This window comes from Paroedura picta, chromosome 6 (assembly GCF_049243985.1).
Source record: "Paroedura picta isolate Pp20150507F chromosome 6, Ppicta_v3.0, whole genome shotgun sequence".
NCBI classification, from domain to species: domain Eukaryota; kingdom Metazoa; phylum Chordata; class Lepidosauria; order Squamata; family Gekkonidae; genus Paroedura; species Paroedura picta.
The window spans coordinates 65,863,719-66,111,702 of record NC_135374.1 but is presented as its reverse complement, the minus strand read 5'-3'; the positions used below and the strand labels follow the sequence as shown (position 1 = coordinate 66,111,702).

Below are 247,984 nucleotides of genomic sequence, written 5' to 3'. Positions count from 1 at the left end.
CTGTCTCACCCAGTCGCCAATATAGACAAGTGGGATGGTTTGTAGTGAATACAAAGAGAGAAAGAAAAAATATATCCTAAGGCTACTATAAATGTTACTAAAATTATTACAAAATAAATAAAGGGTTATATAAGAGCCAAAGCCTATATTATTCAAAGGAGGTTGAATTTCACAATTTGGATATTCATATTTACATTCAAAGGACAACCATTGAGGAAAATTTCCATTTGAAAACAGGACATATCTAGAAACTGTTCTGGTTGGATCCTATATGACAGTGGTCCCTAACCACTGGCCAGCGGCCCGTCACCGGGCCACAGCTCTCTCTCCCCGCCCTCCTGCAGCGAGAAACTCGCCAGGCTGCGAGCAAATCGGCCGCCAAAGCAGCTAATTAGCTTGCGGCCTGGCAAGCTTCCTTCTGTGGGAGGGGGGGAGAGGGAAGCGTGGCTGGAGGCACGTTGGTGGCGCAAACGTGCATGCGCAGACCTGCCACACATGCACGTTTGCGCCCAGTAGGCATGCAAACACGCATGCGTGATGGGCCTGCACATGCGCAAAACTGCAGCATGTGTGCATTTGCGGCCCTATAAAGTGTAGGTTAGTAGTTTTGAAGTTAAATCTTGTGGGAAGGAATTATTTGAATTAAAAGAATGACTGAATTTAGCAGTAAGAAATATTCAGGAGTCTGCCATTTAGTCTGAAACAACGCTGAGTAATGGAGTTGGCAGGTCTTAGCTGTTTACAGATTTTTGTGATCAAATTTTAATTTATATTCCCATTTCCAGAAGCCATTTTGGGCACAATAAAATGATTAATCTGAGGCAGGTGGGTAAGAAAACTGATGGTACAACTATTGCAACAATCTGGCCCTTTCCAGAAAGGTGCTAAGACAACCTCCCCTCCAATAAACAACTCATCTACGGTATCTCCCTTTTATGTCCTGTTGTAGCTACTAAGAAGGGGGTTTAACACTTCTCAGTGCTAGGATTAATTTGACTGTGTACAGACAAACATATGACTTCAGGTCCACTTTTGCTCCTCCCTATCTGGATTTCCATAGTCACTTCCTGCTCACCTCTCCCACATCCTTTAACCTAACTATTCTTAAAAAAAAAAAGATTTCTGAAGTACCGGTATGTTTACCAGATCCAGTTTATTTGAATCCTACCTAGCACAAGTGGAGATGAAGTTTGCTGCCTTCTGTGGCAGCTTATGTCTCCCCTGAAAACATGCCTTGAGTATTTGGCAGTCCCCCAGAAACTGTATGGGGAAGAAATAAAGGGCCAGTGGGAGGGAAAAATGGTTATCTCTAAAGGTTTTTTTTTAACAAGTCAGAGGAATGGGTGCAGCTTAGTAATGGATATAGTTACGCACACCTCTGTTATAATTGGATGAGTGAGCTACAAATCTTTGAGACTTGGCCACTGAAATCCAGTTTCGACATAAACCCAATAAACACCTTCTTCCTTAACTATTCCTAGGTGAAGATTGAACACATAAAATAAACATTATAGGAGTACTTCCGTGGAACACTTTCTACTGAAAGGTATATTCCAGCGACTAGGTATTTGATTCTTAGCTAAAGATCTAGAGGAAAGGGTATTTAATAGAAGACATATATAACTTATCTATACTAATTGTATGGGCCTCCCCCTACAATGTCCATGATTTAAGCCTGTGTCTCTGGAGGAAGGGGATTTTAGCACCTCAAGTTTCTACAATCATGCTCTGTGGAAGTGCAAAGCCAATAAGCATGATGTACAGAGATCATGAAGAAGTAACTAACTCTACACTAACAGTATGGCTGTTAAGCGTTCAGATTTTAAATGTACTTAATGTAGTCCTGTCACTGTAGCCTACATTTATAAACTACTAGCTGCAAAGACCATTCATAAGAACAGGCTTTGAAAGGGGCCCCAGGGGCGGGCGCACTTGGTGGGCTGTGGGGAAGGGAACTCCCCTGGCTCCTCCCCTGGATGCACTGCGTCCCTGCAGTCCGCCAAGCGAGGCCACCGGCTTTGCAAGGCTGCGGGGGTGCTTTGTGGGCCGTAGGGAAGGGATCTCTCTCTCCCCCAATCGCTGCCGTGGCCGCCGCTTACTTGGAGTCTAGGAAATGCGCAGTTAAAGGGGAAGAGACTTGCAGACGTGCTGGCTCCAGCAGCCAGGCGCATTGGTGAGGCAGGGATGAGTGCTCAGTGAGGGAGGGCGGGAGCGGCAGGGGCAGGACCAATCAGCCTTATTCTAACTTGGACACCCAGACTCATTCTTCCCAGAGGCCGGTTTCACAAATAATAAAGAGGCACCATGGATAAGGATAGGGAACTCTGCATCTGCAGGGTGCTAAGCCTAGCTAACTTTTAAAATGTAGCTTCTTAAATGTGTAGTGTTTGATTTAAACACTGAATATAAGATGATTTTAAAAGGCTTGATAAGCAGCACTTAGCTTCTCTCCAAGCGGTCAATGAAATTTCATCAACGTTTTCTTTGTGATATCCGTGTTTTCAGTACTCTGCTAAAATTTTCACGTTAGTGAAACTGACTTTTGCTGTTTGCATTGGCAAAGTTCAAATGGCTGCAATTAGGAATCTTTTCATGGTTGCTTATACCTACTTGATGCACACCACAGGGTTGCATTTTCAAGCAGCTACCATGCTGCTAAATGTGCATGCAGACTGTACTGTACCTAGTTTACTGATTTCGATGAAAGCTATTTCCAAATGACTCATTTTAGTGCACATACCAGGCACTACTTCACTTACACCCCACCTTTCTCTCCATTTTATCCTAAAAACAACCCTGTGAGTTAGGTTAGGCTAACAGAGCGACTGGCACAAAGTCACCAAGTGAGCTTCCATGGCAGAGCAGCGATTCCAAACAGGGTCTTCTGAGATCCTAGTCCTGCACTATACTCGCACTGGAATAACTTCCATTGTAATAATGCTTTGATATGTAAAGTGTTCAACAACTAGAACTTTCCCAGGTGATTTTGATTTGGCAGTCCTATTACTGCATTTTAGAAATTAAGAAAACAGAAGACTTCCTACTGTTGCCTCTCAAGCTCCAAAAATAAAGAGCATCACTATAGACAGTGTTCTATACCTTGTGGCTAATAGCCACAGGTGGACCACTGCTCCGTATGTTTATCCAGTCCCCTCTTGAACCTATCTATGCTTAGAGCTGTCATCACCATTTCTTGCAGCAGTCAATTCATAGAATCATAGAATCATAGTTGGAAGGGGCCATACAGGCCATCTAGTCCAACCGCCTGCTCAACGCAGGATCAGCCCTAAGCATCCAAGAAAAGTGTGCATCCAACCTTTGCTTGAAGACTGCCAGTGAGGGAGAGCTCACCACCTCCTTAGGCAGCTTATTCCACTGCTGAACTACTCTGTGAAATTCTTTTTCCTGATATCTAGCCTATATCGTTGTACTTGTAGTTTAATCCCATTACTGCGTGTCCTTTCTTCTGCAGCCAATGGGAACAGCATCCTGCTCTCCTCCAAATGACAACCTTTCAAATACATAAAGAGGGCTCTCAACCTCCTTTTCTCCAGGCCTAACATTCCCAAGTCCCTCGACCTATCTTCATAGGGCTTGGTCCCTTGGCCCCAGATCATCTCGTCGCTCTTCTCTGTACCCTTTCAATTTTATCTACGTCCTTCTTGAAGTGAGGCCTCCAGAACTGCACACAGTACTCCAGGTGTGGTCTGACCAGTGCTGCAAACAATGGGACTATGACATCTTGTGATTTTGATGTGATGCCCTTGTTGATACAACTGAAAATGGCATTTGCCTTTTTTACCGCTGCATCACACTGCCTGGTCATGTTTAGTTTACAATCCACAAGTACCCCAAGGTCTCGTTCGCACACAGTGTTACCTAGAAGCGTATCCCCCATCCAGTAGGCATGCTTTTAATTTTTCTGACCCAGATGCAGAACTTTACACTTATCTTTATTAAATTGCATCTTGTTCTCATTTACCCATTTTTCCATTGTGTTCAGATCTTGCTGAACTCTGTCTCTATCTTCTGGAGTATTTGCCAGTCCTCCCAATTTGGTGTCATCTGCAAACTTGATGAGTAGTCCCTCCACCCCCTCATCTAGATCATTAATAAATATGTTAAAAAGTATAGGATCGAGCCCTGAGGTACCCCGCTACTCACCTCCCTCCAGTCTGATGAAACACCACTGACAACAACTCTTTGAGTGCGGTTCTCTAACCAATTCCCTATCCACCTAACTATCTGAAAATCCAGATTGCAGTCCTTCAATTTATCCATCAGAACATCATGGGGAACCTTATCAAAAGCTTTGCTAAAATCCAAGTAAACGACATCAACCGAATTTCCACAATCCAGCAAACCTGTCACTTGATCAAAAAAGGAAATCAGGTTGGTCTGACAGGACCTGTTGGAGACAAATCCATGCTGACTTCCTTGGATCACCAAATTGTCCTCCAGATGTTTGCAGATCGCTCCCTTTAATATCTGCTCCATTATCTTCCCCACAACAGAGGTCAGACTCACTGGTCTGTAGTTTCCCGCGTCATCCTTCCTCCCTTTTTTGAAGATCAGGATAACATTTGCTCTCTTCCAGTTCTCCGGGACATCTCCAGTCCTTAAAGAGGTCCCGAAGATGATGGACAAGGGTTGTGCAAGTTCTCCAGAAAGTTCTTTGAGCACTCTCGGGTGCATTTTATCCGGCCCAGGGGATTTGAACTCATCCAGTGCAGCTAAATGCCTCTCGACAACCTCTCTGTCCATGTCAACCTGCCACCCAGTCACTATCTCTTGGCTACTGCCATCTCTAGATGTGCCTAAACCCTTTGACCTGTGGGAAAAACAGATGCAAAATAGGCGCTAAGCCTTTCTGCTTTCTCTGCATCTTCCGTTAGAGTTTGTCCATCCGCACCCAACAGTGGGCCTATTGCCTCCTTTACTTTTACTTTCCATCTGTTAACTACTTCCTTTTTCTGCACCTTTTCCACTGTTATACATATTTATCTTTTCCAAAATAAACCAATCAAAAGTTCAGTATGCTGTAAGAACCAGGGGGGGGGGAGGGGTAGAGATAATGTTGAACTGCAAAAGGAGACTGCAACCAGTGCACTGATTCTACACTCACAAAACTCAATTAGAAAAGCCAGTATGGTGTAGTGGTTGAGAGTGTTAGACTAGTATCTGGGATACCCAGGCTTGAATTCCCCTTGTGTCATAGAAACTCACTGGGTGACCTTGGACCAGTCATGCTCTCTCAGCCTAAGTTACCTCACAGAACTGTTGTGAGAACGAAGTGGAGGAGAGGAGAATGATATAAGCTGCTCTGGGTTCCCTCTGGGGAGAAAAGGAGAGTATAAACAAAGTAAATAAAATAAATAAGAATATCGTGCTTAAAAACATTTAGGAAGTAAAGAAACATTTGGAGTTTGCTCTAGCAGTACGACCAGCACAATGTTTCAAAGTATGACATCATGGTCATTACAATCCCATGTACTTTTGTGACACACACCAATAAAATAATCAAGGTTAAAGAAAGGATCTCTGATACATGTTCATAAAATATTTTGAGCTAGCAAAAAGTGTATAATGTACACATCAGTTTAAAAGCTGCTTGGAAGTGGTATGGAGTATTCACTGAGATAAAGGCAAGTGATCTTTCAATAGTTCAGGGCCTTGTAAAGTTAAAATTACCTATATTGATGCTTGGATAAAGGGATGGGTGGGTTCATGAGCCAACAGTAGGCATGAATTTGGCCCAGTTTTTATTTCCTGAACCCGTGCTCTGGGATGGCATCTCACTAGAACACTGCTGTAGAGGCCATTTAAACCTAGCAGTTGAGCAGGGTGAGTCCATCCCTCCTCTACCATTCCACTGAGCAAAGTCTGAAACCTTCTGTACAAGGAAGGCTCCATGGAGGATAACTGAATCCATCCCATTATTAACACCTTCTGATGAACTGGTGCTTCATGACTCTTGCACTGGAATTACACCGCAATAAACTCAGGGAACTATTAGCAACCAGCTGCAGTTTTATAAGTTCCAAAGGAAAATGAGGAGAATCAGAGCAGGTGACCAATACTAATTGCTCTTTTCGGTTTCTTAGACTCTCTTAAAATAGTAACCTTAAGTTCTGAAGGAACTGAAATTATCTACATGTAAATCATGATTTTGCATTTTAACGTTGAGGATAACGTTTTTCAAAAACATACTGGCATTTAATAAAAGCAAAGAATCCATATTAAATAATAAAAATGTAAAACAATCAGTCCACGGTACAACAATACTGGTGATAAAAAGTGGTCAGGTTCACAAAGACATCACAAAGTGGGATGGATAATGTTCAATTTCTCTCTATCCTTGTATAGGACTGGTTAGAAAAATGAAAAAGTATTAATAGCCCTGAGATGAATACATGGTTAAATTTGCTTCGTAAGGCTTGGTACAGGAAAGTAGGGTAACTTTGCACATTAGGTTAAGAACACATTTTCCCACCAGAATATTTAATACAGGGAGGCACCGGCCAATCAGGACTTCCCTGTGACTTGTACCTGTACTACACATTTATTACATGTGTTCTGGGGCAAAATATTGTCTTTTAACATGTACAACATGGGTACATGCTAAATATGTTAATGTATGAAGCAGCCCTTATTTGCTATGTGAGCCACAATTCTTGAAGACTTGCATTCAAAGCAAAAACTCCAATGACCACAAATCTGAGAACTTTTCTAAACATTTACAAAGGATATGACTGACTTCTGAAGAACCTGAAGACTCCTGTGATGAAATGAATGACCCAAGGCATTTAATTGTTGAACACATAAAAGGAAGTATATTTAAAATAAAAAATTGGTCAGACTGTAGAGTCATTTACCATTTAAAGAAATTTACAGGGCTGCTGCAGATGAGTCTCTTGGAATTGTTAGTTTATCGCAGTGTCTAAACTGGTTTCTTCATAGCACAGTATTTTTTCTTAAAATGTGTGCATTTTCAAAACAATTACATACATATTAAAAATCAGCATTTCTTTGCTTAAACGTAATTAAAACGTTAATACTCTCAGACAACACAGATCTGAAATGGTGAAACCAGTAATTTTTCCCCCGCCCACCTTTACAACAAATTAAGTTGAGACAAAATTACAAACACGTTTCACTACATGATTATTAATAAAAATTAGGATTTTTGTTTATAAAGTTGCCCAAAATGCAAGGGATGTGCATAGGTTTTACAACTTAGTCATAGTATTGAATTTTATTCCCTTGGGTACTTTCCCCCATGAACGGAATGTACTTTGCTGTAGATTACAGTTTTTTTCAACACAGATACACCAACAGCATGAACGCTTGCGACTGTCCACATGCATTAAGAGTCAAGACCCAACTTCAAATCTCTATAAGTTTTACAGAATTCTTCAAAGAGACAGTATCACATTATCTGGATATTACATGAAAGTACTTCAAATACTATTCTAAAAAAAAAAAACCAAAAATGCAAAGAAAGGCCATTGGAATTTAAGAATTTTTCTCATCCATGACTGGGCTAAAATTTCAAATAAATAAAGGAAAGCAAGATATTCCAATTCACAAAATCAGACTCTAAAAAGAATGTAGTGTTCCACCCCCAAATAACAGATCATATTATTATTAAAATAGATTATAGAAAGCAGCATCTATTTTGTGCAGTTTTAGGGGACTTTGAAATTAAAAGCTATGATTTTCAAAAATATAACATTCCAAAGGACTGAATAATACATATATTTAAAGATACATTTTAATAAAGTTTAGGAGAACTGATTAAAAAAGATACTGTCTCTTTAAATTAGCGTTTTCTCCTCCTATCTATAAGGACATGACGATAATTATAAATTTAGGTCACACTACATCTAGGTAGTCTCTAGGGGCCAAGACCTGCTGACACAAGGTCAATAACAAAGAGGTTGTTTCATGTATGAGGCGGTTCTCAGTCATGATAAAATTCTTCTGGTGATAAGACTAGTACACCCAGGAGACAGGAACCCACTGTGATGCTGTACAAACAAGCTCAATGGCTTCCTCCAGATGCCTGATTGTTTCATCAATTTCATTGTTGATAATTGTAAGATCAAAGTAATGTGCATATGTTCTCTGTAAGATTTCAGATTCCTTTTGCAAGCGCTGAAGAGATTCATCCTGCAAAGGGAGGGAAAACAATTGCATCATTTTGTCATCACAGTATGTTAAATTTTTAACTTACAAGGAAGGAAACAGCAACACTAAATACTTTCATAAGAACTAATTAATAACTTATTTATCTTAGAAATGTAGTACAAAATAACAAATTATAATGAATGTATTATACTGCTTGCTTCAACTACAAAGTGTAAATACAACTATCTATTATTATGTTTTTCACATCACAACTGAACACAAATCTACTTTCAGGAGGCTTAAATTGATAAAGGATGCTATGAGAAAAAAGGCCAAACATAAACAAGGAACAAGGGAGGACTGCTACTTCATTAATGAAAACACGCCACATACACAAATACAATCTCCCTTATGCAAAAATAGAATCCCGCTGGGTCAGATCCAATGATCTATCAGTGGAAGGTACTGGTGGATACAGATCCTTGCTGCATTCCTCTCCCTGGAACGTTGATTTCTGGTGCCATGGGACCTGAGTGATTTGAGGAAGGGGACAAAATTGCCTTCCTCTTCTGTCAGTGGAGCTTTGCATGTGGAGGAATAAGGCAAGAATTGGCTGGATCCAAGACAGTTCAGCATGTGAGCTGTATCATTCACTTAAGTGGAGCAAGAACAAAGATATGTGTGCCTGCTCTCTCTTTCTAAATGAGTAAGATAACCTTTCTGGAGAAGAAAGTTTCATATGCTCACAGAGAATTCCTTTTGTCATTAGACTGGGCTGACTGAACGAAAGCTATTTATTTATTACTGTTTTTCTACCCTTCCCTTCCCCAAAGGCTCATGGTGGATAACAACATATAAAAATACACAGTTTAAAAATTTGACAATTAAAATGTAAGTATATACTTTTAAGCCAATGAGCGGACTGCCACAGCATATTACAGTCTTAAATTGAGGGGGAAAGTTATATGGCCATAAATGAAGAGTATGTTCTACAATGCCATTTTACCTTTTCATTGCTTTGCCTAGTGAAACTAGTGAAGCGGTTTCTATTTACATATCCACACAAAAGAAACACTGATACAACTGTATTAGGCTTCATCCTGACCATGCCTCACTCCAGCCTTTGTCAACTTTTTTACCATGGAGAAACCCCTGAAACACACTTCAGGCTTCTAGAAACCCTAGAAGTGGCATAATCATACTAAATATGCCCACCTGGGGCCCCTCCCCTTCTCACCTCCCTACAGGCCCATAATTGGTAATTTTTGGAGGGTGGGTAGGCTGACATGACCATATATAGTCATGTCACCTGATAAAGAGCCAGTTTGGTGTAATGGTTAGGAGTGCGGACTTCTAATCTGGCAAGCCGGGTTCGATTCTGTGCTCCCCCACATGCAGCCAGATGGGTGGCCTTGGGCTCACCACGGCATTGACAAAACTGTTCTGACCGAGCAGTGATATCAGCCTCACCCACCTCACAGGGTGTCTGTTGTGGGTAGAGAAATGGGAAGGCGAGTGTAAGCCGCTTTGAGCCTCCTTCGGGTAGGGAAAAGCGGCATATAAGAACCAACTCTTCTTCTTCTTCTAAATGTTTAATAAATTTTAAAAATATATTAAAACTAGCTTCAAAGCCCATTCCTAAGAACGGGCCTTGAAAGGGCCCCCTCCCCTGGCCCCCAGTCAGGCAGCTGAAGGTGGCTTTGGGCCACAGCTCGCAGCTGCATCAAGTGGGGCGGGTGGGGGCTGGCCAGCTCGTTAGCAGACCTGGGACAGAGCTCCTTAGCAGGCAGTTAGCAGGCCCAGCTTAGCAGGCCGGGAGGCCCTCGCTAGCAGGCCCTCCACCATCACCCTTTGCCCAGGGCCCTATCCCCATACCTGCTTCTGGCTCTAGGCACTGAAGCGTGTCTGAGAGCAAAGAGGCTAGAGTCCAGGGAGGGAGGGAGCTGCAGGGGCAGGGCCAATCAGGGTGCAGCCAACTTTGCTGGCTTCACCCTGATTGGCCCTATTCCAACTTGGACAGCCAGACATGTTCTACCCCCCTCCCCCAGGCTGTTTCACAAATAGATAGGGGAACCATGGATAAGGATTAATTAACTGCCCACCCATTCAGGAAACCCTTCCAAAGTCATCAAGAAATCCCAGGGTTTCCCAAAACCCTGGTTGAGATAGCCTGCCTCACTCCCTCAAGTACCACACCCCTCACATACATGTATGTACTTCATGAACAAAAACGAACAGCAAAGTGCTTTGTCTGATTCAAATGCTCAGCATTCAGTAGCCAGGAGACATTTCTGAATATTGTTTTAGCACAGTAAGTGCTTTGTTGTCACACTCAATCTACTAATCTTCTCTTGAGGTTACATTTCTGTTTCAGGGAAATCACGTTTTACAGCAATAAATATATCAAAATCTGGACTTATAAAAATGAAATACTCTCCCCATCCATGGCTGTTGTGTGAAATGTATCTATGTAAGGAGTGCATGTGTGGACAAGTCTGTGAACAACTCCCCTCTGCACCCATGCTTATGATATCCCTTTATGGCTGCACGGCACTACAGCAATGTGAAAAAGAATGATTTCTTTTAGAGCAGTTAGACAATAACAAAAAACTAGCATCTTAAACCCTTCTGCAAGGTACAAGAAACCCTGGCTGAAATAGCAGAACGAGTCAGTTACTGAAGTGGCAGCAGATATTGAAAGAAGTTCATAGAAAGAACATAACTGAGTGTACCAAAGAATTATTATTCACTCTACAGTTCCAGGCTCTTGGTGCTGCTTTACGCAAAATGAGTGAAAAAGAAACAGTGGTGACTTCCAGCACAAACCCTAAAATAATAGTACCAAGTTAGAATGATGTTCTTGGTTTTACCATCCTGGTTTACCATAGTTTCAGGTGAATCTTACGAGTGTTGACCTGATGTGGTGATATCACTTCAGGTTTGTGCCAATTTCATTGGTTCTGCCACTACCGCCGTGGCTCCCACCAGTTGCAAGCAGTTGGCTGGCAACACTAACTTTGACCAAAAGCTTGGGGTTGGCCAAAATAGAGCTGAAATCACTGAATCTTCACCAGAGAATTCCACTATGAAGTGGAAGAAGATAAGGAAACTGCTGAGCAGGGAATGGCCAAGGAAAGAACTTGGCCCATTTCAAAGTTTCATTCCGACTGGATATGTCCACACTAAAACTTGTGGCAAATTGACTGGGGATACAGCCACATACAGCAAATAGTGTCTCAGGTATTCTTTGCTGCTCTCCACACCAATCTATTAAATAAATTAACACTGATACAAAGTCAGTGATTATAGAGGTATTGTGTAAAAAGGTAAAGGTATCCCCTGTGCAAGCACCCTTGGGGTAACGCCCTCTAGCGTTTTCATGGCAGACGGGGTGGTTTGCCAGTGCCTTCCCCAGTCATTACCGTTTACCTCCCAGCAAGCTGGGTACTCATTTTACCGACCTCGGAAGGATGGAAGGCTGAGTCAACCTTGAGCCGGCTGCTGGGATTGAATTCCCAGCCTCATGGGCAGAGCTTTCAGACTGCATGTCTGCTGCCTTACCACTCTGCGCCACAAGAAGCTCTTGAGGTATTGTGTAAAATGCAACAAATAATTAAAGAACATTTGCTGTAAATCATACAGAAAGTACAAGTATCTATTCTAAGTTTCTTTTCTAAACTATTTCATTTCATTTCCAGCATAGATCTGGTTAAAAAGAACTCCATATTTCATTTTACAAGAGGTATAATCTGAATAATTTTGACTAGCTTTTTAAAAAAAAGTATACTGGAATTATTTTTAAATGAGATGCCTTTTTCAAATGTAATGCTTTTAAAATCTTTAATACATTGTGCTTACACATGGTGATGATAAACCTCAGATTTATATATTTGTTAAAATAGGATTGGAGTTAGTCTTTCCTTTCTCATGTAACTGGTACAACTGTCCCTGATTTCCTCTGAAATGAGACAGAATCCTCTGAATGGCAATGAATTGAGGTATCTATGCAGACAGAAATATTTTCTATGCCTGGTACAAACTTATAACATGCAATTCCCTTCCTGATAGCATTTTGTATATACAACCTCATACATCATTAAAGGAAAGCAAATTATTTGTTTCTGAAATGGCATCTGACAGTAATTGGCTTGCAGCCCAGACTGACTTCTTTAGTATTCTGTACTTGAAACATGTACACACTGTGAGCACTTCCATGATCAGGAAAGGGTTACTATCTATAGGATGTAGGGAGGAGAGGCTGATTAGTTTCTTCAGCTTGACTCCATAGAGGAATTTCTGTAGTTCACTAACTTCCTCATTTATACTCTCCCAAACAGTTATCTCAGACTGGCAAGACAGAATTTGCTTTGAATCAGCTGTATTCATAAAGGTAGCTCTAAATCTAGTTTATACATTTGCAGTACAACATCTGATTGTTTTGACATGCAACCTATACTTTGGTCAAGAGACTACTGTTGGGACAAAATATGGGGAAATAGAATGGTTTCCAGTTGGCAGAGGTATCAGACAGATGTGTTTTATCTCCCTACAATCTATATGCAGATCATACCATAAGGAAAGCTGGATTAGATTTAAATGAAAGTGGAGTGAAAATTGAAGGAAGGAATATTAACAGTTTGAGATTCACAGACAATACCACATTACTGACAGAAAATAGTGAAGACTTGTTAAACCACTATTGCTGAAGGTTAAAGTAGAAAATGCCAAAGCAGAATTACAGTCAAACATCACAAAGACAAAGGGAATTGCACAACTTTAAGGTTGATGGTGAGGAAATTGAAATTTCTATTCACTGATGCCTATCATCAACCCAAAGGGAGCCTGAAACCAAGAAATCAGGAGGAGACTGAGACTAAGAAGGACAGCCATTGAAGGATTTAGAAAAGATTCTCAGGTGTAAAGATGTGTTGCTAGGGACCAAGATTAAGATAAGGCATAATGTAGTATTTCCCATCACTATGTATGGGAGTGAAAGTTAGCAAAGAAAGCTGACAGGACTGTAAGCTGATGAAATATGGTGTTAGTGGAGAGTTTTAAGGACCATGGAAAGACAAATGTAGCTCAAATCATGCCTGAACTCTCCCTAGAAGCTAAAATAACAAAACTGAGACTATCATCCTTTGGTCATATCATGGGAAAAACATGAGCCAGAGAAAAAGACAATAAAGCTACGAAAAGTCGAAGGCCACAGGAAAACAGGAAGACCGAACATGAGATGGACTGACTCACTAAAGGAAGCCACAGCACTCAGTTTGCAAGACCTGAGCAAGGCTGAAAATATTAGGATATACTGGAGGTCATTAATTCATGAGACCACCAAGTCAGAAGTGATTTCAAGGCACTTAACACACAATCACTCATGCATGCAAGTGCATACATGCACATGAGCATACACACAAGGCAAAACTAGTCTACATGCAGGACTGGACATTGTCATATCCATATCCTGAACAAGACAAGCGTTTTAAGATTATGCTTTCAGTGAGGGAGCTGATTCAGTGAGGCAGCTGATTCCACTGTCAAACTACTTTGTGACATCCCCCCCCCCCCGGTATCTAGCTGGTACTGTCCTATATGTAGTTTAAACCCATTACAAAGGGTCCTATCCTCTGCGGCCAACAGGAACCTTTCCTTGCCCTTCTTTGGAAACTTCAATTGGTACAGAATGCTGCAGCTGGGATGTTGACTGGAGTGGCTCATAGGGACTATATCATTTCAGTCCTGGCCCATATACAATTTGTTTCCAGGATCAATTCAGGAGCTATGGCTGGTGCTTGAGACCAATATACCTAACGAACTGGCTACTAGCTTGACCACTACACTCATCTTCAGAGGCTCTACTTTGGGTGTCCTGCTTTCTCAAATGAGGCGGCTGAAAACCCAAGAGAGGGCCTTTTTTGTCATGGCATGAAAGCTCTGGAACTCTCTTCCTAGGGAGATCCATATGTCCTGCTCTATTGCCATCTTCTACCAGCAGGTGAAGACTTTTTAGCTTCATTTGGATTTCCTTCCTAACCATTTTTTAAGAGTATTTTGTATGTTTTAATTGTTTTAAAATTCTTTTACAAGTTTGGAAGGGGGTTTGATTTTAATAGTTTTTAAATGTACATTTATCATGTATGTTTTAAATTGTTAACCTTTGGTGGCCCTTGTAAAATTGGAAAGATAGAACACAAGTGTTGTTAATAAATAAAATAAATAGCAAATATCTGCTTGGTATTATTTACCTCAAAAAGCCTCAGAGCACTTTCATTTGTTTTTTTTAATGTATTTACTTAAATAAATAGTGAAAGTAATGTCAAATTGGAAATGAGTTATCTACATTAAAACAATATTAAAATACTTAATGGTTACATCTTATACATTCCTAGCTGGTACTTACAGGCAGCTTTCTGCACCATTTTGGCAGCTAGATAAAATTAGCACAAGTTCAAAAAAATGAGAATAAAAGCAAAGATGATAATTCAAGAAAAAATAAACAAGGGTAATCATGTAGGATATGTCTGCAACAACACCTTTTATTAAACTTCATTTTGGTTTGAGCCTCATGGTTCTGTGTTAATTTCCATGCATTGTCTACAAGTAGATGTTTCCTTTTGCTTGGGAATATCTCAGGCTTTTGCTTTAAAATACTGAAACAGACACAATTACATCTGTGTACATGGTCACAGTATTAACTCTGATGCAAAAGTCTATAGAATTTTGAAACAGGTCTCTACTTCTGCCCTTGTCAAAACATGTCTAGTAAATGGGTGAATAAGCTCAAAATATGCTTTAAATAGATTCTGATAATGAAGGATGGCTGGGATGAGGATCACCCCCAATGTCACCACCCAGACTTATCATGGGAAGATTACTGAGGTGCTACTCATGAAGAAAGCAGGAAGTAGTATTAGAATTAAGGAAAGTTAGTGACCGGAAATGTTATGAGGTGTATTGTTCACCATGCTATTTCCAGTGACTGACTATAAAAAAAAGACTGGTACAGACATACCATTCAAAATTTACTCTTTAAAGGTAGGGTTTAAAGTAATGCATGACAAGGCTAAAGGGATATTTTATATTAAACGGTTTTGTTTTAAAAAGACCTGTATTCGAAAACTTGATTGGAATACAGAGAAACAATTCTGATTGTTCATAATCAAATAATCAAATTTCTCCATTACTTCTGATTACCCTTATCACATTAGTTTATGTTCTGGTATTTATTAAACATTCTGCAAATGAGATTTCTTCATAATAAGTCTTACCTCATGAATGCCTGGGGTAATGGTGGGTGCAGCGATAAAAACAACAAAAGGAGCAAACTCTGCAGTCCTCAGAACCTTCAGTGCCTAAGCAAAGATCATTTTAGAAAAGGAAATACAGCATAAACTTTAATACATATAAAATGAATGTATATGATTCTGGATACATTTGAAAATGATGTTATAAATGAACAGGAATCCCAACCTTGCAATGACCTAAAACAGTCTGTATGCAACATTTCAGTTACTCCTTTCTTTCAACAGGACTAAATCATAACAAACTAACTAAGCCCACAGATTTCTGTAACCAGTAATTAAGTGTAGTTGCTACTGCTCCCATTGCTTTTCCAAATCTTATGGCCCTTACAGAAGACTTTGGAGAGGACATTCAGGATATCTTTTAAAGCCAGAGGTTGGAGGCAATTGGAAGCAGTAAAGTGGTACTCAGAGAAGCCTCTCTGCAGCCTGGAGGGGTGGCATGGGGGCCAAGGAACCAGCAAGTGCCTTTCCTGATGGGGAGAGAAACTTGCCGGGTCTTTAACTCCACCCCTCCCACAGGGTACAGATAGCTGGCAAGCACCCTGCCCCTACATGGTGCAGGAAGATGCCTCTCAGCAACCTGGAGGGGTGCCAAGGAGTCTGAAACACTCACCAGCTCTTTGATTTTAACCCTCCCCACCCGGGCAGGATTCCGAAAAGGTTTTCTACACCCTGGAGGGGCAGCTGGCGGGGGCTAAGGAGCCAGCGAGTGCTTCTTCTGATGATCGGAGATGCTTGCCAGCTCTGTAACTCCACTACCCTCCAAGGTAGGGTGCAGAGAGAAGTCTCTTTGCATCCTGGAGGGGTGGCTAAGTGAGACGACTAGAACAAGTGTGAAGGAAAACTCATGATAAAGTGGCAAGAACATCTTATCACACGCTTATGAGAACATATGAGATGGCAGTGAAAGTGGCAGAACGTGAATTTTTTACCACCCTGGAGGAGGGGCACCAAAATATTGGATCTTAGCTGTGAGGCATTAGAGTGCAGATAAAGTCTTGTTGCTCCACAGTGACCTTCCAGCTACAATTGATACAGTAAATGAACTGGAGGCCTGTTGGTCACCTTTGAAGGTGACGTTTGATGGCTTCAGACAGCTCTCTTCACCTGAAGTGGACAAGCTGCTGGGGTTGGTTAGGGCTACCACTTGCCCGTTAGACCCCTGCCCATCATGGCTGCTCGAAGGAGCTGGCCCACAGATTGGGGGTTAGCTCAGGGACATTATCAATCTCTCCCTGTCTACTGGAGATTTCCATGAGCTGTTAAAGGAGGCAGTGGTATATCCTCTCCTTAAGAAACCATTGCTGGACCTGCAGGACCTGTCCAGTTACCACCCGGTTTCACATTTGGCATTTCTGGACAAGGTAGTTGAAAAGGCTTTGGCAGACCAGCTCCTGACATTCTTGGAGGAAACTTAAGCCCTCGACCAGTCTGGTTTCCATTAGCGCCAGCTGGACAGAGATGGGTTGGCCTTGCTGGTTCTATTAGATCTGTCGGCCGCATTTAATGGCTAGAGCAGAGTCGCCTGAAACTCAACCCCTCCAAGACAGAGGTCTTGTGGGTGGGACGTAGGGGGGCAGAGCAGGAAGCACGTTTGCCCTGCTTGGCAGGAACGCAACTTACCATCATGTCCCAGGCCAGGAATTTGGGAGTGACCATTGATGCCTCCCTAACTATGAAGGCACAGGTCAAGAGTATTGCACCCCAATAAACCTCCCCCAAGCACATGCACAGAGAGCAAGCAATCTTTTCGTGCTGATTGGTCTCTACTTTCTTGTTCCCCCAATCTCGGAGCAATCCTTGAACAGAAGTGGCATAATTACATCAAGTAATTATGAGCCAAATTTACACTCTAAATATGCAGATTAAGGTAATTTATTGAAATGAAAATTCATCACTTGCCAACAGGAGAATTCCTGCCCAAGCCCATGGGCTACTGCCAGATTGAGATGAATGGCTGTATGCTTATGAATACCACTAAAACGTAAAGGTCAGGAACATTTTAATTCTAAAAATAAAATAAAATAGTATCTAAATTATTCAAAACTAGGGGAAAAGCTTGTTTTAAAAACAGACTGAAGAAAGGAACAGAGGCCAGCTAGCAAGACTAGCCGGTCAGGGTGGTTTGGCATTGGGCACCCAGACAGCCTCCCTTGCCTTCACAGCAGTCAGGAAGTGGAGCACAGTGTAGCAGGGCACAACAGAGCATGCCCAGGTGGCTTCTTTTGCCATCCCACAGTGTGTGCCTGGCCAGCTTCCCTTGTCTTCCCAGCAGCCAGGAACAGCGTGTGCTTCCTGCTAGCCAGTAGAGAGGCAGTGGGCTCATAGATGGCTGATCAGTGCCCTGCAGCTTGCCTCCTGCTGGCTCTTCACCCTCCCGGGAAGTGCCAGGAAGAGGAGGATGGGGGCAAAAAGAGGCTGCTATTGGTCCTTCTAATGGTTGGCCTCTCACTCTATTGGGGGAATACTTCCTGGTGAGAGTCAATCAGAGGTTCATGTGGTTGGAAGGACCATGCACTTTTTAGGTATATAGAAGATGGAATACATATTAGTACTGATTACTAAGGTCTACCAGTCTCTTTCAAGTCAAGTAGAAAATTTCATGTTCAAACATCCTTTAAAGGAACAATGCTTATCCTTTAATCCTTTTATCAATATTGTTAAAAATGAGTATGGATGGGCATGAACCTAAAAATTCTGGTTTGGGTGAGACTGCCCTGCTGTTAGAATGCAATGGTTGTGATTACAGACTAACAGTGAGGCAAGTCTACCTGAACGCTCTTAGGCTGAAATAGCTGTGAACCATTTCAGCAGTCCCTTTCACTTCCCCCCTACTTGGAAGCAGGGGGGAATGAGATGGAGAGGTTAAATGTCTCATATCCATAGAAATATAACAGATAATGGTTGGATCTGCCCTGCTCAGTTGTCTGGTTTAAACAGCCTGAACAACTGAAATGAAGCAGGCAAAAATCTGGGATATGTTTGGAGAAGGTGCTTTCCATGAGCATTAGCTTGAGGGTTACGAACTGTACCAAATTTGTGACTTTATTTCAACGTTTACCTGTGGTTCTACATCAAGTATTGCAATTAATCCCTGTTCATGGATCTTCCGTATCGTTTCCAGTTTTGTCCCATACATTGCATCCTCATGGCTACCATATTCCAAATATTCATTGTTGGAAATGTCCTGCATCATTTGGTCATGTGATACAAAGTAATAATTCTTTCCATTCTCTTCATCTTTCTTTGGTGGTCTGGTTGTATCTGTAATTCCAGGAGTAAATAACAAAAGTTTAATGTAATTAAATTTGGTTTCTCATTTCAACTAATTCATGAATATACTTTTACAGTTTTTAAAATGCTGTACACTGATCAAAATGTCATCCAGGAGTAAGCACTGTAGGCCAGTGGTTCTCAACCTTCCTAATGCCGCGACCCTTTAATACAGTTCCTCATGTTGTAGTGACCCCCAACCATAAAATTATGCAAGTGTTCTTTCATGGAAATTAAACCAAAACGTGAAGATCCAGTGTTCACGATTGTATATAAATTGTCCCCCCCCCCCCGGGACTTCTCAGTTCAGTTCTGCCTCTTGTCCTGCCATGCCATTCTCGCTCTTTTTCGTTGCTCCAGACAGACAAACGCTATATCTTGATCTACCCAGCAAGGCTGTTGTGTGGATGCCCCCCCCCGGCCAAGCCGCTTACCCTGCTGTGACCCCTGTGAAAGGTTTATTCGATTCCCAAAGGGGTTCTGACCCCCAGGCTGAGAGCCACTGTTGTAGACCATGCGGTAATAAATTAGGTACCTCACAAAATTAATGTTCTACTTCCTACCAAACTAAGCATATTACTTACGTGGAATAGGATATGCAAATCTGTCTGGATGTTTCGTGATCAGTGTATTTTTTATATGTCTTCTCCCAACACCATGAGCTCCTATAGGAAACAGGAATTTAAAATGATCACAGAAGTTCAATAATATGTTGTTATAATTATAGAACAAAAGTCATATTCAAAAAATTACCTAGTAAGACTAGTGTTTTCCTTTTGAATGCTGGCAATTTTACTACTTCTTCATATGTGACAAGATCTAATTGATCAAACACTGCAACACAAAATAAAAGCCAGAAATAAGAGAAAAAAAACTACTGAATAATGCTTATTTTCCTCTAAGGCACATTTAATTTTATGATCATTATATTTGCATCAAATGCTATAACTAAACTGAAATTATAACAAAACATTTTCTTCTTAGATGTTTTCTAACACAAGATACTTCACAAGAACAGTTAGATCAAGAAAACTTTAAACTACATGCTTAAAATATTGTGGTTGGAACCATGCAGTATACAGATTATAAATATTACAGCTTCTGAAAGTACTGGGATCCCTGAAAGTGAGCAATAAAGTTTATAGACAGTCACAGATGGATACAAATATGAGAACGTCTACTTACAAAAACAGTAAACAATTTAGATATTTTTAAAAAATGAATAGAAAATTAATTAAACACTTGATTTTATTATTTCATTATTTAAGCTACATTCAAATACTCTTCTACATCAATCTGATTAATTGTAAGTAGAATTCTCTTTACATAGAAGTGCTGATTTTATATTAACATGCTCTTTAAAATTTTGACAGCGAATGAAGATTTATAACAAAGAGTATGGGCTTCACTGGAAACTATAAAGCCTTCAGTGTAATAGAAGTATTTGATAAAATATGACCCCAGCAATGATTTTTCACCTGTCCTTATGTTTACTACTGTATAATCCAGTGTCAATTGTCATGATACATCAAATAATTTCAAACTGCTCTATTCTTTCTTGTTTCCAACAACAAATTTTTGTTGATAAAAAAATTCTACAGAAAAATTGCCTTCTAACCGACAAAAGGACATTTTTCAATATATAATTGTAATGGTTTCAAAAATGGTACAAAGTTCTTTCAAGCATTACCCATATAACTTTGCATGTTTTCAAAAAAGAGAGAAGATTCTTCAGCAATCATGGCTAGGGGTGTGCATTCAGATCTACCTGATTCAGAAATATACCCAAAATGAATTGGGATTTTTTTTTGAGCTCCTGGATCTATTTGGGAATTACTGGCATACCCTGAAAACCAGCTGAGTGGCTGCCCGTAAGGGGAAGGTCTCCCTGGGGGCTCAGCTTCGTCTCAGGCTCTCTTGGGCTGCCTGAGTTTACAAAAGAACCCCGGCTGAGCTCGTAGAAAGGTTCTCCTTGGTTGGTCAGCTGCTTTGTGGACTCTCTTGGGACAATCCAGTTTAAACCAAACTGCTCAAAAAAGCCCAAGCTGAACCAGCAGGGAGGGTCTCCTCAAGGGCTCAGCTGCTTTGTGCGCTCTTTTGGGAAGTCTGGTTTAAACTCAGACAGCCCAAGAGAGCCTGAGAAGAAGCTGGGCCCCCAAGGGGATCCTTTTTGCTTCTACTCCCCCCCCCCCCCGATTCCTTTTGTCTCCTTCTCAGGTCTAAAGGTAAAGGTATCCCCTGTGCAAGCACCGGGTCATGTCTGACCCTTTGGGTGACGCCCTCCAGTGTTTTCATGGCAGACTCAATATGGGGTGGTTTGCCAGTGCCTTCCCCAGTCATTACCGTTTACCCCCCAGCAAGCTGGGTACTCATTTTACCGTCCTCGGAAGGATGGAAGGCTGAGTCAACCTTGAGCCGGCTGCTGGGATCTCAGGTCTACTGGATCCCAAAAAATCCAGGAATTCAAAAAAAATCCCAGATCTCAATACATTACTGGTATTAGGATCTGGGTTTTTCAGGGAATACCAATTTTTTTCTGGCTCCAATGTATTCAAACCAAAAAAATATTTAGAAAAAAATTGCACACCCCTAATCATGGCTTTATTTTAATAAAATCATTGCTATACAGTTTTTGCTCTAGGTTCAGAACACTGAAATCTAAACTGGGATTTTATTTTCTAAGAGTGGAATATTTTGAATTGACGTTTTAATATTATGTTTTTAATTATAAGCTCCCTTGGGCAGGACTCTGAGCAGGCAGTATAGAACTATCCTAAATACTGTTCTTAATCAAGGGTGCCCCTTGGTGCCTTTAGGTGCCATGGTGCACACTGACACCTTTCCTGGTGCTCTAGAAGTGCTTTTAAAAGTGGATGAGGCCTGGTGTGGCTTTTGATTGGCCACTGGAGATTTTATTGGCTGTGCATATTTTTTTTTAATGTTGCTTTGGCAACAACTGCCACCACAATATAAGAATTTCTCTGTGTGATGGAAGATAAGCTGCAGCAGTCATGTAATGTCTGGTTTCACCTCCTGAGGCAGTCATTTTGTGTCAGCCATTTTGTTGCATTGGCTGCCAAATGCTGCCCGGATCCAGTTCAAGGTTTTGGTTTTAACCTTCAAGGCCGTATGCGGGTTGGGACCCACATACCTGAGGGACCGCCTACTGCTCTATGCCCCCCGCAGGGCCTTACGCTCTGCGGGTGAGAACCTGTTGGTCGTCCCCGGCCCGAAGGAAGCGCGCCTAGCCTCGACCAGGGCCAGGGCTTTTTCAGTCCTGGCCCCTACCTGGTGGAATGAGCTCCCGGGTGATCTGCGGGCCCTGCAGGATTTGTCAGCTTTCCACAGGGCCTGTAAAATGGAGCTCTTCCACCAGGTCTATGGTTGAGGCTGGGGTCAGCAAATCAGGGACATCGCTCCCCCCCTAGGAGTTGGAGTGTACGCTACTCCCCTATCCTTTCCTCTTCACCTCTTAATAATTGGGGGAGGGATGGGATTTTTAGCCGCCATGTTAGTAGATTGATATTTTAATGGGAATTTTAATGGGATTAGTTGTTGTGACCCGCCTCGAGCCTATCGGGAGAGGCGGGAAATAAATATAATAATAATAATAATAATAATATGCCCATCATATTGTAACAGAATACTAAAGGTGCCCACAGGCTCAAAACATCTGGAGATCACCCCTCTCTGAAATACTGCCATATTTTTGATGTAATGCAGATAGTATAGAAAATCTTGCAAGATGGTACATGATGTTACAAAATACCAAGTAAAACCATACATCAGGGTTCTCCAACATGGTGCCAATGGGTGTCATGGTGCTCTTAAGTACTTTTTGCTTTTCAGAAAGTGGGCAGAGCCTTTGTGAGTCAGGGGTTGTTACTGGTTGCCCTCATTTACATGGAAAAGTTTTTTGTGGATTCAACATTAGTAGTAGTCACTGAAGGCACAGGAGGACTAGTAAGCATCCAGGCTTGTGCCTCCTGCAAGCTTCCTTTCTTTGTATTTCTCCTTCTCTTTCTCTATTTTTCCCCCTAGGCTTATCCCCTTTTGTTTTCATTACCCTTCTGCAATTATTCTGTGAAATGAGGAAGGTCATATTGCCTTTGGCTTTACCGACTGTGGCAGACATTTTTGGGTTGTGGTCTCCATGCCTTCTCTAAATTTTGAAATTGCTCACAGACACAAAAGGTTGGGGACCATTGAATTACTTCAGTTTGTTGATAACATAAATGGAACATCCTGGTTTAAAAATAAAGCTAGATAAATTCAGGATATTTTCACATGGGTTATTAATTTATGCATCCCAATATGCCCCTAAATGTTATTTAAAATAGTGCCTCAGCAGTGGGCTGCAGCTCCCTCTCCCCGCCCCTCCCTCTCCCCCCCGCAGCAAGAAGCTCGCCAGGCCACAAGCAAATCTGCCGCAAAAGCGACCAATTAGCTTGCGGCCTGGCAAGCTTCTTGCTGCGGGGAGGGGGGGGGGAGGGAAGCATGGCCGCTGGCACGCCGGCGGTGCAAACGCGCACATGTGGAAGGCCCGCGCATGCGCAAAACTGCCACACATGCGCGTTTGTGGCCCCGCCGGGCGCAAACGCACGGCAGGTCCGCACGTGCGTGTTTGCACTGGCCCCGGGGCGGCCTTTCCCCCCACCCCTTGGAAGCGGTCCGCAACATGAAAAAGGTTGCGGACAGCTGATTTAAAATATATACAGTACTGTCTATCTATGTTGCAGTTTACTAAACACAGACTTGGTTATATTTGCATGCTATTAAGACTGAGGAACATGTTGGACATTAAACATCACTGTATATTCTACCCAGATGAAAAATTTGTAAAACTTCATATATATTCTTCTGGGTGAAAACAGCATGAACATTTAAACTGTATAGCAATTTCCAGCCTAACCCCAAAAACACCATCATTGGAGGAAACCTAATGCAAATAAGCCCTTGTAAAATTACTGGAATCAAGCAGAGACCACTAGTGATTTCAGAGTTTCCAAACAGAAATGAAAAAACAAATTGTACACAAGATTAGAGGAGTACATGGACACATTTAGAGACTGAACTTTCAAACACTTCTATACTTCTAGCCAACAAAGAAAAGGAGTTATCAAACAGAAACAGTAAGAAGCAAATAAAGAGGCAGTGTCACTTGACAGGTTACTTACATGCACAGAGGCCATTGGGATTAAGACAGCATGAAAAATGTACAGGGGTCATTGAAATATGGCTTGTAATATATTAGTAAAATAAAAAGTATATGCACAAAATAAACTTTCACCATGCAGTATTCTAAACACAAGGCAAATAAATCACATTAAATGATAAGCATGTTTTAGAAAAGATTGATCTGGTCTATGTTGCAATCGCTAGCATTAAAGCGAGCATAATTTAATATTAAAGGCAGAATATTTGAAGAACTTACAATAATGGTAGAAGGTTAATACACATATATCTTTAAATAGATTGCAATATGCCGTTATGATTTATTTCATAATTTAAAACATAAGGAAAAGAAATATCTGTAACACAGGATTGTAGGAGACTTGGATCTGAAACAGACTTTTGGAAAATGGAGCCTTAAGGCAAGGCTGTTCTAAAATAATTAGAGCAAATAAATAAATAAAGTAGCAGTAATATTTGGTAGAAACCAAGAAATACTGGCAATATATGTACTGTAAACAGAGACAGGACAAACATAGTTGAACTTAAGTACAGCTTTAGTCCATTTTAGAAATGCTTTCATTTGCTATTTTTGCTTATTTTGTTATAACATTTATGTTCTGCCTTTCCCAAAGTATTGTTAAAATTGTTGTTAGGTGCAAAGTCATGTCCGATCCATCGCGACCCCATGGACAATGATCCTCCAGGCTTTCCTGTCCTCTACCATTCCCCGGAGTCCATTTAAGTTTGCTAAAATAGGGGTATGCAATTTCTTCACTGTTTTTCCCCAGTTCAAGTATATATTAAGGAAATCCTTTTTCCCATGTCCAAAGAAGAAAAATAAAACAGGAAAATAATTACACACTAGAAGCATACTGCTCCCTGTGAGCATGGCTGATCCTGGCTGACCAGGCTGCACGAGAAGCCAGTAGCAAACTGGAAGAGAACTCTCAGCTCCCACAGCCTCAGTTAATTCTCCCAGGATTTCTCTTGCAGCTCAGTTGTCAGATCTTTATTATTGTCATAGACCAGCATAAAGCAGCTCAGTTTAAAATGAGTTGCAAAAGGAGACAGGTCTCACCTGAGGTTGATCCTAGGCTTAAACCAGGTTGCAGGAAAAGCCAACTAACCCCAAGCCAAGGTGGTTGGGCTTATCTTCTGCAGGCTCCTTAAAGTTTAAAGGAACTGCAGAAACCTGGCAAACAGCACTTGCTGTTTTCAGATCTACTCTTAATTCCCAAATATACCTGGGATTTTCTTGAGACCCTGCCCCCCCCGCCCAAAAAGTTTTTCCTGAGAAAAACAAAAAAACATTTGGAATGCTGAAATGTATCTGAAAAATATTGACAAGTTATTTTTCAGGTGTATTTTCAACTCAGATAAATCCAAATGCAAACCCATATATTTTAAAACTATAAAAAACATTCTTAATACTCTATATAAAACCCTATTCCTGCAGATACTGTACTGCTGAATGCCCTTACAGAAAGCACAGACTCACAGTACTTTGTACAACTGTCAAAAATGATCCCCCCTACACCAGTGGTCTCCAATCTTTTTATCACTGGGGACCGGTCAACACTTGACAATTTTACTGAGGCCTGGGGGGGGGGGAGTCTTGCTGAGGGACGTCGCTGCCGCCTGAGCCCCTGCTCTGCTTGCTTTCCTGTTGGCGCCCCTGACTTCCTGCTGCCCACTGGGGGGCACTGCCAGCAGCAGCAGCTGCGCAGTACCACGCCTAGACAGAGCCCCAGCCATGGCGGCTGCCGGAGAGCACCAAAGGAGAGCCGGCGGCAGAGTGGCAGGGCAGCCCCCAAGGCAGCAGTTGGGGAGGAGGATGAGGAGGAGCCGTGGCCCGGTACCGACTGATCCACGGACCGGTCCCGGTCCCGAGACCGGGGGTTGGGGACAGCTGCCCTACACCACCTCAGAGAACCTATCCCATGAATTGGTGCTACTTTCAAAAAGGAACAAGCTTACATAGCCAAACAACCCTCTGTGAAGTGGTGTCTGAAACATGACAATCATTAAATATTGTGGGTACACAAGGACACATGGAGAGTAATGACCTCCATTTATAATAAGGTTTTGATAATCTCTATACATAAAGACTACTTCCAATGACGTGCTGAACATTTGAAAGGCTCCAGAGTAAGTCCTGCCTGCCAGCAGCCTTCTGAATGTTTGGCATGTGCCAGAAAAAGTCCCTCTCCGCTGCAGAGTACAGAGATAAAACTCTCTGCACCCCGTGGTAGCACCGCTGGGGCCAGGGAGCTAGGCAGTGCCTCTCCCACTGAGCAGAGACGCTACCCGGCTCCCAGAGTCCCCCACCATTGCAGAGCTCAGGGAGAACTCTCTGTGTTGGCAGCTCTGGGGCTAGGGAGCTGTGCAGCACCTCTCCTGCTGGGGAGGGATGCTGCCCAGCTCCCAGAATTCCCCTCCACCACCCTGTGGTGGTGGTGTCCAGGTCTGAGAGCCGGGCAGTGCCTCTCTACACTGGCTCCCTTTAAATTCTTCCCCCCAAGCCCCTACCTAGTGCCTGGTGCATTCCTGGCTGCACCAGGCTTCACTTCTAGTTTGAGAATTAAGAAGGTAATAGCATGCATCCTCTTTCCCTCAATATAGATTAAGCCATTTGACTGTGCAAGGCCTCGCTATTGAAAAGAAGAGGTGGAACAGCAGGGTATGAAGAAAGGAGTAGCTGGGGGACTAATTTTAGTGGCTATTTTGTGGCCCAGTTGTTTTGACTGCTAAAACGTCACTTAATTATCCCTACCCTATCCTTCAAGTGCCCTCAGAGGATGGCTGCAGCACTGTGGAAAGACTACTATCTTCACTTTTTTTTGGGGGGGGGGGTTAGCTGCCTCCATTTGTCTTTAGGAAGGCTCCTTTATCAAATAGGCTGTTCCCAAACCTCTTTTGGCACACGGTTACTGTAGGAATGGAACCATTCTCTATGCTTAAATACAATGAATCATCCCAGTCAGCTGACAGGTTGTCTTTGCTTCTACAGCACAAGACTAAGGCAAGGCAATGACACAGGATTAGGAATCCAAGCTGTAACATCCAAAAGTAAAAGTAGTATGATACCTTTTATTAGGATCAATTAAAAGGTCACAATACCTAGTGTACCATCAAAAATTAATCACTAGCTTGGTTAATGTTAGGGCTACTACAGTTTTCTTTACTTTTGCTCCTATCTTACAAAGGAGCCATGCATTCTGGTTAGTGCTAGAAATCCAAGTTGCAAGTTTTAATATTTTCAAGGAGCATTACCACAGTTACTTCTATAGGTTATGATGATCACTTTCTTTTGGTCTAGCATGGCCTAGTCTTCCCCCTTCCCAAATTGTTACAAACTACAGATTAAATAAAACAAGGGTACAGTAACACATTAAAGCTTAGCAATATTTTTCCAAGTATTAAGGTGCTATTGGTCGACTTTTTATTTTGCTGCTTCAGACTAACATGGCTACTCATATGGAATCAAGTTACAGACTGCAGAGCTTTTTCATCATGCCTTGATCTGAGAAACTTGAAATCTTACTCACTACTTGGTGATATTTTAATTGTTCTAATAAAGAAGTAATGTATTATTACTTTTTGGGATTTTTTCCTAACTGATCAGCACAGGTTACTTATATTTTTGTAAGTCATAAAATGATATAATTTCCCCCCTTTAATTTAGTTACTAGGAAGTATCTGATTCCCATTTTGCCATGTATGATCATATGGACATTTTAATGGAATGAAAATCTTAAATTCATAAATATCCTTCATATAAGGCCAGATATTATGATGGAAACACCCCCCCCCAATAAATATGAAAACAAAGTAACTTAGGACACAATTCAGTACAGGTTAGGCCTATCCCAGTTTCACTAGGAAAATTGCACTTAAATCTTTCCAGGTAAAATTACTGGGATTTAAAGTGCATGTTTGAATAATCTGAAATTTAAAATTTACTCTTTGTTTTTTTTAAACAAAGATAATGGATTCTGTCAGTATCTGTTAAAAAGGTCTTTTAAAGTAAAAATGTTTTTCAAGGCAAGGAAATGTGCTTCATTAGAGGATACTGCTTGAAAATTGTCTAATTAGATAATGCAACTAACATTTTAGTCTCCTTTGGAAAAAATGCAGTATTATGCATTACAAGGTCCATTCCTCAAATTAATACGCACATGAATTATACTGGGAAAAACAGAGGGGGAAAACTGTATCCCTTTTGCCACACCCTCAAAGAAATTTGCATCATAGAATGTTTTAAACAATATAAGTAACAACATTCTAGCACTACCATAACTTTTTCTTTATATTTCCACTGTCCTGATGGTAGTTCTTAGTCTGAGGAAGAGTGTTTGCACTCAAAAGCTCATGCCTTGAATAAATCTATGTTGGTCTTAAAGGTGCTACTGGACTCTGATTTTGTTGTGCTACTACAGACCAACACAGCCACCCACTTGAATTTATTGGCAACAGTTCACTTTGTGGCTAATTATTCTGCTTTATACTGAGAGCTAACGCAGTGTATAATGGCAAGGATATGCAAGGCAACTTAGGAGGCATAGGGGCGAATTACATGTAATTTGCAAGCAAATGCAACAGTGTGGTTACAAGGATCAGACATCAGAGGAATTACATATACTGTTATATTACAAAGTAATGTAACGCCCTCTTCTGAAAAAAACAAACAAAAAACTACCACCTAGTTTTGCATCTTGTGTTCCTGGGAAAGGTAGGTTGAGCAGGCTGCGGCTTCTAGCATATTTGGAGGAAACTTTGGCCCTAGATCCATATCAATCTGGTTTCCGTCCTAGCCACTGGGTGGAGACTGTGCCGGTTGCTCTGATGGATGATATCTGGTGACAGCTGGATCGGGGCAGTTCGGCCATCCTCGTACTTTTAGATCTGTCAGACACTTCTGATGTGGTCAACAATGAGCTGTTGGCCCACTGCCTTGATGGGACTGGAATTAGGGGGACTGCACTGAAATGGCTGGTCTCCTTTTTCCAGAATGGGACCCAGAGGGTAGCAGTGGAGGAGGAGTTATCTGACCTCTTTGTGTTCTTTTGTGGAGTACCTCAGGGGGTAATACTCTCCCCTACACTCTTTAACATCTATATGCACCCTGCGGCCCAGGTGTTTCAAGGTTTTGGGCTGGGTTGTCGCCAATATGCGGATGACACCAAGCTCTATCTCCTGATGGATGGCCAGCTGGACTTCCCCCAGGATACATTTGCCAGTTGTTTGGCAGCAGTGGGGCAGAGCCGTCTGAAACTCAACTCCTCCAAGAAGGGGGTACCATGGCTGGGTAGAAGGGGTTGGGACCAGGAAGCGCATCTCCCATGCCTGGATGGGGTGTAATTGAATTTGGGAGTGATATTTGATGCCTCCCTTTCTATGGAGGCTCAGATTATGAAAGCCCAAATTGCATTTTCCATTTTCGCCAAGCACGACTACTTGTGCCCTACCTGCCTCCAGAAGAGTTGGCCACTATGATCCATGCAATGGTCACTTCCAGATTAGACTTCTGTAACTCACTCTACGCGGGCCTACCCTTGTCTTTGACCCGGAAATTGCAGCTGGTGCAAAGTGCAGCTGCGAGGGTCCTCACCAAAATACCTTGGAGCAGCGGTCCGCTGCGGCGTAGTGGGGGAGAGGGCGGCCCGGGGGCCCGCGCATACGCGGACTGCCGCACACGTGTGTTTGCGCCCGGCAGTCTGCGCACACCCGTTTGTGACGCCGCCATGCCGGCAGCCGCAGCTCTCCCTCCTGGCCCCTCCGGGCCACGAGCAAATCGGCCGCTAAAGCGGCCTATTAGCTTGCGGCTCGGCAAGCTTCTCTTCCCTCCCCTCCCGAAGCGAGAAGCGGCCGATTTGTTGTTACTGTTCCCCTATGTTTCATGTAAACCACCCTGAACCTCAAGGTACATTAATGTTAAATAAATAAATAAATAAATAAACATTAGCATATAAATAGGGGGATTAGCGTTTTTCAGTGCTGTAAATCAGTGGTCCCCAACTCCTGGTCCGTGGACTGGTCCCGGTCCGTGGATCAGTCAGTACCAGGCCGCGGCTCCTCCTCGTTGTCCTCCCTGGCTGCTGCCTCGGGGGCTGCCCTGCCACTCTGCTGCCGGCTCACCTTTGGTGTTCTCCAGTGGCCGCCATGACTGGGACTCCACCTGGGTGTGGCACTGCGAAGCTACTGCTGGCAGAACCTCACTGTAGGCGGCAGGAAGTCAGGGGCGCCAGCAGGAAAGCAAGCAGAGCAGGGGCTTATGCGGTGACGTCCCTCAGCAAAAGACTACCCCCTCCCGGGCCTGAGTAAAATTGCCAAACGTTGACCGGTCACCAGTGATAAAAAGGTTGGGGACCACAGCTGTAAATCATACCATGATTTGCAGAATATACTATCTAATGCAGCCCCTCCAAATTCCCACAACTTTTGTATAATGAACAAAAAAATAAAGTTTTGTAGATCTTGTGAATATAAAAATTCTCAAAATATATCCATTAGACATAGTTTTGAGAGAGTTTATTTAATTAAATGGGTGGAATGACTGATGCCAACACTACAGAATTCTTTAAACTTTCCATTGTTCTACCTTATCCCCAGCAAGTTCTTCTCACAAGTTCTATCCTAAACCTTAAGAGACAAATTATCATAAAGTCATTCCCATCTTCCCCTTCCACAAATAACTTTCTGAGATCTGAACAAAGTTGATGCACAGATTCCCAGATCCAAAATTCCATAGGACATGGAGGGCTGCTGTGAAGGGGACCCGGGCATCATTATTCCCACTTCCCTTCTGCAAAAATGGACCTCTTTGTTCAACAGGCAGTAGAGAGAATGGTTGCCTGATAGCTCTTCTTTACAGTAGCAGCCCCTTTTTGTCCAGGAGCTTGTGTGATTTTAAACATCACCTTTTTGGAATCTCAGGGAGATGGGAAATGCTCAAGTTAACCATCAGGTTTGCAGTTTATAGGATCTCACAATCTATATAAATCCTCAGATTCTGTACATAAATCTCATTCTGAAGTAATAGACAAGGAAGATAAATATATATAAAGTGTATACTTTGCTTCAGCTCCAGAATTTGAAACAGTGACAATAAAGTTCTGGACTAGAAACACATACGTCAAATCATCACGTTAGATTATTTTGTTCCCTATTATGGATTTACATCAATAACCTGCAGTAGATGCAGCAAGTGAAACTAGGCTGTACCTTTATTTTCTGAAAGTTCAGCTGTATCATATTTATAGAAATACTTATAGAACTGCCAAAATATTACTATAAAAAGGATCACACTATTCTTCTCCCTGAAAATTTTGTGCCAGACACAATAGAATCTTTCCCACATTCAACTCAAAATGCAGTTTCCTTCTGCAATTTGTTTTGAACATAACACATTTTTTATTTAAATGCTTACACTGAGTACTACTGATTAAACAGAAAGTTTATTGCTAGATAACAAACAAGGCAGCAATCTTAAATAAGCTTACAAGTGCATTATATTGTTCTCACCGGCATTGTGCTTTGCTAAGTATTTATCTTTGTATTGCTTCTTTTTCTTTCCAAACCAAGTACAGCTTGCCTGTTGCTCCTGTTTAGTCTTCTCCATAGCAATACAAGCTACCCGCCTTGAAAATGAAGGGAAACAATGGTCAGATTGTTATTGTGGACATATTTGAATCCTCTTGAATCAATGTTTGCAATTACAAATACCAATTAGTCTTTTTAAAATAACAAAATGTGGTAGACTCACTTAATTTTCCTCTCTAGGGTTAAAATTAACCCCCAAGATTCGAATAAGATTGACAGTCTGTATTTTAAAGTACTCAGTATACTCCAGTAGCCATCACCATAAATAGGAAACAGCCACTTTAAAAAGATTATTGCAGCTTTTTGAAGCAGATTAAGGTTGCAGTGTGTGACAATAACATTCCCCTCTCAGAGAATGTGACAGGTGGAAGGTTCTACTCATTGTTGAAAAGATCTTCAATGTTCTAGCTAGAAGTGAATCCCCATTCTCAGAATTCCAAACAGGATGTTTTGCAGTTCAGTTCGTGGCTGAACCACAAATCTATACAAACTGGGATGTTGGTTTATGAGGCTCAGCTGTTTGGTTTAATGGCTCAGAACCTTTATACAACTGTTTACTGCTCCCTGCAGACAGCCAAGGTAACCAGAAAATAGTGGTTTAAATGGTTTAGAGCTAAGCCTAAGAAAGATTGGCAAGGAAGACCTGGGCCCTCCCTACATGAGTGCCAGTAGCGATATACATCAGCGCCTTCGGTTCAGCCTCTCCCTGCTAGTGTGTGTTTTAGGGTGGTGCTCCCCAACCACGGGGACGCGGCCAGGTACCGGGCTGGGGAGGCCTTGGTACCGGGCCGCAGCGGGGGGGGGGGAGGGAGGTGTGGACACTGGTGTGCCAACAGGTTTGCCTCCCATCTCCCCCGTGGTGCACACCTACTGCACCAGGAGCGATCAGCCACAGTGAGCACCGCACTGCCGGCGCCCGCAAATGCACAGGTGTGGACCTGCCACACCTACTCGTTGCGCAGTGAGCGCTGCGCCGCAAGGGGGGAGGGAGGCGCGCCTGCTGCTTTGCAGGCGCTGGCGCCTTCCTCCCCCCCGGTTCCCAGCCTGAAAAAGGTTGGGGACTGCTGTTTTAGGGGATTGTGAGGTAGGGTATGTATTTTCTGCCGCAGCATCTTTTCTGGTTTTTCTTTTTTCAGGCTTTTGTACTGTATTTAAGGGATTTTTATGCCTATTTTAAGGGGTTTTACGAGGGTTTTAGTGAAACATTGTAACTTGCCTTGAGCCCTCAGGGAGAGACGGGCAATAAATTTAAGTATAATAATAATATTATAATAAAGCCTCTTTAAACAGTAGAGCCGTGCACAGCAAACTGCTCTGTGTGGATCAGCTGTTTAAAGAGGCTTTCTTAGGCAGCCAGTCACACGGGGAGCAAAAAGAAGTGGTTTAGATGGCTTCCAGAAATTTAAACAAAACGACTATTTTTTTTTGTGAAGAGCAGAGTATAAAAATACATAAGGCTACAACCAGAGAACCTGACATGGGAAGGGGACTTTATTTTACCTCCTTTACTATTTCCTCTGCCCCTTACCTGAAAGCACCTACAGCCTCCCCTTTTTCCTGTTTCCTCCTCTCTTTCTCACCCAATTAGCCAACCTAATCTGTGCCATCGTCTCCAGCTTCACATCATTTCCTCAGAAAAACTGCTGTATGGTGCTGGCTACTGGGCTGTGCTGTCTGCTGGTCTGAGCTGTGCCCAGTTGGGAACTCAGAATCTTGTGAGAGATACCTCACTTTCCCCTGTACTCCCCTCCTCACACTATTTTCCCTTTCTTACAGCCTGGCATTGACCTTATCTTCACATTTCCTCACTTCCTTTTCTCCTTCTCATCCACAAAATATATAAACAAATTTGACCTCCATCTTCAACTATATATACTTATTTATTTACTTCATTTATACTCCATCTTTCTCCAAAAGGCTGAGAATTTGTAATTGGCTCATAGTCAGTCAGTGAGCTGTCTATTGCAGACAGAGGATTCAAATTTGGATCTTGTTCCCCACCATCAACAGTTTGGTTTAAATGGCTGGAAGCAGAAAGTAAGGGTTTAAACGACTGCAAGCCTGTTGCTGGCTGCCCATGAAAGCTCTTTAAACAGCTGGACCATGTGAAGCAAACTGCTCTGCCTGGATCAAGGGGCTTTCTTAGGCAGCCAGCCCCAGTTTGCTCCATGCAGCTCAGCTGTTTAAAAGGGCTGCCAGTACTGCCCAAGAAAGCCCATCAAGTCAGCTGAGCCAGGTGGAGCAAATTGCTCTCATGGCTCAGCTGTTAACGGTCTTTCTTGGGCAGCCTGCCCCAGGTCCGGAGCCATTTCAACCCCTGCTTTCTATTCTTCATGAAATGCAACAAACTGTTCTTCAGTTTGCAAACATTTGTTCATGAATCACAAATCGCCCCAAGGTTGTAATGAGGTTTGTGCCCATCCCTATTCCTCAACACTAAAAGTCACTCTATGAGGAAATCAAAAATTGATTAGAAATGTCAATACTGTACCAGCTAAACATTTTCATGTTGGTAAAGTCCTAGACCTTGGCATACCAAGTAGCTGATATTCTTTAAGTGGTGCAAAATGCAAACAGAGTGCAATAAATCAAGTCTCAAGTTCAATCCAACTGAAGGTCTGTGTCAGTGATGGCCAGAAAAATCTTTCATAATTTTTCGATGTAATACTATCTGGTGGAGCTCTTTGGTGTGGTTTTCCCCAGGTGAACTAGCTACTATGGATTGCTTTGAAGGCATTTTATGTTTTATGGTTTGAAATCACGGTGTTCAGGAAAATAATGCAGTTTACTACATTCCTGTTTACTATATGTGTTTAGGTAAGAATTGCACCCTTCCCCATGACTACTAAGAAGAGATTTTTAAAACCTTTTTACACATCGAGAAACCCCTGAAACATTCTTCAAGCTTCAAAAAACCCAAGAAGTGGCGCAATTGTGCAGAATATGGTTGAGAAGCATAGGGGTATACCTGGATCCCCTTCCCCTTTCGCCCCCCTTGGCCAGTTTGGGAGGGGCAGGTGGGTTGACATAACTATATATGGCCGTATCACCCATTAAATATTTAACATATTTGAAATATATATTAAAAATTAATGTCCATCCATTCAGGAAAACGTTTCAGGGCCATCAAGAACCCCCAGGGTTTCCCAAAACCCTGGTTGAGAAAGCCTGAGTTAGAAGACTGGGTGGGCTGTTGGAGACCATTATTTATGCATTTTGGAACATAGGGATGATACTTCTGTAGGAGTAATGGTTTTCCAAGTTACCAGCAGATTAGTTTATAGTTTAGTCTGCACCATTCAGTGCTTGCTTCCCCTATTTGGAAGGTCATGGGAAAGACTCTCAAATTCCCTCCCATTATTATAACTTCCAGCATGTATTTGGGATGGCTTTAATACTTCTGATAGTCAGTCTGTCCAAAGGGGACCAATGGAGACACCAATGGAGACAGCCACTGGATTTTTCAGTGGCTTTTAATATTTGTTGTTATGTGCGAAGTCGTGTCCGACCCATCGCGACCCCATGGACAATGATCCTCCAGGCCTTCCTGTCCTCTACCATTCCCCGGAGGCTTTTAATATGAACACCCTGTAATAAAAAGTAGTGGTTGATACTGTAATACTTCTAGTAGTGGTTAATTTCTTTCTTTCTTCAGGAAGAATGCTGACAGTGGGGGAAAATGGGGGAATATTTCTCTACCATATAGAAGTTGCCAATCTGTTTTTTTTTTCAGAAACCCTATCACAGCACTGCCTGACTCTTGTTCCATCAACAGTCTTGAAGGATGTGTGCATATATTTCTTACAACAGATGGTAACCCCATCACCATAGGATTCAATGACAGACTGGCCCAACAGCGAATCCAGTTGTTGACAAGGGGTCTAATTCAACACTGGTGTTGCAAAATGTTTAAAATAACAAGTAGGTTTTGACACATACATTGTATATTGTTATTAAAGTTATTTTAATAGAACAAACAACTTACCATTCCTGAAGCTCAGGAGAAGGAATTAAGCCAGCAGTTCCATTTTTTGAATTCTCTAATTTACCCTGCCACCAATTATGATCATCTTTGCTAATAATCTGGATAATATCGCCAACTCTAAATCTGATTCCAGCTTCTTTGCAGGGAATAAGATCATCCTTTGCTGGGTCATATTCAAATTGTGCTCTTACATATATCTATAAAACAGGAGTTTGACATACTGCAATGTTAATATAATTAGAAATTGCAGATTAAAACTTAATTTGCTGTCTAGTTGCAATATAGTAATTATGTCCAAGTTTAGGTTTTTGAAACAAAAAATGATGGCTGAAAACAAAACAAAACATAAAAGCTAGAAAGAATCATTCTTACTGTGATTATGATAACTTTCAATATCTAATATTAATGTGCCACCTGAAATGCTATTTCAGTTTTTTGGGTACTAGTTCTTTGTTCATGCAAAAATGATTCCTAGTAACTAAAAATATGGAATAGGAGTCTGCTTATTATTCTAATATGCTTGACTTTTACGTTTATCTTTATTAACAAAAATACAGAACAAATTTGACAAAATAGTGATATCTTATGATAAATGAACGTTCATTATCAGGATCACTCCATATCTTTAAATATTTGTGGATTATAAATGTGCCATTATACAAAATGTTATGATTGGCATACATCGTGCTATAATTAAACTAACTCCTCTTTATTCTGAACTGATGATGCAGGTAACTTTGCTTTAAGGAAAGCTAAAACTGCTATTTCAAAGCCATTTTTACAGTTTCATCTATCTATCATATATCTAGGCTAGAAACTCTAATCCTCTCCTCAAAGTCTCTATACATCCACAAAACTGTACCCCCACTGATGAATGGATGCCCAGGAACATCATGGATTCTAAGTAGGGAGCTGCATTGAGAGGGAGAAATGCATGAAAATTACCCTTCTCTCTGAGTGATACAGCCTACATGAAAAATGAGATAGGATCTGTACATTTATCTGTTATCTGTACATTTTCATTATAATTTACTCTAAGGAATGCATAAGGCAGTAATATATACATTCCTTTCTTTGTTTAAAATCAAGTGGAATATCCATTGTTTTTTGTCTGAAATGACTACTTTTATGATCTGTTCCTCCATGGAGAGAGAAGTGTCAGATCACACCCAAGTTTTTGGCTGCATGTGTCACTGACAGTTACATCCCATCCAGGCAGGGCAATCCCATCCAGGCAGGGCAATCATGCTCACTCACTGGGGCCTTTCCTACTGAACCACAGGAATTCCGTTTTTGAAGGATTGAGTTTCAGACAGTTCTGCTTCAGCTATCCCATCACAGCTTCCAGACACCTGGCTAACAAGTCTGGGGGTGAATGAGGGCAGCCATTGATCAGAAGGAAGAGCTGGGTGTCATTGGCATATTAATGGCATCCCAGTCCAAACCTCTGTAGCAGCTGGGCAAGAAGGTGCATAACCTCCTGGGTTATTCTGTCAGCGGAATAAGATCAGCAACTCCTCTGTCCAACCTGGAGGTGATAGTGGGTGGGATCTTTTAGTTGATTTTTCGCTGCTGCACATCTGGGTCTCTGTGTTGGTTTATGGTGCATTTATAGTCTTTTAGGGGTAATTTTATTGGGCATTTTATGCATATTGTAATCTGCCACAAACCTTTGCGGGAGTGGCAAGTTAGAAATTTAATAAATAAATAAAGACACTGAATAAAATTGGGGAGAGAACTGCTTCTTGTGTCACTCCACATGGGAGTTGACAGTGATATGATTAGTTCCCTCCAATTGCTACCCTCTGTCCATGACCCTGGAGAAAAGAGATTGCTTTAGGATGCTTTGGGCTGATCCTGCATTGAGCAGGGGGTTGGACTAGATGGCCTGTATGACCCCTTCCAACTCTATGATTCTATGAACCCCTGAAGGGTTGTCTCTCGTATCCCAGTGTCAGCGGGACGGTGGGCTAGTAGCTTGTAGCTGACTGTGTCAAACACTGCTGTGAGATCAAGCAATACGAGCAGCGCTGACCCACCTCGGTCCAGCTGGTGATCACTAGCCCCAGGTTTAGCCTCAACCAGAGCTAGGGTTTTCTCTGTCCTGGCTCCAATTTGGTGGAATTAGTTCCCAAAAGACATCAGGAGCCCTTCCCAGAGCTAAAAGAATTTCACAGGGCCTGAAAAATAGAGCTCTTTCACCAAGCTTAATTTCCACCAAACAAACTAAGCTTTCGGTCGAGGTCAATGAAACAGTACACCTACAGCCCTCAAAAGCACCCCCCCCCAATTGCACCCAACATATACAACAATAGGCGACTCCTGATCTGACTATTCAAAGCAAAAGTTGCACTACAGCTATACAGTTAACGGTTGAATGTTATACAGTTACAGGTTATAATGTTGTAATATTGAAAGGTTATGAGTTCATAGTTTATATTTGCCAATGTAATCTCATACTGTACTGTGCCCATCAGCGATTTCTGAGCTTTGAATCTCCACAGTAAACCACCCTGAGTCGCAAGGGAGGGCAGTAGAAATGTAATGATAATAATAATAATAATAATAATAATAATAATAATAATAATAATAATAATAATAATATAGAACTAGATGATGAGCAAATGAGATTAAATATTTTATTGAAAGTTAATTGTACCAACTGAAAAGCTTACAAGCTTATATTCTTGACTGAAGATCTAGTTTGAAAGCACTGAAGTATGCTGTTTGAAATTTCCCTAAAGAGAATTCAGGCCCCAAAGGAGATGGTGCATTAAAAAAAGAATGATCTGCAAGAATCAGGGCACACACATGGTTGTATCCCATTTTCCTTAAGAGCAAGACATTCCATTAGAGCATGGTGCATCCCATCAATATTTCGATGGAACATGTCACCCTTAGCTGAGAGGCAGGATGCAATCAACCACATGTAAAGCGTAGCTGGCTGGTCAGACACAGGCCCCAATTATTGCTTAAAAACCTACTACTGCTGAAGGTGACAAAAACAATATCAAGTATATCTGTATTTGATAATCATTGCACAGATGCTTAGATCACAATCTGTACAGCAATTAGTTCCAAAAATGGGGATTTACATTTTCTTCATTTTATGCTGAATATATGTAATTGTCGCCTTGCCTATTTAACTTCTATGCATAGCACATCATGAGAAAGGTGGGGTTACATGAGTCACAAATTGGGATTAAGACTACAGGGAGAAATATCAACAACCTCAGATATGCAGATGATACCACTTTAATGGCAGAAAGAAAAGAGGAACTAAAGAGCCTCTTGATGCGAGTGAAGGAGGAGAGTGCAAAAGTTGGCTTGAAACTCAACATCAAGAAAACAAAGATCATGGCATCCGACCCTCTCAATTCCTGGCAAATAGATGGGAAAGAAATGGAGGTAGTGACAGATTTTATTTTCCTGGGCTCCAAGATCACTAGAGATGGGGACTGCAGCAAAGAAATTAAAAGATGCTTGCTCCTGGGGAGGAAAGCTATGGCAAATCTAGACAGCATCCTAAAAAGCAGAGACATCACCCTACCAACAAAAGTGTGTCTAGTCAAGTCTATGGTCTTCTCAGTTGCAATGTATGGCTGTGAAAGTTGGACCATAAGGAAGGCCGAGCATTAAAGAATTGAGGATTTTGAACTCTGGTGCTAGAGAAGACTCTTGCGTGTCCCTTGGACTGAAAGGCGAACAAACCAGTCAGTCCTAGAGGAGATCAGCCCAGACTGCTCTTTAGAAGGCCAGATCCTGAAGAAGAAACTCAAATACTTTGTCTACCTCATTAAAAGGAAGGACTCCCTAGAGAAGAGCCTAATGCTGGGAGCGATTGAGGGCAAAAGAAGGACAACAGAGAATAAGGTGGCTGGATGGAGTCACTGAAGCAGTCGGTGCGAGCTTAAATGGTAGAGGACAGGAAGGCCTGGAGGCTCATTGTCCATGGGGTCACGATGGGTTGGACACGACTTCGCAACTAACAACAACATATGTAAATGAAGAATTACAGGTACTATATATATATTAAAATGCGAGTCAAGTTCCACCCTCCACGTATACCATTAAAAGAGAGGATCTTATTAAATTCACATTAAAGAAACAGTGATGCCCAATAATTGATATATTTTGGAATATAACATTGTGAGAGTGGAGCAAAAAATGTGGTGGAGTCTCATCCTTTGTGGGGGGGGGGGGACAGATCTTCTCTCCGCACTGGCCTCAGCCATAAACCTGGTGGAAGAATGCTGTCTTGCAGGCCCTGAGGAATGTTAAAAGCCTGTAGCTCCTCTGAGAGCTCATTCCACCAGATAGGGGCCAGGACTAAAAAAGGCCCTGGCCCTAGTTGAGGCCAGGTGAGCGTCTCTGGGGTAAGGGATGACCAACAAGTTTGTATTTGCAGAGCGCAAAGCCCTGTGGGAGGCATGGGCCACAGGTGGTCTTGCAGATATGTGGGTCCCAGGCCACATAAGGCCTTAAAGCAGTGGTCCCCAACATTTTTGGGGCTGGGGACCGGGGAGGGTGGAGAGGGAGGCCTGGGGACCGGGGAGGGAGAGGGAGGCGCCGGCGTGGGCACCCTGGCACCTGCAAACCAGCAGGCGCGCCTCCCTCCCAACCCCACCCCATGGCGCAATGCTCGGATTATTTGGTCTTCCTTTGAAATCCAAGTCATCACCTTCCCAAGGGAGGGGGGGGGAAGGGAAGGGAATGTATGTTTTATATATGCAAACCCTTGTGTGTGACTTCAGTTCTGCCTATGGTTTTGTCGGATATCTACACATCTGAAGTCTCTTTATTTGTCTGAAGTTGGGCACTCTGACAGTTAGACAGTCTCAACATGAAGCCAGAAGCAGCCACAGAAACTACTGACTCTACAGCATTGACCTCTGACAGGTGCTTCTGTAGAATGCAAAAGGAGAGATGCTCCCAAGATGTGGCCAAGGTGTGGCAGATCCAGCCCATGAGCTCAACCTCATGGATGTTGGGTACGGCAAAAGCATTCATAGAATCATAGAATCATAGAGTTGGAAGGGGCCATACAGGCCATCTAGTCCAACCCCCTGCTCAATGCAGGATTAGCCCTAAGCTCAGTACCCCCTCTTGGAGTGAGAGCATGGTCTCGAGGCATGACACTGAATGGATAGGAAAATGTGCCTTGAACTGGTACGATGAGGAACCAAAAGGCTGGGTGTACCGAGGGGCCCATGGTCAACTGGATGTGGAGACTGGGGCTGCTAGAGAAGTGTTGGAGCTACGCGGCCAGCTGGAAAGGGTAACTGACCTACTAGTGACTATCCTGATGGAGAAAGGTGACAAGGCCTGGAAAGCTGGCCACTGAATCCTTGCCGAGTCGGGGAAGCTGCGACGGGAGGGGACACTCCTTGCCAGGAGCAGCAAGAAGGGGCCGTGCCCCTCTCTCCAGCCTGGGGCCCAGAACCACAGAGAAAGATGCGCAAATACCAAGTGAAGTTTGAAGGCTCTCCAGGCAAATTGACACATTTTTTGATACAATTGAGTGGATTTATGATTGACTACAAAAGTTCAGAGACAGGGCCGAGCGGGTCCGTTTCATTGGGGATTTTCTCAAAGCTGTAACAGCAGAATGGCTTATTCAATTTTGAAGCACCCAAAAAGCTGCACTATTAGTTGTTCATGCATGCATTTCGCAGCTGTTTTGAAGACCCATTGGCTGGGGACGTGGCCAGAGAGGAACTCCGCAGTTTGCACCAGGGTGACAAAATGGTCTCCCAGTATGCAGGAGAATTCAGGTGCCTTGCAGCCCAAGTCACCAAGTTGACTGAGACTAATTGGGTCAATGTGTTCCATGATGGGCTCCTGAGAGATATGCTGCAGCAGTGCCTCGGGCAAGCATACCCAGCTAACTTGATGGGCTGGATCAGAGAAATTGAAAGGCTGATGCAGATCCTAGAGTTGGTGGACACCCGAGATGCAGGGGAGAAGGCGGCCAAATGGGCTAGCACTCCCTGTTGAACTGGCACCCAGAACTCCTCATCCTACGATGCTGCAGAGCGGGTACACAGCTGCAAAAAGCATTTGTGCTTGGGCTGTGGTGGCCAGGGGCACTTTCTGGCAGAGTGCCCATCTAAGAAGGTAAAGAAACCTGTTCCATTGGGATTAGTGTCCCCAAAAGCCCTACCGAAGGCCGCTGCCTCAGGACCAGCGGTACAGTCAGCTAAGAAGACTGTTTGGGCACTCCTTACCCCACTCGTGAAACCGGTGAAAGGTTCATCTTCAGAGGACTCTGCGGAGGAGACCATTCCCTGCAAGCCGGTGGGAAATGGGGCAGACCTGTCATGAGGCAGCCCCACTGGCAGGTCCATGGTAGGAGCAATAGTTTGGTAAGTCTCATTCCCCTTCTGCTGGTTCCAGTTACTCTATCCGCACAGACTGGTGTAGGGGTCTGAGTGCAAGGGGTTCTGGACTGTGGGTGCACTAGAACTTTGATAAATCCCACTGTGGTACAGACCCTGGGAGTGGGATTAGAGCCATTAAGGTAACCCATTCGGTTTGCCCAAATGGATGGGGAATTTTCAAAGGATGGGGCAGCAGTCAATCACACAGCCCCACTATATCTGGACAAAGAGGAGCATTGGGAGCCAATTCAACCCACTGTGGCTCCCCAAGCCACTTTCCCATTCATGCTTGGCCTGGACTGATTGAGAAAGCACGACCTTAGTTGGATGGCCAGAGTCCTCATGTTTAGTGATCCAGGGTGCAGGGCCCACTGTAGCGGAGCAGCACCTTACCCTGCACAGGGAGAAAAGCAGAAGCATGCTGGGGTGGGAAAGGAAGTGGATGTGGGGCTCCCCGAGGAATATTGGGACTTGAGATCTGCCTCTGAGGAGTGTGAATATGGCAAGCTGCCCCCGTATCAAAAAATGGACTGTGCCATTGAACTGAAACTGAGGGAGCCGCTGCTCAAAGCAAAGAACGATTCCATGAGCCCCCACGAGATGACTGAGTTGAGAGTGTTCCTAGATGAGAATTTGGCAAGGGGTTTAATATGCCCTGTGACCTCCCACATGGCTCCTCCAGTGTTTTGTAAAGAAGAAAGTTGGTTCTCTAAGACTGTGTATGGATTACAGAGGTTTGAACGCAGTCTCTACCTCTAATGCGTATCATCTCCCACTTATAAAGGATTTATTGGGGCAGTTGGGTACAGGGAAGGTGTTCATGAAATAGGATTTAAGAGAGGCGTACTACTGGGCGGGCATCAAAATGGGACATGAACGTTTGATTGCTTTTAACACACTGTTGGGACAGTTTGAGTACCTAGTGATGCTGTTTGGATTGTCTGGCGTGTCCGACAACCTCAGCCATAGACCTGGAGGAAGAGTTCCGTCTTGCAGGCCCTGTGGAATGTTGCCAGATCCCGCAGGGCCCGCAGCTCACCTGGGAGCTCATTCCACCAGGTAGGGGCCAGGACAGGAAAAGCCCTGGCCCTGGTTGAGGCTAGGTGCACTTTCCTAGGGCCGGGAACGACTAATAGATTTTCCCCCGCAGAGCGTAAGGCCCTACGGGGAGCCATAGGTCGATAGGCGGTCCCTCAGGTATGTGGGTCCCAACCTGCGTAAGGCCTTAAAGTTTAAAACCAAAACTTTGAACTGGATCCGGGCAGCAAATACAAGACTGCCAGATTGAGAAAGCAGAAGAAATAATGGAAAGTTTAAAAACCCAATGTAAACCTAATAACCAGCATTTTAGAGGCATAACTGAAGACCTTGGGAGGTCAAATTTAGGAGAGAGATTTCATAAACTGCTTCAAGCCTATTTGAAGATACAAGAAAAATTTTCCTGATATTGATCAGATCTTTAGAGTAAATGAAAGATTTGCATTTAAGAATAAGCTGCTCCAAGATATACTAGTTTGCTTCACTCATAAGAAAACTCAAGATGCAATATTAAAGAAGTAAAGAGTCCACTTAAAGTAGCAGAAAAAGAAGTGCAGATCTTTCAGAATCTACTAACAAATGTATTAAGGAAAAGAAAAGATTTTGATTTTCTGAGACAGATTTTACAAGATAAATAAATAAAATACCACTGGAAATTGCTATTCACAAGAGGTATACCACCAAAAGGAAGGAAAGTAATGGAAAGTAATGGAAAGCTATTGGTGAAAAATTGCAAGCGAAGGATCTAAGAGGAACTGAAGGAAAACCTTCAAGCAACCCATAGAAAAATTCTGAAGAAGAAACAACCATAGGGACATTGGGACAAAATGGATAAATTAAAAATAGTATCATTAAATATTAATGGACTAAAATCTCCCACAAAATGTACTAAAACTTTCCACCAGTTTAGAAAACAAAATATATTTTATGTCTACAAGAAACTCACATAAAGAAGAAACATGAATATATTGTAAATAATAAAAATTAGATAATTTGGGATTTTGCTGCCACTTAAAACAAAAAGTCTGGAGTAGCCATTTATATAAATAACCAACTTTTAAAGGTATTAGAGGAATTAAGAGATGCAAAAGGAAGATATTTAATCTGAAAAACAAGACACTCAGAAGGCAAGATGTATACACTAGCAACAACTGATGAGCCAAACCATGCTAAGTTTTTTGAGAATTTTTTTCCAAATGATGCTAGAATTTCGTGATGAAGACATAATGGTGTTTGGAAACATGAATGGGGCACTAGATCTAAAGAAGAAAAGATCTAGGAATTCTAAATGTGGTTAAATACTGAAAAGTATTTGATAGATATCAAATGTACTCAAGAATAGATATATGCTGGATATCAAAAAAGTTTTGCAATAATTCTAAACAAAGCAGAAATTCAGCCATATATATGCAGCAGATATTATAAAGGGTATAGAATATATAGTATCCCACAATCCCATGAAATATCTGGGAATAAATGTTACAGGGCTAAATGCTAATCTTTCTTTCAAAAAACCAATTATCAGAAGATATGGAAATTGATACAAGCAGATTTATCCAGAATGGTTAAAATTAAAAATCTTGTGACTGACAATTTCTGCAATCAAAATGAATGTACTGCCAAAACTAATTAAAAAAAAAATTCCAAATGCTACCTATACATATTGAAGAAAGAATATTGATATAGTGGCAAAGACAGAGAAATAAATTTATTTGGAATGGCAAGAAACCAATAATAAGCTTTAAAATATTACAAGAGAAGAAAAAGAGAGGAGAATAAGCAATTCCAAATATAAAATTATATTACCAAGCAGCAGGCCTGGTTTGGATTGTGGATTAGATTTCAAACTCAAGGCAAATACAGATGTACTTTTGAGAATATGGCCAGAATTTATTGAACCTTCAAAATTCTCTGCTCATGTCCCCAACAGAAGCTTATCATGATGAGAACATGAGAAATAAAAGTGTTTTGAAAAACATTCAGTGATATGGTAAATACTCAAGGGAAAATCAAGCAAGATATTATAGATGAAGGACTTGTAAAAAAGTAACAAGGTATTGAAAGGAAAAACATGGAAAAATGCAATGCATATTAAAATTTAAGTTCCCTGTGGAAGCTAAGAATATACTAATAGACATGCTGCCTAGTAAATTATAAAATAATTTGGAGAGATATTCAAATATATGGCTAAAATTTTCTATGCAGCAAAATAGAAATTAGATGTTTGTCCAAGCTTAGATGAATGGGAAAATAAACTTGCCAACTATGCAGTAATGGTGAAATCAACAACCTATTTGAGAAATAGATCATCTGAAGAAAGATGTAGTGTGTATTATGCAAGCAGGAGGCAAATTTAGAATGAGAAACAGTATTGATGAAATTAATAATGTAGTTGCAAAATAGATAAAAATATTGCATATAAAAGTGCCTCAACAGAAGAGCTATTGTATTTTATAGATAATGTCTTAAAAATTATAATGAAGGGCATGTTGGGGAGAAATATTTTATTTTATACAAACTGCAATATATAATTATGTTATATAAACCCTCTTCTCCTTTTAGTATTGCCTTTATTGTCAGGATCTGCTAGTAGTATAGTTTTGGAGGGAAGAGGATACATTCTTTTGCTCCTCTATGTTATTTCAATGTGTGCTGTGCCTTTAATCTGTTGTACAGACTAATTACTGAAGTTATGTTTACAGGATGGAAGTGGGAGAGGAAAGCTCTGGTGCTGAAAGTGGCCCATGGGTGTTACTGGGCCATTTGTTTTCTTTGGAAAGTTGGGAGTATTTTTGCATGTCATGGGGGCAGGATAATTGAGAAATATATTGATCTTCATGTGCCTAACAAAATAACAAGTATCATGAGCTCTATTTGCTTTATCAATAAACTGCTTTTGTTAACATGCCAAGCTTTTTTAATTGAGGAGTTGGTCGGGGGAGGGGACACAGTTTATTGAAACTATATCTTCTCTTTATTAACAGAAACCAATGTCTGGATGCTGGTAATAGTTGTGATAGATTCAAACGAGTAGCCATGTTGGTCTGAAGTAGCACAATAAAATCAGAGTCCAGTAGCACCTTTAAGACCAAGAAAGATTTATTCAAGGCGTGAGCTTTCGAGTGCAAGCACTCTTCGTCAGACTGATGAAGAGTGCTTGCATTCAAAAACTCACGCCTTAAATAAATCTTTCTTGGTCTTAAAGGTGCTACTGGACTCTGATTTTATAGTAATAGTTGTGGTTATCTAGCAATAGTCAATGAGGACATTCATTTATTAAAGATACAAGTTCTGGTTGTATTATTTTGTGGGGCTCCTTCCCAGCATTTCTTTTGTTTTTTAGATTTCAGCTTATTTTCCTGAAAACCTGGGGCATTTTTTCAGGCTTGTAGAAAGTTGTCTTTTCTGTTCATAGCTCCAATCTCTAGATTTAAGTATCTACAGATGTGGCCATGCTAAGCATTAGATACATTGACAACGGGAGGACCCACAAGGACTTACAGTAGGTATGTCATTTTCTATTTCCTCTTTCTCTTCCCCATATCATCATGTCCTTCTTCTTCCATTCTCTCCCACCTGCCAGCTTTCAAGTTTTGCCTCACCTTGGAAACTTCTACTTGGGAAAACTACAGTGAAATAGCACAGTGTCGACTGCAGGGATTGCTATAGTTGTATAGTGTTGTCTACTGGGTGGGGGCATAACATGTCATAGAATCATAAAGTTGGAAGGGGCCATACAGGTTATTGAGTCCTGCTCAATGCAGGAATGTTGTGGGAGGCACCTTATATTTCCTGTATTCCCTTCCCCCACATAATTTCCTTTTTTCCTCATCCAGGCAGCTCCCATTTTCTCATCTTTATCTACTTCCTTGTTGACTTATCTGCCCTGGGAATAGCAGGGAATAGCAAACCACTTGTCTTGAAAAATCTATTGGGTCACCCTAAATTGACTGTGAATTGATGGCACTTTCCACTATCACTATGCCAATAGCAGAGCCTCTGACAACAGTAAAAGATGGATGAGATAAAAGCTCACTTGATCCCCCTCCTCACCATAACATCTTATGTGACATAGATATCTGTCCAGAGAGGTGCCCTAAACCTGGTAATTTCTTTTTGCAAGTTACTGAGGGTTGACAATAGCAAGGTGAAGCCAGGGAGGTCCACTTTCATTATTCATGGATTCAAAGCTTTGTATAAAAGGGACAACAACTGATATTTTCCCAGTAATACCCCACATGCAATGCTACTCCAGCAATATTTGATGGTGGTGATGGTCCAAGAAGTGCTGGGGACCTATCACAAGGAGTTTGTATAAAATATAAGCAGAATCAGAGAGGTGTGTAAGCAGAATTACACAAACCATTTGGACTCCAGCCCTCATTTTTAAATAGTTAATTTGTACTAAAACACCAGCTAAAAGTATACACAAAATTCTGGAAATTTTTCTTCCCTGATGTATTTTTCTTAAAACAAAACAGAAAAACAAAAGCAGCCTAGGGAGGCTGCAATTTTAAACACAGGGCCAATGGAAGTGGGAGAGGATGTTTAATCATCTCAAATCAACTGACTATGTGCTTTTTCACAGTAAGGAAAACAATATCAGCCTGTAATTTTTCTGCATTTGCTGCAGTGGAAAATGCAAATTTGTTCACAATTCTGAATGGAAATGGCAAAAGAGTAGCTAAGTAAAAAAAAAAAAATTGGAGAGAAGATGCCATAATCTGTGATTCATGTATTTTGACCCTGACTAAACTTATTTTACTGTGCTGCTTTAAGAAACAGATTAATTAAGTAAATCATTAGGGAGTGTATGAAATGTCAAATCTGCATCCATTAAAGAAACCCCCCTCCCATTGTCTATGAATTCTGGATAAGAAGCTTATTTGGATAGCAAAATAAATTAAAATTTGTTCCAGGACAACAAAAGAGTACTACTAAATGAAATGAAATATGCCATAGAATGCTGATTTGGACACAACATACAATTCTGAATATAGACATTGTTAGTAACTCTCTCTCTCTCTCTCTCTCTCTCTGGCACAAGAAAAATAGTAATACTGTGAATCAGTCATGTGAGCAAAACATAAAATGGAAGAGTTTTGTAGAATTAAGGACAGCACACAATGAAGTATCAATTTTGAGATGATAAGGTGGGTTTGCTATTAAGTAGCTAAGTTAACAAAGCTTCCATGGGGAACAGTATTCACCTGTCGTCCTTTTGGTTGTGTTGTCGATGGCAAGTCCTGCAGAATAAGTCAATCCAGGAAAAGAAATTTCACTTTACTTTAAATATACATTACAAAAGTTGTACTGTTACCACAAAAAGTTGATTTGCAAGTATTAACAACTTAAAACGTTTTAAAAATGATAATTTCATAGAAAATATGTTAAACCCAGGCTATTTAGCAGCAAGCTGAAGAAAGCAAGTAAAGTTTAAGCAGACAGAAAATGTGCTTTTAATAGAGAATTCATCATCTTCAACACAAAAGCACCTGTAAGTGAATGAAGCTCTCGGATGGGATAGTTATAGCAATACATTTTGTCAGTACAATTTGAAATATACTGTGTCTAGCCACTGTTTAAACATTTTACAAGTTTATTTAACTAATATGGTTTTAAAGATATTTTTAATCCATGTACATTTCAGATTACCCATAAACCAACTTATCCTTTTACTAATCACAACTGCAATACTTTAAACAGCACATAGATACGCTGGTATTTAAATTAATGAAAAGTTCACAGAAAATACAATTTCTTAACAAAATATTTAGACTGACAGTACAAGAGACATTGCAATAAAATATAGTCTCTACAGGTGCTTTCTAACGTTTTACCATATATATTCAGACAAAGTCAAATGATAAATATTAGTCACATCAACTATTATATTTAATAGTACCTTTTCGCCTGAATATATGGCTAAAAAGGAAGTACTTTGTGTTAAAGATGTGATGTTAATAGCTTGGCTTATAAATGCAGTTTAAAGCCAATTCATTTTTGCTTTTCATATCCAGGCAAGGCTCATATTTCACAAAATATGTGCACATACCACAACAGCAGAGGACACACCAATTCCTTAACTCAGATAGCGGAAACCAATACGGCAATCTAGAAAGTATTTTACAAAACAAAAATGTCCAGGTCTGGAAAAAGCCCAAACACCTGCTAATACTAGTATTTTGCTTGAAAATGCTATTTCAAAAACTTCAGAATGGGAATTAGTCCTTTTTTTGCTTAGTTTTGAAAAAGTCAGGATGAGGAAAATGATAAGCATATTTCAGGGATGAGTGAATTTTTACATTACAACTGAATGTAACTCATTAAACCGATTTTAATGAGAATATTAGGCTGCTGAATAAACCCCTGAATGAGAAAAAATGGGGAATTACACATCTAAGAATTAAATTTTACTTTATCAGAAGAATACAGTTTTCCACTGAGCATGTCATCATAATAGGAATGGTAGATGAGCACCAACAAGATTTGAATACTCTCTGTCTAGAACTGGAGGTCTTACCGAAACAGAATTGTTAATGCTGCTATGACCATTAGCTGGGGACTGTCTGGATGTAGAGGGGGAATCTCTCTGAAATAAGACACAAGGTTCATTATCACACAACACTACTATAGAAAAACAGATATATTTAAATCAACAGTTAAACTCACAGGTTTGGAATAATTTTATTTAGCCTTTTCATCTCTGGAAGATTTTATATTTTAAAAAGTACGAGTTTACTAAAATATAAGCCTTGATCAGAACTCACATTTTCTTAGTATCTGGAAAAATTTTATTTTGCTGAAGAAGAGTACCAAAATGATGAAACTGATTAACTTAACTGCTCAGAGCCATAAAGAATGGGCGGTATAAAAATCCAAATAAATAAATAAATTTTCTTCATCTCTTGAATTTTTGCCCTGAATAGCCATAACTGATCTTGAAAAAATTATACAATTATTCTTCTTGGTTTGTGTATCATGGCAATGTTTTTTAGCCATGGTAATATCATGGCCTTTTCAGAGTCTGAAGTTGATTCAAGAGTCGACATTAAGGTAGGAATATGGCTTTCAAAAATGTCTATGGGATGTAGGACTTTGAGAAATATTAAGATAACATTTATTTTCTGTTGGGGTAAGACATGAAAGCCTCAGCTATGTGGATAATTCTGCAGGAAATACATGACAGAAAAATATGAAGACAAAGATACAAGGTTTGGATATTTCATTATGGGAATACTCAAAATCAGATTAGTACATTATTTATTAAAAAGTTTTTAAATCCATATTAAACAGTTGTGACTATATGCATTTGTGATAAAGGCCAATAGCCCCTTATCTTACGAAAGCACAGAGTGGAATAAATTTTTCAGATATAATTAGGAATGTAAATAATTATGATTATATTTTCACTTACCAATGCATACATAAGTACAAAATAGGACAGCTGAATCTTTTTGTGAGCAGTCCCCTAATGCGATCAGAAGGAGTGGCCCTACTGAGACTACCCTTCTCTTAAACAGAGGACCAAGGAGAAGATATTGCAGAGCCTTTGTATTGTGGCCAAATGTTATGGTATCCTTTGCCTAAGGAAAAGTTAGAATTGAATCTAATAAGGCCTTAAAGATCAACAAGATTTCTAGGGTACTGACAAAGGGAGCCTTGCTTCTTTAAAGCTTATACTCTGGAAATCGTGATATTTTTAAAGGTGCAACTGGACTTGAATCTAGCTCTTCTACTGTAGACCAGCATACAGGAATTTTTTAAAAAGGAAAACCTATAACTTGAATGGCCTTTTATCGTTGACTATTATATGATTTCTCCCCCAGATTTGGCAACTCGCCACCCTATCTAGAGCTATCCTAGAGCTAGAGCTATCGGTACACACAGTACCGAATAATAATAAGATAAAATATAAAATATTAGGACAAAGAATTGTCTGGAAAACTTGTAAAATCTCCAAAGTTAACTTCACACGGCATGCAAATTCATGTAGCAAAACTCTTATTGTTGATGTTTTTAAAAAGAAAAAGTGCTTTATTGGGAAGGTAAATATGGAATAAAAGGAGTGGGGGAAGGGGAACATAAGGTTTTCCCCATTGTTGATCTGCTTGAAATCACTGGTTCACACAGATTTCCTCTTACAGAGATCCTTATATATGTTTACTGAAATTCTGAAGTCTTGGGGGTTATGCAGCACAGAAGTGGTAGGCAGGGATACAATTAACATCCCTCTGCTACCACCTCTTTTTTTATACTGGTGATCTGCTACACATGTACGCATCTGAATGTGTATTTAGTTCTTTTACATAATGAATTTCAGAAATAAAGATAAACATTCAGAACATCCTGTTCAGAATTAAAATGTGATGATCCTGGAAGATCACTGCTTCACTTTTCATTTTTTTTGTTTCATTAATACAGTTCACAGTTATTTGACTTGATCTGAATTTGCTGTTGGTTCCTTATGTAAAATATTGAGGAAACAATATGCATATATACACTGTTTTGACAATATACAGATTTCTCAACATACTTCAAAGGGTTTGTTTGCTTCTAATTTGAGGCTATTCTGTGATCAGTAATCTCAATGAAATATACCACCAAATGAAGAGGATATTTAAGGTTTAATTTATTTGCCCTTGTTTAGTTACTTGATATACTGATAATTCTATGGACTGTCATGCTACTCTTTGAACAGACAGTTAGTGCGAAAAATCATAATATGTATTTAAACCATTATATACTGCCTTTCTCTCCAATTTTCCTGTCCTCCATTTTATCATCATAACAACCCTGAGAAGTATGTTAGGCTGAAAGGGTGTGACTGGCTCAAGGTCACCTGGTGAGTAATATGAAGCAAAATCTGTGAAAGGGTGGCTAGAGTAATTATAATGCATTTGCACTTCAAAGTGTTCTCACTATTACTGTGGTACAGAATTAATAGTGTTGAATTCTGATAAAAATGATGAATTAAATACACACTGTAATGCAAGAAGTTTTGTTAGTTTTCATGCTTTCAATCTTTACAACACCAGAAGTGTGCTGCAGAAAAAAAATAAGCATGGTAGACAGTATGTCTACATTAGGTTAGAACAGGAAGTTTTGTTTATTATGTGATGATCAAGTAAAAAAAAACAACAACCCACCATTCCATACCCTAAAAAGAAATAGAGATAACTAAATAGAGATCAATAATATTCTTCCAGCAGAGTGAGATAAATAGCCTTGATCTCCAAAAGAGTGAAAATTAATTCCTAACACCTGCATAAAGTTGATAGACTACACAAAAATGTGAGATTAAGTCAAGCCTAAATTGGCTGCTATTGGTTTTCCAGGCTGTGGTCTGGTAATTTTAGTCCCTGATGTTTTGCCAGTAACTGTGGCTGACATCTTTGAAGGTTGGACACAGTAAGACGGGAATGTCAGTCAGTTGCTGGTAAAATGTCAGGGACTGAAATTACCAGGCAACAGCCACATAGCTCAGAAAACCCACAATAGCCAGTTGACTCTGACTGTGAAATCCTTTGACAAGCCTAAATTGTTCCAACTGTTGAAGAACCCTTTTGCCACTGTGAATGCCAGTGCAGGGATGCTCTGGAAGTCCATCTTGGATGCTCTGGAAGCTTCTGATTGGAGAATGATTTCCCTCAATTTTGGTCCTAGTTTAGGAGAAGTTATAATCTTACATATCTCCCAGCACTTTTCTCCCTGGCTTCCTTCATAGCCTCCTTTTATATAATTTCTTCCTAATCCCTTCTTGCCCTTCCCTCTCTCTAGTTCATAAAGCTCCCCTGAACTTCCCTTCCTCTTTTCCCAGGTGCAGCTGAGGATTCCCCCGTGGAGGCTGGGCTATGCTCTGCTGATGTGAAAAGTAAATGCCTGTTCCTGCCTGGGCTGTGTTTGCCTCAGCAGCTTCAGGGTTGACAAGTTCTGTGCTGTGGTGGGGGAAAAGTTGACTGTGCAACAGCTATGGCCAGCTGCCACTGCAGCTTGGGATAGACCTGAAGGTGGACATGACTGCCTCTCCTAACTCCTTGCTGCTGGGCTGCAGTGGTGGCAGCAACGCTGGTGGCGATGTTTTGGGGCCTCATCTGGCCTCCATTATTTCCTATGGTGAGAATTTATGAACAGACCAGAGATTAGTTCGGGGTACCCACTTTAGGGGCCCCTAGAATTGGACTCGCTGGTCCAATCTTTCTGCAACTGAGGAGGGCATATTCTTTTGAGGAGAAGCTCCTATAATCACACTATACGGTTGGTGCCTCTACCTCAAACCCCCACCAACTGAGCCCAGAAAAGAGAAAAAGGGAAAAATTCCTATAGGTCTAAATAGCACTATTGGTTTCTGTGGGACCAAACTGATTTAGATTCAGTCTAATCAGTTCAACTAAACAAACAAACAACAATAACAAAAAACACTCTATGTGTAATTCAGATAAATAAGATGCAGTCCGAATTGGTCCAAATTCCCACCCCCCCTTGCATATCCCTACTTAACAGCTATATTTGTAATCTACACTGAGACTTCTAAACCTTTGTGTCGGTTTGATTCCCCCAAACACCTTTTCCTAGAGGGAAATAACCAGCCCATATGAATAAATGTATTATATCTACTACTACTGGATTTCCAAGTCTGGCATGCCAGCCTATTTCCTGTATATTATTGCACGCTACTGTATACATAATTTTAGTAGTGATTTTATTTGCAAAGAAATCATATTGGAAACACATATATACTTTACTCCTACACATATACTTCAATCAATGGTATCAGTTGTTGAGGCAGTTATTAATATTATATTTATTTATAGACTGCTCTCTCTGGTCAGGATCAGGGTGGTGTACAACAATTATAGTACAAATTTCTGATTTAAAAAGTATAAACTTAATAAAAATATAAAACAGATAAAACAATCGCCTACAGCTTCATTTGTTTTCCATTTGATGACCTTGATCTATATTTTGTCTCTCCAGCCATTGGTTGTGGTAAGAAACTGGGTGGTGTGTGTGTGGGATGCTTGATGTTATTTACTTACTGTTGGCCTCAACCATATGCCTGGTGGAATAATGCTGTTTTGTAGGCCTTATATAACTTAGTTAGCTCTGCCAGGGCCTGAGTGCCTGTCAGCATATTCCACCAGGCTGGGACCAGAGCTGAAAAGGCCCTGACCCTGGTCAAGGCCAGACACACTTCTTTAGGGCCAAGGATCAGCAACATATTAGTGTTCACTGATGTTCTTCTAGGGGTATAAGGGGATAGGTGGTCCCTTAGATAAGCAGGGCCCAGACTGCTAAAGATTAATACCAGAATCTTGAACTTGATCTGGAATTAAACTGGTAGCCAATACAGCTGTTTGTGTACAGGTCCAATATGGCTCCTCCATTGTGTCCTGGTAAGGACTTATGCAGCTGCATTTTGCACCAGTTGTCGTTTCCAGGTCAAGGCTAGGGGTAGATCCATGTATAGCGAGTTACAGTAATCCAGCCTAGAGCATCACTGTGGCTAGGTTCTCTGGGATCAGATAGGGCACTAGTGGTTTAGCGGTGGAATAATGCCTGCTGAGCTACTGTTGTGATCTAAGCCTCCATTGAAAGAGAGGCATCAAAGATCACCCCCAAATTCCTGATGAAGGGTGAATTGCACCCAGTCCAGGTAGGGGAGATACGCTTCCTCTTCTGGCCCTTTCCCCCACAGCTCCAGATCTTCCTTTCTTTGGGAGGTTTAGCTTTAGGCATCTCTGCTGGAGCCATTCCTCTATTGCCTTCAAACACCTAGCCAAGGTATCTGGGGGAGCATTCAATCAGTTTCCCATCAGCAGACAGAGCAGGTGTCATTCACATATTGGTGAAGAAGAAGAAGAGTTGGTTCTTATATGCCCCTTTTCTCTACCCGAAGGAGGCTCAAAACGGCCTTCCCTTTCCTCTCCCCAAAACAGACACCCTGTGAGGTGGATGAGGCTGAGAGAGCCCGGATATCACTGCTCGGTCAGAACAGTTTTATCAGTGCCGTGGCAAGCCTAAGGTCACCCAGCTGGTTGCATGTGGGGGAGCGCAGAATTGAACCTGGCATGCCAGATTAGAAGTCCATACTCCTAACCACTACACCAAATTGGCTCTCACTACTGACATCCCAATCCAAACCCCCAACAGCTAAAAAGCTGAAATGTATTCACAAAGAGAACAAGCCTTATTAGAGAATACAGAGAATACTGTATTACATATAACAAAATGTAAAGTATCCTTTATAAGAGTAGTCCAGAATTCATCAAGCAAGTAACTGAACCATTTTCATAATTGGGGTAGAGGGGATTTGGACTTGCAGATAGGAATAAATTTATGCTTGCAGAATGGAACCTACATTTACTAGCATGCTATATAATGAATAGTGGTAATGAGCTCCCTTTCTTTTTTCCATATTTTTGATTAAAACAAAAGCCAGGCATTGCTACTGTTGATTTTTGAAAATTTTAAGTGTTCTCTATAAAACAGAGTCTTAATGATTTCCCATTAAAGATACTACTACATTGTCTTCTAGCCCGTTGTATTTTTTTGTTTTCTCTAAACTTTATGCTTTTGTATCTGTATATTCTAAGATGTCTAATCAAAATCAGGTCTTGAATGCTATAATTTAAAAGGCAAGATTAACATGCATTCCCTTGAGATCTTGAATGTATAAAACTTAAAATCTGCAGAAACCAATGGAAGATGAAAGCATCTGGCCTGTATTAAACTCTTATTAGGGATGGGCACAAACCAGCTCATGAACCAAAATTTGTCCTGAACTTGGACTAGTTTGGCTTTCAAACTAATGTTTGAGGAAAGTGGCATCTATAAACATTTAATGAACTTGTGACTTGTTTGGCTGTTTGGGGCCAGACATATAACCCTTCGGTTTCACTTCTCCCCCCTCGGTTTCACTTCTCCCCCCTCGGGGTGAGCCATTAAACCCTTCGGTTTTTTTCCCTCCAAAGTGGGGAGAAGTGAAACTGATGGCTTAAATGGCTGACAGCCAATTAACCCTTTATGGATTGGAAGAAAGGTAGAAAGGAAGTCCCTACCAAGGTGGTCCCCGCCCCCTTTCTCCCAGCCATGGCTTGCCACAGCCAGGAGAAGGGGGAACCAAATTTGCTGGACCAGTTTGGGTTAGGCTCTTTTGGGTCAATATGGGGAATGTCTTGAACTGCTTTTTGGGGTTCATGCCCATCCCTACTCTAAATACACTGACTCACAAATTATATATATTTATATCAATTATCAATGGCATTTCCATTATGTTAAAAGTTTTCATGTGAAAGAGAGTCATTATGGTAGCTTGCTTAATATTTTGTTCTTCTAAATGTTATTTCATTCAGAGAATCACTGCTACTACTTCACTTTCCAAAAATGGAATCTCCTGATCTCAGAAGAGCCATCTCAAGAAACTGTATTGCAAATACAAAATGTGACAGGTTTGTCCTACTTTTTGGTGCTGACAGAATTCCAAGTGTCAACTACACTGGTCAATATGATGCAATATACTGATTTATCAGGCAGCATCTGCATGTTGTATACATTAAGTTTACAGATGGGGAAATAAAGGAAATTCTAACCTATCTCAAAGATGACATGTAAATCCACATGAAAATGAAGACCAAGTATTAAGATATAGAAAAAAGATGACATACTCAAAATCAATTCATTTTTTTAACTTTAACAATTAGAGGCATTAACAAACAAAAAGGACATAATGCTAATAGAAAACAAAATTCTGAGGGAGCACACTTTGCTTTATATGCCTGAAATCTCTTGGTACCAATATAATGATGAAGAAGAAGAGTTGGTTCTTATATGCTGCTTTTCTCTACCCGAAGGAGGCTCAAAGCGGCTTACAGCCGCCTTCCCATTCCTCTCCCCAAAACAGACACCCTGTGAGGTGGGTGAGGCTGAGAGAGCCCGGATATCACTGCTCGGTCAGAACAGTTTTATCAGTGCTGTGGCAAGCCCAAGGTCACCCAGCTGGCTGCATGTGGGGGAGTGCAAGATCGAACCCGACATGCCAGATTAGAAGTCCACACTCCTAACCACTACACCAAACTGGCTCTCTTATATTTTGCATATAAGCCTGGATATTTATTAATTACTCACATCATTCTTTACATGTATCATAGTTCTACATGGTGCTGGGGTAGTTTAATTGGAGAAATATTTTAAACAAAGATATAACTATTTGGGTTGGGCTGGCATGTGGAACAAATTGTTCCATGCATCAAAGTGTGTTGTGTTAGTGCTACATGAACAACAACTTTCCATATAGCAAATTGCTAAACCAAAGGAGATACAGAACTGTGACTGAATATCTCTAGGAATTTTGGGGGGTTTGGGGCTGCATCATGTTTGGTTTGGGGCTGCAGTGTTGGAGGAGGTTAAGTTTCACCTTTTTTTAACTTTGCTGTTTTCCTGACAAGATCAACACCCTACTTTGACCTATAAGAATATATATATATAGATACCTCTATGGCAGTGGTCCCTAACCCCTGGTCCGGGGACCGGGACCGGTCCGTAGATCAGTTGTTACCGGTCCGCAACTCCTCCTCATCCTCCTCCCCGGCTGCTGCCTCGGGGGCTGCCCTGTCACTCTGCCACCAACTCACCTTTGGTGCTCTCCGGTGGCTGCCATGGCTGGGGCTCCCCCTCGGTGTGGCACTGCACAGATGCTGCTGGCAGCACCCCCCAGCAGGTGGCGGGAAGTCAGGGGCATCAGCGGGAAAACAAGTGGAGCAGGGGCTCAGGTGTTGGTGACATCCCTCGGCAAAAGACTACCCCCCCCCAACCCAGGGCCTCAGTAAAATTGCCAAACGTTGACCGGTCCCCGGTGATAAAAAGGTTGGGGACCACTGCTCTATGGCACCTGGCTAACCCCCCTCCCCCAAGCTAGTATCAACATTAGGGAAGGAGCCCAATTTTCACTGCAAAATAGCAGAGAAGGCTGGTTTGTTTTGTAGAAGAAGAAAAGGCTTCAGTTCCACAATACAGCAGCCCTATTCTGAATTTTGTCTTTCCCCTCTGCCTTGGCTGCTTTTGGTTATTTAAAAGACAATGAGAGTACAAAAAGTCGATCTCATGTTGTTTGACCCTCAGGGACTTTTAAATGCCATTTCTAATATGGCATGGGAACCCGATACTCCCAAGCAATCCACTTCCCTTGGGCATGTCCAAGCTCTTCATACTGATAGTAGAAAAAAATACATGTAGTTGGGGATTCTAAAACTTAGCCTTTCTCAACTGTTTTACTCTTTAGAAACTCCTAGAACATTCTTCAGGCTTTGAGAAACCCCAGAAGTGGCACAATTGTGCAGAATACGGTTGGGAAACATAGCTGAGTAGATGTTCACCCAGGGCTCCTCCCCTTCCTAACCTCCTACAGGTCCATCACTGGCCATTTTGGGAGGGGGGGAAATGGGTTGACACGACCATATATGGCCATATCTTTAAACCGCCCGTGGCGCCACGGGCGCCACGGACTATATAATTCGGTAAGGGGTCTGGAGGTGGGATTAGTCAGTGATGAGGAAGGGTTCGGATTGGACCTTTCCTCATGACAGACAATCGGAGGGACCAATCGGCAGGTGCGAAGCGCCTGCCGATTGGTCCCTCCGATTCCCAGCTCCAGCAAGTGCGAGCCGCGCACAGCGCGGCTCGCAGTTCCTCCTGACCTGACGCGGCGAGAGGCGCAAAGCACCTCTCGCCGCATCAGGCCGCCGACCCAGGGAGCCCCTGGCAGTCGCGCGAAGCGCGGCTGCCGGGGGTTCCCTGCCTGGCGGGCTGATGCGGCGAGAGGCGCAAAGCGCCTCTCGCCGCGTCAGGCCGCCGCCCGGGGGAGCCCCCGGCAGTCGCGCGAAGCGCAGCTGCCGGGGGTTCCCTGCCTGGCGGGCTGACGCGGCGAGAGGCGCAAAGCGCCTCTCGCCGCGTCAGCCCGCCCACGCCGAAAGAAGCTCGCCGACGACGACGAGGGACCCTCGGACCAGCCTGCAAGAAGCCCGGACCTCCGCCGCTGCCGCTGCCTGCCGCCGCCGCCTTCCGTTCCCCTGCCACCGCCGCCCGGCTCTCCCCGCCCCGCCGCCGCCGCCAAGGGGCCGGGCCCGCTGGCCAGCAGGGGCAGGAGCGGCGGCGTCGGCGGACAAGCGGCGGCCGAAGGGGACGAGCAGGCGGCCGGCAGGAGCAGCAGGAGGCGGCGGCGCCGGAGGAGGAGCGAAGCCCCGGCCGCTGCCATGCCTGGCCGCGAGAGCGCCGAGAAGTGGACCCTCGGTCCAGCCTGCAAGAAGCTCGCCGGCGCCGCTGAAGGAGCCGCAGACCAGCACGCCGAAGACCACTGTAAGGTCCTTGCGCCCGCTGCATTCCCCTGCAGCGGGCTTGATTACTAGTCACTTAATAAATGTTTAACAAATTAAAAATAATATATTAAAAGTTAATTAACTCCCACCCATTTGGGAAAACTTTCCAGGGTGAAAAAGAAACCCTGGTTGAGACACTTCATCCCCCCCCCCCCCCGTTTAAAATGTGCAGTGATTGGTAGACATAGGGAAAAGTTTAAACTTTCCTAACAATGGCAATCCCATAGTACTTAGCTTTTTGTTATACTGAAATTAATAACAATTGATTTTCCCCTAAAGTAAAGAATATGAGGCGAAAATGAAATTAGGACTCAATTAGATAAAATATTGATGCCGAATAACAACTTTCAATATTAAAATGGTGATCATTTGTCTTGAAGATTCTACAGACAGAGCATTGCTTCCTCTCTTTGGTGTCTATCCAATTGTATTTAATCATTTCCTCAATGTTGGAACCCAGATTGCTTTCAAAAAGCATTTCAAGCTGAATACTTAAAAAAAATCTTGACCTCTATTAGTAGAAGCTATCACTGCCACTGCCTAATGCTGGGAGCAATTGAGGGCAAAAGAAGAAGGGGACGACAGAGAATGAGGTGGCTGGATGGAGTCAATGAAGCAGTAGGTGCAAACTTAAATGGACTCCGGGGAATGGTAGAGGACAGGAAGGCCTGGAGGATCATTGTCCAGGGGGTCTCAATGGGTCGGACACGACTTCGCTCCTAACAACAACATCACTGCCATGCACATTATATCACTGCATTTTTTATTCAAGTGAAGAATACTAAAACTAATTTAATCTGCTCTTATCTCTGTTTAAAAAATGTCCTACAACTAAAAGTACCAAAAAATTCTAAGCATGTGCAACACATATATAAAAAATAATGTTACTTTAAGTTCCTCCTCAAAGCCTTCCTGGGTGATCTGTAGGGCTTTTTAAATTACTACAAATGTGCATATGTTTCCTACTTTGTGCACAATTATTTTTATAGGATGTTGTATTTTCTGGGCATTCAGCAGCATTCTGTATCTGGAAAATATCCTAACCCCCCCCCCCCCCCCCCCGGATAACATGAACATTCTACAGTGACTGTTTTGACGAGTGTAGTTGAGAATGTGCCACACCTACAGAAAATAGTTCACATTGCATTTAGTGATGTAAATGTAACATCCCCTTCCTGTTGGGAAAAAAAAAGAAGCCACACAGATCCCAAGTGTTTTTAACCTTCATAACCTTCATACTGTTGCACGTTAGTCATGCTTTTAAAGGAGTGAAAAGGAGCATGGATATCCTCCTTTGAAAAGATTGCCTCTTCCTATTTATTACAAACTTACTGGATGTTGTACTATTGACAAAGATCAGTCATTTGCAGGATTATTTCCTAATGGCCTAAATGATCTCATAGCAAATATTAAAACATTCAGTTTCTATTTTAAAATCATGAAGCTGCCATTTAAATTTCCATTAATATATGTTAACAGAAACCACACACAGGAAAAACTGATACACTTGAGCATGCAGTATTTTAAAGTATGACATCACTTACATAGTATTTGTCCCAGTTTGTTTGCTAAGTAGGAAAAACATCCTTCCTTAAAATGAATTTAATCATAACAAATCTATTAAAGCATATTTTATACAAGCACAGAATCTTTTTTATAATCTTAAAACAACTCCAAGCAAGCAACTATAAACATTTTACATGGGCAACAGTGAAAAGAATCTTCCTTTATTTCATTCCAAAAATATTCTAAATAGTTTTACACTGCGACACTGCAAAATTATACAAAATTAAACATTAAGAGGTAATCTAATTATACTCAGTGCAATTCTAAGTAATCTGTAGAAATTTAGCTCATTTAAATATTTCCATTTCCTTCCAGGTATTTTGTCTGTCTGGTTGTTGTAAAATTCAGATATTCCTAGTATTTTAAATATTTTCCCTTTAATTTAAAATTCAGTTTTACAGAATTAATAAAAATAACTGGATTACACTCCTACTTACACTCTCTCCCTGTATTTTTGCCTATATATTTTGAAAAAATATACCTATGTACTGATTTCACAATCTTCTACTTCTCTTAGACATCATGCACAGTATTTTACCTAGATCTTTATTTCCCCACTGCATATTAGCATGCTAAATATATTTCGCTCTGTCCAATTTATTAAAATTACAATTATCAAACCATCCAAGTCAGGCTCTCCTTGAATCTCCACTCAGCACAGCCACAAAAATGAACGTTCACACAAAATAAAGTTCTCATGTTTCTTAAGCAAAAATTGCTACAAAGTCTTAATAGCCTAACCTTATTCTTTAGAATACTCCACTGAAGCACACCTGAAGCTTTCCTGAAATTCTGGATCAGAATATCAATGTTAACATTTTACAGAAAGTAACATTGATTTAACAATTGCCTAGCAGGGTGCCTGTCAAATTTATTTGTCAAATAGGATACAACTTCTCTCACTGTATTCCTTATAATTGAATTTTACCTTCTCCTTTTGTGAGTTTTTATCTTCCTAACATGGCATTTCTACTAAACTATGTTACTGCCAGTCACATTCCTCTTAAGCATATATGCAACATTTTCACCAGGAAGTAATGTTACAATTTTACTCAATATACATTAAGAATATGAGGTTGGATTATATGTACGGTGAGTACAGAATGGAACTTTTCTGCAACCCCCATCATGCTGCAGTTTTCTGTGCCACCCGAAGTCCTGCTCCTGGTAATTGGTGGAAACTCAGGAACAACAAGAAGATCTTTCAGGGTTTTCTTAAGGGGAAGTGTCACATGATAAAATCTGATCCAGGGATTTGGATCCAATCAGTTTTTCTTCTAATAAGAAAAGGAAGGGTCCCCCCACCCTCTGGATGCCAAAAAAGGTATGGTTAGTATTACAGGATCTGCATATACAGAAGTTATGGAAGCTGTAACAGGGAAGAGGGTTGGGAGAGATGGAAAGAAAAAGCAGGATGGATCCAACCCATTGCTGGATACCATGTATCATCCCACCTTATTCCATAAGATCAGTTAGTCTAGTAAATAAAGTTGTATTTATACAGAACTATTTACACTGGATTGGCTAATTTATTGTCACCTTAAAGTTGGGCTTTACTAGTCACTAGGCATTGGGGACAATCAGGCCCCTCATACTTTTGCTGCTTGCTAGCTAAATAAATAACACACATTTCAATAATTTACATTTGTAGCTATTCCCTTTATATTTAGATATATGTCTCACCTTTTCATGTGAATATCTTCTGGTCCAAAAGTACCCATTTTCCTATATTACAACTACTGTCTACTTAGAAAGGTCAAACTCATTTTTGAACCCTTTCTCCTTTGCTTTATTAGGTGCAACTCACTGGGGCCCTGACTTGATGATATTTTCCCCTTTACACGCCAGTACTCATACATTTGCCTTTATTTTAAAATATATATATTTTAAAGAACTTCCATTGTTTGTCTCCTTTTAGATACTAATTTCCTTTATCTCAATATTTTGCAATTGTAGTTCCAGGATTTTAATTGTGAGAAATGATCAGATCTATGAGTTCTCTTTCCCTTCCTTCATATCCTTTGATTCACAAAATCCTGTTCATCCACAGCTGAGTACATATTTAAACATGCTTTTACCAACCAATATCTTAATAGTTTGCTTTCCTTTAGACGCACTGAAAGACCCTTTCCTCCATTACAGGCTGTTAGGGGTATTTAATGAGCTGATGCAATGAATATGAAAGAAGGACGACACAGTAGGTGGGTAGAATCTACTCTGTTCCGTTATCTTTGTTGTAAAATTGGTGTGCATGATCTAACAGCACAGGCAGAAACAATTTCCCAGAAAGCAATAACACTCAGCCATCAGCAGGCAGTTAGTTACAAGACTGAGAGGAAGGAGAACAATTCATTAAATTTATTACCTCACATGAAGAAGACTGAGTGCGATAACTTGGCACAATCTTGAAGGTGATACTACCTCGCATTTCTCTCTGGAAAAAGCAAAGTATTCAGTTTTCTTTCAAAAAAGAAAAACCACAAAGAACCACAATATTTCAAGAAAATCAGAAACCTACCAACTATAGCTGGTCTGACACTCTAATACAGGAATAGATAGGAAAAGCCGATGATAAGCATGTAACTGCTTTTAGAAACAGACACATTTGTATAACTCTGCTGAAATAAAGCCAAATGTGAAGCTGATCATCTTGAAAGAACTTCAGAAATCTGCACACTTAATTTCTTGTTGATTGTATGACTTTTGCTCATTTCTTGGTACTGTATACATCTTAAATGTAGAGATTTAGATGAATCAGATATGTATATAGGGATGGGCACAAACCAAAAAATTGCAGTTTGGTTTGGGGTGGTCCTGAACTCAACCCCAAACCGACTAAAAATGCCCTGAACTGAACCTGCCAGTTCAGACACCTTTCTCCTGGTCATGGCACGCTGCAGCTGGGAGAAAGGGGGGATTGCCTGGAAAGGGTTATATGGTTGGCAGAATTCCACTTCCATTCCATTCCACTTCCGCACTTGGAAACAGAGAGGAGCAAAAGGGATGGTTTAAATAGTTCACAGCCATTTAAACCTAACAGCTGATAAGTGGACCAACCAAGCTGTTAGGTTTAATTTTTTTTCATTACTTAGGTTTAAATGGCTAGCAGCCATTTCACTGATCGATTTTGCTTCCTCCACTTTCTTACTGCTGTCTCCCAGGCTTTTTTTGTGGTCCCTAGCAACATTTTTTGTGTGTGTTGCAGAAGACTGCTATGGGAAAAAGTAGGGAAACACACAGTTCCAAAAGACAAAATAAATCAATGCTAGGGACAACAGTTTATTCTATTCCACTTTGGTGATGCAAGTAAATCAGAAGAAGAGGAGACGCAGTACTGTGATCACTATGTATATTTAAGTCTGAGGGAGGGATTCCAGGGAAGCAAAAATCACCTGAAGTATAGCCCTTTGAACTGTCAGTTGATGTCTAGCTCACGTGATGCTATAGTCTGGTGTTAACTGAGTTGAAAGGAATGAACTTTCATTTTCATATAATGGTCTTTTGAGTACTTACAAGCATTTTTTGTAGCTGCTCTACTGTTTGATTTGCTACACTGATTCCATTTATTTCCCGAATTTCATCACCCACATGAAGAGTACCTACAAAATTAGTAAACAAAGATGTCATTCTGTAACACAAGTGCCAAACAGTGGCAATCCAAAGACAAATACAGAAATAGTATTAAAGCCAGAATTCATTAAAGGATATAGAAATCCCTTTACTTACAATAATCTTAATTAATTGCATCAATTATTAAATCAGTGTAGTCAGATCATGTACGCAATTAAAATTTATCTTTCATAATTCCAAATTGAGTGAATACAAACACTTGCAGACTTGATAACATCAATAAAAAACCCAAGGTATAAGTAATTTGTTATTTTCTGTTGATGTTAAGTAATTATGCTTCATGCGTCAAGTTGAAGGAATGGTGAAAACTGGATACCACCTGGCCTATGTGCACAGCATTAATAAAAGTAAAAGCCCCCCAGAAGTTCAGTTACTTTACTTAAAGCTATTAATTATACAATGTGAAACTAGCAAGACTGCTAAAATGATCCTAAAAATCTCCATTTAACTATTATTTTAAAAGCAGGAAGCAATATAGGAAATGGGCATTATTGGTAAGTGAAAGTTTCTGAATTTAAAAACAATTTTAATGCAATTTCTATGTTTTCTGTGCTAATAATTTGTAACTATTAAAAGATATGAAGACAGACCCTTGGAACTGACAACATAATTGTAGCTGCTCCCCCCCCCCCGCCCACAGTTATGAAGAAGTCAGTGATTTCTTTTAAGTCACAATGGACCAGTCCACTTAGCAAGCAGAGTTGGCCATAGCCCTGATCTATGACCTTCTGGAACTGAAATACAGATTCTGCATTTTAGATATATGTTCTACAAGTAGCTTACAAGAATCCAGACTAAAAATGGTATGTGTATAAATATATATGAATAGTGGGAGGCAGGGGTTTCCTACCTCCCAATAGCAAAACAACCAAATGTCCTGCAAAATTTAAGCATATAATGATTATGGTGAGAATCATAACTGTAAATGGCAAATGTCTATAGTAAATAAAAAAATTAATCATTACCTGATGTATCTGGTAAATATAAAATGTTCAATGAATACAGTCATACTAAGATAGGCTTTTTAAAATGGGTGGTAAAAGTCAAGGTCAGAAAACAGCATAGCTAGTTCAAGATCTAGTCATGAATCAGTGGTCTTTCAAATCTTTCTTGAATGTTGAGAGAAGCTGCTTCAACATGTGCACAATTTCCATTTTGTTCTCTATTGGACCGGAGGGCTTCTTCCATGTTTTCCCTTTGCACCTGCCATCTCTCTCCCTCCACTACCTCTGGTGGTTTTTTCAGTGGATTTAAAAAATAAAAATGTCAGCAGGAATATCATGATAGTGACATACTTGTTATAGATAAACAACAAAAGAGCCAGAGGTGGAGGGAAGAGGAATGGCAAACATGTGGGGAAAGGCTACCAGATATGGAAAGGGACACGTAGAAATATGCAGCTTTCCATTGATGCTTTCTCCAAACCCACTTTGGGTAAGATCTTTCAGGATAGACTATATCAAGTGGATTTGAAGAAATGTGCAGGAGAACCAGGGAAAACTTGGAAGAGGTTAAATCCTCATAATAACACTGTGCAGCACCCTCCAAAAGAACTGCAGTTTTTTTTGAGGGGGGGGGGCTATGGAGGAAAATCTGTATGTGGAGGCAGCTGGAAAAAGTCGTATGGTAGCAAACACCAAGAATGCTTTTCCACAGAAGGAAAGGAGCACTGACTCCTTCCACAAACAAATTGGAGTCTATAAGTCTCAAGGAATCCTTCCATAAATCTTATGTTGTGCCTTAAATTAGCTGACTGCAGTGGACCAAATGCTCTTCCTCAGCAATTGTTCGACAGGTCAGGCCTCTCAGGTTTCAAAAACATTTTCTTGGAGAATGGAGAATACTGACTGAAGTAGCAATGCAGAGAGACAGGGCAACAAGAAAACTTTTGACAGCCTATTCAAGACATTAATGCATAGCAGTTTGGTTAATTTACATACAGGCTAAGACCATGTATATTTCAGGCACGGCGAATCAAGCTCACCTTTGCATCAATATTATGCTGCTTTTTGAAACTCAACTGAGAGACAAGCCTTATTACAGGCCTGACTGAAGCAGTGAGGCACAAGACCTCGACCCTTGAAATAGCACCGAGATATAATTTAGACTAGACGCTAAATGCAAATTTCACTCAAGAATTTAATTAATTCCAATCCTTGCACCAATCCTTACCTTGCCGGTGAATCATTCCTCCATGCATAATTCTTGCAACAATACAGTGGTTCAGCTCATTCATTTTTAAAGTGATTCCCTGGTAAGATCAATGAAATAACTCAGAAAATAATCAGCAACTGGATTCTTTGGGTGCTAAAGGCCAGTTCAGATGTCTGAAAAGTTCTCCATATAAAGTATGCCCAGCAAGGCAGTTGCATGGAGGAAGTAATGCCTTATTCAGCATTTTCCCAGTGACAGGTACTTTCTAAGCAATAGGTTGCATCATGGTTCTATGCTGAAGTGAGGCAGTAGCTTCATGCAGTAGATTTTGAAGGACAACAGCTCTTGCTGGCATCTTACCACCCTACCAAAAAGCTGCGGCAACTCATGCTTCCTCTCTCCTTGTTCCTGAGGCAAGTTTGAAAACAGCCTGGCAAGCCACTGAAGCTTACTGAACTTTTATTTATTTGTTTTATTTATTTTATTTATATCCCGCCCCTCCCCGGAGGCTCGAGTGGGTCACAACACAGTATACAACACAAATTTATAACCCCTAATAAAATACCCCTTAAAAAACTAAGCTAAAATCCCCTTAACCACAGTTCAAGATGTAATGTGACGCAAAAATCATTAAAAATCCCTAATTTACCCCAACTGGGGGGTGGTCATTCAAACGGTTGTAAGCTGCTTAACAATGGGGGTCAGATCTACCTTAGTGCGCCAGCCTCAACCATAGACCTGGCGGAAGAGCTCTGTCTTACAGACCCTGCGGTACTTACAGGCCCTGCGGAACTTGAAATACAAGATTAGAGGTGCCTGAGGAAGTTAGCTACAGTAGCTGTTCTGGTTCCAGAGCAGCAATGGTGAGGAATTAAGTACGAGGATGGTAAGCAATGGCTGAGAGATGAAACACGAGTACAGTATGAGGTGATCAACGGGTTTAGTGAGAGTTGAGGCAAATGGGACAAGAGATGAAGGGGCAGCAAGGGATGGTGGTGGCAAGGAGTGACAGCTGTTGCTGATCCAACACTTGCTTGCACTGAAGGTTTTTAAAAATTGTATTTATGAGATTGCTTCCATTTTGCTTCCCTGCTCCTCCTATTTTGGTATTAAGATCAGCTACCCCCGACGTTCCACATTGCTGCCCATTGCCAGTTGCTGCCCGGATCACATTCAAGGTTTTGGTTCTAGCCTTTAAGGCCCTTCACGGTCTGGGCCCCACAAATCTGAGGTACTGCCGGTCGACCTATGCCCCCCTCAGGGCTTTACATTCTGCTGGTACTGACTTGTTGGTGATTCCCAGCCCTAGAGAGACATGTCTGGCCTTGACGAGGGCCAGGGTCTTTTTGGTACTGACCCTGACCTGGTGGAATGAGCTCCTGTGTGTGCGCTGGGGCCAGGAAGCCTGGGATGCTGCCCAGCCATGGGTGAGTGGGGAGGGGCTGGGCCCCCACCGCACGCTACGGCGGGGGCAGGGGGACGCTCCTGCTGGCTCCACGGAGCTTGCAGGGGCGTGCGGTCACTGTAGGTCGGGGCTGGGCGGGCTGAAAGGCCTGTCGCTGTCAATTATACACAACGCCGGCCCGCCCCAGCCTCTGCTGGTGCCTGCGGTATCCTGGGGACCACGGAAGTTCCTGTGTTCTTATGATGCGGGCCTTCCGTGGCCCTGGGTTGGGCCATGCTAGCGGCAGGGGCATGCATAATTGGGGATTTTCTCCGATGCCCTGCCGCCACCATTCTGGCCCGTGCATAATGGGTTATAGTGTGCTTTCATGTGCTTTTCCCTGTCACTAATATCCTTGCATTGGTGTGCTTAAACCCCTATTTAGATCTTCAAGGAAATGGTAGTTATGATTTTTCGTTCTTTCTCTCTTTTTGGTTTTTGGATGCCTAGACTGACTGGCTTTTTAGTGAGTGCTGATATTATTTGACTTCTTGAGATTTGCTAATTCCACAGCCCCAGATATTTATAATCAGTTTAGTGAACTTTGTTTCTAATGTGTACTCTAGATGGAGTTCAATATTGCTTTCAGATCTGTAGCAGTGCATTGCCACTTTGTCAGGGACACCATTACCAGTGTGAGGGTTTCATGCTGGGCACAAAACGTAATCCATAAGCTCCTTCAGCATGGAATGAAAGGAAGGTGGTTCCACAAGAGTCAAAATATTTTAGTATGGATTAGGTCAAAATTGGAAAGTAGGTCATAATTACACTTACAAATGGCTAGGTTACATATATGATAACATGATGCTACCATACTGCTGCCTGGATTGTGCTAGCTCAGGCATTATTTCCTCTTATGTTGCTAAATCCAGGACACTTGGACTCTTGTGTGGGGGGAAATTTAACACATCTGAACTGGCTGGAAAGAATGGCTATGTCTACTATGAGAAATCTCTATAGCATCAGCAGTAACAATAAACAGTAATATTAATATTATTCAGGTATATGAGTGACTTTTTAGGAGGCAGTTCTATCATATATCATCCCTCCCAGAAAATATGTAGAACAATGTTCAGAATTTAGGCTTATGAAAGAAGAACAAAGTTGCAAATATTCTGAATAGACGTTTCTAAAAGAATAAATGCCTTATACATTTTGAAATCTCATAATCAGATTAATATAATTCAGATTTCCAGTTTCAGTACTGCCCTGCACATCACTCAAATCAGACAAATGAAATATTACAAAATGATCATGAAACTATCTATGTGTCTTTTCCCCCTGTGAAATGCTCTGTTCTTGCCAAAACAGCCATTCTGGTTTTTATTTCCATTTTACCTAGGGTTGTCAACTCCAGGTTGGGGAATTCCTAGGAATATGGGCACAGTCTGTGGAGGATGGAGTTTTGGATATGTTGCCATACAGTCTGCCCTCCAATACCACTGCTTTCTCCAGGGAAACCAGTCTCTGTAGTGTGGAGATCAGTTCTAATTCCACGAGTACTTCAGTCCCCACCTGGAAGTAAGCAACCCTAATTATAACTCAAGATGAACGTTTGAGTCCAGTGGCACCTAAAATACTAACAAAGTTTTATCAGTGTAAGTTTTCATGTGCATGCACACTTCTTTACCTGAAGAAGTGTAAGCATGCATGAAACTTTATGTTTTGAATAAAACTTTGTTGGACCAAAAGGTGTCACTGAATTCAAATGATGTTCTGCGGCTTCAATCTACTGTAGCTACCCATCTGGATCTATAACTCAAGATATCCTTTGTATGAAATTAACTTTCATGTTTATAATAAAAATACAGTTTCAGATACTGTAGAATCTGACTACTACAAAAAGCAGAAAGTTTCAAACTAACTTTCACAAGATTCATTCAAGACTCATCATTCACTATTTGATGATGGCTAGGATCCTTTTTGCATAGTGAATTGCCCCAGGATCAATGTTTTGGGGAATCAGTGCCCCCCCCCCCCCCGGCATCTTCATAGCATTGTCTTATGTTCGGTTTCCCTGTCTTAAGTCATTCTTAAATCTGCTTTGCTCCTAACATCGCAGAAAAACCTGGATGGCTGCTTTGTGCCAACCATTTTCCTTTACCCTGTCCCCACAACACTCATCTCCTTCCCTCCCCTATGGGGGTGGCTTTTATTTTTTTAAAGAGAGTCAGCACTACAATATAGTTGTATTGATATACTAATACAACAATAAGTATAATGGGCTCACTGACAGATTTCATTATAATAGTAAGTCTCCGGCCTCTTCCCTTGCAAAGATATACGAAAAAAAGACATATCTTTACCTGGTTCAAAACTAGAAACTTACTTTTCTTAAAATGAAAGCTGGAAATTCAGAGAACCTGCTACACCTATAGTTATAATAGTATATTGATATGATATGCTAGTGCCTATTTAAAAAAATAAAACTGCAAAACCCCTGGCAGTCTAAAAGAGGTAGGGTTAGTCACTTCTAGGGGACTGGAACAGAGAAACTGCAGAGATAACTTCTATGTGGAAGTCCTGTTCCTGCTGCATCTTATCTGCAGCCACACCAGCAGCAAGGAAACCACAACATTTGTGTGGAAGTCACCTAGATGCATTCAGACTTGAGAAGTTAAACATAGTGGTGTACATACCATGGGCTCATCTGTGTTTTTCTGGAACTGAACTAATCGTACTCTTGTTACATTCTCCATGTCCAAGTCACCATTGATGCTTTCAGGAGAATCTCCGTTTAAATATGGAGAAGTGGGAGGAGGTGTAACTCTTAATGCTTCATCACTGTAAACTTCATGTGCTACCACATCATGAGTTTGAAGTAAGGCCTGTAAAAAGATAGTCATCAGATTCCATAGTTTCTTGACACTAGTCCTCATCTACAGAGATTTAACATATTTTATACACATAATGACAGATTTTGAGACTCACATAGCATTCTTTACGTCAGATTTCTGAACTCAAACAATATTGTTGTATGAAATATCTGAAACACAGATGCATATAATGTACTTCTTATATTTAAATATAGAAGATTTATAAACCCAGAACCAGGAGCAGTTCTATAATAGTGAAAGGTAAGAAAATATGTCTTCCAAAGGATCCTTGATATAAGTTAGAACTATGACAGGAAAGAGTGAATCAAATCATGTATACAATAGACTTAGCCAATTTATTTCATAATAAACTAAGCTAGTTCCAGAATTTCTCTTCTGCATTTGACATTAGATCTGGGCTCCCTGGGTTCATCTCAATGATCTGATTGTCTCACTCCCATATTAGCAATCTGCTGTTCCTTGGCTAATGTGGGGCGGTTTGGGAGAGGTTAGTTAGTGCTCGCCTGTTGCCTAATGTTGATAGTGTGGATTGGTTTTAATGGTTTTAACTATGGGTTTTATTGCAATTTTTATCTTGTAAACTGCCATGAGCCTAAGGGAACAGCGGTATAAAAGTTTAATAAATAAAATAATAAATAAATAATAAATAACTATGCCACAGTCTGGCTGCGGTTGATCACAGTGCCATAGTTTTACCTGTGTTATCTTCTGATTCTCATCTAATTGACTCCACTGGAAACTCCCCAGGGAACTGTCTTTAGGACAAATAACTTTGGACTATTTCTCCTGTGTGAGACTGTATGAGGTAGTATTTCCCAACTTTGGAATCTGTTGGGGGGCATTTATTATTATTTTATTTATTAACCACCCTATCGTGTTAGGCGCAGGGAAGCTTACAATAGAATAAAATATTAAAACAAATATAAACACTTGCCCACTCTCCTATCAAGGGAGAGAAATAGGAGCTTATGAAAGTTTCAATTGCTGCTTGGCCAATGGGTTCTGATAGGGAGGCCAGTAGATCAGATGGTTTTAGGTGTCAACCAGATGGCTTTAGATGGCTTTTAGGCCTGGAGGAATAACTCTGTCTTACAAGTCCTGTGGAATTGTTTGAGATCTTGCAGGGCTCTGATCTCAGCTGGTAGATCATTCCATTAGGCTGGAGCCAGGCTCAAAAAGGACCTGGCCCTGGTTGAGGCCAATTTGATCTCTTTGAGGCTGGGAATCTTAAGCAGATTCTGCTGGCTAGATCTTAAAGTTCTCTGTGGGAAATAGTGGGTGCACCGGTTCTGTTATGCCTGGAAGACATTTATCTGCCCAAGGAGTCCAGGCGTGTAAGACGGATGGCTGTCCTTCAACAGATACAGTTGGGTGTCATCAGCATATTGATGGCAACCCAGGCCAAAACTCCTGGTTCAATTTGGCAAGGGGCCTGTCCTAGGCCACAGGAAATAATTAGCAGATGAGAACATGAGCAAGACTGCTTTTGAGCACAGTTATTCTATCTACTGGTAGCATCTTTAAGAAAACCCTTACTTTCTTTTGAACAAACCACATGAGAGGCTAGGCTCTGAACTGGAGTATCAACCATTGTGATTTGAAACAACCTGCAAACCTAGGAAGGAAAGGAAACTACTGGCTGGCCAGGATGCAGCACTAGAGATGATATTCTGCTAAGGCTGGACAGGGAATAGTCATCCATATTGTTATTGATAGATCTATCAGAGGGCTTTGAATCACATGACCATTCCTTTCTCATCTATATTGTTTACATTATTCTGCTTACAGACAGAATTATCCTTGAAGGGGAACTTGGCATCTTATAACTATAATAATCAGTTAATTTCTCTCTGGCAAACATATTTCAAAAATCTAGAAGAAGAAAGTAAGGATTCTCAAAGAATCCTCTGAAAATTGTTAAGATGAAAACTGAACTATTAATGCAGGTATGAGGCAAATGTCAGAAATTTGTAATTTACATGCAAAAACTGATCAAACACTTGCTTATACATCCTGGCAGGATTGCTTTCAGGGACACATCAGTAGCCTAGACTAGGTTTCTTCCACCAGGGTTTTATGGAATCCTGGGGTCTCTTGATGGCCCTGGAAGGGCATCCTGAATGGGTGGTAGCTAATTATTTTGAAATATATTTTTAAAAAATTGTTAAATGTTATTGGGTGATATGACCATATATGTTCATGTCCAACTCTCCCCCGCAAATGGACAATTACAGGCCTGGAGGGAGTGGGAAGGGCCCTGGATGGACCCAGCTAAGCTTACTATCCATATACTGCATGATTCTGCTACTTCTGGAGTTTCTCAAAGCCTGAAGAATGTTTTAGGAGCTTCTCAATGGTAAAAAAGTTGAGAAAGGCTAGTCTAAAGAGTAGAAGAACAGCCAGCCTTGTCATGCATCCTGGCCGGTTTTTTTTCTGTTTATGGAAAGCTCAGGAAGTCTGTCTTTGTCAAACATCTGGGTGAGCCAGGTTTAATAAAATAGACAAAACCACCTGACTAAACCAAGCCTAATTGGTTGTTACTATTCAACAGCAATCACTCTACAACAGCCAGTGTTATGTAATGGTAATAGTTTCAGACTAGGATCTGGGAGACCCAGGTTCAAATCAGTAAAGGTAAAGGTAAAGGTATCCCCTGTGCAAGCACTGTGTCATGTCTGACCCTGACTCATGTGACGCCCTCTAGCGTTTTCATGGCAGACTCAATACGGGGTGGTTTTCCAGTGCCTTCCCCAGTCATTACCGTTTCCCCCCAGCAAGCTGGGTACTCATTTTACCGACCTTGGAAGGATGGAAGGCTGAGTCAACTTTGAGCCGGCTGCTGGGATTGAACTCCCAGCCTCATGGGCAGAGCTTTCAGACGGCTGCCTTACCACTCTGCGCCACAAGAGGCTCAAATCAGTATTTAGACGCAAAAGTTCACTTGGTGACTATATGCAAGTTACACATTCTCAGTCTAAGTTGACTCACAGAGCTTTAGTGAGGATAAAATAGAGAAGAAGAGAATGATGTAAACTGTTCTGGGTCCCCATTGTGTAGAAAAGTGGGTAGAAATGAAATTAAAATAGCTGAAGATGGAGGCAGATAAAAGGCATGTTGGTTACAGGGTGGTGAAGGAAATAAGGAAGCAGGGAAACATAAGGGCATGAATTAAAGTTTGGCTGTGGTCCTTGATTTTTTTCCTATGCTTAAATTTTTATTTCTTCACTTTTTTAAAAGTAGAAAAAAGTCAAAAGTTATAAATGTTGCATTTAAAACCATGAGCTTATCAAAAGTAAAAAATAAAAACTCTTGCATGGGGATAAAAATCAAGACCTACAGCCAGACTTGAATTCATAAAGTTGTGGCCACAAGGCAAGCACCTTACTGACTGAGCCATGTTAGCTATGTTGAGGTTTATTGCCTGTGGACCCTATTCACAAGCTTTACTGATGATTTAAATTTTTTTTAAAGACTGAGATGAAATGGCTTCTTATAATAATTTTTTTAAAGAAAGGAATCCCAGTGTAAAGTGTCCCCTTCACGTAAAAAAAAAAAAAGAAATTGTCAAGCTGGGAGGGAATGGGGGGGGGGGGAGAAGAGCAGAGAGAGGACAGCCTGGAAAGCATTTCTCCCCCCCCCCACCAGCTGTGTGAAGTATGTGAAGGCTGGGAGAAGGGAAGAGGCAGTTGGAGGCAACCAGGGGCTTGCCTTTAACTCTTTCTGATATGAGTACTTTTCAGTACTTAAGGGAACTGGTAAAGCAGGAAAAATGATTCTATAGCACAAAAGTTGAGATAAAATGAAGACAGCACTAAAATGGAACCAGTGGAGGTGTAAGGGGTTGCTCTTGCCAGAAACCAACCAACTAGTGTTGGAGGTGCTGCTGGGGTGGGAAAAAATCCAAAAGAGGCAGAACATCTACACCTGGAATAGCATGTGATGGTCCCACATTTTCTCTTATAAAGCAGAGAAAATCCACTCTCAGATATGCCAGGGAATAAGTGTGACTCCAGAGTCAATCCTGAGCAGTGCATATTTGAAAAAAATAAATGAGCAGCATCAGAGTGGAGATTGGGGTCAGCTGCAGATTGCTTTTTTTTTTTAACCAAGCTGAATGAGCTTTAAATGCCCAGTGCAGCTAACACCCTAGTTGTACAGGTATAATTTTCATGCAAAGAATATACTGACGTATATTGATTCCTTCTCCATAGCCCTTGAAATACACAGATCCTTTCTGTGCTCTACCTATCATAATGAGAAACATTAAGAACTGAATTTGCGACATTTGCTTACCATGAAATGAGGTTGTGTTAAAATACGTTTAAGTTCTTTTGCATCACTATTTTCAGGGTAACATGAAATTTCTTCCAATACCTGTGAACAAAATCATTAGAAATGTCACTGAAATGACCTAAGTTTAAAGTAAATGAAATAGGGTTTATTCTAGTGAGTCATGAGGCATGAAATATCGTAAAAATTTAAATGGCAGTAGGTGCAACTTTAAGCAACTTAAAACAACTAAAGTGACTTGTTCATTTGAATATTCTTATTTTGCTCATTCTATACAACAAATTCTATTCAAGCATTGGCATTTGGTTCAACAACTAGAAGATTATCACAATGGTTTGTGAGTAGCATGGAGAAGGAGCCACAATATTAGAGAACTAATTAGCAGGAGCCCTTCCACGGAGGATGTCTCTTTAAGATCCTTGCCCAAGAGAATCACAAGTGTGGTGCGTGCTGTGTTTGTGCTAATTTTCTTACTGGGAAGGAATTTACGCACCCTATAAATGGTTTCCATATTACAGCGAAGAGTTATATAAATTATTCTACAAAAAACTGTGTATATTGTATTGTATGTCCTTGTGAAAAATATTATATTGGTATCAGTACCAGGTCCATTAGGGTTAGATTTCAAGAGCACATGTCCAGAGTCAGACTCTCTGACCTGAATGCTCCAATGGTTAGCCACTGCCTACAGTTACAGTACAGGGCGGATGATCTGCATTTCTTTGGCATTGAACACATCATGTTGACAAGTTTTCAAAGAATGGACATACAGAAAAAACTATTTCAAAGAGAAGCCTTTTAGATCTATGCCATGGATACTCTTCAAGGGGGGGGGGGCGGCGGCTCAACACAGCCCTTGGAACTATCCTATTTTTTATGACATGTATAAGAATTTAGCACATTGTTGTTACATTCTGCTAAGTGTTTGGGAGTCATGAAATGTAACAGGGTCTTAATGTTTCACACCTGGGTATCTGATTGTATAAGTTGCAATAGTTAACTGAGTGGGTTAACGTAGTAATTTACATGTTCTCCTCATATCATCAAGAGCCATTGGCCATTTGTATACGATTACTAAGAAGGTATAATATGATTAGGACTTTTTAGTTCAACGTAAAAGTCTCTCTGTTAACATTTATTGATAGTCTTTGTTGCTCCTTTAGGTTTAAAACAAGCTGTTGCATAGTGATCTATTAAGACAACAGACTAATTGGAGGTACTGTGCTTTAATTTTATATTCAATACCATATTTCTGTAAGCACTTAAGCAATATATTATAAGATTTATTTTGCATTTATGTCTAGGACTTCCTACTGAGGAAAGTTGTTTTCCATTGAAAACAGACATTAACAGGATGCCGTTCTGGTAGGAGTCCTGACAAATAAGGAACAAGTAAAGAAAGCAAAGAAAGAATAAACAGGAAGAGACTGCTCTCATTTTTTATTTCATAAAGTTTATTGTTTGCCTCAGGATAGGTTTCTTGTTCTTTTCTAGTTGCAACTTTAAGCTAGCAGAAAGATTCTGCAGAGCCTACTTTTGATTGACACTTTCCCTTGTCAAGCATAACATTATTAGTTTTGTACTGATGTTTTGATATTATTTTTGCTGGCCTAGTTGTAGCCAAAGTAAAAATCTGATCAGGGATGGGTCATCACAAATGCCTAAAATATTCACAGCTCACTTAGAGAAGTAAAAGTTCAAGCTACACATGCAATATGGTTACATGGTCACATTAAACATGAGCTCCAATACCAAAAAGACCCAATAAAAAGTCTGGGAACAATAAATGTTCACAAATCAATGAAGCTAGCAAGGGACAGATTTCATCAGCAGTCTGAATGAAAGACTACTGGAAGTTCCGTATAAGAGCAGTGTGTACCTATAATAAGTATGTGTATACTCACACATACACCATCTTCAAAGCTGACTCAAATGGATTACAATAAGAATTCTGAGCACAGAACTGCATACTCAACACATTTAGAACAGGCTTTAAAATACCTCTTTGGCTCTCTGTACAGCATCACTTGGTGGATTCCTGATTTGTGGTGAAGATTTTGTGTTAATTTTGTCATAAAGCTGGAAGGAAAAAGCAAAACTCCTTTATAAACAGAAACAACTTTTCTGTAAATCCTACCACCAAAACACATTCAACAATCTTTTACTCTAGCAAGTGTGGTATATACATATGAAAACCTTTTCCATAGATTTATTTATTTATTATATTTATATACCACCCTCCACTGAGGCTCAGGGCAGTACCGATAACAGCACAGATAACTCAATTGTTATAAATGGTAACAATACAGTAATAACAAATAGAACAATATGATAGAACAGTAGAACAATGGTAGGAACAGTCATTCAAACTACAGCATACTGACAGCCCCGTGGATTGGACAAATTGGTGGCGATTTTCATGGGAGGGAGGCTCAGGGGGCCAAAGGAAGGTGATTGGTTCTGGTCAACCTCAACCAAATGCCTGGTGGAGGAGCTCTCTTTTGCAGGCTCCTGTGGAATTGTTCAAGTTCCATTAGGGCCCTGATCTCCTGTGGGAGCTCATTCTACCAGGTGGGAGCCAGGATGGAGAAAGCTCTGGCCCTGGTTGAGGTCAAGTGAGCTTTGTTGGGGTCAGGGATCACCAGGCAGTTGAACGTAGCAGAGTGTAAAGCTCTTTGAGGGGTGTAGGCAGAAAGGCAATCCCTCAGGTACATTGAGCCCAGACCGCATATGGCCTTAAAGGTGATTACCAGAACCTTAAGTCTGACCTGGAATTCGACTGGAAGCTAGCGCAGTTGTTGAAGAATGGGCCGAATGTGGGACCTCCATGGTGTTGCTGTGAGGACCCTGGCCGCTGCACTCTGGACCAGCTGTAGTCTCCAGATCAAGGTTAAGGGCAGGCCTGCATAGAGTGAGTTGAAGAAGTCCAGTCTAGAGGTGACTGTCACATGGATCACTATGACTAGGTGCTCTGGGGCCAAGTAGGGTGCTAGTAGTATGGCTTTGTAAAGGTGACAGAATGCCAGCTGCGCTACTTTCATGACCTGAGCCTCCATTGAGAGGGAGGCACTGAGAATCACAGCCAGGTTCTTGGCGGAGTGAGTCACTGATAGCTGCACTCTGTTCAGGTTGGGTAGGCACACTTACTCGCTTGGACCATTCCTGCCCAGCCACAGCACCTCTGTCTTTGGGCTGAGCTTCAGATGACTGTGCTTGAGCCACCTTGTCACTGTTCACAGACATCTGGCTAATGCTTCTGGAGGAGAATCAGGGCAGCCATCCATCAGGAGGAAGAACTGGGTGTCATCAGCATACTGGTGACAACCCAGCCCAAACCTCCACACCAGTTGAGCAAGAGGGTGCATGAAGATGCTGAATAGGATTGGAGAGAGAACTGCTCACTGAGGGACTCCACATGCAAGCTGGTGGCAACTAACTCTCTCCTATTGCTACCCTCTGCCTGCGATCCTGGAGAAAGGAGATCAGGCACTGATCAGCCCTCTAATCCTCGGCATTGGTGAGGCGGTGAGCTAAAAGCTCATGTTCGACTGTGTTGAACACTGCTAAGAGGTCTAATAACAAGAGAAGTGCCGACCCGCCTTGGTTCAACTGGCGACTGAGGTCATCCATCAGGGTGACTAGTGATGTTTCTACTCCATGGCTAGGCCGGAAAACTGACTAGGATGGGTCTAAGACTGAAACTTCTTCCAAGAATGTGGACAGTTGGTTTGTGACAGCCCTTTCAAGCATCTTCTCCATCTTCCTACAATTATTTTTAGTCAAAAGCGAACATGCCCAGAAACCACAAGAAAATCATAAGCTGTAAAAGTCACAAGCTGTGAAAACATCATCATATAGCCAAACTTGGGGTTTTCTATTATATGTACAAATACCAAACTGGCCTTCGGCAATAAGAGCATTTCTGCCCTGTAAAAATTAATCAATAGACAGTTACATGTTTTAGTAAATTCGTATCTTGTTTCTTTTACACTATGTGACGGAAATCTCATTCATGACAATTCTTACCTATGCAACCTTCTCACAAGTAATTTCCTAAAAACCGGCCCCAAGATCTCATGCAAACTGCTGAGCTTAACAAAGAATAAAGAAATATTTTCCTGGAACATGTGGATTTGCTGATTAGAGCTCCACTTCCAGGTACTGACACTGAAAAATGAATATCTCATTTAAGAGAGAAACTTTTTCCTTTGCAGTATTTCTCATGATGAGTATATATACAAGATTACCCTTCGCAGACTTGCCACTTGAGTGCACATAACTGTATCACTTGCTTCATGCAGAAGTATTTAAGCTTCTTGTTTTAAAATGACATGACTGAAACCCCTACCTACCAACTGATCTGCTTGGATCCACCATAACACTGTAATTTTGAAGTAGGGGAAAAGGATATACTTTTTCATCCCTGATTAAAATTAACATGCAATTAACTACATATAAGAATCATTTTTAATTATCCCTAATGTTATCAGGATTTTGCCAGTTATTATATTATTTATCTTAAACAACGCTTCTTATTATGGATATTATGCTCTAGACACACCGATCAGCATAAAATAGCCGAAGGCATGCAAAAGTTGATATGAACAGATTTAACTTGAAATTTGGATGCTGTTTCTATTCAAGATCACTCATAATTCAGAGGGGACCAAACTGTTTGACTCCCTTAAGAAAGTTCTCCATAAATAAATTTCATCTATCAATGCAGATTACTGCATAAAGATAGATTAGAAAATGGTGTTATGGTTGTTAGACTTGTTTTCAACAAGCTTGTCTAGAATTCAACTGATAAATACAGATTAAATTATTTCCGTTACCCTGTAGGAAAACCTTCCCCGTCAATTACTTTGATCAGCTATGGTTGATCTGGTATGTGATAAGAGATTTGTGTGCTTGAATCACATGCCTCCCCCCCCCATGTCTAAAGCAGGAGGCTCTGAAGTCGCTTTTTGCCTATGCTGCCCTACAGTATGTCCCCTAACACCATTTTTTCTTCAGTTGGTTTCCTATACAAGAACAAAGCAGGCTAAATAATAAGTGCAAGGACGAAGGTTAGCAGAAAGCAGAGGAAATATTTTGCTCCTCACTAATATGGCTATTGAGACCAGCCCTGGGTTCAGCTAAGAATGCCTGAACACCTGCTGGTTCAGGTGTTTTCCATTGGTGACCAGACAGCCAATTAATCAACAGGCTGTTCAGCTGTTTGCAATGTATTTATGTCCATTCACCGCCATGCCATAAATCAGCTTCCCCACTGAGCATATATCTTAAGTATGCCAGTTCTGCTCACAGAAAGGCATCTGCAATCAAAGGAATTTGGTATCATTAATCTGAGTTTTATCAGGTTTGTTGTCCCCTTGTTTTACAACATATACACACATATGCCTTGAATATATACATTTATCAATAAATTAAATTTTCTTTGACAATACCAAACATTTTTGAAATTGTCCAGAGTCAAGAAAGACTTAACTGTTTCATATGTTTAAATAATCTAAATATTTTGCTTAAGCAATACTTACATCTAGTAGCGTATGAAGATGCTGATCTTGGAAAACACTATGTAAAAAATCTAAGTCTTTTTCACTGCAATCTGTAAGTGCATGGATTTCTTCTAGGCTGTCCAACACCTGAGAAACTGCTCCTATAATCAGACCAACAAGAAACCACTTAGCGAAAGAACATTTGGACAAAACCCTGGAACATGTCTTCATTCACACTACCCAGCCAAAAAAAAAAACATTATAATCTACAGTTTTTGTTGAGGAACTGTTACAATGAAGAATGTAAGCACATGGAAATGCACATACAATAAAAGCTTTTAAAAAACCAAACATGCTCAGTTAACTGGCATCGGGCAAAAGGTAAGCTCCTCCTCCTTAGCTACCACATCCCTGCATCTTCAGTTATCTCCCCACTCCTGCCTCTGCAACTAGCCATCTTGATGCCACTGGCCATTGCTGGGCTTCCGACAACTGGCTGTGAAAGCTGATGCCATTCTCAGTTGCCTCACTACCCCTTCACATCCCACCTTATGCTGTTAGGAGGAAGATAGGTAAATTCATGCCTCCTGTGGTTTGGGTGAGGTGTCTCCCCTGAACATTTCTCAAACATTATTCCAGTTTGGGGATTTGGACCTTTTAAACCTAGCAGCTGAGCAAGGTGATATGTTTATCAGATTTAAAATGTCTGTTTTGTACCACCCTTCCAAGTGGGTGGAAGCAAAACAGACCACTGCCAGCCATTTCACCAACTGGTTTTGCTTCCCCCTGCTTTGAAGCATGAAGGATCAAAATTGATCACTGAAATGGCTGGCAGACATTTAAACTTAACTTGGTGGATCTGCCAATCAACTATTAGATTTAAATGGCTGTCAGCCATCTAACACACACAAAAAAGAGGATATACAAAATATTACAAACCACCAACTAAAGAGTAAACAACTGATCTCTGTATATACACAGTGTTATACAATTAATTCTTTTGATGAAAGTTCAAGGGCTGGAAGCAGGTTCAGTTCTTACTTCTTTAGTTCAAATTCTCCAAATTCTGACAAATCATCCAAACTGTAGTCCTAGTTTCAAATAACAACATTCTTCTTCAGATTCTAATAACAAAACAGCCAATAAGTACAAACACCTTCTCCCACATGAACCCACCTGTCCAATCAGGTACTTTTTGTTTGTCTTGTTTATCTGTGGCTAGATGGGCAACAGCCCAAGAAAGGGCCTTCTTTGTTGTGAAGGCAAAACTATGGAATGCCCTCCCTAGGGACATTTGTATTTCACCATTTATCATTGTTTTCTGCCTTCTGATCAGGGCTTTCCCCCTTTCATTTGGCAACCCCAAACAACTGTTATTGTCCCTCCTCCCTGATTTTGACGTAGCGTGTTTTTAATGTTTTTATTTAATTATTTTATATATTATTTTAAATGCTGCTTTAATGTCCAAATTTTAACGTTTGATGTTTGCCACCTTGTCTAAACAAACCAATCATCAAAAAAAAAATTCTGCTCAATGTTAAAGCACTGTATATAGGGGACTCCCATCCCCCAAGGAGCATCACCTGCTGAATCAACAATTGAGATGGATGCAACAGATGTCAGCTTTTTTACCACCCCATCACCACCACTTCATAGGTGTCCAAACGGGCTTCTTGGTTTGATCTGCTCACTCTGGCAATATAGTTTCACCAACAATGCTCCAGATATTTACCTCCTGTTAGCAGGGAAAGAGGACAATGGGGAGTGACCCTATCACCTGCCAAATCCTGGCACTTCAGAGCCAGATCATGTCTTCCACAGAACTACCATTCAGGCTCTCAAAATTCCACAAAGCATTTTGAAATCTCATGGGATTCATCATCTTTAGTGGAGGGCCAGTATTGGTGTAATGGTTGGAACATTGGACCAGAATCTAGGATAGCCTGGTTTGAATCCTCACTCTGCCACAGAGTGGCTCTGGACAACTTTCAGCCAGTCACTCTCTCAGCCGGATAATATGGAGGAGGGGAGAATTACATTGTAAGGCACTTTGGGTTTCCAATGAGGAAAAAAGCAGAGGACATATAACCAAATAATCAATTCACCATCACTGTACTGAAGGGCAGCCACAGGCAACTGAACTTTCAGCAGCCAGTGGTCTGACCATGGCACACAGGCTGAATAGTCAGATTTTCTACTAGACAACTTAGCGCAAACAATTAAATCAAGTTTGGATCCTTTTGTATGCACTGGAATCAATGCAGCTTGGGATAGCCCTGTGGTAGCCTCGAAGTCCTAAACCTGACCAAACAAGGAGGTTTCCATGTGGATACTGAACCTCCCTAGGACTATCCTGGAGTTTCTAATACCAGTCAGAGGCAACTTCCACCAGCAAAGACAGGAACCTACTGGTAAGCTAGGCATACAGTATACCAAGAGGATAGCTTATCTTCCCCTGACTCCCAGAATAAAGTACCCACGGTAAAAAAAATTAAAATGAAATATTTATTTTTATAACCCACTCTTCCCAGTTGGCTCAGGGCAAGTCATATCATATTAAAACATACAATTGAATTTTGCATGAGACTATATATATATATATATAAGCTTACAAATTATTTAAAAAAACCTGCCTCTTAAAGTACCACTAGAAGTGGTTAGGTTGTGGTGGCAGATCAGTTTTTTCTTATATGCAGGGGGATTCTTTTGCAGGGAGGCCAGCAATCATTGATGTTAACTTTCTGGCCTCAGCCATAATCGAGTCATTCTCTCACTGAAAAGCAAATTAGGCTAAAAATGCAGTAAATCAGCACATAAAATAAAATTTGGGTAATGACAGTTGCTTACATCAGCTGCACCCTTTTATCCTCACAACAACATCCCTTCCACCATTTTGTTCTCACAACTGTGAGGTAGGTTAGGTACATTAGATTACACACATGTGACTGGCTCAAGCTTCCATGGCAGAGTAGGGATCTGAACCTGGGTCTCCCAGATGTTAGCCCAACTCTCTAATCCCGACATCACACTGCCTCTCAGAAGCTGCCCATCTCACAGATAATCATAAGCAATATAAAAATAGTTTTCTGCACCTACAACAATCTGAACAAAGTTTGTTTTCTGGTTACACATTAAAGATACCTTGGATTCTGAACTAGTTTCAGCTTCCTATACTATTCAGAATATTGTATTGTATTGGCTAACAAAGCCAAGTGTTTGAGGGTCAGTATATATATTATATAATCTATCCATGATAATTGTGACTTCTGATGTAACAAATGTGTATGGCATATTTCTATGATCAGCACATACTGAGAGTTTTACCTGTGACTATTTCCTCCCCCAATTCTGTGGTGTTCCCCCACAAAAGTTCAAAGATGAAGTAAGAGCATCCCGTAGAAATACGGTACAATTAGTTTATCTGAGATAACATTACGCTTAACATTTGGGAAAGGGAACTTTCCTGTCTTTCGTAGCAACTGCTGGCCTCTGAAAATCCAATATTCTTTTTTTTTGGGGGGAGGGGAGGATTACTACCGGAGACTTCAGGATAAAATATCACACAGTGTAAGAAACAGCAGCGAAAAGGCGGCGGGGGGGGGGGGGACTGCACCTTTTGCTCTTTTTTGAATAGAAATCTTGATCTGCTGATAAAAGTAAAGTGGAAGTAGAGGAAATTTTTACTTAATTTCTCTGTGCCATTTTTGTTCATGAGGATCCTCTGATGCCTAGCACTGGTTATTTGGGGGTCATAAAAACCTGCTGTGAGATGGGGAGGACTTGTACTTATGGTTTGCAGGGTGTAAAAAGGTAAAGGTAAAGGTATCCCCTGTGCAAACACCGAGTCATGTCTGACCCTTGGGGTGACGCCCTCTAGCGTTTTCATGGCAGACTCAATACGGGGTTGTTTGCCAGTGCCTTCCCCAGTCTTTACTGTTTACCCTCCAGCAAGCTGGGTACTCATTTTACCGACCTCGGAAGGATGGAAGGCTGAGTCAACCTTGAACTGGCTGCTGAGATTGAACTCCCAGCCTCATGGGCGACAGCTTCAGACAGCATTTCTGCTGCCTTACCACAAGAGGCTCTTGTAGGATGTATCTGACAGTAAATCCCATATCCATATTTACCTTTCTTTCTCTGCACACTACAGGTTACTTAGAATAAGAAGAACTCTACTGGATTAGGCTAATGGTCTTCCTAGTCCAGCATTCCATTTCATGTAGTCATTCTACAAAGTGCACCAACAGTATATAGAAGCTAAGTCCTTCCACTGATATTGTCTATAGTTAGCTTACTCTGGATGTTGAGTTTCCTTTAGTCACCATGGCTTAGAGTCACTAATGGACCTATCCGTCAATGAATCTCCTTTTTAAGCCACCTATGCCAGTGATCATCATTACACCACTGATAAAAAACTCCCTTTTGCCTGTCCCAAATTTGCCCATATACTTCATTGAGTACCTCCAAGTTCTAATATTTTTTTTTGGGGGGGGGGGAATTCTCTGTCCATTTTACTTCTTCTACCCTTTGCAGAATTTTATAAACCTCCATCATATCACCCACTTACTCATCTTTTGTTCTAAACTGAAACTTCCTATACTCGTTAGCCTTTCCTCACAGAAACATGCCCTAATTGTCCCTTCTGTATTTTTTCCAGCTCTGTAGCACCTTTTTTGACATGCAGTAACCAGGACTGTACACAGTGTCCCAAATATCCAGATCCTGAGGCTGGCTAGGGGTATAGGAGGCACAGACATCCCATTATCCACAGTTGTCTTGGAGTGCTTCTTCCATGTGCTCTATGATAAGGGAAGAGAAGAAACAAACCCTAAGGGGATCTCTCCATGCACAGAATGCTGTGCTTTCACTTGGAAAAGGATTATAATTGAAATACTTCTTCAAGTATAAGCTTTCATGTTCTACTCTAAAGAAATAATCTGGATCAATATTTAACCTGCTAAGTAATATGTAAGCTCAGTGCATTGTTTCATATTTTAGCATTACTGTTTTTGTATTAAAAACAAGTGACTCGAAAACTGAAATGTTAAAAAACAAGGGAAGAAAGTAGAGATTTAAACATGCAAAGCCAAACACAGTAGCAAAGCTTTAGAGGAAAACAAAGGGATACCTACTTTCTGCAGCTAGAAGTCCTAGCAGGAAGGCAGCATTTGGACAAACAACAAACAGCATGAAGATTTCAGAACAGGCAGTTATAAAAGCTGCAAACTAGCTTAGCCACAAATACGATGCACATATAACATCTTATAATTTGCATGGCTGAGGTTTCAGTATACTGGCCAAATGAACTAACCATTTAGGACTAGTCCTTGCAATACAAGTCCCTAAGCTGAACACCTGACTTTTCTTGCAGTGCTTCAGTTATGAAAGTAGATAGAAGCAGTACCTTAACTACCAGGTATGCCAAGTAAAGCACAAATTCACACAGTACAACAGAGTGAAAGTCTATTACCATATGAACATTATCACACCATCTCAACACCTTTTAGCAATTCACTAGGCAAAGAATCTTAGTTAAAAAGTACTGTTCTATATGTAAATTATTGCATGCAAAAGGTCCCAGGTTCAATTCCAACATCTCCGGTTAAAACAACCAGTGAGGGGTCATTCTCCTCTGGAGTAAGCAGGACACCTCCCTGACAAGAAAGTGGCAAAACCCAATTCTACAGATGTCCTCTGCTCCAGAGGGGAAAGGGTCAGGCTTTAGGTAATATGAAAGCATTCAGTCTGAGGTCCTGGAGAATTGCTGCCAGTCTGCGCAGAAAAACACCCACTTCCCAACAGCACTGAACCCAAGAGAGATAATCCATGTGGGGTCATCATCTCCTGGTTAGAGGTTCATCATTTAGTTTTTTGGGTTTTTTTGCTGGCAGGGAAAATAGTTTGAATTAAATCCCTATGTCTCTTGGGCTAGAAGAATTATGGGAAATCATAGTAGTTGATAAGTGGACACAATTGAAACAGATGAGAAGGAAATTTCATCAAATATCATACCATCTGTGATACAATATTAATTGTAAGCACTGTTTCATATCTACTGGCAACTTGCTAGCCATTTTTATGATTATTTAAAAAAAAAAAAGAAATGTTCCCCATTTAACTACTTTAAGCTAGGTTGAATTAGAACCTTATCACTTGTGACTTTTTTGAGCACTAGGTGGCACCCAAGGTGGCACCCTTCCATGTTTCAGGAAAGTGGGCGAGACCACTGCCCAGTGGGGCTTGTGGTTGACAGGTAGCAAAACATTGCTGGGACTGGAGGATGAATAAGATATGAACATTATTCATATTCATTATTCTTATTTGTTCCCGGCCCCAGGGATGTGTGCCTTGCCTCGACCAGGGCCAGGGCCTTTTTGGTCCTGGCCTTGACATGGTGGAATGAGCTTCCGGGTGAGCTGCGAGCCCTATGGGAGCTTTCAGCATTCTGCAGAGCCTGCAAAATGAAGCTCTTCTGCAGGTCTATGGTTGAGGCTGGAGGTAGCGAGGAAGATCTGCGGGGTCCCCTCGGTGTATTCAGCAGTCAATTGTCATTGTGACCCTCTCTCCCTAGATGTTTTTTTTTGAGGGGGGGGGGAGGTTGGGGAAGTTTTATTATGTTCTGTTTTTATTGTAATTTTTGCTGTACGTTTTAATGGGGGTTTATGGGAGTTTTACTGGACATTTGTAATCCACCACCAGCCGGTTCCAGGAGTGGCAGGTAATAAATGTACTACTACTACTACTACTACTACTACTACTACTACTACTAAAACCTCCTGAGCATTGGACCTTGTGCCAAGGATGGAAGGTCTCATCCTTTCCAGCAAAGCCCCCTCAACAGCCTCTGCATGCTCAGCACCCAAACAGTTGACTGCAAAGAAGAGGGAGTACAACCTCCACAACAGCAGCCACTCTGGAAAAGAGCAAGATGTTTATAGTGGTATAGTGTGGTTTCCTTTCTCTACAATTAGCTTGCGTTCCTCTGGGCATATTGACAATCTCTGTCTCTTGGCTCACCTTGTACAATTATTGACCCCCCAATTTAGATGGAAAACAATATATATTGAACCCAAAAGTATAGTGCTTTAAATACTGCATTTTACATTTTATTTTAAATATTTTGTTTGAAATATTTTATTTAAAATAAATAAAGGCTGTCACCTACTGGCAAACATAGGAAGTTAAATGTAAGATTTTAAGAGGGATTGCAAGAAAGGAATAGAAGACTAACTGTGAATTTCCTAATGACAGGCAGTCAGGCATTGGTTGTCTTCTGTGTTCCTAGATCAGAATGTTTATTCCACAGTGCAAATGGTCTGCGATGATGACCAAGTTTTACAATACATGCAGTTTTAAGTCAATCATATTACAAGTATTAACTAGATCATTTTACAGAAAGCTATTATTGACCTAACGAACTGTTCCCTATTACCCAAATTTGCCAAACTATACTTCTTAAACTAGACAAAGCAAGACACCTTGCATGCCTATATAAAAAGTTAGGCTGAGAAATTCTGAATTCTTCTTCCAAACACCAATGAAAATTAGAAATCATATGGGGAGAAGGTATTTTCTCAAATCTGGTTACATATGACGAGACTTCCGATGTTACTGTAGCGTCTTATATGAAACTGGTAGCGAAATGTGATACAGCCAGCACTGCTGCTCCAATCACAGTCAAAACTCCAGGAGCTGGGTAAGGTAAAATGAAAATGCTGGAAAGCTCTGATATTGACATCACACGTTGTCTCTGACTGCATTCCCAAGAGAACAAAGCAAATGCAGACAACATTTCCTCAATGCGACCATGAACCTTCCTATTCTTTTTCTTTGTATTTTCACCTTTGCCTGTTTTCTTGTTGCTTTTTTGCTTTCTCTCTCTGCTGAAAGTCAATACTAATGCCACCTTTGTTCCACTGCAGATATTCTTTATAGCTACTATTTTCATTTATTTTGAAAGATGGACCTAGCTATTTTGTAATATTGTCTTCTCCCTTTTGTTATACTGCATCTAATTTATTGTGCTGGAGTTCAATTGTGCAAACTCACAAACAAAAACCTTGCAATTCCAGAAGGAGGGATTATATATTGACAGGAACTCTGTGAAGAATCAGGTGACAAGGGAACAAAGTGGAATGCAGTAAAATAGAAACAACAAATGCTTGTCTGGATAGTTCCCTTGCAGTTTTTTAAACCTTAACAAGAACATACTAGCATATTGGGTGTACTCAAAGTGTACTCCTATTAACATATGGTGAACTGTGTTTAAAGGGAGCCACCGTTCAACCACAATTCAATAGGAATAAGGTTTAAAAAATGTGTAAACTCAGATTATTAGGAAAATTGCAAGTACATGCAGTAATGCACATGATGTACTTACCAATTAAAAAAGAGAGAAAAATCTTAGTTTTCAGCTTGCTTTGCTATAAAGTAGTGGTTCCCAACCCCGGGTCTGGAGACTGGTACCGGTCTGTGGATCAGTCGGTACCGGGCTGCGGCTCCTCCTCGTCCTCCTCCCTGGCTGCTGTCTTGGGGGCTGCCCTGCCACACTGCCGCCGGCTCACCTTTGGTGCTCTCCAGCAGCCGCCATGGCTGGGGCTCCCCCTCGGCGTGGCACTGCTCAGCTGCTGCTAGCAGCACCCCCCAGTGGGCGGCAGGAAGTCAGGGGTGCGAGCGGGAAAGCAAGTGGAGCAGGGGCTCAGGCGGCAGCAGCAACGTCCCTTGGCCAAAGACAACCCCCCCCCCCGGGCCTAAGTAAAATTGCCAAGCGTTGACTGGTCCCCGGTGATAAAAAGGTTGGGGACCACTGCAAGTATAAAGCATGAAATATACAAGTGGCAAAGAACTGGAATCTGCAGTCTGAAAAAGCTGCTAGTAGGAATAATTTATGAACAAGATGCCAAAGGCAGAGGACTAAAACAGTAGTTACAAATAACTGTAGTAAGAAATTAAGTAATGGACATTAATTTATCCCTACAAGCTAAATTCTCACTGATCACTATTTTTGAATGAATAAAATGTGGAAGACTGGAACAGGAAAAACTACAGGAATGAATAGGTCTAAACAAATATTATGTCAGCAGCATTTTTATAGTCCTTGCTGAAAACACTTCACACATCTTATTTTAATCACACAGATTTCTAGCAGATGGCTGAGAGAGAATAAAACCTGGTCCATGACAGCAAATAGATCACTGAACCATGAAACCAGGTTGCCCCCAGGCCCCCACCTACCTGCCTCTTAACCAGTGGTTCCCAATCTTTTTGACTATGAGGACCCGCTTTTAATGTAGTAGACTATTCGTATTTATTTTTTAAATGTTATTACATTTATATAATGGCCTCCCATGTGGCTTAGGGTGATTTTACAATGAAAATTCATGGTACAATTCCGTGGTATCCACTGACCGAGAAAATACATAACTATGAATTCAGTAATACTTAATCTGCATTTTATTAATCACAAAAGTATTTACATATATTTGAAAAACAGTAATACATTTATTTATTTATTTTATTTATACAATGTGTAAGATATGTTATTTATTATGTCTACGAAAGATATGTTTGCTTATTTATTTTACTAAATCATTTTATGAGATAGCTAGTAAGGCATCAGGGATTGGAAGTTAGGTTGAAGTGCAGAAAGTACAGGCTTGACATAGGAGAAGAAAGATTCATATGTTTGTTTAGTCTGTACTTGTGAATATTCATTGGATGCCCAATGAGCAAAATAATTGGTGGATGGTTATTAATTTTGATTTTCAGTAGTAAGTTGTTTCTTAACGGAGCTGACAAATAACAGAATTTAATGCTAATAATGAATAAAATGCAACATGACATTTTCAATTTTGCTGGATGCAGGCATGATGAAGAGCTGTCTGGATGACACCCTCAAGCTTTAGTGATGGTATGAGTTGCAGGAAGGGGAAACTTCATGTTCAGAATATTCTGTCAGCATGCACCATGCAAGCCTCTAATTATAGTGCTTCTCTTTGCAAGCTCGCATAACTGGGCTGGTACACACTTATTTGTTATGCTAAATCTATTAATTCATGGTAGTGGATTCAAAAAGCCTATTTGGATGAGCAGATAACTTCAGGAGAAGTTAAGAAAGAAAATGGAACTGTTCAAGAAATGGAAGGACAGACCTCTACAGAAGAGTATCTGCAAGTTACAAGGTGCTGTAGGTCAGCCATCAGACAAGCCAAGTAGAAGAAAAAAGTCTCAATGGCGAAGTGATTTAATGTTCAAACCAAATTCACAATATTCAAAACGGATTCCCAGGTATATGTCCATTTTGAATTTCTCCATCAGTGAATTCTAAATCTCAATATTGTAATAACTCAATCCTCTAATAATGTTTTTTGATTGTTGAACATAACAGTCTCTATAATATCTTGGGTGTATAATTCAATCCCAAACTAGTCTCATAAATTCAAATTTGTTGATGTTATTGTTATTAGGTGCAAAGTCGTGTCCAACCCATCGCGACCCCATGGACAATTTTCCTCCAGGCCTTCCCGTCCTCTACCATTCCTCAAAGTCCATTTAAGTTTGCACAAACAGCTTTAGTGACTCCATCCAGCCACCTCATTCTCTGTCATCCCCTTTTTCTTTTTCCCTCAGTTGCTCCCAGCATTAGGCTTTTCTCCTTCCTTTTCATGAGGTGGCCTTTCATTTCAGTTTCATCTTCAGGATCTGGCCTTCTAAGGAGCAGGCAGGGCTGATCTCCTCTAGGACTGACCGGTTTGTTCGCCTTGCAGTCCAAGGGACTCGCAAGAGTCTTCTCCAGCAACAGAGTTCAAAAGCCTCAATTATTTGATGCTCGGCCTTTCTTATGGTCCAACTTTCACAGCCATACATTGCAACGGGGAATACCATAGCCTTGACTACATGCACTTTTGTTGGCAGGGTGATGTCTCTGTTTTTTAGGATGCTGTCTAGATTTGCCATAGCTTTCCTCCCAAGGAGCAAGCGTCTTTTAATTTCTTTGCTGCAGTCCCCATCTGCAGTGATCTTCGAGCCCAGGAAAATAAAAACTGTCACTACATCCATTTCTTCCCCATCTATTTGCTAGGAATTTAGAGGGCCGGATGCCATGATCTTCATTTTCTTGATGTTGAGTTTCAAGCCAACTTTTGCACTCTCCTTCACCCGCATCAACAGGATCTTTAGTTTCTCTTCACTTTCTGCCATTAGGGTGGTATCATCTGCATATCTGAGGTTATTGATATTTCTCCCTGCAATCTTGATCCCAATTTGTGACTCATCTAACCCCGCCTTTCTCATGATGTGCTCCGCATCCAAGTTAAATAGGCAAGGCGACAATATATAGCCTTGCCAAACTCCTTTCTCAATTTTGAACCAATCAGTGATTCCATGCCTGGTTCTCACTGTTGCTTCGTGACTTGCATATAGGTTTCTCAAGAGACAGATAAGATGCTTTGGTATTCCCATCTCTTTAAGAACTTGCCACAATTTGTTATTCTCCACACAATCAAAGGCTTTAGCATAATCAATGAAATAGAAGTAGATGTTTTTCTGGAACTCCCTAGCTTTCTCCATGATCCAGCATATGTTGGCAGTTTGATCTCTAGTTCCTCTGCCTCTTTGAAATCCTGTTTGTACTTCTGGAAGTTCTCGGTCCACATATTGCTGGAGCCTAGCTTGTTGGATTTTGAGCATAACTTTGCTAGCATGAGAAATGAGTGCAATGGTGCGGTAGTTTGAACATTTGCTGGCATTGCCCTTCTTTGGGATTGGAATGTAAACTGACCTTTTCCAATCTTGTGGCCACTGTTGAGTTTTCCAAATTTGCTGGCATATTAAGTGTAGCACTTTTACTACATCGTCTTTTAAGATTTTGAATAGTTCAACTGGAATGCTGTCACCTCCACTAGCTTTATTGTTGCTCAGACGTCCTAAGGCCCATTTGACTTCACATTCCAGGATGTCTGGCTCCAGGTCAGTGACTACCCCATCGTGATTATCAGGGATGTTAAGCTTGCTCTTGTATAGTTCTTCTGTATAATGTTGCCACCTTCTTAAAATCTCTTCTGCTTCTGTTAGGTCCCTACCATTTTGGTCCTTTGTAGGGGTCTACTAATATTAATTTCACTACATGTAATTCCTCTATAGCAGTGATGGTAAGAAATTGAAATAAATCTGTAAGAAATTGAAAATGGACATATACCTGGGAATCCATTTTGAAATTGTTTTGAATATTGTGAATTTGGTTTGGACATTAAATCACTTCGCCATCGCCAGCTTGAGACTTTTTTCTTCTAGTGTATCATGCTGACGGATCTTCACCTATTGCATTACATCCTGACCACATGGCTTCTTGGATGGAAGGACTCACCTTCATGGAGGAGGATCAAAATAGAATACAGGAAATCCTACCACCGTTGGATATTGGTAATGGGGTTCCTGTTGGAGACTGGAACCAATATCAATACTTTTGTAAAAAGAAAATCAAGACGCATCTCCATGCGTTAAGAATCCACACATTTCCTGCACTATTTATGGATAATAAAACATTTAAAACAAAATGGGCAGCTATTCTGAATAAATGTTCAACTGATTTAATTTTACTTATAATTAAACAGTCAGCCACAGAGATCCAAGGTATGGAACGGAAAATTAATAACATCAAGGAGACTCTTAAGAAGGATACTCCAGAGGAGAATTTTCAGGTTAAAATTGATACTTTAGATAAGGAACTAAAACAGTACATGGACAGTCTAAAGAAATATAAATTTGATCGCGATTTGCACGATTATCAATCAGATAACATATACCCCTGGATAAAAGCAAAAAATCCCAGAATTAAATCCAAAAGTGGGTTCCTGCCATTTTTAGAAGCAGTGACAATGAAACACCAAGTTCTTCTGGAGATGAAATACAAGTGCCACGCACTCCTAGATCCATCAGGAAAATTAGACGACCAGACAGATATCGTCCAGATTTCAGTTCCGTTCTTGCCCCCCCCAATAAAATAATATACAATCTTTCAGATATCTTTCAGGTATACAATCTCATAGCCTTTGAAGAATCTGTCCTTTCTAAAGGAGTCACTGCTATAGAGGAATTACATGTAGTATAGTTAATATTAGTAAAAGGTAAAGGAAGAGGTATCCCCTGTGCAAGCACCGTGTCATGTCTGACCCTTGGGGTGATGCCCTCTAGCGTTTTCATGGCAGACTCAATACAGGGTGGTTTGCCATTCCCTTCCCCAGTCATTACTGTTTCACGCCCCAGCCTCATGGTCAGAGCTTCAGACAGCATGTTGGCTGCCTTACCACCCTGCGCTACAAGAGGCTCTCTAATATTAGTAGACCACTACAAATTTGAATTTATGAGACCAGTTTGGGATTGAATTACACACCCAAGATATTATAGAAACTAAGTTATGTTCAACAATCAAAAAACATTATTAGAGGATTGAATTATTACAATATTGAGATTTAGAATTCACTGATGAAGAAATCGAAAACGGACATATACCTGGGAATCCGTTTTGAAATTGTTTTGAATATTGTGAACTTGGTTTGAACATTAAATCACTTCACCATCGCCAGCTTGAGACTTTTTTCTTCTATTGTATTACGGCTGTCGGGTCTTCACCTGTTGCATTACGTCTTGATCAGACAAGCTAAAGCTGGGAATGAGGTGAGACTGGCCAGGAAAGCCCACTATAACAAGAAAGGCTTCCTCAGTTATGTGAGGAGCAAATGTCAGGTAAATGGGGCAAATAGGCCCACTGCTGGGTCAAGATAGTCAGTCTCTGACAGAGGACTGAAAGAAAGTGAAAGGTTCAGTACCTATTTTGTCTCTATTTTTTCCCTGAAGAATATGGACACATCCAGGGATGGTAGTAAGCAAGGTATAGTGCCTGGGTGGCGGGTGGACATGGGCAGAGGGGTTGCTGAGAAGCTGCACTTCATAAGTTCAAGTCCTGGATAGTGCGCACCTGAAACTACTCAAAGGACATTATGAAGAGCTTGTTAAACCTTGGTTCATCATCTTTAGAACCTCTTGGAAGACTGAAGAGGTGCCAGAAGACTGGTGGAGAATGAATGTTATCCCAATTTTCAAAAAAAGGAGATGACCCAAGAAACTACAGGCTGGTGAGTCTGACCTCAGTTGCAGGGAAGATAATGGAACAGATTTTAAAGAGGAAGATCCGGAAATATTTAAAGGACAATTTGTTGATCCGGGGAAATCAGCATGGATTTGACTCCAACAGATCCTACCAGAACAACCTGGTTTCCTTCTTTGACCGAGTGATGGCTTACTAGATCGTGGAAACTCAGTTGATATTGTTTACCTGGATTTCAGTAAGAATTGCAAGTTGTCATAGTCCTGCTGTATACCACATTGGTCAGATCGCACCTGAAGTACCGTGTGCAGTTCTGGAGGCTTCATTTCAAGAAGGACACAGAAAAAATTGAGAGTGTGCAAAGGAGAGTGATAGGGATGATCCAGGGTCTGGGGACCAAGCCCTATGAGGAAAGTCTGGGGAACTTGGGAATTGAGAAGAAGAGGCTGAGAGGGGACATAATTCATCTCTTTAAGTATCTGAAAGATTTTAACTTGAGGGTAGGGAGTGATTCTTGTTGGCAGCAGAGTACAGGACACCCAGTAATGGGTTTAAACCAGTGGTTCTCAGCCTAGGGGTCATGACCCCATTTGGGGTCACCTGGCCCCTTCTTTGGGGTCCCCAAGTTGGTTGCTGCTGCCGCGACCACAAAGGGCGGTGGCAGCCACAAGCGGCGGTGGTGGCAAGTGGCAGTAGCCAGCGCTGGTGGGCAGTGGCAGGCGGCCACAAGCAGTGGCAGCCAGCAGTGGGCGCCGGTGAGTGGCAGCAGAACCATTGCAATGGCTGTCTCCACGCTGCCTGACTGTTCTGCGCCGGCGCACATGTGTCCACCACCACCACATTTGGGGTCGCGACATAACAGTGGTTGAGAACTGCTGGTTTAAACTATGTGTAGAACGGTATCAGCTAGGTATGGGGATTTTTGTTTTCACAGTCATAGTAGTTTAGCAGTAGAATTGACTGCCTAAGGAGGTGCTGAGATACCCCTCACAAGGGGTCTATAAACAGCGGCTGGACAGATATCATGGATGCTTTAGGAAATCAAATCTATTACCTGTGTGCATTTTAACACAGGTAATAGATTTGATCTTAGTGTTCAAATTAGAACAAAAGATTATGTTGGTATACAAAACACACACACACACAAGAGGAATTTTGTATGTTCCAGAACAGAAAAGATGACACTGCAGTCACACAAGTTGTCTATTTCTTTTCTCAAGACTGACAAACTAGGAATAGATATAAAGATTTAACTCAAAAGGAAATGCTTCCAGAAGCTTAGCTAGAATCATAAGATCATGGAGTTAAAATGGACCTCCGGGGTCATCTAGTCCAACCACCTGCACAATGCAGGAATCTCACCCCTACCTGACCACCCACAGTGAACCCAATTTCATGCCCAGGTGATCCCCACCCCCACCATGAAATACCAGTTGGAAATATTTTTAATAGAATCTAGAAAGTTCAATTCTTAATTTTACTGTAGTATAGAACACTAAATGTCATTATGGGGTGTCATGTGACAACTAGTGGAAAATGTTAACACCAAACATATTGACAGTGGTAAAACAGAAAACCAATAAGCACTCCCTTGGTCACAAAATGGCTTATCAAGATGTAATACACAGCAAAATTTGGTAAAGCAAACAAAGCATACACTTATATCAGCTAAATTTTGAGGAAAGGTAATTTTTATGCACAACTGAGGGGCCCACGTACAACATACTAGATTAGAAAGCATAATCTGAGAAATCTGGAAATATATCTGATGTAAGATGTCAGTTTCGGTAGAAATAGTTTTAAAAGTTGTATAGATTTGCCCTGGCTTAAAAAAATTTCCTTTCTGACACATTATCAATTTATATTAACTCAATAAAACAGATTAAATGTTAAGTGACCTCTGACACACACCTGTCCTCAATATACCTACACAGTCAAATATTCAGATTTGGCTTCTAATGTATAAAAGTGACCTGATTCTGAGAGCGCATTTTGCAATCAGGCAACAACAATGCTTTAATGGGACGACGCCATCTCATTTCCAAGCTATACTATTTTGCCAACCAAAACAGGACTGTATGTATTGTAAGGGCATATTTGTTCGATTAGGAACAACAACAAAAAAGTTACCTAATCCACCTAAATGGGTAGGACACAATGACAAAAATCATACTCAGATACAACAACCATCAGATATAATGTAACACAAAGTTTCATAATGACTGAGGCACTCACACTCTAAAAAAGCAATAAAAACATTATGAATTCAGTGGAAATGAAATTGCCAGGTAATTGCAGAAATTGCATATAAATGCAAAAGATGGATTAATAATCTTTTATTTGAAATACCTGAGGAGGTAGGGTCTTCAGAGAAGTCTGGCAGTTCTTCAGGGGGATCACCATAGAAAGAATTGAATTTGTGGCTTGATACTGCTGCTAGTACTGCACCCTAAATAAATGAATATCTCTGGTCACAAAATGCTATCACTCCAGATTCCCAGTTCACCATTATTGTAAAGGCAGAGAAAAACCTGAGAAATCCAGAATTATAGGTAACAACACTGTTTATCTATAACTAGAGGTATAATGTGTGGTCACCTGTGTGTCAGGAACATTCCAGAACTCTAGCCAAGGAGTTGGTGCTCAATCTTCCTTTCCTTGAGAGGAAACCTGAATGCCTCATTTACTCTGTGCAATACAATATTTGTCAGAAACTGAGACACATATACAGGTTGGAAGGATGGTAGGCTATGTGACTGTGCAGACCACACTTATAGATAAAGATTCTGTTTTTCCTCTTATGGATTCTGCAATCCCACAAATGTTAGCTAACAAATGTGGATAATGACATTAAAAATCCCAAAGAAACATGTATAGGATTGAATTAGGGGAGAAAGTGTTTTTCAGTAGTAGATGTACAAACAAGTTTGCTATCTAGAGTAGTCTGGGGTTGGTTGAGGCCCATGTAAATGTTTCAAAATGTTTTATGTAAACCGCCCCGAGCCGTAGAAAAGAGTGGTATAAAAATCTAAATAAAATCAATCAATCAATCAATCAGTAGGTAAACCAGGGTGCAGTACTCTGGCAATTTGGATAGCCTCCCCAGCACATCATCATGAATGCATTCACTTTTAACAACTGGAGAGCCTGACTTCTCCTACTGCAAACCAGGATTCATTTGGTGTTAACTGATTTTATGATGCACAGAACACAATAAGGATGTCATCATAGTAATTCAAAGACATAAAACAGATTTTGAAGTTCAGTAACCATGTGCGGGACACCTTAGCCATTCTTTTAAGAATGTCTGCATCCATGGCAATGATCTACAAAGTATTAGGAAGATGTTGTGATTTAGGCACCAGACACACAGAGATTTAGATGCATATTTAAAATTTACAGTCCTGCTGCCTGCAATCTTGCTCAGAGTAATGTTGAAGAATGCCAAGGCTTCTGTATGGCCAACATCCCCAGACTATTTACATACACAGCTCTTGTGGGGACATCTACAAACCATTAACAATGAGAAATGGACAAAACAGTCCCAGAAAATGATAGCAGATGGAAGTGCCATGCCTTGAAGCAGTTTATTTATTTATGTTTCAGTTTATATTATGGCCTCTCTCAACCATGTTATCTTGGGACGGTATATAGCAATAAATTCACAAGTTTCACATTAAAAACATAAAACTAACTTAAAAGATACTTCACATTAAAATTTGGCATCATGCCATCATCTCATTAAATTATTTTAAAGAACGTTATTGGCATATAAAGAAATTACAGAAGAAGACAAAATAACATTATAAAGCATTAATTGTTCTACAGTTACAGGACCTTATAGCCACCTGTACAAACTTGGCAACGAAATCAATAACTTGAGTGTTTTTGTTTCCTAACAGGAAAATGATCTTAGTCTCATCATCAAGCCCTTGTTGCTTAGAAAAAAGTGGGTTGATGAGCTGTTTACAAATAAAGATAGTAGAAAAACACACGTATGATGGTTCCGATGCAGCCAAATTATAGGGACATATTCTTTTAGAGTAGGGTCTTTTGTAAATCCCCCTTGAAGAACAGCTGAGGGAACAGCATTGCATTATTACTTAGATTTATTTCCTGCCACTCCCGGGAACCGGCTCGTGATGGGGTAAAAGTTGTCCATATTAAAACTCCCAATAAAAACCCAATTAAAACAATTGTTGTTAGTTGCGAAGTCATGTCCGACCCATCGCGACCCTATGGACAATGATCCTCTATGCCTTCTTGTCCTCTACCATTCCCCCGAGTCCATTTAAGCTTGCACCGACTGCTTTAGTGACTCCATCCAGCCACCCCATTCTCCATCCAGCCACCATCCAGCCACCTCATCCTCTGTCGTGAATTCTCTGTATTATCTTTTTACTCCGACATAAAAAGATTATACAGCAAGAAACCAAGAACAAGACGGTGCAATGCGGCCTCTCATCCCTCCAATAACATTGTAGGATCTAATAGAGTAAGCGGGAAAAGGGGGTCATAGATGACACATGTCATTGCTGCTGCCTAGCATAAATGCTCACTGCAGTTGGGGGGCTGTTAGGTAGTAAAAATATGAAGCAATGCATCCATAGCTTGGAAGAAGTCCCAAACTCAAAGGAGATTATCTGGTTGTCTCAGGGAGATTTTGTAATTCCATGTCCAATAACTTACACTTTAGACATACAAATGCATAGGATTCAGTTGCCATTCTGAATAAAGAATCTAAGGAGATACTCACAGATCTAATATTTTGCTCAATACATCTTAGCCACTCAGATGTAGAATGTTCCGTGAGCATTAGGGACACAAAACAGAACCAGATATAAAGTGTACATGAACACTTCATGTACATGAGCCTTCAGGGAGGGCGATATATATAAATATAATAAATAAAACTTAAAAGTAATCAGTCCTGCTTTTGTTTCTAACAGTCTTTGATTTGTTTCCAGACATAAAGCTGCGTAGGGGGACACAATTTGGGGTACCAAGAATCTTATGGGGAAAAAAATAGATTGAAAACTTTCCACAGCTTGGTTGAATGAACTAATTCAAACAGGGATGCGATAAAACATCAATTTGGAGTTAAAGATTCTAAGGGCTGCTGGCACATATTGGTTGCCCTTTGTATAGAAAAAGCATGAGATTGCCAGCATAGTTTTTGGCAGTAGCAATTGCATTTTTCCACTGTACAACCCAGCTTGTATTTGGTTTGAAATAAATCCCTAGATATTTAAACTGTTCAACGTGTTCTATACTGTTGCAACTAACTCTCCATTTATAACAATTCTAGGATTTTGAAAAATACATTATTTTGGATTTGCTGAAGTTCATGGAAAGCCTATTTATCTCACAATAGTCTGAGAACTGCTGTAAGAGACCTATCTGTGAGAGTGACAACACAACAGCATCATTAGCATATAACAACAGTGGAACATGAGACAAACCAAGTTTGGGGGAATGACCATCAATCAAATGCAGGGTTGGAGCTAAACATCCCGTTCAATAAATAAAATAGTCCAGCCCTAGAATAGAATAGAATGGAAATGGGGAAGTTGGTAGATCTAGAGGTACTTTCCAAACTGGCCTCAACTGTAGGCTTGGCAGAAGACCTCTGTATTGCAGGCCCTGCAGAACTCAGTGAAGTCTGACAGGCCCTGATCTCCTCTCATTCCACCAAGCCTGGGCCAGGGCTAAAATGGCCCTAGCCCAGAATGAGGTCAGGTGTACCTGTGGCTGGGGACTCCCAGCTTGTTAGCATTTGAAGAACAAATCATTCTCTGGGGAACACAGACAGGTGGTCCCTCAGATATGCTGGGCCCAGGCTGTGTATGGCCTTGAAGGTTAATATCAAACCCCTGAATTGGATCCAGAAATCTACTAGAAGCCAGTGCAGCTGCCAAAGAACTGGTCTTATATGGGCCACCTTCAGGGTATTCGAGTAAGGATCCAGGCAGCTGCATTCTAGACCAATTGAAGTTTCCAGAGCAGGGACAAAGGCAGGTCAGTGTGGAGCGAGTTACAGTAGTCAAGTCTGGAAATGACTGTCATGTGGATCACTGTGGCCAGGTTCTCTGGGATCTGGTAGGTCGCTAGTAGTTTTGCTTAGTGGAGGTGGGAGAATGCCAGCTGAACTACTTTTATGATTTGAGCCTCCGTGGATAATGTCACAGAGAGAATAATACCTTGTGGAATCCCACATTGGAGATGACAACATTTGTTGATTCTCGCTGATTGCTACCCTCTGTCCTTGACCATGGAAAAAGGGGATCAACCATTGAAGGGCTGTAAGATCAGCAGCTGGTTTGGAATGATTAATTGGTTGGATTACAAGTTGCTAAGGGGAGAGAAGTCCCACACGAAACATAACTTGAGAAATGAACACAACACACTAGAGATGTTATCACTGCAATCAGAGAACAACTGAAATCCTGAAAGCTATTTGTGATGGAAGGGACGAATTACTCACTAAAAGGGACAATGGTGTTCACCTGGATACATGGGAAATAAGCCCAGATGTGGACAGTGTTAGGAACTGCATCAATAAGCTGAAGATGTCAAGAGTTCACTGAGCAGATTTCATAATAGCAGACTTCAGAACGACTTGAGCAAAATAGATAGTGGATTGCTCAATGCAACTTGGTGTGAATATTCCTTATTGCACATCAGTTGTCTGTGTTACGGAACACAAATTCTGAAACAAAGAAGATAGGCTGCAACAACTGATGTACATCTGATAATTATTACTCTGTGTTAGAAAAACAATTGGGGAGAACAGTGGAAGTAATGGTTTCCTATGGTTAACTAGTGCAATTTCCTCTGCTGGGGTCAGAAGGAACTGTGGAAGTTCACATATGTGAAGTCTATAGATAGAAATTAGACTCTGGGCACAAATATACATTACAGCTTCTTCCAATTTTACTTTAAATTATATTCATTTCTTTGAAAAACTAGCTGCCCAGGATTTCTTTATCAAAGACCGGAATGTTTCATGTATTGTTCATATGTTATATGTAAACCGTCCTGAGCCTCCGGGGAGGGTGGTATATAAATATAATAAATAAATAAATAAATAAAGGGAGAAAGGAAGCATTTAATACTTCTCTCCCCTATTGTTTTATTGCTGCAAAAACAGTTCTGAGCTGCTTTGATCCCTGCTGAGGAAAAATATGGGGAGTAAAAGCAGCTTGTGAGTCTTTTACCAGGGAGAAAAATGAAAGAAGGTGTTAAAGATTTCTTTTCCTCTCACACCATTTTCTTCCTTGAAAAAGCAATCCCAATGCCAGGCTCTGCTGGTCAGAGGCTGAAGGGGGGGGGGGGAGGTGTTCCAGCTGCTCCTTTTCCAGAGAGTATGTGAGTAATGTCGTACCAATGGAGAGTATTCCCTCACCCTGGTTCTTTCTCTCTCCAGCCTCTGAAGACAAGACCTGGCTCCCTTTTCATAGAATCATAGAATCATAGAGTTGGAAGGGGCCATACAGGCCATCTAGTCCAACCCCCTGCTCAACGCAGGATTAGCCCTAAGCATCCTAAAGCATCCAAGAAAAGTGTGTATCCAACCTTTGCTTGAAGACTTCCAGTGAGGGGGAGCTCACCACCTCCTTAGGCAGCCTATTCCACTGCTGAACTACTCTGACTGTGAAAAACTTTTTCCTGATATCTAGCCTATATCGTTGTACTTGAAGTTTAAACCCATTACTGCGTGTCCTCTCCTCTGCAGCCAGCAGAAACAGCATCCTGCCCTCCTCCAAGTGACAACCTTTCAAATACTTAAAGAGGGCTATCATGTCCCCTCTCAACCTCCTTTTCTCCAGGCTGAACATTCCCAAGTCCCTCAACCTATCTTCATAGGGCTTGGTCCCTTGGCCCCAGATCATCTTCGTCGCTCTCCTCTGTACCCTTTCAATTTTATCTACGTCCTTCTTGAAGTGAGGCCTCCAGAACTGCACACAGTACTCCAGGTGTGGTCTGACCAGTGCCGTATACAATGGGACTATGACATCTTGTGATTTTGATGTGATGCCTCTGTTGATACAGCCCAAAATGGCATTTGCCTTTTTTACCGCTGCATCACACTGCCTGCTCATGTTTAGTTTACAATCCACAAGTACCCCAAGGTCTCATTCACATACAGTGCTACCTAGAAGCGTATCCCCCATCCAGTAGGCATGCTTTTCATTTTTCTGACCCAGATGCAGAACTTTACACTTATCTTTATTGAATTGCATCTTGTTCTCATTTGCCCATTTTTCCATTGTGTTCAGATCTCGTTGAACTCTGTCTCTATCTTCCGGAGTATTTGCCAGTCCTCCCAATTTGGTGTCATCTGCAAACTTGATGAGTAGTCCCTCCACCCCCTCATCTAGATCATTAATAAATATGTTAAAAAGTACCGGGCCGAGCACCGAGCCCTGAGGTACCCCGCTACTCACCTCTCTCCAGTCTGATGAAACACCATTGACAACAACTCTTTGAGTGCGGTTCTCTAACCAATTCCCTATCCACCTAACTATCTGAAAATCCAGATTGCAGTCCTTCAGCTTATCCATCAGAACATCATGGGGAACCTTGTCAAAAGCTTTACTAAAATCCAAGTAAATGACATCAACCGAATTTCCCCGATCCAGCAAACCTGTTACTTGGTCAAAAAAAGAAACTAGGTTGGTCTGGCAGGACCTGTTGGAGACAAATCCATGCTGACTTCCTTGGATCACCAAATTGTCCTCCAGATGTTTGCAGATCGCTCCCTTTAATATCTGCTCCATTATCTTCCCCACAACAGAGGTCAGACTCACTGGTCTGTAGTTTCCTGGGTCATCCTTCCTCCCTTTTTTGTAGATCGGAATAACGTTTGCTCTTTTCCAGTCCTCCGGGGCATCTCCAGTCCTTAAAGAGGTTCCAAAGATGATGGACAAGGGCTGTGCAAGTTCTCTGGAAAGTTCTTTGAGTACTCTCGGGTGCATTTCATCTGGACCAGGGGATTTGAACTCATCCAGTGCAGCTAAATGCCTCTCGACAACCTCTCTATCCATGTTAACCTGCCACCCAGACACTATCCTTTGGCTACAGCCATCTCTAGATGTGCCTAAACACTTTGACCTGTGGGAAAAAACTGATGTAAAATAGGCACTAAGCCTTTCTGCTTTCTCTGCATCTTTCGTTAGAGTTTGTCCATCTGCACCCAACAGTGGGCCTATTGCCTCCTTGACTTTACGTTTGCTCCTCACATAACTGAAAAATCTTTTCTTGTTACAATGGGCTTCCCTGGCCAATCTTAGCTCACTCTCAGCTTTGGCCTTTCTGATGATTGATCTACAGTGCCTAGTGACCTGTAGGTACTCTTCTTTAGAGCTCTGTCCTTCCTTCCATTTCCTGAACATTTTCCTTTTCTTTCTTAGTTCCTCTTGAAGTTCTCTGTTCATCCAAATAGGCTTCTTAGAGCTCCTGCAGTGTTTTCGTATTTCTGGAATAGTCATTGATTGAGCATGCAATAGCTCTTGTTTGAGTAGCGCCCACCCTTCACATGCTCCCTTCCCTTCCAGCATTCTCGTCCATGGTATGACACTCATCATGTCTCTGAGTTTATTAAAGTTTGCCCTACGAAAATCCAACATCCGCGTCTGGCTACAAGCTTCCTTGGCTCCCCATCTCAAAAGGAATTCTATGAGGACATGGTCACTTCCCCCTAGGGTCCCCACCTCCTTCACCTCATCCACCAACTCTTGCCTGTTGGTCAGTATTAAGTCCAGTATGGCTGAACCTCTTGTGGGTTCATCTACCATTTGATAAATGAAATTGTCAGCCAGGCAGGTCAGAAATTTGCATGACTGAGGACGCTTCGCAGAGTTAGTTTCCCAGCACACATCTGGGAAATTGAAGTCACCCATGATGACAAGGTCCTGACAAGGTCCTGACAAGGTCCTGCCGTTTGGATATTTTCTCAAGCTGCTCACAAAGTGCAGCATCCACATCCTCTCGTTTTCCATAGCTGTGTTCAGGCAGAATACCTGGGACAGGACTTCCCTGGACTGAATGCATCCGAAGTCAATGGCTGTTGTCCTCTCTGCTTTCTCCAGCCTGCCATTTCCCCTCTAAGACTGCCATTTCCCTCTCTTAACCCCTCCTCTTCAGGGCTAAGGCCCATCTCATATTTCCCAGAGGTCCTTTTTGGCCTGCAGCCTGTCACATGCTCAGAGGTCATGTTTCCTTCTCCCGGTCTCCCATTCCAACCCTGCTATCTCCTGCTGGTGTTATTTCACCACTCCACTGGTGTTACCTCTGATGACGGCCACGTACAGTACACTGCCTGGGCAGGGCCAGCTAGTAGTAACTGCTGTCCTCACTCTATACTTTGGCACAGAGAGATTCCATCTTGCCATGTCCTACTTCCGAAGATGACAACCAAAAGTTACTGGTGAAACATCAGGGACTAAAACTACCAGACCATGACCACACAGCCCAGGAAAGCCACAAAAAACAGTTATACAGAATCCTTTGGGTTTCATAAAAATTAGAGTGGACTGCAGATTTATGTCCTAATTTAAATATCATAAAATAGTAGGTGCAGAACGCTAGATTATGTTGAGATTCAGGGACATGGGTCTATAGCATATTTGTGAAGGTATGTCGCAACTTTTTGTTGGGAGTACAACAAAAGGGGTAGTTGTCATGGCCCCGTCTCCAGAGGGTGCCTCTGCACCACTGCCTGAGCTCATTCCGCCAGCTCCCTTGGAGGAAGAAGTGGAGGAGCTGGAGCAAAGCAGGAGGGTGCTGCTTAGAGAGGCAAGTCCCGATAGGGAGCCACAACCAGGTCCCAGCCAGACAAGCACCATGCCCTCCGCACCAGCATTACCTCAGCCTGCAACAACACCCCTGAACAGCCCAGACTCATCTCCAGAGCGCAGGAGGGAATGCAGGAGGACAACGCTGGCAACACGCAGGCAAAGTGCTCGACTTAGACTACAGCAACAGGCTAGGTGGGGCTCAGGTGGGGCTCATTCATCGGAGGAAAGCTGAGTGCCAGGTGCAGCCACTTGGTGTGACAGCTCAGCTTGTTCTTAAGCACAGCAGAAGTGCTTCTCAGTGTGGATACAACCTTGTGCACATGTCCACCTGTTGCCTTGACTGGTTTCCTGCTCACCAAAGCTTCGGCGAAGCTCTGTTTGACTGATTCCTGGCTTGACCCTTACTTCACACGACTAGACTACGTGATTGAATGCTCCACAGATGGGAAGGCTTGACCTTGGTAAAGATAAACGACAACTCCTTCGGTTCTCCTTTGGACTTCGTCCGGCTAGGGCAGCACAGTAGTATTTGTTAAATCTAATGACACAGATGACACTTTCTATGGGGGGGGGGGCAGAAATATGAAAGCTGAAGATTTATATTTCATTCTGGAAAACCCTGGCTTGGAATAATGTAGAAGAGGAATGCAATCCCTTAGGGACGAAACAAAAGATATGTAATGTAGTTCCAAAAGACCAGCCCTTTCTGGAGACTTTGTATAGAACAACTAATCTAGCATTGGCCTTAGAACCCCAATTGCCATCATGACATGCCTAATGATTTGCTGTTCTATCAGGTCAGCCTTTCTTAACTGTTTTACCACTGTTAACCACCGAAACATTCAAGCTTCAGGAAACCCCAGACGTTGCATGATCATACATATCCATTTGGTGTTCCTCCCCTTCCCAACCCCTCCAGATACTGTATCAGTATTTTTGTCCATTTGTCCGTTTTAATGGGGATTTTAACTGGACATCTGTAACCTGCCACAAGCCTACATGGGAGTGGTGGGTAATAAACATAATAATAATACTAATACTACTAATAATAATAAGCCATTTTGGGTGGGGGTGGGTCAGCATCACATATGGTCATATCACTTGATAAATGTTTAACACATTTTCAAAAATATAAATAAGCCTGTATTAGATGGATCATTTCTATAAGGAACACTGTAGTGAACATCTGCAGGAGTTCAAGAGGAGAGATGCATGCTCCTACATATGAACAAATCAATTCTGAGCCACACAGGCTTTGTAATTTGAATTCTCAAATGTATAAGGCAGCAGTAAAATGGCATTCTCCCTATAATATCCCATTTTCAATTTCTCTTTTTATTGAGGTTTTATTGCCTGGGGATTCTATCAACATTTTTACTTGAAATGTGTTAACTGACAAATGGCGCATTACCATTACAAGAATCTTTTTGGGGGGAGGAGCAAAAAGTTTGGCTAGAGTTCTGGAATATTTGAAGCCTAGACCCTAAGCTTTGTACACTGGCAAACACTATATGTGGGAATACACACAGACAGCAAAGATAATACATCAGCTCTTGACAGGCCTGCAGCCATGGAAACAAGAAAGAACTATTATTTAGGCCATTCTGGCTACAAATAGAGAGGTTGTTCTGCTTTATCGCCATATCTGGAACACTGAAATAATATGCATACCAAAAAAGGAGATTTTGGAAAGATTTTCATGCAGATGCAAACTACTAACAGGAACAGTTGGCCTGTTGCTCTTTTACCTTCAATTTTCTTCTTGCATTGAATTTCCTCAGCTGTTCCACAGTTTCTGGAAGGTGAATCTTGTATGCATAGCGATCACGTTCCTATCAATAAATAATGGAAATGTTAAATTTTGTGCATAATTTCAGCAATTCAATTAGCTAAAACATTTAATATTAAAAACCTAAAAGCTTACTTATTTTTAATATTGATATATTGATTCAAAAATGTTTAGATCTGTATTTGGAGAGGGCATGTTTTCAGTGTCCTAAACTTCCAGGATTTTTATTTCCTGGTACTTTTTTGGGTCTTGAAAATTCAGGACTATCTGAGCAATTGCTGTCCTCATCCCCATCCCCCAAGGCAGCAAGAGCAGGGAGGATGAGAGAAGAAGCTGGACTCACCAAACAGCTGTTTGGCAGCATCTCCATCTTGTCTACTCTCACAGAAAATAAAGTTTAAAATTGACAGGAAGAAAGTTGATTCATTCAGTATGTGCTGTTGTGGGAAATGTTTATGGATACCATGGACCATCATGAAGGTGAACAAGTGGGTTCTAGATCAAATCAAGCCTGAACTCTCCCTAGAAGCTAAAATTACTAAATGGAGGCTATTATAGTTTGGTTACATTGTGAGAAGATATGACTCACTGACAAAAAAACACAATACCTCTACTAGTCAGAAGCAACTTGATGACACTTAAACACCACAAAATGTAAAGGCAGAGACAGCTGTTTGATACACCATCTTCCCTACACCCTCTTGGTTCTTGTCACCAGAAAAACTGCCTATATTCAGAGAGAAGCATTTTTTGCTAGGCCTAGTATTTGGAGGTTTACTGGGTCATTTCTGAAATCTGTGAGCTGATCCAAAACAGTTAGTTTATTTATTAATTTATTTAAATTTGTATCCTGCTATTCCCAGACAAGTTGGCTTGTGGTGGCTCACAATACAGTAAAAACATATACCCCATACAATATCATAAAACAGATAAGAACAAATAAAAACAATCCAGATGGCGGTCACCACAGTTCCACATTCGACCCATTATTCCTCAAAACATCCATTTCCTGGTTATGGTAATCAGCTGTAATATCTGGGGAAAATGGTACACTTCCCTCCCCAGTTTATTTTATCTTACCGTATTTTCCAGCGTATAAGACAACTTTCCCCCCCTGAAAAACATGCCTCCAAGTGGGGGGGGGGGTCGTCCTAAAAGCTGGGTGCACTTCAGTTGGGATATAGCTGCCCATAGTGGCCTCCCGATGCTCACCCAGTACCCATAGTGTAAGGTGACCAGAATTAAGGGATGCTGAGGCGGAGGCGGCCCCCCTCCCGACTGGGCTCACCAACTCTGCTACTGTCTTGTGAACTCCTCCCGGCTCGGAACTCGCTGGGCCCGCCAAACCTGTGCCTGCATGCATGCCCCACCTTGCCACGGCAGTGACGGGCCCTCCCTCCCACATAAGACTCTGAAGCGGGAAGGGGAGAGAGAGAGCTCCTGAAGGGCTGGCCAGGCGAGCGAGTGGCGAAGGAGTGGAGAAGGAGGAGGATGGGGGGGGGAGGTGCCAGCTTCTGCTCCCCCTCCCTTTCCCTTTCACGGTTTCTGGTGTTCTGAAGCGGCCCCGATTAAGGAAGAGCAAACGCGGCCAGCTCGGTGGTGTGGCCTGAAAGCTTGGTGCGCAGGGAACGCTACTCCTTGCTCTGCCCTCCGCTCGCTTGCTCGCTCCCTCTTTGTTTGCAGTTAAATAAGCAGAGGAAGCTGTTTCAGTTCAATGCACAAAGGTACCGCTGTGCACAAAAGCAGCCTCAGCTTGCGAGAGAGAGAGAGTTACCCCTCTCCTCTCGCCTTTTTTGGGGGGGAGGTAATTACTAATCCAAGCATAATTTCTTGCTTTCTTTTCTTTTTTTATGGCTGTCTCTCTATCTCTCTCCCCCCCCCCCCCCTTCTGATGCTCTTTTACATTTTATTTGGTGTGTGGAAGGTGTGCGGAAGAGGGGGTAGTCTTATATGTCGAGTATATAATAAATTCTATATTTTGAGTGGAAATGTTGGGGGGTCATTTTATACGCCGGCAGATACGGTAAGTGTATCCACGTACACATCATCATCACTAGTAATAAACCTTAAAGAAACCTGAAGAAAAAGCATACAAACTAGAAAGATAATTTATCAATGATTTTGTGATCTGAAAATTAGAAAAAAATCCAAAGCCCCCTTGAATGCTGTGCACTAAAAAGGATATTTTTTAAATGAATTATTCCCTCTCCTCCTCAGAGTCAGACTCAGAAGTACACTTGAATTACAACTGAGTGTATGTATAGCTCCTTGTAGGACTTACTGTTCAAAGTTTCCAGGTTTGAAGCATTACCTTGCAGTTTTCTAAGAGGAGGAAACTGAAAAAAGATTCCACTGCCTTGTTGCAGCGACTAGCACTAATGGGCTGGGGATCTTCACCATTGGGGGACGTGGGAAGTATGACAGTGGGTGAAGATGGTCTAAACGAAACGGTGGGAAATATGGGAATGTTTGCACTCCTTTTATTATTCATTCCATCCCAAAATCTGAACTTAGTTGGGTTAGGAAAGATAACCTTTCTCCAACATTGTTTTTGTGCAATGCCAGGTCCATAAAAGGCCACCACCCAGCATGATTTTCTCGCAGGGCAGGACCTGGCATGCGAAGGCAAAACAGTTGCCTTGAAAGAACTGACACAGCCCAGTTACTCAGTCCTCCACTGATTATGGGTGGTGTTTGTGTGTGTGTGTGTGTGTGATGCTGATCCAGGAGTCTTTCTCCTTTAGATAACTCCCTAGGCTTGTGCGCTTCGGCTGCCAAAGCAGCCAGTTGAGCCTGAAGCAGCCAGAGCTGTGGTGCGGGAACCAGCGCCCGCATGCTGGCGCAGAGCTCTGGTTTGGGAACCATTAGTTTACACCATTTTTGGCTCTTATTTTATCGCTGGTTTGTGCTATTTTAGTGGAAGATTCTTTCTTATGAAATTTCTGGTATTTACTGCTTCGGGATCATTTAAAGCCCATTTTAATTTATTGCTGCTGTTGTGCTTGGCAGTGGTTGTGATCTTTTTGGGGAGGGGGACTGCATGTCTTTGCTTTATTTGTGGAGTCCATTAATAGTTTATGTATTTATATTGGTACTTGGCCACTACTTACCTTCAGCCAAGGGTGGTTGAGTGCCTCGTAAACTGTTATTCTTTCTGCTGGGTCCAGCATAAGCATGCGTCGTACCAGATCTTTGGCACTTTCAGAGATATGGCTCCACTGCCTGGGATTCATCTAGGTGGTAAAAAAAAAAGAATACTAGAATGCAATTGGACCAATTTCCTAGAATGCACTGAAGAAACAGAAAATAGCTAGAGTTACATTTTTAGCACTCATTAAAGTTTAAGAAGTTACGCAGAGCCTTCTACAAATACTATTGCTAGGACTGGAAAATGCTCAACCAAACTTCTACCAGTTTGGTTCTTGCTCTGGCCAAGAAGCAACTGACTTTTCTGATACCATCAGAAACCTCCTTAATCCTCAAACATGTTTCCAAAGTTTCCAAAACTAAACATGAAAAATTCCATGGAATAAAATGCTGCTTGTGGGAAGGGATTTGGACAGAAGAACCATTTGGTGCGGAAAGGGTTGAGCACTCCCCCTGCCATGTCTTATTTTTGTCTTATTCTCTTACAAGGATAGCTTTTCTTTAAAACAGAAGGGCGAGGGAGGAGTCAGGAGCTTGAAACCCATTAAAAAAATCTTTTTTGATGGAAGTGATATCCATCAATGAAGCCAACTTCCTCATCCCCGCCTACACACTGCAGCAAAAACTCTGTTCTAAATGCTGCTTGTGTGTATGTATATGTGTATTATTGAAAATTGGCCTCTTTTCAGAGTAAATTTTCCGTTGGATCCAATGCAGAGTTTTGTGACCGAACAATGTGAAAGTGTGTCTACTATCCAGAATTGTCTAATATCTAGAGCTCTGAAATCACAACTGATTTCCAGACTACAGAGATCAGTTCCTCTAGAAAAGGCAGGTTGCTTACCAGTAACAATTGCTCTTCAAGTGGTCTCTGTGCATCACACTGATAAATGAAGACTAGCAAGTTTGTCTACCTGAAGGTGAATGTAGGTGCTGGTAGAAGAAAGCCATCTTGAAGGAGGGAAGATGTAAATTACAAGCCGTCATCATTTGAAACAATTTCTAGTTGGGAAAGGCCAAACTATTTGCAGGGCCAACTAGGGCCAAACTATTTGCAGGTCCAACTGTGAGATAGGTTTGTGCAGTGGTCCCCAACTACTGGGCTGCGGCCCGGCAGCGGGCTGCAGCTCCCTCTCCCCGCCCCCCCCCCCGCAGTGAGAAACTTCCCAGGCCAAAGCGGCAGATTAGCTTGCGGCCCAGCAAGCTTCTATCTGCAGGAGGGGGGGGGGAAGAGAAGCACGGCTGCCGGTGCGAACGCGCACGCGCGGCAGGTCCACACATGCATGTTTGCACCCAGTGGGGGCCGCAAACGCGCATGCGCAGCACTTTTGCGGATGCGGGAAAGTGCCGTGCATGCGTGTTTGCGCATGGGCTGCCACGCATGCGTGGCACCCGGATTGCCCCCCCCCCCGGTCAGCAACCTGAAAAAGGTTGCGGACCACTGGGTTAGTGAATTGGGGGGGGGGACTAAGCTGGACTAATTGCTGACAGGATGAGAGAAAATGGTTTTATTATCTATAAGTGGTCAAGTAGAAGAAATGGCCATAGCATAATGCTGATTGAGGAACACAGCTAAGGAAGAAATTCTCATATGGGAGGTGAGAGAGTTCATCCCTTGATTTCTGACATAAGTGGTTGTGAGAGGAGGATGAAGACCTTTGGTAGATGGACATATTGCTCTTGAGAGAACCTGGACCCTGGAGAACCACTGTTGACATATCCAAAAAGGACTGATAGGGATGGGCACAAACTATATGACGAGCCAAAATTCAGGCTGAATGGCGTCTTCGGACACATTGTTTGGAGAGCACGCAATCGCTAAATAAATCTCTGAGCTTTTGGACATGGCTCAGGAAAATGAAATCAACCCAGAAACCCAGTGCAAAACTGCTAGACAACAGTGGGAAGGTGATTTCTAGCCTTGGAAGCACTACTAGGGACCCTCCAAAGCTTGATGGGCACTGATGCCTGCCAATATCAGAGTTTTCATTCACTCCAATTCCATTTGTCTGATAGAAGCACACATGTCCTTTGTTCGAGTCACAAATGGCGAGTCAGGTCTTTAGCAATCAAGTTGAATTAAAGGCTTTGCTTTTATGTCTGTGTGGGGAGAACTGCACTCATTCTAGGTCAAAGGGTCTTTGCTGTACTCTGGGTCTTTTGGCCATTTTTTTTTAGGGGTGGTTTGCTGTGAAACGTGAAAGGAAATTGGGATTCTTCTCATATTTCACATGGGGGTCTTCCTGCTGTCTACTTTTGTTTCTTTGGTCATCTCCCTTATTTTTAATTCATTTTATTTCACATTCCCACTTCGTGTTGTAGTTGTTAAGCCTTTATGAATTGTTCCTTCCTTGAGGCTTTTCTTTTGGAGCTGTTTCTTTTTTTTTTTTTTTTGAGGGGGGGGTCTTCTCTGCCATTTCCCTCCTTCCCACACTCTGGACTGCATTTACTTCTGGTATGATTTCTGCCTATCTGCCTACTTTCCTACTCACATCCTGCCTTGGGGGAATTGTTCCATTCTCAAGGAAACAAGGTAATTTTACAGCCCAGTTGTATAAAACAATTCAACAATTCAGCCGTATTACAGTAGAAGAAAAAAGTCTCAAGCTGGTGATGGTGAAGTGAATTAATGTTCAAACCAAATTCACAATATTCAAAACGGAATTCCAGATATATGTCCATTTTCGATTTCTTCATCAGTGAATTCTAAATCTCAATATTGTAATAACTCAATCCTCCAATAATGTTTTTTGGTTGTTGAATATAACTTGAATATAACTTAGTCTCTATAATACCTTGGGTGTGTAATTCAATCCCAAACTGGTCTCATAAATTCAAATTTGTAGGGGTCTACTAATATTAAATACACTACATGTAATTCCTCTATACCAGTGACCGTTCACGTTGGCCCTCAAGAGAGGGAGTGATGGCTTGTCGAGGGCATCTGCATAAGGAAAAACTTATCTTTGATGGCCTCCAAGAGTGACTCAGGTTCAATAAGGTATGGTTTAAAAATCAAGTGACATCTGTACAGGGCTGTGTGTAGAATCAGAGCTAGGCACAAGAGGCTGAACAGAAGCTGGAGATCGCAGTAATACTGCCAGCTGCTTTTGCCTCTTCTTTTTCCTTTTCTTTGAGCAGAGATTTGCTTATTTAACACAATAAGGGCAGTGGTGAGTTCTGGGACAGTGTGGAATCTGATACTGAATTCAAAGATTCTGATGTTGCCATGGTGTTCTGTATCAATATCTGTTTTGTACAGGGTTGTGATACTGGGGATTTGGCTCATTTTGAAGTGATGCTCAGGGCCTATTTCACTATCAACAATGCTTGTTCTCACAGGAGAAGCTGGAAGCAGGAGTGCCTGTGGTACCTGACTTGCTTTGTAAATTTTAAGATGCTATAGGCCAGTGGTCCCCAACCTTTTTATCACCGGGGACCACTCAATGCCGGGGACCACTCACCGGGGACCACTCAACGCCTTTTACTGAGGCCCGGTGGGGGGGGGGAGTTTACTCCTCTACTCTCAACCAGTGCTCTAGCGCTCTCTGATCACTATGGTAATGTTTAAACATCCCTTCAAAATAAGATACAGACACGCCACAACAATGAAGTGTGTTGTAAAGGGCTGGGGGGATGAAGTAAAGGGCCGGGGGGGGGGGGAGAAGGCGTCCTTCAGGGCCCACCTCCAGTTAGTCGAAGGACCACATGTGGTCCGCAGTCCACAGGTTGGGGATCGCTAGTATAGGCCTCTATGTCTATGTTATAAGCTCTCCAAGGCAGAGGAGGCAACAATCCTGACATATGACAATGATAGTTTCCCTTAATAGTCCTGGCATTTTTTAAGAGATGTAATTTCCCCCCATAGACAAAGGAGGGAAGAAAAAAGGACATGGCTCCAGATAAAAAGGTCTCTAAAAGGTTTAAAAAAAATCCAAAGATAGCAGCTCAGTATTAAGAAAAAGTTCCTGAAGATGTGTATAGTGGGAGAAAAGGAACTGATCTGGAGAGGCATGACATACACTTTGGGCATGCACTGAGGGAAAAGGGGTTTTTGCATTTTTATTGCAATTTTAGAAATTTCTGAGATCAAATTCTGCACAGGCACAAAACCCATCTATCTAATACACAGAGACCATGAAGAATTAAAACAGCAGAATATCTCATCAGTGAATCTTTTTGCTATAATGTACTCTTGCCATTATTAACATACTCAGTTTCCTTTCTTAAGCCATATTTGAGCTACCTATTTCAATTCTATTTTGCACCTCCATAAGGTTTTTAATCTGCCCCTGAAACCTCAGACCTCTGCACCATATTGGACCAGGGGAAAAAGAAAAAGCTGGGGGTGGGGATATGGATAGTTCCATATAATTTTTTCTTAACAGGTTTTTAAAAAATTCCAATGGAAAAATTAGACATTTCAAGGTGCACTGAAAAATCTCCTATAAAGTTTTCTCATTTGAAGTAGGTGAAAAGCTTGACTCCAATTGCTTCCACAGTACCATTTTGTACCACTTTACTATCCAAGCTGGAACAGGTTCTTCTTGCTGGATATATATGACTTCATCCCCAAAGTTTCCACTCTCTAGATTTTCCTACTTTGACATGATCTTTCCTAATATTGGACTTCTTGGAAAAATCATGGTCAAAGAGACTTGCTCCTCGTGCAGACAAGAAAGTGTACATTTCTAAATGTTCCACGCATATTGGTACCATTTTTTTTTGTCTCAGCCCCATAACTGCCATCTTTGTCTGTATCACCAGGGAGCTTCTGATGGGGCTAGATTACACAGAGAAATATATGTCTGGTGCAAACCGTACTACAATTTCTATCTACCGCAGAATTCTGCATTTTTATTTGATCCAGCAGGACTCAAAACAGGTTGCTCATCTGTAACTGTTGCTCTTTGAGCAGTCATCTGTGCATTCACATTGATGAGCTTTGTGCCTGTTCAAGTGTGAGAAACTGTTCTTAGGGATGCAGGTTTTTCTTTGGGTGTGTTACTAATTATATACACTATAGTTTAACTGCTAGCAACAGTAAGGTAAAGGTAAAGGTATCCCCTGTGCAAGCACCGGGTCATGTCCGACCCTTGGGGTGACGCCTTCTAGCGTTTTCATGGCAGACTCAATACGGGGTGGTTTGCCAGTGCCTTCCCCAGTCATTACCGTTTACCCCCCAGCAAGCTGGGTACTCATTTTACCGACCTCGGAAGGATGGAAGGCTGAGTCGACCTTGAGCCGGCTGCTGGGATTGAACTCCCAGCCTCATGGGCAAAGCTTTCAGACTGCTGCCTTACCACTCTGCGCCACAAGAGGCGGAAGGACATTCCCAAAAAAACTGAATCAGCATCATCATTGCTTTCACACACAAAGTTATTTTCAACAAAAAAATTATAGAACTACAACAGTTTTTACTTCAGAGATACAGACATGTATATTACCACTTACCTTATACTTTCCTTTGATAATGCCTTCAAATAACCTTTCCTTTGTTCCATAAAAAGGCAAACAACCACTAAGCAGAATAAAAAGGATCACTCCGCAGCCCCACACATCTACAGGTTTTCCATAAGGTTCTCTTTTCACAACTTCTGGGGCCATAAAATGAGGAGTTCCTACCCGACCTAAAGGAGAATACAAAACAGCTTCAGTTTTCAAGAGAGGCACACTAAGTTTGTTGTACAGTTTTTTTTGTTTGTTATGTGCGAAGTCGTGTCCGACCCATCGCGACCCCATGGACAATGATCCTCCAGGCCTTCCTGTCCTCTACCATTCCCCGGAGTCCATTTAAGTTTGCATTGTTGTACAGTAATGCAGCTTAAATTTTAATAACTTAAGTGTTAACACACAAAAAAGCATTAACTGACTACATTTTACAACCAAAATCTCTCACAGATTCTTTCCCAAGATTTTGATATGACCTATGATCCAGCATGCAGTTATCCACTATATATACTCTCATCTAATGCTCCTTAAATGTCCAAGAAATAGATTGCAGGGCAGATATTGACAGAGAGGTGTTGTATTGGTTCTTAAAGAGTTCCATTCATCTCCGAGGTACAAAACAACTCCACAGAACAAAACAAAACAGTTGAAAGGGGATAAAACTTGCTTCTCTGTCCAGATACCAAAATCATCAGATTGCGGAGGTCAGTTAGTCTCCCCTTACAATTGTTCTCTTTATATTCTTTTACATCTCAATTGGTGTTATTCATTTCTGTGGCAAAACCTGCACACCACAATACTGAGTGAACAAGTCACCCTACATAGGAATCTAGAGGAGGATGAATTAATGTCTTCCTTTTTCTTGTTGAAGACAATGGCAAAATTGGATGACCAGGCATGTCCTTCCAACTGTCTCCTGCACTGCAAAAAAAACACTCCCCCCCATCATGAATCATGTTCAGTAAAAGAAATAGAGGCTACACAAGAACAGGAGGCAGAGGCAGCTTTTCAGAAACAAACATGGCCATAATCCTTGCTCTGCTTGATACAACGGTAACAAGGAGCATAAGTATGAGAGTGGACTGGAGAAAAGACTGGAACGCTGCACTTTGCCCTCATCCATCAAATTTCACAGGCCTTTGCTTGGTATAAATGCAATATGCTTAGGGTAAAATCTTTCTCACAATCTAGCAATGCCATGCTCAGGCATCACTGAGAAACAGATTTCATGGAAACTGCTTCTTGAAGGGGCTAATCGGGCATGGACCTGGTAAGATGTGTCCCTCCCTATTTATACTGTGTCTGCAGAAATGTTTTAAGATGATACCAGTACATTATAAGAATTAAAAGATTTTATTCTTGATTGTGGTATACACTGAGATGATCTATAGAACAGATGATTACATTATACTGATTTCAGATGAGATTTGCACATGTGGACTAAACTGCTGTGTTCATTTGCAGAATATTCAAGTTACACAGATCACTTGCTTTTCTATAGACAAGCTGTTTTCTAAAGCTGATCTTGAACTTATCTGTTAGCTAGGGAAAGGATCCAAGGGGGGGAAGAATCTGAGCACAGGGTTTGAAACATAGCCATTTCTTACCTCCAGCTACAAGTCCCGATTCCCCTAACTGAATAGCAACGCCAAAACCTCCAAGTTTTACAGGTGCTGAATTTTCCTTTGAGGCAAGTAGCACACAGTGTGGCTGAAAAGACAAAATCCCTCTGACATTTGAATAAAAACCACTCTATAAAAATATTATGGCAATAGACAAGATGATAAAATGGTTATGCCTTGACAATTGAAATTTCCATTTTATATTCTTTATGCCTTGGTGTCTGCAACAAGTACTACATTTTCTATCTGTTCATGAGAGTTGGTCTTCAAAGGATTATTTTCAGTATTCATGAAAGAGATCATGTACTGCTCTAATGATATGAAGGTTGAAAAGACAGTCAATGACATTAACGGGTCCTTGAGTTCCACAAGGGAGAAAGGTGACTAAACTGTTTTAGATAAGTAAAATAAAAACTAACATTGCCAAAGGAAAGTGCTAGCAGAGGTGGTTCTTTCTCATTTTTGTCCTGCTCCCAACAGCCTCCTGTATATACTGAAAACGTGATTCCAGGGACTGTGGGACCCTGACTGATAAAAAGCCATGCAAATCTGAAGGAAGTAGTCAGAAGGAAGATAAGCATCAAGTGAAATTGCCCCTTGCTTTGGTGATGCTCCCTGGAATCAGTGATGGCTTAGTACACAAGTGGAAAAAATACAGCTTTAGTATATTTTTGTTATATTTACAGTAAAACAAGTTTTAGTACAAATGTTATTGTGATGTTTTTTCTAGTAAGTACATTTTTAAAACCCTTTTAGTAAGTGAAGATTTTTCATTCAGTCATATTCAATTTGACCTTTAAAGGCAGAGAAGTGTAATATGTCTCTTAATTTACAACCCAATGCTGCCTGTTTCTTTTAGTCCAGCTCCATTTTCAATTGGAATTCCAAGTGAACTCAGCATGGTACGTACATTAGTTTCAAAGGATAGCCATGTTAGTTTGCAGTAAAACAGCTAGATTTGTCCAGTTGCATCTTAGAGACAAAGGGAGTTTTGACTCTCAAAAAATTATAACTGGAAAAACTTGGTGGTCTCTAATTTATTTATTTATTTAACTTTTATACCGCTGGTCTTCCAATGGTCTCACAGTGGTTCACAACAGCATAAAATAAAATACAATAAAACCCCATCAAACCCCCATAATGGACTCATATCTAGCTGCTGCATTAGTTAAGATTACCATTTTAAAAAATTAAACATACCTACTGTGTAATTCTAAAACTTTTAAACATTTATATTTTGACTTTCCATAATTGTATTCTAAACAAACTAATACTTGGAAAGGCAGCACATTTCAGACTTTGATGCCAGTCCTGAAATTAACCAACTTTTTCAATATATGAATTAGATTATAGTTAAGAAAATAGTTATTTCAGAATCTAGAATTAGAAGAAAAGTTTTTTTTATATCTCGCTTTTCACTGTCCAAAGTTGTCTCAAAGCAGCTTACAAATGCCTTCACTTCCTCTAGGTCCTGTCTTCCCTGTTCAGCTAAAAGCACAGATTTTTTGCACAAAATACCCAAAGCCTCCAAACTGTTCTTCTGACTGCCACAAAAACAGACTGAGGTTTCCTCACCCAGAGGTGGGGAGGGTTGGGGGAAGAAGAAATACCAGCAACATCTCCCTTTTCAAATTAGTGCCCCCCCCAAAAAAAAACAGAACAAAATATGTGTGCTGAAGGCTATTTAAGTGGGTGAAGACATCCTGCTAAATTTAAATCAACAAGACCTGTGGCTTAGTGGCAGAAAATCTGCTTCGCATACAGGAGGTCCCGCATTCAATATCGGACACCACCAGTTAAATGGACGAGGCAGAAGGTGATGTGAGAAACTTCTGCCTGAGACCTTGGAGAGCTGCATTCAGTCTGAGTGGGCAATACTGATCTTGATGGACCAAGGGTCTGGTTCAGCATAATACAGTTTCATGTGAGATTCTTCATTATGTTTACTTTGAATACTAATGAATACTAGGTGCAATATGTCATAAAATGGTCTGTTCTCACAGGCTCTCAATTTACAGAATAGAAAACAACAAAAACATACATTTGGAATTAGAAAGAAAACCTTGTACTAGATGGACAAGTTCTTTTTGTGTCAACTAGCTATTACGTGGCTTCAATTTTGAAGCTTCATTTGCTTTTGAAGCTTCTGTTCACACTAAAAAGCACGAAAATACTTTAAACAACAAAAAATGTTGTATAACTAATGAAAGAAGGCCATGATTATGAAGGATTTTTTAAAACTTCAAGACTGGTTGCAAATGCCTTTTAGACAAAGGCAAGTGGGGTGGGAGTGCAGCTAATTGTTCCTTTAGAAAAAACAACACAGGAGATCTCAATCATACATGTTCCATGTCTTATGCAGTCTGACCTCTTTTCTTGCTGAACGAATTTAGAGTCCAGTGGCACCTTTAAGACCAAGTGTGCATACACTCAAGAGCTTATACCTTGAAATAAACTTTGTAAGTCTTAATGGTGCCACTGGACTCTACATTTGTTCTGCTGCTTCAGACAAGCACAACTACTCACTTGGATACATCTCTTTTCTTGCTGTTACATGAAAAATACATAATACTCATTTCAATTTTGAAAAATAGGTATTTCCTAGAAAAAGCATAATCACTAAAGAATTTCAAGGCATTCCAACACATTCCAACCAAGAATTTCAAGGCATTCCAATACTGTATTATATACAAATGTAACATTTGTAGCACAATACTGAAAACAGTATTAAGTTATGTTAATTCTTGGAGTTTGGTTTCTTGCTGTGAGTTAATTATTACAGCCAAAACCTAAACCATTACAACAATATCATTTTTAACACACTGTGACAATAAGGTAGACCAGCAATAAATATCAGGGCAGTAATGAAACAAATTAAATACAAACCAAAGAAAGTGATAAACATGGATTCATAATATTAAATCACTTTACAAAATAAACTCCTAAAATACTCACTATTTCGTCTTCCAAACAAAAGTCTAGTAATGAGAGCCTCTCTCCCATAAGCACTGTATAAACATGCATTAACTCAATGAGGCTTGCAGTTGGAAGGACTCTTTAAAGCAGTACAACTTTATGGACTGTTTGAAGTGAATGCAATTAAATTACACACCCTAGCAATGCACTTATTCTTGTGTATCTAAGCAATGATCTAAGCACTGGGAATGCTGGTCTGTACCTAATTTTTTTGAGACTTCTGAAACGGAAGTCTATTGTGTTATCGTTTTAGAGGAGAAGGAAGGAAAGTTTATCATGAAGCAAAATGGTAAACTGACAGTAAAGCATTTTAACAGATTATATTCTCATCTCTTTTTTACTGTTCTTTAATTTTTTTTGCAAGAAAGTACAGCAATGTATACATGAACTGATCTATTTGCAGTAAACATTCACAGCATTTGGGCTTTCATACTCAATGTATGCAACAGCCTTGGTAAGGAAGGATACTTCAAATTCCTGAAATTTCCACCTGCTGAAAAAATCTCCAGTAACAGGAAAACCCTTTTCAGAACTACAAAATGCTACAGATTGCTTCATAATTGTCTTTTGCTTTACTATTGTTGCATTCAGTATTTTGCAATATTTGGTAATATTACTGCTGTGTTTTTCTGTGCATTCATTGTAGAAGGATTTGTGTCCAAATATACTGTTGCCATGGAAGACATTATGCTGATCTTTTTTCTTTCCTTTAAAATACTGTATTTTATAACACCAAACACAGGGTTCCTGGATTTGACCTTCTAAAAGATTGTGGGAAATCTATTTTATATGGATTTTTACATAATATCTATTCAGGCTAATCCAATCTAGGCGTACTGTGCATGTACATATTTTATATGAATATGTACATCCATAAGATGGCTAGGTTTGATTAGCCTGGATGGTTATTATGTAAAAATTAGGGGCAAAGCCCATTGCATCTAGGAATACAACAGGCGCTAGCCTGTCAGAGTGGGTGAGTTTAGTGGTGTCCCACGAGTCACTGTACATGTTATCAGAGGTGGCTTGTGCTGAATATGGTGGCATTGTTGTGATTTCGGGTGTATCTGTGAACATATGCACACCAGTGGTGCACAGACTATTGACTTTGGTCAGTCGAGAAGGCTACTCACCCCCATGAATTTTCAAGGCATGCAAGTCATGTGGCAGCAAGTTGCGCAGTGGTTTGATGGCAGGCCTGGCCACAGGGAGTTCCTCCTTGAGAAGCCAAAACAGCCCTTCTCCCTGCCTTTTACTAATAGAAACCAAACCTCAAACACTGGCAAAACTGTTGTGGCTGCCTCAAAATGGCCACTGACAGCACCCATTTCTTAAAGCTGCAGGCATTCCTTTTATCATTATGGAAGATCTGAAACATTTCTGAAAACCTGAGGCATTTTTCAGGATTGTAGAAAGATCCATCTTTTGTCCATTCAGGACACCAGACTCTGGATTTAAATATCTTTAGCTGGACATGTTGAGAATTAGATATACTAATTCTAATGTAAGAGCCTCTTGTGGCGCAGAGTGAAAGGCAGCAGTCATGCAGTCTGAAAGCTCTGCCCATGAGGCTGGGAGTTCGATCCCAGCAGCCAGCTCAGGGTTGACTCAGCCTTCTATCCTTCCGAGGTCGGTAAAATGAGTACCCAGCTTGCTGTGGGGTAAACGGTAATGACTGGGGAAGGCACTAGCAAACCACCCCGTATTGAGTCTGCCATGAAAACGCTAGAGGGAGTCACCCCAAGGGTCAGACATGACCCGGTGCTTGCACTGGGGATACCTTTACCTTTAATTCTAATGTAAAGAAAATCTGAAGACCCGTCACTAGTTTTGCCAAACTAATAAAAATCAGTAAAATGTAATATCTCAGATGTTGGCAAAACAGTTAATACTTCTTAAAGCAAAATAAAAATCCCATGTCTAAACTCAGTTGAGTGGGAGAGGGAAGGGTAGACTAATTCATCATTTTCATGCTGGATTCTCCCTTGAAGGGTTTTTTTTTTGCAGATCATTAACAGAATTCCTTTGAATATCCTTGGCCTGATGGTATACAACTCTGCAAATACGTCCTCCAAATATTTTTGCAAATGCTACAAAAATGTAAAGAAGACTTGTTCAAAAGAAAATTACACTCCCTTTGTAATGTGTTCCTCAAAGCATATACTTCATCTTGTATCATGGCAAATCCAACAACGTTTCTCCACCTCCAGTTCAGGTTTCAAAATGTATGCTGACATTTCTACAAGTTGGTATTTAGATGATGACCTCGTAGAAGTGTCTTAAATGACTTGCAAATATTCTGCCAACACTCCAGCAGACCACTTATTTTCATTAGCTATTTTACTAATACCATACAGTTAAACGCAAGAATACACTGAAAGCATTGTATCTACTTCTTGGAGAGCTTTCTGACAAAAAAAAAAAGATTTTACAAATGACTTTGATGTCATACTTCCTTTGTATATGTAAGGAAATGATATTGTATTTTGGTGATTTACTGATAATCTAATAGTAGCTAGGAAGCACATTTAAAATAAAAACAGATACCCCTGCTTACTCAATTACCAGTACAATTAATGAGAATATTCCTGCTTCTTTACTTACTGCATTGCAGGGAGTGTTTTGTGGAAATGGAAGTCATGTTTAATCCTTCCTCCAACACCTTACCGGCCTCATCGATGATTTCCAGGAATATTAAACGCATCAAAGGATAGCATTTATTCTGACCTAGCAAACCATCCAAGATACTGCAGAGATATAATTTTAAACCCTGTTCTGAAACTGACTTCCGAAGGGAGGGTGTGTGGCCAGGATGACAGCATAGCAGCACCAAGGACAGTCCTATACCTATCAGCAAGAGCAAGGACCAGTCTTCAAGTGAAAGGTAGTGGCCTAAATGGACAATCAGAACATGCTGGCATTTCACACTACTTCTCTATTTGTTATTCAGTTCACTTGTTGCCTAAGGAAAGAAAGAATGGCACTCATGGAAATTTAAATATATCTTCAATGCTCACAGAGCTTCTTCTATTTCCTAATTTTTACTGGCAGCTTTGGAAATACAGTTTTCATATGGATATTTTAAAAACTAGTATCAATCAAAGAGCCATAGCAGGTCTACCAAATAAATCTTGCTACTTCAAATGTGAAGTGTACCACAATACCGCATTTTTTGGGCTGCATGTTGTGTATATTGTCTTCAGTGGTCAGACAATGCTGACTGTATAAAACAGTAAATTGTTTAATTAATATCAACATATGACTTACCTTCACATCCCTGTGAATTATGTTATTATCATGACAATAGCGTAGTGCTTCCAGTATCTGTCTCATGTAATGACTGCAAAATCAAAATATAAATACAATTATAAAACGTATGAAGATATTACAATTAATCTAGTCAAGTTGTGCTTGACTGAAAAAGTGCAGATTGAAAAGGTTCTGCTGATGTATTTTGTCCTTATATTTAAATTGGGTATATAGTATAACTCCTAAAAATACAAATTTCTCACAACTAATTTTTTTAATTTTCAAAGAACTTCAGCAGGGGAGAAACACAATGTAATACATTCCCTTGGAAGCAGCAGAAAAATATTGTATGATAACCCTACATTGCCAAAGAGATGACCTGTATGGAAGTAGATAAAGGAAGGTATGCACTGAATCTAGTGGAAGAGTTAGTAGAAAGACTTGTCATTTTTTTCAGCCTTCCCCCAACTGCCTGCCATTTGTCTCCAAACTCTTGAGGGTGGTGAGGGCTTTCCAAGCAAGATATGCTACAGAATGGGAAGTGCAACAATGAGGGGGGTTCAGGTAAAAACTGCCTCTCTTTTGTCTACTGATAGAAGCTATTGGCAGACAAGGGAGAAACACGGTTTTAAACTGACTTCTCATTGCAGGTATATTTCACATGTTGCTATTTAGCTTTCACAATCCTCAGAAAGATTAAAGTGGGTAGCCGTGTTGGTCTGAAGTAGCACAACAAAAATTGAATTCAATAGCACCTTTAAAACCAACAAAGATTTATTCAAGACGTGAGCTTTCAAATACATGCACTCTTCCTCAGACTAAATCTTTGTTGGTCTTAAAGGTGCTATTGGACTCAATTTTTGTAATCCTCAGAGAGAAACCTTGGGTAAAATGGCAGGTTGGTTAGGGAAAGATTTGCCCCATCAACTCTTCCATGAACTCCTGCTTGATCCAATCTGAATTTTTGAATCTTTGCCCTCTACAGCAGCCCCTGGTGAATACAACAGAAGATAAATGTACTCACAAGCAATTTTTCTGGACATAGTTCTGGAATAATACCTATACTAACAAAACTATATTATTTTTTGTAACTGTGAAATTGCTAATTTTCACTTTGCTGATCTATGACCGTAATAAAGATATGTTTGTTTGTCATATGTATACTGTTGCTTGTGCCTTAAGAATTTGAAACATGTTTCCAGTTTTAGCTACAGGATATAACCCCCCCCACACACACAGTAATTTAGTTAATGCTCAGAAACAAGAGTGCAAATCGAAGAATTATGGAACTGTTCTATTTGAAAATATCAGAACACTGAAGGAAGATTTTACAGAGCTCTCTTATAATTAATGCTACTAAATAACATAATCATTTTAGTTATGCAGAAATATTATCAGGGTAGATAGACACTGGGAAATACTCCTTGGCAAAGCATGGACTATTCTGCTTCCTTATGATGTTTATGTAATGTTAGGCCTGTAATAAAGTGTGATGAAATATAGCAAGGCAATAATATCTAAAGGAACATGTATCCATCCCTAGAGCAGGGGTAGTCAACCTGTGGTCCTCCAGATGTCCATGGCCTACAATTCCCATGAGCCCCTGCCAGCAAATGCTGTCAGGGGCTCATGGGAATTGTAGTCCATGAACATCTGGAGGACCACAGGTTGACTACCCCTGCCCTAGAGTACATATTGTAGCAAAGAGGATCCGAGTAAAGGTTATCTTTGAAAAAGGCAAGATACTGATTCAATACCAGCAGAAAGAAGCAAGCACTTGTAAGATATCCTACAAAAATCTCGAGTTGATCATACAATTGCAGAAACTGCTAAACTTAAAGCAGAGCGGGTTTCATAATCCAGACACCCGCAGGCAAATAAACACTCCTGTTACAAGCTTCTAATACTGGATCTGAAAACTCATTTTCCTGCTAGAGATGTTCTAACATATCTAAAAGAATCATGAATAGGAATTCAGGTCTATTTAGGTCCATACAACCACTCTGCCCTAAAGGTCTGGCTTCAGGTACTGCTCCCTCCTTGTATATGCAGACGATTTGTGCCCTGCAGGACCCAATGCCTCCTGGCAACACATTAGATGACCTGGCCAGTGATTGGCACAACGGGATGCTGGCCGTCATTGATGAGATCACTCTCTGACAGCCTTTCCACTCCACCATAAGCATACACAGAGGAGTTGCTTAAGAGGAAAAGAGCTGAGATGTAGAGCAAGTTTGGAGGAAGACTTGCAATGAAGCTATGAGAATGTCTTATAGGATACTTATGAGAGCCTATGAAATGGCAGTGAAAGTTGCAAAACATGAGTTTTATGCTACTTCCATCATGTCCATGATATCACACCAGGCACAATTATTTAGGGTAATCTGATCTCATATTGCCCTAGAAGAAGGGCACATCTTCAATTAGACATAAGCGATGAGAGATTTGAGAGCTATTTCACAAATAAGGTCTCGTTGCTCTGCCATGACCTTCCACCAACTTGGGATAAAGTAAAAGAACTGGAGGCTGCTTGGCTGCCATTGGAGGTGACATTTGATGGATTCAGATGACTCTCACTGATTGAAGTAGATAAGCTGCTAACTTCAATGGGGCTGCCCACCTGTCCTATGGACCCCTGCTCTTCTTGGTTGCTCAAATCAAGTGACAAGAGGATAGGAGGGCCTCTCTGTGAGATTGTCAATCTCTTACTGTCTACAGTGGTGCTCCTTAACGGACTGAAAGCAGCTACCTCTACTGAAGAAACCATCTCTGGATAAGTGGAGCCCAGTCAGCTACCTGTCATGTGCCATGCCAATATTTCCTGGTTCTCTCCTGGGCTGGAGCTGGGTTCTTCTTCTCCACCCCTTCCCCTTAGTTCCCTTAGTGTTTTTCCACCCAGGCATTGATTCGACTAGCTTCTGTGAAATGTAAATGCTATCTGTATGGCCTTGCCCAGAGTTGTAAACATCAGGCTGACTACGAGGGGCAGCTGTAGTGATATACGGGTGCTGGGCAGACTGCTTGTCTCCTAGTTTCACACCTTCCTGGATCAAATGGTACCTTCCCTGGGAATCGCTTTCCTACACATAGTTGGGGGCATAATGTTAAGACAATTAACCCCCCCTTTCTCGCTCTGTACAATGATCCAGTTCTATGTTTTCCTGCTGTTGATACTAGTTCCTGTGTAGTGCCTCCAATAAAGACCAACTCCTGCTATGGTCTTCTTGCCTTGGACTCAGATATGTTGATTTTGAGGGTCTGCAGTCAAGTTGCATTCCACGGGTTGTGACATTACTGCCCTGTCTCACTTCTTGCATTTCTGGAAAAGATGGTATAAAGGGCTGCCTCATACCAGATTATTATATTATCTTTACGCCACTCCACGGGAGCAGTATAAATAAAAGGCTAAGAGGTGTGGGGGTGGGCGCAGTCTGGGATGGGGAGGCAATGATTGGCCCCTCCGTTTGTCTGTCCAGGGCCGGGGGCCAATTGGGAGGCGCACATAGCGTGCTCCCCGATTGGCTACCCCAGCCCAGGACTGCCATCCCGACTAGTTGGGGGGGGGGGGGCGCAGCGCCTCCCAACCAGCCCACTAACACGGGCACCTGCGGCCACCTGCCACCATTACGCCACTCACTGGGGACCCTAGAGGTAGGCCAACGCCACCCAGCTGCGCCTTCTCATGCGGGAAATCGTTGCCCAGCCCTAAGGACCCTCCACCCCACTGCCCGCAGCCGGCATGACGCCTCCACCTGCGCCCAGCCCAACCTCCGCTGCTGCTTCCCCCCAACCCCCCCACAGCACTCTTCACAAGGCTACCCCCATCAGCCTCCTCCTTGCCCGCCTGGCGGTGAACACGCCCTTTCCCCACTGTGAGTCCGCTGCCTGGGGGCGTCTGGGGGGGAGAAGCAGTCACTGCAGGACTCTTCCAGAGGCACCCCCCTTCACCCTCCCCCTTGCCCGCCCGGCGGCGAACACACCCTTTCCCCGCCGTGAGACCGCCGCCTTGGGGGGGGGGGAAGGGAGAACCAATCTCCATGGGAATCTGCAAAAGATACCCCCCATTGCCTTCCCCTTCGCCCACCTGGCGGCAAACATGCCCTTTTCCCGGTGCCAGCCCACCGCCTGGGCGCGGGGAATAGGGGAGATGCAGTTGCTGCAGGGAGAGGGGCACCCTGCTCCTTTCCCTGTGCCTAAGATGGCATCTGGGGGGGAAGGGGGCAGGAGGGCTGCAAGTGGGCCCGCCACCACACGGGCCATGCTAGCACCCATTGTATTAAAATATACAATGGGCTTAGTATTGTTATAATTGTTAAGCCATACAGGTATCTCAGTGCCTTATAACTTGTCTTCTGATTTATTCTTCACTGGGTCCTACCCCACCTTTTGTAGTTTTGCATACCAGCTCTTAGCATACCTAGAAGAAGCTTTGGTTCTTGATCCTTTCCAATGTGGCTTCTGACCAGGCCATGAGGTTGAGATGGTTTGGGCTGCCTTGATGGATGATCTTTGGCACCACTTGGACCGAAACAGGTCAGCACTGCTCATATGGCTAGACCTCATGGCAAAATTTGACATGGTAGACCATGAGCTTTTTGCTTACCACCTCGTCAATGCTGGACTATGAAGGACAGTCCTTCAATGGCCAAACTCCTTTCTCCAGGGTCATGGACAGAGAGTCAAGGTGGGAGACATGCAGTTGTACCACTGAGAACTCTCTTGTGGGGACAGGGTGCAGTGCTGTGGCTGGCTTTATTTAACATCTTCATGCTCCCTCTTGCCCAGCTGGTCTGGAGATTTGGACTTGGGTGCCACCAATACTTAGACATCCAACATTACCTCCTGAATGTTACCTCAGGCTTAAGGTGTTGGTTATCACCTTTAAGGCCATACGCGGTCTGGGCCCAGTATACCTGAGGGACCGCCTCTCCACCTACACTCCTCAAAGAGCCTTGTGCTCTACTACTTCCAACCTCCTGGTGATCCCTGGCCCTAAGGAAGCCCGCTTGACCTCAACCAAGGCCAAAGCTTTCTCCATTCTGGCCCCCACCTGGTGCAATGAACTCCCAGAGGAGATTGGGGCCCTGATGGAACCTAAGCAGTTCCACAGGGCCTGCAAAGGGGAGCTCCGCCACCAGGCATTTGGTTGAGGTCGACTCAAACCGTCACTTCCAATTGGCCCCCAAGCCCCCCCCCTTCTACTACGACTGACACCAATCTGCCCAATCCACTGGGTCCCAGTAAGAGTTAAGCTGAGGTTCTTGCAATTCCAGTTTCTAATGTTATTGTTATGACCATGTTAAGTTATAAGTTATAAGTTGTTGTTATAATGTTATTACTGTTATCACCTGTTACCATATGTTATCTGTATCTTTTCCTGTTCCCTGTAAACCGCCCTAATCCTTCGGGGGGGGGGCAGTATATATAAATATAATAAACAAACAAACAAACAAATGATGTATGGCTGCCCAGACTCACCAGTTGTTTGGTGAAACATTTGCCAGTTGTTTGGAAGCATTGATGGTCTGGATCAAGTAGAACCACCTGAAGCACAACCCTTCCAAGATGGAGATCCTGTGGCTGGGTAGGAAAGGACCAGGAGACAGCGGCTGCCCTGCCAAGATGGTGTGCAACTGACAACTGCACAATCTGCTAGGAATCTGGTAATGATTTTTGATGCCTCAATTGACAAGGATGCATCAAAAATCATTACCAGCCTCCTTATCAATGGAGGTTCAGGTCACCAGAGCAGCTGGCCTTATACTAAGCAAAGCTACAAATGCTCTACAGTGTTCCACACAATGGTCACCTTCATGTTAGATTACTATAACTCACTCCACATGGGCCTGCCTTTGTTCCTGACCCAAAAACTGTAACTAGTCTAGGAAACAGTTCTCTGTTTGGGTTAAAAATGAAGAGCAAAAGGCAAGCTGTATTGCCCAACAGAACATCAAAGGGAGGACTGTGATATCTGGGAAACAAATAGAATTATTTGGGCCACTGAAATAAGGCTGATTCAAGGTCCTACATGTACTGTACTAGATTAAGTGTAGCTCCTCTTCTGGTATTAAGGCAAGACAATATGAAGGCTAGGCTAGGTCAGCATGATATATGGCCCACCAAGCTAAACCCAAGTATTGACAGATTTTTGATAATATCTTAATGAATCCCTGATTGGTTATCACACTTGGCTAGTGGTCCATTTTCAACTTAGTGGGTAACATGTTCAAGACTAGGTTAGATAGAATCACAGTTTAGGTAGGTAGGTATTTGAATAGGGAGGGAAGAATAAGTAAAACAGGGATATCTAGACTTCTCTGTTAAAGCTTACTAGGATGTAGTTGTCACATTGGCATGACCTGGGAAACTTTTGGGAGACATATGCATCTCTCCTTTTGGGAGACATATGCATCTAGACATAGTGCCTGAATAACTATGGATGGAGGTTTGCAACACTGTACAAGAGGTAGCAAGTAAACCATCCCAAAGAAAAAGAAATGCAAGAAAGCAAAATGGCTGTCTGAGGAAGCTTTACAAATAGCTGAGGAGAGAAGTGAAAGGCAAGGGAGAAAGAGAAAGATACACCCAATTGAATACAGAATTCTAGATAATAGCTAGAAGAGATAAGAATGCCTTCTTAAATGAACAGTGCAAAATAGAAGAAAACAATAGAATAGGGAGGACCAGAGACCTCTTCAAGAAAACTGGAGATATGAAGAGAATGTTTCACGCAAACCTGGAGCCAAACATCCTGGAATGTGAAGTCAAATAGGCCTAAGGAAGTCTGAGCAACAATAAAACTAGTGGAGGTGACAGCATTCCAGTTGAACTATTCAAAATCTAAAAAGACGATGTAGTAAAAGTGCTACACTTAATATGCCAGCAAATTTGGAAAACTCAACAGTGGCCACAAGATTGGAAAAGGTCAGTTTACATTCCAATCCCAAAGAAGGGCAATGCCAGCGAATGTTCAAACTACCGCACCATTGCACTCATTTCTCATGCTAGCAAAGTATGCTCAAAATCTAACAAGCTAGTCTCCAGCAATATGTGGACCGAGAACTTCCAGAAGTACAGGCAGGATTTCAAAGAGGCAGAGGAACTAGAGATCAAACTGCCAACATATGCTGGATCATGGAGAAAGCTAGGGAGTTCCAGGAAAACATCTATTTCTGTTTCATTGACTATGCTAAAGCCTTTGATTGTGTGGAGCACAACAAATTGTGGCAAGTTCTCAAAGAGATGGGAATACCTGAGCATCTTATCTGTCTCTTGAGAAACTTATATGCAGGTCAAAAAGCAACAGTGATTATGGTATCACTGATTGGTTCAAAACTGAGAAAGGAGTTCGGCAAGGCTGTATACTGTTGACTTGCCTCTTTAACTTGTATGCGGAACACATCATGAGAAAGGCGGGGTTAGATAAGTCACAAATAGGGATTAAGATTTGAGGGAGAAAAATCAACAACCTCAGATATGCAGATGATACCACTCTAATGGCAGAAAGCAAAGAGGAACTAAAGATACTCTTGGTGCGGATGAAGGAGGAGAGTGCAAAAGTCGGCTTGAAATTCAACATCAAGAAAACTAAGATCATGCCATCCGGCCCTCTCAATTCCTGGCAAATAGATGGGAAGAAATGGAAGTAGTGACAGATTTTATTTTCCTGGGCTCCAAGATCACTGCAGATGAGGACTGCAGTAAAGAAATTAAAAGACGCTTGCCCCTGGGGAGGAAAGCTATGGCAAATCTAAACAGTATACTGAAAAGCAGATAAATCACACTGCCAACAAAAGTGTGTCTAGTCAAGGCTATGGTCTTCCCAGTTGCAATGTATGGCTGTGAAAGTTGGACCATAAGGAAGGCCGAGCATCAAAGAATTGAGGCTTTTGAACTCTGATGCTAGAGAAGACTCTTGCGAGTCCCTTGGACTGCAAGGCGAACAAACCGGTCAGTCCTAGAGAAGATCAGGCCAGACTGCTCTTTAGAAGGCTAGATCCTGAAGATGAAACTCAAATACTTTGGCTACCTCATGAAAAGGAAGGACTCCCTGGAGAAGAGCCTAATGCTGGGAGCGATCGAGGGCAAAAGAAGAAGGGGAGGACAGAGAATGAGGTGGTTGGATGGAGTCACTGATGCAGTCAGTGCAAGCTTAAATGGACTCCAGGGAATGGTAGATGACAGGAAGAACTGGAGGATCATTGTCCATGGGGTCGCGATGGGTCGGACACGACTTCGCAACTAACAACAACAACATGCATCTAAAAATGAGGTCAAGGCATTGCTGCTCCCATGGTGACTACCACATCCTTACTGGCTTCACTAGGAGGCAAGGTGTAGACATTTGGGCCTCTCACTGTATCTTGGTGGGTTTTACTGATTGTTAATGTTGATAACAGACCTGTCCTTCCCTTGAAGAGACTTCCATGTCTCCCAAGTAATGGTAGGTGCTGTGAATACCTCATCATCAACGGCATCCTGACCAGCTTCACTGGGAGGCTCGTATGTCTCATGAGAAGAGCTCCTACGATGAAGTCTGCCAGTACATTGAAGTTGGGAGTGGTAACAAAACCACATTTCTCCATTCCTTGGAAGACATATGTCCAGCAGGCTTCACTGGGACCAGACTGAGAATCTGGCTTGGGAGCTGGGGCTACACAGCATCTACTGTTGTGACCCAATTGTGAGTTAACCACAGTATGGCAGCCAATGCTCCATATTATTATCATCATTACAATTTATACAATTTACACTTCAGTGTCCCCTCTTAGGTGTCTTGTCAAAACTAAAGAATATTCTTTGGGGTAACAAGATTGGCACAAAGAGTTCAAATATAAATATGTCACAGATTTATATAAGGGCACTATGTTTCCTATTTTACTCTCTCCTTTACTAGCAATTTATTTCAATGAATCTACCTTTCGTTACTCAAGCTGCAACAGATTGAGCTATTGTCTAGTCCTGTTCCATCTGCATAGGTTTCCATTTGTTTCCATGTTCAGTTCAGGGGTCTGGGACCCACATACTTTGTATGCCTCCTTCCATATGAACCCACCCATATAATTCAGATACCTTTGAAGGTCCTGCTTCAGTTGCTCTTATCATCTGAAGCTAGATAGCTGGCAACCTGAGAAAGGAACTTCTCAGATGGGGCACCAAAATTCTGGAACTCTCTCACTAGGGAGATTGGTCTGTTCCCCTCTATCATTGTCTTTTAACAGCAGGTGAAAACATTTTACCTGGCTTTCCTCCAATAATGGTTACAGGCCCCCTTTTTGTTGTTTTTTAATTTAATTATATAATTTTAGCTATATTTAAATTGCTCAAATGTTTTAATAATTTTTACATTTGCTGCCTTGTAGATCCTGACTAGGTAAAAAGGCAGCATAATAATGTTGTAAATAAAATCAAATGATTCTGGTAAGCTTCCTAATAATAATCAAGAGCTGTTTCATAGGTAAACTATGAACCACATTGCAGGATACTATCTCATGTTCCTATGTCACTGCTACTACTCCAATTAAAGAAGCTAAATAATCAGCATAAGCACTCCTTTCCTGGATTCTCAAGTACAACTATAGTAAGTAAACCAACATTCCCCCCCTCAGGCTCTTCGTACAGTCCAGTAGATGGCACTCTTTTCTGCTTAGTAAACTGCCAAAATGTGCTGCATTTCCAATCATGCACAAAACTGTGTCTTGAAAATGTGATTGTTAGTATATACTTCTGACTCCTAAATATCCCCAAAATTATCTTTGCTGTTTTAAAATAAAATGTTTTATTTTAAAAAGCCATACTTTATTATGAGACCCAGAATTCAATTGAAATATGAGAATTCTTCATTTTGTAAACTGTACTAAACAGCCATGTGAATTTTAGGCAACTTAACTGTTTCCTACAAACCTACAAATGTTAGCTTCCTATAATTTCTAAAAATTGGTTTACGGTTATTCTTCAATTAAAAGCACCCAATGCAAGATTTCAAAACACAAGATTTCTATAAAGTTATGAATTGTTCTGAAGAAGAAGAAGAGGAAGAAGAGTTGGTTCTGATATGCCGCTTTTCCCTACCTGAAGGAGGCTCAAAGCGGCTTACAGTTGCCTTCCCGTTCCTCTCCCCACAACAGACACCCTGTGGGGTGGGTGAGGCTGAGAGAGCCCTGATATCACTGCTCGGTCAGAACAGTTTTATTAGCGCTGTGGAGAGCCCAAGGTCACCCAGCTGCCTGCATCTGATGAAATGTGCATGCGTGTCCAACCCATCGCGACCCCATGGACAACGATCCTCCAGGCCCCATCTGCAGTGATCTTGAAGCCCAGGAAAATAACATCTGTCACTACCTCCATTTCTTCCCCATCTATTTGCCAGGAATTGAGAGGGCTGGATGGCATGATCTTAGTTTTCTTGATGTTGAGTTTCAAGCCAACTTTTGCATTCTCCTCCTTCACTCGCATAAAGAGGTTCTTTAGTTCCTCTTCGCTTTCTGCCATTAGTGGTATCATCTGCATATCTGAGGTTGTTGATATTTCTCCCTGCAATCTTGACCCCAATTTGTGACTCATCTAACCCCAGCTTTCTCATTATGTGCTCCGCATACAAATTAAACAGGCAAGGCGACAGTATACAGATATTAGGACATTTTTTAAAATGTCCAATTGTGTCACAATGCAATTTCAAAGCAATGAAATATCAACCCTCCCCCCCTCCATCCACTGCCACGTTTATTGGTTGGCACCTTTTCTTTTTTCTCTTTTTACTTGCCTTTAGTGAGATCAGAGACAGTCTGCATATGTGTGTGCATGAGGGGAATGCCATAATAAAACAGCCCACTAACTCTCAAAGTTCCTCCATGCCCAGTAGCCAGCCAATCGCCTTCCATCCGTACCCGACCGTCCGCTCCTCCTTCCACTTTCCTCCAAGGCTCAGAGGCTGCAGATCCCGCAGCATAAGCGCTGCCCCTACCAATGAGTTCCCTTCCTGGGGGCCTCCAGCATGCAGCCTTTGCAGGTCCTGGGGGGAGGGAGAGGCCATCGACAGAGTTCCAATCTAGCACCCATTGTATTCCTGAATGCAACGGGCTTGGCCCCTAGTTTAACTATAATTTAGCAGCCATAAACTAGAGTTCTTCTCTGGTTGGTTGAGAGACATTAAACGTAGGAAAGAGGTGCACCTTTTCTTTGCCAGCCTATTTTCTCTACCAGGGAGGACTGATTGGGATGGGTAGGTTTAAAAAGCTTTGATCAGCGAAATAGTGCTGGGGGGGGGCATTAAATTGTCTGCACTAGAACTGCAGCCCCTGCCTTTAATGTCACATGGCTATTTTCTAGTACATACTAGAGATTTGGTAGACTGGACCACTGGATACTTACTGTGAAGGGTATTTCTCTAAGGAAAGGAAGACATTTTTAAAGGGTGATACCCACCATGTGTTTCAGGGAGGTAGGAACTAATTTCTTCAGCTTCCAGTATTCAGCCTGTGGGAGTCACCCCCTCAGTTTGGTGATGCAAATAGCATTTTGTAATAGGAAATCACCTCTGGAATTAAGGGGGAAAAGTAGAAAAGGTATAAACAGTTGAGTGAAGAGAAGATAAAAGGGAGACACAAAAGAGAAAAAATTCAGCTTGACATCTTTTCACGATGACTCTGGGAGGGACAAGATGTCCTCCATTCCTCAGAGGAGAAGGATCCTTCACAATGAGGATCCACAGTCTGTTCTCCCTCTTAGGTGGAGGATATCTTGAAAGGGACCTGCCAGAGTAGTGTCCTCAGTTATTCAGGTGGGTTTGAGTCATTGTCATCCAAGACATTCTGTAACACTCCTTCTGAATATGGCATCTGCAGAACTACAAATGTTCATCTTGTAATATTTGATGAATGAAGATATAAAGACCACAAGAAAAATAATCTTTATTCTCAACCACTTGAAGGCAACATTCCAGGCTGGTTTGGAGACTTGGTCAGCGCAAATAGGATGGTATGAAGTTTTCACATAGGGAATCTGTGAACTTGAGGTGGATTTGTCAATGCTATGCATTGCAAGAAGTGGATGATGTGTGGATGCTGGGAGATGTTCATTCCGTTGATAGGAGGTACAACTGTAGTTGAGGCTGCCTTTTGATGTTTTAATGTAGAAGCCTTGACCCACATCTTATAAGAAGGATAGAACAGAGACAAGCAGAGGATCTAACAGATTAATGGCCCTTTGTCTGCATCATAATATTAAGGGCCATTCCGCACAATGACCAATATTGCTAAATGTTTGCAGTATGCAGAAGCACTATATTTAATAGAGGAATTTCGTCATTCCGCACACCTTCAATTCTAGTGGAATATTGAAGTCCCAGGAGCGGTCCATTAATTCCCCACAGGTTTCTGGTCTCACTGGAACTGCAACAAAGGAGGCAATATTTTTCCGCAATTCTTCCCGCCCCTGGCCGTCAATCAAACAGAACAGCCAATGAACTGTTGTGTTTGTGTTCCCAAAAAGCCCCTTTCCCGTTAAAAACTATTTTAAAAAAAAACAAAAACACCAGTAGCAACGAATATTTGTTCATTCAATGTCTTAGAAAGACCGTTTTTGGTTGTGTAGGAGCTGGCACTTAATCGTTTACATGCTCTTCAAGTAACCCCCCCCCCCAATGGGTGCAATTTCTGGCCGAAATTATGGGCAGTGTCGAACAGGGGGCTGTATTGTGCTCGGAAACTTTACAGAAAATTGAAGAAGGGAGCTTTGTTTTACTGTTAAGCACTTCTGTGGAGGGACTTCAGCCGAAGTAGCCTCGCTTATTCGGCGCTTTCACCGGTTTAAGGGGAAAAAATGGCGACTGCATCTCCGGAAGCTTGGGGGCGAGAGCTAGGGAGGGACATTCTTTCTACCGCTATTTTGAGAACGCACAGGTCTTTTGCTGATGTGTTGCAGCTTGTGCTCAGAAGTGTAGCGTTTTTTTCAGGGGGAATCCACTTTTCTGGATTTCCCCCTAAGCGCTATAAAATTCCAATTGTTGCTGGAGTTTGGCGGGAGTTTTGCAGTTTGTTTACGACGTCATGTGGAACGTTAAATTAATAGCGTTTACAAAAGGTAAGACTTCGGCTACATTTAAGTTGCGCTGAACGGCCCTAAGGTTTTCTACATATATTCTATTAGTAAAGTGATGTCTGCAAGCTAGCAAGGTCTCTGTAATGTCTAGACATAGTGTCTCCTCTCAACCTCCCAGTGGCTAATTGAAGTCAGCTGGGTTTGGATGCCATGAGACCCAATTGTAGCATATCTGGGGACACTGGTAGTTTCCACAGACATTGTATTGACATCTTCTGTAGTATTGAAAAACAAGAGTTATCATGGCCAATACAGGGCCACTAGAATCATGTCCACTTGCTGAATTTTGATCTTCCTTGGTAGAATTGAAGAGGAGGGGAACAGCAATGTCTTGGGCCATGGAGTGATCAGTGCATCTGTCTCCTCCACCTCTGGATGATGAAACATCACGAAGAAACAACTTACTTGATGATTTTCTGCTGAAGCAAAGAGGTCAACTTGCAGGTTTCCAAACTGTGATGATCTCCTTCAGGGACTAAATCCCTTCTTGAATGGGTTGTCTATTGAGCCAATCGGCTTTGTTGTTGGCAGATCCCTTGATATGTTTCTCAGTGGTTGATAGATTTTTCTCTGTCCAGGTTAGAGCTTCCTTATGAAGCACAGAGGTCTTCGATCCTCCCTGCTTGTTGATGTACCCCTTCACAAAGGTGTTGTCTGTTCTTATTGGAACATGTTTGCATAAAATAACTGGACAAAAATGACTTACTGCTAGGCATACAGCTCCTAGCTCCAGTATATTGATATTCAGTCTAGATTCTGCCTTGGTCCAGGTCCCTAGAGAGATCAGTTATTTACTATTGCTCCCCATCCTGAAAGGCTGGTGTCCATGAAGATCTGTAATGGCTCTTGTTTCCAACATGCTTTGCCCTGTCACAGATTAAACCGTTTGGTCCACCACAGAAGCCTGGATAGTTTTCATACAGGGAGATGGCCGAATAGTTGGATTTTTCCTTTGAAGAATCTGAAGTTAGTAGGAATTCCAGAACTGCTGCAGTTGCCTTGAGTGTAGTCATGCCCACTGCACTGCATCTATATAGGAATTAATGAGGCTAGGAGCTTGGCCAGGATTATCAGAAGGGTGGATCTGATTTTTATTACAATCTTGACAATCCTCTTATTTTCTGCACTTTGTTGTGTGGAAGGAACATCTGGTTGACCAATGTGTTGAAAATGTTCTAGGCCAGCCTTTCTCAACCAGGGTTTGAAACCATGGGGTTTCTTGATGGTCCTGGGTTTCCTGAATGGGTAGGAGTTAATTAATTGTTATATATTTTTAAAATGTATTAGTTATTAGGTGATATGACAATATATGGTCATGTCAAACTCACATGGTCAATGATGGGCCTATAGGGGATGGGAAAGGGAAGGGCCCTGGGTAGGTATGTACACAGCTATGCTTCCCAACAATATTCTGCATGATCATGCCACTTCTGGGGTTTCTTGAAGCCTAAAGAATGTTTCATGGGTTTCTCAATGTCAAAAAAAAATGAGAATGGCTGTTCTAGACAATGAGAGGGGAGAAAGGCAACTCTTTTGCAGATTGACAATGATCCTAAAAACATTGAATTGTCATCTGTGTATATACCGGTGCCTCATCTCTGGTATCTGACTGAATCAGAATGTAGATCCTTTGTTACCTCAAACAAACAATGGGACTTTATACTGCAGACTGCTGTCCACATACCTACAATACACTGTCTACCAATTTCCTGCTTTGCTCTTATGTTGCCTTAAGTTGTATGTCCTTGAAAGCTCTCTGTAAAGTTTATGACTGATTATCTGTAAGCCCTTACTTGCTTACTCTTTGAACAGCTTTAAAGTATGGCCATAACATTGTACAATCTGAACTAATGGAATGGACAAACCTTATCCTAAAATGTATAGAAGAGCCTTAGCACTATCAAGATGCTTGGCCATGCCCTCAACACTTGTGGAGGGCAGATACAAAAGAACTCCTGTCTCAGAAAGATCGTGTACCTGCCCATTATGGGAGGTGGAAATGATCAAACACATATTTTTTCATTGCCCTTTGTATTGTTCAGCAAGCTTATCCGTCCCTTCTTTGATAGAAAGCCATACCAAACTGAAGTGGACGGGACCCAAAAAATTACTCATGGATGAAATGCCTCAAGTTTAATTTCAGATAGCAAAATACTGCACCCACGTGATACAAGCTTGCCTGAAGGATACAAAATATTTACAATTAAAATCATATGTTCGTTTATTTATTTATTTATTTATTATTTATTTATTATTTTGATTTATATACCACTGCATTTCCTAGGAACCCACGGAAGCTCACAGAATAAAACATTAAAATACAATAAAACCCCATAAAACCCCAATTTACAATAAAACAAACAAGTGGTCAAAAGCACAAATAATCTATCCCATCCCACCTCATTCAGACAGTTTAGATGGATCAGACGGAGGCTCAGTCTTCTTCCACTAGGGGTGAGTGGGAGCTGGTAGACTTTAGTAGACTATGATAGACTTTGGGAAGGGGTCCTTGATGGAAACACTGTTGTTTTACCCTGGACTCAACCAAATACCTGGTGGAAGAGCTCCGTCTTACAGGCCCTGCGGAAAGTTGACAATTCCAACAGGGCCCTCAGCTCTTCCGGGAGCTCATTCCACCAGGTTGGGGCCAGGACTGAAAAAGGCATATTGAATGTTTTAATCTTTTTATCACCTAAACATTTTAAAGTTTTATCATGCTTAATCTCTGCATTCTGGTCTGTGACAGTATAAATAAACTGATTCGACTTAACTTATCCTAAAATGAAAATAATTCATGATACTGAAAATGAAAATGAAACACTACCCCTATAACTAACAAATGTTAGTCAAAAGTATTGTTATATTTGTGTTGCCTTGACAAACAGGGATATGCACACAGGAATTTGGAGCAATATCCAGATGAGCAATATTCTCACTTATGTCAATTAGAGACTAATTATTTGTTTGCTACAAAAATCAACTGTTTCTTTACAGAAGCACTTAATTTATGAAACTCGGGGTAACAAGGTATGGCTACGGTCCCTGGCTAACCTGTTTCCAAAGGGTATTAGACAAGTTCATGGAGATCACTCACTGAATATTAGATGCCAGGTAGCAACAGCAATAAACAATCGCTGCCTTCATATCCAACTCTTTGCACAGCTAAATTTTGCACTGCCACCATGTATATGGATCAGAAAGTTTGTTTGATTTAAGATGAGTTAAATACTATATGGATCCATTTATCACTGGTATTTTAAAGTATATTTTAAATACTGATTTTAACAACCTAAAGTTCTTGTGATGTCAGATTTTTAAATTTCTTATATTACTATTTTTTTTCTTTTTTGAATTGCTTCAGCTTCCAGTTACAAGTGTATCTGAATTTTAGTCTAAATGACTGTAAAATAAAAACTGATTGATTACTGGAAGCTTCCAACAAGAATGGAAGAGGGCCTATTTATAGGAAATGTTGACAGATCAATCAACTCTATAGCCAAATAAAAAATTAGACTATAAACTAAACTATCTGGACCTAATCATAGGTCTCTTCAGTTCTGTACTTGAATACATAAGACTCATTTGAATTCACATGGTTTGTTTCTGTCCCATATGTATCATCAGCCTATGTAATACAGTTATGGGAGACAGGCAACCCCCCCACCCCCGAGTCAAGGTGGAAAAGATCTTGGGTCTGAATTGATCATGTGACACAAGTACAAAAAAGTAGTACAGGAAGACATGAGTACAAGACAACAGTCCAGTGAATATCTTACCTCTGTAGAGTAAATCTCCTGGGAGAAGAGGCAAAAGAGTGTAAAAGAGCCTTTGATTACCAGGGACTCTTTTAGTAAGAGATGGCAGGAATGGGATGCGGCATCTTACATAGCAACCTTTAAACCTCACAGGATGTGAAGGAGGATAAGAAATAGAGACTCAAGGAACTGAGAGCAAATCTGTTAATTTGCAGCCTCTCTTGGGTACTTGTTTGTTTGTTTTTAACACTAATTCCTAGCATAGACTAGGGTAGTGTAAGCAGGCTGATGAAGATTAAAGGCACAGTTTTGTCATGTACATTAGCGATCCCCAACCTGTAGGCTGTGGACCACATGTGGTCCTTCGACTAATTGGAGATGGGCCCTGAAGGACGCTTCCCCCCCCCCCCCCCAGGCCCTTTACAACACACTTCGGGTGTCATTGTCTCCCATCACTCCTAGATGGGACTATCTTGTTGCAGAGAAACAAGCTCAGGGTTCCCATTGATTTGTCATTGTCATGAGTTAAAATGTCCATGAAAATAAAATGTTCCTTATGTTCATTGTTGTGGCGTGTCTGTATCTTATTTTGAAGGGATGTTTAAACATTACCATAGCGATCAGAGAGCGTTAGGGCAGTGGTTGAGAGTAGAGGAGTAAACTATCCTCCCCACTGGGCCTCAGTAAAAGGCGTTGAGTGGTCCCCGGTGAGTGGTCCCCGGTGATTAAAAGGTTGGGGACCACTGATGTACATCACAAGTATAGGTTATGAGACACAGTGGGTTAAGTCCCATTCGAAGAGAATAATAAAAAGGTCATATTGACCAGTTGTGTCACAACATAAATGAAGATTGCAGTGGGGGAATTCTATTTCCCATCAGGTTAAGTTTACAGCACATACTCTGAACAGTAAAATTAGAGCTGAAGTGCTATTTAATATATAGGCCATTAAGAGTGATAGAGATGACCAATGAAAACCAGCATATATTTGCTAAGGAATTGTAGAGATTGTAACATCACTTAGCAAGTACACTTTGCACATCAGCAAGTTTCCAGACAAGATGGCTTCTGAGCCTGGGTCTTTCAGATCCAGTCCAGTACTTCAACAATACTAACATTGGTCTTTGCTTCAAACAGTATTACATAAAAGAGACTCCTGCATGGTTATCAGTGTTAATAAAAAATACCCCCCTCCAAAAAAAAAACAAAAAAACAGTGGCAGCTCAAGAGTCCCAATATCATTGATGGGTCCAGAGGATACCCAGGAATTGAGAGAAGAAGCAAACTACTTAGTCTTGCCTCTAGTCTAAAAGCATACTTCCAAGGTTCTCCTGGAGATGGCAGCAGGAAACTCTGTGCCTGAACAAACCTGTGTCAAGAAACCCCACAGCATTGGTGCTGAGAGACTGCTGAGAGACTGCAGCAAGGTGGAGGACCATGGATGTGGTGTGTGTGTGTCAGCCTTAAAAACTAGGCAGTAGCAAGAGAGAGAGAGAAAGAGAGAGAGAGAGAGAATGTTTATCTCAATCAAGCATTGTCTGCCAAGCCACACCTCCATGTTGAAGGGAAAGGAGACTGGCAATCACAGGGTTAAGTCCAGCTTCCTACCTCTGCAGGAATAGAGGGGAGGAGAGGGGGCATTCCCCAGCAGGCAGCCTCAGCATTGAGGCAGCCTTGGCATTGAGGCTTAAAGGAAAGAAATTGGCAATTATAGGGTTGAGACAAGCTTCTTCCCTCACTTCCAAAAAAGGGAGGGATGAGAGCACCCTTCAGTAAACTCCTTCTCTCAGGACTGGGGCACTGGGTTGACATCTCGAAGGAAAGAAAGCTAGCAATCATAGGGTTAAGGTAACCTTCTTCCTCAACAGCAAGAGAAGGGAAGGGCCAGAGTGGCCCCTGAAAACTTCTTCCCCGGGAATCACGGGGTAAGCCAAACTGCTAATTCGGGCAGTGAAGGAGGGATGAGGGACTTCCCCAGCAGGCAGCTTCTGCCAGGCCCCAACTGCTAAACTTCTTCCCTCAATGTCGAAGGGAAGGGAGGGCAAGACAATCCTGTGGGCAGACAGGTATGCCAGATCCAGAGCCTTTGGAAGTAGCTAATAGGTGTAGTGGTTAGGAGTGCGGACTTCTAATCTGGCAAGCCAGGTTTGATTCCCTGCTCCTCCTCCACATGCAGCCAGCGGGGTGATCTTGGGCTCACAACAGCACTGATAAAGTTGTTGTGACCAAGCAGTAATATCAGGACTCTCTCAGCCTCACCTACCTCACAGGGTGTCTGTTGTGGGGAGAGGAAAGGGAAGGCGACTGTAAGCTGCTTTGAGACTCCTTCTTTGAGTATTAAGGATGTCACGGAAAAGGTGGAAAGACTTGTAAAGCCCAAGGACACATATCCCTTCCTGCTCATTCATGCCCAGTATAGTGTGGAGCATATGAAATGAGACTACGTTGCGTTGAGGGGAAAAATGAAGGACTTGGGTGCACAGATTGTATTTTCATCAGTTTTTCCTGTTAATGGCCAAGGCTTAGGAAGTGAAAAAAAATTAATGCAGATAAATGACTGGCTATGTCATTGGTGCCATTGGGAAAGTTTTGGGTTTTTGGACCATAGATCATGCTACCGTGACGAGGCTCTTCTATTGGGGGATGGTTTGCATCTCATGAGAGTGGGAAAAATATCTTTGCAAAGTCTTGTGGACCTGGTGAGGATGGTTTTAAACTAAGTCCAATGGGGGAGGAAGACATACATTCAAAGCCTAGTTTGATGAAGATAACTGTAGATGGGAACACTGTGAATTTAAAGGGAATGGCACATATGCAGGGAACTATTTACTTACAGGAAAGTTCAAAAACTAAAATCCTGGAGTACTCATATGAAGGATTATGATGTCTCTACACTAATGCACAGAGTATGGGAAACAAGCAGGAAGAACTACAACTCCCAATAAAGGAAGGGGACTATGATCTAATAGGCATTACCAAAACCTGGTGGGATGACTCTCACAACTGGAATAATAGGATTGAGGGATATAACGTATTTAAAAGGGATAGACAAATAATGAAGGTGGGAGGAATAGCACTATATGTTATGAATATGAATATATAACAACAACAACCCTTTAATAGCATATAAAAGTACAATTAAAAAGTACAATTTGTTGTTATGAATGTATATATAATTGTGAGGAAATCTGAGCATGAGAGTTCAGCTGAGAGTCTTTGTGTAAAAATAAAAGAAGTAGGAAATAATACTGCTATTATGGTGGGTGTCTGCTATAGACCACCAGGCCAGGCAGAGGACTTTGATGAGATGCCCCTAGACCAGATTAAAATGTTCTCAGAGAGACAGGTCCTACTGGTCATAGGAGATTTCAATTACTCAGATATCTGTTGGAAGACCAGCTCTGCTAAAATGAAAAGTCCAATAAACTCTTGACTTGCCGACAACTTCATTTCCAAGAAAGTGGAAGGGGCAACCAGGGGATCTGCTATTTTAGACTTGATACTTACCAATAGGGAAGAACTGGTTAATGAGGTAAAAAAGTTGTGGGTGCGCTTGGTGCGCACTTATAAGTGGGTGCACACTTATTGGTGACTATGTGATTTTGGACTTTATGATCTTGGGGAAGAGAAAAGCTGTACATAATCACACATTTAGGCTGGACTCAAATTTTAACAAACTTAAACTTATGTTGGGTAGAATCCTATAGTCAGAAGAACTTAAGGAGATGGAAGGCAAAGAAGGTTGGGATTTTGTGAAAAGTAAAATACTGAAGGCGCAATCACAGACAATTCCCTTGTGAAGGAAAACTGGGAGTTACCTAAAGAAACCAGGTTGGCTCCATAAACAGCTTTCAAAAGAACTGAATAATTAAAAAGATTCCTTTAGGAAATGGAATGAGGATCTTATAATCAAGGAGGAATATAAACAAATAACCAATGCTTGTAGGGAGAGAAAAGCTAAAGCTCAGTATGAGCTTAGACTAGCAAGAAATGCTAAAAACAACAAGAAAGGGTTCTTTACTTATATTCAAAGTAAGAAAAAGAATAGGGACATGGTAAGACCATTGCAGGGATCAGAAAGTGACATTGTAACAGGTGATGAAAAGAGAGCTGAATTGCTCACTTCCTACTTCTATTCAGTTTTCGCTTGCAAGGGGAATTGTGCGCAACATTGCGAAATTATTTGATGTGATCAGGGATGGGAATTGTGGCCTAGGATCACTGTAGAGGCAGCCCATAAACACCTAGTTTATTTAAATGAAATCAAATCTTCTCGGTCAGATGAATTGCATCCAAGGGTACTAAAAGAACTCGCAGATGTAATTTCTGAGCCTCTGTCCATTATTTTTGACAGTTCTTGGAGTGAAGTGCCAAAAGACTGTAGGCAGGCAAATGTTGTCCCCATCTTCAAGAAGGAGAAAAAGGAGGATCCGGGTAACTACTGATCCATCAGCTTGACGTCTATAGCTGGCAATATTTTAGAACAAATCATCAGTCGGTCCTTGAGCAGATAGAGCAGATGGCTGTAATTACTAAGAGTCAGCATGGCTTTCTCAAGAACAAGTCATGTCAGACTAAGCTTATCTCTTTTTTTGAGGTTACTACCCTGCTAGTTCAGGAGAATGCTGTGGACATTGTTTACCTTGATTTCAGTGAGGCTTTTAATAAGGTTCCGCATGATATTCATATTTGCAAGTTGATAAAATGGTATGGATCCTATTAGGTGGATTGAGAACTGGTTGACTAATTGCACTCAAGGGTTGCTTGTAAATGGTTTGTTATCTTCTTGGAGAGGAGTGACAAGTGGAGTGTCTCAGGGATCTGTCCTGGGCCCTGTGTTGTTCAACATATTCATATATGATTTGGATTAAGGAATAGATGGGTTGCTTATTAAATCTGCAAATGATACTAAACAGGAAGGGGTAGCAAACATGACAGAATCAGGTGAAGTTGCTTCACTGGCCTCAATCAAAAGCTTGGCAGAAGAGCTCCATTTTGCAAGCCCTTTAGAATTGTTTTAACTCTGGCAGGCCCATGATCTCTTCTGGGAGCTCATCCCACCAGGTAGGGGCCAGGAGAGAAAAAGCCCTGGCCAAGCAAACCTCCCTGGGGCCAGGGATCACCAGCTTGTTGGTGTTTGCAGAGCATAATGCTCTCTGGGGGCATAGACAGAGGCAGTCCCTTAGATCAGGGGTAGTCAACCTGTGGTCCTTCAAGATGTTCATGGACTACAATTCCCATGAGCTCATGGAAATTGTAGTCCATGAACATCTGGAGGACCACAGGTTGACTACCCCTTCCTTAGATACTCAGGGCCCAGACTGCGTATGACCTTGAAGGTGGATTACCAGAACCTTAAGCCTGATCCAGTATTCAACTAGTAAGCAGTGCAACTGTTCAAGTACCAGCCGGATGTGAGCCCTCCAAGGTGTTCCTGTACATTTCTGGACCCCCCAAAAATAATGGATCCCAAACATTTCAGGATTCCCAAATATTTACATAATCCAAATAACATACCAGAACTGGGATGCACAACTTAGTGAATCCAAGTGAAAGTGAAAGATACTGGCATGATAACACCTCAGAGATTTAACTGAATTTGAGCTAAAATTCCATCTCTTGGGAAGAATGTACAAATGCTTGTTAAAATTAGATACTGAAACAGCGCAGGTAAAGTCCTCTATGGTGAGGTGGATGCAAAATTTGGGGGAATAGATAACTTTTGAGGTGTGGAAACAATTCTGGTCTAAGAATGTAAAATTAACAAAATATCAATTGCTGAGTGAGAACTGGTATCTATCTCCTAAAGATATAAAGATAAAATGACTAACCATTTTGATGGGAGTTGCTACAGTTGTAATGATGTTATTGGTTCTGATTTTCTTATAGAATCATAGAATCATAGAATCATAGAGTTGGAAGGGGCCATACAGGCCATCTAGTCCAACCCCCTGCTCAACGCAGGATTAGCCCTAAGCATCCTAAAGCATCCAAGAAAAGTGTGCATCCAACCTTTGCTTGAAGACTTCCAGTGAGGGGGCACTCACCACCTCCTTAGGCAGCCTATTCCACTGCTGAACGACTCTGACTGAGAAAAACTTTTTCCTGATATCTAGCCTATATCGTTGTACTTGAAGTTTAAACCCATTACTGCGTGTCCTTTCCTCTGCAGCCAGCAGAAACAGCATCCTGCCCTCCTCCAAGTGACAACCTTTCAAATACTTAAAGAGGGCTATCATGTCCCCTTCTCAACCTCCTTTTCTCCAGGCTGAACATTCCCAAGTCCCTCAACCTATCTTCATAGGGCTTGGTCCCTTGGCCCCAGATCATCTTCGTCGCTCTCCTCTGTAGCCTTTCAATTTTATCTACGTCCTTCTTGAAGTGAGGCCTCCAGAACTGCACACAGTACTCCAGGTGTGGTCTGACCAGTGCCGTATACAATGGGACTATGACATCTTGTGATTTTGATGTGATGCCTCTGTTGATACAGCCCAAAATGGCATTTGCCTTTTTTACCGCTGCATCACACTGCCTGCTCATGTTTAGTTTACAATCCACAAGTACCCCAAGGTCTCGTTCACACACAGTGCTACCTAGAAGCGTATCCCCCATCCAGTAGGCATGCTTTTCATTTTTCTGACCCAGATGCAGAACTTTACACTTATCTTTATTAAATTGCATCTTGTTCTCATTTGCCCATTTTTCCATTGTGTTCAGATCTCGTTGAACTCTGTCTCTATCTTCCGGAGTATTTGCCAGTCCTCCCAATTTGGTGTCATCTGCAAACTTGATGAGTAGTCCCTCCACCCCCTCATCTAGATCATTAATAAATATGTTAAAAAGTACCGGGCCGAGCACCGAACCCTGAGGTACCCCGCTACTCACCTCTCTCCAGTTTGATGAAACACCATTGACAACAACTCTTTGAGTGCGGTTCTCTAACCAATTCCCTATCCACCTAACGATCTGAAAATCCAGATTGCAGTCCTTCAACTTATCCATCAGAACATCATGGGGAACCTTGTCAAAAGCTTTACTAAAATCCAAGTAAATGACATCAACCAAATTTCCCCGATCCAGCAAACCTGTTACTTGGTCAAAAAAGGAAACTAGGTTGGTCTGGCAGGACCTGTTGGAGACAAATCCATGCTGACTTCCTTGGATCACCAAATTGTCCTCCAGATGTTTGCAGATCGCTCCCTTTAATATCTGCTCCATTATCTTCCCCACAACAGAGGTCAGACTCACTGGTCTGTAGTTTCCCGGGTCATCCTTCCTCCCTTTTTTGAAGATCGGAATAACGTTTGCTCTTTTCCAGTCCTCCGGGACATCTCCAGTCCTTAAAGAGGTTCCGAAGATGATGGACAAGGGCTGTGCAAGTTCTCTGGAAAGTTCTTTGAGTACTCTCGGGTGCATTTCATCTGGACCAGGGGATTTGAACTCATCCAGTGCAGCTAAATGCCTCTCGACCACCTCTCTATCCATGTTAACCTGCCACCCAGACACTATCCTTTGGCTACAGCCATCTCTAGATGTGCCTAAACACTTAGACCTGTGGGAAAAAACAGATGTAAAATAGCCATTAAGCCTTTCTGCTTTCTCTGCATCTTTCGTTAGAGTTTGTCCATCCGCACCCAACAGCGGGCCTATTGCCTCCTTTACTTTACGTTTGCTCCTCACGTAACTGAAAAATCTTTTCTTGTTACAATGGGCTTCCCTGGCCAATCTTAGCTCACTCTCAGCTTTGGCCTTTCTGATGATTGATCTACAGTGCCTAGTAACCTGTAGGTACTCTTCTTTAGAGCTCTGTCCTTCCCTCCATTTCCTGAACATTTTCCTTTTCTTTCTTAGTTCCTCTTGAAGTTCTCTGTTCATCCAAATAGGCTTCTTAGAGCTCCTGCAGTGTTTTCGTATTTCTGGAATAGTCATTGATTGAGCATGCAATAGCTCTTGTTTGAGTAGCGCCCACCCTTCACATGCTCCCTTCCCTTCCAGCATTCTCGTCCATGGTATGACACTCATCATGTCTCTGAGTTTATTAAAGTTTGCCCTACGAAAATCCAACATCCGCGTCTGGCTACAAGCTTCCTTGGCTCCCCATCTCAAAAGGAATTCTATGAGGACATGGTCACTTCCCCCTAGGGTCCCCACCTCCTTCACCTCATCCACCAACTCTTGCCTGTTGGTCAGTATTAAGTCCAGTATGGCTGAACCTCTTGTGGGTTCATCTACCATTTGATAAATGAAATTGTCAGCCAGGCAGGTCAGAAACTTGCATGACTGAGGACGCTTCGCAGAGTTTGTTTCCCAGCACACATCTGGGAAATTGAAGTCACCCATGATGACAAGGTCCTGCCGTTTGGATATTTTCTCAAGCTGCTCACAAAGTGCAGCATCCACATCCTCTCGTTGGTCAGGCGGTCGGTAGCAGACACCAACCACCACACTGTTTGTTTTCCCCTCGCTTATTTTCACCCAGATGCTTTCCACTGTAGATATGCTCTCCTTCACTAGAATTTCCTGACAGGTAAGCCCTTTTCTCACATACAGTGCCACTCCTCCACCTCTTCGATCTATTCTGTTTTTTCTGAACAGTTCATATCCATCCACCATTACATTCCAGTCATGAGAATCATTCCACCAAGTTTCTGTGATGCCTACTAGATCATACCTTTCCATCAGCATGAGAAGTTCCAGCTCTTCCTTTTTATTGCCCATGCTTCGGGCGTTAGTATAAAGACATCTGAATCCTTTTACTTTTGGTTCCCTATGAGCTGGCCTTGCCGGTTGGGCTGCCTCCGATAGTTTTCCTTCCATACACTCCCTATGTTGATCGTCTCCTTCCCCTAGTGGCTTTAGTTTAAAGCTCTCCTGATGAATGGTCTTGTAGGAAACTCATAGTGTTTTGAATAAAAATGTATGCGAAACTGCAGAGAATACTGGAATTAAAGCTCCCACTAGATTTGAAAGGTATGTTGCTAGGTATTTTTCCTGTGAACTCTGTGTTTGCTAGATAATTCTTCTTTTCTGTAATGACTGCAGCCAGACTCCTAATCACCTCGAAATGGAAACAACAAAAACTACCTGATTTGGACTTATAGTTGAAGAAACTAAGAGAGTATGCTGCAATGGCAAAGCTTACCAACCTGATAAATTATCAACCAGAATAATTTAATGAATGCTGGGACTTTTTTCTGAAATCTGCTGATATGTATTAGATGACTAGATCATTGTTTCAACCTTTTCATTTCTATTCTTTTACTGATAAACTAATAAAATATGTTATAACAAGACCAAATAACATACCAGTACTGAGATTCCAGGGTGTGTATGTGTGTGATTTAAGCTCATCCAGTTTGAAGCTTAGCTAGCTCTTTCAATTTTTAACCCTTGTATATTGCATTGTAGTGTTTCTCCCTTCAATATTTAATGAGCAGAACTTGAGAAGCAAATTATTTTAGCAGAACAAAAGGCTATTGAGTGGTCTAAACAAAATAAAAAAATACTAGTTATTAATCTCCTTCTTACTATTCTGACAGGAAAGATACATACCTGGCTACAGCTTCACTGTATACAAATCCAGCATCTGCTCTCTTTACAATTTCAAAGCAGAGATCTGCACCATCCATACTGCAGGTAAGAAGAAATGAATCAAATTTTTATAAGACTAGAAACAGAGATGATGATGATGATAAAAATAATGATGATGATATAATTTTACATGCATAAAACACATGCTTAAAACTTTATACATTAATCAACAGAAAAAAACAAACGTCAGTTTATTATTAACCAATCAAATTTAAAATGCTTAGTAAGCCTAAGCAGGTTTTTAACATTGTACTATCAGCAAATCAATCCAGTTAGGGTTTAGACAAGGGGGTGGCAGATGTCAGTGGATGACTGATAGGGTTGTGAGTGCCCTACATAGTGCAGGGGGTTGGGCTAGATGACCCAGGAGGTACCTTCCAACTCTATTATTCTTAGATTCTAAGTTCTGGAAAAACAGTCCCAAGATTATTTATTTATGGTGTAAATAAGGTTGTTAAAAATAAGGTTGTTTCACATAATTTCAGTGCATCTATCCCTTTTTTGAAGAAACAAATATAGAAAACATTTTAACAATAATATTGAATCTGTGTGATTTTATATTAATATTTAGAACACTTTAGAGTAAATATTTAGAATACATGCATTCTCCTATAGATATGCAACAGACACTCTGAAACACCACACAACTAAAATTTATCCACTCACAAATACATGGCAGTCGAAGTACAAAATTTAAAAAAAAGAAAGAAAGGCACTACAAAAGTGCCAGAGTTCCACACCAATACAGTATGCATCAAAATCCCTGGTTGCACGGTGAGGAAGTGAAGAAACAACAAACACAAATTTGCAAGGTAGTTCCAACATTGTTTTAAAGCTATAAAAACAAATAGCACACTGTCTTTTCTAAGGGCCATTTTATACCACTGTTTTTTCTCTGCAATACCTACTCAAGGCCAGAAACACAATTTACACAGTACAATACATGTATTTTGTATTGCAATAGCTGCTCAAGGCCAGAAACATAACTTACACAGTATAATACATGTATTTCCCCCCTGCAAGATGATAACTGAGTGAGAAAATACTGTAAAACATGGCTGTAGCTAATGAACAACATTATGATACTTCTGATGACACTGTAGCTTCCTTTGTGCTACTTCTATTGTCTTTCTGTATGCTACTATCTTCAGTATTTAACTCACTGGAATAAGCACTCACTGGAATAAGCAACTACATTTAGATATGGTGTACAACTTCTTCTGTATTTGATGATAATAAGTTTTAACAGTCATAATTATGGTTTACTTTCAGGCTTAGAAACACTGCTAAAGTAAGCATCAACTAGTCTCATACCCTTAGGTTAATTTAGACTTCGTAATATTTATCCTAATATTTAAAGAGAAACATATGAAGTGAATGGATTAGTACTCTATTTGAAAAGCAGTTATTTTTAAATTTTATTTATATTTTTATACCGCCCTTCCCTACGGCTCTGGGCGGTTTACATAAAACATTTTTGAACATTCACATAGAACACTATCAAAATCAATATAACAGTATAACAATAACAGCAACATATCAACTGGAACAATTAGAACGGCACTTCAACAATAACTTGACAATCCCTCAGTAGGTTCAGTTCCTCAGTCTGGGGGGCACCTGTAGGTGTTATGGCTCAGTCGGCCCCACCGAATGCCTGGTGGAAGAACTCCTTTTTGCAGGCCCTGCGGAATTGTGGAAGTTCCGGCAGAGCCCTGATCTCTTCGGGGAGCTCATTCCACCAGGTGGGGGCCAGGACTGAAAAGGCCCTGGCCCTTGTTGAGGCCCAACGTGCTTCTTTAGAGCCAGGGATCCGTAGCCAGTTGGAGGTGGTGGAGCGTAGAGCTCTTCTGGGGGTATAGGCAGGAAGGCGGTTTCTCAGATACACTGGGCCCAGACCACGTATGGCCTTAAAGGTGATTACCAAAACCTTAAGCTTAATCCGGAATTCAACTGGGAGCCAACCAAGTTCTTGGAGTACCGGCCGGATATGAGATCTCCATGATGTCTTAGTGAGAATCCATTCTGCACCAGTTGTAGTTTCCGGATCAAGGATAAGGGTAGGGCTGCATAGAGCAAGTTGCAGAAGTCCAGTCTGGAGGTGACCATCGCATGGATCACTGTGGCTAGGTGCTCTGGTTCCAGGTAGGGCACTAGTAGCTTGGCAGTAAAATGCCAGCCATGCTACCTTCGTGACCTGGGCTTCCATTGTAAGGGAAACATCCAGGATCACGCCCAGGTTCCTGGCGGAGTGAGTCGCTAGGAGTTGCACACCGTCCAGGGTGGGCAGGCGCGCTTCCTCCCATGGTCCCTTCCTACCCAAACACAGGACCTCCATCTTTGCAGGATTGAGCTTCAGATGACTCTGCTTGATCCATTTTGTCAGTGCTTCCAGGCATCTGGCTAAAGATTCTGGGGGGAAGTCAGGGCAGTCACCATCAGGAGGAAGATCTGGGTGTCATCTGCATATTGGTGGCAACCCAGCCCAAACCTCCGCACCAGCTGAGCGAGAGGGTGCATGAAGATATTAAATAGGATAGGAGAGAGGACTGCTCCTTGTGGGACTCCACATGTGAGTTGGTGACGGCTAGATACTCTCCTATTGCTACCCTCTGTCTGCGACCCGGGAGGAAGGAGATCAGCCATTTGAGGGCTGTCCCCCCTATCCCAGCGTCGGCAAGGTGGTGAGCTAGGAGCTCATGATCGACTGTGTCAAATGCTGCCGACAGGTCTAATAGTATCAGCAGCGCTGACCCGCCTCGGTCCAGTTGGCGGCGGATGTCATCCGTCAGGGCAACTAGTGCTGTCTCTGCATCATGGCCAGGCCGGAAGCCCGACTGAAATGGGTCAAGTGCTGAAGTTTCTTCCAGGAATGCTGCTATTTGGCCCGCAGCAGCCCTTTCAACCAACTTCTCCAGAAATGCCAGATGCGAGACGGGGTGGTAGTTGTCAGGCTCCTGCGGAGTCAAGGATGTTTTTTTGAGCAACGGGCGTACCACTGCCTCTTTTAATCCCTCCGGGAATTCTTCTGTTGAAAGGGAGAGGTTGATTATTTCCCAGAGGGGAGCTCCTATTCTTAGGTCTGTTGTTTTTCGGAGCCATGATGGACACGGGTCTAGAGGGCAAGTGGTTGGCCTCGTTGTTACTAGCATTCTGTCCATGTCATCTAATGAGAGTCGTCTGAAGTAACTCGTTCTCTTCAAAGATGGCCAAGGAGCCTCCAGTTCACTTTCTGTGTCCAAAGTTGGAGGGAGGTCATGGCGGAGAGTCGAGATTTTGTCTGCGAAGTGACTCGCAAATGCCTCACAGTTAATGTCCAATTGGCTATTGTTTTGGCACCCTCCTCGGTGTACCAAGGGGCCCGCTTGAGATGGGGACGGAGAGGACGTCTGGGAGCTATCTAATCAATGGCGGCCAGCAATCTTTCGTGCCAGTCGCTGACCAGTCCATGTAGAAAAGTGCTGGGAGGCATTGGGTCCCGCAGAGCATTGAGGAACAATCGGATCCATAAGTCTCCGTGGGTGAGCTGAAATTTACTTGGCGCCCAAGTGAGGGGGAGGTGGCAGCCTAAGCCGGGTCTTCAGGGTATAGTGGTCCAATCATGGCACGGCAGTTACTGTAACCGGATCCACGCTCAGCCCTGCACCGAAAATCAGATCCAGGGTGTGACCTGCCTGGTGGGTAGGGCCAACAACATATTGTGAGAGCCCTAGTGTCGCCATGGCTGACACCAGGTCCAGCCCATTGCCAGAGGGTGGCAATTCTGCATGGACATTAAAGTCCCCCTGGATTATTAGTCTAGGAGACTGTAATATCCAGGTGGCCACTGCCTCTAGCAGGGCTCGCAGGGCATTTGGAGGTGCATTGGGCGCGCGATACACCAGCCAGATGGCCACGCTCTCAGTTGTACCCCACCCGAGGCCAACACATTAAATTCCTGGAATTTTCAGTGCAGAGAGAGCCCTCAAGGAGATGTTGTCATGGATCAGGATTGCCACACCCCCTCCCCGCCCCACAGTCCGTGACTGATGGTGGACGGAGAACCCAGTAGGGGTTAGCTCTTTAAGGGTGACTGTTTCGCCGTCCCTGGTCCAGGTTTCCGTCAGGTACGCCAGGTCTACCCCTTGCTCTGCGAAATATGCTTGCAGAGTGGAGGTTTTGTTGTTGAAGGACCTGGCGTTGCACAGCATCAGTGTTGGAGGTGGGTTGTTCACCTTTGCCTCCATCCTAGTGGCCCGATGGGGCGGAGGTAAGAAGGAGTTCAAGCATGGTCATTTCTCAAACCCCTTCTATTGTCCAGCCTACTCCCACCGCTGTCCCTGCCTCTTCCCCTTATTATTGGAATCCCTGACCTCCTTGGGTCCCCTGTTGTTTTTACCGTGCCCTTATTTGGGCTCGATGATTGAGAGGTGTTCATGTCTGATGTTGTGTTCCTCCTTGGGTTGTCAACTGCTTAACTTCTAGGGTTGTGCCCTGGTTCTTGTTTCTTTTTTGGTTGCTTTGGCTTGGACGCTTTAGCTTTTTCTGTTTCAGGTGGTTGATTGGTTTTGGTTATTTCAGTTGGATTCCAGAGGGATGACCCCGATTGTCTATTAAGACACCTCAGGGCTACCCAATCTGGAATTAATTTGTTACTAGGGTGTTGTGTACATTCTATTGGGTCACATTCAGGTGGGATGGAAGGGGGAAGGGGCACTTTTTAAGGTTGAATTTCATTTCAGGTTATTATAGTTATTAATTCGGGTATGGTTGGTAGTGTTGGGGCATGATTTGCGGTGATTAGAGAGGGCCATGATTTGAATGATCAATTTAGTTTGTATTAATTTGGGTGATATCTATGGGATTTGATAATGCCTAATCCCCCCCACCCAAGTTTCATCCCTTACTTTTTTCTCCATGTTATTATTTTCTGCCTGGTTTCATGTTTATCCCTCCCCCTCCCTTCCCTCCTTCTCCTGTGCGTGCAATGTTTCCCACTAAGATTTTCCCGCCCAGCTATCCCTGCACAATTTTCCCGCCTATCCCTCCTTCTCCTTTTTCCCCTCCTCCTCCCTTCTCTTGGTACAGTTTCCCTGTGCAATTTTCCTGCCCGTAGTTGTTTGTTTGTTTTTTTCTTCCCCCCTTGTTCCTTGATCTCTTCCTCTCCCTCTTTCTCCCCGTATGCTATGCTCCGTTTAGTAATTTCCCCCTCCCGTCCCCCCTTCTGCATTGACAATCAGTTTTAGTTTGATACTCCCCCTCCCCTGCAAGTAATTTCAGTCTGATTCTCCTCTCCAATAAATTGATTGGTAATTCTCTCCTCTTTCCGTCACCCCCCCCCCCGTTGGTTCCCGCCTGTCCTTCTGGGTCAACAATCAGCTTTAGCTTTAGTTTGATCTTCCCCCGATCCACCCTCTCCCCCCTGCAAGCAATTTCGGTCTGATCCTCTGCAATAAATTGATTGCTAATTTCCCCTCTCTGCGTCACCCACCCCCCAACTGTCAGTTCCAGATCCAGGCTAATTCCCCCCCCCACACACACACACACACAACCAGCCCGATCAGTCCTTCCTTTCTGGGCTCTCCAGCCGCGTGGCAGGGTCGTGTGCTGGTTAGGTTGTTCTCAGAGAGGCGATAGCACAGGCAGGGGCCGGCAGGTTGGGGCCGAGCCAGCTCTCTGCGGTGCCAGATGGGTCTTGGTAATAGTCAGCCAGGGCTTCTCTCTGCTGCGCTGGAAGGTCAACTTCCTGGGGGTGGTCTTCTGCAGTGATCTGTGCACCCTCTGCCCCACGGCTAGGCTGGGCAGTCGGGGAGTGATAATTTCCAGCGGCGATAGTGAGGCTGGGCGGCCCAGGGTGATCTGTAGAGGGCCTGCATGGCAGGAGGAGCCCAGCGATCCGGGGGCTATTCCCAGTGGCGATGGCAAGGCCGAGCTGCACAAAAAGGCCAGGGGCAGGCGTAGCAGCAGCGGCGCACCCAAGATGGCTTGTCCCCGATAGTTTGGGGTGAAGTGGTGCGATAGCAGGCACAGCTCCCAGTCGTCTGGCTCGAGGAGCCCCCCCCCCCCAGCCGTCCAGGTGACTGCTCAGTGTGAGCTCCAGTGAGTTTGGGGGTTAGGCTCACTCCCGTTGGTTTGGGTGAGGTGGGGCTCACCTTTCTTTCCAGTCCAGGGATGTGGGCTCACCTTTCTTTCCAATCTATGCTTTTCTTACTGTTCTTTTTATGTGGTTTCCTTGCATTTATCTTCCGTTTGAGTTCTGCTTGCTGGTTGGCGATTGGTGGTGTCTGTTTCTTTCTGAGATCGGGGCTGCTTAATTTGTTTTCTAGTTATTATTATCTTGAGTTCCTTCTTTTTTGGGGGGGGGATCTTTGTCCAAATTAGTTGCCGGTTTGAGTGGGTTATTTATGGCGACCTAGTTGTTTCATGGGAGCAGTCTGGTTATGCGACTGTCCCGGCCGCCATCTAGAGGATGCCCTCCTTACGTGTGTATGTTTGAAAACTCTTATTTTACTCTTATTTTTATTCATCCTTCATAATTCAGTAAAAATAGGTCATAACTGTTTCCAATCTATTAATACGGAAACAGGCTGACGTACACTAAAAGCAGTTTCAACTTTGTTTTCCTCCACATACTTGGAGACTGTTTCAACTCAACTCATCATTAGTAATTTTGTCTCAAGCATTAACAGTAACACTTTAACCATAAAAACTAGGTCTTTTAAAATAAAAATTTAATCTGAATTCACAGTTTAAAACCATATCCTACATTAGTACGGAATCTGATGGCACAATTCTCACCAGCAGAGGGAGACAGATTAACAATAAATAAAGCTATTTCCTTCTCTTTCTCCCTGAGAATTCTTCAAGAGCTTCCCAGAAATTAAAAAGTCATTTTACAAGCTCATATAGAAACTAGATAATTTAATTAGGTTTACAGTTTTACATCCCCTTTGCATTCATGACTGAGTAGGGCAAGAAAAGGAAAACTGAAGAGTTAATACTATTTATATCATACCTGGATTAATAATGTGTAATTTAGAAAATGCAGCACCTGTCTGTGTCATTACACAATTAAGTAACTATCTAATATGAGATAACCTACTGATCCTCCTTTTAATTTACTAACTAATAAAATGAAAATTCATATAAGGACCACTTACATATTTAAAATATTTATATACTGCCTATGTATGTATAGACTCAAGGTGGCAAGTCATAAGGATGCAAACGTAGTCCAATCAACCAGGTTACAAACACAGCTAAGTCTGTCAAAACAGATTGCTCTCTGGAATTAAAGTGCTTAATATGCCTTTCTGAACATAACAAAGGAAGGCTCCTGGCTCCCATTGATTTGTTGCTGCTGTTGCTGTCAAGTCACAGCTGTCTTAAGGCAAACTTATGAGGTTTCCAAGGCAAGGAAGAGAAGTGGTTTGCCATCGTATGCCTTCATGTCATGACTATGGCATTCCTTGAAAGTCTTTCAAATAATGACCAGAATTGATCCTGCTAAGCTTTTAAGAACTGAGAAGATCAGGTAGCCTGGACTATCTAGGTCAGGACACCTACTCTGACAGATCATTCATAGAATCATAGTGTTAGAAAGGACCTCCAAGGTCATCTAGTCCAACCCCCTGCACAATGCAGGAACTCACAACTATCTGCCCTCCCACAGTGACCCCAATTTCATGCCCAAGTAACCCTCCCACCAAAAATCTCCAGAGTCCAGCCTGACTTGGAGGAAATTGACCTACCATCCCACAGTGGCAATCAGCAATTCCCTGAGTATAAAAGGAAGGGCCACAAGAGACAAACACTGACACATCTCTTCTTGCCCACACACAATCTCCCTAAGTTAATAAAAGCAGCATTTCTGTCAGATGACTATCTAGTTTCTGCTTAAAAGCTTCCAAGGAAGAAGAACCCACCACCTCCCGAGGAAGCCTTTTCCACTGAGGAACTGCTCTAATTGTCAGGAACTTCTTCTGGATATTTAGCCGAAAATTCTTTTGAATTAATTAAAACCCATTGGGTTCTGGTCTGACCCTCTGGGGCAACAGAAAACAACTCTGCTGTATCTTCTATATTAGTGGTCCCCAACCTTTCTGAGGCTGGGGCCTGGCAGGGCATCGGGCCGCGCCCGCGCATCGGGCCGCACATGCGTGATGCGCGGCCCGGCCCTGATTCCCTCTCCCCGCCGTCCCGCAGTAAGAAGCTTCCTGGGCCGCAAGCTTGTGGCCTGGGAAGTTTTTTACTGCAGGGGGGGGGGCGGGGAGAGGGAGCCGCGGCCCGGCTCCATGGCCTTCACGGCCCGACACCGGGCCGCGGCCCGCAGGTTGGGGACCACTGTTCTATATGACAGCCCTTCAAGTATCTGAAGATGGTTATTGTATCACCTCTTAGTTGTCTTCTCTCCAGGCTAAGCAGATCAAGCTCCCTCAACCTTTCCTCATATGGCTTGGTCTCCCCAAAGGACTGGATCCACCACAGAAAAAAAAATCAGACCTAGCTGTTGCTGATTTGACAGTCTTAAGGAGAAGACTGTTTGAAGAACAGGGTATACGAGAGATGCACAGTTAAGCACTAAGGACCTAGGTCATGTTGAGCTTTAAAGCAAATAGTTGTGCCCAGAAGCAAATAGGTGACCAGGGCAGTTGACACAGCACTAGAGTTATGTGTTACTAGGGGCAAAGCCCGTTGTATCCAAGAATACAATGGGCGCTAGAGCTTGGCAGTGGGAAGAGGAAGGGGAGTTGTCCAGTCTGTAAGGGCATGGGGTTGAATGTGTATGTTGTGTGGGAGGTTGTGGTGGTGTAGTGGCAAATGAGGGAATGGGTGTGGAGATATGGGTGTCAAAAACCTATGGTGTGGAATATTCATTGAGTGTGGGAGAGGACTGACCTTTGGGAATTGTGGCATAGTGGTTACAGATGAGCTTTCCAGAGCCATGTCTTCAGATATGTGAAGGTAAAATCAGACTGGAGACTCTTCTTAGGGGAAGATTACATGGCAACCAATTCCCCCCAGTTCTGCGTCATTTCCCTTCTTGTGGGAATTAGGCCACAGACACCGAAATGCCCCTCTGCCCTAATACACATGGGGTAGTCACAGTACACAGGTGTCCACCCTGTTCCTTCTTCTCCATTTTTTTCACTGTTGATAAAATGTTATGTGCCCACATGCTTCTTTCATGGTTGCTCCTTAGAAGAACAGATTTTTGTACCCTGTTGTTTACTACCCAAAGGAGTCTCCAAGCAGTTTACAAACACCTTTTTCCATTTGTCTCCCCACAATAGTCAACCTGTGAGGTATGCGGGGCTGTGAGAGGTCTGAGAGAACTGGGAATGGGCCGCAGTGACCCAGCAGGCCTAAGGTGTCTCAAAGCATTTTCCAATCATCTTCCCTTCCTCTCCCTTTCCCTCTCCCTCTCACTATTTACAGTTTCAGGCTGTAAGTATTTATTTAGATCTTCCTGCACTTTCCAGACTCATAGGACTGATGCTGGTCTGCCTTTCTGTGCCCCAGAATACAAACAGTTGCTGGTAAGGGCTGGCCATAGCCCATAGCCCAGGAGGGACACACCTGCACCACTCCCTCACACCTGCAGGCAAAAATGGCTCCTTTGAAGGCTGGACTCTGAGGCATTTTAAGTGAGAAGGCGCTTTTCTGTAGCCTCCCTGTCAGCCAACTGTTTGGAAGAAGGGGAAAGCCGCCCCCCCCCCTCAAAAGCAAGGCCCTCAGGTTCCCTGCGTTGCTCTTGGAAATGCCTCCCTCCCTTCAGTCAGGGCCTGTCAGAGGCTCCTTCACAGCAGGCCTGAAGGGGGGGAGGGGGAGCCCTCTGCAGCCTCCTGCCAGCTCTGTCAGGGTTCTGAGGCGATTAACAGTTGGACATGACAGTTAGGGCAGCCTTGGGGTGAAAAGGGCTGGCAAAGCCTCTGTTCTCATCCTCCTTGGCAACCCTACTGACCTCCTCTCCCTTTGGTGGTCAGGAGCAGACTGGCAGCCACTTCTCCAGATTGCCCCTGGCTGGATGGAATTTTGGTCTGTTCTGGTAAGGGGCCAATCGGAAGGCGCTTTGCGCCTTCCGATTGGCCCCTCCGCTTGTCCATGGGACAATTGTTGCCCCTCCCCATCATGGACTGAGCCCATCCCAACACCCCTTACTGTTTTATTAAGAGGGAAAATATGAGCAAATGATCCCAGACAAGAGATTTACTGCTGCACTTTGCATCAACTGAAGTTTCCAATTCTTCAAAGGCAGCCCAATGTACAACTTGTTTAGGTAGTCGAACCTGGATGTTATGTTAGCATGGATCAGCATAACTAGGTTGGAAGTGTCTAGATAAGGGACGAGCTTACAAACGAGATGTAATAGCAAATAATGGATCTTGTTTCCCAAACACAAGTGAAGATTTTTATTTTTTTACTGTGCATGTCAAATATTTAGTCAACTTTGAAAAATAAACATCTTCACCTACATATATAGATATAATGGTTTTCACAGGAATAACCGCAGCTATGGAATAGAATTAAAAATACTGGCTATCTCTAGTTTGATATTAAATTTAAATGTTTAGACATTAAAATGTGACCTACTAGCTTAAAATAATTCTAAAGAAATTGTATTAGGTTTATTACGCAATACATGATTCTAGTGTAATTCTCCTCAAAGATTGTGTTATATGTGAGGTTTATATCCATTTTGAGTAGTCTTTAAAAAACTGCTTGATATTATTCAACGTTAGGTTTAACTATTGTAACAAACAAAGTTAATTGGCTTCTTATTAATCTGGCAGCTTAGTTTTTTCAATTTAAATGTACCCGTAACCCACATATTTTGTACAGTATAAGCCAAGAATGATAAAATCTAATACTTACAATTCAAAAACCATATAAAGCATTCCATCAGAACTGTATGTCTCCAAAAGCTCGACAATATGTGGATGCTTCAACATGTGACAGATACTTGCTTCTCTTTTTAGATCTGTTGGAATATAGTAAAGAACAAGCATGTCAATAAATAGAATAAACAAAAGCTGCATATTTTCAAAGCTATGTAATTCTCAAGATATAGCGCAGTAAAATATACAACATTTGGAGAGAAAAATAAGCCATTTTGTGTTCTCCCAAAGACTCACAGCTTCACTTTATCCCCAAGGCAAACAAATATGTACTTCAAGAAACAATCTAGCATTTACAACTAAGAGACAAAGACCAACCATGCCAGATTCAGAAGGTGGTATCAGAGACTGTAGGCAGGTCTTGTGCCACTTGGCTAGATGCCACAGCAAGTATGAGGCAGATTACTTTTTAAAAAAAAGTGACGTTTCTGGGGATGTTGCAGGGAAGTGCCAGGTAGGGCTGCACATTGAAGCAGAGTTCCCTAGCTCTGTTGATCTGAATGTTAGGAACCTGGGGGTATGATCACTTATCTAGGCTCTTGATATTCCATCCGCTAGTTTGGAGAACCTTCAGTAACTTTTGTATCCTGGTGGCAGACAGTATCCCTGTTACTGTAAATAGCACAATATCCATGGCTAACAGGTAGCAAATAGTCAAAAGCATCCGAATCCCCAAGTCTCTGTTACAGGACACTGGCAAGACCTGAGTGCTTGTTGGCTGCCTAGCTATAGTCTTGCAATGGCAGAGCAAAACGCCCAACAAAAGGTCCCTCAGGCCATAGCAACATTAACAATTGAACCATGTGCCAAAATTCTATGAGGGACTCTGAGGAAGGCACTTTTGCTTAGCAGTACATTGTGGATAGTGGAGTTCCTCTAAAATTGTGTTGTAAATGTTACAATTTGAGGAAAGAATGATACTGAGACCACAATTAACATGAAGCCCAGGCTTAAGAGGCTGCCATGTCAATTGGCATGCTTCATAATTTTACTGGTTTCTTGTTGAAGGTACAGCAGCCATATTGAGCAAGCAGCTATCTGTTGCTTGTAGAGGGGCTCTGGGTAAAATGAGAATCTTAACAGGCACAAGGATGAACCTATATGAACATTAAGCCTCCACCGTCAGCTGGATCAAGGCAGGTCAGCGCTGCTAATACTACTAAACATTTCAGAAATGTTTGACACAGTAGATTACGAGCTACTAGCTCACTGCCTCACTGACACCAAGATATGAGGAACAGCCCTTCAATGGCTGATCTCTTTTCTTCAGGGTCATGGACAGAGGGTAGCATTTGGAGAGAACCAATCACATTGATGGCAAATCTCATATGGGGTGCCACAAGGAGCCATTCTCTCCCCAACCCTGTTCAATATCTCTCTCTCGCCCTGCTGAGACAGGGGTTCAAAACTGGGATGTCATCAGTATGCCAATCACACCCAGCTTTTCCTCATGATGGACGGCCACAATGACTCATTCCAAGACTCATCAGCCAGATGTCTAGAAGCAGTTATGGGCTAGTGATCCTGGACACCTCCCTTTCTATGGAGGTGCAGGTCACAAGAGTAGTGCAGCTGGCATTTTTCTACCAAGCTAAGCTACTAGCGCCCTATTTGGCCCTGGAACACCTAGGCATAGTGATCCATGCAATGGTCACCTCTACACTGGACTTCTGTAACTTGTTCTATGCAGGTCTAACCTTATTCCTGCGCCGGAAACTACAGGTACAAAATGTAGTGGCCAGAATCCTCATGGGAACACTTTGGAGGGCCCACATTCAGTCTGTATTCCAACAGCTGCACTGGTTACCAGCCGAATCCTGGATCAAGTTTAAGGTCTTGGTAATAAGGCCATATGTGGTCTGGGCCCAGTATACCTGAGGGACTGTCTCTCTGCCTATATTGTAATTCCAACTAGCTGGTGATCCCTGCCCCTAAGGAAGCACTTCAGGCCTGAACCTGGGTGAGGTCATTCTCTCTCTTGGCCCCCACTAGGTGGAATGAACTTCAGGAGGAGATCTGGACCTTGCTAGAGACAGCACAGTTCTGCAGGACCTGTAAAATGGAGCTTTTCTGCCAAGTTTTTAGTTGGGGCCAATGAGCTGATAACATGTACTGGGCCCTCCAGAACCCCCTCCCCTCGTGTGCTTCCTGATTGGCTCAGAGTCCAGACATGCTCTGCCCACACTTCGCTCAGGAGGGCTTAGCCCTTTTAAATATATAGCTAATGCTTACAGATTGTATGCTGGGGCATGTATATTTAGCTATGTGGTAAACTGCCCTGAGCCACAAGGGAGGGCGGTAAAAAAATAATGAATAAATATGAAAATAAATAATTGAAACACCTCTGTTTTCATGGCAAACCATAATTTAAAGTTGTATCTGAATTATGCCTTTGAGACCTGCAGGGCTCAAGATGTTATAAGGATGTTATAAGGATGATAGAAATGAGTAGTGAAGTAAAAAGTTTTATTATATTTATTCTTTGAACTATCTGCATGAATTTTGATGCTGCTTTGAAACTACAAGATTGAGTTGCATTATATTTATTTAATTTAATGCTTTTATTGCCAAAACTGGCATAGTTTGCTTCAGTTTACTTCAGCATTGAGTTGTTTTGAGCTAATCTTGAGCATGTATATATAGCTGAATATTATTTATTTCTAATGTTTTTATCCTTCCAGGCCTTATTGGTCTATTGCTGATGATGTCATTAGAGCATTTATATTATAGTGGAATATTACTGATATACAACTAAAGTTTTGTTTTGCATAATATATCTACACAGATTATTTACTATGGTAGAAAATGAGACTGCATCTGGTGATAGGATCCTTACCAACCTGTTGATATTGGTGATCTTGTCCATGAGCTTAATTGCAGTTGGGGTATGCAAATCCTGTATAAGTGAACCAAATGTTTGGCATCTGTAGCTATAATAAAACGCCTAATGACCTTTTGGGCCTCACAATTTAAGGGCCAACGAATGCTACTGCCTGTGTTATCCTACCGCTTGAGTGGCCAGTTGCCTGCTGGCCGGCCACCTGTCAGGCTGTGTCTCCCGCCCTAACTGTCACATCCAACAACTTCACTCACTTTGCTTCAGAACACTGACTGAGCTACCAGGGTTGCATGGGGGCCCTTCAGGTTGAGTTGGTCTAATCTATTCTCCTCTCTCAGGGCTCTTTCGCTTCAGTTCTGCAAGCACAAACCAAGTATGGGGGGCCATTAGGGATCCAAAGCTGTTCTAACAAAGATGTCAGCAAGTTTTGTGAATTAGCAAATATTCCCTGAACTTTTCCTGATAAAATATGGACTTTTCATAATCCCCACCCTCTATATTTCTGGCCCTTCACTTCCCCTTGAACTTGCAGGGGTCTAATTTCTTCACGTCTCCTACACAGAAGGTATGCCCAGCAAGGAGCCGCCCAAAGAAGTGGGCTCTACAGAATAAAAATGGTCAATCCTCAATGTCCTTCTAAGAAGCTTGAAGAGGCCTTTAAAACCCTGGAAGCTGGTCTCAGTGAGGCTCCCTGCAACAGACGGTGACCAGAGCCAATGAGAATGTGGGGAAAGCAGAGTCAGCCAATCATAGGGAGAGCCCTCTAAGGCCTGGCCTCCATGTGCTGTGGGAATTCTCAGGAGAAATCCCTTCGGTTGGGGGTGATCTGAAGATTCATTGAAAAAGATTTAAATGTTGGACCTCTTTTGCCAGGATGAAGCATCTGGGGGTGCACCTTTAGCATTGGGCTCTGAGAGCCATTGTGGGGTAACAGTTAAAGAATGGCAGCCTCTAAACTGGAAAGCCAGGCTTGATTCCCCAAAGGCAATCAGCCAGGTGTCCTTGGGACACACCCAGTTTTCTCGGAACTCTCTCAGCCACACCTACTCCACAGGGTGTCTGTTATGGGGAGAGAAAGGAAGGGAAATTTTAAACTGCTTTGAAACACCTGTGGCCTGCTGGGTGATTGCAAGCCATTCTCAGTTCTTTCAGAGCTCTCTCAGCCCCATCTCCCTTACAGGGTGTCTGTTATGGAGATAGGAAGAGAAGATGATTGTAAACTGCTTTGGGACACTCGAGGCCTGCTGGGTGACTGCAGGCCATTCCCAGTTCACTCACATTCTCAGCCCCATATCCCTCACAAGTTGTGTATTGTGGGGAGATGAAGGGAAAAGATGTTTGTAAAACACTTTGAGACTGCTTTAGTTAGTAAACAGCAGGGTACAACAATCCAGTTCTTCTTCTAAGAGGAAACAGTGAAAGACGCATGTAGAAACATAATATTTTATCAGTATGGCCCACCATATGTCATCGGTGGTGGTCATCCTCTCCCCTGATTTCCCGGCGAGGTGGGTGGGTTTGGTTACCGCCGGTTGTTGGTAGTTCTCTAATTGCTGGTTTTAAAGGAAAGTATGGGTTTTTAGGGGATTGTATTGATTTATTTTATCTTGTAACCCGCCATAAGCTGGCTTTGCTGAGAGTGGCGGGTAATAAATTTAATAATAATAATAATAATGATAATAATAATGATAATAATATTTCTGACACATTTTAAGCTGGAGCACTCCTAACCAGACGTGACGCGGTTAGAAGATAACATTCCCTTCGAGAATTTTATTATATTTTTTCCAATGTTACCTTATAAATATGCATTAGAATTTGGTATCTTTCATTACATTGTTTATGATATACAGATCCATACTTCAGGTTTATTTGGATTTATATTCAAATAAAATTAACAGTAGAATCAAGACTATCATCCTCAGAAGAGAAAATTTATATGCGGAAGGTATGAAGTTTAACAGGCTCTATGACTGAGGCTGTACCGTGCAGTCACACATCACAGTGCTTGGAAGACCAATTAATGGATATAATTATATAATATGTGTGTATATATATCATACATACATCACATATAGAGTTTTTTGAAAATGTAAGCTTCTTTTCAGGAAAGTACAAAAATTAACCAGCAAGTCACAAGAGAAGGAACAAAAGAAGTTTTTATATAATTAAAGAGAAAGAATTCCACAAATATAACTTCTGACTCACCACACCTTCCTAATAACAAAAGGCAAAATTACTGAGGAGTGAATCTTTACTCAGAGCTAATCAAAGCCTTTCAGAAGCACAGATGGACAATAAAATAGCTAGACAGTTCAACTTCAATAGACACAGGATTATTCCAAAAATCCGTGGAAAGAGCTATTTTGTAGAGCAACACAACTGAAGAACAATTAAAAATAAGGGACACAACTGAGATAAGATAGAGCATGTGTAAGCTTCATTTTGTGCATTTCTTTCCTCCTGCGACAAAATAGAAACTGCATGCACCAAGACATTAATTTTTCAGAGAGATATTTACTGTTAAGAAGAACTGAGAGTCAGTTTGGTGTAGTGATTAGGAGTGTGGACTTTTAATCTGGCATGCTGGGTTTGATTCTGCACTCCCCCATATACAGCCAGCTGGGTGACCTTGGGCTCGCCACAGCACTGATAAAGCTGTTCTGACAGAGCAGTGATAGTGAAATCAGGCTCTCTCAGCCTCACCCACCTCACGGGGTGTCTGTTGTGGGGAGATGAAAGGGGAGGCGATTGTAAGCTGCATTGAGACTCCTTCTTTGAGTATTAAGGATGTCACGGACATTGAGGGAAGAAGTTTAGCAGTTGGGGCCTGGCAGAAGCTACCTGCTGGGGAAGTCCCTCATCCCTCCTTCACTGCTGAAATTGGCAGTTTGGTTTACCCCATGATTGCTAACCTCCTTTCCTGGGGGAAGAGGTTTACAGGGGCCACTCTGGCCCTTCCCTTCTCTTGCTGTTGAGGAAGAAGGTTACCTTAACCCTAGCTGAATGCTGGGGAAGAGGGAATCAAACCCAGCTCGCCAGATAAGAAGTTCATGCTCCTAACCACCATGCCAAGCTGGCTCCATGATAAATATATACATAATTACACTTATCACTTGTTCTATAATTACAAAAAAAAAACCCTCTCTTTTTTCTATTATGTAATCCTCCTTAATTCTCAAAACCATGAATCAGTTTATTTTTTTCCATTTTTTGTAAAAAGTCTATAAGGGGTTTCCAGTTAGCAATAAATGGATATTGTTTTTTCTCTAGTCTAAGAACAAAGTTTAACCATCTCTGCAAGCGCTGCAGCGGACCAAATATCAGCATTCCTGGGGGAAACTTCAGCCCTTGACCCATTTCAGTTGGGATTCTGACTTGGCCATGGAGTGGAAACGGCAGTTGTCACTCAGACGGATGACCTCCATTGCCAGCTAGACCAAGGCAAGTCTAGCAAGTCTGACCACTCCGATTCCCCCCCACCCCAGAAACCTTAGCCTGATGCCTGGAAGCAGGGAGGAAATGGCTCAAGCAGACTTGTCTCAAGGGCCCATTATGCACGGCCGCCGAAACAGCGATTTCGGGTCACATGGAAAACACAGAGGGGAAGACGCGAAGCACACCGTTTATGCACGGGAGGGGGCGCGACGGCAGCAAAACCCAGAGTAACCGATTATGCACGCGGCGATCCTGGCGCCGCTTCTGGTTGCGCCCCGGTCACCCGGAAGCTGCACTTTCTTCCGCGTTTCGCTAACGCGGCTTTTTCGGTGGCATGCACCAAAGCTGCGGCCGGCTACAGCCGGCACCATGCGTTATCGGTGATTTTAGTCGCCGCCATTCCACCCCAAATGTTCGTTATTCCCCCCGTGCATAATGGATCAAGATCAGCCCTTTGAAGACACAGGTCCTGTGGCTGGGTAAGAAGGGACCAAGTGAGGAAGCGCGCCTACCCAACCTAGACAGAGTGAGTCTAGCAATAGCCCACTCTGCCAGAAACCTGGGTATGATCCTCCACGCTTCCCTCTCTATGGAGGTACAGGTAATGAGAGTAGCACGGCAGGCCTTCTACCACCTACGCCAAGCCAAGCTACTAGCGCCCTACTTGGCACCAGAACACCTAGCCACAGTGATCCATGCAACAGTCACCTATAGACTGGACTTCTGCAACTCGCTCTATGCAGACTTGCCCTTATCCTTGACCCGAAAACTGCAATTGGTTCAGAACACAGTGGTCAGGATTCTCACCAATATATCGTCACGATCTCACATCCAGCCTATACTTCAACAACTCAGCTGGCTCCCAATTGAATTCTGAATCAGGCTTAACGTTTTGGTTCTTACCTTCAAGGCCATACGCGGTCTGGGCCAGTGTACCTGAGAGACTGTCACTCCACCTATACCCCCCCAAAAAGCATTATGCTTTGCCACTGTCAACTGGCTGGTGATCCCTGGCCCTAAACAAGCACATCAGTCCTCAATGAGGGCCAGATCTTTTTCTGTCCTGGCTCCCACCTTGTAGAACAAGCTCCCTGAAGATATCAGGGCCCTGCCCGAACTCTCACAATTTCTCCGGGCCTGCAAAAGGGAGCTCCTTTACCAGGCATTTGCCTGAGACCGACCAAACCCAAATAACATCCACAGTTCTCCACAGACATCTCCTCCAAGGCCTGAACCAACCTGATCTCTCTGGGGACCTTAGCTAAATTACCGTTCCTGTTATATTGTTGTTGTTTAAGATCACAGAAATTGTGTTATTCAGAACTAGCGTTAGATTATTATTGTTGTATTTCACTATGTTATATCTTAGACCGTTCCATTTATCCCCCATGATGTTATTTGTAATATCCTGAGCCATATGGAAGGGCGGTATAAAAATCTAATAAATAAAATAAATAAATATTCCTCTAGGTCTGTTGACAATGGCTGATTCTTTTCTAGTTGTACCTGAGCACTTCATTGGAGCTTTGAGCATTTCAAATTGGAAGATCCATGCGCAAAGGAAACATTTTACACCTTGATGAGTTGCCCACATTGGATCACATGAAAATCTGACAAGACTTACTTTGCACGTAAATATCTCAGTGTCTACTCTGTTTATCATCAGTTTTATGTATGTATTTGTTAAATTAATGGAGTGCTCAGTTTGTATTATACCACAGAGGAAGACCTAATGCTGAAACACATTTGGTAGTGGTTCTTGAATACAGAGACAATATGTACTTTTAAACCTATATTTATGTAAACGGACATTTGTCTTTCCACTGGGATTGGATATTTATATGCTGAACCACAGAATTGCTGTTTTAAAATTTCTTAGCACTTCGGAATGTATTATTAAACTATATACAATATTTTATACATCTGCACTATATGTATGATTATTTTTAAATTTATTTTTCTTTGTTTCAACCTTTTGGTTCACTTGCTTGTACAGCATTGTATTTTTCTCCCATTTTTTTTTATAGTAGTCAGCTGCATTTATAACTTACAGCTAAAAGTAAACTTGGTTAATATGACAGAGAAAAATGTATTTGGTATGGATGAATCTGGGCTCCTTGGTTTTGGAGATGGCTCCTAGGTCCAAAGAAAATGTGTCAAGATCTGTTTTAACATCTTCATACTGTAAATAAACTACTTCCTGTTGGTTTCTTCTGACTCATGCATCTGCAACCTTTCAGATGATCTGCTGCAATACTCTGTGCCACTGTCCTTGAAAGCAGCTTGTAAACGTATATGTTGGTCAAAATGCTGCAAGCCCACTTTCTGATGATAGTATTGCACAACCACAACATTATGCTATCTTTAAAAATGCTTCACTGGCTACCAGTTTGTTTCTAAAGTCAATTCAAGATTCTCATTTCTTACTTACAAAGTCTTTCACAGTTTAGGGCCCACATATTGGACAGCCCTTCCTGTATAATCCTGCAAGTAAACTCAGGTCAGCTAATAAATTCCTTCTGACTATTCCATCTGTTCCCCAAGGGTGATTGGTTTCCAGAAATAGTTCAAACTGCTCCTTCCCTTTTGTCTTTCAATGAACATACAAAACTGTTCTATTTAGAAGGGCAATTGATTAGTTTAGTTTTGAGGCCGTTTTGTTTGGAAAGGAGATGGTCCAAATTGTTGTAAGGTTTTTAAAAATCTAGTTGTGCTGATGTTTTAATGTTTTTTGTTTTTATTATTGATTATCTATGTAAATCACCTTGAATCACATGAAGAAGTGGGATATAAATTTTAAAGAAAAATATCTGGCAGAAACAAGTTAGAGCATAATCAAATCAAAGTATACATAATCCTTTTACTCAACTTTTAAAATGACTGATTCAAATGAGTAGCCGTGTTGGTCTGAAGTAGCACAATAAAATCAGAGTCCAGTAGCACCTTTAAGACCAAAAAAGATTTATTCAAGGCGTGAGCTTTCGAGTGCAAGCAGTCTGACGAAGAGAGGACTCTGATTTTATTTCTAATATATTTCTTATCACTAAAAAAGTACCCTTAAAATTCCACCAAATTACACCAAAAGCATAATGCTATGTTTATTACTGGTGTCTCCGTAAAGTTAAATCAGAAAGCTCATCTATTTAACAAAATGTATTTTGTTAAAAATTCATTTAAAACCATATTTTTAACAAAATCATACACCATGGTGTCAACTGAGCGTATTAACTGCTACACATGATTGAAATCTGTTAATGCATGATTAAAGGGTCACTTAGGGCTGATACACACAAATAGCCACTGTCTGGTGATCTCTTAATTTGCAACAACTTCCTTATTTTCAAAGAAGCCTCTTTTCAAAGAGAGCCAGTTTTGGTGTAGTGGTTAGGAGTGTGGACTTGTAATCTGGCATGCCAGGTTCGATTCTACGCTCCCCCACTTGCAGTCAGCTGGGTGACCTTGGGCTCGCCACAGCACTGATAAAACTGTTCTGACCGAGCAGTGATATCAGTGCTCTCTCAGCCTCACCCACCCCACAGGGTGTCTGTTGTGGGGAGAGGAATGGGAAGGCGACTGTAAGCCGCTTTGAGCCTCCTTCGGGTAGGGAAAAGCGGCATATAAGAACCAACACTTCTTCTTCTTCTTCTATCACTATGGCACAACAATCTTCTACCGTTCTAGAAGCTTCTAGATGCTGTACCTAACAATAATAACAACAACAGCCACCACACTACAAGGAGCAGTAATCATGAGAAGTAATTTGAAACTCCACATGGACACTTTTTCATATGAGAAATTTTCACATGCAAATTTTTCCAATACTTGTCTGCATATATGTCCTTTAGGATGACAAATACTCCTAACTTCTAGCCTCCACAGGTTAGTAATTAAATCTTCAAAGTAGCACCACATTTTGGCATAAATCCCATATAATATTTCTGCAAGTGAAATTATGTCTGGGGTTGCAAAAATTTTTTGGGAGACGTTTTAATTTAGATCTAATTTTTTTTAGTGTATCCTATTGCAATTGCTTTGTTATTGTTGTTTTTATATATTTCCAGTTGCTTGTTCTTTCTCTTTTATATGATGTAATGCTATGGAATGCCAATAAAGGTAACAAATGAATGAATAAGTGGTAAATTCCCCCTTCTGTTGAAGCTCCAGGTGCTGTCTGAAATGCTATTCCTGGGAAACCCTCAAAAATAGCTTGGGAAAATCAGGTCTCCTTGCAGGAGAGGAACAAAAAAGGATCCTTGCAGAAGTGGATCCATCCTTTGTATTCACAGAAATTCTAGGTGGGGTCCAAGTTATTATTCCTCAATTAAGACTCCAAAAATTGCTGTGATGTATCAATTCAAAGGCTGCCTTGTTCAGGACTAAGTTTCCTCAGCACCTATTTACTTCTCATCTTGTATTCTCTGGCATCAGTTTAACAGTAACAACCATAGCACAAAAGGTGAACAGAAAGGATTTATCGACTAATAATAATTCCAGTACATACAAGAAGAATATATTTATTTCTCCAGAGTTAGATAGCTGTTGTCAGTGACAAAATTTAATACTTTGCAGAGGGGTTGACTGAGGTCATACAGCAAATAAGGCCCTGTTTCTGTACCTAATATAAAATCTTGAAACAATGTCTGCAAAATTTATCAGCAGCAAACTGTACCATACAAAATAGCAAGTATCCTATATTTGTGTACAATTAAAATGGTAGTGAGACTTATTCATTGCATTATATCATCAACAACAGATCTAATTATTAACATTGTCCCATATGTGGATATTTAAATCCAGAGACTGGGACTATTAGCAAACAAAACAGATCTTTTTGCAAATCTGGGAAAATCCCAAGTTTGGGGGAAAAAAGAAATCTAAAGTAAGTTGATAGTTAAAAATAATAGCACCAACACTTATACATTTAAAAAATCCTTAGCCAGATGCCTGCAAGCAGTGATGAGGTGGATCCAGCAGAGTCGTCTAAAGTTCAGCCCTTCAAAGACAAGAGGTCCTGTGGCTGGGTAAGAAGGGACCAAGTGAGGAAGTACGCCTACCCAAACAGAACAGAGTGCGTCTAGCAGTAGCCCACTCTGTCAGAAACCTGGGGGTGATCCTCGACACCTCCCTCTTCATGGAGGCACAGGTCATGCGGCAAGCCTTCTACTACCTACACCAAGCCAAGCTACTAGTGCCCTACTTGGCACCAGAATACCTAGCCACAGTGATCCATGCAATGGTCACCTCTAGACTGAACTTCTGCAACTGGTCCAGAACGCTGTGGCCAGGATTTTCACCACATCCAACTTATACTTCAACAACTCAGCTGGCTCCCAATTGAATTCCAGATCAGGTTTAAGGTCTTGGTAATTACCTTCAAGGTCATATGTGTTGTGGGCCCAGTGTACCTGAGATACCGTCTCTCTGCCTATACCCCCAAAAGAGCCCTATGCTCTGCCACCACCAACTGGCTGGTGATCCCTGGCCCCAAAGCAGCATGTCTGACCTCAATAAGGGCCAGAACCTGGTCCCCACCTTGTCCCCACCTAGTGGAACAAGCTCTCAGAAGAGATCATGGACTTGCCTGAAATCCCTCAATTCCGCAGGGCCTGCAGAAGGGAGCTCCTCCACCAGGCATTTGTGCTTGAGGCTGATCAACCTAACAACATCCACTATCCCCCCCCCCCAGACATCCATCCCCTCCATGACCTGAAGAAATCTGATTTCCCTGGGTAGTTCTGTTAAAGCTGTCGTTCCTGTTACAGTAGTTAATCAAACCTATTGTAATTCTTTAATCCACAGAGCATCAGTAGTGTGGTGTCATAATTAGAGTGCAACACTACAATCTGGGATACCCAGGTTCAAATACCCATTGTGATACAGAAGCTTACTGGTCAGTCACACATTCTCAGCCTAACCTACTTCACAGTGTTGTGAGGACAAAGTGGAGAAAAAATTTACAATATAAGATGTTTGGGGAGAAACACTGACCATTTATGCACTAGGAACTTCACTGCCCCAGCTCCTGTGCAGAAACACAAATAGAAAGTGGATGAGGTGCACCAGGCCAAATGCTCCCCCGTGTGGGAGCAGGAAGAGGTGGGGCAACCTGCCATGACTAAAACTCCATCCTGCAGCATGGCATGAAACCTCCAGTGCATAAACGGTCACTGTGTAAACATGGTAAATAAATAAATAGACATAAATTAATAATAAATAAAGCTGAAGTCTGCTGGGGGGGGCAGTAAAAGAATGAACAATGGGAAGGCAATCAGGACACCTTCCCTTGGCCACTCAATGAGGCAGTAATCTATTACTTTAAAGAAATCTCTACGGGAAAAATGATGTGGCACATTATCGCACAGTCTTATCAACCCTTTCTGAGCAAAGTGATTGAGAAAACAGTTAAAATAGGAAGGAGTTTTAACTGGTTAATTAGTTGACTGACATTGATTTGGAAGGGACAAGATGTCCTCCTTTCCTTTAAGAAGGATCAAGTAGAAATGGTAACAGGAAACCAAAAAAATTAAGTGCAGATGCCTACCTTTAAAGGATTAATTTCTGGCAGAGTCTGTGTTCTTAAGTGACAGGCTAAGAAGGGATGGGTTGGATCCATTAAAAAATAGAGTTGAAGGAGGTTGAATTCAGAAAAGGGGAAGAGATGTGTTAAAAAGAGCTGAAGAAAATTATCAAGGTCAGGTTGAGAAGGAGTTTTGAGAAAGGACAAAACTCTGGTGCTTTAAGGGAATAGTCTTCTCTGGAAAGAATTCCTAGCCCAGATTCTAAAAGAGCTAAGAATCTGAATTCAGGGAAAAGCAGGATAGCTTTGAGAGGAAGTATGGGTTTAGAACTGGACATAGACAGGAATTGTGTCAAAGTAGAACCTTTCTCTAGTGGGGAGGAAAACATTATATACTTGAGGGGAAAAAGTGTTCCAATTCTACCACAAGGGATAACATCTATTCCTTTAAAATCTAACACTCAGACAACTGGAAGCATTTTGACGCAGAATAAATAAAGTCTGTGTCACACTTGATTATTCTGTATGTTTATCTAAAAACACCAAGGAGTTTAATAAAAGTTATGTTTCTCATGGGTGTATTCTCTAGATTCCAATAATTAAATCTCTGAAGTAAAATTACACACCAGAGGGAAAGGGACAACTTAGTTCCCTAAGCTGCTTCAGTTATAATTTTATGTTATAAAGGGTATAAGGGACTAGGACAATCTGAAAACAATTTAAAATGAAATACGTTGCCAGGCTGACCAGCAAGAAGAAAATAAGAAAATTAGGGAACTTCCAAATTAAATAGTGCTGCAACTTGCAGTCAGAGTTCTGCTGCTTTCAGATCTCCGTTGATGCCTTCTTGAAGGAACTCTAGAAATTACTTGAGTTAAGGGTTTAGGGTACTGACTTTTTCCTATACCATCAAGCTAATGCTTTCCAAGTATTATTATATTATGTTGGTTGATTGCCTCCTAGAGGCAAGAAGAATATGAGTGACTTCTGCATTGTAACCTAAGTAAGAGAAAGTTTTCCTGTTCAATCTCCCAAGTGATTAAATTTAACCACTCTGGATGTGGGTGCTGTAGCATGACCATGGATACCAGGAGTCTTGGAGGTATATCTGTCAACATTTGAAGCAGGGCTGAGAACCATGGGCAACAAGACCAAAATGGAATAAACCCATGCATGTATGAACTGAAACCCTATTTTTTTAATCAGAGTCCAGTAGCACCTTTAAGACCAACAACAATTTATTCTGGGCGTGAGCTTTGAGTACAAGCACTCTTCGTCAGACTAAGAAATTGAAAAGATCTCTTAACAGTAACTAAAAGCAGTACATAGTAATTTTCATTTCTAGTTTAAAGGAAACTAACTATAATCTGTACATTTTCTGGGTAAACAAAAATGTACCAGTTTAGATTTCAGATGCATATATTGGGATGGATCCTCTACAAAACTTCTGTTTGCACTATAGGTTTTGTGCAAGTCAAAATGCTAGTTAAAGACCACAGTAGCCACTTGCATTGAGTTAAATACTCTATCAGTGCTTGAGTTCCTGTTTGCACCAATCCCAGGATTTCAGGAAGTGAACCTAGCAACTTCCTCATTGTCAAAATGGCTCCCTGAGTTATACTATGGGAAAGGAAGGAGTTTATAGTACAAGATCCATTCCATTGTGTATTCCATTGTGTATGTAAGCAAATTAGAGCAGAATCTATCTTATGTTTCTGTAAGCAGAAATATGTTAAGCAGACCCCCCCACACACACACACACATACCGTTTGCACATCACTGTGCAACCCATGGTCGCCAGAGACTTTTCTTACAAAAACTAAGGTGCTAAATATCATAAAACTTGAAATAGTATACCCAAATTCTGCTTTTTTAATCACAATAATCCAGCTACTTTTTAGGAAGCGATATTGCAGTATCAGTATCATTTTTACATTACTATACCTAGCTCTCCATACTGCCTGCAGATTTCTTCTCTATGGTGTATATTTAAATCTGATTTTCTGCATACTCATGAAAAGTTAACTCAGCTAAGTGGCTTCCATACGTGAATTATACTAATTTAAACAGCTTATATCATTTCCAGTTAGTAGTTGTCAGTGCTAACATCTTACAAGAATTTCTAAATATGAAATTCAAATCCAACACACAAGAGTGTTTCCTTGGCAGAAAATGGCACCAACTGTGGGGGTACTTGAATCTATCTTATCTTATACATAAAACATATAATTAGCAAGATGACAATGGATAACTTGAAACCAAAAAAGGTACTTAATGTTTACCTTCTGTACTTAATCCTGGACTTGAAGTGAACTTTGCTACATCGACAATCTTTACAGCAAACTGTTGCCCAGTTTCTCTGTTGATACATCGCCGTACAACACTGAATGGACCCCTGAAAACGAAGACACCAATCACATTAACTGATTTATACAATAATTTTCCACCAGCACCAAAACTTTAAAATAAACATTCACAAGCTTTCAGAGCACAGAGCTGGTCTGGGCCCAGCGTATATGAGGGACCGCCTTTTGCCCTATATCCCCCACAGGGCTTTATGCTCTGCGGGGGCTAATCTATTGGTCATCCCCAGCCCCAAGGAAGTCCACCTGGCCTCAGCCAGGGCCAGGGCCTTTTCGGTCCTGGCCCCGACCTGGTAGAATGAGCTCCCGGAAGAGCTGAGGGCCCTGCGGGATTGACCAGCATTCCACAGGGCCTGCAAGATGCAGCTCTTCTGCCAGGCAGTGAAGAGGATCAGCCCCCCCCTCACATACTGGTGGTAGCGAGTGTCAGCTTCCCTTCTCCTCCCTGCAGTTTGAGGATGCGGAGACTGGATGATTAGGATTATGCCATCACTTGTTGATTTTTATTGTTGACCGATTGGTTATTAATTACTGTTTAATTTTATTGTTCATTGCTATGGATTTTAGGGGATGGGGTTTTTATGTGAGCTGCCTCGAGCCTTCGGGGGGAGGCGGGATATAAATAAAATGATGATGATGATGATGATAAAGTGAAAAATAAAACAATTTCTTTCATGGGTTTCAAAATAAACCATTTTAGGTTTTTCCTTCTAAAGGATTTTTAAAGATACATACAAATGCATAGCATAGCTAATATCTAGTTCACTGAAGTTGCCTACTGCAAATAATTCTGACGTTAAAAAAATCAGAAATCAGGCCTGTATCTACAAATTATGTAGTTTTTATCATTTTCCAGTGGCGGGCTCAGGAACTGTGAGAAGCCATCTACAAAATTACTTAGTATCTTCTCTAACACATATTAAACATCTAGACGCAATATTTCTCCATTATTGGGGTTGAATTTTCTGCTCCAAGTAGTAATTGTAATAGTAAAAAATAAAGAACATATACAGTGTTTTCAGTGTTCAGAACACTTCATACATATATTATCACTACAACAGACCTCTGAAGTAGGCTCCTATTATTTTCTTAATCATCTACAGCAGTGGTCCCCAACCTTTTTATCACCGGGGACCACTCAACGCTTGACAATTTTACTGAGGCCCGGTGGGGGGGGGATAGTTTACTCCTCTACTCTCAACCACTGCCCTAACGCTCTCTGACTCTGGTCGCTGTGGTAATGTTTAAACATCGCTTCAAAATAAGATACAGACAAGTCACAACAATGAACATAAGGAATATTTTATTTTCATGGAAATTTTAACTCATGACAATGACAAATCAATGGGAACCCTGAGCTTGTTTCTCTGCAACAAGATAGTCCCATCTGGGAGTGATGGGAGACAATGACACCCGAAGTGTGTTGTAAAGGGCCGGGGGGGATGAAGTAAAGGGGGGGGGAGAAGGCGTCCTTCGCGGCCCACCTCCAATTAGTCGACGGACCACATGTGGTCCGCAGACCACAGGTTGGGGATCGCTAATCTACAGTGTGATTAAAATAAAATTACTCATTTAAGGTCACATAATGACACTGTGACAGCAATGAGATCTGTAATGAATATTTCTTGGACCACAGCTCATTCTTGTAATGAATTTGCTACATGAACAGCATGCAGTGTTGGGCACAAAACTGACAACTAGAACTAGGTTTAATTTAAAATGTGAGAACATAAAGAGTTTTCGAAGATGTTCAAGAAATCTCATCCTTGCTCCTCACCTCTTCCTATGATGGCCAGGATACAGAATTTTGTTTTGGTATCCCCCCCCCCAAAAAAAAAGCACACAGAACGCAGGTCTAAACATCCCTGTTGCAGCACATTTGATATAACATTCATGGACTGATTCAGTGTAATTTGGAACTTGAGAAAGTGCACCGGGAGATCCTTGGGACACGATGTGGACTTCAATACATCAAAAACAGCCAATTCATGACTATTAGGGTTGCATCCAGGCCCTGGCACAATTTTTTCTTATTTCCCATCCCACATGTGGCAGGCTACTACTGCTCCTCAGGCAAAAATGGTCTATTCATTACCCTTATAGCTGCATCCCTTTTGTGGCAGGGTAGTTACTACTACTACTACTACTACTACTACTACTACTACTAGTGGCGCAGAGTGGTAAGGCAGCAGTCTGAAAGCTTTGCCCATGAGGCTGGGAGTTCAATCCCAGCAGCCGGCTCAAGGTTGACTCAGCCTTCCATCCTTCCAAGGTCGGTAAAATGAGTACCCAGCTTGCTGGGGGGTAAACGGTAATGACTGGGGAAGGCACTGGCAAACCACCCTGTATTGAGTCTGCCAAGAAAATGCTGGAGGGCGTCACCCCAAGGGTCAGACATGACTCGGTGCTTGCACAGGGGATACCTTTACCTTTACCTTTTAGTTACTACTGTTTCTCAAATGACTTTGTCAAAATTCAGATATGAATGAAATCTCCCCCCCCCTAGATACTATATAAAAGAATACTCTAGAGCAGTGGTCCGCAACCTTTTTGGGGTTGCGGACAGGTGTGGGGGGAGGGAGATACGGGCAACGCATATGCGCGGCAGCACCTGCGCAAACGTGCATGTACGGCAGGTCCGGTGAGTCTGCAAACGCGTGTGCGCGGCAGTTTCACGCATGTGCGGACCTGCCGCGCATGTGCATTTGCGCTCCTGATGGGGTCGCAAACATGTGTGCACGGCAGGTCCATGCATGCACATTTTCAGACCCACCGGGCGCATGCACATTTGCACTGCCGGCATGACGGCAGCCTCACTTCCCTCTCCAGTGTTCCCTCTGCGGGTTGGGGAACACTGCTCTAGAGGCCTCTGGGCCATCTTTTCACTCAGCACAGGGAGCCTGACAAGTCAGAAGCAGGATATCACTAAATGATTAGCAGTATATGTGACATTTTTGATATGATTTTACAGGGACCTCTGGGATAACGGTGACTTTTAAGAAGTCCACTAAATAAAAGACTAAAATATATAAACTTTTCAACCAATATAGTATGACAAAAATGGATTACAGTAAAATTAAACACATTACTATACACAGAACTGCTCAAGGATTAAGAACTGCATAATAAGTTAAAATAAGGCCAATCAATATAAAAAAACAATCAAAAAGAAAATTATAAGACAATAGTAGATTGTCATCTAGTAATGACAGAATCAGATGGTAATCAGAGGGTGGAGGAAGCCTAATCTGGACTGGGCTACCACCCTGAGATGCCACACCTAGCGATCAGGGTGACCCTCCAAAAGAAACCACCACACAACAGATCATACCCTACATGCAACACAACTGGAATGGGCAGCCCTGAGATGCCATAAGCAGCGGTCAGGGCTATCCCTCCAAGAACAGATAACCACAACCAAAGGTAAATCAGAAACCAGTCTTCTCATCAAATATAGAACCAGGGTTCGATGGAAGCCCTACCAAATAGAGGAAACCAAAATAACCTGAATAGAGCCATAGGGAAAAATAATCATAGAATCATAGAATCATAGAATCTTAGAGTTGGAAGGGGCCATACAGGCCATCTAGTCCAACCCCCTGCTCAACGCAGGATTAGCCCTAAGCATCCTAAAGCATCCAAGAAAAGTGTGTATCCAACCTTTGCTTGAAGACTTCCAGTGAGGGGGAGCTCACCACCTCCTTAGGCAGCCTATTCCACTGCTGAACTACTCTGACTGGGAAAAACTTTTTCCTGATATCTAGCCTATATCGTTGTACTTGAAGTTTAAACCCATTACTGCGCGTCCTCTCCTCCACAGCCAGCAGAAACAGCATCCTGCCCTCCTCCAAGTGACAACCTTTCAAATACTTAAAGAGGGCTATCATGTCCCCTCTCAACCTCCTTTTCTCCAGGCTGAACATTCCCAAGTCCCTCAACCTATCTTCATAGGGCTTGGTCCCTTGGCCCCAGATCATCTTCGTCGCTCTCCTCTGTAGCCTTTCAATTTTATCTACGTCCTTCTTGAAGTGAGGCCTCCAGAACTGCACACAGTACTCCAGGTGTGGTCTGACCAGTGCCGTATACAATGGGACTATGACATCTTGTGATTTTGATGTGATGCCTCTGTTGTTACAGCCCAAAATGGCATTTGCCTTTTTTACCGCTGCATCACACTGCCTGCTCATGTTTAGTTTACAATCCACAAGTACCCCAAGGTCTCGTTCACACACAGTGCTACCTAGAAGCGTATCCCCCATCCAGTAGGCATGCTTTTCATTTTTCTGACCCAGATGCAGAACTTTACACTTATCTTTATTAAATTGCATCTTGTTCTCATTTGCCCATTTTTCCATTGTGTTCAGATCTCGTTGAACTCTGTCTCTATCTTCCAGAGTATTTGCCAGTCCTCCCAATTTGGTGTCATCTGCAAACTTGATGAGTAGTCCCTCTACCCCCTCATCTAGATCATTAATAAATATGTTAAAAAGTACCGGGCCGAGCACCGAGCCCTGAGGTACCCCGCTACTCACCTCTCTCCATTCTGATGAAACACCATTGACAACAACTCTTTGAGTGCGGTTCTCTAACCAATTCCCTATCCACCTAACTATCTGAAAATCCAGATTGCAGTCCTTCAGCTTATCCATCAGAACATCATGGGGAACCTTGTCAAAAGCTTTACTAAAATCCAAGTAAATGACATCAACCGAATTTCCCCGATCCAGCAAACCTGTTACTTGGTCAAAAAAGGAAACTAGGTTGGTCTGGCAGGACCTGTTGGAGACAAATCCATGCTGACTTCCTTGGATCACCAAATTGTCCTCCAGATGTTTGCAGATCGCTCCCTTTAATATCTGCTCCATTATCTTCCCCACAACAGAGGTCAGACTCACTGGTCTGTAGTTTCCTGGGTCATCCTTCCTCCCTTTTTTGAAGATCGGAATAACGTTTGCTCTTTTCCAGTCCTCCGGGACATCTCCAGTCCTTAAAGAGGTTCCGAAGATGATGGACAAGGGCTGTGCAAGTTCTCTGGAAAGTTCTTTGAGTACTCTCGGGTGCATTTCATCTGGACCAGGGGATTTGAACTCATCCAGTGCAGCTAAATGCCTCTCGACAACCTCTCTATCCATGTTAACCTGCCACCCAGACACTATCCTTTGGCTACAGCCATCTCTAGATGTGCCTAAACACTTTGACCTGTGGGAAAAAACTGATGTAAAATAGGCACTAAGCCTTTCTGCTTTCTCTGCATCTTTCGTTAAGAGTTTGTCCATCTGCACCCAACAGTGGGCCTATTGCCTCCTTGACTTTACGTTTGCTCCTCACATAACTGAAAAATCTTTTCTTGTTACAATGGGCTTCCCTGGCCAATCTTAGCTCACTCTCAGCTTTGGCCTTTCTGATGATTGATCTACAGTGCCTAGTAACCTGTAGGTACTCTTCTTTAGAGCTCTGTCCTTTCCTCCATTTCCTGAACATTTTCCTTTTCTTTCTTAGTTCCTCTTGAAGTTCTCTGTTCATCCAAATAGGCTTCTTAGAGCTCCTGCAGTGTTTTCGTATTTCTGGAATAGTCATTGATTGAGCATGCAATAGCTCTTGTTTGAGTAGCGCCCACCCTTCACATGCTCCCTTCCCTTCCAGCATTCTCGTCCATGGTATGACACTCATCATGTCTCTGAGTTTATTAAAGTTTGCCCTACGAAAATCCAACATCTGCGTCTGGCTACAAGCTTCCTTGGCTCCCCATCTCAAAAGGAATTCTATGAGGACATGGTCACTTCCCCCTAGGGTCCCCACCTCCTTCACCTCATCCACCAACTCTTGCCTGTTGGTCAGTATTAAGTCCAGTATGGCTGAACCTCTTGTGGGTTCATCTACCATTTGATAAATGAAATGGTTAAAGCAAAGCAGTGTAGAGGGGAGAGGCAGAGACAGCAGTGGGAAGAGGTGGGACAAGATAAGGGACCCGAAATACAACCATACCAGGGCCCCTTCCAACCTCCATCCCATTCCTCAGGACACTAGGGTGGAGGCAAGGGTGAAGAACCCACCTCTGACACTGATGCTGTGCAACACCAGGTCAATAAACAAGAAATCCTCTACACCGGTGGTCCCCAACCACCGGGCTTCGGCCTGGTGCCGGGCTGCAAAGGCCCTGGCACTGGGCCGCGGCTCCCTGTCCCCGCCCCCCCCCCCGCAGTAAGAAACTTACCAGGCCGCAAGCTTGCAGCCTGGCAAGCTTCTTACTCTGGGAGGGGGGAGAGGGAAGCAGGGCCGCGCATGCACTGCCGAAAATGCGCATGCGCGAAAGGTCCGTGCATGTGCAATCCGCGGCCAGGCAATCGCCCTGCTTTCTGCCGCCGGTCCCCAGCCTCAAAAAGCTTGGGGACCACTACTCTACACTGCAAACCTACTTTGCAGAACATAGAGTGGACCTGGCATGTGTGATGGAAAACAGGGTCAGGAAGGGCGAAACAGTTGCCCTTAAAGAGCTAGCCCCTGCTGGCTTCTCTGTCCTCTCTCAGACTGCAGGGTGGGGAGGAGGGGTGGCAATCCTAATCCATCCAAGAGGATTTCTCCTTTAGAGTTCTTCCCATGTTGTCAATTCCAGATAGTTGAATATGTTGGCCTTGTGTGGGGATCAATTGGGAGTGTGGCCATCTGGCTGGTATACTGTGTGCCCAATGACCTCCAGATCCTGACAGAGATGGTGGTGGCCTGGACATGACAGTCAACCAGACTATTAGTTGTCGGGGACTTGAACGTCCATATTGAGCTGCCATCCTCTAGAAATGGGCTAGATCTGGTGTTAGCCATGGCAACACTAAGGCTCTCACAATTTGTTGTTGGCCCTACCCGTCAGGCAGGCACTCTGGACCTAATTTTCGATATGGGTTTGAATGTGGATCTGTTCACGGCAAGTGCCATGCCATGGTCAGATCGCTACCCTCTGAAGGCTCAGCCTGTGAAGCACCACTAGGTGCATAAGGTCGACTGCCGTGCTGGCCATGATCCTTGTAACCAGCTGTATCACCTTTCTCTGTTTGTCAAATAGTAGAAAACCATTGTGCTGTGTGCGCAAATCCTCACCCCCATGTGCACTAGGTTTGGAGTCAGTGTCAAGTGACTCTTGTCGGTTTTGAGCAGGAAAACTGTGGGTCTGAGGGATGGAGATAGCGTGTTGTGTGGCCATCATCGCCATCCCTTGATCCTTGGCCCTCAGCAACAAAGCGTCTAAAAAAGGATAGAAGTGAATTTCTCCTTGGTGCCAATTCACTACCAGAACCAGTATGACCTTGCTGCGTAGCACAAGCAGAATGGAAATGTGATTTGGAAGTGCATCCCCTGGTGACAGAACTGGAGGTGTTTTCTGGAGCCCATGTGAACTGGTACGTAAAGGTATGCTTCCTGAAGGCCCAGGGACGTCAACATGTCGCTCCACTGTTGAATCTGAAGAATATGTCACAAAGACTCCTTCATGAACTGCTGTCTTTTCACCCACCAGTTTAGGCCTCTGAGGCTGAGGACTGCTCACCACTCCTGGTTCATTTGCCACAACAAAAAGAATGGGATAGACTCCTGAGGATCCTTGGTGATGGGGAACCTCCTCTATGACCCCAATGTTAACTGGCTTAGTTTCATAAAGACCTTCTGTGCAGTGTCTTGGGAGTAGGGGACTGGACAAAGTACCGTATATACTCGCATAAAAGCCAAGTTTTTCAGCCCTTTTTTTAAGCTGAAAAAGTCCCCCTCGGCTTATATGCGGGTATTAAAAGAAAACAGCTTCCAGACAAGACTGGAGGATGAGGGTGGTAGACAAGTATACTTGCCTGAAGAAGCAAAGGCAGGAACAGCAGAGACGCAGCAAGCCTGGCAGGCAAAGAGCCGTCTCCGCCTCCCCCCCTCACTGCATTAACAAGGCTAGCACAAGGCTAACACGTGTTGCAGAAAGCTCTGAAGCCTTTGTCTCAGAGGGAGACCAGAGAGAAGAAGGAGGCAAGAGGGGTCAGAGGGAAAGAGGAGGGAGGAGGAGGGTGGGAAGAAAAGGGGAAAAAACCTGCCCAATACAGAGGGGAGGGGAGGAGAAAAAGCCACTATCCAAACACCACCCTCGGCTTATATGTGAGTCAATAAGTTTTTCGAGCATTTTGTGGTGCAATTAGGTGTCTTATGTGTGGGTTGGCTTATATGCATATACAGTAGTTTTGGGGGGTCTGCTTTAAGTTCTATCTGGTTCCCCTCCAAAATTATGTCCAGCACCCACCCAGAAGAAGTGGAGCCTGCCCCCAGCAAGATAGTCAGGCAGAGTGCTTCTGGGCTTGTTGGCTCTTGTCCTGCCTGAAGGGCTGGGACTGCCACTGTACAAGCTTGTGCCTGTATTTTGCAGAGCAGAAACTTCTGAAGTCCCTTGTGTTTCTAGCCGGAAGGGCGGTAGTTGCGAAAGGACTGCTGCTTCTGTTATCCCTGTCTCTGCTGGAGCTGGATGTGGCAGGCATGGCCTTCTACTTTTCTTTTGTGTCTGCGAGACCCCTGTCCAAGTTTGATTCAGAGAAGAGAAGTCTGTCAGAGAAGCTTGGAAGTAGATGGCGTGATCTTCAAAATGTGATCAACCTTCCAATGTTTGAGCGAAATGTTGCGACGAATGGTAACATTGGGTGCCTATGCCCTTGTGCAGAAGTGTAAAGCGTCCTGGGACTCATCCACAGCAAACTCTGCCATCCTCTTGATCTTCAGGAGGGACTCTTTTGCCTCTGTAGTGGCAAAAATTTGGAGATTTCATCATGCTGTCGGTCCAGATGACAATGGCCTGAGTGAAGCTGGATAGGGCTTCAGAACCTCTAATCTCCATGGTAAGAGCCTCATAGTTCTTAAGAGTATATTCATTTTTCTCTTCTATTGCATCCTTCAGAGGGTTGTCTCCATCTTCAGTGAGTAAATAGAGGGTGATCGCAAGCATCAACAAGTGAAACTTTTAGATCCTCCATCGCCTCCTCTGTGAACATGTACAGTTTCCTGGCAATAGAAGTTAGAGTCCCCAATGCCTGGAATAGGCCAATCGGATTTTGAGATATCATCAGAGCTAACTTGGAATGGATGGACTGTGTGGGCAGGAACAGGCTGCTTGAAACCCCTGGTATCTAGATTAGCTGAAGCCTCTGATCGAGGTTTTTCTCTGATCTCCATCCCGTACTTCAGGGTAGAAATGTCCTTTGGCAGAAGGCACTGCAGATACTCTGCCTGGTGGACGTGACTGGGGTATCAATGGGCTTATCTCCTGAGAGCTCCCCCTCCTCTTCTGAAAGAGCCTTGGATAGGGTAGCTGCAGAACGTACCTCACTGGGGGAGTATGTTCTGTGTCCATGCCAGGGACGGCTGACCCCTGCACACCTGTGTAGGTTTGGCTCCCCCCCCCATGAATTTGTATGAGGCAGATGTTCTCCTGCTCAGAAAAATCAGTGGCATAGCATTCTGAATCCTTTAATTCCAGTTCCTTGTGGCCCCTAGGGGGCATGTGGAATGGATGGGAACTCGCCCCGAGTGCCCCTGGCTGACTCCCTAGCCCTCCTGGACCAAACCTTTCTCTATTCAAGGAAGCCCAGGAACAATTGTTCCTTGTCCCATTGTTCCCCCCCCCCCAGTGGCCAGAGGACTTGTGGTGCACCTGAGCTCGACCTCCCCCCTTGAGAGGAAGGGCCCATGGCGAATCTTGGTGGAGAGTAGAAGTCACCCCCCCCCCATCGGAACTGATCTCAGAGCTGGAATTGTGCAAATAGGAGATAGAAGCCACCAGGAGATAGAAGCACCATGGTGCTGTGCAACGCCAGGTCAATAAACAACAAAACCTCTACCCTGCGAAACTACTTTGCGGAGCAAAGAGCGGACCTGGCGTGCGTGACAGAAACCTGGACCAGGGAGGGTGAAACAGTTGCCCTCAAAGATCTAGCCCCTGCCGGGTTCTCTGTCCTCCACCAGTCTCGGACAGCGGGGCGGGGAGGAGGGGTGGCAATCCTGATCCGAGAGGCTTTCTCCTTCAGGGCCCTTCCTGCACCATCAATACCAGGCATTGAATGTGTTGGCCTTGAATGGGGATCAATCGAGAGCGTGGCCATCTGGCTAGTGTACCGCGCGCCCAATGCACCGCCAGATGCTCTGCCTGCCCTGCTAGAGGCGGTGGCGGCCTGGATGCTACAGTTCTCCAGCCTATTAATTCTGGGGGACTTTAACGTCCATGCTGAGCTACCGTCCTCTAGAATTGGGCAGGACCTGGTGTCAACCATGGCAACACTAGGGCTCTCGCAATTTGTTGTTGGCCCCACCCATCAAGCAGGTCACACCCTGGATCTTATTTTCGGCGCAGGTTTGGATGTGGATCTGGTCACAACAACAGCCGTGCCATGGTCAGACCACTATGCTCTAAAGGCTCGGATAAGGCTCCCACCACCTCCTCAGTTGGGCGCCGAGCAAATTTTAGCTCGCCTACGGAGACTTATAGATCCAATAGGATTCCGGAATGCTCTGCGGGAACCAATGCCTCCCGGCACGTCTCTCAATGGCCTGGTCAGTGAGTGGCATAACAGACTGCTGACTGCCATTGATGAGATAGCTCCCCGACGCCCTCTCCGGCCCCGTCTCAAGCGAGCCCCCTGGTACACCGAGGAGCTTCGCGACAAGAAACGGGAACTGAGACGGCTAGAGTGAGTTTGGAGGAAGACTCGTGACGAAGCCTCGAGAACATCTTATAGAATGCAGATGAAAGCCTATGAGATGGCGGTGAAGTCAGTAAAACGCAATTTTTACTCGGCTACCATCGCATCTGCAGACTCGCGCCCAGCTCAATTGTTTAAGGTAGTTCGATCCCTCACTGCCCTGATTGAAGGGCAACAAAACAGTAGCCAATTGGACATCAGCTGTGAGGCATTTGCGAGTCATTTTGCGGACAAAATCTCGACACTCCGCCACGACCTCCCCCCAACCTTAGATACAAAAAGTGAACTAGAGGCCCCTTGGCCGTCTTTGGAGAAAACTATGAGTAACTTCAGACGACTCACGCTGACTGAAGTGGACAGGATTCTGGCGACAACAAGACCAACTACATGCCCACTAGATCCTTGCCCATCCTGGCTCTTGAAAACAGCTGGCATAAAGATAATGGGCCCCCTCCGGGAGATAATCAACCTATCTCTAACAACAGGAGAATTCCCGGAGGGTTTGAAAGAGGCTGTGGTATGTCCACTGTTGAAAAAAACATCTCTAAACCCACAAGAGCCTAACAACTACAGGCCCGTCTCGCACTTAGCGTTTCTGGGCAAGATGATAGAAAGGGCAGTCGCAAACCAACTGACGGAATACCTGGAAGAAGCTTCGGTCCTAGACCCATCCCAGTCTGGCTTCCGGCCTGGCCATGGGGTAGAGACAGCGCTAGTCGCCCTGACGGACGACCTCCGTCGCCAGTTGGATCGAGGCGGGTCGGCACTGCTGATATTATTAGACCTCTCAGCAGCGTTCGACACAGTCGATCATGAGCTTCTAGCTCGCCGCCTCATCGATGCTGGAATACAAGGGACAGCCCTTCAATGGCTGATCTCCTTCCTCCAGGATCGTGGACAGAGGGTTGCAATAGGAGAGAAAACATCAGGCCGCCGGCAACTTACTTGTGGAGTCCCACAAGGAGCGGTCCTCTCTCCTATCCTATTCAACATCTTCATGCGCCCTCTCGCACAGCTGGTACGGAAGTTCGGGCTGGGTTGCCATCAATATGCAGATGACACCCAGCTCTTCCTCCTGATGGATGGCCACCCTGACTCTCCTCCAGAAGCATTAGCCAGCTGCCTGGAAGCAGTGACGAGATGGCTCAAGCAGAGTCGTCTGAAGCTCAATCCTTTAAAGACAGAGGTCCTGTGGCTAGGTAGGAAGGGCCCTTGCGAGGAAGCGCGCCTGCCTACCCTGGATGGCGTGCAGCTCTCCACGGCTCATTCCGCCAGGAACCTAGGCGTGATTCTGGACGCCTCCCTCACAATGGAGGCCCAGATCACATAGGTAGCGCGGCTGGCATTCTACCATCTCTGCCAAGCCAAACTACTAGCGCCCTACCTGGCCCCGGAACACCTAGCCACAGTGATCCATGCGACGGTCACCTCTAGACTAGACTTTTGTAACTCGCTCTACGCAGGCCTGCCCTTAGCCCTGACCCGGAAACTACAACTAGTTCAAAATGCAGCAGCCAGGATCCTCACGGCAACACCGTGGAGGTCCCATATCCGGCCTATTCTCAATCAGCTGCAATGGCTACCAGTTGAATTCCGGATCAGACTAAAGGTTCTGGTAATTACCTTCAAGGCCATACGCGGTCAGGGCCCAGTGTACCTGAGGGACCGCCTCCCCGCCTATGCCCCCAAAAGAGCTCTACGCTCTACTGCCTCCAATCAGCTAAGGATCCCTGGCCCTAAAGAAGTCCGTCTGGTCTCGACCAGGGCCAGAACATTCTCTGTTCTGGCCCCTACCTGGTGGAACGAGCTCCCAGAAGAGATCAGGGCCCTGACGGAGCTTAAACAGTTCCGCAGGGCCTGCAAAAAGGAGCTCCTCCATCAGGCATTTGGCCGAGACCAGACGTAATCTACAGCGACCAAGGGCCCCTGTTCCCCCCCACCCCCCCTCAGAATTCAATCAATAAGCCACCCCCCTCAGAATCCCATCAACGAGCCCTGGACCTGTTTGTATCACAACTGTTTACTGTTATACTGTGTTGTGTTTGGTTGCAATTGTTGATTATTGATGTGTATGTTTTACAGACTGTTTTATGTAAGGTTCTTTGTTATAATGTAAACCGCCCTGAGCCTCCGGGGAGGGCGGTACAGAAGTATGATAAATAAAATAAATAAAATAAATAAATGCTTGGGAATCACATGGGTAGCGCCATTTTGGAAGCCCGGGAGCCCCCTGGGCACGGCGACTGTTGCTATGTGTTGTTCCCCAAGCTCCGGGATGCTCCTGTTGCCCTCAAGAGACTGGAGGTCCGGGGGGCCAGTCCTTGACCTCAGCTCCAGCGCATATAGCTCACCAGCAGAGCTTGCCGGCCCTGCGTGCATACAGCGGCGTTTCTCAGGCATCTCCTTGGCTGAGCAGTTTTGCAGCTGCATAATGTTGCCCCCAGGCGGCATGCGTTCTGGTGCTCCAGAGGGCTTCACTGTAGGCTTTGAGGCCGCTTCGCGGGAGCCAGTGTCTTTTGGCACAGCTTGACTTTTTCCTTCATGAGGACCCTTTTTCTTTGCTTCTTCATTCCATCCTGCCGGGGGTGGGGAATCCACCACTGCCAGCCATGTCCCAACACGGGTCCACTGGAGGGGTGGAGGCCTGGAACTCTGGGCCACTCCTCAGGGTCTTGGGCAGCCGCCTCTGACCATTCCCGCTGGTTTTCTTCTGCATTGTGGTCGGTCCTGGTTCCAGCCGCCTGCGGGCAAATGGGAGCCATGGAGAAAAAACTCTAGCAGTTTTCTTGGAATTGCAGTTGTGAGGAAGTTGCTTGTAGCAGAAAAATATCCTCTTTTTGCAGCTGTCTTTTTTTTGTAAATCCAATGAATTCTATTGATCAGGAGCAGAGCTTGGGATCTCCTTCCTAGGCAGTAGGGCAATCTAAAACTGGAAGGTCAGGTTCTGGTCACCAGCTAAGTGGCTGCAAGAAATTTGCATTACAATTGCCCTACCTAGGCAAGCAGAGGGACGACTTCACCAATCTAGATGACTTCAGCCCCACTGTAGGTGAAGCCTGTCACTCAAGCTCTCCAGCTGTGTAAAGGTTTCCCTCTCCACTTCTGGGTTCTCTGATACTTCAGCACTTTGAGACTTGCCTTTTAAATGCTGTCCATTACACATGGCAAATCAATATGATCAATTTACTAATATAATAATCAAGTATCTCACTCTTACAACTTACAAAGACAAAAAACAATCACAACAACATTTCAGCATGCGGAACATAACAGAAATTTAGGCAAATCAAGGTCATATACTGGATGGCAGGAAATGAAAAAAAGAAAAATCAATCGTAAATAGATATGTACAAGATAGAAAGCAGCAACATCATTCTAAACATTAAATACCATATGGACAAAACTTGAAGAAAATAAGTCGTCATTCAAAATCCTCAAGCCATTTACTGCTTACAGATTCCCCACACACATTTTTTGCGTTTCTGTGTGTATGTGTGTGTGTGGGGGGGAGGTTTCACAAAATGTTTTGTATTCTGGAATGAAGTGAAATGCTGGTTAAGACAAAATATTATTCCAAATGTATTAAGATACGCAGATGACACCCAGCTCTTCCTCCTGATGGATGACTGCCCTGACTCCTCCCCAGAATCTTTAGGCAGATGCCTGGAAGCAGTGACAAAATGGATCAAGCAGAGTCGTCTGAAGCTCAATCCTGCAAAGACGGAGGTCCTGCATTTGGGTAGGAAGGGACCATGGGAGGAAGCACGCCTGCCACCCTGGATGGTGTGCAGCTCCTAGCGACTCACTCCGCCAGGAACTTGTGTGTGATCCTGGATGCTTCCCTTACAATGGAAGCACAGGTCACGAAGGTAGCACGGCTGGCATTTTACCACCTCCGCCAAGCCAAACTACTAGCGCCCTACCTGGAACCAGAGCACCTAGCCACAGTGATCCATGTGATGGTCACCTCCAGACTGGACTTCTGCAACTCGCTCTATGCAGGCCTACCCTTATCCTTGATCTGGAAACCACAACTGGTGCAGAATGCCGCAGCCAGGATTCTCACTAAGACATCATGGAGACCTCATATCCGGCCGGTACTCCAAGAACTCTGTTGGCTCCCAGTTGAATTCTGGATTAAGCTTAAGGTTTTGGTAATCACCTTTAAGGCCATACGTGGTCTGGGCCCAGTGTATCTGAGAGACCACCTTCCTGCCTATACCCCCAGAAGAGCTCTACGCTCCGCCACCTCCAACTGGCTACAGATCCCTGGCCCTAAAGAGGCACGTCGGACCTCAACAAGGGCCAGGGACTTTTCAGTCCTGGCACCCACCTGGTGGAATGAGCTCCCCAAAGAGATCAGGGCCCTGCCGGAACTTCCACAATTCCGCAGGGCTACAAAAAGGAGCTCTTCCACCAGGCGTTTGGTGGGGCCGACTGAGCCATAACACCTACAGGTGCCCCCAGACGGAGGGACCGAACCTACTGAGGGATTGTCAAGTTATTGTTGAAGTGCCGTTCTAATTGTTCCAGTTGATGCGTTGTTATTGTAATACTGATATATTGATTTTGATAGTGTTCTATGTGAATGTTCAAAAATGTTTTATGTAAACTGCCCAGAGCCTTAGGGAAGGGCAGTATAAAAATATAAATAAATAAAATTTCCAGCATTTCTTATTAATCATCGTCATAACAATAATTCTATAATACATTGAAACTCAAATACTTTGGCCATCTCATGAGAAGGAAGGACTCCCTGGAGAAGAGCCTAATGCTGGGAGCGATTGAGGGCAAAAGAAGATGGGGACGACAGAGAATGAGGTGGCTGGATGGAGTCACTGAAGCAGTCGGTGCAAACTTAAATGGACTCTGGGGAATGGTAGAGGACAGGAAGGCCTGGAGGGTCATTGTCCATGGGGTCGCAATGGGTCGGACACAACTTCGCACCTAATAACAACAACAATACATTGTATACATTTTCAAAGATACTTGGTTAAATGTACAATCTTATAAACTGCAGAAATACTGCATCCTGGATTTTATTTTATAAAGCTGGCACAATTCATGAAACATTTAAAATGCTGGTTGTTGAGTCTTCAAACGTTAACCTATCAAGGTTGTTCCATTGTAACTTGCCTTAAACTAATTGTTAGTAATTAATGGAGAACAGAGTAAGTCGGAGAGAGCGAGTCATAAGCCACATGTAGCTCAGAATTTACTAAACTATCCAAACAAACAAAGCAGCTTTAGGAGGATGGTGGGCTTCTGCACAAATAATCCTTTGGGACTTTTCTGTCACTAACCAGACAGCGGAGCCTGACTAGGAATATCTTAATACATCTCTCAGAGAGCCTTTTGATCAGCAAATGCAAACCAGCTGGTGGTCCCTGGACCCAGAGAGGTTCGCCTGGCCTCCCATTTGGTAGAATGAGCTCACCGGGAAGATCAGCACCCTAATAGACTCACAAACTGCAACAGGGCCTGCTAGACAGAGTTCTTCTGCCAAGCCCCTGGTTTAGGCCACCAGAAGGAACTGTTAAAACATCTGATTAGAGCCTCCCGGTGTTAAGATAAGGATCTACTGCTTTCAGAGAACAAATAGCTGAGAAATTCACTGCCCTGGACTCCAAAAGATGTTTATGTTTTCAGAACAGCTTTAATGTAAACAATGTGTAACTATTTTATATGACATAAAACACATTAAATAAACAAAGGTAAAATAGCAGCATACAACCTAATACCAAGAACATAACAGCAACCAAATTGTTTTTTCCCTCAACAGTATGACAAATTTAATCTGTATCAGATTGAAGATAAAAATAGGGACAGAAATTTCCTTGGGGAGTAAATTCCAGAACTTGGAGGCTTCCACTTTAAGAAGTATGGTTCCCTACAAGTCATCAACTTAAGTTCTAAATGCAATGTCATATGAAACAAGGCCTCTGATTAAGATCTGAGCATGCACGGAAGTTCCGTAATGCAAAGGCAGCCCCAGATTAAATGCTCAGTGGTGTATATCAGCTAACAATCTTTCTGTTGGTTTCCTGATCAACATTGTTCAGAGGTAGAAAACAAACTACAATACTCTAAATCTGGAAATTACCAAGGCATGGACAGCAGCACAAGATTCTCAGAGAAGAGGGCATACCAATAGATGGCATATCAACCTAAGCCAATGAAAAGCATTCCTGGCTACAGATGCCACCTGAGCAATCAGGAGTAGAGCCGAATTTAGAAGCCCCGGCATACACAGAGCTTCACGCAGAATTCTAATGGGAAACACTATTCTGGCCAGATAAACAACAGAGTAAACAAATCTCCATTGTGAATACTTCTCTATTAGCTGAACTCATGGGTCCTCATTAAGTTCATTAAGCTGCCACGAGCCCTTGTGGGAGTGGTGGGATAGAAATGCAATGATAAATAAATAAACAAACAAATTACAGCCCCTGGCTGAATTTCAACCACCTAGACTATATGAAAAATGGAAATACTGGCAACGCATCATCAAAATCCTGTGGCCACATCACCCAGAAGTTTCTTGTCAACATTAAGTAGTATAAGAAGCAACTGCACTGGCTCCTAGTTGAATTCTGGATCAAGTTTAAGCTATTGGCCTTTGCCATTCACAATCTGGGCCCAGCATATCTAAAGGACTGCAACTCTGCCTGTATCTCCTGAAGAGCACTTTGCCCTGTGAAAACCAACTGGTTGGTACTCCCTGGCCCCAAGGAAGTATATCTGGCCACAACTAGAGCCAGGACGCTTTTAGTCCTGGCCTTTACTTGGTGGAGTGCGCTCCCAGAGGAGATCCAGGTTCTGATGAAGCTGGCAGTTTTACAGGGTCTGCAAAATGGGGCTCTTCTGCCAAGCATTTGGTTGGGGCCAGTGATCCACTAACATCAATGGGTACCCCTATTATAAAATGCCACCACCACGAAACATCATTGGATGCTAGAAATATATATAAACTTGATGCTGCTGCTAGTTACAGAATGTGGTTTTAAATGGTTTTATGATGTTATTACTTGTTGTTGTTCACTACCTTGAGTCAAGCTTGCCGAGAGGGCAGTATACAAATCAAATAAATAAATGGGGAAAAGATTAGTTATGCTAAAGGTAGAACAGCAGATATTATAAAGCAGGGGTCTTCAACTTTTTTGAGCCTGTAAGAACCTTTTGGTGGGCACAGTCACAAAATGGCTTCTGCAAGTTACGTTCAGTCTCACAGTTAAGATCCTTGCACTGTAGTGGCAACTGCTGCCAAAACAACATTTTGAAAAATCTGCACAGCTGATCAAATCTCCAGTAGCCAATCAAAAACCTTGTTGGAAAAAGCCCCATCTTTAGGCACCATGTTGTGGAAACAGTTAAAGGAAAAACTACAATGTGACTAAATCTTTTTCTGTGACTTCTCCTTTGACAGCTAAAAACAGGAAATAAAGAATAGGTTAAGAACTTGTTGGTAACAATTTTGGCACAATACTGTATAAATGACTCTTCCAAGGCCAATAGTTTGGATACCTAAAGCCTGGTTTTGTTATAATGAACAAGATAACAGCAATTAAACAGACATCGGGAAAATATTCATTAAAATATTGTTGACAGAGATTTATTAGGTATTGGAATTCAATTAAACCAGAAGATAGTGCTAAAGATGAAATTCTAAAGTCTGAAACTCAGTCGTTCAAAGGTGGAGGTCCTATGGTTTGACAGAAAGGGTCCCAGTGAGGAAGTGCAGCTGCCAGACCTTGATGGCACACAACTATCAGTTGCACGCTCAGCCAGGAACCTGGGCGTGAAGTCTGATGCCTCCTTCTCATGGAGGAACAGGTCACAAGGGTAGCACAATTGGCGTTTTTCCACCCGTGCCCAAGCTAAGCTACTAGTGCCCTCCCTGGCCCCAGAACACCTAGCCACAGTGACCTATGCAATGGTCACCTCTAGAATAGATTTCTACAACTTGCTTTATGTAACCTTCTCCAACCTGGCTCCCACTTGGTGGAATGAGCTCTCAAACGATATCAGGACCTGCAGGAACTAAAATTGTTTTAGCAGGTCCTGCAAAATGGAGCTCTTCTACCAAGCCTTTGGTTGAGGGCAGCAGGACACCACCAACCCAGAAGCCCCCTCCCAATTGCTAGCTATGCTCAACAGAGACATCATAGGGCAATGCCTGACCACTGCACGTTATGAACTATTAAACTGTGGTTACGTTCAGAATTTTTATCAGCTAAATTGTTGATATATGCTCCAAGTGTTACAAATTCAAACTGTTCTTGTGTTCTCTGTTCTATGTACTATGTGCTGCAAGCTATAACTTTGCAAGCTAGAAACATTATTTATAAACAGCCCTGAGCCGTAAAGGAGAGTGGTATAGAAATATAATAAATCCATAACAAATAATAAATAAATATGAAGGTGTCATTAATTTTCTTTACATGTATGTAGAGTCCTTTAAATAGTTTATATTTTGTTTTATACCGTGACCCTACTCAGTTCTTATTTCTTGGTTCTAAATCATATGAGTTCATAGAGTAAACTGAGAGGAATAATCCTAATAAAAGGTAGGGCCACAGCTGAAAACGGTTATTTATTTATTTATTATTTAAACTTATTACCCGCCACTCCCGAGCCAGCTCATGGCGGGTCACAAACCGTCCATATAAAAACCCAGTAAAACCCCATTAAAACAAATGCGGACACACATATACATACAGTAAAAACAGACTCCTAAAAAAAAAAACAAGCCATGGCGGTCTTCAACCCCACTAACTCCCCCAAAAATCTGTATAAAGGGAAGTAGTGGGAAGAGGGAGCATAGATGACATGTAAAGTGTTATGTGAAGAGATCTATATCTATAGCCCTGGGTAAAAAAAACAGCATTATAACTTAATGCAGTAATAAGTACAAGCACTTCATACAGTAGCTAAAACAAACACTCCAGAATATTGATCTATATAGTTAGTGTCTTAATTTCAGTCTTCATGTATGCCTTGCAAAACAAATCCAAAACAAAGCCAAATCATTCAATTTCATAACAAAAATAATTCTGTTCTCCAATTTACTAGAAAACAATTTGATAATTAACTAGAAAGACTATCACTGCATTCCTGTTCTAGTACTATGCATGCAAGAGTCAACACTTTCATAAATACTGCCTAAGGCAAGCACTCCTGACCCCGCAACTAGGAGGAAGTAGAGGCAACTGCTGGGTCCTGCCACAAGGTCTATCAGAGCCTGGCCATGCAAGCCTGGAGTGGGCTGGCAGGATCTATAAGGGGCAAGCAAGCAGCATCAGGCTTATAGTAGCAGCCTCCAGGGAAATGCAGCTGAAAAGACCTGCAACATGAGCAGTGCTGCAGCAAATGGACCCTGTTGAGCTCCCTATTGAGGCAAGATACAGGAGAAGAGACAGTTACTAGTCCCAGGGATTTGGCAATAGTCACAGGAGATGGTGGCATTGAAAGTTCAACCAAGGCTGGGACAGCTGGGGCCTAGCCTCCCCATATGTCTTCATTTTTTTTTGAGGGAGAGCCCCCTTGTAAGGGCAGAAGATGAAGCAAGAGTTGGTGGCTTCCTTAAGCCCACAGGAGTAGGAGGTGAAGGCCTTTAAAACAGCACAGGAGAGATGGCAAAAATAAATGTAGATCCCCAAGCCAACTAGCCATTGGGCCAGGAACTTGTCACTTTCTTAGATGCAATCCTAGAGCCCGGAGGTGTCTCATTACAAGGAAGTCTTTTAAAACGTGATCCCTTGGGGAGCAATGAGGAAGGGCCAGTCCTCCTCTGAAGTATACAAGGAGAGGTAACTGGTAAGAGAGACCTGGTACAGTGAGAACACCCCCTCTGCTGAGGGCCTTTCCCAGGGTCAGCCTTACCAAAAATGAAGGCTGGAGTGCAACAGCTCCAGACTCCACTGATCGAATTGGACACATACATGGCCTTTTCCTCTTTGCATACCCCTGGCAGTAATTGAAACTACTTCCATTTCCTCCTGGCTCTAATGGAGGCTTGGAATCCTCAGTAGTTCCTCTACCAATCCTCATAATGGCTACCAAGATCTCACAATAGTCTCACAAAATCTCAGTCCCACAGTTTTCTTTCTTGTATGATTGGGAAGAGTGCATTTTTGCCCTTGATTTTTTAATTTATATATTTACATTTACAATATATTTACATTTCATGTTTTTCTGGAAGCCCAGGAAAAAAACCAACTGCCCCTGGATTTTTTATCTACATTCTAACTCCAATTTCTGAATGATGTATAAACAAAATAATCTTGACTCATTCTTTTTAAAACAATTCCGATGTTCATGGTTAGAGAGAAAATCCTGAAAAAGTCATATGCATTAAAGGGATATAAGACAAGCAGTATTTTCCATATACAGCCAATAATGTAACCAAACATTGTATGACACTATGTATCACTGCTATATTTCCCAATAAGATTATTTTTAAAAAATAAGGCTTGCCTTGTTCAAGCTGCAGGTTAAAATACATATCTGAAATTGTGGGAGAAGCTGAAGTATGCAAGGAATAAAAACCTGAAAGTAACATTAATGGAAGGCTAAAGAAAGGTGGATTTCATGACACAAGCAGCTAAACTGATGTAGGAACAAAAGTAAAGTAGTTTTCCAGAAATTCAGAGAAAGCCTATCTGGTTTATTAGGACAGAACATTAGGTAGCCAACTATTTATTTGTACTTAGTATAAAGAGGTTCAGTGCTAAGGAGTACTTGGCAATATGGACTATAAGAAATTCAGCAAAATGAAAAGTAACTTTATCCCTATTTTTGGGGTTGATCCATATAAACTTTCCCAAAGTAGTTAAATTAGGCAATTCACAGTCCAGATTAAATAAAAACATTAATATTCAAAAAATCAACGTAGGTGTTCAACACCCAGAAAGCCTGTGGCACTAAATATAGTGTTAATTAACAGCATCCATGTTATCAGTCCTCCTACAAGACACTGATACAGTAAGCATAAGGCAGGTTTGGAACCTAACATATGCTTTGCTTGGATAGAGGCAGAGGAAATCAATTACTAGCAGAATAAAATGGTATGTTCAAAACAAAATCAGCAATTCTCTAACACTTAGGGGAGAAGCAGAGAAGCAAGAAGGAAAACCCAAACATAACACAGTTCTAAGAGCTAGCCAGAAAATCAAGTGGAGAAAAGCAACCAAACGACATGGTAGAACTACGCATTATATGTCATACAGTGCTGTCTCTGAAGAAAGCTTCCCTATGTCATGTCCTCTATCCTTATCCATGGTTCCTCTTAATATTTGTGAAACCGGCCTCAGGGTAGAGTGAGTTTGGGGTGTCCAAGGTGGAATAGGGCAAATCAGGGTGCGACCAGCAAAGCCGGACAAAGCTGTCTGCAATGATTGACCTTGCCCCAAAGCAGGCCTCCCTCCCTAGCCGCATGCACCCTGGACGCACCTGAGCCTACCTTCAGTCCCTCTGCTGCTGTCTACATCGCTGCCACCGGCCACCAGGACACACCAGGACATCAGAAGGCAGCAGCGACCCCCACGAGTACCAACCACCCCCACCAGCTGCGCCACACCGCTGCTGCATCCAGATTCCCATATAGCCACTGCTCTACACAGCCACCACTGGCCACCAGGGCACGCGAGCTATTCCACCGCCAAGAAGATGGTGGCGCCTGCCTGGGAAACGATGCTTCCAGAGGAAGTGAGGCCACCAACACTACCATGCCGCCACTGCACCCACATTCCCACCGAGCACATGCTCCAGCCCTGAGAAGAAGCCGCCGTCCGCCAATCAATGGAGCCAGCCCAAGGAAGCTGCGGCGCAGTCTTTCAGAGACAGCCTGTGCCCACGCCACATCAGACCAGTAGGACGAGCCCCCTGGGCCCACCTGAGGAACACAATGCCATGCATCCGACAGCCTGCTCCACCCAGTGTCTGCAGCCCAGATTCACTTGCGCCCCCCCCCCAACTGTTATCACCTGTGTCACGCTCCACGGCACCACATCCCGTCCAATAATAAGCTGGACAGGGTTCTGTGATTCGGTCACCTACACCCCCGTTCCAGCTGGCACTAGCCAGCACTGTCTCCTGGTGGTAGCGCCTGCATGTGTGTGGGGACTGGCGCGCCGGCGCCTCCCTGCACCTCCCCCCCTATGCCTGGCCAACCCCAGACTTCCAGCGCACCACGCAGGATGCCTGGCCCTGCCATCTGCCGCCGTTCCAAGCCTGATGCTTGCTTTCCGCGCCCTCTTCGACTCCACAGCAAGCGACCCTCATTTGCAGCAAGCTCGCACCTTGCTAACCTTCCCCAAAACTCTCTCACTCCCCCACACAACTCCCTTCCTGTTAGCTCCTGTGCCTATTCTCCGTGGCTTTCCCCTAGTTTTTTTTACATTGAATGCACACAGAAAGTTAATCACCTATCCTGTGATCAAATTATGCATTTCAATGTCACCCCCTGCAGTAGGGCTCATACTACTACTACTACTACTACTACTAGTAGTAGTAGTAGTAGTAGTAGTAGTCAGGTGCCTGTCTCCTCTCCCCCCCCCCCCATTTTCCTGTTTTCTCCTTCTCAGGGCAGGCTCCATTTGCCCTTGTAGAGGTGTCAAAAACATTACTGCTCTTATCACTGCCTCCCCCCCCCCCGTCACTCTGATCACCACCTTCCTTTCCCCTCTCCGGGCGGGGGGACCCGGCACTCCCCTTGAAATATAAAAGCAGGAGCTTTGCTGTCTCCAACAGTCTCACACCCTGTTGAGTTCAAAAACTCTCTGGAAAGGGTCGCTTCTGGCACTCCTATTGAAGGGGGGGGGGTCTACTCCTCTGCGTCACTGGACCTGGATATCGAGTAGGGGACCGCAACTGCATCTACCTGCTGGGGTTCGTGACAGTTTGACTGTGACATCGCTCTTAGATCAGACCCAGGGCAGTACTGGATTCCCTGGAAAGGGCCAAACAGGACTACAAGAAATGGGCCGACCTGAAATGCTCCCCTGGCCTGAGCTTCAAAGCGGGGGACTCTGTGTTCATCTCTACCAAGCACCTGAAGAACCGGTGCCCTTGCAAGAAACTGAACTATCGTTATGTGGATCCGGTTAAGATCCTGACTATGGTAAATGAGGTGGCTGAAAAGAAGAACAAGAAGAAGAGTTGGTTCTTATATGCCACTTTTCTCTACTCGAAGTAGGCTCAAAGAGGCTTACAGTCGCCTTCCCTTTCCCCACAACAGACACCCTGTGAGATGGGTGAGGCTGAGAGAGCTGTGATATTCCTGCTCAGTCAGAACAGTTTTATCAGTGTCATGGCGAGCCCAAGGTCACCCAGCTGGCTGCATGTGGGGGAGTGCAGAATCGAACCAGGCATGCCAGATTCGAAGTCCGCACTCCTAACCACTATACCAAACTGGTTCTACACAAAAGGTGGATCTCCCCCCTCCTTCCTCAAGGTGCACCCAGTTTTCCACATCAGCCTGCTAAAGCTGGTGCCAGCCCCTGACCCATTATGAACTTGCTGCAATTCTGGACTCTTGTGAGTGCAGAAGGAGGCTAGAGTATCTCGTCTCTTGGAAAGGTTTTCCCAATGCTGCTAATGAGTGGGTGTATGCGGAGGATGTATCAGTGCCGGGGTTGGTGTGGGTGTTTCACGAGGCACAGCCCACGAAGGCCCATCCAAAACCACCGTGATGAGTGGGGGGAGCCCTTAGTAGTGGGATAAATTCTGCCCATTTGGTCGGAAAGGTAAGGGGCTCCATACCACTCATGTATCCCTACGGAGCAGAAGGCTGCATGTTAGCAGAGCTGCTTGCCTGCGATTGAGAAGACGGGCTGGCGGTGCCGAGATCACAAAATGGCTGCTCGCGTTGTCACGGCGTGTTCATCAAGCTGTCAACGCCATTACCGCCGGCAGCCTGTCTCTCGATGCCCCCCACCGTGGCCGATGCAGCCCTTAATGGGAACGTGCTGGCCGGGACCATTGGTTCCTCGCAGTCCAGGAACATAGAGGGAGTCTCTCCGTCCGACAAAAAAACCATCCCTTCGTGACGCCATCTGAGGAGTGGGGGGAGTGGTGGCTGAAAAGCATACCTGAGGCTGTTTCGCGCGCCAAGGGCCACGGACTTGCACTAGCTCCAACAAATCGCTGGTTTGTTCTCTAGCTCAGGGGTAGTCAACCTGTGGTCCTCCAGATGTTAATGGACTACAATTCCCATGAGTCCCTGCCAGCAAATTTTGAGTCCATCCCAAAAAAGGATTAATTTGCGATGCTATATATACATACTCAGTACAGATGCAGCAACACTCATAACATGCTTCTGGTCACCAAGAACCAGGATGTCACATTTAGCTCTTCTCACACTATTTTACAAAGAACATGCTGCAACTGTCAAGTCTCATCTCCCTTTGGCTGCAGTAATATTCCTGTTTGATGGAAAGGAAAAGCGAGATTAAATAAACTTAATAATCACAGAATAAATTCTTTGTAAAAGCCATTTGCAATCGCCACTTTGGGTCCTTGTTGGAGAAAAAGACAGATGGAGTGAGAGAGAAAGAAGGAGAGAGGGTCACTACTACCCAGAGGCAAACAATAGTAAGCCACCTTGGAATGTCTCTTGCTAGGAAAACACAGCCACCGCAGGAAGAATCAAACTGCTGCCCCAAAATTCCTCACCTCTGCCCCTACTGCCCTCCTGGAATTTTCTACCACCCCCAGGTGTGCATTGCCCACTTTGGGAACCCTAGTGTAAATGAAACAAAAGCCACTTGGTTTAATGAAGCTGATTTATCTGCTGTGTATTTGTTTCCAAAAGTCTTCCTTCCTTTTTTCATAACTTCCTAGAAGTTTTGAGGGGTGAGTAATCTGGAGTATTTTTATATTTTAATAACTCAGAAGTAGCTGTTGTTAAAGAAAGGATTGGCAACCCCTGACCTAAGATGTATATTCAATTATTCACTTTTTAATAAGACTTTAAAGTAGAGAAACTGATGCCTATTGAGGCTTAACTCTATTTTTCAGTAGTTCTATTTCTCACCCCAGTGAAAATAACTTTACTGTGTTAAAGTTTGTCTTAGCCTATTTGTTTTTGTAACACTGATCCTAATCCTAAATACAAGTCAACACAGTTGGAATTTCAGTGTGTTTTTAGGACTGAGGCATATAGACTAACTAGTGTCAGATGTTGCTTATTGTATAAGGTGAATGTGATGTTGAATCACTTCAAGCCTTTTCCGAAGCACACTGTGCCATTTACCAGAGTGGAAGGGAATCTGTCATATGTGAAGCCCTCCCCCCCCCCAGAGGGGGGACTTTTCAGTTTTCAGTTTTCCAAAAGAAAAATTGAGAAATTTGGGATAGCACTGGAAAAAAAACCTCATATGAAATATTCTCTTTTCCTTACTTTAAATACCTCTTAAGACAAGGATTTCATACTTAAAACGTATGGCTTAAAAATACTTAATGATGATGATGTTATCCATTCAGTCATGTCTGACCCTTGGTGATTCTATAGGAAAGTTTTTTCCATTCGTCTCTGTTAATGACTGCTTCTTTTAGTTGGTTCATGGTCATCCCAGTGGATCTTTTGGCAACCACGTTTCTTTTTGCCGCTGACCATGTTGAGCATTAATGATTTTTCTAACAAGTCTGATCACATAAGTGAGCTTTAGCCATAATATCTTGACTTCTAAAGACATATTTGGTTTGATCCTCTCTAAAACTATCTTGTTGGTAACTTTGGTTTAAATTGTCCCCAAATAAAAATTTAGACTTTTGGGGAGTATAGCAAACACAAGCTCCTATGAAATATATTCTTTTTTGAGTGAGAAAAAACTTATTTTACAAAACATTTCAATCATTCAAAAAATACAGCATAAAAAATCTTGAAAGTTCTAAATTTTTACAAAGGCTACAGTTAATATTCTATAATGATGATATCAACCGTTCAGTCGTGTCCAACCCTCGGCAATTCTATAGGAAAGTCTTTGCAATGCCTCACTGTCTGACTGCTTCTTCTATTTGGTTCATGATCATCCCTGTATCGGCTTTGATCGTGTTGAGCCAGCAGATCCTTTGATGACCATGTTTCCTTTTGCTCCTGACCATGCGGAGCATTAATGATTTTTCTAGCGAGTTTGATCACATGATGTGTCCCAAGTAAGTGAGCTTTAGCCGTAATATCTTGTCTTCTAATGACACAGTTGGTTTGCTCCTCTCTAAAACTATCTTGTTGGTAACTTTGGCTGTCCATGGTATTCGCAGCATTCATCTCCAACACCATAATTCGAAAGCATCTATTCTCCTCCTGTCTTCCTTCTTCAGAGTCCAGCTTTCACATCCATAGGTTGTTACGGGAAAGACAGCAGCGTTGACTAGCCGCCACTTTGTATTAAAGTTGATATCCTTACTCTTCCATATTCGGTTCATGCCTAACACTGCATTCTGGCCCAGTGTTATTCGTCGTTTGATTTCATGGCTGCATTCACCACTTGGATTGATCATAGAGCCAAGAAAGATGAAATGATCAATACATCAATGTTCTTGTTGTGAATCGTGACTTTGGTGCAACTGCCAGTAGTTGTCATGATCTTGGCCTTTTTGATATTTAGGTATAGTCCCATCTTTTCATTTTATTCTTTTAGTCTCTTTATCAAGGTCTTCAGATCATGCTCTGATTCAGCAAGGAGTGTTGCATCATCTGCATAGCGGAGATTATTGATCTTACAACCTCCAATTTTGACTCCGATCATAGATTCTTCCAGATTAAGATTCCATGTAATTACCTCTGCATAGAGGTTAAAAAGAAAGGGTGATAAGATACACCCTTGTCTCACTCCTTGGCTAACCTTGAACCAATCAATGTCTCCATATATTGTTCATACTGCGTGTTTAAATAATACATCATTAAAGAATGAAGTGTTATGAAATTTACCTTATTATGTTTACCTTTTCTTTACTACACAGAATGCTCTTACATTCAGTTTTTGTATTTCATGCTCTCAGACTGGTTAGATTGAAGATAAATGTTCTTAGGGTAGTACAGGATGCTCCTTCCTATCAAATATTAAGTATACTTGAACTCTCTTATAGAGGAAGAAGATACACTTCAGCATGTTTTTGGAATTTAGAATAATACAGTATTAAATGCTAACCAAGTTATAAATGACACATTTAAAGTTGCTCAAGCCCTAAACGTTTAGGTTTGATACAAAACTATTACATATAATTGAAATTCCCCCTCCCTTATTTTATTTTTCCAGGGAGTGGTCTGGAAAAAATGTTCCCCATCAAAGCTTCAGATTTTCAAGAAAGGACCAGTGGCCTTACCTGTGAGGGGTCCTTCTCCCCAGAGGTAAAAGAAGACATCTTGGGTGTTTCAATCCTCAGTTCAGGGAGGCAGGCTCACTTTTTTCCTTTCCCCGCCTTCTGAGTGGGCGTGCCTCTCTCTCTCCAGCTCGAGACTTCCATCGCTATCAGGAATTCGCCCAACCAAATATAAACCCTAAAACACGGAAGGTATAACAGAGAAAGGAACAGAACAGCAAAAACATGCTAACAGGCCAACACAAGACAACCACATATAACTTGCAACTTCTAGGGGGGGATGAAGATGTCTTCCTTTACCTCTGGGGAGAAGGACCCCTCACAGGTAAGGCCACTGGTCTTTCTCCCCCAGAGGCGGAAGACATCTTGGGACCTCCCCGAGCAGTGTCCCTCAGGGTGGGAAGTTGCTCACGAAGATATAACCTCCTGGAACACAGCTGTACCAAACACTGCGTCAGCTGAACTAAATCTGTCGATCTTGTAATGCCTTGTAAAAGTAGACAGCGACGACCAAGTGGCGGCTTTACAAATTTCTTCCACAGGAATATGGTTCAAAGAAGCAGCCGTAGTCGCAGCACTGCGCACCGAATGTGCCACGATGTCCTCTGGAACCTGGACACCTGCAGCTCTATAAGCCTCCACGATGCAATCCTTCAGGCACTTACTGATCGAAGACTTGGACATCCTATTACCCTTGTTTGGGGCAGTGATGGAAATGAAGATCAGTTCCGTCTTTCTGAATTCTGCCATTCTGATCAAGAAGGCTTTCAAAGCCCTTCTCACATCTAAGGTATGATAAAGCTTCTCCAACCGATGCTTCGGGTCTGGAAAGAATGTAGGCAATTGAATCTCCTGGAGCCTGTGAAAGGTAGAATTGATTTTGGGAATAAAAACTGGATCCAGTCTGAGAGTAACTTTCTCCTTATGAAAGGTGCACAGCTTCGGATTGGAAGATAGAGCTCCCAGCTCTCTGATCCTTCTGGCTGAGGTGACTGCCACCAGGAACAGAACCTTCATCCGAAGGAACTTTAGACTTATATCCGCAATCGGTTCAAAAGGCTTCTTTGTCAGAGCATTGAGTACCAGATTAAGCTTCCATGTCGGAAATCTGTGTCTTACTGGAGCTCCCAACAGGGTAGCTCCTTTCAGAAACTGGGTTATATGGGGGTGCTGCAACAACCTTCTTCCATCAACCTTGGGGATGACCGTAGCAATCGCTGCCACTTGCCTCCTCAATGTGGCCGCTTTCAAACCTTGATCAATGCCGTCCTGCAAAAAGGCCAGAATGTTCCCTACCGAAGGTAAGTGCAATGGAACCTTTTTTCTTCTGCACCAACCCTTGAAGACCCTCCAGGTATACCCGTAAATACGGTTAGTTGAAGTCTTTCTTGCAGCCAGCATAGTGTTGGTTACTTTGAGGGTGTATCCCTAATTCACGAAATGTTCCCTCTCAGCCTCCAAGCGGCTAAGTGGAACCAGCCGGGATCCGGATGCCAGACAGGACCCTGTTGTAGCAGATCTGGTACTAGAGGAAGATGAAAGGGGTCTGTGACTGCCAACTGTAGAATGGTGGAAAACCACGGCCTTCTTGGCCAGAACGGTGCCACCAGGATCACGTCCGCACTGTGTGCCCTTATCCTTCTTAGAAGACACGGGATGACCGGTACTGGTGGAAAGGTGAACAGAAGGCCCTCCAGCCAAGGAGATGTTAGAGCATCTGTCACCTCCGATTGCGGATGCAGGTAGCGAGAGAAGAAACAAGGAACTTGGTGATTCAGATGCAACGCGAAAAGATCCACTATCGGGACCTTTGCATGATGCTGCGAAAAATCGATTTCTTTAGAGACTATTCCGCTTCTGAAAGAGTGGACCTGCTCAGCCAGTCCGCTTGACAGTTCTCCACTCCTCTGACATGTTCCGCCCTCAAGGACAAGAGATGTCGCTCTGCAAAACGAAGAACCCTCAAGGCCTCCGTGTGCATCTTGATCGAACGAGAGCCCCCTTGGTGATTTATGTACGCCCTCGTGGCTATGTTGTCCGTTCTCACCAGTACTGGCTTGTTCAACAGAGTTCCTTTCAGCTTCGACAACGCCAGATAAACTGCTCTCATCTCTATCACATTGATCGCCAATAGGGCCTCGCCTGAGGACCATACACCTTGCACCGGGTGGCTCCCTGAAGTGGCTCCCCAACCTCGTAAGCTCGCGTCTGTAAAAATCTCCGTCTCCTGTGGCAAGATAAATTGCTTTCCCTTAAAGAGATTCTCCTTGCAGGTCCACCAAAGGAGGCTGTCTTTCACCTTCACCGGAACCTGTAGCATGACTTGTCTCTTATAGACAATGCTCATGTGATGCGGTCTTAAGAACATCTGAAGTTCTCTCGCATGAAGTCTGGCCCACTGGACTGTATCCAGGCAAGAAATGAACAGTCCCATCAGACTCGCCAGGGACATTAGATGGGAGGAAACGTCGTTGATGACCTGAATGGCTAGGTTCTTTATCTTTTGAATCCTCTTCTCTGTAGTAAACAGTGCCCCCTGCTGCGTGTCTATAATGACCCCGAGATGTTCCATTTTCTGTGACAGGGCCAGGGAGCTCTTCTGAAAGTTGACAAGGAAGCCGAACTTCTGCAGAGTCTCCACTGCCAAGGTGGTGTTCAATATGGCTGCTTCCCGCGATGGCGACCTTATTAGCAGGTCGTCCAGGTACGGATGGATATGTACCTTGAGCGTTCTCAGGAATACTATGGGGTTCACTAATACCTTGGAGAAAACTCGGGGAGCCGATGCTAGGCCGAATGGTAGGGCCCAAAATTGGTAATGGTGACCCCCCTATGTAAAATCTGAGAAATTGCTTGTGTGAGGGATTTATAGGCACGTGAAGATAAGCCTCTTGGAGATCTAATGAAGTGAGATACTCCCCCTGTTGAATAGCTTCCTTGATTGAAAGAAGAGTCTCCATTCTGAATTTTCTTACGTTTACAGCTCGATTGAGGCGTTTCAGATCAAGTATCGCCCTCCAATCGTCGTTTCTTTTGGGCACAGTGAAGGAAATCGAATCGAGACCCTTTCGACGGTCTGACAGCGGGACTTCCTCTATGGCTCTTATCTTCAGCAAGTGAGCAATGGCCTTTAAAGTCCGCACTCTTTTGTCTGGACGGGTGCTTAGTGGGGACTTTAGAAACAATTCTGGTGGAGGATGCCGGAACTCTATTCAGTAGCCTTTTGAAACTACTTCTATCGCCCACTTGTCTTGGACATACTGTGACCAGGTGTGTGCGAAGAGTTGTAACCTGCCCCCCACCAGAACACCCGCATAGTCAGTCCTTAGACTGCTTGGGCTCTCTCTCAGACTTCTCAAATCGCTGATTCTTGTAGAACCTCTGTCCGAAGCCACCTCTCTGGGGTTGCTGTCTGGACTGGAACCAGGCCTGTCTCCTATCCTGTCGGTTCCTCGGAAAGGATCCACTGCCACAAAAGGAATAGTTAGATTAAGGCCTGTGATAGCTTTTCCTAATAAACCTAGGCATTCCCCTTCTTTTCGCCTTTGAGTCAGTTAAGACCTTATCCAGTGACTCTGTAACTATAGCCTTTGACCGAACATCTGCCTGCCAGGCTCTAAGCCAAAGCACCCTATGGGCAGCAGAAGCTGAAGCTATAGTACGGGCATTAAAAATAGCAGCATCTAAGGTGGCATCAGCTGCAAAGGATACGCCCTGCAGTATCTATTGGCACCCTCAAGGAGGCGTTTATCCTTATCTCCTAAAAGCTGAACCATCTTCCTTGCCCACACAATGGTTGCTCGCATAACAATAGAAGAAACCGAAGAGGCCCTCAGTGCCATTGCTGCCGCTCATGTGCCTTGCATAAGGCAAAATCAGCTTTTTTGTCCATAGGATCCTTAACCATTCCTTCTCCATCTTCTGATAGTAATCCAGGCGCTTGCAGAGCCACTACGGCCGCATCCACGACAGGAACCTGTAAAAAACTTTCGGCATAGTCAGGAAGTGCATATAATTTCTTGGCATAGGGTAGGAACCGTTTATTGACCATGGGCTTAACCCACTGTTTTTTTATCTATCTCTCAAAGTAGTCAGGGAAGGGGAAAATTCTGAGGGAGTAATCCTCTGGGGGAAAGAACTCAGAATTCCCTAAAGGTCTCTTAGGCCTACTGGGGCCCTCCTCTGGGTCCACCAGAGGGTTAGGTTTTAAATCCAGCGCAGCTAGTATCTTGTCCAATAAAGAAGAATAATCTTCCATTTTAAAAAAGCGTTTTGAAGGTTCTGGTAATTCAATATCAACCTCCAGTTCCTCATCAGTAAGAAAGGCAGTATCCTGTTTGGAATTACCACTGGAATCAGAATTAGAAGAATGCTGAGACACCATCTCACTATGAGGGTAGCTGCGCTTCCTTGCTGCCTTGGTGGGCCAGGACCTTCTAGGATGGGACCTGTCCGAATCATAGTCCCTGGAATGGGGGGGGGAGGGTAAGGAGATGAATCAGACCTCCCCTTACTATTATTAGCCAAGGCCTTCCAGATAGGGCGGAGTCGGCTAGAAATGGATTTATTAATAGCCTCCAACAACTCAGAAGACAAGAAATCATGCCCAGCGGGCCTTACTGTCCCTTGCGAGGTAGATTCCTTCCCAGCCATCGAAGCATCCATTTCAGGAGGTTGCTGGGTTCCCTCGCTGCCGGCTGTAAAATGGCTACTGCCATCGCTAGCCGCATTGGGGGGAACATGCTCTGCTAACGCCGCGGCAGTCTTCCTGGAGCGTTTTGAAGCGCGCTTTTCCTCCCCCGCTCCGACCAGACGCGGGGCGGTCTTCTCCAATGCGCCCGCCGGCCCAGGGAGCTGCACATTGCCCTCCAGCACATGTGCCGCAATGTCCTCCTCAGAGAGAAACTCCTCTTCCCGAGAAGCAGCCTTTTCTCTCTCTGGGTCTTCCACAGCACGCAGAAAATATTCAGGGGAGGTCCCAGGAGTGAGCGGTAAAAAACCGCGGTCTCCAACAGCCCCTTAAGGGCTAAAATTACCAACCCCTGAAGTACAAGGAAGAGGGCAAAAGAAATTTCAGAAAGAGTCAAGAATAGAGTTAGAATAGGTAGAAAATAGTAGAAGAATTTAGGCCTGCTAGCAGAGCTATGAAAAACGTGCTCTCCCTGGTTAAGAGGCAGGAAAGAACTGGAGAGAGAGAGGCACGCCCACTCAGAAGGCGGGGAAAGGAAAAAAGTGAGCCTGCCTCCCTGAACTGACTGAAAACACCCAAGATGTCTTCCGCCTCTGGGGGAGAATGTTACATCTCTAGCCCCCAAATCATTAGGACCTGATAATTTTGCATATTCAGTTTTGGTTCCATGTAATAAAGTACAGTTGTGCATAAGTAGCCAGTTGTTGTCTTAGTGGTTCCCAGTAGCCAGGCTTCTTCGTAGGTATACCTTGTTTCTTCATATCAAACTATACTATTAACTCCTGCTGAGTCTTTTTTCAGGTTGCTTTATAGCAGGGGTCGCCAAACTATGGCTTTCCAGAAGTCCATAGACTACAATTCTCAGTTCTGGCAGGGACTCATGGGAAAGGTAGTCCATGGATATCTGGAGAGCCATAGTTTGGCCACTCCTGCTTTATAGTATCCTGTTTTGCTGCTATGTACTAGGGCTTGCTGCACTACCGCCAAAAAATAAGTGTAGGCAATATAGTATGCTTTGAATTTGCAATAGACCTAATACCAGCAAAGAGGTATGTGTGTGTTGGGGGACTAGGGATGTGTCCTTGGAGCCAAGGGGATCCAGACAGTATTGCACCTTACACGAGCATTCTGAATAAAAATATATATCATTTTTTCATACTTTACAAAGCTGGTAATTGATCAAACACTATCAACCAGAAATAAACTATTGTTAGATCTGACAAGTCAACTATCATATTTATACCCTGCTTTTCTCCCAGCTTTCCCAGTCCCATAGTACCCCTCTATAATCCCTGTGGGGGAAAATACACCAGGACTGGAGGCTGCAATGAGGAAAGGAAATTGGGCTACCCCTCCCCTTTCCACAACCAGAAGGGGGGTGGAAAAGCCAAGTTCGCTTCCATGATGCAACTTCACCCACACACTACATGGCTTTTTGTCTAAAAGAGCTCCATAGCTTCACACAATGTCTTTTTTATCGATATCACAAAGGACTGATGTGGGAATGTCCACTCCTCTTAGTGTAGGATTCACCCAAAGTTATAAAAAACAATATCAATATTTTCTCCATATATATCTTCTTCTTTTTCTTCTTATAAAATAAAGCTGTTAACTTTGGAATACGAATATACTACTGACAGGTCAGACAAAATTAGCCATCATTGAATACTCTTTTTGTCAATCATCTAATGAGACAAATAAATTCCTGCTAGAATAAAATCTAGGTATCCCCAGTAATAAGCAGTTTTGCATTCATTACAGGTAGTATTACCAGAAAGTATTCAGAAATGACTGTATTATAAGGAATGAGAAAAAAATTATGATTAGGCTTAAGGATTTTGATAACCAGCAATAAAAGGTACTAACTATTCTCATTATTAACACTACAGAAACTTAGCCCACAGCAACAGATACTTAAGTCAAGTCAATGGAATTTACGCACAAATGCTTGTGGGATGGTATGTAACCATTATGCCTTTGTAAAAGAGGGTTCTCCTTAAACATCATAATGATGAAGAGATATCTCTAACTCATACCCACCTCAGATTTCCTACACATATAATAAGGTAGGCTAAGACATTGCTTAGACATTTCAAGGGGTGCTTATTATTGTACCAACAAGTGACAGACTGTCAAGGGTTAATGCCTAATAGACTGTGAGAACCTGAGTGGCAGGATGCTCCAATGGAATTCTGTTGAGAATCAGTTAAGGAATGAAAGTTGAGGACATAGTTGAAGGAAAGAGTTAAGCATGAACTGTGGACTGGAAAGGAAACTAACAAAGTGAGTGGAACAAGAAATATCCTTCCTCAAGCCAAAAAAGAGAAATAGATTTCAGCAAAGAGAAGTGATTCCTGCCCAGTTAAGAAGGGAAATAGCTTCTAGAAAAGAGGAGCAATATCTGGTCTGTGTATAAAGTAAGATTTTAGGAACTCGGCTGTTTGTTTCTGAGTTTTGATCTGTATGTGTAGGTAAAACTCAAGAAACCTACCGTATGTCTGAGTGTTTGAGCAGAAACTGTAAAGTTAGAGACCTTGATGAATAGCCATTCACTTGGGGGCAACAAATTATCTAGTGTTTGTGTGAATACAAGGTTACCTCATGTTTATTATCTGTTCATCTCATAGGTTCTACATCTGATTCCACTTCACCTTTTCTCCTCCACATTAAATGAAACAATTTATATTGAACTTTCAGTAGCCTTTCACATACCATTTAAAAAACAGAATATAATAAGCTGATTTCATCTCTTCCCACTGTTGTATTTGTATGCTAATTTCCTGCCATTCACAGGTTCACCAACTGCTTAATCCAATCTCAACTATGCTTATCACACAGTTATTTATGCATCTTGACTCTAACTAGTCCTTTCAGGTAACTAGCACTCCCACACCATCCCTCTACTTATATATTAGGTTTGAGGGAAACTTTTTCAATGTATCTGATGAAGTGTGTATGCATAAGAAAGCTTATACGCAGAATTAAACTTTGCTGGTCTTAAATGTGCCACGGGAATCAACTAGCTACTCATCTGAATCTTCTAGAAACAAATAAATAAATGGAAGTCCCAAATGCACAGGATTTAAAGTACACAGTGAATTACGGTCCCATCAATTCTGTGGTACCACGAGTATGAAAGATAAAAATCACATTATCTACCTACTCACTTTAAAAATAAAGCAAGTCAACAATGCAATCCTGTTTTCTCAACCAGAATTTTGGGTTTCCCAAAAGGGTGGAAGTTAATTATTTTTTAATATATTCTTGAAATTTGTTAATCATTATGACCATATATGGTCCTGATGATGACTTGCCTTCCAAAATGGTCTATGATGGGTCTGTAAGGGGTGGGAAGGGGAGGTCCCTAGGGTAGGAGTGTACACAGCTATGCTTCCAATGATATTCTGTATGACTGCCCTACTTTTGGGGTTTCTTGAAGCCTGAAGAATATTTCAGGGGGTTCTCAACAGTTAAAAAGTAGAGAAAGGCTGCTTTATACCAATGGAATAAATAGCCAAGACTGGACTAACTCTGCCTAGTATTGCACTGCACAGCTACTTTGTCATCATTTGCTTAAATATATCTCATACTTTATTTTAAAGCTTATAAAAAATCAACCTATGTATCACAAAAATATTTATCATTTCTCTCTCTCTCTCCTACACCCAACTCTTTTTTTTTTTACTAAAGCCAAAGGGGCCTTTCTAATCTTGATGATTTATTTATTTGTATTATGATTCACTTTTCTCACTGGGATTTAAAACAGATAACACAGAGTAAGTCAATGTAATTCATAGGACAGGACATTAAATAAACAATGTTAAAGGATTAGGGTTGTGGAACCCATTAGAAATCTATGGACTGAAGCAAAGAATAAGTATTAGCACATTAAATGATTAAAAATTAGAAACACTAGGAGAAAGGTTATACTCTCTCTGATACCACTTTCACTGAAATCATCATATATCTTAAAGTTGCTGACACCTTTCCAGGAGTCCTCAACTTCCCATTGGCTTACTCAGCGGGTTACTGAAGTTTGCAATAAAATGTGTTTACTGTTGGTTTGGCCCCAATCCACAAATTTAGATAGCAACATATGACTTCCATCTGTGGTTATCAGATACATAGATACTTTATATTTGACCAAAACACAGCAAAGTATTGGCTACACTCAAAATAAATAGTACATCAAGGATACCCCAAACTTGTTGGGTGTTTTCAGAACTCTGCGAGTAGTGGGTATCAACAAAACAGGTGTCATATGGCAGATCCAATCATACAATATTCATACAATATTGGGTGGTTCCAAACCAAGCTTCCTCTTGAGTTATAAGAAGATAATTCTGAATGGGTTCTCCTAGAAGGGTTCTTCAAGCACCTCCTGCATCAAGGAAGTGGACAAAAGCCAGGATCACTTGTTTCCTTTGAAGAAAAGACACTGCTTACTTTCAGTTTCCAAAAATATCCAAAAGCTGCAGGGAGAGTTTCCCAAGCCCAGAAACATAAGAAAGTAAATGTCTTTGACTAAACCAAAAGCAAAGGGTTCCCATGAGTTTGCCTGGGATAAGCTCAGTTGGCAACTCTGTTTTCTCACTATCCCACATGTGACACTTAGTATTCTGCGTGTAATTTTTGAGAAAAAGCTGAGTACCCAAAAACATCCATGGGCATCATGGTACCTCAGACATCACACTGGAGATCACTGCAATATGGTCCAAAATTGTCATGTATTAGCCTGAAAGTCCAGCTATACAGAATTGTCCCAAGCAACTGTAACATGCTTTGCAGCAGTTTTTAAAACAAACAAAACACATGACTGGGGATGATGCAATAAACTAGAAAATTTTCATTTTTTGTTTCAGAAGAGACAAGAGGTGGATCCTTACAAGGTGAGCAATTGTTTAGCAAACTGCACAGTTAACTCTAGTGCTTAAGTATAAGCCTGTAAAATGTAACAACCCTTGTAATTTAAATTGCATAGATAAGGCTTTCTGCTCCTTTGAAGGAAAAGGGGACTTTATACACAAAATTAATATGCACATTTTCCAGATCGCCCTTTGAAGAAACGTTTGAGTTGATCAAGTTAAAGTAAATGAAAATCTTCCTTGAGCCCTATATCATCCTCATAAGACAGATGTCCTTAAAATAGTGTTCTTTCCACACTGAAGAGCAAATCAGCCTTAAATTGTAAAGAAAAATTAAACTGTAAATCATATGAAACACACTAAAGTTGGAGACCAAATTATTTCAAGCATATCAAAGTAAGCACATTTCTGTAAGCTCAGTAAACATGTAGCAAAATATATATACAGCACTCAGAGCCCTCTGGTTCTGGCCTACTTCCACAGGCCTAACTCAACAAAGAAGAAAAGCTCAACAGTAGGCATCAACAGAGACCAAAACACTGATTATGGAACACTGCAATAATCAACCAAAAACTCTCAGTACAAGTAATCTACTATGCTTATAGCTATAAGCATTTTGTAGCTTATAGCTACAAAATTTTAAGAAATTTTCAAAAAAAACATTAACCATCTTATTTTGCACCCATTTGTCAAAACCCTTAAAGAAGAAACAGATTTAGTCCCTATAGAGCAGAATAAAACACTACTTGCATTTTTTTCTATTAAGCACCTTTAAAAACTAACTAATTTTTGTATGTAATGTCATATCTAAGTAGTCATCAGGTTCCCATAATCTTCCCCAACCTAGCCAACCGCAACAGTATTCTACATCTGTCTTAGGAGTTTTGCTAGCTGTGTGCCCCAGAATGCAATTTCCTAACCCCAGCCATTTGCCATTTCTATGACAAATCACAGGAGTTGTTTCATGTGGGAGCTGTACAGCAGGGAATGTTCATCCTAAGTATATTAAAATAGAAAATAACAGAGTATTTGTTGTGGTATAAGCATCAGGAAGGGAAACAAGGAGTTGTCACTCATCACATCACTAATAACATCTGATCTGTGCTAGCAACACTGGCACATTTGCATTATCTCCTGAAGCACTTAAATCATTTCACGAGCATTATCTCAGCAATGATGACAACCCTTTGAGAGAGGTCAGTATTCCTATCATAAAATAGGTGTAAGAGAAACTGGCTTGTCCTAAGGCCACCTAGCAACTTCACTGAGCTTAGCCTTCTTGGTTCATGATCTTAGCACCAAATATGCACTAGTTAAAAAAAATATTTGTTTTCATATTATAAAGAGCAACAGGCTAACAAGAGAAAGACAATTTTGGGGAAGAGAGGAGTAATTGTATATATTTATTGCAAAAATTATATAGTAAATACAATTATACACACACACACAATACCTTTATTGGCATAAAGCAGTTTAGCAAGATAAACAAAGATAGTCAATTTAAACCGTCGGTTTAAATTTAAAGACTGAAGACAGAAATTATATTTATTACATTTCTATACTGCCCTCCCAATGTTGCTTAATAATGTGGAATATAATTACCATATGCATGCACAAGCACACATACATAAAGTTTCAGAGCACGGAAACTGACACAGCGTTAACATTGGTGCTGTTAAGGCTCAGACCACATGTGAAGAAATATGCATACCTACAAAGAGCTAAGTCAAGTTAAACTAACAGAGTTTGAAGGCTCTTGTAACACACACAACCATATGTGCCCAAATATTTCACATTTCTATTTCAAGAATTATCTGTATTAAGTGAAAATGTCAAAAGTATGCTACCATGCTCCTTTTACACAAGGTAGACTAAAACAATGGCAAAGGTATCTCATTCCTATAAAACTTGGTAAGCAACTGACAAATCCTGACAAATGATTTAGTACCTTCAATTTTCTGTTAATCCCTCTGGAATGCCCCATTCCCATTTTGTTATTGTTTCATGACCAACAGTAACAAGAAAGAGAAAAGAATGTATGCTGGAAAAGTCTGTGTCAACAACAGGCCATCTTCAGTTAGAAATAAGCTGTTTTCACTCCTTTTAACTGTGATAATTTTATTTCTTTATATTATAACACTACACAAGCCTTAAACTTCAGAGATGCCATTTTCAAACAATTTAACAGATCAACCCACAGCCCCCCCCCCCCAAAGTGGCCTGTTAGCAGTTGTGAAAACTTGAGTTTAATATAAGTGATGGACATTGATTTAAAGCTGTTGCATAATAAGCCATACAAGGCCAAAATCTTCCTCACTGATCCATGTGGGAGGAGAAAGATGTACAGAGAATCCAGGCATTACCTGAGTGTCACTTACATTGCCGTTAACGAGCTGGTTATTATGCAGCAGAGCACTGGAAGGCACCTGGCGCTCAAACATACAGACATCACCGAGCAGCAGAGATGTGGAGGAAAACACCTCCCCCGTCCCTTCCTTGTCTGCCTTCGTGGTAGGCAAGTGGTCACATAGATCCGCGCCAGCGTCCCGGTAAGGAGGTAACCAGGGCAGCGGCAACCATCCAACTAAACAGGGCCAGATCATGATGAGGGGGGGGGGGGAGAGACCCTATCAGGTCACTCCTCCTATGGTGTGAAAGCGCGTGGACGCCACCGCAAATTCACTTATCCTGCCGTTCAGCCCCAGCACCATGGAGCGGGTCCTGCTCCTCCCTTCCTCAGACAGACACAGAGGCGGCGGCGGCGGCAGCAGCTCAGGTGGGAGCCGAGCATCTCTTCCCCCCTCCCGTTGGGGAGGAGGCTTTGCAGCTGGCTGCTGCTCTGGCCACCGCCTCCCCTCCTCTCCTCCCCCCTCCCCTCCATCTGCCTCCCCCAACTTACTTGCCGATCACCTCGCAGAGCTCATACACATCCTCGAAGAGCACGTCGTCGTCGGCCATGATCCAGATAAGGGGGAATTAGCCACACAGGCGGCCGAGGCGGGAGGGGGGCGCGGGCACGATCCCCTCCGCGCTTCCCGCACTACGCGCCGCCGCCACCGCCGCCGCCAGTCACCACCACGTTAAATCCCAGTCGCTTCGCACACCGCAGCCCAAATCCGCCCGGGAGAGTCTCGTGGCCACGGCGGGAAGCCCTCCAGCCAGCGGCTGCCGCTCCTTGTTCCTCCCTTTCTTCCGCGGGCCTCTGCCGCCTCCACCCTCGTGTCTCCTCCGGTTCCTGCTGCTGCTGCTGCCGCCACCGCCAGGTCCTCACCTCCCTCCGCCGCGGCCCCCCTTCTTCCCCCAACGCCCCCAGAGCCTAATCCCGGCCGGCAGCGGCTAACGGGGTGGAGCAGGGACCATGCAGGGGATGGCCACGGAGGAAACCGGCGGAAGGCAGAGCCGCCTCATTCGCTCCCCTCCCCCACTTGTGCACACTCACACACGAAGGGGCCGGGACGGGAGCGCGCAGAGGAAAAGGGGAGGGGAGAGGCAGAGAGACAGGCGCGGCGCCGAACGCGAGCCAGCAACGGCAGCGTTAAGCAGTTTAATGGAGGGCGGGTGCGCGCGCCGCCGTAGTCGCCGACACCTTTCGAGCTAGTCACGCAACCGCCCAAAGCCGGAACGAGCGCTCGCGCGCGCAACCTTCTCTTTCTCTCCACCCCTCCCAATTGGACAAGGCGCTACCAGAGCCGCGCGCAGAGCCACGCCTACAACCCCCTCAAGGGGCGCACAGAAGTTTCTGTGCGCAGGCGTAGTTTTGTTTACGTCATAGAAAGGCGAACGGGGGGAGGAATAGCTCGTTCTTTCCCGAGCGCGGCAGCCGTTTCGTTGTAGGAGCCGGACCGAGTGATGTGAAATCGTGTACGAGCACATCAGACAACAAGGCTTCAAGCTCGGGGAAGAGGCAGCGGAGACCGCTGGTGTGGCAGGGAACAGTGTTTCGTCGCGGTGTAGAAATTTAGGACGCTCTGGGTTATCATGGGGGGGGGTCATCTATTGTTATAGCTTGCATTTGTACAGAAGAGTCTGGTTGACTATGGCAAAAGTTGAAATGGAAAATGTATTGTAGTCATGGTGCTTCTACCTGCTGTTAGCAGATACTTTGGCTTTTTCAAACTTAACTTGAAGTGGAGGAAGCAGCAGTTCCCAAAAGATAGGCATGAAGAGTTGAGTTCAGAGCATAATGAATAAATATAGTGGATACATATATTTGGAACTGCTGATTCCCATACTTCACCAAAGACCAATTTGGGGAAAAAACAACAACCCTGCATTTATTTCAAAGTGCATAGTACATCTGAGATCTGCCTTTAGATCAGGATTGCTAATGGTTAAAATCCAAATAGAGCCTCTTGTGGCACAGAGTGGTAAGGCAGCAGACATGCAGTCTGAAAGCTCTGCCCATGAGGCTGCAAGTTCAATCCCAGCAGCCGGCTCAAAGTTGACTCAGCCTTCCATCCTTCCGAGATCGGTAAAATGAGTACCCAACTTGCTGCTGGGGGGTAAACAGTAATGACTGGGGAAGGCACTAGCAAACTACCCCATATTGAGTCTGTCATGAAAAACGCTGGAGGGCGTCACCCCAAGGGTCAGACATGACCCGGTGCTTGCACAGGGGATACCTTTAAAATCCAAATTGAAGTTATGTATAGATAGATAATTGAAAGTTAATGTGCCAAATAAATTAATAATACAGGTCTAGTGCAGTAGTCACTGGTATTTATGAAAGACTAGACTTTATTTATTATTTATTTAGGCATAAATTGAAGAAAGTATGGAAAAGCACTAGGCCACTCAGGTATCAACTAAATCATATCCCTGACAAATATATGGTAGAGGTGACAAATAGATTTAAGGAATTAGATCTTATAGGCAGAGTGCCTGAAGAACTATGGACGGAGGTTCGCGACATTGTACAAGAGGTAGCAACTAAAACCATCCCAAAGAAAAAGAAATGCAAGAAATCAAAATGGCTGTCTGAGGAAGCTTTACAAATAGCTAGGACAGAAGGGAAGTGAAAGGCAAGGGAGAAAGAGAAAGATACACCCAATTGAATGCAGAATTCCAGAGAAAAGCTAGAAGAGATAAGAATGCCTTCTTAAATGAACAGTGCAAACAAATAGAAGAAAACAATAGAATGAGGAGGACCAGAGATCTTTTCAAGAAAATTGGAGATATGAAGAGAACGTTTGATGCAAAGATGGGTATGATAAAGGACCAAAATGGTAGGGACCTCACAGAAGCAGAAATTTTAAAAAGGTGGCAAAATTATACAGAAGAACTATACAAGAGCGAGCTTAACATCCCTGATAACCACAAAAGGGTAGTTACTGACCTGGAGCCAGACATCCTGGAATGTGAAGTCAAATGGGCCTTAGGACGTCTGAGCAACAATAAAGCTAGTGGAGGTGACAGCATTCCAGTTGAACTATTCAAAATCTTAAAAGATAATGCAGTAAAAGTGCTACACTCAATATGCCAGCAAATTTGGAAAATTCAGCAGTGGCCACAGGATTCAAAAACGTCAGTTTACATACCAATCCTAAAGAACGGCAATGCCAAAGAATGTTCAAACTACCGCGCCATTGCACTCATTTCTCATGCTAGCAAAATTATGCTCAAAATCCTACAAGCTAGGCTCCAGCAAGATGTGGACCGAGAACTTCCAGAAGTACAGGCAGGATTTCGAAGAGGCAGAGGAACTAGAGATCAAATTGCCAACATACGCTGGATCATGGAGAAAGCTAGGGAGTTCCAGAAGAACATGTACTTCTGCTTCATTGACTATGCTAAAGCCTTTGATTGTGTGGAGCAAAACAAATTGTGGCAAGTTCTTAAAGAGATGGGAATACCAGAGCGTCTTATTTGTCTCTTGAGAAACTTATATGCAGGTCAAGAAGCAACAGTGAGAACTGAACACGGAATCACTATTGGTTCAAAATTGAGAAAGGAGTTCGGCAAGACTGTATACTGTTGCATTGCCTATTTAACTTCTATGCGGAGCATATCATGAGAAAGGCGGGATTAGAGGAGTCACAAATTGGGATCAAGATTGCAGGGAGAAATATCAACAACCTCAGATATGCAGACGATACCACTCTAATGGCAGAAAGCGAAGAGGAACTAAAGAGCCTATTGATGCGGGTGAAGGAGGAGAGTGCAAAAGTTGGCTTGAAACTCAACATCAAGAAAACAAAGATCATGGCATCCGGCCCTCTCAATTCCTGGCAAATAGATCGGGAAGAAATGGAGATAGTGACAAATTTTATTTTCCTGGGCTCCAAGATCACTGCAGATGGGGACTGCAGCAAAGAAATTAAAAGACGCTTGCTCCTGGGGAGGAAAGCTATGGCAAATCTAGACAGCATCCTAAAAAGCAGAGACATCACCCTGCCAACAAAAGTGCATTTAGTCAAGGCTATGGTATTCCCTGTTGCAATGTATGGCTGCGAAAGTTGGACCATAAGGAAGGCCGAGCGTCAAAGAATTGAGGCTTTTGAACTCTGGTGTTGGAGAAGACTCTTGCGAGTCCCTTGGACTGCAAGGCGAACGAACCGGTCAGTCCTAGAGGAGATCAGCCCTAACTGCTCCTTAGAAGGCCAGATCCTGAAGATGAAACTCAAATACTTTGGCCACCTCATGAGAAGGAAGGACTCTCTGGAGAAGAGCCTAATGCTGGGAGCGATCGAGGGCAAAAGAAGAAGGGGACGACAGAGAATGAGGTGGCCAGATGGAGTCATTGAAGGTGCAAACTTAAATGGACTCCGGGGAATGGTAGAGGACAGGAAGGTCTGGAGGATCATTGTCCATGGGGTCACGATGGGTCAGACACAACTTCGTACCTAACAACAACAACAAAGACTTTATTTCCATTTGCTGACCCAGCCTTTCTCAATTTTTTTACCATTGAGAAACCTCTGAAACATTCTTCAGGCTTCTAGAAACTCCAGAGGTGATGAAACTGTAGAATACGGTTGGGAAACAAAGCTGCGTACATGCCTACCTGGAGCCCCTTCCCACCCACTCCAGGCCATCACTAGACAATTTGGCAGGAGGAAGCAAGTTGATATGACCATATATGGTTGTATCATCCAATAAATGTTTAACAAATTTAAAACTTATATCTATTCTATATGTATATATGTTTTAAATTAATGGAGAGAGATAGATAGATAGATAGATAGATAGATAGATAGATAGATAGATAGATAGATAGATAGATAGATAGATAGATAGATAGATAGATAGATAGTCTGGCTTTCTCATGGGAACTTAAGACAGATTACAGAGAGTCTATATAGTCAACAGGATAGGATATTCAATAAACAATGAAACAGGATTTGAGTTATAAAAGCAACCAGAAATTTAAACAATTGAAGCAAAGCATAAATGTCAACATGACACTTTAAATGATGCAATATTACTTAATAGGATCCAACAGCAAACTGTACAGAGTAATCTAGACAACAGTCCAAGTAATTGTGAATAATTCTGTACAGTGTTACCGTATTGCCTGCGTAGAAAAGCCCCTTGAATAATTCAGTTTTGCATAATTTGTGGAAACCCAGGAGGGTGAGAGCTTTCCTGACCTCCTCAGGCAGACTGTTTCAGGAACAAGAAAACCCTCCTCAGATGACCAAAGCTGTTGTGGCAGAATAGGAGGTGCAAAGCCATGAAGGTCTTTGCATTCATCTAGTTCCTGATAATAGACTAGCTGTGGCATTCAGCACCAATTGAAGTTTCTAAACTGACTTTGAGGGGAGTCCAATGTAGAGTGCATTATAGTGGTCTAGTCTCAATATCATGTCATGGATCCAAGTGGCCAGCTTATCTATATCAAGGTAAAAGACCAGTTTTGAGCTAGTTAAATTGGAAGAAAGCCTTGTTCGCAGTAATGTTGGATCCAGCATAACCTGACACTCTTAACTGAGTCAGCACCCCGCCAAAATTAGGGAGAATCTTGTAATTCAAGGCCTACTGCTTCCCCAATTAGCATTGCTTCTGTTTTTCCAAGGTTTAAGTTTCAGTTTGTTCAGTTTTAACCATTTAAGCACAGAAGCCAGGCAATGATTAGGACCACGACTGTACCACCAGGAGACTTGGATAAGGCTATATATATATATATATATATATATATGTATGTATGATGTATGTATGTGTATGTGTGTGTGTATATATATATATATATATATATATATTTTGTCACGAGATATATATATGCCAGAAGCTGGTCCACCATGGCCCATTTCACCACCTTTCCCAGAAACACTGGATGCGCAATTGGTCGGTAGTTCACTAGGTCCTGCGGGTCCAGCAATGTTTTTTTTAGGAGTGGGCAGACCACCACCTTTTTAAGCAGCTCAGGGAACTCTTCCGGTTGGAGGGAGCAGTTGATAATGTCCCTGAGCTGATCCACTATCCAGCTCCCGCCCCCCCTTAAGGAGCCAAGATGGACAGGGGTCCAGAGGACAAGTGGTCACCCTAACCTTCCCCAGCAACCTGTCCACTTCGGGTAAAGAGGGCCACCTGAAGCCATCAAACAACTTCCATTGACAGCCAACAGGCCTCCAGTTCATTTGCTGTACAAATTGTGGCTAGAAGGTCGCGGCGGAGCAACAAGACTTTGTCTACAAAATAGCTCGCAAAGGCCTCACAGTTGAGTTCCAATAGACTAATAAATTGGCACCCTTCCTCAAGGGTGGTAAGAGACTGAACTACCGTAAATAATTGAGCTGGGCAAGAGCTAACTGATGCAATTTCCGCAGCAATGTAATCCTGCTTTTCTACTTTCACTGCCATCTCATACGCCCTCATAAGCGTGCTCTTGTAACCTTGTCACGAGATTTCCGCCACACTCGCTCTAGTCGTCGCACTTCTCACGGAGCTCCCTGGTATACCAAGGTGCCCGCTTAAGTCAAGGGCAGAGAGGACGTCTAGGAACAATCTCACCAATGGCAGCTGTCAAGTGGGACTGCCAGTCCTCGACCAGCGCCGCCAGTGAGTTGCCGGGAGGCATCGGGTCCCAAAGAGCATTCCGGAAACCAATTGGATCCATGAGTCTCCGTGGGTGGGCAAAAATACGCCCACCGCCCAACTAGGGAGGGGGTGGAATCATGACCTGGGCCTGCAGGGCATAGTGATCTGACCATCGTACGGCACGAGCCACTTCCAGAACCACATCCTGGCCCCAAAAATCAAGTCAAGGGTATGGCCAGCCTGATGAGTGGGCCCAGCAACAAATTGCGAGAGCCCCAGTGGGGCTCCTGTCATCTGCAGGGCATCTGGTGGCGCGTTGGGCAGACACTATACCACCAAGCTCTCGAGTGAGTCCCACCCAATGCCGATGTACTCCACTCCACCAATTTCCGGAACCGGGAGAGCCCTGTAGGAGAAAGCCTTGTTAAAGGAAAAAGATTGTTAAAATCTGCTTCCCTTGAATTCTGTTCTGGGGATTTATCTTAAAGCATCTTTCTATTTATCCTTATTCATGGTTCCTCTATATATTTGTGAAACAGCTTGAGGGATGGAATGTGTCTGGCTGTCCAAGCTGGAATAGGGCCAGTCAGAGTGCAGCCAGCAACACTGGCTGCACCCTGATTGGCCCTGCCCCTACAGCTTCCACCCTCTGTCCTTGGACTCTAGCCTCTTTGCTCTCAGATGCACCTCAGTGCCTGGAGCCAGCAGCAGGTGAGGGGAGAGGCACAATGTCATGGTGGAGGGCCTCTTGGCCTGCTAGCCTGGGCCTGCTAACATGGGCCTCCCGGCCTGCTGACTGCCTACTAAGGAGCTCTGTCCGGGCCCTGCTAACGAGCTGGCTAACCCCCACCTGCCCCACTTGATCCAGCTGCCCGGCCCAAGGCCACATTAAGCTGCCTGGCCGGGGGCCAGGGGCGGGGACCCTTTCAAGGTCCATTTTTAGGAATGGGCTTTGAAGCTCGTTTATTTATAATCTGTAACAGCTTTCACTGTTATAATAATTGAGCAGAGCCCTCCTAGGTGGGCCCTGCCCAGACTTCACTTCCAGTCCTTGAGCCAATCAGGATGCGTGCAGGACCCTCTCTCATCTCCCTCCCCTCATTCTCTCCCTGCCACCCCATCCACACAATTTATTCCTGCCCCAGGTGAAGTGGAGGGTCTTATTCTGGGGGTCTATGTCCAAAGAATCGATGACACGGATCTAGCCCAAATGATGACAGGAGCCCCAATAGCTGGACTATAGCAGACCATGAGGGCATTAGGTAGCCCCACAAGCACCTGTCTACAGTAATCTCAGTTAACTCCCTGTTAATTCCCTCAGGCAATTTGTCCTAATAAAGATGAAAATGAGTCTCAGCTTTCTCCATTGTTGACCAGTCCTCCCAGCTAGACATACTCTAGAGCAGTGGTCCCCAACCTTTTTATCACCGGGGACCACTCAACGCTTGACAATTTTACTGAGGCCCAGTGGGGGGGGTAGTTTACTCCTCTACTCTCAACCACTGTCCTAACACTCTCTGTTCGCTAGGGTAATGTTTAAACATCCCTTCAAAATAAGATACAGACACGCCACAACAATGAACATAAGGAACATTTTATTTTCATGGAAATTTTAACTCCTGACAATGACAAATCAATGGGAACCCTGAGCTTGTTTCTCTGCAACGAGATAGTCCCATCTGGGAGTGATGGGAGACAATGACACCCGAAGTGTGTTGTAAAGGGCGGGGGGGGGGAGAAGGTATCCATCATGGCCCACCTCCAATTAGTCGGGTCCGCGGCCCACATGTTGGGGATTGCTACTCTAGAGGTCATGGGCAGAGACTTCCAACACCAGTCTCCCCTGTCCAAATAGTGGCCCACTCTCTGGGCTGATGGTGATAGACTTGCCTCACTTCCAGCCAGCAGTCATGGGGCAGACTGCAGAGTTGAAAGTTAGGCTGAGAATCAACCAATCCAAAGAACTGGGAAACTGGCGAGTCCTAGGAGCCAAGGCCAGAGTATTGATGGGCCTAATCCTCTGCAGTTCATGCACCAAATCTATACAGCCATGGATTATTGACTGACCCTCAAGCACAAGGAAGCTCACTGAAATCTAAATCTGGGACCCTAACCATTTTAAAATGTTGTTTGGAATAGCTTTTACTGGCAGAAGTTGTGACTTTTAAGAGCTCCTTTATCACTGCCACTACATACATTCCCAAAAATATGCAATACAAATCACAGCTAGTTTGTATATTCAAGGTATTTGTACTGTAGTCAGGTTCAGAGCTAGGCTTGTAAGCAAGGTACTCTGACTCTGGGTTTCAACTTCAGTGCTATTGCATCTAATTAGCTCAGTTCTTTTAACCAGCAGAAAAGATAAGCATGAGCCCAAGAGCAATCTTGATGTTGTCATCATGTTGGATATAGTGTTTGTAGAGATGTAAGGGACCAAACAAAACTGTCACTATGAAAATATTTTGAAACTTTAGAAGGATGAAAGCTGGAGGTGGCATGAATGGATAAGATAGGTGGATTGCTACCATTGATTTAAAGCATGAAATGTTCACAAAGTGGCTTATGTTAATGAAGTATAAATTGCCCCACAAAATCTAAAAACAAAATGGGAAAATGATTTGTATGGAACAAAATGGGGAAATGATCACAAGAGAAGAGTAAAGCAAAGCTACAATAAAATGTAGTGACACTTTCCAATAAAAAGCATCTATACCAAAGCAAAAAGTCAATAACAAACCAAAACGTGCATAAAAGTTACTCAGTGATAGTTAACTTAAACCAAACATCTTATGTAAAAGAGATGGCATCATGTAACAACAGGAGTGGAAGTAGATCATAGATACAAACAGCTGAGAACCTCTGTTTTGAATCAAGGTTTTACAAGTTGTGACCCCACAAGTGCTTGTATGGGAGGAAAATGCATTCCCCCCCCCCCCAGTTTCTTTCATTGACTCTTCTTCCACCCCCCTTCTACCTGTTCTAGCTTCTTCCCTGCTTTGCTGGGCTCTGCTTATCCAACCTGGCTCCCCTCATATACTCCTCACTTTCCCCCTGCAGCTTCCCAGCTACCCTGTCCTATCTTCCTTGCCCTGCTGCCCACCTCTTGATTGAGGTCATGGAAAAAACAGGCACCACAGTGGTCCAAATACTGGTTTGTTATTCCAAGTTCAGCAGAACAAAGCTGAAATCTCCCCTCTGCAACCTTGCTATCACTATCACTATTATTAAATACTAGAAATAAAGCCCATTTTATCATTGAATAAAATGGGCACTAGGGGCCAACCCCCAGGGAAGGCTTCCCGGGAGTATGAGATGCAGGTGCGAGAGGGTGGAAGACGAAAAAAGATGCAAAAGTCCCTGAAGTCCCCGAAGACGCAAAACGCGTTCTCTCAGCCCCGGGAGCTCCCAGGGCCGAGAGAAGGCCGGCTCCCGCCCCCCCCCCTCCCCGAAGACACAAAACACCTTCTCTCAGCCCCGGGAGCTCCCAGGGCCGAGAGAAGGCCGGCTCCCCATTGCGCTGCTCCCCATTGGCTGCTTTGCCCTGGATGGACACTCCGAGTTTTTATCCCGGACAGGGCCCGCCCTAACTCCTCCCCAACAGCCCTTACCCTTTTATTTAATCCGCTCCCGCCGGAGCGGTTTAAAGATAATACTGGTATTCTATGGATTTGTGAGCTGCTTTTGAGAACTACGTTTGAGAAAGTAGTGTGCCATAGAGCTGCAACCAACTCATGGCTAACCTATGGAGTTTAAGGCACTAGATGAGCAGAGATGGTTTGCTATTGTCTTTTGCATAGTAGCCCCAGTCTACCTTGGTAGTCTCCCATCCATGTACTGACGCTGCTTAGCTTCTGAACTCTGACAAGATCAGGCTCATCTGAACTAAAACCAAATATTTTAAAAATTTATTTATATTTAAATATACCACCCTTCCCAGTATTTACCTGCTTGGAGTTGTTTGAACACATAATTTAAATACCTAAAACAAAAACATTTAAAATCACATCAAACCTACATCACCTATGATCTTGTACCCTTTCCCATCCTATAGGCTTGGGTTGTTCTTAGGGCCCATTTATAATAGCAATAATTGGCAGAGTGTTTTGGTCACTTGTGAGGAGAACCATCTCTCCAGAAAGGAACCTCATCCCTATACTAAGGACAGTTTCACTCTACACTACAAGACTTCCCCAAACATTGCCCTGCTATGTGTTGCGTGGTTTGATTTATTGCAGAAAAACTAATCACTTCAAGTGTTCCTATATACTTGAATTTCTTATTACTCCTGTTTCTAGAGAAAGCATACAGAACAAGGGAAATGCTAGAATTATAGGAAGAACACTGCAAAATATATTGTAAGAAATAAAGCTAAGCAAAAAAAATTAGAAGCATTAAAATCCATTGTGACAGGCCTCTATAAATTAACTGATGGGGACCCATACAACATTTTAAGGTTTGGAGGGAGCCAGGCCCTTTTAAAATAAAACTTTTCCCTTGGTTGTAAAGTATAGTTGGGGCAGTAGTTATAAAACTGGAGAGCCAGTTAGAGTGTGTATTTTTTTAGGTAAGTAGAACCTGTGAGTCTGTGGTTCAAATAATCACTCTGCTGTGGAGGTTCACTTGGTGGCCTTGGGCTAGTTACATATTCTCCGCCTGTAGTGCCATTGTGGAAGAAACCCTGAGGTGGATTAGGAAATGGCAAGATCAGGAGACCATATTCAAGCATATTGCCAACTCTATTGCCATAGAGATTAATGGCTCCTAGTCATTCAGCCATCCTAATAAGGAGTTCCAGGTGCAAGCATTACCCCTCGGGAGGCATGACTCAGCATGTTACTAGTAGTGGGAGGTTGCACTTAACAGGCTGAAAAGTGTAAAAGAGTGTAAAAGTGTAAAAGAGGAAGAGGAAACAGTAGCAAGCAGGGCTTCACCAAAGACCAGGATGTGCTGTAGAACCAGGCACAGTGTAGTCACCATTTTGGTAGGAAGCCCCCCCACTAAGAAGGCTTTAACAGATTGCTGTTATTGTTGACTGTTTTATTTATGTAATTAAAAATATTTTTGTTTCAAAGTTACCTTATCCCTGTGAGCGTCTTTTGACTACCTCAGTTCCATCAAAGAACATTTACTTCAAGCAAAAACAGTCTTTGGCAAACAGTGGTTATGAAAATAAACTCAAGGAGAAGAGAATGATGTAAGCTAATTTGGATCCCAACTGAGGAGAAATTTGGGGTATAAATTAAGTAAATAAGGTTTGCTGCTGTAGGGTGAGCAAAAAGACATTGGAGATCCTTTAAGCAGTTCAGCAGCACAGGTCTCCAAACATTCACAGGAGATGTTCAGCTGAGGTACTTGAACTTAAACTAGTTATGACTTCAGACTGTGATTTGAAATCCCTTTAATGCTTGTGGTTTAGCTGCCAGTTGGATCTTTTCACACACATGCAAGATTGTACCCAGCCCAGCCTGCTCTTTTCCCACGAGTCAGACTAAAAGGTACCAGTGACAGACCTCGCAACTGGGTTCTCTGTCCTCTCCCAGAAACCGAGTAAAGCCACTCTGCCATACCATCAGGAAAAGCTACTTTTTAAACTGACCACTCTCCTGCTGAGGCACCATAACAAGCCACATTGATTGCTTGTTGTATTTTCCTCCAAGATTCCATTCCCCCCTCTGATAGGTAGGCCTTTCCATAGGCTCCAGTGCAAGACAGCTACCTGTCTATCACATCCACCTTCTCTTTTATCCCTAACTATTGAAAATAAATTCAAAAAAAGGTCTTCCATTATCTCTGAAATAGTCACAGCCATAAGGAAGATTCCAAAGGGTGGGGATGTGTCACAATCTGTATATCCTTGGGGCCGTTCCGCATTCGTCCAAAATAGCACAATGGTTACTAATTGAAATCGCTACAGTTTTGCCATTATGCACAATGTCGTTGACAATCTGCAACACTCCTGAAACCGATCCGCAAAAAGCGCTTCGTTGTAGCGCTTTCAGGGAAATCCCAAAAAGTGGATTCACCCTCCGGAAAGCGCTACACTCCTGCAACCAATCTGCGTTCCCGTCCCCCCACATGTAAGGCTACACAGTGTAGTGCTTTATAAGTAATTACTGACATCTTGACTTATGTCGTGAAATACATCAATAGCTAGTTCAGACTTCAAAGTGTTCATGTTGTATTGTCATAACAAGCCATCTTCATCAAGAGGCACAAAACTGTGCCATGTACCAAAGCTTTTGAAAATTATTCTCAGAGGGTATGTAGCGATAGTTTTATTAACAAGTTTTATAAAATCCTAAGCGGTAGGTGATTGGTAAAGCTTTCTTATCCAATACAAAATTGGCTCCATGTACTCAGTGAAGAGGGTGGTAGCGATATGGAAAATCTGCAGAACCGGTTGCCTTTTCTATCTGCATGAACAAGTGGGAAACAAGTTATTTTCCATTACACCTCTTTGGAATTTGCTTGGGAAGTAAGAGTGGAGCCACTCAGGAGCCTCTAATGGTACCTGCCCCGCCCCCCCAATACTGCCCTCATAAACCAGTCTGGTAGAATTCCTCCTTTCTGTTACCAGCTGCTGCTCATCACACAGCCTTAATTCCAGAATGCTGTCAGAAGCCCAGGCATAGGTCCAGGAATCTGATTGCATCCAGATGATTTAGAAGTTGCTGGGCAACAATTTTATTCAAATATCCCCCCCCCCCAAAAGGAGGGCTTAGTAGTCAATATTGTTTACACTCATTGTAACTTACTGGTACTTTAGTACAATTGATTTTTGGGGTGAGGGGCACATGACATGTATCTTTCCAGCTCTAAAGGAGCCATTGATCATATCACAGAGCAAAAGATTTAGCTTTCCTTGTTCCTCTTTCACTATCCATAATAGCCATGTGTTTAAACTGAAGATAGTTGTGGTACTTCCTCCAGGATCCTGTCCATGTTACTAGTAATCACAGATTTAAACATAAACAGGATTGATTTGAGCTGTTGAAACTAGACTATAGAAGTCTCCACCTCTGGCAGAGCCCATCCAGGCTTTGTAACTATTTGGAACAGTTCTAGTATGGATAGACTTCATGTATTACAATGGAAAAATGGACTTCTTCATTATTGAATCACCAAAGTATAGAACTACAGGGGAGCTCTGTAATTTTGATTCTAATCACTACCTTATAATTCAACCATCATAGATGGGGACAGGATAATGCAGTTTCCTTGCTACTGGTGCAGCTGCTGATTCAGTGCAGAAGTAATGGCTTTCCCACAACTTTCCTATCCTCTTCCCTGACAGTGGCCACCCCCCAAACCATTAGAGCCTTATAGCAATGTAATATGCTAATATGTGTAACAGGGTATCTGAATTTTCAGGTTTTATTTTTTTAATAAGCAAGTTCCTTGCCTTTTCTATTGCAAAGACTAGGGGGAAGACATCTCCACAATCGAAAAGGCTTAAATGGAAGCGGAATCCATTGTTACACATACTTAGTATAACATTGTATTGCTTGTACAATATTACAATATTCAGTTGCTGATCTTAAAAAAACCATGACAGTGGCAGAGGAAAGTCACCAAAGTAACAGGAATAGGGAAAATTACTCTCATCCAGCCTTTATCTGTGATCCTTCCCAAAACTTAATAGCAAAGAAGTTTTGAGGGTGATCTAAGGAAAGTTGCAGAAACCCCAGAAGGTGAACAAATGCATCATGATGCTATCTGGTAGCAGGGGGGATGGGGGAATGACTGCTTCCCAACAATTCTGAATTCTGGGCAGATAAATCCATGTGGAAATGGCCATAATATTTTTACATATATCAAAGGACATTTTAAGGCCAAACAAGAAAAGGCAGGTAGAAGTGAACCAACCTAACTAGTCTTCCATATTCATGAGACTAGTGCTGGTAACAATGGAGGTGATATGAAATTGTGGCAATAGGGTCTTTGTAGAATGCAAAATAACTGGATTTCCAGTTAAAGAACTCTCTGTACATATGACAGTTAAATTATTATAATACTAGGAATAAAGCCCGCTGCAGCCATAATGCTGCATAAATAGTGGGGTGGGTGGCTGTAGGGGCAGAAGGAAGGGAGGAAGATGGGCAGGAAGAAAGAGAGGAAGGAAGAAAGGGATGCACAGAGAAAGAGATGAAGGAAGAGGAATAGAAATGCAGAAAGGAACGCAGAAAGGAGGGAGGAAGGGACGGAGGATGAAGGGAGCGTTGGGAGGAAGGAAGCGGCGTGGGGGTGTAGACTGCGGGGCGTGGAAGCAACTGCTTATCACGGACGGACTCCTCTCACAGGGGGCTTACTGGTTTATTAATACCGCGGAGCGGTTACAGATGGTTGTCTAGGAATGATCTGGGGTAGCATAGTAGTTGTGACAGAGGCTATGAAGACTTTCATCAGTCCCAGTGCGGTAGCCTTGGGTGATCAATTAACATCACCCTATTTCCCAGCAAGGAAAGAATTAGCCTGTATGCCTCAGCCATCTATGCAGATGAAACTCCTCCAAGACTGAATCTTAAATACAAAATTTACTACCAGTCTCACATGAAACAGTAGCAGTTACATGTTTAGGACTTCACTGATTTCATTCTAAGGCATGCTCTAGACAAGGGTCTCATGAAACCCTGGGTTTTCTTGACGGCATTGTAAGAGTTTCCTGAATTGTGGGAGTTATTTTTTAATATAATTTTTAAAAATTGTTAAAACATTTATTGTATGATACAACCATGTATGGTCATTTCAACCTGCTTCCCTCCCAAAATGGTCATTGATGAGCCTAGAGGTGGTGGGAAGGGGAAGGGCTGCAGGTGGGCATGTACATAGCTATATTTCCCAACCATATTCCGCACGATTGTGCCATTTGGGGGTTTCTAGGAACCTGAAGAATGTTTCAGTGGTTTCTCAAAGGTTGAGGAAGGCTGTTCTAGACTAATCTCTCTCCTGACAAGGAATTTTAGCTATATCCATTCATGAACACAGAAAGTTGGAATTTCCTTCCTATTTTTACAAAAAGATTCTTTCAGTATACCTTCTAACATCACTATTTCTTAGAAGTTCCAATATGCATGTCTTTATAATTAATCTATTTCTGTAACATTGTGGGAGGTTAGGAAGAAAGGTTGTGAACTACCTTTCTGAGGCCATTAGTCTCTTCCACTATATGTATTCACACATGTACACTGGGGTGCCATCTGGATACTGAAATTGAATAAGTTCAAAATGCACTGGAACTAGGCATTTACTATTTCATTTCTGATCACTCCCAAAGATCATTCCCTAAGAATGCAACATAAAAAGCTAAGCTTCTTCAGATAAAAATGCTTACTTGCTGGTAAGACGAATATTTGTATCATTCTAATTCCATCCCATTCAATAGTGCCATAAAAACATTGAACTGTGGACTTAACAATATCAGAAGTCATGAATAGTTACTGTGATCTCATTTGCTGAACTACAGGGACCCTGATCTGATCCAGCAGCACTATTCCTATGGTCTTAGAAAAGATAGATATTCAGAGACTCTTTCTTTAATGCCCTGGATTTGTAAATGTGTTGTGTCATAATGCTGATTAGAAAAAGAAGTGCTGGTTCTTATATGCCCCTTTTCTCTACCCTAAGGAGTCTGAAAGTAGTTTATAGTCACCTTCCCTTTCCTCTCCCCACAACAGACACCCTGTGAGGTGGGTGAGGCTGAGAGAGCCCTGATATTACTGCTTGGTCAGAACAGCATTATCAGTGCTGTGACGAGCCCAAGGTCACCCAGCTGGCTGCATGTGGGGGATCGCAGAATCGAACCCAGCTCACCAGATCAGAAATCTACACTCCTAACCACTATACCAAGCGGGCTTATATCAGAAGGGAGGTGTTTGAGTATTCACTATCCTCCAAATCAGACAGGATTTGTTGCTATACAAACGATGTATAAATAATTGCAACAAATACTTAAAAAAAGATTTCCAGACCCAAATTGTGCAGGTGTTTAGCCTGAGCCTCTTGTGGCGCAGAGTGGTAAGGCAGCCATCTGAAAGCTTTGCCCATGAGGCTGGGAGTTCGATCCCAGCAGCCGGCTCAAGGTTGACTCAGCCTTCCATCCTTCCGAGGTCGGTAAAATGAGTACCCAGCTTGCTGGGGGGTAAACGGTAATGACTGGGGAAGGCACTGGCAAACCACCCCGTATTGAGTCTGCCATGAAAACGCTAGAGGGCGTCACCCCAAGGTTCAGACATGACTCGGTGCTTGCACAGGGGATACCTTTACCTTTTACCTTAGCCTGAGGATTTAGAAGGAATGCACTAACCTCTTTTTGATTCAAGTACACTTTACTCCCCTATTTCTGTAGCCTTGTTCTTGCTGAGATTTTTCAGACTATCTCTGGGTGAATGATCATCACACACTTCTCATTCACTTCCAATTAAGTACTTAGGTATACCTGCCCTAATAAAAGCAGGTTTGGCAAGAAACTGAATCTTTTTTTTTTTTTTTTTGCAGCTCAATGGTGAGGAACCTTTGCCAACCTACCTGTACTTTACGACATGTCACTTCCAGGATCCTCCTGTTTTGATTAAGTGTCATGATTCTAACATTTAATTCTGAAATCTTTAGCTTCCCTAAGAATAAAATTGTTTTTATTCTTGAACACAGTATAGCAAAGACAGTACTGAGTACCCATATAACAAGACTTAAAATTATACACTGCCATCTTCTGAGTAAAAATTAAAGAGCAGGAAAATCAAAGTTATAAGCAAGTGGGTTCTGCTGTAGTCTACCTCCTGTTCTCTGCAGAAAATGGGTGAAGTATTATTTGAGCAGGTATTGAGAGCATTAAATAAGGGTGAGAGCTGCTGTGGAGAGAAAAGTCAGCTGAGAGAAATGTCAGCAGTTGTTAGCTGTGAAAAGCATTCTAATTTACAGAACGTAGCCACTGAAAGACACTGCTTGGAACGTTCTGAGCAATATTGTTTTCATGCTACTTCATGATCGACACTATATCATGGCAAGATCTTGTTCTTAACTTAGAAATCACTTCTTGCAAAACTAACATCAGCAGACTGTGGATGCTATGACACAGTCTGCAGCTACCGAGATTTGACTGGTGAGGAAGTTTAATTGCATTGTTATATAATAGTAAACTTGGTGCTCACTTGTCTATCAATAAGGCAGCAAAACTAAGTTACCTAAAGACAGGAGTGTTTCTGAGTATTCAGGAGACTGTACTGAATTTGTACAAAAGGGGGGGGGGGCACACCAAAAATGATCCAGTGGAGGGAAAGCATTTCCATTGCCCTTCTAGAGCTCCATGCTGTTGATTACAGATGGGTAAGGAGGAAATATATTTATATTTAGGAAATATCCCCCCCCCCCCCGTCTAGGAGGCTTTAAAAACTTTGACCAGTTTGGTCCCAATAAAGGAAGCATAGAATTTGGAGTGAATGTTAGAGCATTGCCTATTGTCATGATGTCACTTCCAGGCCATGTTGGAGTGACATCACTGAATCAAGCATCACCTCAGCATTCACATTCACCCAAAACTCATTAAACTCTATGGTGATACGCCCCATATATGCCCTTCAGTGTGCAAGGAGGAAAAGCAGCTGCTATCCACCATCTTTGTTTTTGATCAATAAACATGCTAAGCCAGGCATGGCTACCCACAAAGCCTTGTGTATGTCAGAAATACAGAAACTGGTAAACTCTATGTGAAATCCCAGCAGACATATGAGTAATTTGCACAAAAGGGCAACAGGGAGCTCCATTAATAGGGAGCTCTCCACACCTGGACTCCCCCTCCCAACCAGAATGGAATGAAGTCCACTCCCAAGGGCTCAAAGTCTTTCACCAATCCCAGAGAACCACTAGTACTCCATTGTCAAGACCTGGTCCACCCATTAATGGACCTCCACTCCTTTGACATTGCCTTTCTGATCACATCATGGCTTTGTTTTAGGAATCCCTGCCCCTAGCCCCTAGGTACAAATTTCCTATAAAAAGAGAACAGGGACAAACATTCTTGTCTCTCACATTTGGCTGTCCCTCTGTCCGAGACCTAGCTTGTGGGCAAGTTGCTTCTTTTGAAATCCTTCCTTCTTGATGAATCAGATGGTAAAGTATACTTTAATTGGCTGATTATTACCTCTATCAAAACCTGATCAATTCTGTATTTTCTTCTATATGTATGCACTAGATTTAACTGTTTGTAAGTTGTTAGGGACCATTTTGATTTATTTTCAGTAAAACTTTTTATTTCTAAAGTTTTCCTCTGTCTAAGTTTTCTGGCCAGATACTCTCTTTGTGTACACTGGTGAAGAGCTTACCATTACCACATTTTGCATTTCTTATTGTTGTTGTTATGTGCGAAGTCGTGTCCGACCCATCGCGACCCCATGGACAATGATCCTCCAGGCCTTCCTGTCCTCTACCATTCCCCGGAGTCCATTTAAGTTTGCACCTACTGCTTCAGTGACTCCATCCATCCACCTCATTCTCTGTCGTCCCCTTCTTCTTTTGCCCTCGATCGCTCCCAGCATTAGGCTCTTCTCCAGGGAATCCTTCCTTCTCATGAGGTGGCCAAAGTATCTGAGTTTCATCTTCAGGATCTGGCCTTCTAAAGAGCAGTCAGGGCTGATCTCCTCTAGGACTGACCGGTTTGTTCGCCTTGCAGTCCAAGGGACTCGCAAGAGTCTTCTCCAGCACCAGAGTTCAAAAGCCTCAATTCTTTGACGCTCAGCCTTCCTTATGGTCCAACTTTCGCAGCCATACATTGCAACTGGGAATACCATAGCCTTGACTAAACGCACTTTTGTTGGCAGGGTGATGTCTCTGCTTTTTAGGATGCTGTCTAGATTTGCCATAGCTTTCCTCCCCAGGAGCAAGCATCTTTTAATTTCTTTGCTGCAGTCCCCATCTGCAGTGATCTTGGAGCCCAGGAAAATAAAATCTGCCACTACCTCCATTTCTTCCCCATCTATTTGCCAGGAATTGAGAGGGCCAAATGCCATGATCTTTGTTTTCTTGATGTTGAGTTTCAAACCAACTTTTGCACTCTCCTCCTTCACCCGTATCAACAGGCTCTTTAGTTCCTCTTCACTTTCTGCCATTAGAGTGGTATCATCTGCATATCTGAGGTTGTTGATATTTCTCCCTGCAATCTTGATCCCAATTTGTGACTCCTCTAATCCCGCCTTTCTCATAATGTGCTCCACATACAAGTTAAATAGGCAAGGCGACAGTATATAGCCTTGCCGAACTCCTTTCTCAATTTTGAACCAATCAGTGATTCCATGTTCAGTTCTCACTGTTGCTTCTTGACCTGCATATACATTTCTCAAGAGACAAATAAGATGCTCTGGTATTCCCATCTCTTTAAGAACTTGCCACAATTAGTTTTGCTCCACACAATCAAAGGCTTTAGCATAGTCAATGAAGCAGAAGTAGATGTTCTTCTGGAACTCCCTAGCTTTCTCCATGATCCAGCGTATGTTGGCAATTTGATCTCTAGTTCCTCTGCCTGTTCGAAATCCTGCCTGTACTTCTGGAAGTTCTCGGTCCACATCTTGCTGGAGCCTAGCTTGTAGGATTTTGAGCATAACTTTGCTAGCATGAGAAATGAGTGCAATGGTGTGGTAGTTTGAACATTCTTTGGCATTGCCCTTCTTTGGGATTGGAATGTAAACTGACCTTTTCCAATCCTGTGGCCATTGTTGAATTTTCCAAATTTGCTTCCTAAGGCCCATTTGACTTCACACTCCAGGATGCCTGGCTCCAGGTCAGTAACTACCCCATTGTGGTCATCAGGGATGTTAAGCTTGCTCTTGTATAGTTCTTCTGTATAATTTTGCCACCTTTGTTTAATCTCTTCTGCTTCTGTGAGGTCCCTACCATTTTGGTCCCTTATCATACCCATCTTTGCATGAAACGTTCTCTTCATATCTCCAATTTTCTTGAAAAGATCTCTGGTCCTCCCCATTCTATTGTTTTCTTCTGTTTGTTTGCACTGTTCATTTAAGAAGGCATTCTTATCTCTTCTAGCTTTTCTCTGGAATTCTGCATTCAATTGGGTGTATCTTTCTCTTTCTCCCTTGCCTTTCACTACCCTTCTCTCCTTAGCTATTTGTAAAGCTTCCTCAGACAGCCATTTTGATTTTTTGCATTTCTTTTTCTTTGGGATGGTTTTAGTTGCTACCTCTTGTACAATGTCGCAAACCTCCGTCCATAGTTCTTCAGGCACTCTGTCTATCAGATCTAATTCCTTAAATCTATTTGTCACCTCTACTGTATATTCGTCGGGGATATGATTTAGTTCATACCTGAGTGGCCTAGTGCTTTTCCCCACTTTCTTCAATTTAAGCCTAAATTTTGCAACAAGAAGCTCATGATCTGAACCACAATCAGCTCCTGGTCTGGTTTTTATTGACTGTATAGAACTTTTCCATCTTTGGCTGCAGAGCACATAGTCAATCTGATTTCTGTGTTGACCGTCTGCTGATGTCCATGTGTAGAGTCGTCTCTTGGGTTGTTGGAAAAGAGTGTTTGCTATGACCATTGTATTCTCTTGACAAAATTCTACCAGCCTATGTCCTGCTTCATTTTGTACTCCAAGACCAAACTTGCCTGTTATCCCGGTTATCTTTTGGCTTCCTACTTTAGCATTCCAATCCCCCATGATGATAAGCACATCATTTTTTGGCATTGCTTCTATAAGGTGTTGTAGGGCTTCATAGAACTGATCAACTTCATCCTCTTCAGCAGCAGTGATTGGGGCATAGACCTGGATCACTGTGATGTTGAATGGTTTGCTTTGGATTTGAACTTAGATCATTCTGTCATTTTGGGGATTGTATCCCAAGACTGCTTTTCCTACTCTCTTATTGATTATGAAGGCTACTCCATTTCTTCTGCGAGATTCTTGTCCACAGTAGTATACCTGATGGTCATCTGAATTAAATTCACCCATTCCTGTCCATTTTAGTTCACTGGTTCCTAAAATGTCGATGTTCAGTCTTGTCATTTCTTGTTTAACCACATCCAGCTTGCCTTGATTCATGGATCTGATGTTCCAGGTTCCTATGGAATAAAAATCTTCACAGCATCGGACTGTCTTTTCACCACCAGTTACTTCCACAGCTGAGCGTCCTTTCGGCTTTGGCCCAGTCGCTTCATTCATTCTGGCGCTACTCGTACTAGCCGTCTGCTCATCCCCAGTAGCATATTGGACACCTTCCGACCTGAGGGGCTCATCTTCCGGCGTCATATCGTTTTGCCTTTTGGATCTGTCCATAGAGTTTTCATGGCAAAGATACTGGAGTGGTTTGCCATTTCCTTCTCCAGTGGATCACCTTTTGTCAGAGCTCTCAGCTTTGACCTGTCCGTCTTGGGTGGCCCTGCACGGCATAGCTCATAGCTTCACTGAACTACGCAAGCCCCCTTGCCACAACAAGGCAGCGATCCTTGAAGGGGGGCATTTCTTATTAGTCTCCTAGAATTGCTAATTCCTCCGTTATAAATTCAGGAGACAACTCTGTTTCCAGTAACAATGGTTTCTAGTTTATCAGCAGAGGGCAACTATCCTGAAACACCAAACCTCTGCTTCAGAGTGAGGACATCATGAAGTTAAGTAGCCTCACTATCACAGCATTATGGGATTGCCCACTTGATTATCACTTAACAATTTAAATTATACTGTGCTTTCTTCTGTGTTGTGACAATTCATTGAGTAATTGTGCAATGTATTAATAATTCAGATAATAACATTGATAAGCTGTAGAAACAGCTTGTCTCCGACACTTCATTTATCTCAGTATGTGTTCCTTTTCCTTTCCTTTCCCCCCTCCCCCACATGGTGCTTTCACCACATATGGTTTAGTGCTCCAGGACAAAGCCAACACCAAGGAAGCTACCTGATGGAAATGGGAGCAAACATTTTGGAGGCTATGAATATGAGCTTTGAGCTTGTTCACATTTTGACTCAGTTGTGAACTCAGTTAAGTGGCCTTAATGAAGCCCCTGTCTTTCAGCCTTAGGAGTGCTTGAATGCTTTCAGCAGCCATCCTAAGTAAGTATTATTATTAGCTCTTAGGGTCACTCTACCTAAACTTCAATTAAGGCATGTTGTAGTAACAATAGATGGGATATCTGGGAGGAAATCAGCTTCTCAATGTGTATCAGGGCTAATATACATATCCAGATAACCACTGTTAAATACATTTATACACTGTAAGAATCATCCCAGAGTAAAGTGTGCCATACCATTATAAGTGCTAAACAAGAAATTTCAGATCAGTTTTGCAAGTTGATTGAAAATGTCACACCTTTATTATGATTGCTGCAGGATTACTGACTCAGTTTTATGTATTTGCATAAATAGGCTGCCACCCAGATATTTGCAGCTGAGAATAGATTCCTAGTAGAACGTACAATATGTTTTCACCCTGTATGTGTAAGAACTATTTTGAATATATGTGTCAAAGATTCTTTTAACTTCCTTAAGATGCAAGCTAAGATAGTCTTTCAGTGGGACAAGAACCATACCCAATGCTTATATGAAGATTCTAAGAAATGAAAGAGCTAGAGGAGATTCCTAAATAGTAAACTGTTTCATATATATATATATATAATGAGTGATAAAAAATTGGGTGCTGACTTTAACATCTTTCCTATGCTGTTGTCCCTCAACAGCCCTTCTAACACTGGAAAGTTTATTCTGGGGATCACAGGGACTGCGTAGACATTGGTCACTCTGCTAACAGAAGAGGAAAGAGAATGTGATTTCTCCTCCTCCCCACTGGAGCTGCTTCCCAGCCTAAATGGCTATTAAAAATGAGAACCTTGCCGTTTTCTTTAGAAAATCAGATGGATGTAACTGTCACCCAAAAAACATTGTAATTGTCTGTAAGTGAATCATGGTAAGTAAATAGATGTAGTTGACCCAGACTAGTCCAATTTCATCAGACCTCAGAAGCTAGACTTTGTTTGGTGTTTGGATGGGAGGCTATCAAGGAAACCAGAGTTGTTATTCAGAGGCAGGCAATGGTAAACTCCCTCTGAATGTCTCTTGCCTTGAAAACCATATGGGTTTAGCCTAAGTTGGGTATCTTCCACTACCACCAAAGAGTACAATATCTGGAATATCTGAAGTTGTGAGTTCCTGCATTGTGCAGGGGGATGGACTAGATCAGTGGTCCCCAACCCCCGAGCTGGGGACTGATACCGGTCCGTAGATCAGTCGGTACCGTGGCTCCTCCTCATCCTCAGGGACTGCCCTGCCACTCTGCCGCTGACTCACCTTTGGTGCTCTCCAGTGGGCGCCATGGCTGGGGCTCCCCCTCAGTGTGGCACTGCACAGCTGCTGGCATTTCCATGCAGGTGGCAGGAAGTCAGGGGCACCAGGCGGCAAGAAGTCCAGCGGGCGGCAGGAAGTCAGGGGCACCGGTGGGAAAGCAAGTGGAACCAGCGGGAAAGCAAGGGGCTCAGGCGGTGGCGATGTCCCTCAGCAAAAGACTACCTCCCTGGGCCTCAGTAAAATTGTCAAGCGTTGACCGGTCCCCGGTTATAGAAAGGTTGGAGACCACTGGACTAGATGACTCTGGAGGTACCTTCCAACTCTATGATTTTATCTTTAACCGCTCCTGTGGAGCGGATAAAATAAAACAGTAAGGGCTCCAAAGGCGGGCCCTGTCCAGGATGAGGAAAGGTGCCGATTGGCCCCTTCCCCCGGACTGACAATCGGAGGGCCCAATCGGCAGGCATGAAGCGGCTGCCAATTGGGCCCTCTGATTGTTAGTCCGGTGGCAAGGGACCAATAGCGAGCCGCACAGAGCGCAGCTTGCGATTGGTCCCTTGCTGCCACACTGACGAATCGGGAGGAGCAAAGCGCCTCCCTATCCGCACCCTCCAACGTCGGACACATTCGGCCCACCGCAGCCATTTACTGATTCGCCGCCATTTGCTGATTCGCCGCCAAGACAAGCGGCGGCCACCCGAGGTGCCAGGCCGCGGCAGCGAGAACATGCCACGGCAACAGGCTACTGTCACTGGTGGCGGAGCTGGCAGTGGCGGCAGTGCCGCCAGCACGCACCGCGCCCGCCCTGCCCGATCATAGACCCGCTCAGACTCCGGCCCCCCTCGCCTCCATGTACGCCGCGCCAAGGGGGGGGGCCAGGACGATCTGCTAGCACCCGCTGTATTTAGAGTACAGCGGGCTTATTTTCTAGTGATTCTATAATTCTACAACCTCTCAGCATATGTATCCCCCTCCTAGTGGCATTTTCCATCCTGAAATAGTCTTGGGAGAGTGCATTATTTAGCTCACTGTGGAAACCCATGTGTGTACTCACAGGTTTCTCCAGTGAGCCAGATCATTTGTTTCAGATCAAGAAAATGGCATGGAGATTGCTGAAGCCCCTTCTGCATGTGTAGGGCATTCACACTCTGAATTAGGGCCCTGTACCTAACCACTGTAATCTATAATGTATAAAAAAGCCACCCCTTCCCTAGCATGTTCCAGGTGTTGCCTATTTCTGCCCCCCTTTTTTGGCTCAGCTGTGCTAGCACTGGGATAACATTGGCTGCTAGTCTGAGAAATTCTCTGTCCCCTACATTACACTCCATTCTTTTCTTTCTCAGAATGGTAGAAGAAAAAGAGTTGGTTCTTATATGCCGCTTTTCTCTACCTGAAGGAGGCTCAAAGTAGATATAGAATCTGTGTGTGTGTTTTTTAAAATGAATACAGCCTTCTGGTGAAATTGCTTCAAAGAACTAATAGACGCATAGATAAGTAGCTAAATGGTACTCCAGTCTTTACTTTTAAGTATTTTATTTGAATGTAACTTGTTTCCAGGTAGCTGTGTTTAGGATTTTGGCTGTTGCCACATCACGAAGTGCAACATCCAACGTGTTCCTGAAGTCAGCTCCAGTTCCTAGTTCATAGTATTCTTTTTCTTCCATGGAAACCAGCACTTGCAACCGAAAGCTCACACTTTGAATAAATCTTTGTTGGTCTTAAAGGTGCTACTGGATGCTGATTTTATTATCCTTTAATAGATTATTATTTAATATATTATTGTGCAAAGAAATGTACTGTACTGTATGAACATTAATCAACTCAATACTGCTTCTACAATTGTGGTTGTGGTTGTGCTTGCTTGGAAACAGTGTGATCACAGATACTGCTACTTTTTGTATTCATGTACATAATGTACTTTACAGAAAAGGTGATTTCCTGCACATTTGGAAGTTGATGATGTACAATGTATGCATAAGATGACAGTGTAAAGAGGCTCTTTAGAATCTGAGGTTATGCCTCAGGATTATGCCACATGTTCTTGGATTCTAACAGCCAGAAGCTGTCAGCAATTTGTCTTCTTACATATCATGCTAATAGCCTTATGAGTTGTTGCTATACCATACTGCAAAAGGAAGGAAACTGCAAGGATCATTGCACAGATGTGGATAATGTGCTAGTACTGTGTTTGGGAGCCTCACAATATCATAACATGTGCCATGCTGTAGTGCTGCTCCCTACTATTTCAAACAGATTATATTATGATCTCATTCTAAATTTTGAAATGTATCATGTCCCATACTTTCAAACTGTTTAGAAACTTGATTTTCCAGCTTGTGAAATATCTAAAGTCCTTAATTGTTGTCATAATTGTCACTGAAGGATTTAACCACCATGGATGTGCTAAAATCATTTCTGAATTGAGTTATAATCATGGTCTTGTGTTAGTTGTTTCAGTCTGAATGGAAAAAAGATAACTTAAAAAAGACAATTCCTAGAGATATTCAAATATATGGTGACAGCAGCTTGAATTATCTATGCAGCAAAATGGAAACTATGTCGTTCCATGCTTAGAAGAATTGGTAAAACTTGCTGAATATGCAGTAATGGTGAAATTATTTGAGAAATAGATCAATTATGAAATTTGAATATGCAAAGAAGATAAATTTAAAATGAGGAAGTTCAAAAATTGTACATAAATGTATTGCAATGTAGAATGAGAATAAGTTTTAAATGTAACATCTTGAGTATTAATGTACAAGGAAGTAGATGTTGAGCAGGAATATCTTCTACTTTCTTATGAGATAATAAAAGATTTTCCTTCTATTTTTTGATATATTTCCTATTTGTTAATAATTATTGTGAGTAGGTAGAAGCAGTGAAAATATGCAGTAAAGATTAAGCCAATATGTAGTAAATATATAGTGGAGGCAGCTTAGTGTAGTGGTTAAGAGCAATGACTTATAATCTGGCAAGCGGAGTTTGATTCCCTGCTCCTCTACATGCAGCTGGGTGACCTTTTTGTTCACACAGAGCTCTCTCAGCACCATCTACCTATCTGTTGTGGGGAGATGAAGGGAAGGAGATTGTAAGCTGCTTTGAGACTCTTTCTGGTAGTGAAAAGTGGGGTTTAAAAACCATCTCTTTTTCTTCTAGTAAAGATGAAACCAGTAATATAGATGTAAAACAGATTACTTATGAAAATTGAAATCTAAAATGCTGAATAAAATGTACCCCAACAGAAGTGCCATTGTATTTTATAGGCAGTGTTTTAAAAACTATAATGAAGGGGGTGTTGGGGAGAAATGCTTTCTGTTGTACACACTCTGTGATATATAATTATAATAATGTTTTGTAATCCCTTTTTTCTTTTTGTATCCCCTTTATACCATTACTTTGTTTTCTAAAGTAAAAATATATGACAATTAAAAAAGACAATTCCTCTGTTAAAGCTTTTTGGACATACATAATGCTTATTTTGACAGTAATATAATGTCTCTACCAGCTTTGTTGGCTAAGTATGTTCATACTCGCTGTAAAGAAATGTATTTTCCCTCTTGGAAGCTGAAATTAGCAAAACCTTCACTCTTAGGTTTAAAAGACTTTTCCCCCTCTCTGGGCAGAGAACAGGCAGGAAGAGGGGAAGTCAGCTCAATTGCTTTCCAAGCTTACATCAGCCCACATTTATACGAATACCAATTGGTCTAGCTAGGTCCAATTGGATGAGTCAGTGTCCCCTCCCCCCCTGCATGAAATAGAGGAATTAAGACTAAAACGACTCCAGGAGGAAATTTCTGAAGACGTCAGGAACAGCTTTCTGGACCTGGATTGACCAGGGGAAAGGGAGAATATTAATTTCCTACAAGCAAGGAGGAAGGCTACTCTTTGGTGCTGAATCTATCAGAGCAGACAAAACACATGACTGAAATCTGGAGAAGGCAGCCGTGAATATGTGCTAAGCAAACAAAGATCCCATGATGACAACAACCAAAGAAAAAGGAACTATGTGTAGGCTAATCAATATATTCAGCATCTATTTCATTCTTATTGAGCCAAGCCAAAATGAGCTCTGGATTTGTTCTCATTTTCAATAATGATCTTTCATCAGTGGCCCACTCCTACATACAAACGTCATAAATTATTCCAGTATCATAACAAAAGTAATTATCTTCAAACCAAAGAATCCCACCTATTACATACCTTCTATATATTCGTTTTCAAGTTGGCAAATGGCTATTTCTTCAGGGGTTCAAAAGGCAGCAAATGGTTCCTGTGGTGACCAGATGCCAGGCAACAGTAGCCGTAGAACTTGGGAGGGCCTCAGAAGTTAAGCTGGGAGACCTTTTTTGGGAGGTAAGCTGGGAGTCCTGACTCTCCCAGCAGACAATTCCTACAAGGGTCATATGATGGGTTACTGGAGAGAGAGAAAAGCTTCTCCAGGCATTGGGAAGACCTTGGAGGGCAGGATGGAACAGGGCCTGCAGACCAGAGCAGGCCCATTATGCCACATTTTCTGGTGAGGTTTTAAGCTAGGAAGGCACCTGAATGAAACACTAGGTACATTTGACATAAGATAATTTTATAATTCAGCAGGTGTTTAAGGAACTGGGGGTAGAGGGAAACAACTCTGTTTTTTTAATCAAAAGGGTTTTTAAAGGAAAGAATCACTAGTACCAGGGCTGCACTCAACTTGTTGAATGGCTTCTGAGGTTTCTAGCATAGCTCTATTCTTCAAGCTAATTTTCTTGAATAGAGTTGCTACCCTCTTGGTAGCACCTGGAGATATCTTGCTATTACAATAAATCTCCTGATGACAAAGATCAGCTCTTCTGGAAAAAAAATGGCTGCTTTGAAAGATGGGCTTTATGGCATTATACCCCACTGATGTCCCTCCCTTCCACAGACCCTGCCCACACCAAATCCCTCCCCCAAATCTCCAGGTATTTCCCAACACAGAGCTGTCAACTATGTTATTGGAGGAAAGATGTCCTGGGAATGATATATAAACTTTTCTGGAGATCCTGGAGAGCTGCTTCCAGTCAAAGAAGACAGCACTGACTTAGGCAGCATCAGTATTATACTGTTCTTGCGAGTTTGGTGTAGTGGTTAGGAGTACAGACTTCTAATCTGGCATGCCAGGTTCGATTCTGCGCTCCCCCACATGCAGCCAGATGGGTGACCTTGGGCTCACCACGGCACTGATAAAACTGTTCTGACCGAGCAGTGATATCAGGGCTCTCTCAGCCTCACCCACCCCACAGGGTGTCTGTTGTGGGGACTGGAATGGGAAGGTGACTGTAAGCCGCTTTGAGCCTCCTACGGGTAGGGAAAAGCGGCATATAAGAACCAACTCTGTCCAGCATTTTAGTTTTTTTGACAGACCTTTAACTCAGTTTCAGTTTAAAGACTTTGTGAAAATAGGCTTTCTCTGCCTTTTGTAGACTAAATTTTTACTCAAGGCAATCAGTCACCATGAAAAGAAGAAAATTCTCTTCTAGATTCTGTGAACAACTTGAAGTTCTCTTGCAGTGTGGCTCATAATCTAAGGTGACCAGATTGTCCCACTTTTGGAGGGCTAAATGGGGGCATTAGGCAAATTGTACTTATGTTGAAATTAAAAAATATATATATTACAATACTATTTTTGCATTCTATGCGTTCTATGAAAATTTTTGTTGCTCAATATAGACCACATATTTAATCAAGACCCCCCCCCCCCCCCGGTCAACAGTGTGCCGCTTTACCAATGTTAAAATCTGGTCACCTTATCATAATCAGTGTTTCTCAGTTCTGACCTTGGGCATTTTCACATCTAAAGCAAATAGTTGATATCCTCTCCACTAATGTTTATAAGTGTCCCAAATAGCTGGAGATTTCAGGCAGGAAAATGGTCTCTTCTCTGCTTCTAAAACCACTAGGTACATGGTGAGGGCAGCTGCCGTATTTATGGAGTGCCAAGTAGTTTAATATTTACTTTCTTTGGATTTATCTTTCTTTTCTTTCCCCCCTTTCTCTCTTGTCATAAGAGAAAACATTCAAAGAATTTCTTCTTAATTGCCTTTTCTAGTAAGTCACCACATCACATTTTGATTCTTTTGAAACTCTAGAGAATTTAAAAGTAATGTGCAACAACTTGGGTAAATCTAATGCAGCTTTCTAAATTGTGGGCAATTCACTGTGGCATTAACATCCTTCTTAAACATAATAATGGAGAAAGAACCCCACTGTTCCAATTGCAATTGGTTTGCAAATTGTGAGCAGTACCTTGAAATATTTTTAAATGCTTTTTAGCTTTCAGAAGTATTTTAAACTGCATTGCAGATGTTTTTCTCATATCTATTCTCTCACAGCTTTCCTGCAATTGCTTATGTCCCCTTCCCCATCCATGTTCTGGCCAACTCCTTTGATAGACAACAATATCTTTCACTGGTTTCTGCTGGAATGTGTATGTGCATGCATTCTGTTAAGGGCCAACCAGCTGCCACCTTCTCCTTCTCAGAGTAATTGGAAGAATCTGGCCCCACACAGATGGAATCCCCGTTTGAGCAGCTGGATCCAGCAGCAGACTCAACACATGAAGCATTGGGAAGTGAGAATGCTTTCCATTCACTACTGTACTGCTTGTTCTTCCAGAAGAAAGAGAGGCTGCTGAGGCCAGCATCCACACCAACCTCCCTTGATCCAGCAGAGAAGAGAAGGAGGAAAGAGTGCTCGATGGCTGAGAAAAGACAACAAAATGCCTGCCTGGCAGCTAAGCAATGATCAGCGTTTATTCCTGGAGTGGAGTCCATGCAGGGCCAGGACTGACAGGCTGACATGGAAACAGTAAAAAGCCTGTATGTGTAGGAAGCTAGATACTGCCATAAGGAATGGCACCTGGTCCTCTGTGGATGAGTCAGCAAAATAGGCAGATAAAAGGAACAAGCTGAGCAAGGCTCAGTGTGGAAGCAACCTTGCTTGCCACTCCTCTGTGCTCTAATTGTTCAGCCAACAGACCTCTGCTCTGACCCTGCTGCCTTGTATCTTGTCACTGCTAACAAGTGCTTGCTCCTGAAACCTGGGTCTGAGACTCTGTAGCCTGCATCTATTCCCAAGCCCTGGACTGGACCTTCAGACCTCTGACTTTGATCTGGTCTGTAGACATTATTTTGGATTGTTATCCCACCACTTCCAGACAAGCTGGCTTGTGGTGGCTTACAATATATAAAACATAAAACATAAAACCCATAAAATACAGTATAAAACAGATAAAAACAACATAGAAGGTGATCACACAATCCCACATTAGGCCCTTCAAACATCTGTTCCCAGCTGTGGCAATCAGATGTAAACTGGGGGTGATGGTAGGGCCCCTCCCGGGGGGTCCAGATTGTACAAGGATGGGGAAGGACCTGCTCTGTATCTTGCTTGACTTGTATCTTGCTCGTGTATCTTGCTTGTCTTGTTGTCTTTGTATTTGGGTATCCTGGAAATCTCAGGAAGATCAACAGTGCCAGCCTTAGCCCTGAATGTCACATATGCGTATTTGTACAGGTGGAAGCTTCAAGCTTATGTCTGTCGTATTCTAGCTCTGTTTATTTTGCCTGATATACTTCCAAGCAGGGATTGTTTGTGTTGATCAAGTATTCTAAATTGAATCACCAATACCTTGAGTGTTCTGGCAGTACTGCCTGGGAACTGTAATTCTGAGTATGCACAAACATGATGGATGCTGTTGCCCCAAGGCATACAGAAGCCCGGGAAGTTAGTTAATTACGATCCTGTGCTGAAAGGCTATCTGCCCAACTGCCACGCACAATACCCCCTCAGCAGAAATAGAAAACTAATTGAAAAACTGCTCA

The 247,984-nt window shown here is 42.6% G+C and overlaps 1 protein-coding gene across 15 annotated transcripts; it reads right to left on the bottom strand.

The window, feature by feature from the left end:
• Nucleotides 1-6,784: 6,784 nt before the first annotated feature.
• Nucleotides 6,785-217,545, bottom strand: CASK (calcium/calmodulin dependent serine protein kinase). Of its 15 annotated transcripts, none has more exons than XM_077342876.1 (28): nt 216,786-217,544; nt 176,220-176,332; nt 161,121-161,226; nt 150,228-150,305; nt 123,841-123,913; nt 117,583-117,685; nt 115,979-116,154; nt 110,488-110,610; nt 107,337-107,420; nt 97,139-97,238; nt 85,818-85,835; nt 80,725-80,846; nt 77,186-77,263; nt 75,188-75,268; nt 70,697-70,885; nt 66,632-66,710; nt 64,343-64,428; nt 63,195-63,263; nt 60,808-60,831; nt 49,414-49,482; nt 48,101-48,136; nt 35,473-35,669; nt 31,410-31,525; nt 19,464-19,544; nt 19,295-19,375; nt 18,499-18,701; nt 15,402-15,485; nt 6,785-8,172 (listed from the first exon to the last, which is right to left on the bottom strand). In XM_077342876.1, exons 1-28 carry the CDS (start codon nt 216,842-216,844, stop codon nt 7,996-7,998), a joined length of 2,805 nt encoding a protein of 934 aa, XP_077198991.1. In that variant the 5' UTR covers nt 216,845-217,544; the 3' UTR covers nt 6,785-7,995. The 15 variants fall into 15 exon arrangements, with proteins under 15 accessions (XP_077198991.1, XP_077198992.1, XP_077198990.1 ...); XM_077342877.1 differs by lacking the exon at nt 216,786-217,544 and adding an exon at nt 216,265-216,604 and having other exon boundaries at nt 19,464-19,529; XM_077342875.1 differs by lacking the exon at nt 216,786-217,544 and adding an exon at nt 216,265-216,599.
• Between the last annotated feature and the right edge of the window lie 30,439 nt (nt 217,546-247,984).

Excerpts from the sequence above, each read along its gene's own strand:
- CASK (XM_077342875.1), bottom strand. The coding sequence starts at position 216,335 with ATGTCTGTATGTTTGAGCGCCAGGTGCCTTCCAGTGCTCTGCTGCATA. Across the intron at positions 161,227-176,219 it reads TCCAGGATTAAGTACAGAAG|ATCTAAAAAGAGAAGCAAGT; the intron begins GTAAACATTAAG and ends ATATTCCAACAG. Across the intron at positions 8,173-15,401 it reads TTACCCCAGGCATTCATGAG|GATGAATCTCTTCAGCGCTT; the intron begins GTAAGACTTATT and ends CTCCCTTTGCAG.